We start from the raw sequence: 284543 nt of genomic DNA, 5'->3' as shown, positions 1-284543 counted from the left end.
CTGAAAGTCAGAGAACACTTTTACCGTAAGAGCTACTGAGCCCTGGTGCAGCTTGCCCGGGGAAGTTGTGGAGTCACCATCCGCAGAGATGCTCATCCAAGCGCGGTCCTGGGAAACTTGCTCTGGGTAGCCCTGCTTGAGCAGATTTGGGCAAGGTGACTTCCAGAAGTCCCTTCCCACCTCAGCCATTCCGTGATTCTGTGGTTCCTCCTCACCCCACAGCACTGTGGCACCCCTTATGGGGGGATGGAAGCCCTCAGTGAGGATAAGGGAGCCACCGAATATGCAAGGGAGCCCAGCTCTGTTCCTTCTGTTCTGAAAGAGGGTTGAGGCCTCTACACTATTTACAGCGACGCCTTCATTTAGGCCACATCCAGGAATGTGGCTCCAACTCCTCCTGCAGAATGTACAGGGTGTAGGTTTGGAGGAATGTCTCTCCCCAGTACAAGGATGCCTCAGTTCAGGGACATGAAAGGACTCTTCCTTCTCCTTTGCCAACAGCCATGTATGGACCATTCATTCTGTCAAGAGCAAAAGGACCAAAGGGACCTCTGCAAAGGGAATGGGAACCCAGCACTGGCAGTCTGCACTGCCTGACAGCAACCAGGAACGGTAACAGAAGCGCTCAAATAAGAGTTGCTATGATGGTAAATGAAAGTGCCCTTTGCTGACCAGCCTTGGCCACTTAAACACAGTGACCAGACCTCCTTGCACTCTGGTATCCCAAGAGTATAACATCCTGATCCTGTGCTGTTGGTCCACAAGGTTTGATCTTGGTATGGACCTCACCATGCTTCAGTGTTCCCCAGCTCAGCAGTAGCACCTGTGATTCCTGCAGGGCTGACACTGGAGCAGAAATTACCATCAGTGTGAAGGTGAGATGGAAGGAGAAGTACTGAGCTGGAACTTCATTAATGAAACAAGAGAGTACTGCTTCATGAGCTGCATGCAAGGTGAAAGTAAAGTGGGACAAAAAAATCAGAATGCACTGGGTTAGGGTTTTTCCAAGATCAGAACACAAACACAAGTTTCCTCCTGCAGGATCATTAATTACTATCTTCACTATTGATGGCTGAAAGGAATACATACTGCCCAAACAAGCTACAGATGTGGTGCAGCTTATTGAAGCAAAAAAGCAAATAGACATTTTTCCTCATACAGTGAGCATCTGGCATCAGTACAAACAGAAAACTCAGGGGGTTTAACATGAATTTTAGTCACATGGAATATCATGTTGTATATGCATACCCATCTCCCATACTAAACTGTCTTTATTGGTTGGTAAGTTTTATTCCCTAATCATTTCTTAAACACAGACTAGTCGTTTCTATTAACATTTGGATCATTGCTCAGCCACATGGGGAAAAAACAAACATTCCCCTAAATCATCACTGATCCTGGTCCATCTGACTGGAAATTCATTTTCCTCTTCAGAGAGTCTCACAGTTTGAGAAAAAAAAACCAGTCCTAGGAGGCTGGGTTCATTCCCTCACTCCTTGAAGCACAGTAACTTCATTCATGCCCTCCATTAAGTCCTTTCCTGCAGTAGCTTTCCTGTGGGATGCCTGTTCTAGAATTTCATACTTATGAGGGGCAACGTTATCAGACCTGCAAGTTCCTGTTTTGCAATAAATACTTTGCACGGCTTTCCATAGTTTTCATGGCTTCCATTCACAACTGAACTTAAGAACCTAAGCTACTTACATTTGTTGCCCTTCCTCTTAACCTTTCCAATCTTCTCATATCTCTCTGCAAAATTAGGTGTAGCAGGTAAAGCCTTACTGAATAGTTGGCATTTCTTTATTCCCATATGTCTGCTGAGGTTTTTCTGTGCAAATATCCTATTTCTTCCAAAGTGTCTGTCAAGCATAGCATGATCTACTCAGCAGATTAGATTCCACTGAAGATTCCTATGACTTCCTTAATGGTGAAGTGTGTAAGTAACAAAGGCGTTCAAGGGTATGTCCTCCACAATGAAATGGAGCATGGGACAGAGCCCTCACATTGAACTCCAACCATAAATGCAGATATTGAACTGATCAATCTCTGCACAAACCAACTCATTCATTTATGGACCAAGTTTCAACTAAAAGGCTGGAGACAATCAGATGGAGATAGAGCCTTGTTTAAGATCAGTGGAATTTGGTCTTCTTTAATGATGTAAGCACTCTTGAAAGTGTTGTGCTGTCAGTCCATTTTTTTTTCTATGTACAGTATAATAGTGGTGCTCTATGCACTCCCCTTTGCCACATATTGATGTACTGTGCAATCATCGAGAACTACTCACTGTTGTAGTGTTATGTTACCTCATACAGTTGTCCCAAGACATCCACTTCCACTTCACAATTCTTTCCTCTTTAATTAAAGTGCACTCTTTGTGGGGAATCACATGCTTTATGACAGCCGTCTGTGTTCCATCTCTCTCTTAAACTGACCTTATATCAATCTTCAGAAACTTTTTTGCTAGACATCTAAAGTTTAAGTTTGTATAGAAGCTCCCAATAGTTGACTTTACTATGAAAAGATGCTAAATATATGATATAACACACATAAATACACTATTCTGTAAAAATGCATTGCTTGTGGTGTTTGCTACATTGGCTTAGCATAGTGAAAAATCTGTGGGGAGGAATTGTTATGGCCTTCCAGCTAGTATCAAATTGATGGGTGAAAAGTAGAAGCCCAGCCAATGTGACCTTCATAAAATGACATGGCACCTTCACCAGCAGCAGGGCATGTCTCTCCTGAATCCCAGTTCAGCCTGTGATTCTGTGGAATATGCTAACTTCTTGTTTAACCAAGATTAATGATCACAGTCTTTGATGATACCAGGGAAAAAACCTTAGGCACAGATCCAGGGCTTAACAATTCCTCTGAACTCAGAGGACAGCAGTTCAGAAGCTGTAGAGTCTCTGATATTCTCTCTTGTCAAATGAGAAATGGACATTTTGAAACATTTGGTATAATATTTAATCCTGATGAGATTGCAAACGACTATTCTTGTATTTCCTATATCTAGATAAACTTATTATTTGTTATATAGTTACTGATTTTTTTTTCAAAAGACAATATACCTTCCCTAAACACCTTAAAATGTATATACCAGGAAAAAAACAGGCTCAAACCAAAATTCTGCATCCAAACTGAGATTTGCATGTGTAAATTAACATTAATGACTAGCAACATTTTTTTAAGAGGTTACATTTCAACAACTGTACTTATTGCTTTCATTGCTCTGAAAGGTAGAGTCCAATGCAGAAAGCTGTACAGGTTACTAAATAATCTGTAGGAAAAAGAAAAGCACAATTACGTAAAAGTTATCTTAAACTATACATTCCTACCTGCAGGATCCTCTGCAGGCCACAGAACTGACAGTTATGCCTCTGATCTGAGGGATGAGAAATTCAGGTGGTGAGATGATCATATTTCCTTTATTATTCACTTATTTCTATATTACCTTGCTGCCAGCATGGAGTAGGTGAGGGCATGCAGGACTTAAGATATGATAAGGAGATACACGTTCTATGGGATATTAGAGTGTTCCATTTGAGACAGAGTCAATTTATGCTTCTCTAAGCCAGATCTCGGTTCTTGCCATGGTGTCCTGGAAGAAAAGGCAATGTCCATACAGCAACATAGGCGACTGAAGGGATCAGGAGCCTCTAGCTTTTCCAGTGAATAGGGCTCTCTATTTTGGCTCCTGTGTTGGGCTATGAAGGTGGCCAGCAATCATCTCCCACATGGTCTTGTTTCTGTCTTTACTTCTTGCTAGGTAACTCTCTCAAATACGTTTGATTCTTTTCCAAATTTAGAAGTGTAAGCAGAAAGTTTCTGCATTTGACCATTAAAGCACAAGCTTATATATAACAAAACTGAAAATCTCTTTGCACATTTTAAAAGGAACTAGTTCATTAAAAGGAATAATATTCCAGTATTCCTGGAATAATATTATTCGCCTATCATTTTTTTCTGCAGCTGAAGTAATGTGTTACAAAAATGGAAAGGGATGGTTGGATAGTATAAACAGTCCAAGATGAAAAAGTAAAGAGAGACCATTTTCAATAAAGGGACCATTTATAGCAAAGAGAAACCATTTGCAGTGAAAGACACCGTATGTTTGCAACTCGGGTTTACATTGGCAAACGCTGTCCTACAAACATTGCAAAATAGTCAGCTGGATCCTCATTTCCCCTTACATCCACACCACAGGGTGGATTCAGTGGCCTTACGTGTTTTATGGTCTGTTAGTGTAAATTTGTGCTTATTGGCTTTGCCAGCTAATAGGATAGCAGACTGGTCCTGTGCACACTTCACACATTTCACTTTATAATATACATTGGGGGTGGGGGGGGTGGGGGGCGTGGATTAAAAGATCAACACTTTCTGAAAGTGTTTACACAAGTTTTTCTACAGTACCTGTGTAAAACTCTTATATGGAATATTGCTTCTGTAAGAGTGCACAAGAGAAAGGGAAAATGGGAACAGGATATTTCTAAACCAATGGGCATAATCGGCATGTATTCCCCAGGTGTTTAAATGTGTAAAACAGGACTGTGATGGCTGCCCATGAGAATTCACACATACAGCTAGAGGACACTAAAACTACGACAAGATTGTTTCAGGTTCTTTAAAGAAAACCCAAGGAATAGGAAGCTATTTCTGAGGACTAAAAATACCACAGTCAAAAGGGAAGCGAAGAAATAATATAAAATACAGTGCAATTAAGAACACACTACAAAAATTAGAGAATAATCTAGTGTAGTCTCCTGGAGCTTCTCTTTTCCCTAACATGGTCTAGCCCTCTAAAAAATCTTTAAAGAATTATAAAAAGTGGCAAATACAACAGGAATTGCTGATGAAGTAAAATAAGTACAAAAGTAAAATCCTGCAGACAATAGAAGAGTAGAAGGGAAGTGAGATATATATTTTTTTCCACTAGTAGGCTAAAAGGAAAAGACAGATAAAGAATGAAATAGGATGTCTCCAAAACACAGATTGCAAATAATACATAGTCAAGGGCCCTGTCATGGCAAAACTCCTATGTAAATAATTTTTTATTTCTTTAGGAAGGAAGCAGAACTAAAGATATACCGAGATCCAAATTCCAGGAAGAAGATGGGAAGCTTAGAGGAAAAATCTGCAATAAGGAGATGATAAATATTTATTTACCTAACTGTAATAATTTCAGATCTTTATCATTAAATGAGATTCCTGAAGGATTATCAGTTTCATCTAATACCTATTATAATGAAGAGGCTCTTTGTCAGTGGAGCTGATAGACATTAAATCCGCTACTTGCAAATTAAATGTTTAAGAAAGAAGCAACGAATCAGGGAAAGACATAATATCTTCTACTGTTTAAAGTAAAATAAAGAAAAATAATGAGACTGAGCAGGTTTTCGCTAGAAAAGCACAAGCAGGTGTTGGCTTAAAGGTATTGGCTTTTCACCTGGGAAGCCTGTGAGAAGGGGAAGCACTAATCAGAATCAACTGGTAAAGGAATAACAACATATTTGAGTCTGTAAAATGATGGCTGATGGCAAAAGGAGAGTCAGCTTTTTATTCATTCTACCAAGTTTTGCTTATCAGTGTGCAAACATCCATAGATGACAAAGTGCTCACATGCCCTGTTCTGGTAATGCTATGAAATCATACATTCAGAGTGCAGTCTGGCTTCCTATATCACAAGCTATTACATTTCATGCAGTTACTCATGTATTAAGTTAATTATTTGGCTATCAATAAGTAATAACTTGTGTTTTGCCACAGCACATTTTCCAGAAATGCATGACCTGAAGACATCAAGAAATGAAGAATCCATTACTTTGACAGTTTGTTCTAGTGGTTAATCCCTTTCAATGTTAACTAATAGGTACCCAATTCTAATTTGAAATTACTTGGTTCTAACATCTAGCCACTGGTTGACATTATGCTTGTTTGCCTTGACGGAAGAGCCTTTATTACTTTGTGTGTTTTCCCTAATGTACTCACCCACTTTAGTCTCATCACCTCTGTGTGGTCTAAACAAGAGGAGCTCATTAGCACTTACTAGAGAGTTAAGACCAGGATATCATGGTTTTAGCTATTTTCTGCATATTTTCCACATTAAAAATACAGACACCAGAATTCTCTGTAATTCTTGTTTTCACCTCTGTGTTCTCATTCATTTTTTTTTATCTGCACATTGAAGATTCACATTAGTGTTTTTTTCTTTTTAATTACCTCATTTCTCTCTTGTTTTCTTCAATATTTACAAAATGTTCAAATTCCTTAAGTCTTGTAAAATTTTCCTGGATTTGTTAAAATTTTGCATAAAAGACTGAAGATCTGCTTAGCCAATTCTTGTACAACTGTACAGTGTAAGTACATAGATTTAACCAAGATTTTTAAAAATCTAAGTTTTATGATATTATATAATATGACTTGGCTATTAATAAACTGCAAAATTCTTTATCCACATATGATGTAAGCAGATCAGACTCCTCTATCCCCAAAATATTTATGAATATTTTATTTCTTTATCAACATTAACAAATGCACAGTCTCAGCCAGTAACTGACTTTGGGTTTCTTTTCTTTCTTTTCTAACTAATGTAGTTAGAAAATTGTTACTTATTTGTGTGAAACCTGGTTATGGATTTTTCCCTGAAGCATTCATCAATATTTTTATAGTCTACAATTTCTACTTCATATCAGTATTTGTTTACTCTTTTTTCCACTTATTACGGGTTTTATTTCTAATTATTTTTTATGCACCACTGAATCAGCACCAGATTCTAAGTACAACAGCTCTTTTTTTTTTTTCAGTTGCAGATTTGTGACACTTTGTCACGTCTTACAGCAATTAAAGAGCTCCCTATTTTCATTCCATTTTTTCTACCTTTTTCCTCTCAAGTCATGTCACTTGTAATCTTAGCAATAGAAAACAAACCGTATGATTTCAAAGTATATACAGCAGGAAGCAAAAGATATGGCAAAGCAGTTTGCAGTTTCAAAGTCCAGTGGTCAACTGCAGATAATAATTATGAAGGAGCAAGTATTTAAAGTGAGACCAGGCAGTAAATTATAGATGACAGTGTGAGATAACACTGTAATGCTGCTAGAAAGACACAGCTCACATCCTCAGTTCTGCAATTCAAAACGGTTCAACTGCAACCTAGGGAACAGGAGATATTTCCATTCAGATTTAGATTTTACCATTCATTAATCATGTTTCAGTGTAGATAACTAGGAAGAAGAAACTGATTTTGTTCTGATTTAAAGGTTCAGGGCAGGAACACTGAACACTGATTTCTTGAATAAGTAATCTTCCAGGATGATAATATCATCAAAAATAATGTAGTAATGCCTGACTTAGATTGGATGTGTTCTAAAAAGGATCACCCCAGCCTCAAAGAACTGAGATCTTACACAGACACAGAAATGTTCATATTCAAATGCAAAGGGACTGCTAATTTTTCAAGCCACTGAACAACTTCAAACAGTTGCCATTAAAAATAAAAATCCTTTCACACACTACGTATGAAATCTTTGCCCAAAATGCCCCAGATTTCCACGCAGTAAGTTAACCGTGACTCTACTATTTTATCAATGTCCTGTAATACAGTCATATACAGAAGTTTGATATGAAAACGGGGGGGAGACGGGGGGGGGGGGCGGGACAGACGGACCGCATCAGAGAAGACTTCTTCACTAAGAAGAAATGTTCCGTATAAGCTTTTTTTATTTTTTCCTATAAGATTTTGAATTTCCCAGTCTCCACCCACTTGTTTAAGACTCTGGAAACAGTATTTTCTGGTTTACACTGAAACATGAGACTCTTAAATATCTCTTCAGCTGCTTCCTAATGTTTGTTCCACAGGAAGGGAGTTAGTTCGTAGCATAGTGTGCTTTGTTGTATCTGCATCAGCAAAGCAGATAAGCTCAGCGTCTCTTCATCTGGGAAAGGGACAGAGGAAACGCACCAGGAGACAGTGCAGTACTTAAGGATTATTGTGAAGGTTTCAGGGAACAAGACAACTGTCAGGTAAGCAGAAAAGGAGAAAAGGTCCTCTGCTCTTTATGTTCTTGTGCTGCTTCCCAAAGTGCTTAAATGTGTGCAAGCACCTTCTCTGAAATAGCTTATTTTTGCATCCCAGCTGTGGATCGGTTTTTCTTATAATGAACTGAAATTCTCCTAAATTCTATTAGTATTATTATTTCTGCTTAGCACTTAAAAATCTCATTTTGGCACTGAAAATCTCTGTCTTGGGTTCGTTAAGATACATTTGAGCACTGGGTATTCCCTTCACGCAGAAGATGGACCATCTCTGGCAGTTCTACCTGACATGCTTGAGCTGGGGTCATATTGAAGGAACCAGCGGGGCTTTTTTCTGCAAATCTGATGCTCCGTGAGATTGGCTACCTATGTACTTTGATTAAGCAACAGTTCGTTCCAGAGAAATGTTATTATATGAAAGGGCAGGCTCCTCATGAGTCCCCAGATGTTTTGGGCTTTGGCAGATCCCTCCTTGGAATTCAGAGAGGCAGAAGATACTTTGCAGGTTGAAAGGCGTCATTCATAGTCTCTTGGGACTTTTCCTGGACTGTCTACATTACTAACAAGTAGAAGGCCTGTAGCAGTAAGACTAATGGCACTAAATCAAAGCATCTACAAAGCTTCTAACAGTACAATTCTTCTGTGCACTTCCCATGAGCACTTTCTCTCCTACCCTCACATTTCTTTTAGTGTCTCTGTTTGGGGCTGAGCTTTTGGCACAGTCATTGACACACAGCTTTGTCAAGTTGCAAATTACAAACTGAAAGTGTGGAAATACAAAATTAAAAGCTTGTTTATCACAGAGCTGCTCTGCTAGCCTAGAGCACTGAAGCAAGTTGTTCTCTGACAGGAGGGCTAGTGCTTTTTCAGTGTCACAGGGAAAGTGAAATCCATGCCAGACAATGCAGTGCATCAAGCCCAGGAAGCTGTAGGAGTTTACAAGAAAAACTTCTCCTTTCATAGTTAAAATCCCAGAGACTCTACAAAATCCCTGCAGTGTGGTGTTTAAAATGAGGTACTGCAAGAGCGGCAAATAAAAGTGGGCATGCTCTGCTAATGAGGGTGCATTGTGCCAGCTTTTCACAAAGAATAGCACATTGCCACCCACATCAAACCAGGTCTGCTTGACAGATGTGGAAAGAGAGGGAAGAGAGGCTATTGCACTGTTTATTCCCTTCTGCCCACCTTGGTCTGGCATCTTGTAGAGACTATGGATCATACTGGGTCTGATCTTGCCCTCATTGAAAAAAGACAATGTTTTGTGTCAGAGTTGGATAACCTAGGGGAAAATGGCAGCATTCAGATTCTCACCCCACACCCAAACATAACATGCTCTCAGACCGCATTTCTGTTCACTTTAACAGCAATAATATGATTGGCAACAATAAGATTGCAGCCTTCATTAGGTTCAGGAGTTAAGATACTGTTTGTCATAAATGATAATATTTTACAACTACTACTTCAGGGTATTTATATGCAGATTCAGACAATTCCACAATGTATGGAGAGCATCCATTTGTGGGTTTCCAGTTTATAAAAAATTACTTCTAATAGCATTCCACTAAGGCAGACATTTTTTCTGGTATTAGGCATTTTTTCTTGAGTACTTTCTCTGGTAATTTAATAAATCATTCTTCATATCCTCATGTTTAAATTATATTCCCATACAAACTGCATCCATCAGAGCTGATGAGAGCACAGCAGTGCACACTGTAACTTCCAAAGAGCTGGCGTCTCACACACTCATTAGCAGAAATGTATCTAGAAGTTATAAATGCTTTTCCAAAGATACGTACAACACATGTCCCAGTGACTTACTCACTTCCTGCTTTCCTTCAAAAGCAGCTGAAAGAGGCAGTCTGCACCTGCTTTCTCCTTGTGCTGACATCTGTTTCTAAATGAGAAAGGAGGCAATGAATGTTAAGCTGAAGGGGCTTGTTTTATTTATGATTGCAAAGATTCTTGGCTTGAAAAAATCAGTTCAATTCCAGCGCCTTTCACCTTCCAGGCTAAGCAGGGAGACAAAGACAGCATTCATAGGCACAACACATGTGACATGGGGCAATCTAATGGCATTAAAACAGTTCAGTGAAACATTAATGAATTTACAGTTATGACAGCACAACAGTGCAAGGATCTAACCTGCTCTGTGGTAAGTGGTTTTCGTAAGAAACCTCAAATACAAATAACCAGTCAGGAATCTAACTAAAAAAAGTTTCTCTTCTGACAAAACAAAATCAACATGTTTTTTTCTTTTTTTTTAACCAGTACCCATTGTCTTGTTTGCTGCGTTGCTGGTGTTTCTCCAGTCCATGCCATATCTCAGACTGTTCTCATCAAGCTGAGACAAGACTTCCGCTATTCCAAGCATCTGATATTTCAAATACATTTTTGCCCATAATCTCCTGTGCTTCATGGCGCTAGCCTCAGCAGCTGCTTGGAACTGAGATCCAGGAAAAAGCCTTGCACAGAAAAATAGGCGGTATGATCTAGTACATAATGCCTTACCTTTAATCCAGCTTTATATTCACATCCTTTTCTTCACCTTCGTATCCCCTTCCTGTCACATATGTGTGCTCACTCGTGTATTTGGGTGAGGTTGGACGTGTAAGGTATTAAATCACATATCAGCAAGGTTCCTGAGACGAGGAAAGATGTGAGCACTGGCTGTTCACACAAGATATTATCTTGCCTCACTGACATCAGAAAGGTTACTGCCATTGACTTAAATCAGCATGGTGACAGAGACAGCAACCTCTGCTAGAATACACATTTCCAGAATCCTAGAGAAGAAGGTGTTGAGCTTGAGGAGATAAATATGTAGGGCATCTTCTCTTCACAGTCTACCAAGAATGGTGGTCACACATTAGTATCCACAATTTTTTTCACAAGATTAGTCATTTCATTGTAGACATTCCCTTGTAAGAAGAAGCAAAGCAAAGTAAAAGTACTTCCAGTTTTTCTTAAATGTCTGTGTTTTAAAATATATCCCATGACATTTCTATGAAGAAATAGGTGTTCTTCCAAATGCTATAAAGATACATATTCTAAATCACATTGTCCCTTCCCAGGAAAATGGATAATGAAACAGGCAAGGGACACAGAGGGGAAAAGTATTCATCTCTGAGTTTTCAGGGATCTGCCAAATGAAGCTGGGTTTTGATTACTTAGATGAAGGCAGGCTGGAATGGGAAGAGAAGACGGTAAGAAATGGAGATGCACTGCAGTCTGCAGTGTTCCCACAGAATGGGTAAATACAGTGAAGCTTACCTGATTTTAGTTTACTCCAGCGCTAATACCAGTGAAACCAAGCAGTATGGGGTGCAGTGCAGCCCAGCTAATTACATAAACACCCAAAGGTATAACACAGCAAAAGCCTTTGTTAACAGTATCCAAGTCCGCAAGACTAAAGGTAACTTTCATAGCAGCTAGAGTTTGTTAGCACACCAATAAGATCTATAACTGTGCTCCAGACGCACTGTAGCACTTTTCTTACTGAAAGAAAATGTTGCTGCAAAGACATTGTCATGAGAGAGGAACTACAGACACAAGGCAGAATAGAAGTGCAGCCACAGAATTTTATTTAATCCTCAGACTGCTTGTCAATTGTTTTCATCAGGACTTCTCATATCAGCAGGGACTGTTGGGAGGAGAAGAAAAATTTCCTTTTTCTATCAGAAATGCTTTGAGAATCAGATTTACAAAAAAATAGTATATAAGATTGATTGCCTTCATTAGCCTCATTTCAGTAATACTATTAGCTATAATCAAAAAACAGTTTCTTATGGAATTACATTCTTATTAATATCACAACATCCTCATCCCCCCACCAGTTATCATATTTGTTTATTGTATGCTGGAAACCCCAATAAAATTAGCTAACTGGAGACTAATAGGATGGCTGTTTCTTTCTCTCTTCCATACATCCTGTTCGCTTGGTTTTATCTTTCTTTCTAAAATGTTTTTTTGTTGTCAAATTGTATTGCAGAGGACAGAATGCTTTTCTGGTCCTTACCATGTCTCATACATTAAAAATGCATTAGGGAAGAGATCGACTACCTCAATCCACTTTAAAATGTTGTGTTTCCCTCATAGCCACCGAAAATAAGACTCATGAATACATCAGTCCTAAACAGAGTAAGTGGTGGTTCCTCATTTAATAAAAATGCAGGCCAAAACTTAATATTAAAAGGATGATGTAAAAAAAAAAAAAAAAGTATAGTTTGCTCCATATATTTGCTGTTCAAAATGATTCATCAATTATAATAATTGTAACAATAATAGGAATCTGAAGAAAAAATAAAATGACCTTGTCTAATTCAAACCTAGGAGGAAAATTAGTTTTCCTGAACAACCAAAAAAACTGCTTTCAGAAGTGGTTTTATCTCTGTGGAATTGGTGCAAAAGTCATGCTGTTACATATCCCTTCTGTTCAGTACCTAAAAGGCTGGGGGAGATATTTTTTCACACATATTCCCAGCCCTGCTCTATTCCCATCATGCTTTGTGGGATCAGCACAAAAGGTCTAGAAAGTAGGCTGGAAAAATCAGCTGCGGGTTCTCCTTGAGAGAAGGGCTCCCCAGCTGCTGCCGTGCCAGCACAGCCAACTGCTCCCCTCCAGCAGCTCACTCCTCTCCAGTATACTGGCGGACCAAGGTTGTGATGCTTACTGTGCTCCTTACGTGGGGATGGGACAGCCCACCTCTAAGTAATGCAGCTGGTGTGGAGTGACAAAGCATCCCACATATACCCCAGAACCAGGTCCCAGAAGGTCACTGCTGTCTCTCTGGATGTCAGGATCCTACACCCTGCAAGTCTATAGGTGATTTCTTTCTAATAGAATTTACTAACAGCAGAACTTGCATGATTGCACCCATGCCTATAAAATGGAGCTTCCTACAGGGACAGCACTTTTTGTTTTATTATATGAGCAATGATTTCACAGAATGGCTGAGCTTGGAAGGCACCTCTAGAGATCATCTAGTCAAAATCCCCTGCTCAAAGCAGTGGCAGCTAAAGCAGATTGCTTAAGTCCATGCCCCACTGGGGTTTTAATATCTCCAGGGACAGACACTCCATCTCTCATCCTCTGGGCAACCTGTGCCGGTGTTTGAGCACCCCCAGAGTAAATAACATTTTTTTCTTATGTTTAAGGAGAATTTCCTGTATTTCATTTTCCCTGTTGCCTCTTGTCCTGTCACTGGGAAGCACTGAAAAGAGCCTGGCTCCACCCTCTTTACTCACCTCCATCAGGTATTTATTCACATCGATGAGATACCCCGAGCCTTCTCTTCTCCTGGCTGAATAGTCCCAGCTCTCTCAGCCTTTCCTCGTAGCAGAGATGCTCAAGTCCCTTAACCGTCTTCATGGCCCTGTGCTGGACTCTCTCCAGTAGCTCTACATCTCTCTGGGACTGGACAGCCCAGAAGGGGACACAGCACTCCAGGTGTAGCCTCACCAGTACTGAGTACAGGGGCAGGATCACCTCCCTCAGCCTCCTGGCAACACTCCTCCTAGTCAGCCCAGGAGGCTTGTTGGCCTTCTATGTTGCATGGGGGCATTTATGGCTCACATTCAGCTTGGTGAACAACCCTCGGGCCCTTTTTATTGGAGGTGCTGTCCAGCTAGTTGACCCCACAGCTTCTTCTGGTACCTGTAGTTGTTTCTTTCCAGGGGGAGGGCTGAGCATTTCCCATGAAGTTCAATGAAAGGAAATGCTCAGCCCTGTCCCTGGAAAGAAACAACTACAGGTACCAGTAGAAGCTGTGGGGTCAACCAGCTGGAAAGCACCCTATTGAACTCCACGAGGCTCCTGTCAGCCTGTTTTTCAAGCCACAAACATTTGGCAGAGCAGCCACTCCTCCCAGACTTGTATCATCTGCAAACCTGCTGAGGGTGCATTTTGTCCCACTGTCCAGGTAACTTATGAAGTTTTTAAACCATGTTGGCCCCAGTATCGATCCCCAGTGTACACCTCTGGCAAGTGGCCTCCAGATGGACTTTGTGTTGCTGATCACAGCCCTTTCAGCCCAGCAGTTCAGCCACTTTTCAGTCCAGCTCACTGTCCTCTTACCCAGTCTGTACTTCATCAGTTTGCCAGTGAGGATATTTTGGCAGACAGTGTCAAAAACCTTGCTAAACTCATGACAAACACCATCCACTGCTCTCCCTCATGCACCAGACTAGTCACTTTGCCACAGAAGGCTACCAGGTTGGTCAAGAATGATTTTGCCTTCCTAGACCTGTGCTGACTACTCCCAGTCACCTTCTGTATGTTACGTGTTTGCAGATAGCATCCAGGATTATTTATTCCATCCCTTCTGCAGGGAATGAGGTGAGGCTGACTGACCTGTAGTTCCTTCTTGAAGAAAGGAGTGTCATTCGCTTTCTTCAGTCCTCAGGAACCTCCCCTGATTGCCATGACCTTTCAAAGATCATCAAGAGTGGCCTCTCAGTGATACTGGCTGGCTCCCTCAGCAGTTGTTGCATCCCATCAGGTCCCACAGACTTGTGCGCATCCAAGTTGTTGAAATGTTCCCTAATTTAGTCCTCCTCCAACAATGGTACTTCTTCCTTATTTCAGATGTTTCCATGTGTTTCAAAGACCTGGCATTCCAGAAGGTTGGTCTTACCAGTAAAGACCAACAAGAAAAGAGCACTGAGTACATTGACCTTTTCTGCATCCTCTGCCACCATTCAGCAGTGGGCCCACATTTTTCCTAGCCTTCCTTTTGCTGCTGATGCACCGGTAGAAAACTGTCTTGCTGCTCTTAACATCCCTCACCAGATTCAGCTCCAGGAGGTCTTTGACTTTCCTAACCTGGTCCCTACATGCTTCAGCAGTGTGTCTATATTCCTCCCATATCACCTAGCCCTACTTCAGCCTCTTGAATGTTCCTTTTTTATCTTTGAGTTTTGTCCAGAGCCTCTTGTTCATCCATGCAGGCCTCCTCCCACTTTTTGTGTCACTTCCTGCATGTGAGGACAGACCACTCTTGAGTCTGGAAGAGATGACCCTTGAAAATCAGCCAGCTCTCCTGAACTCTTCTCCAAGATGGTCTCCCATGGGATTCTTCCAAACAGGTCCCTGAACAGGCCAACGTTTGCTGTCCTGGTGTCCAGGGTTGTTTAACCTGCTATTTGTCTTCTCTCAGGATCCTGAGCTCCACCACTGCACGGTCATGGTGGCCAGGGCTGCTCCTGATCTTCACATTCCCAACCCATTCTTCTTTGTAAAAATCAGGTCCTGCAAAGCATTTCCACTCTTCATCTTCTCAGTCATCTGTATCAGGAAGTTGTCATCAATGCACTCCAGAAACCTCCTGGAAACCTTTGCCCTGCTGTGTTGCTTCTCCAGCAGAGATCAGGGATGTTAATGACTTCTGTGAGGACCTAGGCTAGTGAACAGATTTCTTCCAGTTATTTGAAGGAGGACTGATCTGCTGCTTCTACCTGATCAGGGAGTTTGTAGCAGACACCCACATCAATGTCACCCACATGGGTCTGCCAGCCAGCCCAGACCCATAAGCTCTCAGCTGGCTCATGGCAGAGCTCCATGCATTCCTACTTCTTTCTCAGAGAAAGAAGTTGCCCTTCTTACCATTCTGTCCTGCCCTTCCCAAAGAGCCTGTATCCAGCCATTGCAGCACTCCAGCTGTGTGAATGTGATTTGCCCATTAATCAGAGATTTCAAAAAATGCAGGCTCCATCTACTGCAGAATTCAAAGAAGGTGAGCATTTTCCTTTTTTTATTTCTTTTCCAAACAATTGGCAACAAACTCCATTTCTCAGTACCATTGCAAAGTGTATGTCTTATGGTCAAATACGTCCTATGCTACTGTTAGTTTTGTAACAAAGAAATGTTTCTATGAAATGGTGCTTATCACTGAAATTAAACAGAAATGATAAATGGCTTGCTAATATTTTTCTGTGAGCCAGTTTTTAAATGGGTCACATTGTTCTTCTCTTTGCTAGCAACCTAAAATAGAAGTTATTATATCAACAGTGGTTTGCACATAATAGAACGTTATCTGAAATTGAGTTTGATAATGTTTTTCCTTGAAAATTAAGGCTATAGCAGTATAGTTATTGAAAATTATGATCATTTACTCTTTATTTTTCTATTTTAAAACAATATTCTTGATAGTAAAAGTTGCATTTGGAGTTCTGACCAGAGAAAATGATCTCTTGGTACAAGCAATAAGGAAAATTAATGTTCACATTGAGAGCATGGCTTTATCAAGGCTTCTTTGCCTTTTGTGGGCCAAATTCTCTACTGGCATATTTGATGCAATTGCACAGACTTCAGTGGGACCACACTAATCCATGTTACAGTGAATGCAAGACTTTTTTTGTTGTTGTTAAAATTGAACTAAGCTGTAAAAATAAGGATAGAATTTAAGTAAAAGCATTGACAGCATTTTCTTTCACAAATCTTGGATTTGAGAGGTTATTTACGAAAACCAAACTGTGGTCCATTTCTCCCTGGAGTATCTTGCAGATGTGCAGCTGGCAACTCTTCAACAGCAAGGAAAATATGAGCTACCCACAGACACCAGCAAAAATCCAGGCACATGATGTAGCCCGCCCAAGGCATGTGGGGCCATTCTGGAGTCACCAGCACCCCCACGGGAAGGGGTTTTTTACACTTCCTGTGAAGCACTGTTGGAAAATAGAAATTCAGATGTGCACAGGGTGCAAGTTTTTGGCCCAGCTCAGATTTGTGCATTACATCAGTGCTGGTGAGGACTGTGTTCAGGCAATGCCACATGCAGCTACAGAGAATTCCTTCTCAGAGAATGGATTTTCCTGCTGTCATGTAAGCAGCTTCTGCTCCCACTCAGCTCTCAGTTCAGGATTAAAGGGTATCTCAGGGCTCCACTTTGGTGGCTTAAGTTAAAGAAGCGCCAGACTGGTCAAAATCATTTGCAACACTTAAAAGCATAATAAAGGAAAATCAAGAGGTCGTTCCACCACCTGCTGAGGAGAACGGAGGTGCAGGAGAGAACAAACTCAAGTACAAGGTCCTGACTACACCTGGCACCATGTGTTAGACTCTTCGGGGATTCTTCAGAGAGGTGAACTTCACTTGCACTGAGATCAATGAAAACCTGCGCATTCAATCTGTTTCTCATGAAAAAAATAACTCTGAGTCTCTCCAGTGTGCAAGTCAGAACAGTCTGAAAGTCACAGGGAAATGAAGGGCTGAAAGGCTAAGAATTTCATGCTTCTTTTTCTTTTTATATATTCTTTATTCCCGCACACCCTATGGGAAACATAGGACTTCAGCACAGGGACAGCGAGAAAGATTCAGGGCTGTTAAATTAGTAGCTTGTTTAAATCCCAAGGTAAAGCAATTGTGCTAAATTAATCTATGAACCCTCACATCAGATCTAGAGCCTCTGAGCAGTACAGATATTTTGAGATGATCTAATTGTGGTTGGAGAGAAGGGTAAGTATGGGTGCAAGTAACACTATACTGTGTGCTGCAATGGGGTTAGCCCACAGCACAGTGCAAAAAGTTGACACGACCAACACAGCCAGAACACCAGGGATCAAAGATGCCTAGGCATTTCTAAAAATTAGTTGCTGGAATAATCACAAGATACTAGATTTGAAATGCTTGCTAGGAAACTGAGCAAGATATGTAAAGAAAAAATGCAAATTTCTGGAAGGGGTGGAGGGATTGGGAAAAGCAGGGAAGGCTACTGCTGCCAATTAATAGGTTACTAGACAGGAGCTGTCTCTCATGGGAGTTTTTCCAGCTCTTAAGCAGGAATCAGAGGCAACCCAGTGAGCTTTGCTTTCTAAACTCAGTCAGAACCAGTTAACAGTAGTGCCTCTCACCCAGGTGAATTAGAGGATACAGGTACTGCCGTCTTTAATATCATATTGGGAAGCAGGGGACAGGTCTTGACAAATCACAGGTGAAGGCTGCACTGTGGAGCTGAGTGAGAGCAGCATTTGGGGTAATCTAGGCTCCTTCTGGACAATGCTCTTCTGTGAGTCCAGTATTGGCAGATGCTGTGGGATGGAAGCATTACATCCATCCCCACTCCGCACCTAGCCTAACATCAGCACTATGAAAGCACACGCAAATCATCATGGCATTGTCAATTTAATCTCTACAACCAAGCAAGAAGGGAATGGAGAAGGCTTCTAATGTGCAGCTGGTAAATGTGGAATTTGTAGTTTATTGGTATATCCACCTTCACTGGGTAGATGACATTTATACACTGAAATGGACTTTTTAAATAAAATTCTTCAGGTTACACGTTTGGTTTTACCTCTCTGCATGAATGGTGGAAAACATTTTTAAATACTATGCTGCAGAATGAAAATAAAATGAATAAGCATTTTGCAGTTTGCGACTCTTTAAAGATGTGATTGATGATTGTCCCATTGCTGCAGGTCAACCCCTGCCATACAAAACTCCAGATAATCTTCAGCTGCATTTCCTAAACCTTTAATAGGATGAACAAAGCTAAAACAACAATGCATGATTTATTTCCCAAAAGCAGCTGACAGAAGGAAATGGATACCAAGTGAATTAACACATTAGAACAATTGGAAATACAGCCCATTTGGAAATCCAAAACAGACTGCCTGGAATGATTTCACTCTAGCACGAGATTAATGCCAGTCCCTTGCTTAGGTGTGTCATCTAGGTGTAATCTAGTGCTCCAGTTTTAGAAAGGTTGATGGGTGCACACCCTGGGGCTTGAGTGTTAGGGTGAGCCTTGACTTAATTGATTACATGACCAGAGTAGCACCTATCATGGCCACACACATGTTGAGGATTACATGCAAGGGCTACATTCACATGCATGGACAGACACACACAACACAACACTTTCTAATATAAACAAATATTTCTATTATTTGGTTGTTGAGAGGCATTATAAAAAATAGCAGGTATATTATAGGCTGTAAATAACATTCTGTCTTTAAGAAGCTGCATCTGTATCCAGAGCAAAATCTTGGCGGTCATCTCAAGGGAGTAAGGTTTCTCTCACACCTGATTTATAACCAAGAATTTCTCAGAAATTGGGGGTTACCATTTGTCAGCCACAACTTGTCAGCAAAGCCTGTTTTCTTCAGGTAAACTTCCACCTGTGTCTGTTTCAAAGTTACAGGAGTGTATTTTTAGAAAACTGTGGACCTTTAGTCAGCATACCAGACTCAATCACAGCACTGTTAAAGTAATATGTACATTTACAGCTGTCATTAACAAGGTATATTTAAGAGCTTTAGTTCTTTTTTATCCTTCATGGGGTAATAAGCCATAATTAAAGGAATGAGGGGCTGTATTACAGAAACATTTCCCACCACATGTGTAGCACAAGGATTACTTTGCAGAGAGACAACTGGCAGCTGAAGCAGTTCAGGGTATTTCTTCATATATTCATGGCAAAAGCATGATAGCACTTTCCACTAAAAAAAAAAAAAAAAAAATCGACACCCAAACTCTAACACAAGACCTTGTTAAATCACTGTACCTGAAAATGGGTCAAACTTCATTAGTGTGTGCAGGTAATGGAGACTAGGCAACATCATAAAAATGGTCCTGTTGGTGGATATCTGAGTCCACATACATGATCTGTGACCAGCAGCTGTAAAAAGCTCTTTGCATTCCTTTTGGTGCAAGAATCACTTGGAACAAAGGTCACCCCAAAACAAAATCAGTTCAAGCAGCCTATCTGAGAGGAAGATGAGGAAGGAAGGAGGAAGGCTTATTTCATCTTCTGCACTGTCAATCATTTTTACACCACTCCAGATTATGCAATATGCCAGAGCAGGGACTGTGAAGCATGAGTTCCTCAGGAAAAGGCAGTGTTCATTAGCACTATCTGCTGCACAATGTGTGCTCTCAGATGTCTAAGGTGGAAAGGTCGCAGCCACAGACTTCACAGCATCTTTATCCAGCCTCAGCCTACACCCACTCTTGAGTACCCACAGTTATGAGGAAGAAAAGTTAAATGCTTTCATGTGAAGTCTTGTGTTTATCCTGGTGGCATATAAAGAAGAATCCAGTTAAAATCAAATTAACTAGCTCCTGTCTTAAGAATGCCATTGTTACCAAGCAGTACAGATTAAAATAAAATTCCATTAATTAGTGATCTGATTTAATTTTGCAATGCTGTTTTACAATGTGTAGTGTCCAACAATACATAGCAATAATCCTAAAAAGAGCACCTGAGGATTTACAATGTATAATGATGTGTAATGTCTTTGGTACTCAAACTCTTGTTCCTTTGTTTGCATGTAAACCATGGTGATACAAACTGGCTTCGCATAAGGCACAAGACTTTTTATCATCTCAAACAAAAATCAGCTGTAATGGAATGAGGTAAAATTACAAACATAAGGGCAGAATTACTTCTGTTCAAGGGACTGTGTCATATGGTCACAAACCTTCTTTTCCTTGAGTATCTGGGTTTATTGTGATATTTCAATAATCTTCAGAGAAGTGTTGAAAATCCCTTTTTTAAATTGTATTGGTCTCTCTCCTTTAGCTGAATTCCCCACCTACACACGTACACAGGCACACACTCTTAACCTTTTTAATTATGCACCGAAAGGCTTTAATGGAGCCTCAAGCCACAGTACTTCTGAAATCAAACATGTTGGTGTTTTGTGGAAGCTATCTTGCAAATTTTTGGCAGAACAGATTCAAGGCAAGCTCCATGCAACCTCCCAGCTCTGCATACAAATTGAGAGCCCGAATCAGAAACAATCCTCTTCCTTTATTTTGTTCTGGCTTAAAACAGCTCTCTGAGATCAACCTCATCCATGCAAATGTCCCAAAGAGAAATGCTAGATTTAGCTGACAAATGCATAAAATCTCATGTTGTCACAGAATTCCCCAGTCTCTACTCAGCACCAGATGTTAAAGAATGCAAATCTACAGCTGGGTCTGGTGTTCATGTGTACTCCAAATTCCCTCCTTCACAGCTGTTGTTTTCCACTTCCATGTACATAGAGCCAAATTTTCAGAAGCAGGAGGTAGACCAAGGCTCCCTATGTTGATGTGAATATACGTGTTTCTTTATTTGCCTGGAAAACACCTGTTTGAGTTGAATAATCGTTTAATTGTGAGGGCTTATTTGAGTATGCTCACCTGCTCACTCACCAGGATTGAAAACAACCTTTCTCATCTTTCAAATACAATTTTCTCTGGAAATAGATTTGTCTTTCCAAATATCTGTTTGGAGGTACAGAATAGGATTTTCATCCTTGCTTAGGCCTCCTGGGCTCCGTGGAAATAATAATTATAACCACAGTAATACAAAACAAAAGATGTGATTATGAGGAACTGCAGAGTACTGTTTCTTCAGATATCTCGGGGGGGAGGGAGGGCTTTTCTGGCCATCCTCTGTGCCACTCAGGAAAGGAAGATCTAGCCTGGCACTATAATGACTGTTTTAAACTTCTGTTCTCCCTTGTGTAGATACAACCAGTCTGTGCAGCTTTTGAAATATAGTCAGTGAGTGCCATGAAAATAATAAGTCGGCAAGAGCTGAACTGGTGTGATTGTTTTTCCTTTTTCTTCCTATCTAAATAGGTGGAAAATTTCAAACAACAAGTAAGGGTGACTACAACAGCCCACATTTGCTTTCCTGAGCTTCCTGTAAATTAATTCAGATTTGCAAGGCTCACCTCCAGTGGCCTCAAGTGTAGTTTAGGTTTTGTTTTCTTAAATGAAGATAAAATGCATATGGGGACCTTTTCTTTACCCTTACTTATGTAACAATCTTCAATTCACTGTGTTCTCAGTTATACAGGCAGTAATCATAATCTAACCAAACATTTGTCTTCTTACACCTCTGATTTTCAGCCAAAGTTGAGAGATTGGTTTCACCTAGGGCTGAGATATATTACTGTGTTTAAAAGGGTTGAGTCTTACATGATGGGAGAGGAATGTAGTCAAGACACAGGTTCAAATTTAAATAAAGAGTCCGAATTGGACGATCACATGTAAATACCTGATTTTTAAGGAAAGCATAGCATGCACTGTACCATTGCAACACACCTTATATCAGACTCCATTAGTTTACCAGAATGTTTGTCTTTTCCCAAGTTGTTTTTATTCCTTTGGGCTAGATGGGGATATTTTTATCCTGGTTTTATGCCTCTGAATGTTTTAATGCCTGTGTCAAATGCAATTCACCCAACAGCACTGTCTCCCCGATGTCACTGAGACCTAAGGTGGTAAACCCACGCTATGAATAGCAGTGTTGTCCAGCTTGGTCATCCAGTACCTGTAATTGGTACAGAGAATTACCTCAGCCTTCAAGCCCTGAGCTGGCTTGCAGGAGCTACCCCAGTTCTCTCTACAGCACTGCTATCCACCACCTCTGGCTCTGGCCCTAGGGCCAACCGAGCCAGGCTGGGTACTTGCCTCTGCCATACCAGTGCTCTTACAAACCTGCACGTTGCCGATAGATTGAATCAGGTAAACAAATCTGGCTACAAATACTGAAAAATTGACTCCTAAAGTTGCATAAGCTAATGCCAGAGTCCTCTTATTGTCGTGAAATGTTTTAACATAACTTGAATGATAGCTATGAAACGTAGAAGTGGAGCAGAGATGTAGTGAGAGTCCCCAGCTATTTCTGCATTTACTGACTGTGGCCATAAGGCAGAGCAATAGTAATGAAAATATTCAGTGTTAAAGACACTTCTGGGCAGTCTAGCAGGTTTTATTACTACTATTATTGTACACATATCCATAATATCCTTTTTTTAAAGTAAACAATAGTGTCACTTTAGGAAAGCTGTGATTTAAGATAAAAGGAAAAGTAGTGTTTGCTGGTTTTACAGTAAGCAATAACAGAGTTATCCACTTATCTGATAAGAAGAATGGAGGGAGAAAAGTTTAAAATACTTTGTTTGAAGTTATATGACCCGGCACAAATAGCCTCAGTGACATTTTAAGATCAAATAGTCCCAGCATCAAGTACCTGTACTCATGTACTTCAGATCATAAGGGGAAGTTGTGACAAGTTGTGCCTGACCTGCCCAAGCAAGGGAGCTAGTGCCTGGGGTGACATTTAATTTATGTTATTAATATATGTGTTATATATATGTATATTATGTATACATTATATGTTATGTACATTATGTTATTTATTAATAATCAGACTTTAATTCTGAGTTCCTGGAGTTTATCCTGCATATTTTTGCAAGTGTCACCAGGTTGTATTTACTTATTTATTTGACTCTGAATACTCCCTAGTAACAATATCCCAATTAAGTGTTTTATACAGTAATTAAAATTGCATTTACCGAGTTACATTTTTAGGTTAGTGACTGTTTTCCTGGAAGAATGGAAGGGAATTACTACCAAGGCAAAACTAAATATTTCTGAAATTGGTAAAGAAATACATGTTTAGACCTTTAAAAAAAACCAAAACAACCTAGGCAGAGCTGACATTTAAATATGATAAATTGTAAAAGGATTGTTAAAAATGTTGAAGAAATACTAAGAAAGAGGAAGCACTGAGAAAGGTGGGGACGCCAGGGAGATTTCAAACAGCCTGCACCATCAAAAAGGCATTAAATCTGAGACTACAAGATGTTGAGACCTAAGCTGTGAGAAGTCACGAGGAAAACAAAGTGCTGATTGTGCCCAGAGTAAAGCATAAGGGGTGCATGGGGAGGGAGTTTAAAAACCTGGCTGCAGTTGCGTTTGGAAGGTTTGGGGGGAGCATCATTCTGAGGCAAACAGGCAGGTGGGAAGCTGTTACATAAAAAATAAAAATACATACATACATAAAAAATAACTGTGGGGAAAAGCAAAGTCACCTACAAAAATCATTGGAAAAGAGGGTTCTTTTCTTCCATAGCAAAGGTTTTCATTCATAGGAAGCAAATAAAGGAGATTTCTACAGGAAAAAGCAGTCTGCCAAAGCGTGCCCCCTACCCCGCACGCAGCAAACATCACTGCTGTTAGGAAGGCGGCGTTTTCAGCCAGCACCGCTCTCAGGGAGACTGCAAAGCGCAGTGAGCCCAGTGCCAGAAGCAGGGCTCGGGCAGGACAGCCGGGCTGTGGGGAGCCAGGCCACAGGGAACAGCCACCGCTGCTCCTTCAGTGCGCTAGGTATAAAAGCAGGTTACCTTCAGATTAATTATATTGTATGCCTACTTTATGATCATTGTCACAGAAATTTATCTCAGAAGAGATGCCTTCTGCCTGGAAAATAAATGTTTCTGCTCTGCTTCATTGCCACATAGCTGGAGGAGTCCATTGTCTTGGGAAAACATTTTTTCCATTTACACTGACTCTTAAATATTTTATTATTCATTTTCCTTTTTAGCTTTCACAGTAAATAAAGCAAATACTTGACAGACACTAGATGTTAAATAGTCACCAATGTATATAATTTAGTGTATACATTGACTCCTCACCTATTTTCATCCTGACTTTCTATAAATTGTACTGTACGCTATGCTGTTTCCTTTGATTATTTTCATTTACTTTAGACTGCCAGTGCTTAGTTTGACTACTATTCAGTCTCTATAAGTACTTCATAATGGGCTTCAGGAAGTACAGCTTTTAAATGATGTAGCTCTGGGGCTTGAATCCGAGTGTTTGAAAGGCATTTAATTATTACTTCTTTTCTATGAGGATTGCTGCAGTACCTCTGCCACTAACTCACCTTCAGTTAGTTTAGAATCAAATGTTATTTTTATCAGTCTGAAAAAGATGTTAGAAGACTTTTTTTTAACAATCAAATTTAATACATCCTGTAGTTCTGCACACAGAGCCAGAACAGCTACATGGGTTGAAAGCAGAGGGGAGGGGGAGACTCAAAGTCAGCTTAGGGATGCATTGATTGAACATGTCCCTGAAAACTTATTTCTATAGCACTGGGGGGGGAGGGGGGGGCTCCTTTCTGTTTTCAGGAATCCTGATGAAAGAACAGCAGTAAGAATACCTGCTTTCGCTTACATGTATCAGCCACGTGGAAATGCCCAGGTATGTCCAGGGAAACTGAGCCAAGACCTCCCCAACACGGGAGCAGATTCTGCTTTCTATACTGAACCACTCCAAATTGGGTTATATATAGGTAATAGGCAGTGCCCTTGGTGTATATGTAAAGCACCATGTGCATGCTTGATGCCGTACATGTAAAGGGATGATCATTATAATGTTGTGCACATGATTAAATCAAACCAAAAATTTGTAACGTTGTAGGAAAAAAGCACCTAGGATTATTCTGTTCTTTAAAATCTTGTAAAATCTGGCTCTGTTTTGTGAGTCTCAAGTTGAAACACTTTGAAAAAACATGCTTCTTACTTTCTGAAATAGAAGAAAAAAAAAAAAGTAGGCCCATTTCATACATTATATTTTGACTACCAAAACCAAAAAATAATTAGTGTCTCTGGAAAGCATCATCCTTTTCCATAAAGTCTCTCTCTTCATTTTGCGGGTGCAGAAACCACACTGATAATGTTCATGAAATGTTTCAGGAACTCCTCCAACCTTTATGGAACAGTTACATTTGCTATGTGCAGGATATATATGACATCAATTTTCAAAGGTCAGGATATGAAATATTACATTATTGCAACATATTAACTGTACCCATTGACTATCACCATCTGTACACCACTGACTAGACATCACAGCATTAACATTTTTTCTTTGAAAAAAAAAGAAAAATACAGGTCTTGAGAATACAGTCACCTACCAAACTACCTTTTCTGAATCTTGCAAGACCAAAAGAAATTTGGTCTGTTTCCAAGGAGTAGTTACAAAGGAGGTGAGATTTAAGGCTGGCTTTAGAGCTGGGCAAATAAGTTTTTGTGTAAAGTAAATGAACTATGGGGGGACTGGAACCAGGGAACTTTGGATAAAATCAGCTAATAAATTCAGCCAGAAACAGGACTGACTGGGGAGAATAAAAAGTCACAATATTTTTGTTTCATATTTTCCTTTTTAATGAAATTCCTTATTTTGAAAGCACTGAATACTTTGTTATGAAGGCTTTTAAACATTTGACGTCATATTTTTAAACACCACTTTAATTACTAATTTCTTATTTTAATAACGTAATCAAAAAGTCTTAGCCCTAAATCTTAAACCAGCATTTTGATCTTAAAAAAAAAAAAAAAGATCCAAAATGGGCTTTCCAAATCATTAGAATATAATTTTTTTTCCTGTTTGTTTAGTTTCTCCTTTGAATAAAAATGTTCTTCAGATTACTTTCTCCTAGTGAAACATAGGGTGTATAATCTGCTGAGCTGTAGATTGCACTACAACTGATTTTACTTTTTAGAACGTTTTCTGAAACATGCTTTATAGATGCATTCATTTGACCTAAATTTTACCTAAATCCCTGGGCCTATCGTCTCCTATCGTCCAACCTTAGACCTTCAGAGATGACTTGTTAATAGAAAGCACCACTGCACAAAAATTTAACTGGAGTTTAAGCTGTCTGAGAGTGGTATTAGGTTTATTGCAATTCCTTACATTGAACTTTCAAAAGTATATATATAATATCTAATACAATACTTGACATATGTTTTTCTTGGCCATTTATATGGTTCATTTATGTCTTCACTAATGAATAGGAATATTTACAGGAATGTTTTCTGACTATTAAACCATCATACTGGGGAACTGCACATCGTGAGCACACTTACTTCCTAAACCATAGCGAGAGGCATGACAGTGATGCTGTTATGAAGAGGAACAGAACATATCCAAAATATTGTTTTTCGCAAGCCTCAACAGACAACTCTATAATATTAAAACTTAATTCTCTTTCTATCAAAGAATGGCAGCTTGCTTTATGTCGTACCACCTTGGCATAAGACACAGTAAATAGTAAACTGAAGCCCTTGAGTGCCAGTTGCACCACTTCTCTTTCACACCACCCAGAGATAACATGACTCTCATTGCCACAGGCTGCCACGACTCATGTTTTAGTTGCTGTAAATTCTTTAGGTAATGTGTTTAAAAGGTTCACACAATATAATGAAGAAGTTCTATTTTGCTAAAGCAGAGAAAGGTGTATAGTTTCTGTGTAATGTCGAAAAGATCTTGAAAAGGTGTATAGTTTCTGTGTAATGTTGAAAAGATCTTGGAAAAGAGATTCTTTTGGCTGTTGAGTTTCTATACTGAAAATATTTCCACACGGCAATTCAGGGTGAGGCAGTAGCATTTGCCATAACTCCACTGAAACTCTAGTCAAGGAAATGCCCTCAAAAAAGTGTGATTTCCTTTCAAATATTTTTTTCAGTGTATATCTTTCGGGTTTATTTATAGAAATTAATATGAACAATTAATATGAACCCAGTCTACGACTTTAGGTACCCAAATCGATGTATTCCTTAACGTTCCCTTCACCCCATGCCCAGTAATCACACAACGAGCAAGCCATACTTCATTCCTGCTTTCCATCCCTTTCCTCAACTCCTGAAAAGGAGTGAAGTAGAAAAGGGGCCTTACAGCATGCCCTGAGGGAGAAAATAATCCAGGATTAAGGTCAGGAGCAATTTCTAAAGTTGAGGGCACATGAAAAATCATTTTCCTCCAGTCCCAGAATTCTCATAGGTATAGCTGCAGCTTCAGTTCTTCCACATATGGACACTGAGGTACAGTGCTCTGGGTGCTGAGTAAGCAAAAAATACTGCTTTCTCCAGGCCAAATGTTTCTTTAGGAATGGTGTTTGTTTAGGTTGTCCAGGTTATCTGAATAATTGGGGTTCTGTGATATTTCTATTCCTCACCAGACCAAGATATATGCAAACTGTAAAGAAAGAGAGATTATAACCTCAATAATACTTATTTGTGCTATTTATTTGTACCCTTTTGCTCTTTGTTGTTTTTATAGCTTCAGCTTAATGCAAAAAGTACTTTTCAGATAGTATCCATTCAAGGAAAATCCCTCTGGCTCATCCAGATTTTGCTTGAATAAAAGTAAAGGAACAAGTCTTTGTCTTCTTAACTTGAACTGCTCCATCTTTACTACATACCCTCAGAATCTGTATGACAGACAGTGCTATTATAAACAGAAAAAACTACCTACTGATAGTAAAAAGGATGCAAGCTTAGAGTATTGGATTTGTCATGCTGGGACTTAGCCCCAGTGTATTTCATCTACCCAATCTGACCCAAGCCCCATCAAATGTGCCTCTGCAGAAAGCAGCAGCATCTCAGTGCCTACAAAACTTCTCCAAAGCACATCTGATCTGTCTTTACTCTCACACAGTGCTTGTGATGGAGACCCATGAATGACTAAGCAGAAGCGCATGAACAAGAACATCATCAGCCCATTCTCCTTTCTCTTTATGTTGTTTTGTTTTCCCAAATCTCATGGATGGAATCTGCCTAGTTAGACAGATACAGTTGCTAGGGACTTACAGAAAATCCCTAAACACTGTATGGCATCACTTAATCTATATAAATTCTCTTGACATTTTTCAGAAAGGGTAGAAGCTTAGCTGTACCTCAGTACTAAAGATGGTCTTCAGCTTTTGCAAGCCCTATTTGCAAGCCCTATTTGAGCATCTGTGTCATATGTGAGTCCCCAGAGAGCACTTTCTCTTCTTCCATCCTCTGATTTCCAGCTGGTATTCACTGCAGTTTAGCTTCTAGGACTCCCATATGTAAAAGTGAAATGACTACACTGAGAGTTTTAACTTGTTTTTCTACCTACATAACCCACAGAACGGCTGACAAACCTCTGTGTTTTATGAGAACACAAATGTGTGAAGCAAAGCATGTGTATTCAACATTGACTTTGTTTATTTTCTGTGACTATGTTTCACTGTAAACTTAGGATCTAAACACTCAGTTTGAATCTAGGCATAGAGGCATGCACTTATACATTTTTTATTACTACAAAAATAAATTTCCTACACCTTGATCCACTTACTGATCTTACAAACACTTTCTATGTAAAAGATATTTATTTTTAAGCAATCTGCTTAACATATAATGACTTATCACAAATATTTATGATCAATCTTACATAGCTTAAAAGAACTGGCAAACAAAATTATACTAGCCTCCCCCTCAGAAACATAAAAATAAATCAGCAGTGTATGTTGGCCTGCATTAATATACAAGCACTTCAATAATTCCTCACTGCCTAGTGCCTTTTCCTCAACAGTGTCTTTTCCCTACCTCTGCTGCCTTCCAGTGGCTCTGTTGCCTTTCAACTGTGACCTACTCTTAACTGCATCCGTTCTTTCTTCAAGGATCTTTGGTATCCCTTTACCTGTAAGTCTTGCTTTACCCTCTTTTGCCTTATTTGCTGTATAATGAACATTGAGTTTGGAGGTTACACAAGCTTCTTCCAGCTTCCCTTTTTGACTTGAACTGTTTCTTTATAAAGAAACTTAAAAGGTGCTCAGTTTCTGGAATAATTCCAAATGGTCAAATATCCCAAAAATCCAGATATCTCAAATTCCTGATCTATCTTGTAAACCTCACTGCTACTTCTTTGCCATTCTTCTCTTAAAAAGAAGAAAGAAAGAAAAAAAAAAAAGAAAAAGAAAAATCTACTTCTGGCTACAAAAAGCCTCTTCTTTGAGTATCTTCAAGCATGGCATCATTCCTTATCTGATCCCATGGAAACATCGCAGTGCCTTTTATCAAACTGTGTAGCATGACTGGGAACACCTTTCAATACCATTAGTGATCCCACAATTTTGTTCCACACTTCTATTTTCTGTATCCACTTGGTAACAACCACCTCAACAAGATAACCCAGCTCTAGATTTGTCTCTTCCCAATACTTGTGTGAATGACTGTCTTCCAGACTGCAGATATGACAAATTTCCTGGAAAACAAGCAAGAAATTTTTCACTAACAGAAGTGCATGAACTGCGTAACTCTCCTGCTGAAGCTCAGATAGGGTTCATTATACAGACAATACAAGCTATTAATGCAGAAAAACAAAATTTGCTCTTATATCATTCAACTGTGCCTGTGCCAAAACAAGAAGTAAATCATTGAAGCTGTGTATTATGCATGAGGTAGACAACATCATTGAAAATTGGGGTTTTTTTAATTATAAAAGGGAATTTGCACAGGAACAAAATGTGATTTAAAATTCTTAGCCTAATATCATTGCTAATTTTAATTGCTATTAGAAGAACCTAGTTTTCCTCTAAGGCATTATGTAAAGAATCATTCTAGCCCAAATATGCATGGGAAATGTTTAAGGGCCATTACAGAACAAACAATGAATATGAAAGCAACAGCAGTAAACTAGCAAATATCCCTAGCTATGATGCCAGGACTTGGCTGTTTAGCTATCAAACAGACGTTAACAGATGACAGATAAGTAATTATTCAACAAAATTGGATGAAAAATGCTTACATGTATCCAAAAAATAATGCAAAATACAATCTAAAATTTGATGAATGGGAAAAATTACACATAACATAATGACATAATTTCTGTGTAATATTCTTAATTATGAAATATTAACATTTCATCATGCAAGGGTTTAGCAGCAGTTTGGAATCCCATTTATGAACCGAGTCCCACCCATCTGCATATAATTGGATCCATGCAAAAGATTCCAGTCTGTGCTGAGAACAGACTCTGGTGTGCAGCGCCTCGGAGGGGGGGAAGCAGCCCAAAGGGCATTGCAATCCTATATGTTGCATAGACACTTTTCTGCTTAGAATCAAAGCTGTCCTGTATAACAATAGCAACAGCCAGAAGCTCTTACCACCTTACAGGAGGTGACCTTCACAGGAAGGCAGAAATGGTCTTTAAAGGCACACCTTTTTCCTCTCCTGACCTCAGGAAAGCCCTGCTCATTGCTGAAGGGAGAGAAATTTCATTGGTGAAGGACCAGGCATGGGATCCCAAAAGTAGCATCTGGAAGAGATACCAGCACATAGATAAAATGGAGTGCTTGGCAATGGGGTTTTTAACACATCTAACCAAACTGTATGAAAATACAGAGAAAAAGAAAACGCCGTATGTAAGTAGCATGTGAGTAAGTGCAATTCAGTGATGGAAAAGGTATTACACAGCAAAACCAGAGGGATGAACATTCAACTAAAAACAGTGGAGGAATGCAACCAGAAGGATATTTATTAGTGTTGTGGAAGATGTAAGCAGATGCTGTGTTCACTGAAAATATAAAAAAAAAAAACCAAGAAACACAGAGAAAAATTTTTCTAATCAAATTTTCTAAGCAAGTAGCTTTTTCATAAGGGTGGGAATTGGACTAAACCAGTGCATGAAATCAAATCCAGCATCAAAATCTTGGTCATTGTGACACCACAGACTCAAATACCTTCTTCATAAGTATCTCCTGTAAAGTTTATTACTAAATATGGGAATAAGGAAGCAGGAGAAAAAGAATACAACAGAGTCAACTCAATAGCCGAGGCATTCTCTGATAAAGGTTCACATTTGTGCTATTCTGCAATATAAACTCAGAGAACTATCCAAAGTAGACAGACTTTAGGGTAATTTATAAATCAATTACTTACTTGTTAACACTGTTATGAAGAACACTTTGGACATTACATAAACATTTGCCCAAAACAACAAATTTGGGTTTAATAGCACAGAAGTGCCTGTAGCCAAACAAACGTGCAGGCCATATGTAGAACAATTTCACAAAACTAATAACTAAATGGAGTTAATTTATAATCAGTTAATCTGAAGTAAAACTATAGTTTAAAATACCCCATGAGACATGTAGGTGCTAGAATTTTTGCTATGTGTTCTGTGTTCTAATTGGCAGGAACTATTTGGTCACAACAATTACATTTTAATTAGTAACAAAAAAAAAGGTAATGTAAAAGACATAATGACAAGTAAGAACAACAGATACCGGCACTATAGTATGAAGAAGTACAAGTAGAAGAAATGAAGTATTAGTCATAGTAGTCACAATATTTAATTTCAAAATATTTGAAGGAGTGAGAACAAAGCAGTATTGGCACAAAAAAATTTCTGATCAAACAACACAAAACTTTTTGCAGATAAAAGGATGGAAAAATGTTTCGACTGAGTTGGATTAAATACAATATTCTTAGGTTATAATAACATCTGATTTATGGGTTTTGTCGTAAGAAGTTTTTTATGTGTAAATATAGGCTGATTGGTAATGGCTGGAAAAGAAGTCTGTATGCTTACTCATTAATTGCTTATTAAGTATTAACTTGGAATTGTAGTTAACCATTTCAGAATTATTATAATGAAAGGTTACTTATACTGTTTGACATGGGCATGCATATTTTCTGCCATCCTTCATTGCTCACTGCTTTGCATGTTTCACAGAAATATAAGATTGGAAGCCCCCCCTCCTTCAGTCACTAAATACATTCCCTGCTGACAAAGACAACCATGTGAATAGTTTGCTATCATTCAGTTATTATTAGATACATTAGACAGCTTCCTTTTTCTTTTTTTAATAATATTGTCCACGGAAGCTCTGTAAGTCTCATTATGTTAGGTTCATTGCCAATGCTCATGAACAAAGGGGAAAGACATACAATAAAAACAAAACCAGTTATCTTTTAACCACATGTGAATTCCTGGCATGACTGAAGTCAGTGGGTGTTTTGCCATTTGTTGGGGATTTCACCCTGCAATTACAGAAAGTGCGTGTTCTCACTCTGCAGGCTTTTCTCATTTAGCAGTCAGAAGCACAAGAGCAAGAACGGGAATATAAACCTAGATTCATAAAAAGGTTAGGGTCCAGGATTTACACACTGAATCTAAAAGTCACCTACCTGAAGTCTTCACTCAGCAGCCCCTTGCTCCAGAAAGGCCTAAAATTTCCAGGTATCTAAATTTTGCCAATAACATTACTAGGGCACACCCAGAATTGCTTCTGTCCTCAGAGGGAATTCCCAAATGACAGGAATACCATTGCCTTTCTCCCTGGTAAGGCCATATGCAACTGGTGTTCTTAGACACAAAAAAAAAAAGCTGTTTCTTCTACAGAATTAAGAAAAAAGAACTGTGTCTTTTATCCTGATGTTTTAATGTCCTTATCAGTAATTAAATATTCAGAGGTTAAACCACTTATCCAGGATATATGACACTCAAGGTTAAATCTCAGGATGACTTGAACTATACCACCCACTTCCCAAGGGACTATATTTTCACCATGTCCCAAGTAAGCTAGAGTGAAATTCTCTCAATTAGTCCTCTTAAAGCAAAAGTTTCATCAGAAGAAATTATGGAACCCACACCCAGCTCTCCCTGCACTGCCGCCTCCACGGATGGAAGAACAAATCTAAGTATGGCAGTGAGTGTTTCACCACACTAAATAAATTGTATTGGATCTGTCTCTCTTCTGCTTTAGGGATTTCTGAGAAAGGGCATGTAATTTCAGGAGAGAGAAGGAGAGCCTTAGCTTTCTAAGGAATAAGGCTTCTGCTCACTTGGGATTTCCTGTTACCATTGCATGCCGACAAGTGGCTCCATATACCCCACTCCTGCACACCTAACTCTCCGTACGTATAGTCTGACTGCTTAACTGTTGATTTCTCCACATTGAAAAGCCGATCCCTGAAAATTCTTTAGCTGATGGAGTGTACAGGCACAGAGAATAAGAGAAAATAGAATTTATTCTTGTCACTTTTTAGGTCTAAATTACTAATATTACTGATCATATGGGATATAACAACACCAGTGTGAAGCTGGACTGTTAAAATACTTTCCTGGGGAAGTAATGCTTCTGGGACTTATATAAATGTTTTTGTATTCGTGAAAACATGGAGTTGATGAAGCACTTCTGGACTGAAGATCAATATTTCCATTACAAAGAATAAGTCACGCAGGCTCTCTTAACCAACTGCAAAATAAGCAAAAACCATCAGCTTGTAAACATGTTTGAATTGATAGGTTAAGAAAAAGATGCTTGCATCTGCTGTCTTCTGAACAGAAAATAAGGCTTTCACTGTCCAAAAGACACTGGTTTTTCTTATGTATTTCATTGTGTGGTGCATCAGTGTTGCTGAGGTCACTTTTACACAACTGTTTTGTGGCAAGGGGAAGGAGTTTACGACCTTCCTCCTTGTGGGTTTTCACTTGTTCTACAGATATCACACTTTAAAACAAAGATCTCCATCATTACACCTGAACTTTGTGTCCCACGATTTTATCTCTGACTATGGACATCTTGGCTCTTGATCTCTTGTTTCTGCCTTAATTATATGGAAAACAATTGCTCAGAGTAGCCAGCTATCTGGAATGCTTCCATACAGAGACAGGAAAACAGGAGTGTTTTCTCAGTCTGGCTCTCACTTCTGCTCCTTTGAAGCACAACTGAGATAAATTATTTTCTGTTCTCTGTCCATCACATAATATTTGAGAGCATGTCAGCCTCCTGTAGCATTACCTGTACTGGCACATAACAGGCTATTAGAATCGTTACAAGAGCTGGCAGAGCAAAACTTATGGAGAACAGTCAGGAACACTCTTACACGTGGAACATCGTGCTAAAAAATGCACCAAACAAGTCTCAAGATAGCAAAGACGCTAATAAACCCTCCCTACCCATGTTGAAATTAGAGAATTGTTTGCCTTCCTGATCAGTTAATCCTTTTCACGGCTGTGCCATCAAAAAAAAAAGCAATTGTTAGCCACCTTTTCATCAAATGGTAACTCTTGACAGCCTATTCTTTCAAAAAGCAGATAAGGAGATGGAGGTGATTTATAAGATATAAATACAATAGCACTCCTTATGCCTACCATCTTAATTTGGTACACTGACATGTGCCTCATTTAAACGCTTCTGAACAGTTTTAAGCATGCATGGAAACAAACGGGATATGTTTTCTCAGAAAACAAAAAGGGAAGGCTGAAAGGCTGTATCTCATTAACACCAAACCAGAAGGTGCAAAACTGGTACAATGCAGAAGTCAGAAGAGTTGCTGTGATCTAGGTTTCTGAGAAGCAATCTGCCTTCACCATATCTTGGGATGGGTTGAGCCAGATCTTTTTCCTGTAGAGATGAACACCACCCAAAAAGACCAAAAACACTTTTAAATTCAAAGAAGTCAGTTTTCCTCAGAAAACTGAATCCTTTGGTTTTATACCCAGGAAGCTCAAAGTGAATTAACTAGGCAAAAAAAAAAAATTGTTAAAAGTTTATAAAAAACTCTCCATTTGCCTTCCATACTTTGCAGAGGAGCCAGCTCAGTGTTCAGGCTTTGTACCAGTTCAGTGACCTTCTGGACCAAAGGAAACTGCAAAGTCTTCTGTGGATCCCAGCAAATCATAAAATCATTTAGGTTGGGAAAGACCTCCAAGATCATCAAGTATAACTGTTAACCTAGCATTGCCAAGCCCACCGCTAAACCATGTCCCTAAGCTCCACATCTACACATCTTATAAACACCTCCAGGGATGGTGACTCCACCAAGCCCCTGAGCAGCCTGTTCCAATGCTTAATAACCCTTTCAGTGAAGAAAATTTTCCTAATATACAGTCTAAACCTCCCCTGGTGCAACTTGAGGCCATTTCCCCTTGTCCTGTCACTCATTACTTGGTAGAAGACACTGGCACCCACCTCGCTACAACCTCCTTCCAGGTAGCTGTAGAGAACAGTAAGGTCCCCCCTGAGCCTCTTTTTCTCCAGGCTAAACCACCCCAGTTCCCTCGGCCGCTCCTCATACGCCTTGTGCTCCAGCCCCTCCACCAGCTTCGCTGCCCGTCTCTGGACACGCTCCAGCCCCTCAATGTCCCTCCTGCAGTGAGGGGCCCAAACCTGAACACGGCATTCGAGGGGCGGCCTCACCAGTGCCCAGTGCAGGGGGACGGTCACTGCCCTGGTCCTGCTGGCCACACGGTTTCTGACACAAGCCAGGGGGCTGTTGGCCTTCCTGGCCACCTGGGCACACTGCTGGCTCACGTTCAGCCGGCTGCCGACCAGCACCCCCAGGTCCTTTTCCTCTGGGCAGCTTCCCAGCCGCTCTGCCCCAGCCTGTAGCGCTGCGTGGGGTTGGTGTGACCCAGGTGCAGGACCCGGCACTGAGCCTTGTTGAACCTCACACACTCGGCCTCGGCCCATCAGTCCAGCCTGTCCAGATCCTCTGCAGAGCCTCCTGCCCTCAAGCAGATCAACAATCTCCCCCAGCTTGGCGTCATCTGCAAACTGACTGAGGGTGCACTCAGTCCCCTCGTCCAGATTGTTGATAAAGACATTAAACCGAACTGGCTTCAACAGCCTCGGGGAACACCACTTATGACCAGCTGCCAGCTGGATGTAACTCCATTCACCACCGCTCCTTGGGCTTAGACACCCAGCCACTTTTTTACCCAGTGAAGAGTACACCCATCCAAGCCATGAGCAGCCAGTGTCTCCAGGAGAATGCTATGGGAATGGTATATTTTCTCTTTTCTTAGCTATGGATGCTCCCTGCACCTCTTGGAAGCCTCCTGGTCTGAGCAGCAGCACCCAGCTCATGCTGTGACTCTCTCTCTGCTCTTCTCCTACAGGCTCCAGTCAATGGAAGTTTTGTCTCCAGACATGCCTAGATGTTCCCATGGGAAGAAGCCATCTTCTTCCTCCTTCAGGTAGTTTCTCTAACTCAGTCACCTTTTTACCTTTTTCCCAATGTACAGTCTAAGAACAAACAAACCAGACAGACAGTCTGTCCATAACAGTCCATTGCCCTCTGTCAATAGTCAACTTGTGCAAGATAAAAGAGAGGAAAGGATTACTGGAAATAAGACAAATCACTAAAGGTTGTTACAAGCTAAAAAGAGTATTAAATGGCTGGACATACCCATTTATATATGTGGCAAAGGACAGAGATGTCCACCCTTTCCATTTTTTGCAGTATCTTTTATACCGTGAGCATCGCAGGTCAAGTAAAGAACAGGCTGTCACACCATTGTACAGCATGTGCATTAAGGTCCATCTTTGCACCAGTCCCATTGATCTACACAGGTTTGATGGTTTCTTGTAACAACAGTGAAGCCTTTGCTGTGTCTGCACCACTATTGTGGTTCCACCACTGGGAGAACTTTGACCACCATCACAATCAGAGCAGACCAATATTTTGTCCACCTTTCCTTATGTCTATTACCCTTTAGCTGTTTGGCCTGCATCTCCTTCCAACCAGATGTGCTGTCACTCAACCCATGAACATAATTCCTGTATTTGGAGGTTTTTTCAGTTTAAAGTGTACTTCTCACCAGCCACCAGTGTAATACCAGAGCTATGCAGTGTGATCTACAGAAAAATGCAATGGGATTCTGGGACATGAGCAGGTGTTGGACACATGTCATGAAATCATAGAATCATAGAATCACAGAACCACAGAACTACAGAACAGTTTGGGCTGGAAGGAACCTTTAAAGGCCATCTAGTCCAACACCCCTGCAGTGTTGGGGCATCCTCAACTAGATCAGGTTGCTCTGAGCCCCATCACACCTGAGTTGGAATGTTTCCAGGGATGCGTTCCCTGGCAGACAAAGTCAGATTCACTGCAGCCCTCTGCCAAATGGTCTGGGAGATAACCTGAAGTGAATTATCAACTGGTCTGGATTTACGTTTGGGTGAAATAATTTTCATCTTCCAAAGGGACACGGGCATGATGGCTCATCAAGGAAAATGAGGCTCAGAAATGGAAACAAGGAATGAGTGAGACAGACAGTGTGAGAACGCCTTCATGTTCCCCAATGCTAATGCAAGCCTTCATCGTACCCAGGAGGCAAGTTCATATACTACAAGAAAACCTAAATCTTTACTACTGCTGTCACGTCTTCTGTCTCATATCAGTTCTTGCAGCACTCATACAGGATGACAAAGTCCCAGGGCACTCCTGGGAAGGCAGGGCAGACCTGGCAGCCCATCCTGTCCCACTACACCAGCCAGGAGCAGCCAGGGGCTCTCTAACCCTCACCATGACTGTGACTTTGATTCCTGGCAGGGCTTCCCTTTCATCAGTGGAAGGAAAATAATGTGTTGCCCCCTAATAATAATAATCAACTCTCCCTTTGTACCCCAGACGGCCCTACAAAATGCCATAATAAACTCGTCTGTTCAAATACTGGGTTTCCAAATGATAACTTCAGCCCTAATTCAATCTTAACTATGTTTAATTAGATATGGCCTCTAATTTCTAATATCTTTAAGAAATTGCCCTTTCTAAACATGGGTAGACCTTACGTAAAAGAAGAATGTACTGTAGTTTTGAAGTTTTTGATTTCCAAGCTTTAAATTTACTTCCAACCCTGAACCTAAACTTATTAGCAGGAGTCTCTTCTAGTGTTCTCCCTTATTTAATAATTTTGGAAAGCTATGATTTTCTAGTAATTATTACTATAAATAATATTAGTAAATACTAGTTCTTTCTGTCTTTGTAAATCATACAAAGTGCAAATCCTAATGCAAAATTTCATTATATGAATGAATAGAAGGAACACCAGAAGTAAATGAGAATATAAAGCATTGGCCCAGCTAAGTGTTTCCTCTCTTTGTTGTTATCTACACCCTCTAGAATGCAAAAGAAAGAAGTTCCTTTAAGCATTAAGCCCAAAACTTTATTTTTAGCTCCAATCCCAATATTAACATCAGCACCAGCAGTGATCACAATGAAAATGAAGGAAAAGCATCGTCCCTTAGAAAAGCACATCATCTTTGTGTTTCCCTAGTCTGTGGAGAATCCACCCATAAAATGGGAACAGTGAACTTTAGATTCCAGATTCCTAACACTAACCCTAGGCAGTACAGCTGTATAAATCTAGCCTCTACAAGACAAAACAGAATATTGGTCCTTTCCAAAACCTACCTACTTCCAACTCTTTAGTAATAATAGGATGCAGCAAAGATCTGGGCTCTTAGGAAGGAGATAGTGCCTCTGAACCTGAAAGCTAGCCTCAGTCCTAAATTTAAAGCAAGTTAAAGCCTTAACTTAATACATAGCCCACCACTAGCCCTGATCTTACTTATAACCTGGTATGTATCCAAACAATAAAATGCACAGCATTTGCCTTTACTAGCACCTGTTATCTTGTCTTCTGAACTCTGCAAGCCACAGAGAAACTAGAGTCTTGAAAATCCAGTTCCAAATCCTATGTCTGAGGGTTTCTCCTCAGACAGATTGTCTCCTAATTATTCACAGGGTTAAGTGCATAATAAAAGAGTACATTCAACCTTCTACCCTGTCATCACCTGCCCTCTTACTAACTCTGTGAGACCACCAGAATAAAGACATGAACAAATATCTTGACTTGAATTCCCAAATCCCAGTTATAGTACTTGCATTAATTAAACATTAAACATATGTAAATAGTAAAGAAAGATATAGAACATTTACCCCTTTCTCTGTTTTCCTGATTCTTTACTCCCCCAAGAAAACAAAAAGCTCCAATTCTCTCTTATACTCCCAAAACCCAAATCAAAATGTACCTTGAAGCTTAATGTTAGCTAGTGCACTCAAACAAGCGATGGCCCCTTCTGGATTGTCCCCTTCTGAACATATGGGTCCTAGAAACTTTAGACTCTGACTCTTACATAAATGATATACCACTTTCTAATTATTACCAGCAGACAAATGTGCAGATTTCAAATTCCCAGAGATTTGTCCCCACAGATTAGCGTCAGCAGATTAAGAAAAGCTGGCCCCTTTAGTCTTTATTCTCCTCCCTCCTATATGGGACCTACAGAATACTGCAATGCTACAGAAATCTGAACCTGCAGAAGCTCCAAAGATAACCCCAGTCCTAATTTTACTTAATAGTTGGCACCTATATCCAGCACAAAATTACACCTGGAAATGTTCCCTTTTTTCATCATTTGTCCTCTTCATAGTTGTGAGAAATATTGGCCATGTTGACAGAACCAGGGAAAAAAATCAAACATAACATATCCTTAGTTTATGATTAACTGGGATCCAGTTAAATAGGGTTTAAAAAAAATTAATATCTCTTTTTGGCAAAGATTTTTCACTGTTTCTACCCCCAGACAGTCTGCACTGTCAGCACCTCATTAGAATGAGCTGGATAGTGAAGAAAAATGTTTTAAATGAGTACATACCACAGAAAAGTTGTCAACTACTGAAATTAACTTCTTCAGTTAACATATCACGAAATGTATGTTAAACCTTATATTATTTTTTTTAACATAAATCAATATAGTGTTCGACAACCTCACAGAATTTCTTTGCTACAAATCTAAAATTGCTCCTCACTAGAAATTATAAAAGGAAGGTATGAAACACAAACTATTCAGTTATTAGGAGTTTCATTTTTGCAGCAGTGGCTAGGATTTCAGTCAGGCGCACCTTCTTAGCTGCATATTTGATGCAAGTTCGCCACCTAGTGGAGCAATTTTTAATGCTCCAAAGGATCACAATTCCTTGCACGTCATAATTTTTATTTCTGATTTATTTAAGGAGTAACAGCAACAGTTTCCTGACATAATATTTTACAAATATTTAACCTATACAGTAATTTTTTTAAAATTACATTTTATTTCACACAGTGACTGAAATAGTTATAATAGTTTCAGAAAACATAAGGGCCAAGAGAGCTATGAAAGAAAACCCAAGTCACAGCAAACTGTATCCACCAAACTATTTGAACAAAACAACTCCAAATATTTTTTTCACCTAGGTTTTGGTAGTTGAGCAAGAATCTCTATTTTTAGAAAATCCTACACTCTTCACAAATATTGACAACAATCATATTTTAAAGAAAATTTTAGCGCAGGCAACATACCTGCTCATATAGAATCAGCAAAACAAACCCATCCAGGTGCCAGAGTAAAGAGCAGCAATTTGAACAGCTTAGCATGGGACACAGTAAATTCCAAATCACCTGAAGTTCTTACTTTGAGGCTGGGTGGGAATGTAAAATATGCATTCTGGTCTGACCACGTATGTATGTATGCATGTACATCATCCATTCCAGGCAACAGAAGGAACATTGCCATGCAGAAAGTCAAACCAGATTAACATAATCATCCACCCTGCCTTAAAGGTATGAATCACAGTAATATTCCTCCCTGTGCTTACAAAGAACAGCCTTTTGGAAAAAAATATACAAAACCAAGAAGTGTTCATACAAAATACGCCGTTCACATCTCAAACCGATTAAAACATAAGCTGGCCCCCAGCTCCAGTACCTGTAATCAAAGCTGCAGCACACAGCATAGAGTAATAGATGTCCTTTCAGGTAGGTTGGTCCTGAGCCACTTCGGGAGACAAAGGTCAAGGCAGAGGATATGAATTTCACCTCTGTTCTTGCTGGCGACAAGTCTGCTCCCAAAGCAATTGGTGTAATGCACTGTGCTCCTTGCGTGACACATCACTTAGTAATTGCATGGCTGCATTTCAAGTCACCTTCGGTTCACAGTAGTTTTTAGTTGTGACTTGACAGCAAGAGTAGATTACAGTTATCCTGCACTTGAGATAATGAAGGTATAGATTATAGTTGAGAGCCCACATCAGACAAAAGAGGTCACACGTCCTGACTTGATACAGATCAACATTATAAACTTGTTCTCATGTAACATGAACATCAGAAAGGTACCTTGACTCATTCAGTGCACTTACCAGAACTCAATTTGCCAGTATTGGAGATCATATTCCCTTGAGCTGATGAAGTTCCAGTTTAATCTTTCTTACTGTACCGGCTGACTCTGCCACAGCACCAAGTCTTGCAGATGCAGGTAGGCTTACTTGGGTAACCTAGCTCTCAGCCAGCGCACCATCTCACGTGCACACTACGCTGCTCACACAGCAGCAGCAGGCAGATGTCCCTGCTGCACAGAAGGGGAAACTGAGACAGCAGGAGGCTAAGACTTCTCTCAACAGATTGCAAACAAGCAACAGTGGAGGAGAATCTTAACTGAAATCTTTTCCTGTATGCTAATAACACACAGCCTTCAAAAACGGTGCATTATCCTTCCAAGCAGGGAGACAGTACTTAATCCAGCACAAAAGATTTCTTAATGCTATATTAGGCAACATATACACAGTATCCTGCAGGGTATGACACGAGGCAAGAAAAGGCAGGACACTTTCCAGGTCATCATGGGATATACACATGTAATACCATCTTTTGCAGAGTCTGAGTTTCAACTGTGGTACAAACCTTAGCACATGAATTTTGTTGTATTTACTCTTATTTAGAGAAAAACTAAAATACAGAGATATGTAGCTTGTGGAGTTGTGCAGCTATTTTTTTTTAAAGTTACTGATCTCCCACCAAATTTTCATCACTCAGAAGCAAGGAACACTCCCAGCAACTTCAGGACACATTTTACTGTGATTCTAGCTCATGATCCATCACCAAGAGAAAAATCACTTATTTCTGGAGATCAGAGTGCAGGCTTTAAAAGCCCAGCAGCTCTTGACTGGAAAGAAACAGGTTAAATTGCAGAATCCCACCACCACCACCTCTCCAACTGGAGCCTGTAAGGAATACAGGTATATAGCAAATATACAGGGGAGCTAAGAGACCCCAAATGACTGTACTAAGAAAGGTCCTTCACCTCCTCAGCAACCTTCACTGTAAGCCTTTCGCTTGGTTTTTAATGCACAAGGGGTAAATTTTGTGACCTCTCTTATTGCAGAGGGCAGCTGGGGGAGCTGGGGCTGCCTGACTGGACGCTTAGCCAGCACGTGTACCCCAAGCCTGCCTTCTGGCCCTTGGCCTGTTCCAGGAGTCATCTGCAGGGTTGAAATCAGAGAGGACTGCTGAACAAGGACTGTCAAATTCTAGGGTGCACAATGACGAGGGAAGATCAGACTTAGCCACTAAGTCAGACCATATCAGCAATCTGGTTGAAGCAGGAGGGCAGCGTTCACAACTCACCTTCACTGTTTTCCTGCCTGGGAACACGGCTCCTGCTCTTCACTTGTAGCCACGCTGGCTTTTTGCCAACATACTGCTTTTCAGTACATACTGTTCTTCTTCAGTTGTCAGTCATCTACTGATTTCATCTGTTACTCCTGCTTAGAAGTTCCCTTTATTTCTTCCTAAGCATCAATAATTACTGTCCTTCAGAGGCAAGGAGCTAGACTGGGTACCGATGTTCCCTGCTTGCCAGGTTCCTTCCATGAAGATTGCCACAAGGTTTCTGGTAATGAGCTAGAAAACATCTGCAATATTCTTCCATCCTGCTGTCCACAAAGGAGGGCGTTCACATGCTACATGTTTATATTCAATTAACTTCTAAAATCTTGTAGTCTGACTGAAATTAGTTTGTTATCTGAATGAAAACTGACCTTATGTTCCTTGATAAAACATAAATAACCTGAAGGAGAAAAAGATATCCTCAGACATTTGAAGAAATACCCTTAATTGAGGAGTATGCCTTGATTTTCATATTTGTATACACAAGGGTTGCCGAGAAATCTCTTGATACTGACAGGATAGTAATTTCTAGGGATGTAGCTACAAGGCACTGCTTGAAAAGTAAGAACTAACGTAAGTGCACAGCTCTGGAGTGTTTTTTTCAAATTCCCTTATGGAATTGCATGATAATTTCAGGACACCGGCAATGCAGACTGAAGGAATCAAAATGAAGTTTGGGAGCACAATTCAGAGCTCCTGTCCTGCCAAATTTCATCTTGCTGACCACCTACTGCTTTGGTTCTATGATTGTAAAAAAAATTAAAATAAATTCTTATGGGAAGAAATATTTTTTATTTGTCATGACAAAAAAAAAAAGAGAGAGAAAAGGCTGAATTCTTCTATGAAATTTGTGGGGGGGAAAAAAAAAAACCAACCAAACCAAAAAACAAACCAAACTCTGGATCTGAAATCTTAACCGAGGAAAACTGAAGTTTCTAGAAGTGATTAATACATGCAGACATTTCTAGCAAAGGAAATATTTAAGCGTTGTTAGGCAGACTTGCAACTATGACACCAAAGCGTGCAAGTTTGCTATGTACTGTAGTTTGGAATAAGGTCACAACTATCCTTAATTCACAGTTTCATCAATGCTGATGCCCTTTTGGGTTTGGCTTTTTTCATCAGTTAAATTAAGATGGCATTTGTTTTGACTATGGGGTACTTGGTGCTTTCTTAATAGCACGGCAAATTCTCCTTTCTTAATTGCAGTTCATGAGAGAATCCTTAAATAAATGTGCGCTATTACAAGAACACAGCTCACTGTTAGAAAACATATATTTATATATCTACAGCTGAAGGCAACTTTCTGCAGATTGCCACTATGCAGCTACAGGAAGAGAGGGAACATTTCTTCATTATATTATCACTATAATTAGGGTCATACTGGACACAGAATAAGTATCTCTTGGGATTGGACAGTGATTCCAAATATATTTTTTTTCCACTAAAGATGATAAATGCAAAACATTTTAAGTAGCTTTTGTTCCTTTTTTATCTAGGCTACATGGATGAAATCTGTCACATTGTTCTTTTATGAACTGACCATTTACTGAGTACTTCAGAAATTCTGAAATACCTTTCACAGATGGATGTTGTTTGTTGGCAAGGATTATATTCATTTATGATTGTAGATATCATGGGAGACATGTAGTCTATTTATGTGCATAAGACTTGTGTTTTTTCCTCTCATATGTACCACAATCCATAACTGAAGATGTCTGAGAAGTTTTAGAAAATTGAAACTTTCAGCTTTTATTGGATAGTACCACAGATTCATCACTTGCTTATTACCTGCTAAAACAAAGCCCAGAACACAAAGACATTGATTTCATACTGCCCAAAGTAAAAATAATGGTTCCGTATATAGTTCATGGAGCAAGACAGGTCAAACTGCTATCTGAAGGAGCTCTGTGATTTGCTTTCTGAAGATGTCTGTCTTTCTCCATTGACTAGAGAGGGAAGTTAGTAGGGTTGATGGCCAAACCTAGACAAGAAAAGAAGTTAGATGTTTTGGGGATGATTTCGATATAAATTAGGATAGCCTCAAGGAAGTAACTATGTTAAACTCTGCATTTGTTGTTGGGGCAACAACAGCTAAACATTTTTATTTGCAAGGCTGAGATCATCTTTCTTACAAAAACAGCAATGGAAGGCTTAGTTGGGCAAGAGGGTTGTTGCTATTGTCATGACGTTAAGATTGTGATATGCAGATTTTTCAAATGTTCTTTCCATTCACAGTTGCAGTCTTACAGTTAAGCAAAATGGATTGCCATCCTGCCCTTTGAATTGGCCCTTCAAATCCTTGTGTGTTCCTGCCTCCCTAAGATAGGAAGGGATTAAGGGTGACTGACAGCAGAAAAAAATTATGCAGCCACATATATGTTAATCTTGCCATCTTTTCTGCAGGATTTGGAAGGAGAGGGATATTTATAACTGTTCCTTTGTCTTGCTTTTGGACTAGCCACTGATTTCCCAGCACCCTAGAAAACATTTCTAAAGGTCTGGGAAAGAAAAATAATTCTTTCGAGACAACTAATCTCTCCATTCATGTCATCCATATGAAAGTAATTCTACACCCTTAATATTGGCCAGAATATTTGGTCTAGAGTCTCAGGCCAGGAAAAGACTGGGAGGCTCTGATAAACATTTCCTTTATCACAGTCTTAACTAACTCAGTTTATTGTAACATTTGAAATTAAATCAGTATACTTTTGCATGTTGGCAAAGTTGGGACAGCAGCCTGCTTCTGGCCACAGGCTGCAAAGGCTTTTTTCAACCTCAAACACAACCAAAGTCTTATCTGAAGGCCTTGTTAACTGAGAAGGGCTTAGAATGTTGACTTGTATAATCTGGCTGCATAACTGTTATCAATTCAAAGATGTTAACCTGGTTTATAGATGTGGAGATCCAAACCATTTTAAATAATAAGTTAAAGCCTATTCATTTCTTCAAAAAAAAATACTCCATATCTCCTCTAACATTTGTTCTACTTCATTTATTTTCAGCACTGTTAGGTCCCCCTTTTCCAGAGTTTAGCCTCAGAATACTGTTACCACTGCATCTGAAACAGACCCTTGTCTTTGCCTATTCAACCCTACATTAGGTACCAAACTGGAAAAGTAATCTGCTACTTAACTCTAACCACCATCATTTGTTATTACTACTTTTTTGACATGACCATATTGAATACCATGACAACATATTCTGGACAAGAATGACAGGACTTACAGGGAACATAAATGAATGCACTTTGTTCACTAAGTATGATCACTTCAATTTTTCACTTTATTAATATTTTACATACATAAAGATCCTTTTGTCCTAATGGATTCCAAAGCAAACCATTAAAAAAGGAATAGGAGTGATTTAGATATTACTCTCCATAATTGGATTATATGTTCCTTGCTTCTGTGTTAAATTACTGTAATAGTTCAGCCTACAGATGACCAAAGTCTCTGATTTCTCAGTTGAGAAACAGTCTTTTCTTTGAGCAACAGACTTGTAATTGTAGCGCAGAATTTTTCAAAAGATCCATTCTATCCTCTGCTGAATTAAACTCATAAAAGATGCAAGAACACATTTGTGCTGCTGATAGTGACAGCCCTAGCTCTGCAGATGTCACTGTTGCTGTCACTTTGCCCCACATAACCCAGGCAGTCTTGGGTATCTTTCCAGAAACTAGCACAAAGCCTGATTCAGTCCTTCCCTTTTAAAAGTGGCCTTTATAGTACACAGAATTATAGCAAGCAGGAAAAGGAGGATCCCATTTGGAGAGAAATTTGTAATTAATTTATATTTTCTATGTCTGAAGTACAGTTTCAGCAAGCTACTGCTCATTAATTTGGCCCTTTGGGGACGAGTGCCTCTAGATCCCTGGCTTTGGAACATGTTTCTAAGCCAGCAGGCTGTCTGAAGTGCTGACTGGTGCAGAACAAGGTCTTTTTTGAAAGACCAATATTCAATTACATTTTAGAAGTTTTATATTGTAAGAGGTTAGTGGGATAGCCACAGGTCCTCACAGCATCTTTCCGAACAAGCTGTCCAACTGTGGGATATGTGTGTTCACGGTGCACTGGCCAAAGAGCTGGCTGAAGGGCAGCGCTCAGAGGGTTGCAGTGAATGGGGCTACATCTGGCTGATGACCAGTCACCGGCAGCATTCCTTAGGGATCAATTCCAGGGCCACTCCTGTTCAAGGTATTTACCAATGATCCGGAGGCAGGAGGTGAACGCACCATCAGAAGGTTTGCTGATGATACCAAACTGGGAGGTGCTACTGACTCGCGTGAGGGACAAAAGGCCTTGCAGAGGGATCTAGATAGAGTGGAGCATTGGGCAGTGACTAATGGGATGAAATTTAACAAGTCCAAATGCCAGAGTCTGTACATAGGACAGAGTAACAATAGGCACAAGTATAATTTGGGAGAGGAGCAGCGGGAGAGCAGCCCTACAGGGAGGGCTCTGGGGGTGCTGATCAGCAGCAGGCTCAATACAAGTCAGCAGTGTGCCCTGGCAGCCAAGAGGGCAAGCCACATCCTGGGGTGCATCACACACAGCGTAACCAGCCCATCACAAGAGGTGACCATCCCACCGTTCAGCGTCGGTGCGGCCTCATCTTGAGCACTGTGTGCAGTTCTGAGCCCCACAATTTAAGAAGGATGTGAAGGTCCTTGAATGTGCTCAGAAGAGAACAACAAAGCTGAAGAAAGGGCTGGAAGGCATGTCCTGGTGAGGAGCGGCTACGGGCTTTGGGCTTGTCTAGTTTGGAGAGAAGGAGGCTGAGGGGCGACCTCATTGCTCTCCACAGCTTCCTGAGGAGGGGGAGTGGGGAGGGAGGTGCTGGTCTCTTCTGCCTGGGATCCAGTGATAGGACACATGGGAATGGTTCAGAACTGCACCAGGGGAGGGTTAGACTGGACATTAGGAAGCATTTCTTTACCGAGAGTGTGGTTGAACACTGGAACAGTCTCCCTAGAGAGGTGGTCAATGCCCCAGGCTTGTCAGTGTTTAACAGACATTTGGACAGTGCCCTTAACAACATGCTTTAACTTTCTGTCAGCCCTGGATTGGTCAGGCAGTTGGACTAGATGATCGTTGTAGGTCCCTTCCAATGGGAATAGTCTGCTCTATTCCATTCTGCTTCTAAGGGGAAGCCAAATTATACTTACGGACATTCTATTCCAATCAGGATTGGAACTCAAAAGAGAGAGATAAAAATGAGTAATCACAGGATTGTAGCAGTCATGTTTTGTTTGGTTTTTTGAAACTCAACAGGCAAGACAGGTACCCATGCAAGCTATGGTATGAGGGTTTTTACATGCCTCAAGTTAATATATCACTGGTTTTAAAGTCACCTTTTGTAACATGTAACTGGCCTGGCAGGAGAAGCTCAACTGTTAAAAGTCTCATTTACCTGATGTTGAATGCTCTAGGAGAACTTACTGTGGAAGACTTAGTTACTCAGATGTATAATCTAATGAATAGTTGAAAGATTTTTGCATTGGGATAGGAGGACTCTTACATTATCTAAAGAAAGACTATTTCAGAGAAGTCTTTTGAGTATTATTCAACGGGAAATGACACAGAATTACAGCAAAAATCCATTCTCACAGAATCAAATATTGAATTACTTAAAGAAGAGCTATAAAAATGGAAATTAACTACAACAGGAGGAAAAAGAGAAGGGAGAATTCAGAAAAAGTGTAAAGAAAACCTAAAAATGACACACTGTTCCAAGAAAGCATGAAGGAGAATATGTGCCAGTGGAAAATCTGTTAACTGTCAGCAACTAAACCCAGAACAAAAAAAATAAAACAGTTTAAAATCACAGCTCCCTGTAAATGAACAGATAAGTCAGCTGTAACTGGTTTGGTTTATCATAATGAAAGTGGGATTCAACTAGGGTATTCTGGATAATTGAAAAAAAAAATGTTAATACTGCAAAAGTTGGTATTTGGGACTGGTGGCTGAGATACAGGATTACATAGTAGTATCATTCAAAATGCCATGCAGAAGAATAACAAGTGAACAGGCACAAAGCATAAAACACTAGCACGAAATATACTGTGAATTAATTAAAATTACTAGTTTAGTCAGAAAGATAAAAGATGAGGGTTTGTGGCAAATTGGAGCCCGTGAGCAGATAATTTTCTATGGATATAGAAATAGTGTGATGACTGACATAAATATATTAGAAAGTACAGAAGGAAATCTTACTTTGATTAAACGCAAAGGCTACTGAGTTAGTCATTAATTGTCCCCAGCTGGACTGTGCTTTTGATCAATAGCTACAGTATGCCTGATATTATAAATATAGCTCAGTAAAGTACAGTAAGTAGTATGGCTGCAGTTCCCTAGTGTGGTATTGAGATTGACCTTGCTAAGAGTGTAGAATATGTTCTTCATCAGGCTGGCACTTGTGGACATCATTACATTCCTATAATTTAGGCAGACTGAAAAGGAAAGAGAACTGTCTCCCCAGAGAAAGTCCCTAATGTGGCATATTGGACTTGTGGACCTGGTTGTTGAAAATTTAACAGCAATATTTTGGAGGAGTACTACTGCTCAGTGACTCAAGAAGAGAAAATAAAACATACTAACCTAAGTATTTTAAAGATTACACTGGTGTTATTTTAAAAAGACAAGACTGCTCATAAGTTTATAGATATGAAAGTGCAGTGGACACTCAGCATGTATAGGTGCAATCTGTCTGGAAAAATAAAGAATTTGAGTCTTGGATTAGCCAACAGAGAGAATAGCTGCTTTGAATCAGCAGTAAGCTACTTAGCGGAGACGTACAGGAAAATAGCTTTCAAAATACTCAGCGTATTTGAACATCTTAGAAGGTTTAGACGGGATCCCTAGTCTGCATGCAAGAAATGTGATCAGTAACCTGTAGAGGAGACTTACTAATGTCTTAGCTAATATATCAAATGACCAAGGGGAAAAAAAGAATTATAAAGTATACCAAAATCAGGCTCTGAGAAACTGGAGAAAAACATACTGGTATACAACTTTCAGCAGGTAAATCTGACTACTCACTCTTAGAGCCAGAAAAAGCCTACCATTAAGGGTTAAGAGTTGAGCAAAGCACAACCTTCTGCAGGCACAAAAATCCTATTTGGTTAAGCAATTTGCACAAAGATTCTAACAGTGGATAAAAATATCATGTATAACTTCAAGGTGAGATATGTATATTCCAAACATGGAATAGCCTTATTATTGTCATATCATTACTGCAGACTATGTTGTGAGTATAAGAAAAATGTTGCAGCCATCATAAGAACATCAAATACATATGGAAGTTGGCAAGCCTTCAAAGAAATATCTTAATTAAAACTGGGCTGAAATTCATCCTCCTGTAAGGGATATGAGGTTCATCAGCATACTATGGATGCAAGCTGTTAAACTTCCTCATCTGCATTCAACAGTATATTTGACACTTTTTTCAAGTACCAATACATACAAAAACACTAAAGAAAGAAATAAGGGAGGGAAAGGATACATACTACCAAAACAGTTACCTGTGCTGGGAAACTTCATAGAATTTTAAACCAACAGTTTAAAAAACAGTTAAAAAAAAAAACAACAACAAGTTGCAGCTAATCCATCCCTAGGTGCTGGCTTGTACCAAATTTTAGAAGGTAAACCAAATAATTGGTAATGGACCACTGCCTACAGCTCAAAGAAATAATTGCTCTATTTCATGAAAGCTGGACTTTGTGACTTTGAATTAGGCTTCAACCAGCAAACGTTGTAACCTTCTGCAATGTAATTCCTTCAGGAGTTACAGTGATGGCAGCTCCTTATCCTGTGCCTTCAGTTCTACAAGGCTGAAACTCGATACAGAGTCAGTCAGCTTAGAGGCTAAAAGTGGAAAGGATATTTGTCTGCTGAAGAGACAAATGCTTTCTCCAGATTGTTTCTGATTATGAGAAAATGACCAGAAAATAAACAAACTGCAAAAAGCAATGGCTCTGTTTTTCAGTAAGGAGATAGGCAAAAAGATGGGAAAGCATCTCAGCTAGATATTACTAATCTTGACAGAAAAAAAAAAAAACCACAAAACATTTGCCAGATTTAAAGTCTTCTGCATGAGGAAACATTTCAGTACCCCAAAGAAAGATCTATATTTCACCAACTTTTTCCGTTACAAGATATTTGGTCACAAAAACACTTATTAAAACATAGTAGAACAAACAGTTGAATTACTAGTTGAGTTGATTATGGCTAAGTAGCCTTTTACAGAATTTAGATTATATATAAATTTAATCAAGTGGAAGGTTTTCTGAAGTATCTAAAATTACTTTAGTAAATCTTGGCTCTGTTATAATACATATAGCAATAAAAATATATGACTCCAAATAGTTTGCTTTGGAAGCAAGCAATTCTTGATTTTTTTTTCTTTTCCTGATGAAGGTTGCTAATCTTAGCCAGTAATGTAGAAGAAATGCTCAGTTATGGAAAAGGAAGAACAACCACTAGCCCTAAATAAATTCCTTTTAAAACTGCACTCTGCAATTGGTCAGCTTAAGAATTACTTTACACAGTTGTTATTTCTAGATAAAAGGTTGGGATACACTAAATTTCTTGGTGAAAATATGTTTAGTAACTCCAAATAGTTAGTAATTACTTCTAAGTTGTTAGGAATTCATTACCTATTACAAGAGTGATAAAATTTTAGAGAGGATAAACTTAATCACCGTTTTAAATGAAAGACTGAATTCAGTTCCGTTAGAGTTTCTGGTTACATTTCATAGGAAATTCAGAAAGAATTGCTAATACAGCTGTATCTCACATAGAGAGAATATTTATACAGACAATCCAGAACTCTGAGAATGATTATATAAATAAGTAACAGAAGATCCATTTATCTCTGGGATAACATTCTACAACAGCACAGTAAAATGTCTTACTGAAGATCTAAAAGATCTTGAGTAATCTAACCATGGTCAAAGCATCATTGCTAACCTAGCCCAAATATAAACAGACACTTGGTTAATCCAGCTAAGGAATCCCAGTGAATGATCATTATGAAAGTACACACTTTCTACTGAGTTATCCAGTGTCAGTTGACTACACATCTAACACGCTTGCATTGCTCCCATTATTGCAATATCTGAGCTCTTCAGTCTTCATTGATCTTGACAATACTTGAGTAATGCAAGAAAGTGCTAATCATAATTTTTATCAAAACAACAGCAAATCTGTGGTAGAGCAGTAAATTCAAGTCACAAGCTGATGTCCCAGTTCTTAAGCCAACTTTCCTTGATATGTCCTACGTAAATGTGAACTCTCCATCCTAAAAATATCCTAATTCCACTTTTAAGTGAAGTTGTGAAAAGAGAGAAGCTGGCAGTAATAAGCTTCTTTTCTGTATCTACATTATTTAACCGGGAATATGTGACTGGGAGAACGGTAAAAGCGACCTTGAAAGTTCTTTGTGTATAATAAAAGTACATTTTGTAATGTGGGCCTCTCAATTAACATAGAATACTGCAAAAGAAACAGTGACTTCAATAACCTATGCTAGCCTAAACTGTTTATTTTGACAGTCACTCAAGAAAGTGATGTTTCAACCATGACTGCTGACCTTCCTCAAGGTTTCTTCCAAATGATTCAAAGCAAACTCTCCAACCACCTAGAAGAAACACAATGTCAAAACAGTGTACTTCAGAATAACTGTCAACGTGTATGACTAAATTAAATTAACCTAAACCAAAGATTAAACATCGTAGTTCTGATATGCATATCAGTCTTTGCATTTATTGAAGGAACAACACCAAGATAACCTTGATAATTTCTGTGGGTTTGGGGAAGAGGACACAAACATATGGCTTCTTAAAATCAGCGGTCAGCAGTCAGTGTTGGCCCATGGAAACAATAAAAAGCCAATATTGTGCTAAATGAAACATTAATAGTTTCAGGTTTAAGATTTAATATCTGAGGTATTGACAACATTAACTGTAAATCATGGTTTGGGGGAAGAAGCTCTATGTTCTCAAGTATCAAATCACCATAGTTATTTAACTGTAGTAGTGTTCTGGAGGGGTTTAATGGTTATTTCAGAATTTTTTTCTGCAATTAAAGCATCCAAAGACTGAAACAGTAGCCTGTAGGAAACAACTGCAGTACATTTAGATTTGGAAAGCCAATCATCTTATTCAGATTACTTTCATTGGAAATAAAATAATTACAGTAAAACAGGAATAAGCTCCACTGAAGACTAAACTACAGGGGTTACTATATTTGCTATTTACAGAAGCAAAGCCTGGAAAGATTTTATGTAGCTAATATTCATGCATACAATCATCTCAAACATTTAGGCTTCCTCAAGGCAGTTGGAGTTGCACTGCTTAGCCCTCAGTTAGTTATATAAATCTAAACTGTCTATTTCTTATCTCTTTTAATTCAGATTCCTGGCAATTTAACTGTGAGAGTGCATGTGTGCTTCTATACACACAATTTTTTAAACTATTTAACTGAAAATAGAAGACATTGCAAATTGGGGAAAAAAAAATACCTGGAACAGGCTGTTAGTTGGGAGACAGACATGAGTGTTTAGTATATGCAAAGCCAAGGCTGGTTTTTTTCCCTTGATGTTCACAGATACATTTCTTGTTATTTAAACTCTCAGCAATTCCTCTTTTAAAGCTCCATTATCACTTAACGTGCCAGGAAAAGTACATGAGCCAAAATGCATCTTTGGGGAGGCATTATGCTGCTCTGGAGGGCTGACTGTTCCAACATTCAGAATCTATGGTTCTGTCATTACAGATAATATTTAAACCTTCAGGATCTGTAAGGATTTGAAGCTAAATTCAGTCCAGTTAAGAAAGAAGCTATTAGTAAGTTTTAAGTGGTTTATTTTCGTTATTTCTCAATGGAGGCTGCTATCGTGTAAACTACTCCACAGCCTATAACTGCAGCTCTAGGAAATGTTTACATGCCACCGCAATGCACGCAGTTAAAGGAGCTAAATTATTCAGTGAACTATCTTTTTCATACTTCACATCTTGGCAAAGCCTGCTACTTCCAGGAAGATTCTACTAGAACAGACCATCACACTGATTCCAGTAGCTCCTCTTTCCTCCAGTTACTAGTAACTTTCTAGAAAAAGTTTTTTTCTTAGGTTTGCAGTTTCATATTAACTGAAACGATTATAAAGGTTACCTTCCTTTACACAAAGTCACAGAACAGTCAGGGCTGGAATGTGCCTCTGGAGATCATCTACTCCAGCCCCTGGTAAAGCAGGTTCACCTACAGCAGGTTGCACAGAGTCACATCCAGGTGGGTTTTGAATGCCTCCAGAGAAGGAGACTCCACAGCCTCTCTGGGCAGCCTGTGCCAGCACTCTGTCACCCTCAAAGTGAAGATTTTTTCCCTTATCTTCAGAAGGAACTCCCTGTGCTGCAGTTTGTGCCTGTTGCTCCTTGTCTTGTCACTGGACACCACTGAAAAGAGCCTGGCACCATCCTCTTGACACCTGCCCTCAAGATATTTGTAGGTGTTGATGAGATCCCCTCTCAGTCTTCTCCAGGCTAAACAGGCCCAGCTCTCTCAGTCTTTCCTCATCAGGGAGATGTTCCAGTCTCCTCACCACCTTTGTAGCCCTCCACTGGAACCTCTCCTCTTTCTTATTCTGCACTTCTCAATTGCAACAAAAGTATTGTAACAAGCTTCCATTCCCCTTCCACAATTCTGTCTTGAGGAAAAAGGACTGAGAAACTCTTGCTGACCTTGTTACACCATTGGAAGAAGGCTCTGGAGCACTCATCTACCCTTCCCTCCAGTGCTTCCACAAGGTAGCTTTCTCTGATGAGGGATTATGTTTGCCCTTGTACTGCCTTCCTTTCAGCAATGGTTCCCTAGTCATAGTCAGCTGCAAAGACCATTATTGTTTGACAAAGAATTTAAACTATTCAACTTAAGTCTAAAATCTGGTCTTGTTTCAGTAGTTGGGGAGATTTGACAGAAGCTTACCTGATTTACTTTAGTAGATTCAGATTTTTAGTCAGTAGTCTAAGTTCAAGACATGCTAAATACACCGAGCCAAGCTCATCAGCTGTAACTGAAATCTGAAGTCCTTGGGCTGATGCTCCTTGGTACTTTTTAAGGATTTAATTCACAATGTGCTTCTTGTTTTCTGCAATGTATTCTCCATGATGTTAAGTTTATCTTTATTGCATCACCTACTGTTTCCTCCATGAAGAGGCAACAGTTTGCAAGAAGTACTAGTGTAATACTGAAAATGCTTGTTCTTAAATAGTATTGAAAATTAGAGACAGGATACAAAGAAATATCAGATACAGCTAACCCGGTATTTTTAAAAGAGCAGGATATGGAATGTATTATTTTTTTCTGACAGAAGAGATTTTCTCACAACAATAATATACATGACAAAATTGTGTTAGGGAACCATTACTGCAGACAGCTGTACTTACTTCCCGGAAAGCATGATTGCTGTTAAAACAGTAACATCTAGTCCTTCATGCGTATAATTTAAAGTAGGTTTGGGGAACAATGACTATCTCTGTCTTTGTGTCAATTTTAGAGACTAAACTTGTGAAATAATATTATTATTCCCACCTATTCCTAATATATATCATGTACATTTCCAAACTGTTTTAATGCCACAGAGATATGTCTTCTATGCCCTCCAGTCTGTGGCAGTACTTCAGTCAAAAGTGCTTTAAATCCTCTCTAGCACGTCATTTTGTTTCACATTTACCCTAAATATAAACCAACACATACACTGAGTCACAGGTTTCTTTGGATTTATATAATTTCTGTTTCTCAAATATGATACTAATCATAGTAATTTGCTACAAATAAACATACAATAGGTAATGTATTTTTCCCCTCACAGAACTGCATTCATGAGAGTTAAATTTGTAATTTCATTTTTTCCCGTTCAATAGACAGAATTAACAGAATTTCAATTCCAGTCAAGGTAATTACTTTCAAATAAGGCTCAGCAAAGTACTATTTCTTACTGGTTGGTTTGTCAGTTCAAGTCTACTTTTCTCTAAAACTCAGCTAGATCACATGCATTACTAAGCATCAGTTAGACCTCTGTAATTCTCTTTGGCAGAAAGGCAGAGCTCAATTTATATATACAAAAATGCATGGAATTTACTCACCTCAGAACATAAAGTCGAACATCTGCTTACCACAAGTAGGGTATTTAAACCTGTTTGATTTTTATCTAAGATGAAGGATAAAATGTTTGCATGTTTTATGAGACACTCAAACTTTGCACTTGTAAAAGATGAACCACTGAACTGTTCCAAACAATGGGACAATGCCACGTTCCAAGTTGACTTATGTAAAACAAAATAAATACGGTTGTTGTCATTACAGCAAAATTTTCATGTAAGGAAGTACAATGAAATCTTCAGTATTTTTTCATAACTTAAATGCAAATTACTGACAGAAAATTCAACTTATTAAGATGAAACCTGAAAAAATGAGCCACAGAGTAGATGGAATGTTCAGCAAGCTGATCCAGTTCATGCTCCAAAAGTTCCCAATTACAATTTTTCTTTCCAGTAAAAGTGGAAAGAGAAGCAGGCTTAATTCAGAAAAATTAGGGATGAATTTCCTCAGAAATGTTAAAAGGCCTGTGAATCTCTGTATGGTCTAGATATCTCTTTGTTTTGGAAACCAGTTCATTTGTATAATTGATCTGTATTTATCTTTTTATTTTCTTTCTCTTCTCTTCTTCCTTTCAATGTCTACTGTAATCAACATATTTTTTACAAAATACTTGGTTTTATTTTATACATGACATTGTACACTTAAACCGGATATTGCATCATTTCCTCCATTTTCATCAGACATAAATATTATAATTGTCATAAGCTTTTACCCATGTTTTCTCTTTGCTACAACTGATACTATGCTAGAGGAACTATACATTTTTATTGCTTTCACTTCAGGGAACTGTTTTAATACCTTGCTTTAAGTCATCAGGATACAATATTTTGATCTCTACTTACTCTAACTCATATGAATTAGATTAGTGCTGCCACACCTTTTTTGGAGGGCTGGCTGTTTCTTTTTTTCTGTGGCAAGACAAGTTGCGTTCCCAATACATGGCAGAACTTTCCTACATACCTTCAGTGTAGTAAGTCTGATGCACCATGGGAGCACCCCATTTACTGAGTAGGTAAAGACTGATTAACTCTATGTTACACAGAGTATACGCAACAGAAAGGATGAGAGGATGCCTATGGTCTGACTGATAATACACAAAGAATTCATGCAGTATGCTCCCGGTCACTGTTTTTGTCAGAGACAGTTCTGCTTTTCCTCATCATGCAGCTGGGTTCAGGTGTACGGCAAGAGGAACTATGGAAGATTTCCACATTGCTCATGGAAAAAATCATACAGGCTCTGCCCTGTACACTCCTCTGTTGCCTCTGTCAAAGAAAACAACTAGGCTCAGTCCTAAGAGTAGGCTCCCAGTCCCTACAGGGTGTAAGCTGGCATGCTGATTTTGTTGTTATATGGCCTTCACCAGCTGTTGCATGGCTGATGATTTCCTAAAAGGAGCAAGTTTGGGTTTTATTTCTGACACACTAAATTACTTTTGACAGTTTGTGGATCACTCAGTGCTCATACTAGAGAGTACTATATGCTGTGTGGCTTTTTTATACAGCATCAAGGAGTTCAGCAAAGTGACTGGTCATCTTACCTTTTGAAAACATGGGAAGAAAACACCGTGAGTGAAATTGTAACTCAGAAGGCCATTTTGTCAATTTTCATGTATTTTTTGACCACATAAAATAAATTAAGGTCATTCTGAGGAAAATGCAAACAGGATTGAGAAACATAGCGGGAAAAAAAATGCTAAATAGGAATAGGCCTTGGAGAAGAGGACTGTCCACATGCCACAGGGCAAGCCTTATGATGAGGGCTCGGTACTGCCACAAACTGCAAGCATTTTCTGTGCTAAGTAATTATAAATACATGAAGGCTGTGACATCTAAACAAGCTTCAATGTTAAAAAAGATGGGATTACAGTGGCTAATGACATCATCTGAACTTAATTTTTAGCAGACGAGCTTCTTTAAGTCAATATGCGATACAACTCTTCTTTCCATTTGTGGACTAGAAATAAAGAACTGAAAAATCGCTTTTTTAAGTGTTATAGAAGTAAACTATAGAACTATATAAGAAGAGACTCTCCACTAAATAGAAATCTGATGAAAAATAAACTGGACCTTGGACCCAGGAGAATTACTTTCCTCCTACAGTTATTGTCATGAAATACGAGACACAATCCTTGACATCCAAAATTTTGTGCTACTTGACATCTCATGATCAAAGCAACAAGATATTGTCAGTAAAAATGTTGAAATTGAACATCTAATAATTTGCCATCTGAAATGAATGCAAGCTGATGAGGTGGGGGGGTGTTGCACTATTACAATTCATTCTCTTGGGTTTTTTGTCTTTCTAGGATGTACTGTTTGCCTTCTCAGCCAGTGTACAAATGGATATAGGAAGGTGAATGAAGAGAAAAAAATTAACACTCACCACCTTCTGATGTGTGGAATTAAAGACTCCCTGGCTTACGAAGTAAGGCTGTGATGGCACAGCTCGCGTGGGCAACACATGAGGTCACATCCAGCTTTGGTGTGACCTCCACAGCCTGGAGACAAGTGAGGGAAACTGTGCTGAAATAACCTTAAGAAGGCTGAAGTTCTAAAAATTACTCAATCAAATGAAGGAAAATACATGCAGAAGCATGTGCTGCCCTCTACATCAACAATGGCTGAATACTAAAGGAGCCTACCTATGCATTTTTCAAAGCGAAACATATTCAAATTTAATATAATTAAGATGAAGCTTATTCAGTGGAATGCATAATGAAGAAGTACTTAGAAATAAACCTCTAGTTTCATGCTATTTTGGTATGTTAAATTTTTAATAATTTCAATAGGAACTTAAAGCCTTTAAATGTCATTTTAGCTATGGTTTAGCTACAAACATTTTCAATAGAATTACCAGACATTGCTATTATACCTTTTAGACAAAAATGTAGGGTAGGTTGTCTGCTAATATCTTGGTGGAAAAAGATCATTTCTGTCATGCTGACCATAAGATTTCCTCAACTCAAATCCTTTAGCAATAGTCCAGAGTCTTAAACAGTTCCTTCCTTTCTACAGCCACCAAAAGACATGAATGGAGGTGTCCGAAAAAGAAAAAAAAAACATTACTATTGGAAGAGAAGAAGAAGAAAAACAATTGGGGAAAAAATTGTTTTTCCTTTGAAAAAAAAAAAAGCTTCTTTCTAACCCTCTCAGACCAAAACATTTTCAATTTGAAAAAAAAATTTGACCAGGCTTGCCTACTCCTATTCCTTTTTAAGCAAATGAATTTCCTTAAAGTTGCCTCACTTCTTACTGTGAGTAAACAGGAAGTTTTCATGATTTTCACTTCCTGTGAGCCTGTGCAGTAATTTTATTTACCTTCCACTTTCTGTTTATCAAACCATTGACAAAACAATTTTAAAAAGAGATCTAAAGTAAATTGAGAAAATTTCTGTCTCTAAAGTGAAAAAAAAATCCTGAAAATTTGCCTTGATGCCAGTTTAAGTAGACTTCTGCATGGTTCTGACGTCTGTGTAGCACTAATGCTACATGCTTTTGTGATTCTTGTTACATAAACACGTTTTCTAATGTTCCTGGGAATAAAAAAACAGCCATCAACATACCTTTTCAGTTGGTTTGTTTGCCATTTCAAGGTTATTTCAAGGATAGTTTTATGGGAAAAGTGTATTAAAATTTATCATGTGCTGTTTTATCAAACTATTTTTGTGTCAAGACAATGAAAAACAAGGTTATTTGCAAGGAAAAACAAGGTGCAATGATAACAGTGGCAGAGGCCATTAGTAAATAAACAGGGATAAAGCAGAGGTCATGTAAATATTTCCATGGGTGCAAAAACCCAATATGAATATAGCTGGGAAACTGAGTAACTATACTTTTACTTTTTATTGCACTGGCTTGAAAATGTAGTCTCAAGATCATATTTTGAAAACAAAAAATGTTATTAAAACTGAATTTTCATTCTCAAAAAGTATTTATCAAGATAGTTGATCTGCAATGAAATATTCAGTAACTATAGTGATTGGACAAATACAGTGTCTTTCAGAATGCATTACTTTTATTTTAGCATTTAGCTAATGGCATTTCCTAGAATCATAGAAAGGTTTGGATGGCAAGGGACCTTAAAGATCACCTAGTTCCAACCCCCCTGCCATGGCAGGGACACCTTCCACTAGACCAGGTTGCTCAAAGCCCCATCCAGCCTGGCCTCAAACACTTCCATGGATAGGGCATCCACAGCTGCTCTGGGCAGCCTGTTCCAGTGTCTCACCACACTCAGGTGAAGAATTTCTTCCTAATATCTAATCTAAATCTACCCTCTTTCAGTTTAATGCCATTTTCTCTTGTCCTATCACTACATGTCCTTGTAGAAAGTCTCTCTCCAGCTTTCTTGAGGCCCCTTTTTGGGTATTGGAAGGCTACTATAAGGTCTTCCCAGAGCCTTTCCTTCTCCAAGCTGAACAACCCCAACTCTCTCAGCCTCTCTTCATAGGAAAGGTGCTCCAGCCCTCTGATCATCTTTATGACCCTCCTCTGGACTCTCTCCCACAGGTCCATATCCTTCTTATGTCAGGGGCCTCAGAGCTGAACACAGTACTCCAGGGTGAGGTCCCACAAGAGCAGAGTAGACGGGGAGAGTTGTGGCATACGAAGGCATGGACCCCAAGTGAGATTCCCCATTGCATACATAAGTGCTGGTTATAGACAATCACTTATCCACCCAAGTTCTGCCCTGGCATGTGCCTATGTGCAGCAAAGCACCTTTGCAGCCAGTTCACGCTCCACCGAGCTGTTTACTCCTTCCATGCTCATCTGAGGAGGTCTCTTCTTCCCAGATCAGGATTACAAGATGTGGAGGCTTTGGGCAGCCCCTCATTGCAGACAGATGTGCACAGAACTGATTTGCAGGTGAGCTCTGAGAGCCAGATTTAGTGCTAGCTGCTTCCTCACTACATTTTAAGGCATAATGACTCTGCAACCTGGCACCCAGACAATGAACAAAGTCTTTTCTCAGAAAGGGCCCTTACAGAGAATAACCTCCCTCAATCTGCTGCTTTAAGTTGTTAGTTAAATACTGCACTGTTCTAAATAAAGTTTTTTTAAAAGAAACTTATTTCCAAAATTCTTTTCACCAGATCAAAAGTAACAATGTAACTTAGCTTGTGTCTTTAAAAGTATACAAATTTGCATTAGTAAAATTGCTGTATTTCCGAAAGCAAGACAGAGACCACACAAAAGGGAGGGGAAACAGCCTCTGTGCATGTGTTCCAGCTGTTAGCTGAAATCCTAGCCAAATGTCCCTGTGCTAAGACCCTCAGAGCCCAAGTCACACATTCCTCATATGCATGTATTTCTAGGTACTTTACTCATATGCTCAGTCTCCAGTTTCCCATTTCTCCACTCCAGAATTTATGTTTCTCGACTCTTCGGCCCCAAACCCCCTGGTCTTCCATCTCTTCTTCCAGCTTTCACTCTCATATTGCCCCAAATCACCTCTCATTCCAATCCCCAGCTTTTCCCAGCACAGACACTGCTACTGTTATTCTCTGCACTCACCCTTCTCATACTTGAGTGGGAACATCTGAGCATTTTCATTTCTTAGCTCCAGACCACCCGTCCCACAATCCAGCAGAACCCTGCTGCTCTGCCCCTCCTAGTCCTGTTGTTCTCTGTGTATACAGCCTCTGCTGCTTCCCACACTCTGGGCCTACATGTTGTAAAAAATAATAGAGATTCTAATGTGTTTACTATGTCATGAATTACATGCCTAGCAAACCAGCCAGAGTGTAAAGGTTTACATCATTCAGATGGTAAGCCATGCTTACTTTCTCAAATGCAAAGATTAAAAAAACAGTGGAAGACAAGCCTACATTCTAGCTCCACAAGTGAGAAGCCTATTATGAAGCCCAAGGGATGGAGGACTAGGAACTGAAAGACCAATTTACTAATTTGCTTCCTTCTTTCTGTGCAAACAAGAAGTATGCATGAAATTGCCCATTCAAGATATACAACAATCTGTCAGATTGACCTGAAGAAGGGAACACAGATTTCTACCTGCAGGAGGTAAAAAGACCAAATACATCTCAGCACTTGCTGATACTTCCAAATGCCCATCACAAAATGAAATCAAATACAAACAATGAATGAGAACCTCAAATTGCCAAAATCAAGTATCCCCAAGCCCTGCAACTGGAGGGAAAAATGTAATTTCACCATTGGGACCCAGCTACAAAGTCTAGGGTGGGGATTGGAGCACTTCACATAAGACATAATCAGCAATGAGTGGGTCAGAAACCAAAAGGGAATTTCAGAATTTCTTTCAGAAATATTGCACCAGCAAATGTCAATGTTAATATAACAAGCAACTTCAGCAGCTCTCTGCCTGTAATGAGAACTGTTCCCACACCTCAAGGACATATCTGAGCATACAAAATGCTTGCATAAACAGACCTAACAAATGATGTGTCAATTTTCCAAGAGTACTAACTAAATAAATAAACGCCATCTAACTCATATTAAAGAAAAAAAAAATCCAGCGTGGGTGGTTGTTGTGATAATTCACTATTAAAGTAAAATACCTATAATTTCACCACAGACAAAATAAAAAGTTAGTAAATACCATTGCTTGATGCTGCACATTCAGACACTACAAGGGCTTCTACCATTACTTCAGCTTACAAGCTTGGGACGGGGAAAAGTGTTATGAACCTAAACCAATAGTACTAGACATAAAATCCTAGATTGGAAGGAGGATGTACTACACTGATCAGTTGACAAACCTTTCTTTATTCCATTAGCATAATGATTATTTTATAATTTCAGAGGATTTATCAATAGGCCGGATTATCCCTATGGTCCCTAATGTTAATAATATCTAAAAGAGATTCTACTATGGAATTTATAAGTCCTCAAAATATCCTAGATTTTCTAAAAATAAACGAAAAACTAGGATGGCTGGCAAGGGGCTGGTCACTTTTTGTCCTTAACAGGTACCTAGAAATTCTCTTTCCAAAGGCAGATCTTCATTGAGATTTATATACATGACAGTCTTCCTGCAGGATCTGCTCTATATTCCCACATGAGGTGAGGTCCCATTCTCAACATTTGTAACAAATAATATGTGCTATATATTACCTTGTTACTTACGTAAAATACAAATCTGATCTTCTAAAAATTATTAAATAAAATTCACAAATAAAATAAATTGTAGTATACAACTGATGTTCAGAAGAAGCATATACAGACAGATTAAATGTCAGGGACCAGAAGATAATATTTCCTACTCAGCATCTGTATCAATAATTTAACAGCACAAAGGAATGATTTAAGAATTTTAAGCTAAACTGAAGTGTGGGTAGAAACTGGCTTCTAACAGTTAAATGATAGTACATGATTGTACACAATAAAGTGTGGTCGTATTCAAAGGTTATGCTAGGGTTCTGCTTTTGTGGTTTAGTTTCCATAAAAAAAATCGTGTCTAATGCTTTGCTCTGCAGAGTATCTAGAGTTTTGGATACCTCCATGGCTTTCCTAAGTAGCAGTGGTGGTAAGGATCCTGCAAAGCCTAAGGCTTTGCTATAAACCCCAAGTGAGTTTGTAGTGATAAATGAGGGAAATTTAGGGGAAGACCAACTGACACAGAAAAAAGGGAAAACTCTAGTTTTCTCAAGTGTATCAAATTTGCCAGAATATAATCCTGATATTATCATCTTAGTGGAATATTTCATGATATTTCCAAAGAGCATGTTATATAAAATCACTAACAGGTAACATGTATTATTCAAGAGAACATTAACAAAAAGACAAAAGCAAAGCAACCCTCTGCAAGCATTATGTTTCAATATTGAATAACCACTGATTCTCTTATATGTCCTGGCTAATAGTTTTTTTTTTAATAAGTGAGACTGAGTCTATAGTAGCCTTCTATTAAAGTATTAATGCTGAAGAAAAAAAGATATTAATTTATCTGGAAAACAGAAATTTAGACAGGTGAGAGTTAAAACCAGTGAAAAAATACAATACCTATTGACTTACATGCCTTTTAATAGCATTTAAACAAAAGTATGTTAAACACAACTTGGAGGAAAATCAGTTTTGCATTAACCTCTAGTTGGAGGCATCTTAGATTTGCAGAACAGATGATAACACTCAATAACTTGGGTATCTAGTCTCTTACCCAGCAGCAAATTAACTTGTATTTACCATGGGATAGCATAAGCAACAAATTCTTGCACATTACCCTTGCAAGCCTCTACCAAACACTGATTCCCTAAATATCCCAACAACAGCATTACAAGTGACTGAAATACTCCACAGATGTGCGCACACAAAACTTCTCCAGCAGCACTGGCTGCCTGGCTAACCAGAAGAGGCCTGGGTATCTGTTCACTGTGCAGCAGCTGACTCAAACTGAGCAGCCACTGAGCCAGTGAGTGGGGCACAGCCCTGCCACAGGAGTCACCTGCAAGTTGGTTACCCGTCTGACTTACCAGGCTGCCAGAGCAGAAACAGGTAGGGCTGCCTTCTCTCTGAACTGTCAGTCACACCAGCAGGCTGTTAGTCACCACTGTAAGCAGTGGTGTTAAAGATATCTTCCATTTCACTGGAGATTCTGTAGTGTCTGTATTTTCTACCCATCAGCAATCTGCACTTTTACAAAACGGAAATTCCCTTTTCTGATCAGATTTAATTCAACCATGTCAGGCCAATTTTGCTTGTGTCAAACCTGAAGTCTAGAAGTTTACATAACTTGGAAACTAAGAGACCAAATCCCGTTAGTGAGGTGAATAGAATCATAGACTCAAAAGATTCACAGCCTGTTTTGGGTTGGAAGGGACCTTTTAGGTCATCTAGTCCAACCCCCCCTCCAATAAGCAGGGACATCCTCAACTAGATCAGGTTGCTCAGAGCCCTGTCCAACCTGACCTTGAAGGTTTCCAGGGATGGGGTATCTACCACCTCTCTGGACAACCTCTTCCAGTGTTTCACAACCTTCATCATAAAACTTTGTTCCTCCTATTGAGTCTAAATCTACCTTCTTTTAGTTTAAAACCATTACCTCTTGTCCTGTTGCTACAGGCCCTACTAAAAAGTCTGTCCCCATCAAATGGACTTGAAATACACCAGGCCCTCAGGGTAAATACCCTTTTTGGCTCAACCATGTAGGAATCCCTGACAGTACCAATGGAGACTTGGAGCACGCCATGAGTGATGCCAGGGCTCCGGAGGAGAAGGTGAAGGACAGAGAAGCCCACACAGTTCTCCTTCATCCTGCTAGCCATGGAAGAGGTGCCTGAAGGAGAGAGCTCATCCCGAGTTCAATACTTGTCTGTGTGACAGATCGAACAGAACAGGCTTTAGCCTTCACAGCCATGGAACCCTCTCTGAGGAGTGAGGACTGCTGGGCAGAGGTGTAAACCATCTGACAAGGCTGTCAAAAGCATTTTAGTTTGTTGTCGTGGCTGCGGGACCCAGAATGAATTTGCCTGAAAGCTAATATGGAAAAATTAAAGCTTAGCCACTCCTATTCCCCGATAAAGCAGATGGCTCTGACACTGCCAGAACAAGGGAGGATCAAGAGTAGGTTAGTGGGGGCAGAGCTGCCCCACCTCTATTAGCAGTAGCCTGTACTTACACTGGATGAGATCTCATCTGTTTACAGCCCGGTTTCCTGCAGCTGTTTCCTGTGGTTGAGGTCACACAAGCCCATGTCACAGCGTGAACGCCAGCTGAAGGGCTTCCCTGTAGGGGGAGCACTTAGAAGACTTGTTCTAGCGTGAATTCTTGAGAGCGTTTAACAGCTGACCCCAACTGCAGTTTTTCCTTCAGCCAAGGTACTCTCCTCCATCCACATGCCAGTTTTTGTAACCATTATTAGGACAGGGGACATAGAGGCAGACCCCTACACACATGGATTTTTGAAAACAGAAGCCCAGCTTTCATAGGAAACAAGGCAAAACCTCGTTTCTCTGAGAAAACTCATTCTGAATAGGAATTGTTAATTAACAAAAATTTGTATCAAAACTTCATTTGTACTTAAAACAATAGGGAAGCGGCTTTCTTCAGTGTGTAAAAGGTTTTTAAACCAGGAGAAAATGTCACATGCTGCGGTTTCAGGTCACAAAATATTGAAACAAGATCTGGCACGATCAGCTTTACTGAAATTTTTTATAAGTTAGATGCACACCTGTAAGAGTGCTGTAAGTCAGTGCTGTCCAACCTGTTGACCTGACATGCCACAAATAAAAATCTTTAAAAGTTACCAGACTGGTACAACCAGAATGGTAGACTTGTGAGTTCATATGAACAAAATGTCAATGGCTCTTCAACAGTCCCACCAATTCACAGTCAACAAAGAGCTGAGCTGGAGGGTACCCCGACACATCACCAGCTGTAGCACCTGACTGGAGCAAGGTACCACGGTTACCACTGCCAGGCATCTCGGCATGGAACCCACCCACAGGCCAAGCAACCTCCGACTGCTCCAGGGCCAAAGGTCTGGGTACACGAGATACTTCATCAAGCAGCTTTAGACTAAGGAAGACCTTGAAGTTTCTTCCAACTCACCAGTCCCACATGAGCTCTGAGTAGAAAGTCCTAAACACCAGCTGTGAACTTAGGCTACCTCCCTGGCTCATTGCTTCCGGTTCAACAAGAAAAGGCAGAAATGAAAAGGCAAAAACCCTTTCCATGGCAGAACTCACGCTCGTTAAGTGCTGAGAATGAACTTGTACAGAACTGCTCACTAGTATTTAAGCTTAAAGGCGTCTCTAGCTCAGAGCTGGGCTCGCAGCCTTCGACGGAGCTAGTTTCCCTGGGTCCTTTAGCCAGAAACACCAGAGACACCTCAGCCAGCAGCGCTGGGCTTCAGCCGCACCACCTGTACCTCAGCACCCCTGGCCCTGGTGCAAACCAGGAGCCCGTCAGCGCCTAACGACGGCCCGACTGCCTCCATCCCCCATTTCTCAGCCTCTCCCCGCAAGGCCGCCCTCGGGGGTCACCGCGGAGGAGACGCCGCCGCCACGACACCCCCCGGCCTCCGGGACAACGCACCCCGCCGCTTATTCCTCCCGCCAGGCGAAGGCAAAGCAGCAGCCCAAGGTCCCAGCAGCCCAAGGTCCCAGCAGCCGTTACAGCGGCCAGAAGAGGGGACCAGAGCCGGCCGGCCGGCCACCCCCTCACACCCAACCCGCCGCGGCCCCGCTCCGCCGCCATCCCGAAGCCCCGCCCCCACGCCGGCAGGAGGCGGCCGCGCGCCCCGAGCCAGCGGCTGCCTCAGCACTTCCGGGTCGGGGGCGGGGCGGAGCGAGGAGGTGGGTGCGTGACGTTGCCGGAGGGGTCCGGGGCCGCTCGGCGCCTGTTATTGTTCTCGCCGCCCGCTCTTCCCGCCGCCGCGTCTGCCTTCCCCGGCGCCTCGGGGAGCGGCGGGAGGGCAAGCAGCGACCGAGCGAGCCCGCCGGCGGAGGTAGGAGGGAGCGGGCGAGCGGTGCCCGCGGAGGCGCCCGGCGGGAGCGGGCCGCCGCCCGGTGGCCGTTAACCGTTTCCACCTCTCCGCAGCGCGAGCCCTGACAGCGGGGGAGGGGGCAGAGCGCGCGCGCGTCACGCAGGAGCGAGCGAGAGCCGGGGACCGGGCGGCCATGGCCTACGCGTATCTCTTCAAGTATATCATCATCGGGGACACAGGTAAGCGGCGGGGGCGGGAGGCGAGGCGAGGCCGCCCCGGGAGCGCGGGGGGGGCGGGCGGAGCGCGGAGCAGGGCCTGGCTCCCCGCTCCCATTTCCGCAGTGCTGGCGTCGTCGACGTGGTGGCTCTGCGCGAGGAGGCGGCTCCCCCCCGCCTCTGCGCCGGGCCCCGCCCGGCGGCCTCGGCCTGCCCCTCGGCGGCTCCGCGCCCGGCGGCTTCGGCCTGCCCCTCGGCGGCTCCGCGCCCGGCGGCTTCGGCCTGCCCCTCGGCGGCTCCGCGCCCGGCGGCTTCGGCCTGCCCCTCGGCGGCTCCGCGCCAGGCCCGGAGGCCTGACAGGCGCCGCCGGGCCTGGCTGTCAGGCCGCGGGGCAGTCGGGCCGTGTCACGCCCCTGGCTGCGGCATCTGGCAGGGGGAGGAGGAAGGCGCTGTCACCTCAAAACTTGTACCTGGGGAGTGTCCCTTATTTGCATCCCTGCAGAGGTGAGGCCTGAGAGGTGCCACATGCCATCCCGCAGTTTTGCGGTGAGGCCAAGACTACTGCTGTGTGGTACATTCAGCTCAGGCCGCAAGGATGCTGTTTCCAGCCCCAGCTGGAGGTGCTGTAGCAAACTGTCAAGACATGCTGTCAAAGGCAAATTAAAAGCCCTGGTTCTTATCCACTGATTTACAGGAACTATTTTTTTTAATTACTATTATTGACCGGTGCTTCCCCAGATACTTCATGTCGCTTCTGGGCTCTCTTCTCATTTGCTTCCCACTTTTAAAAACTTGCTGCATTCGGTTTGTCATTGGCTGGTGTGTAAAATAGTAATGCTTACAAATGCTGGGAGCATAACAATATGCTGATAGGAATTGCTGTTTGAAGCCCATTTGCCAATATATTCTCTGCTTCCTTAGTACAGTGTGGGTATAAGTAGCATACTTGCATCAAACTGTTGTCAGGACAGGGTAACACATAGTTAACCATTGTGCCTGAGTATTGTGCATCTCTCTTGTTGTGTTCCTCATACCTGAATAAATGCTTTTTTTAATAAGTTTGATGACACAGCTGTCACTTTACATGCTATTCTAAAGAGGCCTCTGTAATTGTACTTCATACCTCTGAACCACACTATCACTAGAGTATAATCATACATTACACTTGCATTACACATGAGGTTGTTAAATACACTGGATGCAACTACTATGTGACTTTATTTTTTTTTTAAACCTACATTTAAACTCTAGAAGCTTTTTTAGGCTACTGCAGCAGCAGCTGTACTACAGATTAATCTTAAGAAATATCACAGCTGTGACAACTGTGTTGGAAGCATTAGGCTGTAGATGATGTGAAAACTCTGATTTTTTTATTGAGTATTTAAGTGAGTGACAGCTCGTTAAACCAGAGGACATGAGATTACCTGAGCAGATTCAAGGGAAGTAAGAAGAGTTTTGTCTGTCCAGGGTGATGCAAAATGGTAGGTGCAGGGTTCAGAGTGGTAGTGCTTCAGAACAGGTGGCCTATTCTAGTACATCTCTAAAAACTATGATTGTTAAAAGTGGTGCAAATGACAGCAGACAATTGCTTTATTACATTCATTGATTGTATGCTGATTAAATTTCTACACGGAAATACTCTTGGTATAATGGGGTGTGTTGCACTTTTGCATTTCAGTACCTTGAAATGTGAAATACAGAACAAATGACATTGTTTCAGCTGCTTAAGAGCCATATAAAGGAGGAGTGAGAGAGAGAAAGGAAACACAGAGAGGAAAGCAGCTCACAAATTTGTGTTTTGATGTTTTGGTTGGTTTTTTTTTTAATTTCTGTGGCTTTTATTGAGAGTTGCTACAGGAGGCTAACTAAAACTACTGCAACAATCATTCTTGAAGTGAGTTAAATATGCCAGTAGTGGTAAGTTGGTTTTGCTTTTATTAGATCTCCTATGAGCCTTGTAAGTATTCTAATATAGCTAGGACCAAAGAACCAATCTATGTTGTGCAGTTTGTTGCCAAAGTGACTGATGGTTTAGGTGTTACTACTGTTCCTCAGACAAAGGCAGTTGAGCTCATAGCTCTCCTGATGGGAATTAGGAGTGGATTGGGAGTATCCTGTTCAGTTCCAGTGGTGGTCTGCTACAGCATTCCAACCAGTGAAGAGATGCCAGTGGCCTTGCAGGCCATGTAATTTTCATAACAATAAAGAAATTTATCTCTGGGACTTGATTTAGAGTATTTGGAAATGAATAGGCTGCCTGGTGACTCAGCAATTAGTTGTAAACAAACTGTAGGAGAAAAGTAAGGCAGCATCAGCTGAGGACAGATGTTAACATTTAGCTCATCTTCCTTTTCAGCACTGCAAAATGAAGTGGGTTATGCAAACCATAAAAAACCCAACAAAAAATGCCTGCAGTTATACAAGTTATACCTGCATGTATCTTCTCTGAATTGTGATTCCGCATGCTTTCATCTACTTAACCACAGGAATTCAGTATGATCTCAGTGTCTTAAAATGACAGCCACAGAAACTGACTGTGCAAGACTGCCTTTTTCTCAACAGCTCTTGTCCCCTTGCATTGCTTGCTTCATTGGTCGTTGACATTGTGACTTTTTCTTTTGCTGGTACTTCAAGCTTTATGAACCTGGGATCAATTCTGTTCTGGTTGTTACATTTTGCATAATTTAGAAAAAAATATTTTTTTTCCATGTAGTTAGAACTAGTTTAAGATCTGCTTGGTTTTCTGTTGTGGGAGAGACCTGAAATGGCATAGCTGTCTTTCAGGTGCTCAAGCAACATTGCCATAAATCTGCAGTTTTTACATTGTCTGGGTGGGACAGTAGCTGGGGAATTTCATAGAGTCGATAACTTTAAGAGAAAAATTCAAGTATTATGGAATACTGACTGCTGTGAGAGTTAACCAGGAAAAATCTTTTGATCTGAGTATTTCCAAAACATTATAGGAGTTTGCAAATGCATTTAGAAGCATATGTGTTGCATTCTGCTTAGGGCTGTGTCTCCAAGACCTTTGACTTGGTTGTTGATAGTGTCAGTTTCATTTTGATTGCCTGTAGGAGTTGGAGCGTTCATCCACTCTTCCCCACACATCTACTTTTGGCCACCAGTTGAAGTCAAGATGGACTTTGATGTGAGCTAGGGTGAACATTTTTAGCACATGAGTACTGCCTGGTTTTACAGTTGATGGCTGAAAGTCTGTTGTTTTATTTCTTACAAGTTTGATATGTTTGATACGATAGTGAAACCTTCTTTTCTGCTTAAATGTTGTTGTTACTAGCAGTGTACCAGATGGGAATAATCTAGGAATGATAGGTGAGATTTCTGCGAAGACTAGAGCTGGAAAATTTTTTCCAGAATATTTAATATGTATTAGACAGGATTTCTTTATATTAGAGTATGTTTGCTAGATTCCACTAGAGAATGCTAGTGAACTGTAGTATACCAAAAATACTAGTTTTGTAATGGTCAAGTTTCTTGCCACCAACATAACTTGTCAGTTGTATTCCATCTAAATGTTATGATGAGTGTTGCTGCATCTTCCATGAGCAGGTCTGTATTCTGCTTTTCCTGCATGTGTTGGTTCAGCACCCCTCAGAGCTTCTTGCATAATGAACTTTCATTTGCCTTTCAATTTCAGCAGATAGTTGCTGGTTATAAACCAACAGTATCTCAAAGTAGTTCTTATTAGGGGAAGATGATGAAAGAAAATATAATTGCTTGGTGATCTAATTTTCCTCACTCTAAAGTAAGCTGCCTAGTCAACCATTTCACTTGTCTAGGGGATTCTCAAATGTTGAAATTAAGCAATTGAATTAGCTTTATTTTTCAGTCTTCCTTGTGAAATGTGTCTAGTATCATTGCACTTTGTTCTGGAACAGCAGCTGTTACTAGCTAGTGATGTGCATGACCAGAGCCTCTTGCCCTTATTTTCTCTAAGTATGTAACTACTTCTTAACTGAACAGGTTTTCATCCCATTAGAGCTGCTGTTGTCATCCCATGATAGCTTGAGAACTTTTTCATACTGAAAACCAGAGTACTGATCTGTACTACTTAAATCTTGCTTTGAGACCCTTTTGATGGTCCTTTGATCCCTAAAAGAGCAGATATTAGGTGTTGTATAAGTGTATCTTCTTAGCCTCTTAGATGTTAACTAGAATTGATAAATTCTAAGTAGATGCCTGTACAGATGATTTTATGAGACTGTAACTGTGCACCCTCATACTAATTTCTAACCTTTAAACCAAAACCACCCCACCCCACTAAAAAAAACCTGAGCAATGCTTCCCTCCCCAACTTTGGCTAAAACAATTTTATTATGAAGGGCTGGCAGTTTTCTGAGTCTTCTGTGATCATCCAGGACGCAAAGAGATTTTGTATGGACTCATGTAGTTTTATTTTGTTTGGAAATAATTTTTATTTAGTTTTAAAACCTGCAGTTAGCAGTTGGGTAGTGCCATACTAGATGAAATGTGACAGAGCTGAACAGTTCCTTTCAGTTTGTAGGTCTGCACAAATTTTTATATAGAAGGGAAAACTTACATCATTGGCTCTTGTAAATAATTTACAGCAATGTCTGCTTAAGTATTGAAGCTGAATTTAAAGAGCTATAAAGCCATTTTTATGACATTAATTTTCCAAAACTTATGTAGCCATCGTGAAGGATTTTGGAGGTTAATTTTCTTCCCTTCTTGCCCATGCTTATGTTGGTATGTGAAATACCTTTGCTCTATAACTGACAGTTTGGAATGTTGTAGTTTGTTCTTCCTACTAATTTAAATAGAATTTTTCCATTTGATGTTAGTTTTGACTAACAGATAACTGGCTGAAAAGAGGTTAAGAATAATCTTTGCTTTAGGTTAAAGTCTCATTATGCTTAGGCCTGTGAAAGGGTAGTACTGCACTTCAAGTTGCATAAAGATATTGGGAAGGAAGGAGACAGGGAATGAGCTGTGGCTTGTGATAGCAAAAGGGCTTATGAAATATGTGGAAGCTGTGCAGACTGCTAGAAAGAACTACAAGTACCTCATAAGCCAGGTTAGAGGTATATATCTTGTGTTATTTGTACTATTTAATTACTTGGTTTAAATCTGAGCTGGTTTTATAATCTATATTATTTGAGGCTTCATCACAGTTTGAGACTGTCCTCAGCCTATTTAAAGATTTATTTTTGTTTGTTTTCTAAAGAGATGTAACGGAAGTAGGAAACTTGTTTCAGCTCAGTTGGTATTGGGACTTTAGTATCGTGGGCATCCAAGCTGACATAGTTGATTACACATGAAAGGACTTACCTTGTGGTGACTTTCATAGTCTGCCATGAGCTAAACCAACCCACTAATGCAGTAGAAACTACCTACTTTTTGGTTAACTTTTTACTTGGTGGCTGAGTCAGCAGAGTTGGCCCAGGGAAGGGCTTTCCAAAGCCTAGCGTACTTCCAAGGGAGGAAACAGGACCTAGGAGGATCAGTGAGAGCAGGATATCAAAGGGGGAGTAGGTCTTCATCTCTGTTGGTGGTGAGCTGATTGATCACCTTGTCTTGTGAAGTAACAATGACAAAAATACAGTTCTGTGAGATGGCTGAGTTAATTCAATATTTATCCACCACCAGAATGGGTGGACTTGGTTACCACTCCTTGTCTCAGCCATGAACTTCTGCTTCTTAGGCTGTCAACATCAGTGCTTGTCTGAGAGAGCCAGTTCAGCTCACAAAGGTGATCTATAAAATAAAACCAAGCAAATAGTAGGTACGGTCAGAAAAGTGTAAGAGCTGTTTTGAGTAAGGTGAAACTGTGTGGGAAGGGCTGAGCATACCATACCCATCAGAAGCAGCTAGCAGGTTAACTAAAGAGACTTGTCTTCAGGATTCAGTTTTGGTACCTAGGTTGGGATGACTGCTACTGCAGTTCTTTTCCTCTGCCACCTTTCTTGGGCTATAGTGGTGCTTCTGTGAACAAGTAAGGAAATTATCGTAACTCCCTCTTCCCTCCTTTTTTGAGACATTTTTAGTTTTGAGCCAGATCAACTTTCCAAGACAAACAAACATAAGTGGAAGGAATACTGATGAGTTTTGCTAATGGTAAGAAAAGCCTCGAAGTTTGCCTCATGTTGACTAGTGCACCTCTGACTTTGCAGCTGATGACTGAGCTTTCCTTGCCCTGTTCACAGGGAGTCACAGCAGCTGGAAGGGGAGAAGGAAGCAAATGAGCTGTCTTAGCAAGAGCCATTTAACTGGCTCAGCTGTATCATCCCCTGTGCTGTGGTTGCAAAGCTGCTTTTTTTAACTGCCATGAGCATAGCCTGGTACTGAAAAGAACAACCCTTCCCTTTGATATGTATTTTGTAGCCCTAGTCTCATGCACATAATAGTGTTTTGGGTGAGTGTAGTTTTATGCTGGATCTGTTTCTTGGCTTAGCTCACTGCATAACTTGGTGAGTGAGAAGGGAGAGGTTAGCTTTACCACCAAACTGTTCTGGCTTGCTAAGCAGTGAAATCAACACTGGTGTTGATGTAAGGAGGGGGGGAGGCGATGCATGGCTGGGCCAAGGTGGACAACAGCAAAGCTCTGGCAGCCGTTACCTAGGGAAACTGACTGTAGAGTGGCACCCAGATAAAGAGGAGACTTAAGAGAGGCAGAGGAATTTGGAGAACCAGCTGAGGTTTGGAATTCAGAGCCAGAGGGTAAAACTACTGTAGCACAAGTTTCACTTCCCATCACTGTTTGGGTACTAAAAGTGATGAAGGGATCCTGGAACAGGCACTTGCAGGGAAGCACACTGCTCCCCTCTGAGCATGTAATCCATTGTTTTAATTTGTTCCTAAGCAAGAGCTTTTGTTTACCATGGTTGTTGGTGAAGTGTAACCAAGCTCTGCTTATTTCTTGTTTTAAAATACTAAGATATTTTTTTTTTCTCTGGGGGTGCTTTATCTGAAGCTGTATTAAAGTAATTGTGGCAGTAACATGGAGAATGAGTTAATAAATAACTGAATCTGTCCTTTCTGTGTCTGCAACTGGCTATCATGAGACATGCTCAGCTACTTTTCCCAGAGTGTCTGCCTCATTTCAGGTATGAGATTTACAGTGCTAAGTGAATGAGATGCCTGGTAAACAGCCACTTTGCTCATAGAGTGAGTTAACCAGCGTAGTTACTTTGAACCATCTGTATGCCATGGAGTTAGTGGCCATGCAACTGTTAATTGATCTTAATTAAGCTCCAGAACCTGATACAGGTTCTGGGCTGTGTCTAACATAGTGCAGCCTGCTCAGGCTTTGCAATTGAATGGTCCACAAACTATTCTCATAAGAACTTCCCTGTTAAAAATGATAAAATTAAAATATTACTATTAAAAATAGGCAATAAAATATTTTAAACCTAAACTTAATAGGTGCTGCAGCTTTGTTTGCAACTTTTTGAACTTTTTCAGTCAGGGCAGTACAGAACTTAGGGCCTTCCAGGTGTATTTTGCTGGAACGTTCTGAAGTAGCAGGAATGGCATTAAGACAGAAACTAGTTAATTTTTCTGTTTCTGGGTGTGAACCCACCACTCTGCAGTCTGCTCCTAAAAGGCATGCTGCATAGAATTAACTAGAGGTGTAGTCATCTTGTGCCAGTTTGAGACACGGCTTGCATCAAAGGGCTGTGCTCATCTGTTGTCTTTGCTGTGTTGATGCTAGTGTTTGTATCTCCTCTTGAACCAACACGCTGGTCACTAGCATTACAAGAAGAAATACCAGATTGCCACTTGAGAACTAGTGCTGGGACATGTAAACAAGTGTCACTTTGTTGATTAGATTTTGAAATGTTTTTCAAGTCTTTGTAAGATTTGTGCAGGAATATTGGGTAGCTTTGAGGTTCTGATATATCCAATGATACTGAAATCACTTTGTTGGGTTAATGATAAAAGCTATTCTCCATTCTATTTCTGGTGTGATTTATAGGTTGTTTTTTGTAAGCGGGATCGTGATTATCTTCGGTGATGGGGCTGCTGTGTGTCATTGGTGGTTATCTGTGTATATAAGCAGTGTTCTGTGAGTAGAAGATACTACTATTTTAAGATTAGTTTTGTGTTCTCTGTCCCTACAGCTCTAGTATTCTGCCTGTCCTTCTCCCTATTTCTTACCTCCAGCACTCTCCCCCATTCCTTATCCACTTCTTATGCCCACAGAGCTTGCTATCATAAGCCAGAGAGCTACAGGAAAGAGATGTTAAGGCTAGTGCTGCAAGCTTTGCCTTGGGCTGCAGTTCCATGCCACTCTAAGCTGTTGATCTGCTGGCTGCTGCATTTCTCTGCCCTCATTTGAACTAACCCTCATGCTTGTCTGACTCTGCATTAAGCTGTTTCTGTTTGTTTTGTCACTCTTCTTGTCAGATCAGCGTGCTAACCCAGCAGACAACTGCAATTGCTTCAGAACTAATCTAAGCCACGTGAAGAAATGGGCACGAACGTGCTGTAGGGGAGAGAGTAGGGACAGCAGCACCAACAATTGGCTCAGGCTGCTGGAATTGCTACATCACTTGGGATATTAATCTCAGAGTGGCATCAATTTGTCGCAGCTCATTTTGTAACAAAACTAAATGCAGGTCTCCTATTAGGTTTGGTTGAAACTGGTCATAGTTTTTTAAGACCAAAATGGCAGATGGGCAGTGATTGCTATTGTGTAGGCTTGCTTTCCTCATGAAACCATACTAAAAATCTTGTTGAATTTAGTAGCAGAAATATCCGTGTCACTATATGCAAACCTCTGTTATGCATATCTTGTGTCTTGCAGTATGGTTCTTTTCCTTATCCCTTTGTTCAGAATTTAAATGTATGTAAACCGAAGGTATGACTGTCAAGTTTTAAAAGGCTGAAAATATGAAATATTCCAGAACAGGAAGAATGACCCCTCCAAGTAAAAGAACAAGGAAAAAATAACAGTAAACAACAGTATTATGTTTATAAACTTAGATAGTTAGGAGTACTTCTATTGACTGCATTAACTTTTACTTCTCTGTGCTTTCACATACAGAAGAAGTTGCCCATTTGCTTACCATTGTCCATGTGATGTGAAGTAGTTAATCCGTTTGGGTTGGAAATCAGGATATCTGAGGGGAACAATGTGTTGTCTGGCTGGCTGTAGTGTGAACTCAGCTGTTGCCAGTTCTGCTGGGACTATTTTTTGGCCTGTTGGGAACCAATGGGCAGTGGCACATAGTGATTCTAGGCAGCCATATATGTAGTGCTGTTACCTCAGCTGATAAATTAGGAGATGGGTGAGAGTGAGGTGTTGTGGAGGACCTAGTTAGCTTGGAAGAAGGCTGAAAATATTGAAGGGGAAGCAGATGCAGGGTTGTGAGGGGGGTAGCAAGACCTGTAGTTACAGTGGAGAGAGGATGTGAAATAATACTTTGAAGGTCTGTTAGGAAATATATTTTTTTTCTACTTAATTTTAAAGGCAGAAGTACGGTTTTGGAAGAAGAATTAATTTTTTTGGTTATTTTTGAAAAATACTACTTTGACTTTAATGTTTCTGGAACTTTAAAAGCTGTTGTGGTATGAAAAAGTTACACAGGATTCAAAGCAGGTGAAATCTAGTATCCCAAGTTCTAATAATGAGTTTTAAATAATATATAACATAAATAACTACCTATTGGTTCTTAACACATGTTTTTAATTTGCTTAAAACTTCTTTATTTTGGTTGTTTTTCTTTTAGGTGTTGGGAAATCATGTTTATTGTTGCAGTTTACAGACAAGAGATTTCAACCAGTCCACGATCTCACTATTGGTAGGTCTCTTTTGTCCTCCACAGTGCTAATGGTTAAGCAGCCATGGTACCTCAGCATGCATTTATGAGTTTGTTGTGCTGTAGTAATGTAGAATTTGTGCTGTATTAAGGTAGCAGTGAATCTTTAGCTGATCAGTATTTGTTAGCTAATAAAGCCAAGTGGACATCTTTTTTCTTACTGGGAAGGTACAATGTGAAACAATTAAAATTCGTAGCTATAGTATCTTCAACAGAAAAGCTAAAACCTCGCTCGGCATGGAAGGAGAATTGGCTAAGCTTCACATGCATTGATGGTGATGCAAATGGCAGATATTTCATAGAAAACAGAATATTAGCCTAGCCACAGAATCTTGAAGACAAGTTACAGGTAAACTAAAGCACAATTAACCTTAAAGATAAATAAACAGATTTACGATTTGGGAAGACTAACTTCTGGATGGGGAAGGATTGAAGTATGAAGGTATTCACTGGAAGGGACGGGGGCGTTCTGCCTGACTCCTCAATTGAATGTGGACCATTTGTGTTAGGTATGATTTGATACTGATAACTAGGGGAAATTAATACATGTTGACAGAATGCATTGCCTCTGATCTAGCTACAGTAAATGATGCAAACTTCTTTCCACACAAAATATGAGGAATAGTGTGGGAATTTTGTGGGCAAGCTTAGCCTTCAGATGAGTGAAACAGTGAAACCTGGTAAGCATAACAGATGCTAGTCTCTGATAAGGTTGCAGAACCTTTGAACTTCTTGACGTTATTTCAAGGAACCTATCAGCTCTAATCATGATGAGCCTTGCACAAAATGTATCCCTAGTCTCTATTTTTAGTTTGTGTCCTGGAATAGGTGGGCTTCCTGTGTTTGGGAGTACTGAAACAGATGATTGAAATACAAACAAATATTCTTCATGTAACAGAATGTATCAGGTGGTTTGGTTATGGGTTCCCTTTCTGTCTTGACATTCCTCCCACACCTTGTGCGTGGCTGTCTTTATATAATTCAAATTCTTCAGCTAACATCAGTTTTCAAATATTTCTGAGGTCTTAGCAGCAGATAGGCTGGCTGAATAAAGAGCCTGAGTTCTTTAGGGAGGCATGAGTTATTGTCATCTTTTCTTCTTTGGGCCTGCCAAATATATGACACCTTATATATCACTTACGCTTTTGGCAGTCCTGTCACATCAGCAAACTGATCGGCTGTGGGAAACAGCTTCACTTCAGCAGGGTGGTTGTAGTACCAGGTCTTTTGTCTGGTGTACAGCTAGATGAAATCTGGGAGCAGGAATTGAAGCTAGTGGGATGAGGACATGAACCTAGCATAATGAGGGATATTAGAAATGGAGCATGGAAAGCTGCTTGGAAAGGGCAAGAAGGGACATAGGCTGGAAGCAGCCTCCTTTCGCTGAACTGAGAGGGCATGCGTGTGTGTTTTGGTCAGGAGAGTGGTTCTCCCAATTACCCAAACTGTTTTAGAAAGACAGAAATAAATAAAGAACATGGGTTCTAAGTTGTATGAGTGCCTATACAGGGCGAGGTGGGATGGGTTGATGTTAGTTACCTAATGTGCTTCCTGGGAACCTGTAGGTTCAATAAAAAGGCTTGTGTTACATAGACTAACTCTTCTTAATATGATACAATGGTTTTAGCCCATGGGAGTGCAGATTTTATTCCTGCTGTGAGCAACTCTGTTAGAGGAGAAGGGAGACTGAAACTGGACATGTGGAAAGAAGACTTTTCATCTAGAGTTGTGCAAAACTCAGCCCCAAATTTTAGTGTAGTTGGCCTAAAGTGTTATCTGTAAGATTTAAGAAATTCAGAGAGAAACGCTACCTTTAATGAAAACTGGGGGGGGGGGGGGGGGGGCGGCGGGGCGGGGGGGGCAGTGGAGGAAAATAAAAAAACAAAAAAAACCAAACCCCAACACCACACACACCCACACAGCCCAAAAAAACCAAATCCAACAACAAGAAAACACACACCCAACCGTAAAAAACTCCCCACAACATTTGTAGGTAGAAATGGATGACAAAAAGACACTGTAAACATTCTCTTTGGTTTGCGTATTGCCCTTAGGACATGCCCTTACTGTAAACCTGAGCCTTTTCTATTCCTTCAAGAGGACAGGCTTACCATCCAACTGTGTGTTTTTTCAAATTCAGAATTGTCTCTCAGCAGATATTTTGATGGAACCGAATAAATACCCTTTTAATTTTTCTGTGGGGCTGTTTGTGGAAACTAAACGTTCAGGATGATTGCTGGATTTAAATCGGTAGCTCTGTATGTGCATTTTGAGATCAAGTAACAGCTGCAGTGTTGACACTTGTAGTAGTCAAAGGACCTTCTCCTGGCTTTGCAATCAACTTCAGAGAAAGCCTTGTCATTCACCTGCTTCCTCCTTTCTGCCCCTCCCCCTCCATTCTTTCAATTTGTTTGTGTACAGTTCCTGCAAGTTATTTGCATGCTAAAGAGAGCACCATGTTGTTTGGCCCACTGCTCTTATTTGGCCCTTGGGGAAGGGAGAATAGTGGTTCCTACCTGCCCCTTCCCCAAAAGTCATTCTGCAGAAAGCAATGCTGCCCCCCAAATGTTCTAAATAAGCTTTTGCAGAGACATTTGGAATACTTCATAGCAGGTCTGCTTAATTGGAAGACCTCAGCCCAAATCTAGACAGTGACCAATTTTAGATAAAACTTAACCTACCAACTCGATCTTTGCTTCATATATCCATTATTTCAGAAAAAATACAGATTAATGGAAACTTGATAACCTTTGCATATGTCTGCTATCTTTACACATCTGTCAGATTTTAACTACTGTAGTAATAGCCTCAATGTATGCTTAATTTAAAATATCCTAAAAATGCTTCAAATGATGGTACAAAAGGCTTGATTTTTTTCCACTGAAGAAATTCCTTTTTTATTTGAAACATTAATTTTTCCCTCAGTTATTAAATTTGATCTTTAACTAGCTAGAATTTTGGAAGCCCTTTATTTTTGTATAAAGGCAGATGAGTTTTAATACAATCATAAAATTTGTCTTGTTGAAGGTGACATTTGTATAGTCATTAGAATACTTTATTGATAAAGAATTGTAGGTTTAATTTCTTCTAAACTGGCTTTAGCGATCTATCCTTGGCAGAGTGTTAAAGTAACTGTGACTCTTCAGCTTCCTGTTTGCATGCAAAAGCACATGTTTATCTCCCTCTGATCTAGAGCTACGAAATCATCTGGAAAACATTGTAGGAAATGCCTCCTTGGCACTTGCTCTAATTAATGCATTTTTAAAGCACTTGGAAAGTAACAGTTTTCTTCCTTCTGGAAAACTTTCCAGCTCTTTCAAATAGCTGGAAAATTAACGAAAAGCAGATTGTGAAAGGAATTGTTTCCTACAAATACAGTGTTGAGTTAAACTTACATTCTTGCTGTTATAGTACTTGATATTCTTCTCTCTGACACATGCTAATAATGTAATCTTTTCTAAAATCTATTCAGGTGTAGAATTTGGGGCTCGAATGATAACTATTGATGGAAAACAGATAAAGCTTCAGATATGGGATACGGTAAGTAATAAATCATAGAAATTATTTAAACATATGGCTCTACTAGCTTTCCCTTTGTTCTGGGTAAGCTCTATCATCAGCATCCATGTGAAACTGTACTTTGTCTTGCAGCTTTCTTTGGCTTCTGTGAAAATTAAAAATTTGCTAAAATTTCCTTTTTTTGGAGTGATATATTCTTAAAACTGCAGATTTCTGCTGTTTGCACTGTTTAACTTCCTTAAGTAACACTCAGATTTGTAAGACTGGATGTTTTGCCTCACATTTTTTGTGGAAATTTTCTATATTATTAAGAACTTGTATTTCTCTGGATAGTCTTTCTCTGTGCATTCATGCCAGGTGTGGTTAATATAACATCATGTTGGGAAATTGTGATGTGTCTAGTAGCCTTAATCAAGAATTCTCTAGAGGAAGTGTTTGCATTTCTGATGTAGAAGAAAAGATATGGCTCACTGTTTTCACAGAAGACTTAAGAACTCAAGTTCACTATAATCATGAAGATAGTAAATACTTCAGAAATCAAGAAGGGATTGATAAAAGCTTAAAGTTTAAAGTCTGCCAAAATCCAGACTTTGACTTTTGTGGGGGCTCAGGTTAAGAATATACCTTAGCAAAGTCAGCTGTTTTCTTGTCACTTTACCACAGAGCAGTTCTACCTCAGTGCTCAGCGTCTACACTTGTGATGGCTTTAAGATGCTCATACTGATAGCTATGTCTTTCAAATGTGCTTAACTGTTCTCTAAGGCAGGGTTGTCTGTTTCCTTTTCCAAGAGCATTTTAGGATACCTTTAGAAACACATGCATGAGCCATAGCCTTGTGTATGTGCTCTTTTTGGTATAGCAAATTAATGAAGGGAGATGCACACATGCAGGGCATGCATATATGAATGTATGTGTACATAAAAATGTAAACAAATGCAATATTTTAGCTGACTTCATAGGTAAGATTTAAAGTACCTTACTTATTTTACAAGTTAATAACTTGAAATTGCATCTAACACCTGTGCCTCCTTGGAAGTTCTCTGTGAAAATGTATAGAAGAGTATGGTCAGATTGTACTTACAGTTCTGATCTTGAATGCAAGTGTGTTGAAGGAATAGCAAAATAAGAAACATGATGAGGTAATTCTCGAGATACCTACAAGTGTTAAGATACCCAGAGATGTCCATAACGACCAGTGTTACTGTGTCTGTAATTGTGTATCTGCATTGAGCATTTCCTGAATTTCTTTTTCTCTTAGTAAAAACTGCTAGCTGTTAGTGGTGCTATCTCTGTATTTATGAAGCTGTAACAACTTCTGTTTGATAAGAGAAGGCTTTTTTTACCCTGTGGCTAAGGAAACTTGTGAGTTATTTGCTTCCAGTTGGTGCTTACTGAGTCACAGCACCATCACTTTTCTGATTTAGCACTAGCCTTACATACCTGGTTTCAATCCACCACTGAACAGGAAGCATCTTGAGCGTAGATGTAAGAAGAGGAGAACTGGATAAAATTTCTTTTGACTGCTTAACAATGAAATAAGGACTTGCTTTCTTAAGACAATCACGTTTTAATTCAGATTTTTCTGGCCAGATATTTCTATGCAGTGGTCCTCAGTTTGTGTTGTCTTCAGCCAATCACTGCAGCTCCAAGGAAAGGTATTATCTTGATAATGGGGATATATGGAAGCTGCAGTGTACCTCACTGTGGGAGTATGTTGTAACCTACGGGGCAACTGAAGCTAACACTGTTGTATGTATGTGAGATCTATTTGTGTGCTTTTCTTGTGTTGTAAGTCAAGAATATTTGACTTTGTCATTAGCATCTTAGTTTGGATCAGGAGTGTATTACGGGAGTTAGCTCTGCTTTCTGCGGTCTGGTTTTCATGTGGGAGTACACAAACTGAATTCCTTTCGGATAAGGCCAAACTGGAACAAATCAAGGAATGCACGTATGCCAATTAGAAATTGTAGTCCAGTATTTCATCCTGTGAGTTGGTAGTTTAGTAAAACTAGTTTGTTGCAAAAACACATACAACACACCACCACTCAAAAAAACCCTAAGCCACCACTACCAAAAATTCAAAGCCCACATTCCATGACAGATACTCAGTGTGGCCGTTGCATACTTAGCATTAGCTGTTGCAGTCTTTGCTCTACTGCTGATCATATGTCTACACAAGCAAATAGTGTGTCCCGTTGTTCTCTTGAAGCTGCAGGCTGCTCCTGATCTCCCCACTGCTGGGCTCTGCAAGCTTGCTATGTGTGCTGTGGCATGCCCAGGTTTTTAGGTCTGTGAGTCGCTGGGTTTCACTTTTCCTTTCTGATGCGTTTAGGTCAGTCAAGGGGAGTGCAGGTATTGGAACAAATTGTTCATTTGTCTTGTCCTGTGTCTTTAATCTTGGTAATGGCTTTCAATAGTTGGATAGACTGAGAGATACTTTTGTCAAAACTGGTTAGTTGGTAATTGCCAGCTACGAGAAGTTAAGCTACTCTTCTGTGGAAGTGTGGTATTTGAGCTAGTGCCAACTTAAAAAATAACTTTTAGAGAACTAGAAGTGGTCTGTAGAAGCTGGTAAGAATCAAAATACCATTCTGGGAGCTGTTAAGCTTTGTGAGTTTAGACAAGCTGTGTAGATGAGGCAGTTTGTCTCGTGGTAGTGTAACACTGAGAAGTATTAAAATTGCTTCTTCTCAGAAAAAAATTCATTGTTGTAAAGAGATACTGGGCTTGTTACCAGGCTGAGTCAGTAGCCATCATTTTGTCATTGAGGGGGACGTTCTGTATTGTATTAACTATTACTAACAAGTCATTGTTGATGAGAAAAAAATAAGCAGTAGTTGAAAGAGGGAATTTAAGCTCTGTCAGACGTTGCAGGGGGAAAGATCAGTGATGATACTAAGTAATACTACGTATGTTCTCTAAATTAAATTGATATAAGAATTTTTCCTGTATATTTAAATACTGTATTTTTAAATATCTTTCTGCTTTATTTCATAGAAATGTGATTAAATGTTTATTTTTATTCATTATTATGTTTCTAGAGCACCTTAGTCATGTTCAGACTAAGACTAGTCTTGCTCAGACTAACACTAAATATCTGAAGTCATATTTTTTATAAGGCAATTTCTTGGTTTCCGTACAAATGAGCTTTCTAATTAAATTTACAATGTTTTCTACTAATTGAGAGCCTGCAGAAAAAAAATGTGTTTGTGCAAAGTGGAAGACCTGACTGTTGAAGTTACATCTCTCTTCCCTAAAACCACGGCGTGACTTCTCCATCCACTTTCAGATATTCTGAATATACTAATTCTTCTCGGAAACTCAGTTATTTTTCCTCTATTTGCAAATGCTTTGGATTTAGTAGAACCAAAGTTCCCTTAATTCATTAAATGAATAAGAATATCACCTTAGTGATAGTGACGATTGCCAGGATGTAGCATTCACCCCCAAGAGTTCTTTACTGTCTACTTCATGATATTTGCTACTTCCTTTGGTAGTCAGAGGATGTCTTTATGGTCATGGGAAGTTGGTGAATTCTTCTACTGTATTTTTACTAATGTGACCCTTTAGCCACATTCCTGCAGGTACAATGGTTACGTTTTGCAGCTCAAGTTGTGAGGACTCAGTGCTGAAGGCCCTCTTTTACTGCTGTGAAGTAACATCAAGAACTTGCATAGGATCCATTTTGGTTCCTGAAACTAGTTTGATCATCAGTTCACAGACTGTGTTTGCTGCTATGTGAGAGCATTAATTCATTTCTGAATTCATGGATCAGGGGGAATTCATCCATTACTCCTGTTGCAGTTTGTGTAGTAGGACTATCATCTGAACTAAGTGCCAGTAGCTAAGTTACTGTTCACAACCGTGATGGCACTTCAGGAAGCTAAGGGAACTTGATATACCTTCTAGCTTAGTGTTCCCAAACCTTTGTCTGTCATGTGCTTACATGTATTTGGTTATTGAAATGCATGATTATTGATATTTTATTTTATGGCTGGTTGTAAATTTCTTGTCAGTTTATCTGTGGCTTTTACAATAAGGGCTAGTTACCTCCTTTTGTCCGTAGTGGAACTCCTATTTTGGTGAGGCTAGCTACTTAAAACCTGAAAGTTTCAAATATATTTATGACCTGAAATAAATCAATAAGGGTACTTCTAATAATGGAGGACTAAAGCTTTGTTTCTGTGATCTGTTGGGAATTGCTGTGGATATCTAAATGGCATGCATTCAACAACATCAGAAGAAAAGGCAGATGTACAAATGATCTGTACTTAGACATATGTATGGTTTCACCCTTGGGTATCTTTAGTCCTATTAAAATTTCAGTTCTTTTTAGGATGCTGACAGGGTTATTCTGAAGTAATATGTAACTTGGCTGAATCTCACACAAATTCTGACACTTTCTTAAATTGTTACGGATTCTTTTTCATAAGTGGCCTTAGTTCTGTTCTTGTTTGGGAATGTCTTTGCTGGAAAGGAGCAGGGTTTTTTTAATTTTTATACTGCTTCTGTGCTTATTCTTTGAACTACGTACTAGTAAGTCACTTTAAAGTTCTTTTTATTTTGGAGTAGAGATGTAATTGCAAGAAAGATTAATGCATTTGTGTAAACAAGTTGCCATGTGACTAAAAGGCTGTTAATTTATTTATAACTTTCAAAACTATATTCAAGGGTATGTATTGCTCTTCTCTCTTTCTGGAACATTTTGTTCCAGGGATCAACTTTGTGGAGTAGTTCCCAACTGGCAGTTGTCATAGGTAGCGTGACACTTGTGTGAGTTGGTTGTTTCTTAGATATCTTTCTGGTTTTCTATATGGCTTATGAAAGTGTAAACAAATCTAAATGAGTAATAATTCCCAATGTGAATAAGGTGTTCTGTTACTGGGTTTGAACATATTACACACATATGCCCCTTTTAAAAAAAGTGAAGGAGTCTAGAGCTGCTACCAGTGGTGCATTATAGCTTCTCATTTTTCATGTACATGTATACTATAAAGTTTCCTCCTAATAAAAACTGTTGGTCAGCTTGGATGTTGAAGGCCTGCTGGGCTGTACACAGATAACTTTGAAGAAACTTTCCAAAATCATCAGCACTGAAAGTACAGAATTCTGTAAAATAAATGGCCTCTTTTCTAGGGAGATTTGCTGTTGTGGATCCTATCTCATTATCCAACTACTTTCTTGTACTGCATCGTGGTTCTTATTTATTTATTTCCTTAGTTTATAGATTCAAAAGTATGCTGTTAAGAGATTTGCAGGAAACTCCTTTTGATAGCAAAGACTTGCCTGCACGTTTTGCGACTGACACCTACATGACTAAGCCACACACTTGGAAATGGCACTGAGATTTTCTATAGGAATAGTAACACTTGGAGCCTTTTCTCAAATGTCACAGATACTGTGTCAATGGTAACACAGTTACATAGCTTAAATATTCCTGAAAACTTCAGTGCAGGCCCTAAATCTCTGTATCTTAGTGACCTAATGCTTCGTGTTCTGCTTACATCATTATTTTGAAAATGTTTTGGCCTCTATACTGAGGTATTTTTAGAGAAGCACATGGGATATATGTCCATGCCGTTTTACAGTTCAAGCAGGGATGAAGATTTTTGTACTATTTTGAAGACTTGCAACTCCTAGAACTATGATTATATGGTCCCTCTTACCAGAAGGTTTTTGTTAACCAGCATGATATGAATTGTAAAAGCTTACAGTCCAGAAAATGGCCAAAAAGAATGTTAGTTAGCACTTAAAACATCAGTGGTTTATCAGAGGCCTGCATTTTTTCACGATCAGTGAATTACGTCAGAGCTAGCACCTTTTTCTCTGAAGAGAGAGAATGTGTGTACAGGCCTGTTGAATATACATTTATGGTTCTTGCAGGCAACCTTGTCTGAGCTAGAGTTTCTACATGTGAAATAGCTGTCATGTTCTATCTAACCAAAAAGATCTTCCATCTTCCCACTTCCGCTGCTGTGTAGCTCTGAAAGTGGTTGTACCCAGGGGCTGCCTTGGAGAAGAGGTTTGTGTTGCCTGTACCAGATGTAATACGGCCTTGGGAAATACCCTGTTTAGCATTTGTTTAGTGGCTGCTGCCACTACTGTTCTCCACAGTGAGCACTGGTACAGGTTGTCCAGAGAGGTTGTGGAGTCTCCATCCTTGGAGATCTTCAGAAGCCTCCTGGACGTGGACTTGGGCAGTCTGCTCTGAGTAGCCCTGTTTGAGCCAGGTGTGTTTAGAACAGGTGACCTCCAGAGGTCCCTTCCCACCTCAACTATTCTGTGATTCTATGAAAAAAAGCTTTTTAATATGGAAAGGGAGGGGGGGGAAGTACTGGACTTTGGGAGAACATAGAAGGGATGGTAAGAACAGTGTTAATTTCACTTAAGATAAAGGACTTTTCTCTGATTTCAAAGCTGTTTTTCATTTATACTGAGTTTCCATACTACTACTTCTATCTGTTGCTCCTTAGACAAAGTACAATTATAACACATATTTCTTTAAAAATGTTGAAAAAGTTGATTTTGGCTAATAGCCTTTACTTTTTTTCGTGGTTTTTGTTGTCTTTGAAATAGCTTGTCTCCCCTTGGGGGAAAAAGGGAGGGGGGGGGGGGGCAGAGAGCAAATTGTCAGTTTAAAAATGCTTAAAAGTAATGATGGTACTAAAAAAAAAAAAAGCTGTGGAGTGTATTCTGTATGCCTAACCCTGCTATTCTAGATCTCTCATCTGATCTGATAGTTAAAATAGACAGTAAATTACATATATCTATATATATAAAACAACACAAACACCTTTCAAATATATAATATAAACATAAATACCATGAAGTGTCTTTACGGAAACTCAATTTTCTTCTGTTTAGAATGAAAGGTATTCAGTTTGTGTTGTCAGTTTTATATGTAAGCACAAATTCATTATTGCTATGTGGAAGATAGTGTCTTTGGTGAGGAAGGGGTAACATTTTCTACCTTTTCCCCAGTCTTCCCTTCAGGAAGCAATGATACTTAAATTTCATCATGGGCAAATGAGACACCATTAAAAATGTTACAGTATTTTCAGGATTTAGATACCAAACTTTTGTAAATGATTCTTATATGAACTCACAATTCCTACATTCTTCTAAGATCTACTAGAACCTCCGATAATCTTGGTTGACAGTGATTAATTTACTCGGGGAGATGAACAATTTCATGCATCAGAGTGGAATTTATGAAGGTGGAACAGGCAATCTTTATGTGGTAGGCCAAGTCTACTTCATGTGTGATTTTAGGCAATACGTGGAGTACACTGGTAACAATAAATTCTGTTGTCTAGTTAGAAAAAAATGCTTTATGCATCTACCGTGCACTTGAGCTAGTCACCACATCAAGAAAAAGTTGTAGAGCTTCTGTGTAGGGAACCAAGTACGGCACTAAACTGGGGGCTTTTACTGCTCCTTGGTGCATTCTAGCAGATTGTCTGTATTCTATTGCCATAGTTTACATAAAGATGCACTTGGCCTCTCGGCCAACTGCATATGCTATTGTATTCTAATTGTGTTTAAACTAGTACGTATATTGTCTTTCATAACTTCTTCCACTGGAAAGGCTAAGATAAAGTGTTTTCTTAAACTGAAGTAACTGAGTATTCTGGAAGACAAGGATGCTTTCTGAAGACTGAACATGTCAAAACCTGTTGTGGTACTGTTCTTGTTCAGTAACAGAATTGAGATCAAGTTCTCCTTGAATTTAAGACGACCTTATATTAAAAGTACAGTAACTGCGAGAAGAAAAAGTTACGCTTTCTTTTTTAGTGTACAATTAGTACACTAATTTTCAGGGTAGGCCTGAAGGGTAGCTTGTATGTGATAAATATTTCACTCTTGCTTTTCATGGGTTTAAATTGGGAAAATTTCTTAGTTCTGCAGATAACTATCTTACTGCATAAGTGGTTTTTTCAGCATCAGTATTAGTATTAATTGTGTTCTGTCTTATCTTTGAATTATGCTAAGGCTTCTGTTATTAGTAAATATTAAAGTAAATGTTTCCTCTGACAACTGTCGGGTGCTAGGTAGCACTTCTGAAAAGCATGAGCATGGAGAGTTCAAGGTCTACAACTATGAATATTTATTTTTCAAGATCTGGTTCTGTTAAGTGCTGAGATTTTTACAGAATACTTTTCTGTGAGAACTGTCTGATTTATGTAGGATTCTGAAGTTTTTCACCAGTGCATATGAAGATGATTCTTGCATCCTGAAGCTGTTTTGACAAGTATTATTTATCAAGTACAGAGGAAATGGATTAACTGTGGTGCAGAATTGTGTAAAATTGAATTCAGAAACATTTTCTGTTTTTTATAATAAAGTGATTACTGAAAGAATTCCATCTGAAGACTGTTGAAAGCTGGCTACAGTTTATGATATAACGGATAAAATCTGCATCCTTGGCCTTCCAACAACCTTTACACCAGCAGATGGTGGGCGTAAAGATGTCATTCATCATTTATTTACAATGGGCTTTATTTATTCTAGTGTCAACAGCTGCCCCAGGGAGTGGGTTATTGAATTCAAATGTGAAGCTCTGGGTTATTTGCTTCCTTTCAAATTTGTCTTCAGAGCTTAGTTGCTAGGAGTCCATTCTGTGCTCTAATAATGATTCATGTATTGTGAAGCCATTCAGTAAATTGGGTTGTCAGGGATTGCCAAAAAAGGTTTAGAGGTCTTGTTCCGATTTTTTTTTTCCTATTTTTTTAACAGCACTGTGCTGTAGTTGGTGTCTTCTCCTTATGTGCCGCCTTTTGCAACTATGAGAGACTTGGTTCCCAATTGTTCCCTCTCTTGATATTTCCCTCCACGCTTCTTCTTGTCCCTGTTCTCTCAAAAGTCAAATTCTATGATTCTGTGATTCTCAGTTTGTGGTTTTCAGCACCAAAAAATAAATTTGAGATATGAAATAATGAAACTTTCTCTTCTACAGGCAGGGCAGGAGTCCTTCCGTTCCATTACAAGGTCGTACTACAGAGGGGCAGCAGGGGCTTTACTAGTGTATGATATCACAAGGTGAGAATGCTGAGGAGGTGTAACAATTAAAATGGCATGTCTTTGTAGAATGGTGCTATGGAATATAGCAGTGTTAAAATGTTGAATGTAGTTTGGCTTTTTGTATAGATACTTATAATCTAATATTTTGCCAACTTAAGTACTCAAAATCAAGACACAGCCTATATAACATAGCTTATATATGTTTATATATATATGAAACATATATAACGCATAACCTATATACTTCCAGTTGTCTCTGTGTACTGGTTGAGAAGAAGTATATATAAAGCTTCAGGAAGAATGAAATGAAGTGGTATTATAAACTATTTGACCTTGAACCTCTGGAACTAGGAAAGACCCTGAAATATTTCATGAATTCCTTTCTGTTGTTTTTATTAGTATGAGCTATAATTTTTCTCTAACTATAGCAAATTTTTTTACTGAAATACCATCCTGCGAAGGCATGAAATAGTAAAACGTCAAAGTCCGGTTACATAAAAATACCAGGAAACTTCTACCATTGCTGTGTTTATGAGGTTTACATGTCTTGGTGTGATTTCTGTAGTAGCTGTTAGAAGTGGCTACGGTTTTTCTGCAGTACTGAATAAAGTCTCTATACAACATGTTATCTGCAGAACTGTGGGTACTGTGGCTGGCTTGTGAAAATGTGCAGGCTCCAAAATCCTATTAGGATGTGTGGTTCCCTTTGTGGATCTTGGGTCTCATTGCTGAATTAAGCAACAACTTTTGCAAGAGATTTACTAGACATTTTTCCTTTTGTTCCCCATTTATTTTTAAATATCAGGAAGCCATCCACTTTCCATTGGATTTCCAGCAAAAGAATCTTTGATTCATAAATAGGTGGTTTTACTTTTGTGAAATCTTAAACGCACTTTACAAGCCTGTGACTTAATATTTAGTGTACACATTCTGTAAAATCTGTAACGTGCCATATTAGTGTACTTTATTTTAAAAGACTTGGCTACTAAACTCATTATTCTGTTTATAAACTCACAGAAAATTGTCAACCATTTCCTGCCTTCAGTAGAACAAATATTACTGTATGAGTATGTGATTATTTGTGCTGTTGTTGGAATTGGTTGAGGCTGTTAGGGACTTTTAAAATGCCGTTCAGCAGATTTTATATGTATATAAAATTGCAGATACTTACAGCTGTAAGAATCCTCTTTACTCTTTGTCGCAAACGTGTTTTCAATTACTTTTTAGGCAGAGTTCATTAATGCTCCTTGTTTACTGATTTTTTGTTCGCCTGTTCTCCCTCTCACAAAGGGATTACTAGCTTTTTTCCCTGGAGCATGTGTACTAATAAATTAGTTGGTTACTTAAGTAGAGAAGAAGACTCATAGAAGGGAAAGGTTTCTTGAAATACTGCTTTTAATTTTCATTCTCTTCCATACTTAGGAGGGACACTTTCAACCACTTGACAACTTGGTTAGAAGATGCTCGTCAGCATTCCAATTCCAACATGGTTATAATGCTTATTGGAAACAAAAGGTAAAATTTAAACAGTTATGATTTTATAAGTGGTAAAGATTAATGAATTCTGGATTTCAGCTTTTTTGTTTTCTTGGGTTTAGGCAGTACATTAACTTTAAATTACTTTCAGTCACTGGGCTTATTTTTATGGTGAATCTAAAACCTTTCCTTTCCTAATTAGGTTAATACAGTGTGCAGCACATATGGATCAACTGCCTTATGTTCTGAGTACCTTAAGTGCTTTAGTTTCTGGTTAAGAATCACAAAAGAGAAAATGTTCTTAAAAAAAAAAAGTCCATACTATAGGATTTACTTCAAAAACTTTTCTCAAATGTAAAAAGTACATGCCTTGATGATGGTAAGACGTTTCTGAATTCCAAGCCTGTTTCATATTCTGTATGTTTTAGCTGGAGCTGGGGGCAGAGAGTGCTTTTGCACCATTTCCTGGTGAATCCAGGCGGCTGTTAGACACTGGGAGATGAAAATACAACTAAAAGTTTTGAAGTGTGTAACTCAGTTTGTAAACGATGATTTACTTGGTCTTCTCGTTAGCTACACTGTCTAAAGTTCTAAAATGGTTCCTTGTTGATGCTGGGACTTTGATCTGTATTGAAGGTCTTTATAAAAACACATTAGCAAATAAATTAAGTTTATCTGTAATTTTTCTAGTTCTTGATCCAGTGAACTGTAGGAGCATGTCTAGATTTTTTTGCTGGATGTAGGATTTTTCCAAATATCAAGAGCATGATCTCAGAATTTAATAACGCATTAGTTATGGGCCTTTACCTAACTGACCTTAATTTGTCTCAGTAATTCTTGAAGGTAAAGATGCCAGCTGAAATAATGGTGTGTATGCTTGCCCCTTGAAATAGGGTGAACAGCCAGATCATTTCTTAGATACTACTGAGAAACAGCTTTGTGGTAAAGAGCCTGTGTTCGCTGCACTAGCCTGTTCACCTCTTAATTTCTCCTTCTTCTTCCCCCTTTTTCTCCCTCCTGTTTTCTTCCCTCTGCCACCCACCCTCTACCTCCCCCTCAAAAACGTGTTGAGCATTAAGTAATTGTGAAGCTTGTCCACATTTTTATGCATCATCTGGAAAATTACTAACAATGTTCTTTTTGAGGGATGTGATAAGCATAATCTTCACAAATTAATATAAAAATGTAATCTCTTTTATTAAATGAAGCTTTGGTAATCTTGTGATGTCCTTGACTAACTGTTTTTAAGCTTATGTGAGTAAAAATAGAGCACTGAGAGGAGTAGTAATATTCTGTTTACTTGAGATAAGTATTAAAAAGTTTGCATACTTGGTTGACGTCTGTAACTATTCCTGATTATTCTTAGCTGTTAAACTAGATTTTTGTCTTGCATTCTGCTGATGCAGACTATACCACATGATTGTATGTTATAATATGCTACTTGCAGCTAGCTCAGTAATTTCCAGTTACAACTAGGTTTTATTCAAACAATAAATACTCTATGTATTTTAAGTTACAGATTAAGGTGCCACATGAATTAAGTTCTTTAAGAAGCGTTTTAGAGGGGATTATTTTCAAGCCTCAGAGGAGGACAGGAAGGGAACTTGTTCAATTATATTGCATTATTCTGAAAGTGTGTTACGGGAGTTCTTATGGTAGGGCGTACCACTGGAGATGGAGGGAAGGAAGAACATGTATACTAGCAGAAGATTTTTGGAGGAATAAATTTTGTTCTTCTGAGTCCCAAAAGTGCACTTGAAAAACGTTTGTAGTACTGATTGCTGGATTTGAAGAGTGTGGAGAATTTAATCTGAAATACAATAGCTGCTTTTTAAAAACATTACAAATACTAGTGTTAAAACATGTACAAGTACAGCATTTGTACTTGATCTTTCCAGAACAAAACATAGCTATATTGATCTAGTAAGACCAAATACTTTGAATTATTGGAATAGAAAGAGGAAGACAGCTGTAGTTAGTAGAAACAGTAAAGCTCTTTAAGAATATGTGTAGATACCAGTAGTGAGTTTTGACTGGGTTATCACTGCTGTTTCTGATGCAACTGCACTATTTCAAGTCAAAAAGAGCTGTTTTGTTTCTGTTCTATCATGGAGATAACACTGTAGTGAATCAAGGTTTTAAATATGTTTTAGAGTAGCATGATGGTAGCAAATAAACATTGCTCAAGTTCAGAAATACAATGTCAGATAGCTACTTCAGGGACATGGGAATGAACACCTTGTTTTAAGGTATCTTAAGCCTGAAGCTGAGATACTAGGAATGCTTATATATAATAAACATCAACTTTAAAATTGTTTTGAGAAGACATTTATTGTGTGCTCATATTTAAACGATGTGCTGAATTGTCTTGACTCTGTAACTCATCTGAGCTAGCATGTCGTTGTAAAAATAATAAAAACCTGCTTTGCTGCAAAATAGATGCCACAGTGAGTATCGTTTATTTTTAATATATGTATAATTACAAGGATGGCAGCACTGAAGCCCAGTGTGATAGTTTTTATTGGTATTCTGGCTGCAAATTAAGCCTCTTTATTTGCATGCTGTTTAGTTTAAAAATGTGTATCTGAGAAAATATTTTTACATGCACAACTTAAAACATATTTAAATAAAGTTTCATTTATTTATTATTTGCATATGAATATAGCAGTTATTGTTCAAGATGTAATATATTTACAAAGAAGGGCAAACTGAGTATTCCTTGTGCCTAAAGAAGCTTTAAAGAGTGAAATAATGTCTATATGACTTACAGAAGCAGAACTGTCTATTTGTCCAGTTCATGAGGGTTTTTTCCTGTTCTTTTGTTTAATATTTGACTTTCATCTAAACCACTTGGAGGGCAGGAAACAAGAAATTGTGTAACAGTCACTTCAAATTGTTCTGCTGTTAGACGGCCAGACCTGGAGTTTCAAACCTAAATGCTAGCTTGTTGGGAGAGAACAGCTAATACAGTTCAAAATAAGTTCATACAGTCAATCTCTGTTCTGATAAAAAGAGTTTAAAGCAAAAATAAGTTAAGTTACTGATTAGGAAAAAATTAACTATTTAAAAAATTATTATTAATATCATTAAGAAATCATTTATAAAAGTCCCTTATCTGTTGAGCTTTACAGTGTAGATGGATAACATTATACTAGAAGTGCAAGGCTTAGAATAATTTTACTTTATGTAAGGGTTTGAATAGATACTCACATGTACATAAGTTCTAATGGGGGCTCTTGGCCTATAGCGTGTTTCTGAAGAATATTTACATGGACAGGTTAGACCATGCAACTAACTTTTTTTTGGTTTTCCATCTTAGTGATTTAGAATCTAGACGAGAAGTCAAGAAAGAGGAAGGTGAAGCATTTGCACGAGAGCATGGACTTATCTTTATGGAGACATCTGCCAAAACTGCTTCCAATGTAGAGGAGGTAACTTTGGACACTTAATTCAAAACAACTGTTTTACTGAAATACATTTTATTTGTACAGGTACTATTCCTCTAGGCTTTGGATTCCTTAACTTGAATTAGCTACTCTTTTAATTTATATTGTGAAAAAGACAATGTCTGTGTTGTATCTGATTGCATAACACTAATTATATTGTTGGGACTCTAGTAATTAATATACCCGTGTGGGTTTTTTAAATGTTTCATCAGACAAATGGATACTTTTGTCTGCTCTGAAAACTAAAAAGTAAGACTAGACTACATTTGCTAGCCCAAAGCAAGCCAAGCTGTTGGTGTCCTTGGCAGATGTTAATCTAACCTGTTCTAAAGACCTTTAATATTTTACAGGCTCTTCAGAGCAATCTGTTGCAGAGCTTTGGTATTTGTATTGTCATCTTTCCCTTCCACTACCTAGCAGGAATCTTCTTTGCTGGAATTCAAGCACACAGTTTCTTTTTCTGTCCCCTGCAGAGCTGTCGAAGAGGTTCTTTGTCTTGGTTGCTGTAGTCTGCTCTGCATTTGAATAAGTTTTTCAGTATTTGCTACTGTAAAGAACTTAAGTCTTTTGAAGTTTTGCTTATAGTTCATATTTCTGGACATATGTGAGTTCCTACATATCTCACCTTGACTTACTGCATGCCTCTCAAAGGGTGATTGTGGTGGGTTGGCCTTAGCCAGCAACTAATTGACCATCCAGTTGCTCACTCACTTCCCCTGGCCAGTGGGATGGGGGAAAGAACCAGAAGAGCCAAAGCGAGTCAAAACTCAGGGGTCGAGATACAGGGTTTAATAAATGAAGGAAAGAGATGGCGAGAAGAGTTACAGAAAGGCAGTCACTTACAACTTCCCACAAACAGGTTGATTCTCCGCCAGTCTCTGAGCACAGAGAGCTCAGAGTTTAAATACCAATAGTGAGTTTTGACTGGGTTATCACTGCTGTTTCTGATGCACTATTTCAAGTCAAAAAGAGCTGTTTATTTCTGTTCTATCATGGAGATAACACTGTAGTGAATCAAGGTTTTAAATATGTTTTAGGGTAGCATGATGGTAGCAAATAAACATTGCTCAAGTTCAGAAATACAATGTCAGATAGCTACTTCAGGGACATGGGAACGAACACCTTGTTAAGGTCTCTTAAGCCTGAAGCTGAGATACTGGGAATGCTTTTTGTGCTCTCTCTTTGGAAAAACTACCCTTTGGTTTTTATCATTGAGCATGATGTAATATAGGATGAAGTATCCCTTAGGCCATTTCTGGTCAGCTGTCCTGGCTGTGTCACATCCTGTGCTGCCCCCCTATCCCCCTGCTCCAGATTTTGCCTGCCCTAAACCTAATCACTGCAGGGGCCAGAGTAAGAACCAGAAGACCTTGACACTGTGTAAGCACTGCTCAGCAGCAGCTAAAACATGGGTGTGTTATCAACATTGTTGTAGTCACAAATCCATAGCACAGCACCATACAGGCTTCTGTAAAGAAAACGAACTCCATTCCAGCTAGACACAGCAAAGTAGTGGACAAAGAGCTGCAGCGGAGATGTTAGGGCTATGTAAAGCAGCAAGATAGCTTCATGTGTTTTTCAAGCCCGTACTCAGTTCATGCCTCCCCACTTACCTTTCTTATAATAGCATGACATAGTTCAGCTTCTCATACTACATAATCTTCTCTTACTCTTTTCCAAAACTTTCCTACATGTGAGGTGGTGGACAACCAATGAGGTATTCTTTCAGTGGTAAGCCCCTTAAAGTTTTGAAGTATTTAGTATTTTTTAAAAAGTTATAGTAACAACCAGCTTTCACTGACTTCATTCTGGTTTGTTACTACCTGATTCTAACATTAGCACTTGTGTCAAAAAATACATGCTAGGGAATGAGTTTTCCAGTACCTGATGCATCTCTGATTATCAGGAGGAAAATGAGCATAAAATTCTGTGTAAAAAAAGTTGAAATAGAATCCTCTTCTTCTGAGGATACAAGTGAGCAATTGTGTGCGTGTACTAATATCCTAATTCTGATGGAAAAGCTTTAGGATGTAGTCTTTTTTAGTGATAATCAACTGCATTCCCTAAATTATATTCTTAGTGAACACTAAAAGAGGTGGCATGAGCTAGACAGTTACAGCTGAAGGAGCAAAATCTTAACCTTTGAGCCAGTAAAAATAAGTGAGGAGAAGTAGTAGGCACGGTAGCTGAAAGATACAACTTTGTGGATAAAAGAAACCATTTCATTTTAATGCTGATTCTGGACTGTTGAGTTACAAGAAAATAGAAGGCAACAAGGAAGGAAATGGAATGGGCAACATTTGAGGCAAGAACAAGAAGCATGCAAGCCTTCAGTAGCTGACTTCAGGAAGACTGGAAAGAAAAAGTTTTGTGACTCCATGGGGGTGTAGAAACTAAACAGTAAGAATAACATTTGAGAAAGTTCAGCTAAAATTAGACTAAATTTCAAGCAGAAGAAATCTGTGGCCCTGTCTACAGATGTTATCTTCCATGGTGGCAATGGAGAATAATTCTGCTGGATTCTTTGGGAAACTAGGAGCTAAGGAAGTTATACTGTTGATTCTTCGCATTGACAGAAATACACTGGATCTAAAAAGCTAGATGTTGCAAGTCTCTGAAATTGCATCTGAATTACATCAAATTGTTTCTAATGCATTTGTGTTGAGTGGTGAAGCAGACACCTTCTTCTACTTACTTAGGTTTCAGATAAATTATCTAAATATTTTTTATGCATTTAATTTGAATCTCAGAATGTTCAATGTTTGGAAAAGTACTAGAATTTTTAGATAGAACTACTGAGGTTAAAGGGGCTTTCTATTAATTCTATGTAAGTTATTGGGGGAAGAGGGGGAGGAAAAAGCTATGGGGTCTAGGGGGCAGAAATGTCCCTCTAACTACTCAGCAGCATTTTTAATCCATGCTGATAAATCATTGATGATTGTAATGTATCATGGCATGGGTTATGTAGTTAACCATTACAGTGCTAGGATACATGTAAAAATCTTTAAAGTCAATGTTTAAAGATACAGCATCATCAGCAGTGTTGAAAGAGCAGGTGATTTTACTTGAGAAGGATATACCTCCAGTGCAAAATGATAGATGTTGATTCTGATGAGCTAACAGCAACAACTTAAGCAAGCAAGTTCACACGAATACAGCTTCAGAAATACTTCAGAATTACATGCACCTATTGGGCCTCTGTTTTTCTCTCTCTGAATTTAACAAAGTCTTATAGAATGATAAAAAGAAGGTTTAAAATTAATTTGTAATTCAGTTATCAACCTGCTGCCCTTGTTACACATCAATAGGAAATATTCCTCAAAAAGGGTGTTTTGGAGAAAGACGCTATTACTGTAAGGCACACACATTTGTACGTATGGAAATGCATAGATGTAACAGGCTAGAACATTCCCAGATAACAACTGCTGCCTTGTTTCCTCTTTCCCTTCCGAAAAGAGGGATTTTACCATACTGAGATCATGTAGTTGATTAATAAAGCCTTGGCCTGCTTCATTTGTGCCCGTGTAGTGTTGCTTAGTGGTTGCTATACAACACAAAGGAACAATGGAAGTGTATTTGTGGGTACTGAAGGAGGTAATGTAAGTGTGATTGCCAGGAAAAGTGACAATAAAGAAGCTACACAGTATCTAGTAATAGGGCTTAAACTATTCTTCCACCCTTTTAAGAGAAATGGATCCAACTTTTGAGGTACCTGTCCAAAGTAGAATTAGAAAGAGTAACTGTTTTTCCTGGCCAAACATGTTTTGTGGTTTAAATGGCTTTTTTCTCATTACAGAGCTAGTTTTCAAACTTTTCTGAATCTGAGTCACAAGTATTCATGACAAAAGAATCAAGATTGTTAAGGGTTTAGAAATATCACCTTGGATTGTTCACAGAAGCCATTCCTCAAATAGCTTGTATCCTGTAGTCCTCTGTAGCCTATACCTCAGGAACATACATGGCTGCTTGAAATACTAGTTGCCAGAATTTTTTTATTTTAACAAAAATGCTTTAACGAATATTTTTAGAGTAGAAAATGGGGTAAACTCATCATCTTTACCTCTTAGGCTGGCTGCTTGTATCAGTAATTTCCAGACTAGTAAGGGAAGCTTCCCAGGCAGTTCTAAAAATCTTCTGAGGTAATTCTTCACAGAAAAAAATTAAACGTTTGGAAGTGTTTTGAACTAATTGACTCTGCTTTGTAAAAAAGCAAGGTTACAGCAGTCCTTTTTTTTTTTTTTTTTTTTCTGAACTGCTCACAATGCATTTTCAAGTCTTTTTAGTTTATAGAAGATAGATTAATTCTTACATATGTTTTGGTTGACATCAGTAAGTCTCACCACTGTACAGCTCGCATCCTACATGTGTAAAGGAAGTCTATAGCAAGTGCTTTTCACTCATTTTATTCTTGAGATGCTGTAAGCTATGTGATTACTGTATTGTTGTCACTACATTCCACATTTTCTGAACAGCTGCTTTGGTAGGGCCATTGCCTTGCATACTATCAAGCTTGTCCTTGTATACTGTCAAGTTTGGGAAGCTTAGGCTGCTTACTACGTGAGCATTTCTACAGCATCTGGTTCAAGATCTGGCATGCATTTCTTAACTTAATATTGTCTCTAGTCTGTGTCCAGACTAATACCTGGTCCTGCAGCAACAGGACTAGTAACTGTGTCACTTTTATACACTGAATACCAAGTTCTTGTCACTGGGGAATTCCGAAGGGGCAGTGTGGCAGTACAGGCTGGTGGTGCCACCTAAATTAACAGACAGGTCTGCATTGTGAAGCACAAGCAGATAGCTGTGGAAGTGTTACAGTCCTAGTCATAGCCATTCGGTGTACAGACTGCTTGCATCTCATGCAGATGTAATACTGAAACACAGCAGCACATGGGTGTGTGGCTCCTGTGTTGTAACAGAAACAGCTAAATGGACAGAGGGGAGAATTTTCCTAATGGATTTTTCCATCTCTAGTTCAAAATAAGTGTTTCTCTGTGTCAGGAGTGACAAGACAAGCCTCTAGACTTTGTTTTGATCAGTTTGACATTGTTTCTGACCCAACTTTACCTGATCTTGCATCATAAATGTCTTGCTGTAGATGTTTGCAAGCTAATGGTGGAGTTTTTAGCAGTTTTCCTTTATATGAACAGATCGCCTTCTGTCATTAATGTTACTTAAACTGTTTCCCTTGTGTAAGCCTGATTTTTCCACCGCTGTGTAGTGCTGTGTGTAGTCAATCTGTCACTGTAGCAGTACACTGACCTGTTCAGTGCTTGGGTCTTAAAAGAAGGTTTTAAAATGTTCATTGTGTTTTCAGGATTATGTCTCATAACCCACATCTTGGATAGAAATGTTTAGCAGTGGAGAATATCCTGTTTGCTGTTTATCTTGTTGCAGAGGCTGTTAGGGGATGTTTGTACAACAGGTAGTTGATAGTTGTGAGTGGGAAGTAGACATAGGCTCTTCCTTTGTAGTTTGTGGAGGCTCCTAAGAATTCAGCGTGGCCACAGAGTTAAATCATTGTTTGATATGGAATGAGATTGGGTGAGAAGTTTCTGAATCGTTGGGAGGATAAAAGGGTTACTGGGGGGGAAGTTTACGCACAGGGTTATAACTTGAATGCAGTGCAAGGCTAGTTATACTATTCTCATCAGTGGTATCGTACTTATTTAAATGGGGCGGGGGGTGGTTGTTGATTTCCTTTTAGCTTCTTTCTAAAGCTGTCACCAGCTATGAAAACATAACTGAATTTTTGTGGTTTTCTTTTCCCTCAGTGATTTCTAAGCTGTACCACTACTGCATTTCTTTACAATTCTAGTTAAAAAACAAACAAACAAAAAAAACCAAACTTGCTCATGTTTTGGAGGTGTTCAGTGATGTATACTCTGAGCATGGCTGTTGGCTTTCTCCCAGGAGAATGTATAGTTAAATTCGACCTGAAACATTGAACTTGGTTTTCATTCATGGTGAAAGGAATCTAGTGTTAACTTTTAGAATCTTGGTGGTTTTATCTGTTGTGTTTTCTTGAATTGTGGATGAGGGATTTGCCCTCTGAAGTACTGTTGGCAGAATTCAGTGTTGTGTTTTTTTTACTGTAAGAAAACACTGTGATGCCTATCTGTACGCTTTTCACTTGCATATGCCTAAGTCTGAGGTCCAAACCCCAGACATGTTTGCACTTGTTTTAATTGTAACATCAGTTATTTTCCAACCTTGCATTAAAATGACACGTAATACTTAACAATTTTTTCTCTCATTTGCAAGAAGTTAACTATTTTATCACATTTGTTTTTTCATTGCTAGCTCAGCAGCAGTATGTGACTGCTAATTGTACTCTTACCTGAACTGTGTAGCTCAGAGCTTGCTGAGTGCTATCTGCTTCGGCAGTGTCTTAACACTTGTAGAGGCAGAGTAGAATCACTTGCATGAGCTCAGGCTGATGATGAGGTCTTTCACAACACATGGAACTTACCTTTGTGTCCCTGGAATATAATTTGTTTGAACTCATTTACATGTACTACTGATTTTCAAGAAGTAAAGATACCTAGCTGTATTTGGGAAACTGCAGTAACTGTGCATTCTTCTTGCTTTCCAGGCTGCCGCTTTTAATAATTATTAATGTGATCAACCTTAAGCAAAAGAGCTTTCTGGATACTGGTCAAACTAGTGCTAGACGCCATCACTGTTCAGAAGCTGTTCTCATTTGAGTTGTATTAGTGTATCGCTGACTCCTGGTGTGGGAGTTGGTTTTCCTAAGTTGTTTCCCATATGGAGGGGATTATATAGCCCTATGCCAAGCTTTCATCTTAAGAGTATTTCTGCGTTATTCCAAGTTGTCTGCACATAAAGAGAACGCAATAATGAATTCATTACTTAGGATAAAATCTGAATAGACTAACGGTTTTGACTAAGCAATAGAGCACTTCTGCTGCGTGTAGCTGGATGGTTACTCAGTGGTTTTGTCTCAGCTGTAACTTAATTTTCTCTTCAGACAGCTTCTTTCATACTTTTGCTGAAATGGATAATGAATATTCAAAAGCCCTATAGCTTCAACAGTAGTACCACCAGGTCACAGATAAGGGGAAGGAAGATGGCCTTTGTAATATTCTGAAGGGTAAAAATCTAAAACTCATGGAAAGATGAGATTCTTAGCAGCTTCTAAATTTGAACTGATTTTTAGAAGTGTATTTTATTTCCCCTCCATGCCCTCCCTAAACACAGCTAATTGCTGGTAAACAAACAGTTGTTTGACCTAGTAATATAGTTAGCAGGGATTTAGTTAATAAGACTTGAAAATCCTAGGATGTTAATAGCTTTCGTAGTAAGGTAAAGTGACACACAAGGTGTAATCTGACTAGAACTTGCAAAAGAGCAGAATTTCTAGTTCATGGGAGTCTTAAAAAAAAAAAAAACAAACAAACAACCAAACCCAATAGTTAGGTTTCTTTTGTATCAAAACCAGTATTCCTTCAAGTTCCTTGAAAACAAAGTTCTGTGACCTTTCAGCTGTGTGAAGCTGGCGCTTTAGCCAGTTTGTCCCATGAAAAAATAGAGCAGTGAAGCTCATGTCATTTCAGCTGTGGGAGAGAGAAGGGGCAGGACACCTGGCTCCAGTGAAGATTCACAGCTTTCACCTCCTTGTGGCCAACCCTTGGACTGTTCCCCAGCTGTGCAGTAAGGAATACGGGCTCTGCCATTATTCTTGGGGCTTCTTGGACATCTCATACGATCAGAACAAAAAGTCTCAGTCATTGAAGGGTTTCAGGCTTTATAGAAGAGCATGAGAAGTATGATTATAGCTGCCTACCTGAGCTGTAGATTTTGGTGGAGAGATGGATTCTTAATTTGAGGGGTTTACTTTTTTCCCTCAGGTTCTCTGTCATTTCTAACTGTTCAACAGCAGCTGCAGGACTCTTCGAGACACTTCAAGCTCTAGTAATGTGCATCTTCCCAATAAGCTTGTCAGAAAGATTGCACTCCAGCAGGCATATACATAGAAATTGCTGTCAAGTTCTGTTTTGTGCCTTTGCACCTTTAATTCAAAAATAAGGCTACAAATGTGTTGGGGTGCTTTTTGTGGCATAGGTTCATTATGTAGCACCTTCCTACTGCTTGATAATTAACCCCTTTGTAGCCTCTTTAGTGTCCTAGGCTGCTTTCTGAAGGATAGTTTAGCTGTAAAAAGTATTGTCTTACTGTGCATGAAACAGCTGCTTAGAGCTTTGGGATCTCACTCTATTAAGTGGCCATCGATCACCACTTACACACTGGGATGGTGAATGCTCTAGGGATAAATCCATTTGCGGTCTGTATCGTTACTGTTTCCAAATGCATTCTTTAGAGTAATGTAACTATATCGTATCTTGCTGCTAAAAGATAAGGTAGGAAGTTGGGAAGGAGGAAGAAATTCTAGGTGTTGTCTGATCACAGAGGTGAGGGTGATGCTTTAGAATCTGTGAGAGATTTAACCTTTAAACATTCCTTATTTAGTTGTAAGAAAGCATCCAGAAATAATGACTGCATAGTTTCTGTTTCAAAGCACTAAATTTAACTTTAACATCGCCACCAGAGGGCAGCATGTTACACGAGCTGGCGGTGCAGAACCTGGTCTGTTCTGATTTTAAGGAAAGATGAACTTTTAAAATAATAATAAAAAAAATAGTTTTGAAAAGTGTCAGTGATTCATTTACAACTTTTTTCGTGTTATGTTTGGCTTGTAGCTAAGTCCTTAAATAATTGTCAGGGCATTCTTTCTCTGAGAAGGAGCAGTGATGTTCTTGACATCTGCCAAGTGAAAACTAAATGTAGCTGTTCTACAACGTGCAACGTGGTGCCCTTAGTTTATTATTATTCCTGAATACAACCTCCATAAGACAGAAGTATCAGGAACATACTCCCTTACTTCTTGCATTGTTTTTACCATTTACAGAATTCATTCTTCTTGGTTTTGTCTCAAGAGTAGTAAACCTTGTTTAGGATGTTGAAGTTGATTTAATTCTACAGTCAGTGTATTTAGGATTAATTTGTTTTTAAGTGCAGTATGTACTGTTTGGTACTTGGCTTTTTGTGTTTTGGGTTGTTTGGAGGTTTGGGTTTTTTTGAGGTGAGCATTATGAGACTTGACTTTTGCTTCCTATGTAGCAATATGATCTAGGAAACTTCTTATACAGATCATCTAAAGTGATATTATACTGATATATTGTGACTCAAAAAGCTCCTTTGTTAGCTTTGCAGCAGGTGCTGATGTGACACAACAAGCAGATCGCATTTTACAAGACTCACTTTCCTACTTGTACAGTAATGTAATTTTCTTTGGCAGGCTATTAAATATTTGAGAACCTAGTTATAATGTGAACAGAACTGAAAAACATGTTATATTGAAACAAATAACTGAATAACTTGTATGCAACTTTTTTTTAATGCTGTGGTACAGATGTATTCAGTAGTCTTATGCATAATCTTTCTAAATCACAAATTACTGACACTTTTAAAACCAAGAGTTAAACATTAAATGTAGACGTTTTCCTGAAGTTACGTTGTTTTCTTTAGTTTTTCTGAAATGTAGTCTAGAATTTTTATATTTGGAAGTCTTAACATACTGGTTTTGCAAAAGTCTGTCGTCTTTTTTTGTGTAATGGAGGTACTGTGTACCAGGGCCTCACCATCCTTCAGGTGACTGGGTATAAATCCGGATTGAATCTGGTACTGCGTCTCCTGGCATAGTGAAAACAAACCAGAGCCTGAGCTCATTTAGAGTGTAAGTGCCAGAGTAGCTTTGTGTTGTATTTTAGTAACAGCAGCATTATGGGAATGTACAGTGCAACTGCAGTAGGCTTGGTAGACAGCCAGCTGAGTCCGTGTGGGCTTACTGGTTGAGGTCTTGTGTTCTGTGGAAGTGGCTAAATTGCACCTGGATCCGAGTTGGCGTGTGAAGTGCTACAGCTGTGTTCTTGCAGCCCCTGCACATGGTCTAATAAATCCAAACTAGATGTGAGGGGGAAATGCTCTGTCTTTCTGCATGCGTGGCTCAGTTAATCTGCAAATAGGATAAACTGCTCATAAATAATTGAGAGTTTATAGTACGCTGCATGTTCCAGATAAGACTTAGAACATGCAGTATTGAAAGAGATTTTTAGAAGTCATCAATTATACAGGGTTCATCTTCTTGTCCTTGCTAATTGGGGCACTAGCATGCAATGCCAAAGTCTGATATGATATTCTTAAAGCAGGTAGACTGCCGTTTTCAGTGAAGTTCTCAGGTGGTCATTTTGAGTCTGCTTACACTTTGGAGCGTAAGCTAACTTAAAATACATGGATGCAAGAAACAAATGGAAGTCTCAAAGGATGCAAGTTGTTTCATAGCTATCGGTATTTTCTCAGAATCCATACCAACTGCAGAAAACATGAGGTAGAGTTGCTATTATGTGCTATATTCTTGTCAAACCACTGTTTTCAAATAGGAATTATTTATATCTGACCCAGTGCCAGCCTGGCATTTTGCCATGCAGAATAACAGTAGGTGCTGTTTTTAACACTAGTATGTGGTGCACCAGAATCATTGATGGGAACGTGGTGGTCAGATGATATCTTTTCAAGACATCTGAAATGATTAAACTGAGATGAATGGAATATTTGGATTTCTCTGATCAAAGGTTTCTTAGGCAATGTGTTTAATATTAAAATGGACTATGCCGAACTCAGTATGCTTTTTTGCTTTGTACAGTACATGCGGAAGGGAGGGATTGAGTGTTGTTAAATCACACTATGTTTTCCAGGCATTTTACTTTTTTGTGAGGATAGATGCATTCTAGTTTTGCTGGTCTAAAGTAATTTTTATAGATATAATGTAATTCTCGTTAAATTAATTCTGAGAGCCTAGGCGTACTTAGCCAACATCTCCTAGAATTTGTGGAAGTGCCAGTAGTTAAGTGCTGGTTTACATGAAGTTATCATAACACAATTTTTAAGACTTCAAGTTCTGTTTAATGTCCGACTGAAGTAGAAGCAAGCGTGTACTCTCACGGATTCCAGCTGTGTGAATTTCCAGAGGTTTTGACTTGCACCTTTCAGTAGGCACATGACTGAGGTCATTACAATAATTTGTGTGTTATCAGAAATTTTTTTTCTTACATTGAAAACTTCAGTTTCTGAGGAATTTGAATCAATCCGTATTTGGTCAAAAGCCAATTTTTCTCCTCAGCTCTTAACACGTGTTTGAAAAACGAACTCACTTCCTAAGTGCCTTGTGAATCTGCAATGATTAATTCTTCTCATTATTTTGCTGCAAATTCTCATGACCCTCTGTGATGATTCGATCACCCACTTAGAGTTTATGCATATTCATATCTTTCCGCTCCTGCTGCAGTCGTTCAAGTCTCCTTCACTGGCTGTGGTGTGTGCTTGGTGCAGTAATTGAGCTGCAGTAGATTGATTACTCTGGGGAGCTGTAAGGCCTTTAAAGGTGAAAACATATCAGTCCTGTTAATTAGGAAACAAAGCTCTGGTGGCAAGTTCAGCAGTCAAATGCTTCCAGTGTAGAAATGAGGAAAGGTATGATTTGTTCCTCTCCATGAACCCTGTTTACTTTTTTATATTTGAATTAGATCTGTATTTGCCTGTGATAGGCATGTGCAGAAGACAGCATATCTTGTATGATTGCATGGTGTTAGTATTTTAAAACAAAAAGAACTATAAGTTTGATAGCTGCTGTTAATCACGTTTTAAATTGTACATTATTTTAGGCATTACTTGACCTATAAAGTTAAATGAGAGATGAAGAATGGAATCACTGACTATAAACTTTAACCGAAAAACATTTACATAACTTACTTTTTCAGACCTGAATGTCAAAGTCTTTTCTCTGAATTAAAACAACAGATTTTCAGAAATCATAGTGAAACCTGGAGCCTCTTTTCTGCTATTAAGATGTCTATTGCCTATAGTGTGCAAGATTAATTAAAGACAATACATTCTTAAAATTAGGTGAATATTAAATGTTAGCATAAGGTTTCATCCAGCAGACAGTATCCTTACATCATCATTGTAAGTACCCTGTGGTTTTATGTTGCTAAGCACTCTAATCTAGAGTGGCCTATTACGAAGATATTAAGGGTAGGGGAAACCATCTGCCACACAATCTATTCATAAGGGTCAGAAATAAATAATTTAAAAGTAATTTATATATCTTAAAAACCACTTTTACCCTGTAATTACTGGACAGCAGATTGCAGAATACAGATGTTATGAAAATACCACTGTTTTTGTAAACAGTGTGTGATCCATTGCCACTTCAGGGTGGGTTATAGAATGCTGTTGTCTCACCTATTCCTGCTGAGGTCAGGAAGAAAAGTCTCACTGAAACAACTGCACATGAGCTTGGATTCCAGTTAGTGTATCTTACACCAAAGGATATTGCATTCATAGTGTTTGTGGTTTTTTTCCCCTCTGTTTTAGGCATTTATTAACACCGCAAAGGAGATCTACGAGAAAATCCAGGAAGGAGTTTTTGACATTAATAATGAGGTAACTTTCAGTACTCTGAATACTTTTTGTTTGGTTGATTTTTTTAAATGTACAAAATTCACGTTCCCTGGAAGGCTGGACAGTAAAATATTTATCTGTTCCATTTGGATATAGAATTGTCTGCCATTGTTATAAAAATGGATTAAAGTAAGTGACCCTATCCATCCATGAAGCATCACAAAATAATAAAATCCCCAAAAGAGAAGAAAATCCACTTTCATCCATTTCTCCATATGGTGTCATCTGTTTTCAAAGATAATTTTCCACTATGTAAATGGGGGACCATGTTGATATGCCAGATGCACTCCATGAGCTGTCCAGTGTAGGGGAGGGATTGCTTTGAGAGTTACATAAAAGACTTTTGAAATGTTCCTGGTTTAGGTGGCTGGATTCTGCAGGGAATAAAAGATTAGCCATTTTGCCTATGCACATTACTGAAATTACAGATTATCAGGGCTGTCTCTTTGCTTGTTTGGGGTGGGAGTGGGGAGGTGAAGCAGGGAGCACTGCTGTAATGCAAGAGCCTAGAATGGCGTATAATGTCTCTTGAATTTTGAAATTATTATGCTGTTGAAAACCTGAAGCCCTTAGGAGAGAGGCCATAGAAGAAACAGATTCAAATTCAGTGGTAGTAAATAGAAATACTAGGACTGTATAGAAATGTTAGGTTCATATAAGACCTTTGTTAACATTCACAGGAAAAGTCACACAGCAAAGTTTAAATTTGATAATGTGAAGTGGTCAGTCCTCTCTGATGCCCAGAAATTTTTATCCTGCATATTCCTAAATATCGTTGCTGAGGTGCTTAGTGAAACTATATGTGAAAATCTGCACTGCCACATTCTGTTTTGTGAATAGGCGCATTCTCTGTCTAGGATTGTCAGTCTGCTTTTTTTAACTATTATAGTCCTTGCAGAATTGTTGGAAGGGGTAGTGAGGGAGTTGGCAGAACTCAATTAAATAGCTTCACCTCTTTCTGTTTAATGTATTTTAACTTAAGGAACTGTAGACTGTTAAAAATACTGCTTTTATGACTTTTGAGAGGAAATACTGGGAAACTTCAGTCATATGCAAAGTATTTGTATTAAGAAACTTGTCACTAAATAAGACTTGAATAGTTAGTAACCCTTCAAAGACACTGACCTGGAAAATGTGTGCATATATATGGTGTTTTGGTGAAACATTTCTGAAATTCATTTTAGTGATGAAAAATTCAAAACTTTAACGTTTTTCCTAAAGAGATTGCATGCAGTAGTGCAGTATAAATTGGACAGTAATCAGTGTCTGAAAAAGCATGCTCATTGTATCTGTCGAGTTTCATATCGTAGCTGACTGCTTTACTGTGCCTTATGGAGCTTTGATTGCAATATGCTGTCAAGAGCCAACAGTCCGTGCTACTTATTTGGCTTTATGCCAGGTCTGGCTCCTTGATTCCTCAAGAAGTTGCTATCAGCCCAGAGGGGGCAAAACCAATGAGCCATAGGGCATGCTTTTTATTAAAGAGGAGTCAAAGAGCGAAAAGAAACCACATCAGCTGCTGTCAATACTGAGCTAGTGCCAGAAACCCGAAGGCTACCACTGTTGCAGAACAACTGCCAAGCACTATAAATCTGAGATTTACTGTGACGCAAAGTTTCCTTAAGAGCTTAATTTCTGAAGCTACTGTATTACTTTTCTCAAAGTGCTGTATTTTTAGGTAAAATCCACTTGAGGGAGTGAGGGTTAAGATATAAGTGTGATTTTGATGAATGAAAGAGCTACACTGTGTGTGGGTTCTTGGCAAGTAGCCATGTCTTTCGGGATCATAGAAATTATTGATGACACAGAACACTCATATGCCCTTAGCCGCTACAGCTGATTCAACACAGAAAGAAATGCTGTCTAGAGAGGAAAAGTTTTATATTGAACTAATGGAGATTTTGGTGAGAGGGGAGAGGTTATACATTCCTAGCAAACGCAATGTATTTTTAAAGCCTTGTGCCAAGTAGTATTAAAATACAGCCCTTGCTCAGTGTTTTTGTGTCAGTTTAAGCTACAGAGTTTAACACAGAGATAAAATTTAAATGAGAAGGAACGTATCTTCCTTTAAGTTTTATTTAATCACTAAGGACATGCTGCTAAAAAAAACGTATAAACTTTGCCATATCTATTGCATACATTAGGAGAACTTGCTATATAATCTTCTGGAGAAAAAAAAAAGCTTTTCAAGTATTAGTGTTCTGAAATAATTACACTGTGTATTAAACTTCATTTCAGGCAAATGGCATAAAAATTGGCCCTCAACATGCTGCTACTAATGCAACACTTGCAGGCAATCAGGGAGGACAACAAGCTGGAGGAGGCTGCTGTTGAGCCTGTTTTTACTTTCTAGCTGCCTGGATGGGGCCTACTAACTTGTTTGTTCACCCTTCCCTCCCCCCACCCCACCCTCCCCACCCCGCTCGCCACCACTTCAATTCAACTGAGACATGAAACTTGTAAGTTGGTTTCCTGTTGCAGAAGACTTTATCCTTCAAATTCTTGTATAACTTTGAATAAATGGTTAATGTTCACTTAAAGACAGATTTTGGAGATTGTATTCATATCTATTTACATTTGATTTCTAGGTCAATTGATGTGACTATTTTTGTTAAATGTTGTCTTGTGCCCTTGACTACGAACTGAATTGTATTAAACACTACAAAGTCATCTGAGTATTTTAATCAGTTTGTGTAGTTAGGTTTCCCAGCTCCTGTGGTTACCTAATGTTTAATATTGTAGAGCTGTCCTCAAGTTTTGTCAATTTTCAAGGCTATAAAGAGAAGCGGAAGGACTCTTTTAAATTCTGTATTTATCACTTTCTGTATATATAGTTTAATAACCTGCTTGGGTGTACTTGCCAAGCTAGAATTCTTTAATGCATTTGCATAAATTCTATACTACTAAGAGCTTGAAAACTACAGAAGCATTAATAGAAATTGCTTGGACGCTAAATTTTAAGCCTTTTTGACATTGTTAGCATGTTCATCCTCCCCTGTCATTATCCTGAAGTCCAAGAGAAATGCTTAATGTGTATTACTAGAGGCTACATACGTGCTATCTATTTTAATGCCAAATGTTTGCTGTTTGTCCACAATTTCCACAGCACCTCTTCAGAAATGGATTAGCTGTTTGCCTTAACGAACACTGTAGGTAAAAGCAGAGTATGAATGAAAAGTAGAGGAGGACTTGATAAATTTAAAATGGCACATTATAAAACCATTAATCTTTTCTTAATGTTTTTTTTTTTCTTATTTACCACTTGATTTCTAGGTATATTTTTCATGCAAGGACAGTTTTTCAACCTAAATGTACAGTGGTTGTGTAAAGTTTTCTTTTAGTGACAACTTGTAATCCTAAATATATGGTAAGCATCTTGTCTATTGTGAAGAGGGTGTGAAAATAAAATCTGCCAGTTTGGAAATCTTGATGAAAATCAAAACTAGAAATGCTTTGGTACTTATTATGGTGGTGGTTGGCGGGGGTGGTGAGGGGGTGGTGTTTTGCCTGAAATGAAATGTTTGCAACACTGCAAAACAAAATCCTGTGTTTAAGTGTTTATTTGTCAAAGTACAGAATATTCATGTGACTTTTCCTACAAATGAGGAAACAACTGAGTTTCCATCTTGTCCTATTTAAATAAATTGCAGATAAAAGGGTGTCACTAATGCTAGGTCATGCTTCATGTATCCAAAAAAAAGGGGGGGGGGGGGGTTGCCAGGAAATGACTGCAAACCGGTTGTCTTACTGGACCAATACTGACTGCAACACAACAGTGGGGGACGTGGATCCTCGTGTCATCCATTTTTATCGTCAGAACTTTAACATGAACAGTGAATAAACTTCAGCCTGACAGGTGTAACATAGCAGTGGTTCTCGGATTAAATAAAGTTTCAAAAAACATGTGGAACCTTTTGTTTGTATCTGGGGGAAGGGACAACCAGTATGGATTTATATTAGTTGCTGACTTCACCTATTTCTTACACATTTAGGAGCATTAGAAGCAATTCAGTGTAATTGTTTTCAACTATTTAAGTTGAGAGGTTACTCCATTTACATGCTTTCAACTGTTAACTGTTTATTACAAGTTTAGAAGTTATATTTTACCTTTATATATTTTTATATATGAACTTTATATAATTTGTAAGTTTGCATTTATAACACACACTGCTTCAGCTGAAGTTTGAAAGTTGTGTTGCATGACGGTAAAACCATAGGACTGAACTGCATTGATGCTGAGGGGAAAACTGGCTTGTAGTAACTAGATGCTCACAAGAAGGAATGAACAGACGAGTACTTGCTTGAATTAACTGCTTGAAGATTTTTTGCTACTGAACACATTGCAGAAGTCAGTTGCTTGAGATGGGATGGGAGAAAAGCATGCTCTTCTGTAGCAGCCTCAGCTCTGTCACAAATGGGAGTAAATTTCTCTTGGCCATAAAAATTGCCCCTGTTAAGGGAGCAGAGAAGGGGAATTTGTACCCTGTCCTGAGAAGAACAAAAAGGCATGGTGTTTTAAGTGGTGATGATTTACAAAGCTAAAGCTTCTGACAGCCACTCACTTTCTGCAAGTATGGAAGACGTATGGAATTGACAAGGAATCTAGGGGCTGTTATAGCAAAAGCCACCAGTGCTTTTTTGGGGGGGGCGGGGGGGAGTGAGTGGCAGGGGGAATGTGCTGTGACTTACTGTAGTCACATGTACGTATCTGGCTTTTTGCTCCTGCTGGTTTGGCCTGGCTTACATGCCAGTCTTATACTGTACATTATGTTCAGAATCTGGTACTTTCAACGAGAAGCTGGAACAAAACTGAAGTTTCTTCACATTCTGGCTGGCTTTTTGTCATAAGCTTTGTGCATACATAATCCTTTTGTTGCCAATTAGAAATAAGTGGCGTTTTGTTGTTTTGTTTGGTTTTTGGGGGTTGTGTGGGTTTTTTTGGGGGGGGAGGGGGTGAGAAGTCCCTGATGCTATTTTATCCTACTAGAATTTGAAAATTATATAGTACAGAACCTAACAGGAGGGCTTACTTCTAGAGCATGTGCTTTACAAGGTTATTCTTTCACAGGTTTCAGTTTTACTTGTGAGTGACTAATAACTTGCCAAGCTTTTGTGTTGAATTCCCATTGCTTTTATTGGTTGCATTTTGCATTTTTGTAACCAAAGAAAACACTTAATTGTCTTTTACAGCTGTTACATGTAATGTAAAACTACTGATACAGAAAAATGAGACCAAGGTGCAGTTTCCCCTGTACTCCTGGTTTAGCATAGGGTATAAACCATAGTTAACTTACAGAAGAGTAAATTTGGAGTGACAAATCCTCTAAGCATGACTTAAGACTTGTCTCTCTTATTTATACTTAAAATGAGAAGCTCCAGGAATTTTGGCAGTCATTTAAGAAAGATTAACACTTCCCCCTCAGTCTTATACCTGTGTGTTTCTGTTGACTTTAATCATTCAGATTTATTCTTGTCCAAGATCAGACTCAGCAGTGACTTACGGTAGATGACTGCCAAAACTTACTGATAAGCTAAAATAACGAGACTGTCTGAAGTCCCTAGCAGGCAGCGAGTGCTCCATTCCCTGCTCCAGAGATGTCTCCTTTCCGCCGTTACACTTTCTGTGACACAGTTCATTGTGGTGTTGGCTAGTTGAAGAGCCTTCAACTGCAATATTTATATATTGGTTAGAAGGACACAGATTAGTTTTGGGCTCAATGACATGCATTTAAGTTAGGAAAGCTATTACTGCCGTAGGAGTTACCTGTGACTGTTAAGAGCATTAAATCTGTTCTTGGGAAGAAAGGAGAACCTCTTATCAGGCTCTAAGTTATAGTTAAACTGAATCTGAATGAAAAAATGTGCATTAAAACAACTTGGAAATATCAGAAGGCAATTCTGGGCATTTAAGGATTTGGATTTTTTTAAAGTAGTCGTTCTGAGTGAGGGCACCCCAATGTGCCTGAATTTTTCTCCAAGTTGTTGGCAGTAGGGTATTGCTTTTGTAAATACTGATGCCTGAGATAGCAACTGCTCTTGGACTTTCTTTTGACATTACTGATTGTCTTACATTTTCCTTGGGTTGGTTTGGTTGGGTTTGCTTTGGTTCCCCACCCCCCCCCCACCCCCCCTCCTAAATCATGTTTCTCTTGTGTTTTACCTCCCTTTTGTCTTGTCTGTTCTGGTATTCTTTCATTCAAACTGAATCCAGTGAGCAAAGCGCTGCTCTCAGTCTTTGCTGCTCCGCATCTGTTATACCTCCACTTAAGGCAATTTGCCCAATATGGGGCATTTGCTTTGGGGATGGAAGAGTGGAGCAGAGGTAAAGAGGAATATATGATCTTGCTGCACAATATAACATCATGAGGGAAGTATTGCGCGGGTTCTGTTACTTGTTATACATACTGTGTGTACTGTTTTTGCATGTGTGGAGGGGTATAATTTACCTATTGCTCTTCCACTGTTGTGTAGGAGGAGACAGGGGAGAAAGGAAGACTAACAGGTTTTAGTTGGATATCTTAATAAATTTGTTTACTGATACGATATTTATGATTTGTCTATATTTAATGTTCCTCCCCCAGAATCACTGGGCTTTCTTCTGCCATATTATGGCAATGTAACTTTAACAGTATGCAGTGGTGATTTATTTTAATACGGTACTGAAATCTCCGTTTGTAAATAATCCAGGCTGCTGCTGTGTAAGTAGCTGATGAAATGTCTTTACTGGGTCTGCTGCGTATGAAAGAAACCACAACATTAGGCAATAAAAACTACTAACAGAATGTTACGAAACCGAGACCATGACAAAAAAGCAGCATGTTGTGGATCTATCATTTTTATTCTTGGGACAGATTTTATTATTTTTGGAACTATTACAAGACTTATGTTAAATATTGTGGATGATAAGAGGAAACAGACTCTTGGCGAACATGGAAAACCAATTACAGCATATTACCCTATTCCCCTTCCAATAAAGGAGGGGCGAAGCTGAAAGTTTATTCTTCGCTTAGCAGCTGAAGCAGGGCTCGGGGGGGGGGGGGGGGGGGGGGGGAGTGTTCCTGCTTCAGGATTGGCTTGAGGAAAGAGACTGTTGCTGTAGCAATCTTACCGCAGGCAATCCAAGCTGGCCAAGGCAAAACAAGCGTGCTCCACAATCAGTTTTGCCCCCCTCTAAAAAAAGTACACTGTTGTCACAGGAGTTCCGATTAATCACTATTCTGTACTATCAGGTAACACTGTTCACTTAAAAATAAATTTTAAAAAATTCTGTTTGGTTGCAACCTTCGGTACTGCAAATATGCCTGTCATGGTGACAAGTATTTCTGAAAACGTGTTTTGACAAATACACTGGAACATGTATCTGATGCTCAGACACAGGATTTAACTGCCGCATCCCATGGCTCTGTGTGACATGGAGGTGAAACAAGGTGGAGCAAAAATCTACTTGGAAGCTTATTTAGAGTCCAGACTACTACAATGTGTGTACGTACATTTGAAGTCCTGTCCCAAATTACAGTTCTTGTAAAATTGACTGTGGCAACATAAGTGTAGGTGAATCAGTGCATCAGTATGTTTTAGGGTGGGTTGTGGGTTTTTTGGTTTTTTTTTTCCTCCCCACAGCATAGTTACGATTTTTAGAATTCCTTCTTTAAAGAGTCAGAGATACAAATGTTTATATTAGCCAGAATCTTGTTGATGGTTGGGACTGTGGTACGTTGGGTGTAAATCATAGCAGGATCTAATTAACCTTGCTTAAGTGAAGTCCAGTATCACCTATCCAGCTAACTGGAAACTGATTGTTTACTTTTCTTGGACTTAGACATAAAATACTGGCAGGCAAGAAGATCCTTAGGTGAGAGAACAGCTCAAAATTGACCAAGGTACAATTTTAAGAATTGTCAGTTTAACATTGTCCAAATTAAAACAGTTAAGTAAGCAGTACATTTTTTGGTGAAGGAAATGTCTGAAATAATGTCACTTACAAGACAGTTAAATAACAAGGGTCCTCAGGAAGACAAAACCCATGGGGTTGCTTGCAGTCTTCCATGAAGATGATGCAGGGAGCGGCTGTTGGTGGCAGCTGAACAGTGCCACCTGCGCCTGGGAAGGTGTTTCTGCTCAGGAACCTCAGCCGCGGGCTGGCAGTCGTGACAACTTCTACATTTGGCCATCCTATTGCCAGGCGTACATTGGTAATGCAAAGAGCAGAGCTGAGGCGGTGTCCAGAATTTGAGGACATGTACAGGTGGGTTTTTAGGAGTCCAAAACACATGTACAGTGTCTCCCATCGCTACTGCCACAAAGCAGAAATGAAGTTTCTCACATACAGCATGTGTAGTACTGTAATCCTGTCTGGGGTGTCTTTCTATAAAGCCATGTAACTTCAGAGAAATGGGCACCTTACCACTGATGAACGTCTGATGTATGTTATGTCATAGCACTGGCCTGCGGGACTGACCACCATGCATGATAAATTAATACTCTGGCATTTTCTCTGGTTTCCTATCCAAGTCTAAATCTATTTCTTTTCCAGTTTTCAGCACTCCATGTCTTGTTTCTTGTGTGTTTTCTCCCATCTTCTGCATCTTACTTCTTTTCCTTTTTGTTACTTCTCCCACCTTTTCCTTTCCTACTTGGTGTCCGGTGGTGGCTGTCTAGGGGGAGCGATTCAGGAAGAGGAGCAGCGTATTTACAGTTCCCTATTCTTCTGGAAGGCTATCATTAACTATTCTTCGTAAAAAAATAACGTCTACTTTGGATGAAGCGATGTGGGGGTAGGGACCCTGGGCATGGAGCACACAGCGGTGTGTGGGGTCGGCAGGGTGGACTGGTGTTAGGCCTGCACGGGGGGCACTGGATCCACTCCCCTGGGTCATCCATGGGCAGCGGGCAGCTTCAGTTCCATCATGGCAGAAAAATGCATTTGCCTATTAGCAATTCTGTTGGCTAAGCAGCATCCACGTGGTGGTTTTTTATTTGTCTTGGTCCTTTACTTTGAAGGCATACATCATTTCATTCCATCCTGCTGGCTTTCCAGTTTAATTGCTATGCATGGTGAAAAGCGGTTTTCCTTCCACGTCAAATGAACTTGTGTAACTCAACAACCTTGGAATCACTGTTGCTCAGCAAATGTAAAGAAGATCCATTCAGGATTGTGGTAGAGAAAAGCTGCCTCTGAAAGTCTGTGAGCCAAGGAATAAGCCTGCTTGCTGCAGGAAGGAGATGCCACGCTGTGCGGGAGCCAGTCTGTCCCAGCCCCGTCCTGCTCCGCAAGGGCCGAGGCGTCCCCGAGGGGCACAGAGCAGCGACGCGACGCCCCCTGCCCGGCCTTGTCAGCCGCCTCTGCTGCCTGCTCCAGACTCCACCGTTGCTTGGGAAGTGCTGGCGGTCCCATGAGGTAATTCTTGCTCCCAGCGCTGTGGCCTGTCGGGACGGCCGTGTGCCCCCGCCGTAAGCCGGGGCAGAAAATGACAAAGCCAGCCGCGCGGGCCGGGCGCCGGCGGGGCCGCTGGGCTCCGCTTGCTGCGCCCCTGCCGCCGTGACCGCGGGCGGAGCCGTCGTCCTCCCACCGGCCAAGCGGCCTGACCAGCCGCCCGGGGCACCGGGCCTGGCCGCTCCCAAGCCGCGGCCGCTTGCGCGCAGGTGCGCGGCACCAGCCTGCCCCGTGGCACCGGGACCCCCGCTGCGCGCCCGCGTTGCTGTGGTTTGGCGGGGGCTGACGGGGAGCGGGCTCGCACTAACGCACCACAAACACCTCTTAAACCGAGGTCCACGCGTCTACAGGGGGCTGAGGTTACACGGGTGCAGCTCTGCCAGCTCGGAGAGGCAGCGGCGGACCCCGCGCCGGCCCGTCCCGCCGGCCGGGGCCGTGACCGACGGCGCCCGGGGCCGCCCCCGCCGCGGGGCCGCGGTGCTGCTCCCGCACGGACGCGCCGGCCGGGCCGCGGCGCGCAGGGAGCGCGGGGGCGGGGCCCCCGTTGGCCGGCGCCGCGCCCAATCAGCGCGGCCGGGCCGGCGCCGTCAGGGGAAGGAAAGCCCGGCCGGCGTGACGTCGCGCAGGGGGAGCGGCGGCCGCGGTTGCGCCTGTCGCCGCGGGAGGGGGCGGGGCGGGGGTTCCCCGGGGGGCGGGGGGAGGGGCGGCCAGGGCCGTACCGGTGGCTCCCGCGCAGCCCGGGAAGGGGCGGGGGGGGGGGGGGGGGAGGCGGCCCGGCGCGCCGCGCCGCCTGAGCGCGGCCGTCACCACGGCAACCCCCGTCCCGCGGGGGGCGGGGCGCAGGTTGCGGGCGGCGGGGGCGGCGCGGGCAGGGTCCGGCCTGACACCCCCGCTGCCGCTGCGGGAGGCGTCCGGCACCGGCCGCTCGCCCCGCTGCCGCGGCCCCGAGGGGCCTCTCCGGGCAGCGCGGCCGCCTGCGGTCCGGCCCGGCCCGGCCCGCGCTGTCGCGAGGGGGCGAGGCGGGAGCGGAGCCGGGCCGGGCGCTTCGGGGCCCTTCCCCCGCCTCGGCTCGGACCCTGCGGCGCTGCCCCCGCCCTGCGCGGTGCCCCGCCGGGCCGGGCCGTGCCCTGGGGCCGCGGGCAGCTGTAGCGGCGGCACCGGGGCCGAGGGGGGCGGCTGGGGCGCCGGGAGGGAGCGCGGCCGGCCCGCGGAAGCGGAGGGTTCCCCCGCGCCGGCAGGCGGGGCACGGAGCCGGGTCGGCGCTCGGCGTGCGGGTACCCCGTGCCCGGGCGCTGCGGCGGCTGGGGCGGGCTTGTGCCCGGGCCGCTCCCGCAGCGCGCCCCGGAGCTGCCCCCGGGGCCGGGTGCGCCGGGCCCGCAGGCGCCGCGGGCAGGCCCCCCGGCGGGGAGCGCGCTGCCCCGGCCGCCAGCGCCGAGCCGCGCTGCTGGGCAGCTGCGAGGGGATGTGGCAGGCGTGTGAAGTGACTTCAGCAGCGGCACCATTCACCGCAGCCTAGGGCTGGGTCACTGCTCGTGGTCACTGCGAGGGCAGCCCAGCCGGTCCCCCCCGCCCCTGCTGAACCTGCCTGCAGCACGTCCCTGAATCCCTCCTCCGACACAGCTCCAGCCGAAGCGGGGCTGACCTGTGTGTCGCGGTACCTAGCCAGCTCTGTGGCTGGCTATTTACAGTAAAGACATAGTATAGCTATTCTGCTCAGAAAAATAATCTTAAAATGGAGGGGTGTCACTTCTTTCACTGGAATTTATTATTTGCAATGCTGTCTCCAAAATAATTTCGACTTCTTCTGTTAAAAAAGTTACTGCAGTGGAGGAAAAACACTTTCACTTTATTCTTTGTTCCTGGCAAAATGAAGGTAAGAGAGGAGGCAGTGAAGGTAAATATTTTGATTTTGAAGTGGTTACACAGTTGAACTTTCATGCCTGTAAATTTTTTTACATTGGCAACAAATAAACAGTTTTGCTGTCACCTGTTTCATTTGTGAATGCAGCAAGAATCTGTCTGGATTGTATACCCCTGCACATGCCTTCTGTACTGATACTGGCTTTAATTTTAGTGTAAACTAGACTAGCATGATCTAGATGAAAAAAAATGTAGAGAAAATGGAAATTCCCCATAAAGTCAACTTTTTATTAAAGTCTTCTGTTGATGATTCCGTACTAAATGCGATGCTTAGGCAGTAAAGTTTTATCTTACATAGATAACATTTTCTTTTCGCTCTAAATCTTAAAACTCGATGAAGTGCTTAAAAGTTGACAGTGGGCAAAGTTGGTATTTGCCCGGACAACTCCTTCAGTCTTAATTTGCTTTTTGGATGGGTAGAGTAGACCACAGGCATGTCTGGACATTTGGCTCTTCTGAGCAGTTTGTCATTGAGGAGGCAAATAACTAAACTGTAAACTCAAAGCAAAACCATTTCAGTGCTCACAGAGGAACTCCTCTTCTCCTTTTTTGATGCCCTGACATCCCTAGTTTAGGCGGGTTTTAATAAACAGAGAAACATATTGTATGCAGTGCATACTTGTAGGTACACACTAATAGTATGTATACATTGAAACACTATTTAGTAGAAAGACAAGCAGCATCTGAAAAGTGCATAAGCTTAATTGATTCCAGGCACAACTGGCCTGGATTTTGTTTCCTCTTATTCCAACTTTCTGACCTTGTAAAAATTATCTTGATTGTGTTATACTAAAACAAGGCCATGATCTTGCAAAAACTACCATGTGTGCTGGTGCTGAAAAGTACTGAGTCAAGCACTGTGTACAGAACAAATGTCGGCAACATTAGGCCCCAAGTTTGTTCATTTTCCTTTGCTTATATCTAGTCATGGTGAAGCAATAGTCTCACTTCTGCTAAAAGCTGAATCTGGGTTTTCATTTTTAAAGGAGGTGAAAAATGTGTAGTAAAACTTAGGATTTGAGGTGGATGGTAGGTTTTAAGTTCTTACAACAGTTTAAGCTACTGGGATTTTATGGCATTTAGACTAGGGGAGAGAACAGTGAGGGTTTAAAAATATGTATCGCCTGTAATTTTTTCAGTACTCGTGTGTCTGTCTGTCTGTGTGTGTGTGGTGGTAACTTTTGTTTTTCAGAAGATTATTTCTAGGAATTGGTAGGAAAGTTTAAGGACTTACTGGCTTTGATTATAACCCTTACGATACTATTATACCTTTGTATAAACATGTAAAAAAGACCAAGGACAGCACAAAGTGTTAGATGTGCTGCTGTCTTTGGCACTGGAGAACTTCTGAGTATAATTATATTTTCTGCTTGACAAAAATCCAAGGCCCAGGTACAGTGATCCTTTTATTGCAATAACTGCTGCTGCTCTGTTTAGGAATCTGCAACTTGCTAGCCTTAAATCTCTGTGAAGAGTTGTGACAGAAAAAAGTCTTTCCAGCGTGCTGAACTGAACAGATGATCCCTCTCTGTATTTCTCTGAAGGCTGTCCTTTTGTTTTTTCCAGGATCAAGAATAAACTATGTATTTGTGCCTTTGTCAGCAAGGCTCCCATGGGGCAATCCTTATAAGCACTGGGATTGCCTGTTTGGTAGCAAAGAGGCTTATAAAAAGCAACTCCAGGTGGAAGTCGGCCTTTTCCTGCTCCTCCCTCCGTCCTGCTGCAATTCCCTTTCATCCAGGCCCTGAGAACCGCCTGCCTTTCAGACTATGCTGCAAATGTAAGAGAGTTGTGGTCACTTGACAAAGGTACTAGAACATCTACCTTTATTTATGTTCGTTGGTTGATGTTCTGGGGAGTTTCCTTGTGTACACTGTAGCACATCAACTTACCATAGTCATACAACAGCAAATGTAGCTTAAAAAATCAGGACTACCTCTAAAGAAAACCAGCAGCTTTCATGCATTATTAAACTTGGTTTCTAAGAAGTTGGCATTGATATGGCTGCCATCGTGTCTGGGCTTTTTAGCCCCCTCATCAACGCTTCTTACTTCCCTACAGAATGCCAGGTGAACATGGTACGTGTTATATTATTTATTAAATAAAAAAACTGACAGCGTGTGCAGTGCTCTGACTCAAAAGTCATGTTGGTGACCTACTATGCCAAAGCTGAAACAATGAATATTAGTGCTAACGCTGTATCTGTTGTCTTTATCTTCTAGCAACTGTTTTACAACTTTTCTGTTAAGCTGGAGACAAGCTTCAGGTAAGAACCCTGCCGCCTTAGAGACGTGATATAATCTGTGCTCGCAGTGCAAAAAATACAGCATGTTCTGGCTTGCTTTTTTTAAGAGAGAAAACAATTGGTCCATTGCTTACAAGTTGTGCCGTTCCGCGCAGCGCTACCTAAGTGTGGAGCCTACGAAGTGTGACCTGTGGAGTTACATCCCCTCCCTCCTCTGCAACCGCAGGATAAGACACGAGCTCTTTCTGCCTTAACTGAAATAAGCAAGTTCTATTCATCTGCCAAGAACCTACAAGTAAACATAACGATTGTGTAAGTTGTTTGCAATACCCAAAGTACAAACAAACTTGTGTATAGGAAAGGTGAGTTTCTGGCAGGTTTCCAGGGGAGTTCCCTCGGTGCTGCAGAGCTGAGGCATTCCTCCTTCCGGATAAGACAAATCTTAGGTATTTGTGCAAGACAGAAACAGAAAAGGTGCAAAATGGAGGGATACAGAATGAGGTGTCTGCTGGCGGTGGTGATGCTCTTAACACTGACCTGTGGCTCAAGATTTAGTTCTTCACGATTGGCATTCAGTGGTTTTCAACACCTCTGCTTTCAAAGCATGTCAGCACAAATGACAGCTATGCAGCATCTCGTGGAATCAGATCTAACCAGTCTCCTATGAAACGTTATGCATGTAGTGAGGTGTTCCTGTATCTGTGAGTTAGTATTATCAGGGTACATCTTCTTAAATTCAGGTTTGAATTTAATACTTGTCAAGGTTCAATTAATGGTGTGTTGTTTTAAATACTTTGATGATCAAACTCTGCTTAGCCAAGCAGTTTTATTCTTGCAGTGAAGTGCTGCACAAGGGACATGCATTTGGCTGGATTGTGAGAAAACTGTGAGATCATACAAGTAAGTTTAAGTCCTTACGTGTTTGCTGAATCTATCTCATGCTTTTTGAATGTCTCAGTACCCACAATAATTAATGCAGGCTATGGTGTGAGTATGTCCTCCTTTTCCTCCATGGTGTGCTGTGTCCGTAGAATATTGATTTGTATTCATTTGGCCCTTCTCTTAAAGTGCTCTGTGCCAGTGACACGAAGACCAGAGCCGGCAACTTTACTACTCCGTCACAGCGGAACTCTTCCATAAGTTTTAAACTTCACTGTGTGAGAGACCATTTTCCTCAGGGTTAGGTCTGAAATAGTGGAGGGAACAATTTATTCTGCTTTATATAAACGTACAGTATGTCCCTATAACCTTCTGAAAACAAATTTTCCCTGCAAGCCCTTCCGGAGCGAGAAAGGACAATATAGAGGGGGGGAAAGAGACAAAAGAGGTGTCGCCAATTACTCTGCTGTAAGGCACGAAGATACTACTGTGATAAATTTGATGTAAGAAAACACAAAGAATAATATGGATTGATGTAATGCAGAGCATGTTTATGAGACATCTCAATTACACCAAGCTGGGAGGATGGTGACCACTATGGATGATCAGTTCAGAAATGAAAATGAACTTAATAAAAGCAAAAGTGAAAACAATCATCAGTTTCTCGGAGAAATCGGGGCAGATGGTTATAGGGAGTTTGTAGAGAATAACAAAATAGCAATGGACAATGCAACGGTTTTGCAAAATGCAATGCTCTCTTAGGATTTATCAATAGGTGGCATATGTAAGTCATAGAGAAAGATGTAAAGATGACTCCTCTATGTGCCGGTGAGGCCTCAACTGCAGTATTGCCATTGGTTTCATGTTCTGTGCTGAAAAATCAAGTACAGGGCAGGACAAGAAAAATTAAGGCATGTAGAATATAAAAGGAAATGGTGAAGGAAGGGAGGATGTTGAGCCTGACAATTTTTAGAGGGAATTGGATACGTTTTCCAATGTGTAAAATGTTAGGAGAGGTTTGATCAACTGGTTTTGAATGCTGGGGGAAAGATGAGATAAGTCAGATCTTGTACAGATGGAAAATGTCTCAGACTGGATATTGGGAGGGTGGGAAAATGATTTAAATTGGATATTAGGAGAGTGGGGGGAGATGCAACAACAGCTTTTAGACTGTGACAGTCAAATACCAGAACAAGCTACTTAGGAAGTTAGAGTATCTGCTTCACGGAGGGTTTCTGAGAACAGGTTAGACAAACATCTGTTGGGGATTGTCTGGGGCTACTTTATCCTATCTTTGTGCGGCCAGGGGGGACCAGATGGTCTCTTCAGATTCCTCTCAGGCCTCTTCCTAGAAGTTACCAAGCAGGGAGGGGAGTGGACCTGAGTTTAATGAGAAAACAGTATCATCCTATTAGTTGATCCTCTTTCAGAGTAGAAAAAGAACCAGGGAGAAACCACATCTAACTTAACTATATAAGTAAATAGATATTTTTTTCTTTAGTTTGTTGCTGACTTGCAATTTTATGAAGGCATTTACCAAAAAAAAATATAACTGTAAGTTATAAACCTGAGCACGTCTGAGGTGTCCCTTACTGCATTTGTAGTGTGGACAGTTTCAAGAAACAATTTTAAACACTTATTTTTCTAGATGGAATGTAAGTAGCAAAAATAAACAAGTTTAGAAGTATTTTTCAAGGATATTATCAATGTGTTTTTAGCTGTGGGTTTTAATTTGCCTTCCATTTTACGACAAGTAATGAACAACACACGTCAGTATAGCTGACCGTATCAGAGAACGTCGCACCCAGGTGCTTCTTGCATGCACAAGCCCAGGAAATAATCTTGACAAATCACTTTTGCTCCCCAGTCCACAGAAGGAACAAGTTACTCAGTACCTGCTCTGAAAAATCTGTCTTGAAGGAAAGCTGAATGGCAGCATGAAAGTCAGTGCCTCGCTTCCTCGGCAGGTGAACTCTGTGACTGCAGCGGCGTTTCCCTCCCTCCCTGCCTCCCCCGGGCTGTGCGTTGGGAAGTTCCAGTGAAATAGAGCTGCTGTGGAAAGTCCTGCTCACAGCGAGGAGACGTGACCTCTCGGCGAGTCAGATCCAATTTTACAGGCAGCTCTGAGTCAGGGTGGAGCCCGTGAACTGAACTTTGTATTTAAGAAGGAAGTGATGTTGGTGGCAGCTTGTGTTGCTAAGCAGATGAGTTGCCCATATTTTTGTGTCAGCTGATAGTTTTGTCGGGTGTGTGACTTCACTCTTAGATACGATGGCTTCCATCTATTAAGGACAAAGGTCAGAAATTGTCAGTGCTGTGATAGCTGTGCCTCTCCATATAAGAAGAGGCATGTTCTACTGAGCCGTCAAAGATGGAAATGGGAGGTCCTTAATGCTGCTTCTGCACGGTGAAAACAAAACCGACCGTGAAACTGTCAGTTCATGTCACGGTCCAAGAGCAAACATCCTCATGAGCAGGGATGTTGTGGAGTAGGTCAGTTCCACGGCATTGCTCCATTTTTATAAGAACTCACTGCTGTTCCTGATTGAACATGGGGGGGGGGGGGGGGGGGGCGGGGGGGGGGGTGGGGCTGTCTAACCGAGTGTCTTGTCTCCAGTAGTAATGGGAACTGGGGGGCTGAGGTGAGCACTCAGGCACTGGCCTGTTAAATCAGGATTTAGGTGGAAAGCTAAGCAATCCCGCCTCGTGCTTTGGTAAAGTAAGCGGGGAGTCTGTTCGGGAAGGAGAGCAAGTTGTTTATCATTGCCGGTGCTGCTGGCATTCCAGTGGGCGCTGCCTTACAGCTGTCGAGATCGTCACGGGTAAGTGGCAGTACCCCAGGCGGCGTTTCCGAGAGCCTTTGAGGGGGAGAGTGGGCGGGCTGGGGGTGGCTGCCCACGACCATGCGTGTGTACCCCACGCAACCCGCAGTGGTGAGTCACTATGTGCTTTCTCGGGTGGCTTTTCCACCTACTCCCCCCTTAAAGTTTTTGATTATCTCCCTAAGGTAGCCTTGAGAGAAGGATGTGTTGTCATCCTTGTTCTGGGAGATACTACGGCATCAGAAAATTTGCACAGAAAAGAATGCACTTTGGGACCAGTGTTAGTTCTTGTGGTCAGATTCCCAAGGGTGAGGCAGGGGAACACTGACGTTCCTCAGAGCTTTGTTCCCATAAGGCCTGGCAGGTGAGTGGCATGTGGACGGACATGTGCCGCCAGAGCTCACTGCCCCTCTGCTTTTCTGGTTCAGTTCCTCAGTGAAGGAGTTCCCTGCCACAGAAGTGGCTGTTTGGGCCAGTTCCAGCTTTTGTCACTCCGGCTGGCTTGAGTTTCAACAACAACAACAAAAAACCCAACAAAAAAACCCCAAAAACCCAACCCACCCAAGTGTCTACCCTGGCTTGCCCTCTGTTCCCTTAGCGGGCTGGTGCCACAGGGTGGCTCCGTGTAGCACTTGGATTTCTAACGCTTTTAGCTTTTCAGCTGAAATCGTTAAGGTTCTTCTGTCTGATACCAGCCTGCTGCTTCCTGGTACTAATCAAAATCCACGTGCTCTCAGTATATCAGCGTGCTATACATTACTGAACAATTTCTTCTGAAAAAGGAACATTGTCTTCCTTTAGTGTATGGTGCGTCGTTATCGCCTGTGCTCTTTTGGCCACTTTACCCTCTCAGTCTCATGTGCTTCAATTGCTGCCTAATTTTTTAGAAGCGCAGAGTAAAACTTTCACTCCTGAAAGAAAAAGAAACCGTTCGTCTTTTTCACTCCATTTGGCTGAAAAAATGCTCAGCGATTAAGAAAATGTGAGTGTGTGTTGGGGTCATGCCATTTCAGAGCCACTTCCCACCTATCATGGGACAGAAACACGATGCCTTAGCTCATCTGAGGCCACAAAATGGCATCCTGAATACCAAGCCTGAAGCTTGGAGGGCAGCTGCTCCAAGCATAGGCTTGGGCTCCTGGTGCGGTTTCACATCTCTCCTTGCATAAACAGAAGTGAAAGAAAGGCTGTGAGATGAGAAACTGTTGAGGTTTGTGTACATCTGTACAGAATTTCCTTGGGAGCTGCAAGTTCCTTCATCAAAGCAAAAAAGCCTTTTGGAAGAAGCCAGCCAGAGGGTATGGCATAAGTACAAGTACTTTCTGTCGGAGCTGCTGCATGGTTTGGACCATTGCGGTGCTGAGCAGGTGAGGAAGCAGATGTGCTTAACAGAGCTGTTCTCAAGTGGGGCGGGTTGCTCTGAGCTCCCTGGGCACGGTGTGCAGCACTAGCTCTCATGTCACTGGGCTGGGATGTCAGCGAGGAGGCACAGGCTGCGGGGGGCCCTTGTGGCCCGAGGGCCTGCCTGTGCCTGGCTTGTGGAGGGCTCAGCACCGTGAGGTGTCACCTGCCACCTTTGGAAGTGACGTCTAGACCTTAAGATCCCATTTCACTATACCTGCCTGTTAAAACAGATGCTAGTTCTTCAAAGTGTACTGAGTAAATATCCTTCCTTTGTATTTTCATGTGATACCAAGTCATTTGCATTTTGTAATACTGATGTTCTAAAACAGATGTAAATGCGGCTCAGTAATCTCTGTGCTGAACTTCCTATGAAGTACATTAACTTATCTCTGCATAATTATGCCTGTCATACACAGTGACTAGCTCAGCTTCATACAAACTAACCTACCTTGAAAGTCTACCTGGTCAGGTAAAGTGTAGCAATTCATTGGGGTTTTGTTGGTGCACATACCCTTGCTCTGCAACTGCTGTCGAAATTCTCAGCCATTAATGCAAATTCTTTCTCATCTGTGAGCCAAATGGCTGCCTACATCAGATGGATTACTTCGTCCCAAAAGCATACAAAGTATTGGGTGGCTACAAGTGAATTTTCATCCCTGTCATCTCTTGGATATTTTAATAAGCTGTTACCAATATGGTTAATCATGAAGACTGCCGTGTTGCTGTTTCCTCACGCTCCTATGGAGCTGCAAAGTGCTTGTTGATCACTTGGGGAGTTACAGCTTTCTCTTTGGGGACTGGCTGAAGAACGAGTTAAGGTTTCAAAACTTTTTCGTCTGTAGCGGGTATGCAATGACATATTTCGTCTGTGCCTGGTACTACCATCAAGTATGTGTCTGTGTGAACATGTGCCACGCCTGGACCATGTCCCACCTCGGAGTGGTGAAACCCCTGCAGCACTTTTCCTTACTCTCCATTTCCTATTGCTGCTGAGGAGTTGGAGAGCAGCCGTAATTCTCCCCATTCTGGGAAAGTGCCGTTTGTGGATTCTGTGTCTTCTGATGCTGGAAAATGTTGGGAGACTCCTTGCACATTTTTATTACCCAAGTAGTAAGCCAGCTGATTTCACAGGCCATGGCCTGAGAATGATTTATGGGACCCGTGGAGCTGGTTCTGTGCCTTCAGCAAGAGGCATGCGCTAGAGACTGGGGCATTTTTTTTTTTTTTCTTGGAACAAACATTTAACTAAGTGCCTATACATGCCCCCCCTCGTTGCTGGTGCCATGCTAATATACTTCCTTTTTAAAGAAATGCTGCATTTCTTTGATTGTCTTACCCTGTCACTACAATATTCTTCAAAAACTTTTCATGCTCAGAAGCTTTGCAATCTGATTTCTGCTCGACAAGAAACTGAAACGAGTTCTAAAGGGAGCAGTGAGGCTGCTGGCAGTCGGTCTCAGAATGGTTCCCCTTGCCCCTAAATCTTAGAGAATCTTTGAAAGCAAGGGGAGTTCCAGGTGGGTTTACACCAGGGTGCTTGGCTGCCAGATCAGGGGCACAGTTAAATGATAGACGCAGGAAAACAGACTTGTGGGTAAGCGTTTCTCGGCTGTTTACTCTCTGGTCTGTCAACATACTGCAAGAGAAAACTGAAACTGAGTACGTTTAGTAACTTGGGAGGATACCTCTGTGTAGGTTTTGTGTGTGTCTGTTGGGTTTTTTTTCCCCCCCACAAAGTAGAGAAATGCACATTAAAAATAGAATGATCTTAAACCGAACAACTTTGGTGAAGGTATACTAGGGGCATGTGCTGCTTCAAAGTGTTTTTTTTTTAAACACTATTTCCACTTGCTATTTTTAACTTTATGGAAGACCACGGTGAAGAACAGGGAACGTGTTCTACCACATAGTCACGTGCTATCAGCTTTTCAACACGTTTTTCAGTAGAAAGCATGGGACAGTGTCACCGCCCCAGCTGCTGGCCCCTCTCGGCGTGACTGCACGGGCCTGGCTGCACAGGAGGCAGTGACACCTCTCCAACTGCAGACTGTCCCTTCTCCTGAAAAGGTGCTTTCCCCTTACGCCCAAGAGAGGCTGAGTAGGCCAGACGTGAATGACATGAGGTGGAAGAGTTTCAGACTTCCTCTGGAGAAGCCTGGGACATTTTGAGGCTGTAGGGGCTCTCGGGGCCGCAGCACGGTCATGGATGCCCGGATCAACGGAGCCAACGACCCAAGAAGCGAGAGGAGCTTTTGACATCCACGTTGTTTGGGTCTGGCTCCCGGATTCAAGCACGTTATGAGAGCGTAGAGGAAAAGCTGTGTGAGGTCCTCAGAAGACGCCTTCTCCGTGTCTCCCATCGAAGAGGTACGAGTGTGGGTGCAGCAAACGGCCCCGAACCGGAGCGGCGGGAGCGGGAGGGGGAGGGAGCCCCGGCTCGGCAGCACATGACTTTGTTTTTCCTTCTCCAACCTGCTACAAACAATGACGGTAAAAAGTTACCTCGTCAAATGACTCGCTGAAAATTCCTGTAACGCAGAGTATCTTTACACTGGGTTTACATTGTAATCTCTTTATACTTTTAAGACGCTTATTTAGTTTCCAGAGCGATGCAGGGAAGACCGTTAAGCGCGCTACTGGTAATCACTTTTTGGTGGGATTTGCCTAATTTGCTTACGGAATGCGTTTGTTTCGGTTCGTATCAGGAATTTGAACGTGCGGTTTACAAACGCGGCAGCAGCAGGGCCCGGTGCCGGTGCCGGAGCCGGAGCCGTGCCGGCGCGACGGGGGCGGTGGGCGGGCGGCCCAGCCGCGGGCAGGCAGCGCTAATGGCCGCTTCCCTTTGAACACCCGACCCGCTCGGGACAAAGTCCGCCCTCGGCCGCGGACCCGAGCGATACCACCCGCCCCCCCGCCCCGCCTCGCCCCGGCGGCGGGGAGCGGAGCGGCGGGCGGGGGCGCGGTGCCCGCTGCGGCCGGGGGCAGCGGCCGGGGCCGGGGCAGGCCGCGGGGGGCCGGGCAGCCTCCCGGGGCGCCCTCTCGGTTTCACTTCGCCGCCGCGTTCGGGAAGTTTGAAGCGCGGCGGTGGCACAGTGACACCGCAGGCGCCCTCCCGAGCTTCACCGGGAGTTTCCCGGGACGGGACGGGACGGACGGGCCCGGCGCTGACCCCGCGGTGGGGTGCGGTGCGGTGCGGAGCTGCCCTCCCAGCCGCCCCGGTCACCGGCAGATAGGCAGGAGCGGCGGGGGAGGCGCACGGAAGACGCCGTGCCCAGCCGTGCCCAGCCGTGCCCCGCCGTGCCCAGCCGTGCTCTGCCGTGCCCCGCGCCTCGTCCCCCGCCCCGCGGCAGCGCTGCCTCGCCCGGTGGCGGCAGCGGGAGCCCCGGCGGGGCGCTGGCGGGCCGGGCGGCGGGGAGGTTAGTGACCCCCGCCCCTCCCCCGCCCGGTGCCGGTCGGTTTTTCGGTTTTGGTTTGTTGGTTGTTTTTTTTTTTTTTTCCCTCTTCCCCCCCCCCCCCCTTTTTTTCCTTCCCCCTCTCCTTGAATAAATTATGCCGGGCGGGGCGGTGACGTCGCGGGGGGGCGGGGCGCGCGGCGGCGCTCGCCCCCGGGGAGGGGGCGGTGTCGGGGGCGCGCCTTGTGGCGGCGGAGGGAGGGGAGGGAGGCGGCGGGGGCGGGCGGGCGCAGGGGGCGGCAGCCGCCTGGCTGGCTGGTGTCGCGCTCGGCTCGGCTCCGGCGGGCGCGCTCGCTCGGGAACTATCGGATTAAACTTGAATCGAGTGAAATTACACAAAGGAGCGAAGCGGAGCCGGGACCCGGCGGAGACCCCGAAACTACCCGAGACCCGCGCTGACCCTTCCTCTCCCTCCCCTCCCTTCCACCCCTCCTTCGCCCGCCCGCCCCGGTCAGGGATCCCCCTCCTCCCCTCTTAGCCCAGCCCCGGTGCGAGCGAGCAACTCCGTGCGTGTGCGTGTGTGTGTGTGCGCGTGTGTGTGTGCGCCACCCGCACCGCCTCGCCCCCCCCGGCCGGCGGCACCAACTCCGGAGCGTGTCCCCTCCTCCTCCCCGGCCCCTCGGCGGAGGGCAGCGAGGGAGCGAGCGGGGGACACCGGTCCCCGACGGCCCCGCACCGGCCCGGTGAGTGACCCCGCACCTCGCTGGGCGCGGAGGGGAGGGAGGGCGGGCGGGCGCCGGCCATGGAGCCGAGGACCCGCCGCAGGTCTCCGTCCCCGGTGGCGCGGAGCGGAGCGGCGCGGGGGGTGCTGGCTGCCGGCGGCGGCCCGGGGGGGTGGGGGATGCTGCGCCCCGCCGCGGCTCCGGGCGGGGGGGGTGCGGCGGGGGGGGTGTGCGCCTCAGCGGGGCACTTCCCCGGGTGTAAATGGCTTTTTGTTGTGCTGCGGCCGGCCGGCCGCCTGCCTCGCCTCGGGGGAGGGGAGGGCACCGGGGAGCCGGAGCGGCGGCGCCCCTGCCTCCTTCCCGCCCCACCCCCCCCAACCCCCGCTCCTCTCCGCAAGTTTGGAGGGTGGCTAAAAATCCGGGAAAAGTTGAGCGAAACTGCGCGGCGGGGGCGGGCGGGGGCGGCGGGGCCCAGCGCCGGCCGGGATGGCCGCGGGAGCGCTTCCCCCGCTGACCACGCTGACGGCTGCCGGCGGCCGCGGCGGCACAACAAGCGCTAACAAAGTGAGGGCGCTTCCCCGCCGCGCACGGCCCGGCCCGGCCCGGCCCGGCGCCGCCCCGCCCCGCCCGCCGCGCTCCCCGCTCCGCGCCGGCACATGGGCCGGGGCCGGGCCGGGCCGCGGCGGGGGCACCCCCAGCGGAGGCCGGGCGGTGGGTGGCGGCGGGCGGCAGGAAGGCGGGCGGGAGGAGGAGGAGGAGGGAGGCGGGAGCACGAGGTGCCGCTCCGGCCGCCGGTGCGCGCGGCGGGGGGATCGTCCTGCCCCGGCGGCACCGGGGGGGGGGGGGGGGGGGGCGGCCCCGGAGGGGGCGGGGGGCGGCCGACGCTCTCCGGCGGCCGGAGAAGAAAGGGGAGCGGGGGAGGGAGCGACGGGAAGGGAGGACGCTACCTCAGGCGGCCGGAGCGGTGCCGGCGGACGCCGCATAATAGGGGCTTCACCCCGCCGGGCACCTTGCTCCGCCGGCGCGGGGCCGGGGCGGGCGGGCGGTGCCGCCGCCGCGCACATGGGGTCGGGGCCGGGGCGCTCCCCCCCGCACCCCCGCCCCGTTCCGGGCCATTTTGAGGGTGAGCGGAAAAAGGTGGTCTGAGGCCATCGCGGTCGGGGCGGGGGGGCGGCCGCGGCGCGGCCCGCGGGGCGGGGGGAGCGGAGCGGAGCGGGGCCGGCGGCGAGCGCGGCGTGCGGGGCGGCGGGGAGCGGGCAGCGCGTGTGCGTGTGCGCGCGTGTGTGTGCGTGTGAGTGTGCGGTGGCGGGGGGAGGGGGGCAGGGTTGTTAGCGAGTCTCAGGGAGAAGGCGCTGCAGGCAATGAGCAGCCATCATTACGTTGCCTTCATTTATCCCGGTAGCGTTAAATCGGGGGACGCGCTCCCGCGCCGGGGGAGCCCCCGCGGGCCGCCCCCCGCCGCCGGACCGGCCTCCGCGGGTGGGAGCCGGGGCGGGGGGTCCGCGCGCCCGGCAAGGGGGCGGCCGTGGGGCCGGGGCTGGAAATGGAGCCGGCTTCCTCGGCGCACTCCTACACCCCGCTCACGCCCGGGTTTAAAGTAGTTGTTTTTTAAACAGACAATGGACAAAAGGAAAGTAGCGATGCCCGGGAGTTCCCTTCCCGGCGCCGGGGCCGCTCGCCGCGCCGCGCAACTCTCCCGCACTTACCCACTTTCTGCCTTTGTTTTCGTTTGGGAAGGGGCCGAGCGTGCCTTCCAACTACAGAAATGGGCGATTTTGGTCATTTGCGAGCAGCTTTTTTCTCCCCCGCCCCCCCGCGCCCCCCAGCCACTTGGCCGTTCGTGGATTTTTGTCTCGGGGAATAATGGGAATAACCCCGATGCGATAAGTTTGTTTCAGTGTCGATGTGCGCCTCGATTTTACTTTCATCAAAGCAGATTGCGAGCTGTGTTTATCCTAGAAGATGGCTTTCGGGGGAATGTGTTTGTCTTCCCCCCCCCCCCCTCCTCTCTTCCCCCCCCCCCCCCCCCCCTTTCTTTTTTTCTTTTCTCGTGGTATACGGGACTAGCGGAGGTACAAACAAGCAAGTTGAACAAAAAATGTTTCTGTTCATTTCCTCACAGATCGTCCATTCTAACGACGGCAAAAAAATCTTAATGACTATGACCTTAGCAGCACGGGTAGCTGATTTATCCCAATTATAAATCCCGTTAGTTTGCGGTAATGTGTGAGTATCAATATATAATTCATATTAACAAGCATGATCGGTGGTTATTATTACTATATTTTTTTATAAAAGTTGAAATCCATCGTTTTCCAATGAGAGTGCTGCATCTGTCGCTTGGAGTGTTTTTGTCTCGCTGTTGCACAACAGAGGCTCTCTAGTCTTTAACCTAAAATGGCAGCTTTAATTTGACTGGGGCCCATTCATTGACAATGATAATAAAAAGGCTGAAAGCTAAATGTAGCTGGATGCTTGGGGCGCGTTTGCAGAACTCTCTCCTTGCCATTGCTAGGCGCTGCTAAGAGAGGAACTTCGAAGCTCTCTAGTTTCTATCCTGAAAGTTTCCAATACGTTTTCTTTTTTTTTTTTTTTTTTTTTTTTTTGTAATTTAAAAAAAATATCCCATTGCTGTGCATAAAACACATTCTGGATGGCAGTGTTACTGACAAACAACGGTGAGGAGATAAATAGAGGGGGCTTCTTCCAAGAGGTCCTTCCGCTGCCTTTTTAACAGCAGCGGAAAAATTCTCGTAATGCCTTTTAAAATAAGATGCAGTCTGGAGGAAAATTAACCGTTTGTTTCTGAGGTTTGTAACAGGTGATTAGAACAATTGTGTTCTGCACGTTTTCCTGTCTCCAGCTACTACAAGCGGGAGCGTTACTTGTTTCTTCTTGTTTGGTGGTGTAAGTGTACTCAGGGTTTCGCACAGATCCTCTTGATAGCATACTATTTTCCTCTAGGATAAAACCACAACTGCTTGGAAAAAGTAATTATTTTTTGTGAGAGACATCATTTGAAGTTTGAAACAGTTTTACAAACCAAGATTTTCCCTACTGTAGCATTGGAAAATGCCACAGCTTCACACATCCCCTGTCCTGCCTTTCTGTTAACCTAAATGCTTATTTTCAATCTCTTTTTAGTGGTTTTTTTTTTTTAAATAAATATGTAAAGATCATTATGAAAGCTGTAGAACAGGCTCTTAGAAGAGCATTAAATGCTTGTGATTGCAAGTTTAAGTGAATTAGTGATGCACTGATACTAATTGGATAATCGTATTTGACCAATATCTTACTAAATATTTAACAGTGTAATGATAATTTCTGTTATTACTTGTAAATCCTGGTTAGGTTATTTAAACAGTGGAAAAAAAAAACTTGCTCAGATTTGAAACCCAAAATGATTTTATTGCCCCTTCGGTAATTATGGAAAGTTTTGATCATAGGTAAAGATCACACAGGCCTTTTAGGTAAATAACAATTTCTGAGGATGTAGTATTGTAAAAAATACCAGTCAGAATGAGGTATAGCGGAATGCTCTTCATTGCCATCACGATTCTGTACAGTGGTGGGAGATGTGAGTTGTAACCATTTTCTTTTGAATTTGGTTAATGCAGAAACCTGAAGAGTTAGGTCAAAGGAGCGCTGTAAAGACTTCCCAGCCCATGTAGCGGGGTCAGTTAACCAGAGCCTAGCCTTTTTTCACGCGAGGTATTTGCTCTTTTGCACTGAAAGCTTTTGATGAACGTCTATGGTATTTCCCGTTAACACTCAAATAGCACGAGGGCTGTATGAGACGTAAAATGAGTTGTTTGCAAGTAAAGGTGAAACCAGCCGATGGCAAAGCTGGGAAAAGTACGCTGAGGAAGGGTATGTGCCGCTGGGCTTGGCGCGGGTGGCCGGTCGCCGGGTCCCATCCTGCCCTGGTGCGGAGGGAGGCTGTGCCCCGTGCCCTGCTGCAGGCGGCGGCTGTGCGAGCAGACGTGGCCTAGGCTCTTCGCTGGAGGTGAAGAATACAAAACTTCTTTAAAAACCTTAACAAACAACCCAACCCAACCCAGATGTGATTTTCTGTAAAGGTGGAAGGCCTGAGAAACAGGAACTTTGCACGTTTTCAAAGAGCTGCTGAAATCTGGCAGCGAGTCTCTGGCTTGCCATATCCATGGCATCCCATGGCAGCTGGCTCTTCGGTTTTTGTTTTGTTTTTGGTGTATGGCGTGGTACGTGAGGGATGTTAAAGTGGGAGGAGGAGGAGGAAAAAAGGTAACTAGAAAGAAAGAGAGTGGAAATACACACGCCTTGCCTTGAATCCTGTGCCTTAACTCTATCCCTTGTTTCCCATTCATCTTATTTTTACATTACTTTTTGGAGGGAAAGCTTTTAGAATCTGGTGGTTGGTATTTGCTCTTGCAAACCTAGCTTTATGCAAATAAATCTGTATGGCTAGCAAGGATACACGCAACTGTGTGACAAGTGCTGTGTGTCTGAAGGTCCTCCTTCCCCCAGTCCCCTTAAATCCTGACTTCCAAACCCTTTTGTATTTGTCTGCTATGAACAGACCACTGGCTGCTCAGATTTATGAGCTGGTTAACTGTTGCCCTAAGTAACATGGGTGATACTTTTATGTTCCCTGTATACATAACATAAAAGTGAGAAACCTGCAAATTTTAGCAAATAATTAAACTGTCTTTTTTACAAATGAGTCTCTTGTGTGTAGGTGAGGCTTTAGATTTCGCTTTCCAACAGAAAAGTTATTGTATTAATTTACTGCATCTATTTAGCTTTATCATTAAGATGGACTTCATAGTTTCTCATCGTATCTGTTTCTGTGAATAGCTTGTTTGCACAAACAAACCACTGGATTTTAGTAGAAGAAAGTCTCAAATACAGTCTTATATTTTGGCGGCGATAGATAAAAAGGCAAAGGGAAGCTCCGAGTATAATTTATTTTTGGAACTCTTTCAGAGGAAGGAGTGAGGTACGATACACAGAAAACATCCCATGCTTTTATTAGGATTCTGACAAGATACTGAAACCTGATGGAAGAGTTTTCCTCTTGATTTCTTTCTGTCTGCGGAATCTAACTGTAACTTTCAGTGCTTCATATCTTACCGAAGATCAGCAGTCATGGAAGTACCACATTGTAGTTGCACACTAAAATTCTTACTTGGAAAATGAGGTTGGAAGGCATGATACAAAAAATAAAAAGGAGGCTGTGACCTAAAGGACACATTCCAAGCGCCTGAATATGACAACAGAGCTCTTAAGAATATCCTTAAGTATACAAAAGCTGATTAGCTCTTAGCTTCCAACATTGTGACTTTTCAAAGATGTAAACATGCACCTAGAAGAAGCCAAGTCAAAACCAAGGATCTTCATGCTGTTGGGCTCTCATGTTTCACGCATGCCGCTCAGTAGTGGTTTCTAACCATTCTGATTATTTTGGTGCCGTTACACCAAATGCGTTCTCCTGGGGGGGTGGGCTTTCAAAAAAAGAGATACTACGTAATTTAGGCATCTTCATTTAAAAGTTTGACTTCAGTAAAAGAGTGAGAATTATCAAATAAGCGACCATAGTCGTAGAGCATCATTAAGAGATGCGACTTTGAAAGCTTATTGGCATATAGGCACTAACCAGAAACCCTTGCTTGTGTGATAGTGACCTATATAGCTATTTTGGGTGTGGTTTTGCTTGGCTTTCATGGGAGCTGCGTCGAACCTTCCTCTGACATAGACGATTGCTGTGATGAGAGGGCCTTGAGGCGAATGGTGGGGAATAAATAACTTTGGGAATCAATTGTCTGGAAAAAGTCATTGCAGCCAAAATGTCTGCCACCTTCCTAATGGTTCCAAGAGGAAAATTAAATTTCACATATACAGTGCTGATCCTAGAGGTTATTCTGTTCAGGCTTCATTTAAATACGGGCTGGTTATCATAGCGAGCAGCATGGCAACTCACCTGCCTGGGAGTAGCTGGCATGCGGAGAACCCAGTGCTGGATAGTTTTGGAAGCACTTGAATTTCAGTGTCCTTGAGCCGCTTTTAAGCTGTTCAGCTGAGCTTTCTGTTTACTGCTAGAACTTCAACAGGTAGCTGGCTTTAAAATTTCTTAGTGATTTTTTTTCGAAAGAAATCGGCCTACCAACGGTTTATTTTTATTTCTATCTACAAAGTAAGCATCACTTCTTAAAGCATTTTTATGGATGCGTACATCAGATGTACAAAGTATGGTTCCTTTTACGCAGCAAAACCAGTCCTGCTCTGAAACCTAAACCTTTATTTCTTTCTATTTCTCTTTGCTGACCCCTACCCCCACCCCCCAGCTTTCCCATAGATTTTTCTTCCTCTTCATCTTGTGCTTTTCCTATTGGGTTTTTAATCTTCATTCCAATTTATATTGCTTTCTGTTTGCTTAGTGGAGTTGCGTTTTCTTGCCAGTCTTAGATAATTAGGGTACGTTGCAAAACAAACATGCGTTTCAACTCCTCATAATACCGCTTTCTACCCGAGGCACGGAGGATGCTTTTGTTGGTGTGGGAAGAGCTGGCTGTCTGCACCAAAGCCTGATGAAGTCTCCCGTTAGACCCTGGTTGCCACCTGGCAAGGGGACGGTTGGCAGCGAAGAGGCAGAGCAGAGGCCGCTGGGGTGCCCCAGCCTGCCAGCAGCTTTCCAAAGGTTCTTCGTGACCCTTTGCATTGGAAAGGCCTCTTGTAATTTCAAGCCTTTTCTTCATGAAAATGATGTTCCCCCATTGTCAATAGTTGAGGAATACAGCTGTAATAGTTTCTCTTGCTCTGTGCATGGAGTAGTTGTGAGTGGGGAGAGCCTAGTCCCATCCCACTTCGTGTGAAATGGGGATAGCTGTTGTGGGGTACCCCTTGCCAAGCAGAAATCCGGAGTGTGAAGAGGAGCTCCTGTGGGGGATTGTGATGTTTTTGAAAGGAGTAAGGGGAAGGTTTGGAGACCCAGAACTATGTGACCAGTGGTAAAGCAGATCAGAACGTGGAGCAACTCCAGGGAAGACTTTAATAAAGGCACTTTTGTCCTGGATCTTAAAATAGGAAGCTTGTGGATTTATTTACAGGGTAAACAGGATTTGTGAAATGGGCAGTCTTTAGGTGCGAAGGCATAGTGGTCATTCTTTGAGAGAGAACCCAGGGAAAAACTAACTAAAACTGTACTGAAAGCTGGAATTTTAGAAGTTGAGAGATAGGGATAGGACAAAATGAGGAGAAAAAGTCTTCATCGTAGAAAGCATGGGGGTAGTGCTCTTTTGGGAGAAATGTGAAACAAGCCCTTCTGTGAGAGAAGTGGAGAAATTCGATTAAAGTCTTCAGTATTAACAACTTGGGTGAGCCAGTAAGTGGCTGTGACGAATGTGCTCGGCCCCTGAGTCCAAGCTGATGATAACTTATTATAGGAAAATATTCCTTGCTTCAGAGAGGATTCTTGATGTAGCTGTGGAGATTGAAATCCAAAGCCGAAATGTTACTTGGTAAAATGTCTTACAGGAAAGTGCATATTGGTCTTGACTGTGGAGAATAGCAGTTCAATATTTCTTCAAGTTGAAAATAAGACAACCAAGGAGATACGACTTACTATGTTTTTAATGCTTAATAGAAGGAGGACTGAAGAAAGGAAGGTAATGATGAGGCTAGCGGATGTTCCAAAATCACTCTGATGAGGCTGAAATAAAATTGCACATAGGTGAGAGACTGGTAAATTTTTGCATCTTAATTAGTCATGTAGGGTATAACAGATGTTGTCAAAATCCTACCTGGCTAGGAGAGCGTAGCTGAAGTCCAGGAATCTGGCATCCCAGGTAACTTGCTGCTTGTAGTTCTCTATTTGAATGTGTGTTGTTTGTTTGTGTGGGATCAGAAATACCTAAACAGCTGTAACTGTGGTTGTTAGCTTGAAATAAGATCTAAGAATATGATTTTGTATTTCTTCCTGGGTCTCAACTGTGTGGCATATATCTGGGCAAGTCTTGTGGCTTTTGGAGAATGTGCTCTGGTTTGTGCTGCTGTTGGACTGGAGTAGCTGTTTGTTGGATTTGGTGGTTTATTGCAAGGCAAAAAGCAGGCAGGTCATCTCCGGTTCTTGGTTTGGGAGGTACTTGTACTATATTGCTAGTTCCTGGGAAGTTTTTGCAGACTTCACAAGGTGGTGTGGTCATGTCAGGGACTCTTAGCAAGAGTATAATTCTTGCCTCAAGTTGTTTTAAGTGTGAAGAATTAAACTGAGAGTTTATGGTGAGCAGTTTAGTATCTCTCTTAATTTAGGAAGGAATCGTTCAGAAAGTGAGTTAAATAGGGGTTTCTGGACTGCCTTAGGAGGTAAGTCTGGGAGAGACCTGCTATGTAATTCAGTTTTATTTATCAGTACCGTTATGAGGTGTCTGCTGTGCTTTGCATTCACTTGGCTCTGTGAATGGGGTACAGCCTTACTCATCCTTAGTTTAATCATCATTCTTTAGTCAGTGGGGAAGTGAATAAGCAGGCTTCAGCTTCACTTCCCTCCTCTTTCTTGATCTCTGCAAAGGTACATCGTAATTTTGTTGGGGTTTTTTTGTACAGAAGTAAGTGAAGGCAGTTTTGTGCTTCTTTAATTCTGTTGTAACCTTAGAGGTTACTGAAAAAATGGCATCAGTTCCACCTGCATTTCTCTTTTACTACACTTCTGCAGTAATCCCCAGCCCATGCCACCTTCCCTTACAGAAGCGACGCTTCGTGAACGTACTTTTGTATTTTAAACAGGATTTGAACTGCAGAAGGAAGGGGTTGTTTCATAGAAATAGTATGGCTGTTGGAAGAATCAGCCTGTTAAAGGCAGTGCTAGAACTGAAGCATGCTTTCCAACTTGGGTCCGATAATTGTTGTAGCAGGTAGTCTTGGAAGTCAAGTATGTTGATGTTGCACTGAAACAAAAAAAGGGGGGGGAGGTTGTGTGTGGCTTTTCACTTATTATGGTTAGATTTAGAGAAATACTATGGTTAATGTGAGTTCTTGGAGGGCTAGCTCTCAAGGAAATAGGCTAACACTTCTCACCCCTGCCCTCCCCCCCCCCCCCCCCCCCCCGATATTGCTTAATATTGAGGTGTTAAAGAAGAAAACCTTTGTTACAAAAAAGATGGCAGGTGGAAGGAATTGCTTCCATTACTCTCATAATAAGAAATTTCCCTAATACAGTTATTTAAAAGACTAATCTCCTTGATCTGTTTCTCTCCTTCCGCCACCAGTCCTCTTTCCCTGCCTCCTCCCCCAAAAGAAAGGAAGCCAGAACGCCTGCCTTTCTGCCTGCCTCTCCAGATGAAGGATGGTCAACCTTTGGCTTGTCAGCGGTTCATGTGTGATTCCCCTGCTGAGACTGTCACATGACTAGCGTCACAACTGGACTGTGCGGTGTGGGGATTGTTAGGCAATGTGAATTTTTGCTGTGGGAGGAACTGGACTAGTAGGGGCTCTTGGAGGCGGATATTACAGAGCCAGCTGGGATGCAGGCTGCCTGCCCGATTTTATTCCCTGGTGGGGCTTCTGGGATCTGCTGCTGTCTTCCTTTGTAGCTCTGGCTCTGTGGCACTTAGAGATTCATGGTGTGCTCTGTGGCTGCCCGACATTAAGATTTTTGGTAGGCAGCCGGTAGGGTCAGGAAGGCTGAAAAATCCTTGTCTGACTTGGTAAGGTGTAATGATGGTGGTGTTTTGTTTGGGGCAGGGTGCTTTTTCTCTTCAGTGCTCTCTGAAATAGGTTGTTTCTGTTTTGAGGTGCCTCCAGGTAGGCAATGAACTTTGAATAGCAAGATAAGGGCTCCAGCAGCTGAGCTGTCCCGTTTGCTGCTGTCATCGATTCAATTTGGCTGTGGGAGTGATGTATTTGATACATGTTCACTTCTTGCTTTTCAAGTGAAATGGCACATCCACAGTAGGCAGTCCATCACAGAACGAGGCAAATCGATCCATGGAGAGAAATTACTGGGCAGAAAACCTGGGGACTAGGCATCTAGAGCACATTGTCACTTGTCAGGGGTATAACACCTTGCAACTCCTTGGTTCAACTGCATCCTTCTAGATTCTTTCTCTTAGGTGCGTCAGCTTTCGCCTAATAGGCTTACTTGGATACTGGTGACAACTTAAGGAGGGAAGGCAAAATTATTGCTGTTTTCTGCTTATCAGAAATATTTGAAGCTTTTCTCCATCATAATGCATATTGAGATTGGTGGTCGCTTTCCCAGGGACTTTTTTCATGGGGGAAAAAAAATAAAATTCAGGGTGCCATCTGCCAAGCTTTCTTTACCCTCCCCTTCTAATTGAGTTATCCTTATCTTGCTATTATGTTTCCATGAGCTTCTTTATTTTTATGCTGGAGTATGATACTGGAATCTGTATACAAATACATATTATTATATTTTTTGTGCAACAGATTAATTTTTTTTTTTTTAGCTTTGAAGGTAGCTGAAAGCTGTTGAATGTCTTCTCATGGTCCATCTAATCATTTGTAAGTCAGGGTACGGTTTGAGAAATGCAGTGAGCTAATTTAACCGGACATTGTTCTGAAAGGAGAAGTTTCCTCTCCGCCTTTGTCCCCCTGCACCCTTCCTCCCAACCACATGGCTCTGCTACTTTGTTACAGCAGCAGTGCTTGTCAGGTCCTTCTGTGAACCACTTTAGTTCACTAAAATGGCAGAAAAATAACTCTGTAAAATGGAGAGCATTTTGCTGTTGTAATGAATCAAACTGGCTCATAAAAGGGTCTGATGAACACCAGAGCTGGTACTAAGGATGAGGGGGGCCGGTGGCTTGGAGAGCAGCAAGGCCTTTTCATCTTTTCATTTTGGTGGCAGTGAGCAAGTGGATTGGATCAGTTGCCTGGGAACCTTCATGGGAGAAATAGAAATAGAGTAATCATCTGTGAAGCAAAGGACACCAAAAGAAAAATGTGCTGGCCTGAGTTCAAATTGATATTAAAATTCGTTTATTTAGTGATGGTACAGCTCGCATGCTATGAACAGTTTGTTAGAATTAATAATCTGCTGCCCAGAAATCGGTTTTCCTTCTGAGGTAGGAGAACAAAAGCCTTAAAGATTTGCTAATGTATAAATGGCTTGTCTGATATTTCAAATGTAAAGTATTTCATCTTTAAAACAATTTATTCACAAGAAAGTACATTGCTCTGGGGGAGTGTGATTTTTTTTTTTTTTCATTATTATTATTTTTGGCAAGCCTGAAGTTCTCCATTAGGTTCATCAACCTTCTGAGTCAATTTGTATGCCTCAAATTTTATCAAATCAATGTTTAATTCAGTGGATTCAGTTGTTCAGAGTTTGATCCCAAGTATCTACATTATTCCTGTTAGTTTGAGGCAGTGTGAGAGCTCTTGATCATAGTAGGTGGCTAAGACTGTTACTTCCCATCACAGTCTAAAGCTTTCTTATAGCCAAATGAAGATACTTTTGTTTAAAATTGGTGAAAAAAATCTCACTGCAAGTAAAATAAGATGCTGCTTAGTTACTCCTGCAATAACTATACTCTTGCTGTTCTCCAGAGAGAGAAATGGGCAGTTTACACTATTTAGCTCAGCAGAGGAATGAACACTTCACAAAAAATCAGGGATTCTGCCTGTAGCTCCTCCTCAAGCCACCTGCCAGCTTGAGGTGACTCGTTCAGCATAGCAGGAGCATGGCATGAGAAACTGCTTGCTTCCTGAAAAGCCCTGGCTGTTTTGTGAAGTTATCTGTGTACACTGCCTGCAGTGACAGAAAGGGGCTTCTTAGCAGGTGGAAGAGCTTTCCTTCCTGTTTTTCTCAAGATTTGGGCAATTAATGGAATTAATTTGGTGCTTTAATGGAAGGTAAACACTTAGTAAAATTATCCAAAAAAATCCCGCCAACCCACAAAACCCCAATGCAGTGCACCATCTAGATTCCTCTCTGTGGGTTTTACATCTAAAAAAAATTCCCTTTCAGGAGCTACAGGAGATGGTGGGAGGAGCAGGAGAAGGGACTTACAATTTCTGTCCCAAGCCACCAAAGATCCTGCAAGCTGCTTTGGTGAAAACTGTGTGAGGAGTGTTGGCCCTGACTAGCGTTGTGTGTGTTCAGAGTGAGTATTGTAGTTACTAAAAGCAGCTTGTTTACATTAGGAATTGTATGTGCTAGCTCTAATGGGCTTTAGGAAGCCCAAAGCACAGCTGTAAAACATCTGTCTCTGGGACCAGATCTTCGCTGTCTGATGAATTTTTGTCCTGCATTTCATGTTCAGATTCAAAAAAGAAATAAAACATCAAAAAAAAAAAATAGAAAAGCTTTTAGCTGTCCTGCTTGAAGACTGGTTTACACTCAAAAGGCTATCATGCTGTTGTATTGAACGCAGAACTTAAAATAGTGACTCAGTATTAACTTAACTCCACTTCCTCTTTAATCCGATCATCTTGCTTGCTATATGACCTTATAACACCTTAATTTAAAGGCCGCTTATTCCAGTGGATTAAATTTGGAGGTGTCTGGAATGGTGGGCATTGCTACAGGAAGAGCTTAACAGGAACTGAGAAATTATGTTGCCTCAACCCCACCCCCCAAAAAAAAAACCCCAAAAAACCCACAAACAAACCCACAACAGGTAGGGGGGAATGGGGGCAGCAGGGGTATTTTTCCACTGGCCGATGCTGACTGTTGCTGATGCATGGTCTGTGCAATAGCATGAGGCTTGCTGAAAGGTCAGGAGAAGTTTTGAGAATGTAATTCTGCTGTACCGTAAGAAAAAGTACATTCGTTTCCAGTGAGTGAATTTGACGCTCTTTGCTTCAATTATGCACAGAAGTGATAGAAGGCAAAAGTATCTGTTGAGTGCATGCATCTCTGAGTGTTTGGGTGGTTTTTCTTCTTTTCAAGGCTAGTGGCCTGAGCAGATGGTCAGAAGCCAGGAACCTGAGTGCTACTCCAAACTGGCATACCAGGTTCATAATGATGTATTTGAGGTCTCCCATACTGGGATTTGTAATAGTTGCTGTTTACCTAGCAGCTCTCATCAGATGATCACAGTTCTTTAACAAGTGTTAATTTTGCCTTACTATTGGTCTCATGAAGCAGAGTTGGTCTATTATTTAGCACTTTAAAAAAACCTGTTTCAAGAGTTTAGAGTCTGTCTCTGAATAGCCTGCTATTTTTCAGAATTTATGTCTTCCTTTAAATTTTTCTCAGGAGTAAATTCTAAGCGATTATATTTTGTGTATTGAGTTTAGGGACTATAAGCCCTGCTCCTTCCCCACTTCCTACACCGTTTCCTGAATGAGCTCTGCCAAACAGTCTGTGATTATTGTATGTTGAGCTTAGGTTTAGAAGTAGAAAGAGTTTAGATAGCATAGAATAGAAAGTATACTGTGTTATTAGCTGTTCTGACTCACGTTTACTGTAAGTTTTTTCTTCCCTCTCAGGTCAAGTATTTAACTTGACTGAACTAAACTACAACTGAATAATCTCTTTGAAGAACTGCATGGTTCTAAGCAAGGGTATGTAATTTCTTGGGTGTGATCAGGGGGTTATGGTGAGTTTTACTGTACCTGTGAAAATTTTGATTGCTACAAGTCCTTGAAAGTAAACCATTGGCTTGTGATGCCTCGCGTCTGGTGGAGGTTTAGCAGAAGGCCTGTTCTGCACTGGGCATACGCTGCTGTCTTCAAGCTTGGGCTGTGCTCAGCACAGTCGCAGCAGCACCCTTCTGGTATTGGAGGAAGGCTGGAACATGCAAAGAGGCAGAGTTCTGCCACTGCTTACAACAGCAATTGCTGTGTCTTCTGTGTTTGTCGGGGGAAAAGTTCATACCTCTAATTTGGGAGATGGGCACGGTCCCCACCTTGTAGGTAAAAGGGAGGGTTTGTTTTCAGCAGCTAGATGTTGCACAATGACTTGTGGATTGGAGCTGAGGATTGAATTCAGTCTTCCAGTAATTCCTTTAAGTACTTAACCTAAATATGTTGTAGTTATTTTAAGTACCTTTTTTATAACAGTAGTAAAGCTTCAGGCCAGTGCTTAGAGCTGATACTATCTCTTGGAACTGCTGTTTAAATCAGAAAAAATATTTTTTCACTACTTAATGTTGGTTTTAATTCTTTCTCCTTCAAAGGTGGAAAAAATGTTTTTAATACAGGTTCAGTATTCCTAAAATTTCAATGTATAATACAACTTTGTTTCAAGTTATTCCCAAACCAAACTTAAAAGGCACTGCAGATACTGTGTAGCACCCAGAGAAGTACTGCTTGTGCTGCAGTATTGTCAGCATTTCTGTGCCTACCCTTATCCACCTGTTTTTTTTACTCCCTCAAGGGGTTAAAAGCAGATCATAAAATCTTTGAATTTCTTGTTGTTGGAGTAGGGTTATCTTTTATATAGGAAAGGTAGAATTTCAGCAGAGTCTGGTACTTGCTATTTTGGGTCCCTGTCTCATTTCATGCTGTGGTCCTCTCAAATATTGTAATCTCATTTGCATTCTTGAAGTACTGATAACAGGGACTGAAATACATAGTTTCTTCATGAAAGGAAGGTGAAATTATTTACTGGAAATTGTGTATTATTGATGTAACATACTTGTAAAGAGCTATTAAAACCGTGTTACAAATACAGTCTTGCTTTTTTAGTACTAGAGAATACCTCTGCCAGTTGAGACCAGAGGTTTGTATCCCCCAGAATCCTATTTCATAGTGACCACGGTGGAGGCTGTCCAGAAACAGAGCCAAGCCCCTTAGCCTCCACAACTCTGCAGCTCAGAATTACTTTGGAAAAAGTGATAGGTAACACCTAATGAATTTTTCTTGCATGAATTCATCTAGTCTTTTCTTGGTCTGTGTAAACTCTTGGCTTTCCATTGGGACCGTGGCAATGAGTTCTGCAGCTTAAGTACACATTGTATGAAGAACTGCTTCCTTTTATTTGTTTTATTTTGAACCTACCACCTGCTAGTTTTGTTTGATGTTCTCTAGTTTCCTTGTTAAAAGAAAAAGGGATCAATGGTTCACTACTTACCTGCTCCATGTTGCTCCTGATTTTGTAGACTCACTTATTCTCTCTCTGGTTTCCCTTGTCGAGGCTGGAGATTCTGAAGGGTATTCAGATGCCTGTCATCCCCTTTTGGTCCTTCAGTAATTTTACTTTAGAAGTGGACGTGGGCAGAGCAAACACTGGCACTGCAGATAGGTACCTCATAGACTTGTGCATCTCATCTCTCGTACAGTTTTGTGTTTGGATTTTTTTCTTTTTTTCTTAAATATGCTTAGCATTCTGTTTACTCTTCTGACAAATCTTGTCGTCTTAGATGTATTTATTCTAGCTCCCAAATCTCTTTTCTTGACAACGAGGTAATCGGGTCAGAGCTCAGTAAAATGTATGTAAAACAGTTGGATTGTATTTTCTCAGGTGCATGGCCTCCTATTTACCTACACTGAGTGTCATCTGCATTTTATTACACCTTCACTGGGTAAGGTGAAGGTCTGCTGCTTCCTGCATAGTTGATTTTCGTTTTTAGCAAAGTGAACTTGTTAATATTATCAGCAAGCTCACTTCAAGGCTTACCGCCTGTTTTTAGATCTTTTATGTGCATGCTAAATAACATGGGTCTGGAAAAGATGCAGGTGGTTTCCTAACTTCCTTTTTTTTTTTTTTTTTTTTTTCCCCTTTTGAGCCGGTTACTTATCCATGTGAAGACCTTCCCTCTTTGCTGTTGTAGCATAGTTTCTTTAGGAACTGTTGGTGGAGGACATTTGTTCAGCAGCTGGCATGTTTTGGTCATTCAAGTTAGGTCAGACTTAGACCACTTACCAATTGCTTCAAAGAATTCTCCGGTATTAGTGAGACAGAACTTTTCTGTGGGAAAGCGTCAGTGTCACTTTTGTAACCTGTACTTAGCTGTGTGCCCATTAACATTGTTTCTTATATTTTCTACTGATTTGACGGTCTAAAGGTGTGACCACTTCTCAAAACTGATGGACCACTGATGTGAAAGCAGTGCTTGACACCAAGACATTATATGGTATAGTGGACAGATAGGCTATTTTTATCCTTCAGCTTTTCAGAACTCTTGGGTGAATACTGTCTTGTTTTGGTAACTTCCTACTGTTTGCTTTGGTTTGACCAAAGCTACCTCTGAGGCTTTATGAGATGAAAAAGATGAAAGCTTCCCTTGGCTTCTCCAATGACAGCAGATGCAAAAAACTTTAAGTTTTTTTGTTATTTTCTTGGAGTGTTTCTTTCCTATCTTGGTTATATGTTAGCCCAGTGGATTCTCTAGCGGGCTTCGTGTACCAGGCATTTGTGAGAGGACTTTTTATTACTTTGCCCCTTTATGAACATAGCTTTTGTTTGCAGTTCTACTTGCTAGTTCTTTTTGTCTGGTTTATCCCACTCCTGATGAAAAATATTCTTACTGATAGTCTCCCCAGCCTGTGGTTTACCTGTGATTGGTTTAAATATATTTAATAGATTTAATTTGCAGTAGCTGTGAGTCATGGTATAGTCAAGGCAAATATGACATGGACAAACCTGAATATAATTTGTTGGATGTTGAAATAGTCCATAATCTAGTTAAAATGCAGCAGTGTTGCCCTATGTGCTTCACTGTTAACTTTGAAGTTGTTTGATAAATACGGTTTATATGCTTTTACAGCCTCTTTTTTTTTTTTTTTCTTGCAAACAAACCATTCACCTTACCAAGTTGTACAAGTGGCATGGAAATTTATTTTGAATGCCACTGATTTATTTAAGAATGACACAAAGTATATGACTGTGTCCTTCAGTTATAATTCCCCATCAATTGTAAATTGATGCATTTGTTCAAATATACAGTATAAAACAGTATTATAATCAAGCTGTAGTTATCATGGGAATCATAACTTTTCTTTTTCTTGGCTTCCTATGTGAAAAGCTGTACTGTAGTGTATTATTTAATTGTTTAGTACTGAGGTCTCTCTGTTTCATCATAGTATGTGACATGCTACAGTACCACTCTGTGTTAAAACCTTTGGTGCTTGAAGCAGTGGTGGAACAGTAGGAGTTTATTCATGTCTTCACATATAGATATGCAAGTACCATATTTAGAAAAACATTTGCACAAATAATAACCACTTAGTACTGTTTTTTTTATTTCGAAAATTGTGTTGCTTTGCTTAGCTGAGAAGTACTTGGGAAGTAGCAAGTCTGTAAATCTAAAGTCATAGGCACGGATTGTATTTCATTTGATAATTTGTTAGAGAAGAGGCTACTCCGAGAGTTACGTGGACTTTCAAAGTAGTCTGTAATATGCATTCATGCAGTATTGCAGCAGCATCAACTCTTATTTTGTGGAGTTTTACACTTCAGCAAGGGAAAAAATGTCTGCTGTGTAAAGATCGTGAAATACTTGAGACCCCATATCGTGAAAGTAGGCAAACTCATAAAGAGGGAGCAGTTGCATTTTCAAAATGGGTGCTCTGAAAGGTGGTAAGTATGAGTTCATAATGCTTAGAAATAAACAGAATTTTTACAAAATTCTTTTGTTTTTTTCCTACCAAGAATGCAGGTGTCACAAAAGGCTTGTGCCCATTCCAGTTGTTGAGGAGTCACGGTTGTGCTTTGATAAGTGAATTTTTAAACTTTCTCATTAAACCTACTTCAGCGTCTAGATAATGTGCTGTATGTACAAGATAAGCTCTTCACTTGTTTTATTGTCATCTTAAAATAAGTTAAATTGCAATCAACATGCTTACAGGTAGATTTGTTGAGGGTAACAGGGAAAGAACCTATATAGAAGTACGGGTTTTTGGTTTAAGAAAGAGCTTCAAGGAATTCTAGGATGGGGTCGTTTCTTAGTTCAAATAATAGCAAAACAGCTAGAGTAAAGCGGAAGGGTGGTTTTCTGTCTGCAAAGTACAGGCTGGTAACAGAACTTGAAGTAACAAAGGTTGAAACTAATCCAGCCTAGACACAATCAAAAGCAGTGTGTTGTGAGATGGTAAATTCTCTTAGGTGGTCTTTAATGAGGGATGCTCTTGCCATTTTTTATACCCCTTCCTGAACTGACGCATTTTGAATTTCTCTGAAGTAACATTCAGAGGGAGAAATCTGGAAGTTGTTGGTTTGAAAGCTGCATAGTTGTGCATTAGTACAATGTGTCTCTGCTATTGGAAGATCACAAGCTATCAGTCACTTAGTGCCCCAGTTTAAAGGGAATAGGGGCTTTTATAGGCTGATTTATTAGAATACGTTGCTTATAGGCTTGTTTAAAAGTGTCGCTAGCAAATTTGATATGAAAAAACAGCTTGAAGACAGTCGGAGAATATTTTGTTATGGTCTATGAATAGCTGATAAAACCAAACGAGGTGCTATAATGCTGTCGTTCCCTCCCTTAACTCCTTGTCCCTTATCCCCCCATGCGCGTGGGATTTTGAATGTGCACTGGGAGGGGGAAGTAGGTTTTAATCTAGCAGCATGAGCAAAGCTATGGATTACAGGTATCTGCTTCTGTTTCTGTGATCCTCATCAAAGGCATATCTTACTTTTGTTCCCCCCTGTCCCCCAGCAATATGGCAACAACTTTTGGGACTGGCAACAGGCTTTTAAAAGGCTGTGCTCCATCAAGTACGTTCTTAACAAAGACCTCCAAGTAGCTGGGTGCTGTACCACAAATGAGAATTGCTCATTAAATTGTAACTTTGAATTGCTGAAAATCAAGACAACTGTGTATTAGGTTTACTTACATTAAACTATGTCAGAAGCTCAGTGTTTTCAGTTTGAAATATGCAAAAAGATACCAAACTGAAAGGCAGGACAGCCTTTCTGGAGGCCAAAGGAGTCTTTTGGGTGTGTTTGGTGTTGATGATTTAATGATCTTGTTAGTATTATCTTATTTTTAATTGAAAAGGCATGTGTGTTGATGAATAGTATGAAATGAAATCATGTGCTTTGGGTTGCACATACCTCTTTTAGAGGATTTATGGAGCAGTTATGCCCTAGCAGAATAGAGTCCCAGCATAGTGTTTGTTGTAGGATAAATCAAAACTGACTCTTTGACAGTAAGTTGTCAGTGTTCCTTGCTTTTTCAAAGGCTTGGATACATATTTGTTCCTTCTGGTCTACCCTGAAGTTTAATAGGGCGTTAGGGCTCATCCCGAGTTAACTACAACAGGAAGCTCTTGGAAATTTTGTGGAAAGTACTTTAAAGTGTTCATAAAGACAAACTATCCTGCTGTGGTTCTGATGCCACCTTTTCCCCCTGTGTGATTATTGATCTGAGTCAGACAGGCATGTGATTGGAGCGTGAGTAGATTTACATTTGCCCATCACTCAGCCTCATTTTCTTATTAATGAGATAGATAAGGATAAGTGCAAGGAAATAAATTATTTGTTTCTATTTAAGCACAGTTTTTGCATGGTTAAGAATGGTGCTGTTTCTTTCCTCTCTTCTTCCCCTTTTACACTTCTATGTCTACAAAATAAATAGTCAAACTGCCAGTTATGTGGTTTTAGCAGGAAGAGTGGGAGAATAATCCAGACATTTAATATATCAGGTATAAAAGGAAGATGCTTATCTGAATATTCAGGTAGATACTACTGTAATACAAAGAAGATGTAAATTTGGGGTAACTTCTGAAAAGCATGCAACTGCAAGGAAAATAAGCAACAAACAGTATCGCCCACTCTTGCTTTTTTGAGTGGTCACACAAGTTGGAGCGTTAAGGTGAAGGATCTGGATAGCTTCAGATTATGGGAATGTAATTTAAGACAGTAGTCTTAGTCACCTGGCTTGGAAGGAAAAATACAACTTATGTGTTTAAATGGATGCATATTTAGAATTGGTAACACCAGTTGTTTGTAACTGTTGACACCAACATTACAAACGCTTTGCATTTTTATAGACTGAAGTCCCATCCATCATCTGTAGCCTCTCCCAAAAATGAAGAGATAAGGATTCTGTTAGCATAGTCTGTCTTGTGATAAACCTGATTGTATCTAGCTATTCTTCTGGTCATGGACCATCATTTGCCCAATGTGATTACAAAGCTGTTGTGCATTAACTGATAGAATCTATAATATGTTTAAATACATGTACAACTGGCATTTTCTGTGTTAACAAGTCCAAACTTTATATTGGGTTTCCTTTGGTCTTGTAATACCTCTTTAAAATCTTTGTGAAATTAGTAACTTGATCTTGTGTGTAACTAACACATCCATAAAATGATCTGTGAAGGAAAGGCCATTTGTTGTTGTTGTTTGTTTTTTTTTTGGAGATGAACAATATTTAAAATTGTATCTGTTGTGCATCTTAGTTGAAGTCAAGACATTTCTGTAACGTGAAATGTCATTCACTGGAATTAAACTGATTTGATACTCAGGCTTCTGTTTTAAGATACAGGTATTTTCAATGGTGGAAAGTTAAAAATGATACCTTGAAATATGTCTTGAGTCAGCAGCTAAGTCAAGTTCTGGTTTTGAAACCTGATAGATCCCAGCCTCTGGTGTTCCTTCAAATAAAACTTGTCTTTTGCTCAGAGATTGAACATTTGGAGTTAGTCATAGATGTGAGCTTTGTGAAGTTGTGAAAATGAGGCTCGGGTTACAGAGCCAGAAATCACTCTTTTAGAAGTTTAATTTGTTCGTTCAAGAGATTTGGCATAGTCAGGGGTAGAAACCTGTTCTCTAGAATGGCGTTCACTTTCCCTGTATCCATGTGTATAATTCATTTTTTGTTGGCTAGCTAACTGACCGCAGCAAAGTGATTATGTGAGGTAAAGCAGAAAAATTACAAAAGAAAATTTGTCCTCTTGCACTAATTTTTGTATATTAATTACAGGTTATTCTTCATTTATGACCTTGGAAATCCACATTTCCTACTAGAGAACTAATAAGTCTTCAGCAGATAAAATATCTGTCTCTTGTCTGTAGTAAGAATATCCTATGATGTAGATATTTGCTGTAAGCTTTAGAATCGGATTTTTGTCGGTCTATATATTTTTTAATATTATTTGTTGAGTATAATTATGATTCAGTTGATGATCGCTGCATAATTGCACTTGATAGACTGAGTGGATCCACTACATGTAACTTTAGGTAAAAGATCATCTATGTGATGATGCTCAGTGATAAAGACACTGGTTATTTTCCTTCAGCAATAATGTTGCAATTCAGTGACATCACAGTTGGTATTCCTTTAAAAACACTTCTAAATTGTTGGAGAAGCATTCTGTGTGATAGCTCTTGTATTCAGTGAGTTCTTAGATGTTTCTGAAAGATTTATAGTGAAGTCCAAAGCATTTCAAGGCCAAGTATAGCAGTCTTGTCAGATACAGCTTTACAGCCTAGTGACTTATAATGAGAGTAGAATGTAATTAGAAATTGTCCGTGTCTTTACTGAGTACTGATGAAAACTATGGCTCAAAGGTTAATTCAAATAATAATTAATATTGGTTTCTGTCAGAACAGGGTGGTAATGAAATCTTTGCTGTACTGTGACTCTGATTTTAAGAAGTGGGTGCATAAGACATAGGGGCTACAGTTTACCTTTTCTGATTATATTCAGTTATCTTACAGTCAGCATGGTAGCTTGATAAAGCATAATTTGAGGGCAATTTAAACATATTTGGAAATATTACAACCTACAGTGAAAATCATCTAACATGTTGCATCTGTTTAAGGAGATAGATTCATAGCTAGATTGCTTAAAGTAAATGGATTTACTACAAATGATCCTAAGAGATTTTTTTTGTTGTTGTTAATAACTGAGCAATACCATGTGTTGGTGGAAAGTATTCTTAATAAGATTTGCTAGCATGAGAAATGTGGGATGTTACATTGATGTTTGTTTAAATTGGACTAGTTTCAACGAAAGCGATAGACCAGGTTTTGCTGGCAACCAAAACAAATTCTGTTCAGTTTCTTTTCCTGAGTTGAAATTTTCTATTGGAAAAAAATAAATGCTGTTAGCTTTTGCTTCAGCTAAAACAATAATTTTTCAGTTTCAAGTAGTCAGTGAATTACCAGACCTGTTATTTTGAGAGACTTTTCATGAATACTTTGTTGTCTTCTGATTTTTCCTGTACTTGCTCTGGTCCTGTTCTTAAAACCTGCCCACTGAAAAAAGCTTCTCCAGAAAGTTAGAGCTATAGCTTGGTTTGTGGGTCCAAACAATTCTGCACAACATGCCTTTCTCAAACCTTTCCTTTCTATTTGATCTGCTTGTCTTAAATGTTAACTGGACTGCCTCCCACAATTTTAAACTTGCTCTAATTTTGAGGCTGTTTCCTCTATTGCCAAAAAGGAAACTTAAATGCCTCTAAATTAGATCTGACAAAGATCAAGTATTTTAATTCTTATGCTTGTGAAAGCGATCAGAAGACCAGGGTTTTTTTCGGGTTTTTTTCACTCATCTTGAGCTTTCCATACCAATAGCTTCAATCCTTGGGAAGCAAGGAAGAGTCCGCACTCAAGATCGGACCTCTCAGGAGCAGAGGCACCCAATAGGAAATGAGTTACATGGCAGAGCAGGAGTTGAGAAATGGGGTGTGCAAGTGAGGGGTGTTTTGAAACAGTTGAGATGGGAAGCATTTTGTTGATTTCTCAGAGCTATTCCTGCTGTTCTTGCTTCTTCCTTCATATGTTTTCTCAGAAGCCTGAATGAGAGTCTGTGCTATACTGAAATTTCCACTAGATAAGGTAGAAGAAAAAAAACAACCCCAAATTTGAACAGCCAGCAGCACTGAGGAAAAGCTCACTATGGAAGTTACATGCTTAATTTTTCTCTTCCTTGTTTTATTGTAAGCAAAGAAAAACTGGCTTAGGAACTGAGCTGCACTTCAGAATCTTATGGACATGTCTGAAAATACGGGGTTTGAAAACTTTAGTTAACAAACTTGATCTGGTAGTATCTAAATGAAATGAAAATTAAATCCAAAATAAAATCATAGAAATTTTCAAAAGCTAACAAAAGAAAAAAATCTAAGGGATGTCTGAAATCTTTCTTGGTGAATTAAAGTTGTATGCTTATGCTTAATGATTTAGTTCCTTAAGAGAATCCATTGCCTGGAGAGTTGGTTCCACTTCTGTAGATCTGCTGTAGTGGTAGTGGAAAAGAAGTCTTTCTAAATCTGAAATACTGTGAGATTCACTGAAATGTAAACTCCCAAAACAAAAACGCTTCACTTGTAGCAAGACCTAAATGTGCCAAAATTTGTGCTAGTACTTAAAGGTGTCAGAGTACAAATGTGAATAGATAGAAATGTAAAGGGAGATGCTTTGCCGAACATCCCCAAAACATTTTTTGTTTCTGTATATTCCTCCAAACAGCAACTTGAACCACCCATTAGGTCATTCTCCTAGTCCCTTTCCACGGCAGGTCTACATACTGACTTGGAGGTATCAGTTAAGACTACCCTTAGTTAACTAGAGATGCATGCACTGATGTAAATACTCCATCTACAAATAGCAATGAGACTACGGGGCGGGGGGGGTGGTGGTGGGGTGGGGAGGATGGGCACTGCAGTTCATCTTTTTTTAATGGTATAAGTGGCAAAGTTGCTTGGGTTAGGTCGGCTTGAAACATGCCGTAGACTGCCCTGTAGCTTGCTTTCTCCAACCACTAGAAATTCGTTGCGAAGGGAATCTTCCAGAGGATTGTATCTGTGCTGTGGAATAAACAGTTGTCGTGTGAAACCGATGTGAGCCTTAGTTTTACTCTGCCTCCACTAAAATACACTTTTACGGTAGTTTGTGCAGGATCAGCACAGAGGAGTACAAAGAGGGAGCTTTTCAGTACAAAGGCTGCCTGTTTGGCCTGCCCAAACCACCGTGAATGTGTTTAAAGGGGACTTTTATTACCATGGAAACTCTCAGACAGGAAGGAATTTGTCCTGCCATATCTAGAAAATAGTCTGTAATGGTCAGCTCTTGGAACAAAAGTGTTTCAAATAGTGGGATATATTTAAAAATTCTTGTGGTGAATATGTTTTTTAAAAAAGAATATGTAAAACTTAATCTTATCTTAATGGACTTTTAGTACTGGGATTTGGAGAAGTCTGCAAGCGAGTACAATGTGAGCAGGGAAAGCGTTATGAGAAATCTAAGAAAGTTTTACCTCTTTGTGTCTAGAAGGCTTCCTAGGTGTTGAATGGATGCAGATGAAATATCCTCCCTTCAAGTAGCATGTTTATCCATCACAGCCATTCATTGAGGGACTGTGCGTGTGCTTGGCTTGAACTGCTGGAGGCACTCCTCTGAGCACCATGAATTAATTGCTTTTGGAATGTCTTAACTAAAACCTGTTCTTTTGACTCTCTTGACAAATGTCTTTAGTATTCACAAATGGCCTTTATTTTCCTAAATCACACTGAGATATAACATTTCTTGTCTAAAAGAAATTCTAGCGCCAGATCACAGAATACTTGCACATCCTTCACTAGAGTAGTACATTGGTATGAAATAACTGCAAGTCGGCAGTCTTCCCTTCCTGCCAGCAGGAGTAGCTAGCGGTAACTGCAAGATTTTGTATGCTTTGTGTAGTATTCGGTGTTGATTTGATTGTGTGTTTGATCAGTTAGATGCAAAATATTTTTTCATGTATTTGATCAAATTAGAATTTCTTTTTTGTTTTTCCTCTGGAAGTCATACCAGCAGGCACTGGTTTCTCATGCTCTTTCCATACAGCAAATCTCTGGCTTGTTTTAAGGCTGTGCTTTTCAGGTTAAGGTGTTGAGCCACCTGGCCATGGCCTGAAGGCAGTTGGAATGAGTGGTACAGTAATAAACTGATCCAATGGGTCGTGCTGCTTGAAATCAGCTGTACCATTCTTGTTTCTTCCCTTGTGCTGTCACTGCTGTTCAGCTGCACCTGTGGTGGTGATCTGATGGCAACTGATGTTTAGATCAGCTTACCTCTAGTGGCAGGGTGTACCTGAACATTTTCTTGAGATGTTGAGTTTAAACAGTAGAACAAAAGCATCTTGTTGTGGTTAGGAACAGGAATAACTAAGGAGGAAAAATTGTCATGAAAACTTTCTGCTGTGCTCTCAATTTTGCACTTGCTCACAGCTGCTGAAAATCGATGTTCAAAGTCTAATTCTACATGGCAGGCTGGGTAAAGAACAGTTATATATATGTAATATAATGGAGTCTTTCTGTGTGCCTTTTCCAAGCATTGAATGACCTTGTTTGCGTTATCTGGGTTAACACTGTAATCTGCTGCTCTCGTATGAGGACTTCCGTCTTACGCGTTGATCAGTTTAGTTTCTTGTCTCCTGACTTGAGGAGCCAAAAGGATTGCAGAAGGTAGTTCCAACCAGGATTAAAAGAAACAAACAAGAACAAAACCCTACCCCTGCTTTTCTTGTACCTCTGCTTAGTGGCTCTGTTTCCCTCACAGGGCTTGGTCCATTTCCCTTATCTGGGAACTGCGGGTAGGCTGCCATCCAAACTGTGCCAGGGGGTGGGCATCTTAATCACGGAGAGTCGGTTGTATTTCCAAAAGTGTAGAAACTCCTGTTAGACGTATTTCCCTAATAGTTAACTAAGTTGAGGAAGGAAATACTGGTGACATCATGTATGACTTAATACGGTTATTAACTGCGCAGGTGTTGTAAAGCTGTGAGTCAGAACAGTGGTGGATAATTGTACCATATGTCAGGTTTTTCTTCAGTTTTTATTCTTTCTCATTTACCATGTTTGTTTTTTCTTTAAAATTGTATTTCCGTGGTGCTTTGGTTCTGTAATATCTCTTTCTTAAAAAAGGAGGAGGGGGGAAACCTTGACTTGTTTTGATCTTAATTCATCCGCTGTTTCCTTACTCGTTTCTCCAGTATGCATATGTAGTTTTGTTTCTGTCCTCACCATTCCAGTTCTAGGCTCTCTCAAGCCAGCAGTTCTTCATCTGCTGTGCTTTTCATGAAGACAAATGCCCAGCTTGCCCTTTTCTGCTACCTCCTGCTCTTCTGAGGAGCTCTCACCCAGTGCTTGCAGGTCTGTGCTGCATGGCTCAGTGTTGCTGTCCTGATGAGAAGTCTGGGAAGCACTAAATCATCCGGCCACGTACTGCTTCCTTCAACTTTCTCCCCAGCAGATCTGTGGGCTGAGTTTGCAGTACAGTGTGATGGCTGCGCGCAGCTTTAAAGCTCAGGAGCAGGGATGGGCTTTCTGCCCCCACCCCACCCCCTCGCCCCATGTAGGCGCAGACATTTCCCTGCTCTCCAGCTGCTCTGGTTTCCATCTGTTACAGGCCCTTCTGGTGTGACTGTTTCCTCATCTGCCGAGCTGAGTAAACTGCTGAAGGACCAGACGCTGGGCTGACCCGGGGAATCAGGGGGTTGTGGTTTTGTAGAAAATGGCTCACGTGCTTATTTTCTTTTTCTCTCAGAAACTTGGCATGCAAGACATGCACTTCTAATATCTTGAAAAACTTCATTAGGTGAATTTTAATTTATTTGTGATGAGCATGTTTACTCATCTTAGTTGTGTATGCGATGTTGTAGAACTACCCTACATGGCAGCTGCCCCTCGCCCTGGGAGGAGTGCCGTGCTTCGATCTGTGATGGGCTTGGCAATGATGTACAGCGATGCTAAATGTTAACTTACAGCAGACAGTGAGGAGAGAAATAGCTGAAGCCTTATCTTTGAAGACAAAAATTTGCAGCTAGTAAGAAGTAGCAGGGAGCCAAGGGAAGTGTTAAGAAACCTTGGAGTGGCCATTGCTGTGTTGGCCCAGGAACTGTGGAACTTTACCCTGTGAGGTGTCTTCTCTTTTGGCAGGCAGATGCCTGCTGCCCATCTTCAGACTGCTATTCTAGGCTGCTCTTGTCTTTAGCACTTCTTCCATCCTGCAGTCACTTAGATTATCCCTTTCACAGACTGCCGGGCTGTTGCTTTCTCTTGAGTGATACTAGTAAGTTACCAACAGCAGCAGAGATGGTGGCAATGCAGGCATGCAACTGAGAAGTATCCCTGCAAAGCAAAATAGGTGAACAACGAAATGCCCACTTTATATCTGAAGAATTGTAACCAATTTGACTTGCTGGTAGGCAGAAGCCCTGCAAAATTTCATTAATTACTCCTGCTGAAGCATATGATATTGTCAGGCTGAGGTCTCTTACTAGTCAAGTTGTCCCAGTGAGTGAGTAGCTTCCCTTTTCTGACTTTTGCATCTTCTTCCTTTTGGAAGTACTAATTTTTTGCTTTAAAATCTGTTTAGACACTGTCAGATTGGTTTGGATTTCAAAATTGTACGTGTAAATGAGAAACATACCTACCATCCGCTTTCGTAATTGAACAAAGCTTTTATTTCTTGAACCTGACTACTACTCAGCATGTGGGAGAAGTGTGCTCTCACAACTGGGGCTGTTTTTTGAGGACTTATGTGATCTCACTGAAGGGTTTTAGTATCAGTTCATCACTCGTGTTATGGTTGTGTTTTGATGATAGTCACTTAGGAGATGGGTGTTAGGCAACCAGTTGAAATTTTCTGTAAAGTGATTTATTTTTTTTTTTAAGTGGTTCATACATTAAACTTGAAATCCCAGAGCACATTAAAAGTGCTAATGCTCATTCTCCTGAAAGCAAGGTTTCTATGTATTTCTCAAATTAGCCCCCCTCTCTCCTCAGATCCCAGCTAATATGGTATATGTAACTTAACCACCAATTTCTAACTGGGGATCATGCATTTATTAGCTTGATGTTGGCAGAAATTGATAATGGAGAAAAAAATATTGTAATAGAGTTGCTGATAGGAGCAATTGTGTTTGCCTTTTGGGACAATAGATGTAATGCATTATCAGAGATGTAATATGCTTCTGGATGGTTTTCTATGCAAGTGCATGACTGTCAGTGCAGCTGCCACACATTTTTCTATGCAGAGTGAGAAGAGAGGCTCCATGTCCACGGGATGTGTTGCCTTTTTGAAGAACATGGAGCGAATGAAACTGTGACCAAGAAGGAGAGGACTCCATGAAACAGGAGTGGTTATATTGATGGATAACAGTTGTGCGACTCAGCATCAGCAGTTGTGTGCTCAGTTGTGAGCAGCTGTTATGTTGTTAATAGTTAAGCAGTTCAGCTGAGCAATGAGAAAGGGTGTGGAGATGTCAGGTAAGAGGCTCTGCTGTGTTTTGGAAAGAAGCTTCCCTACCCTGTCTTCTGCACTTGGAGTATTACTAGGGAAGATATGAGGTCAGGATCAAGCGGAATCCAGCTTGTGATTTCTGCAGTTTGGGAACAACAGAGTGTCTGCTGATGGGTTAAAGAGTTAGGCTATTTAGTATGCTAGTCTATCTAGCTGCAAGGCTTTCAGGTTAAGTAGCTACTGTATTGTGCAGCAGAAATGGGAAATTAATTTAAACGGGTGAATTAGCAGTTGTCTGGGTTTGAATTTGGTTGAAGCTGCAGATGCCTCGGTCAAAAAGAAGTAGGGGAGACTGGACAGTCTCCTGGCTCCAGTGAAATGTGAAGTTTGTGGTAAGCACTGAAATCTCCAGTCTAGTTCTCAAAACTGTGAAAAGATTTCAGTGTGTTCTGTAGCCACATTTCATTTGTATCGGTTATTATAAAAGGTGGTACATCTTTTGTGAAATAACAGACGGACACTGCTTTTCCAACAAAGTGTAAATGATTGGACTATATTGCTATCATAGGTTTGAAATAGAGGCGCTACATAGATTTCTATCTTGTAGATGTTCCTTGCATCACTGCCTTGTTGATGTATACTTCCTCCCTCCGTGCCTCTCAAACGAAACTGTCTTTAAACTTGTTTTAGTTGGCTCTGGCCCTGGAAAAGGCAGCTTTTAGGGTACTGTTCTGGACCTTACCTGTAAAGTAACTTTTCCTTCAGTGCAGTTAATTCATTCAGTGTTTGAGAATTTTGTCCCTGTTGTGGAGAAGACATAAGGAATGGGTGTAAGACACAAAAAATTAACTGTACGTTCTCAGGTAAAGTAGTATGTTGTGGCCATTTCAATAATCTCAAATTCCCAGATTATGAGCAAGGGCTATTTGTGGACCAGGCTGATAGCATGGAGCTGACTCTCCTGGTTTAAATGAACTAAAATCAATTACACGTTTAATGTAGACAGAAAAAGTAATTTAGTAGAGCATCTTGATGTTGTGAAAAAATTTAGTAATCCCTCCTGTATGTGATGCTGCTTACAATCTTAAGATCCTTAAAGGATAGGGGAAATTTTCCTTTTAAGCAGACAGACGTTGAAGTGGTTTTGTTGGGTTTTCTTGGCGTTTTTTTCTTTTTTTTCTTTCCACCCAATGCTTCCATTACTATTTAATAAAAATATTATAGATATATAGAAATTCCTTGTTTCATAGCATCTTCGATACCTTCTAAAGAAAATTGTTTTATATGGAGGTATCAGGAAGAGTTACTAGAGCACGTACACCATGTAGCATTTAATGTTACCAGTACTTAACTGCTGCTTCTATAAATGCAGATGACTAAAAATGTAGGTATTGAATAATCAGAAGAATAAGTCTGATGCCATTTATGGTTTTGTATAACTATAGATATTCTCTTTTTTGATAAGAGGCTGTCAATATTGTCAAGTCTGAGGCTTAGAATTTGTTCAATAAAACCTTCACTTAGCCTGCCCCTAGAAAGTTACTTTATGAGCAGCCACACGTCAAACACACAAATGCAATCTTCCTCAGAGGAAAAAAAAGACAGACAAAAAAAAATCTTTATTTTAAATAAATACTTCTAGGTTTTGGTAGCAGCAGCTTTTGAGTAAGTTCAGAGTGCAGCCTGTGCTGTAACCCAAGCTTGCCATGAAAGGCATGACTGACTAGTGAGGGGTACATTTGAAAGGGAAGATGGCAGGTGGCTTACCTGGATGCTCAGAAGCTGGCTGGAACTGCCGACAACTCTGATGGAAAATCTGGTTGACAGCTGTTGCTGTTGCTACTGTCTTGCAGACATCTCTTGATTAAGCTCTTCCCAATATCTTTTGCTTAATTTTTCTCTTATGGTTTTTGAGTAATTTGCAGAGCTGTACAGAATATATTGGATGCTACGGAGATACGATGCGTGCAGTTGGCGTTAAGTCCTTCTGTTAGCATCCATTATGCTGAGAAGTGACCTGGGTTTGAGGGAAGTCTGAATGAAAGAACCTCCTTATCAGTTTTTATAAAGACCAGGTGGTAGAAGGTCAGTCTTACCAAGTTACATCTTCATGTATTTTAGAGTGGTAAGATGCTGAAGCTTCTCAAATAGATTCCCACCCCCCAAAATATCTTTTTCTCATCCAAGCTTGTCACACCAGTACACAGTGTCCAGGGGGACCTGATTCTGATGACTGGCTGTTACTGAGGTGTTTCATTGCTTGCTTTGCTTTGAAGCTGCAGTCTCAGTTGAGGACATAACCTGTACTATTCTGAAGTGATCTTTTTTCTTGCTTTTATTTCAAGACTAAGTGCAGGGATCACTGTTATCTGAAAACACAGAGGTACATGGATTTCAGGTGCTGAGCAGGGTAGGAAAGGAAGAGTCATACTCCTACGTGTTTGAGGGTTTTGGATGATGCTTTATGATCAGATACAGTAAATTCAAAGGTGCTGTAAAAACTTGGTCGGGAAAGCCCATTGTGGAGGTTTTATTAGTGGCAGCAGGCAGTTCATCATGCCTTTTCAAGTACTTCTAAGTACTTCTACTTTCATAACTAGTTTTATGTAATTGGGGGGACAAAGAGCTAGATTTTATTGCTTTGCAAGCATCATTAATTAAAGTTACTTGAGTCTAAGCTGTAAGTCCAAATAATACTTGCTTACACAGCATAAGCATTTCATCTGCCACTAATTCCTGTGACTCCTAAATCAATTGATCTCTAGCAGAGCCTCATCCATGCTTTCTCCTTAGCTGTGCACTGTATTCTTGGGTTCAGGTGATGTAAGTCTGTGCTATAATAATGCCACTTACTGTATGCTTAAGTAAAGCAAAACATAGTATAAGAGTTCATGCTTTTAGTCTTTTGATAGCTGTTTTATTCCAAGTGAGGGTTTCTTTGCAGAGATAAAACAAATTGGAAATGTTTAGCTCTGGAACTTCATAGTTCTTTGTACCTGTTCCAGTTTCTCTCTCTACGTAGTTAGTAAGCAAAAGAATATACTTTTAGCTATTTGAGTTTGTTCACCTTTGACCAGCAGGTTTTTGACCCTTGATAGAATAAAGATTTTCCTAGCAGTGCTTCTGCATAGAACTGTAGCATAGATAATACATTAGCTGTTGTAGGTGTTGTTCTGACAACTGGACTCTGAATAGTAAGTGAAATAGCTCCAGACTTGGCTGGTTACACAAAACTGTATGGTAGCAGTCTTCACATAGTACTTAAGAGTCCTGAATTCTGTTGTTCTGGGAACTTTGCTCCTTAAGTTTTTTTGCTTGGTGTTTGGATTTTTTTATGAGCCATTTTATGGGTCAGAGTTTCACTTTTCCAGGTATTTACAAATACAATATAAAGAAATTGCTAGTCCAACGAAGTTTGCCATCTGAACTCGAAAAAATGTTATAAAAATAAAACTTCCTGTTTCTCACACTTGTAAAATAGTACTCTAGTTGTTTTTCTTACTTAAAAAAAGTAACAAGCACCCCCCACCCACAAAAAAACCCCTCTACACTAAATTTTAATCTCACAGCTTTCTAGTGAGTAGAAATATATTTTTGATTTTTTTTGAGAGGAGGGCAGTGTTGGGAATGTGTCTGGTTGGTTGGTTGGTTGGTTTGTTTATGTAAAAGGATTTGGAAACTTCTGGTCCTCTGTAGATGCTGCAGCAAGATTTGTAAGTTGAAAGGTAAATTTAAATGGAATGTGAATCATTAGGAACAGTGAAGATAGTGCTTTCTTTTGTAAAATTAAGTAGAGCTCTGCTTTTTGAGAGGAGGTGGAGCTACCTACCGTGAAATGGAACCAATTTCCAAGTTTGTTTTCAGATGAGTAAAAATTTCCTTTCACATCTTATCCATGAACACAGCACTGCTCTTGCACGTTCATCATCAGTCTCTGAAAAGCTTGCAGGGAACTGAAGGTAGCTCAAGGAGTTTCCTGTTGGGTAAAAAAGATTTTGTGGTAGATGAATGTCAGCTGCTCCTACTGCTTGCAGTAGCTTGAATGACTGTGGCTCTGGGTACTGGGTCAATAATTATCTTTGACTTGGAAACTACTTCCAGTTTCTTCGAAATCTTGATGAGAAGGGGAGTGAGATGCGTTGTTCTAAAACTTCAGATGACAATTTTTTCCCTGGAAGGCTTTGTCTGTCTGAGCGTAACTACACTGGAGTCATTTTAAGAGTGCATATAAATTAAGCAGCACACTTGAAAACACCCTGTTTAGTTCTTCACTGAGAAGAAACTGGAGACCTACTGAACTTTTTCACAAGAAAACTTGATTCTCTTTCTGTTGAATGTCCCCTGCTTTCATAGAGGAAAAGCATTCTAGCTCAGTCCTACCTAGAAAGAAAAGGCACACCGCACAGGTTGCCTGATAAGGGTTGCACTCATCTGACAGTTCCCGTTCCAATGTATAATTCTTGGCACTATTGCTGATACTGTGTACGCACCTTTTTTCCATATCTAGTGAACTTGAATACACAGCTTGTTTACTCTTTAATATCTTGGTCTTACACACTGGGAGCTGTTGAGAGCGCCAAACTTTTCTTCTATGGCATTCTCTGCTGTAAAGAACATCTTGGTATAGTCATGTATGTTGTGGTCTAAATAAGCACTGATTATCACTGTGAGCCAGGCATTATGTTAAAAACCAAAAAAATCAAGCTTCATTGGTACATGCAAGAGTCTGCTTCAATTCCACAGACTAAGAATGAACCACCTTTTTTTTGCATTCTGCTTCCTCAAAGAAACAGTAGGACGTTCAAGATGTATATCTTATTTTTGTTAAAAAAAACCCTTGTCATTTAAGTAGTCCAATAAATAGCTGTGGAAGCTCTTTTGGGTATCTGTCCTGTATCTCAGCTGTCTCCCATATTCTGTGGGCTATTATCAGACCTACTTAATGGTTCAGGCAGTGAATGAAGGTTCCTGAAATCCATTCACTCCATATACTGCATTGTGCCCCGCAGTGTACCACCTTTCTCCACACCCTCCCTCCCCGGCCCTTTTTTCTTTGTTGTGGACCTTAACTTAGGGAAATAATTTAACACTTCTTTTAAATAGTCCGTTGTGTATCATAAATAATTGGTCTGGTACTACAGGCCTTTTTTGTAACAAAGTTGAGATTTGTGGAATACAGTAGATCATGTGTGATTTCATTTAAAATACTTTATGACACATAGATGTGTTTTTTTTTTTCTAAAAAAGGTAATTTGTAATCCTTTCCCAAGGTAATGTGTAATTTTTCTTTTCTTTGCTGAAAGGTTCAAGACCATATGCTTAAGTGTATTGGGCAAAAATTATCATCAATACTGGAAGCTGAATAAGGGTTTGAGTTCAGATGTAGGATGATTCATCTTGCCACATGTGAAGAGCGTAAGGGAGAACTACCATTTTGCTCCACAGTCCTGAAGTATGTACCCTTTAGTTCTGTGAAAACTCTGGCTTTTCACTTTGAATATATAAGGTGTATTTATCTTCACAGAAATGAGTGTGGATATGTGGTTCCTGTACAAGTGCAGACTGTGATCTACCAGTATTTATGAAGAACACATGTACAGGAAAATTACTTTTAAGTACAAGTCATAAATTGAAATGATTATAGAATATACGTGGACAAATATACCATGTGTGGTATTGGTAGACTGTAATTTCATCAAGTGGTTTTTCAGACTTCATAAACTATGAATGAAACATGATTGTATTGGCCTTATAACGGGTAAAGTAAAATACAGGGTCTGGCTACTTTAAAGCGCTTATAATTCTATAGCTGGAAATAGCCTTTTGGGATACGATTAAGTTTTAAAACCTGCCTGTGATTAAAAAAATACATTTCACTGGAAATCACATGTTCGGGGGCGCTGGGAAACACTCGAGCACCCACGTCGTGGCAGCGCGGCGGGCGCAGGCCGCGGGGCTCCCTGCGCGGGGGACAGTCCCCGCGCCCCCGGGCCGGCCGCCTCCCGCCCCCGCCGCTTGCGGCCGCGCTGGGCTTTGTTTCCCGCGGGGTGCGCCGGGGCGGGGGTGCGGCCCGCCGCGCTGCCGGGCCCGCTGGCCTGAGGCGGCCCTGCGCCAGCCCGCCCGCTCGCTGCGGCGACCTCTGCCCTCCGGTATCCTGTGACACTCGGCCCGGCTTTGTGCTCAAGTTTATCCGTGATGGATACGTTTCCCTCCCAATCGCATATGCCGGGAGCCCGGCGGAGCGAACAGATAAATTATTTTCAGCTGCGGGCCTGGCAGGCCTGGGCTGGGGGAGGAGGGCGTGAGCGGGGCCCCTCTGCACCGCAGCCAGCCGGACGGGGTGCAGCCTCCCCTTCCCCCTGGAATATGAAAAGGGATGACTCCCGGCCTCTCAGATCCTTTTAAAATGCAAAAGAATGTAGGAAATTGCCAGATCAGTTGGTTAATCAGTGACAACTGCAGTAGGTGCACAAAAAGCACGGCCCTTAACAAGAGTAATCAGTTGCGAGGGGTGTTTTTTCAGTGCCTCAGCGGGTCGCCGCTGGCCCCACCTCTTGAATCCCCGGGCCGTTTTAGTGTCGGCTTCGTAAGAGAAGGTAATTGCTGGGAGATCTCGTAGTGACTGATGGCAGCAATGTGAGTCTTCTCCCTGACACCGCCACCTCCCCCCGGCCCTGCCTGGGCGTGCTGCTGGCGGGGCCTGGGGCCGGCTGCTGGCTCCCCAGAACCACAACCCGTGTCCCCTCAGTGGGCCATACTGCTGGCGGGGCCTGGGGCCGGCTGCTGGCTCCCCAGAACCACAACCCGTGTCCCCTCAGTGGGCCATACTGCTGGCAGGGCCTGGGGCTGGCTGCTGGCTCCCCAGAACCACAACCCGTGTCCCCTCAGTGGGCCATACTGCTGGCAGGGCCTGGGGCTGGCTGCTGGTCCCCCGGAACCACAACCCGTGTCCCCTCGGCAGGCAGCGCTGCTGGTGGCCAGAGCTCACTGGGGTCATGTTAGATGGGTCGCCGTTCCCGTTTTAGACAGTTATTTGCAAGGTAACACTGTTATCAAATATTTTAAAGAGTATTCCTGAAATATTTTTCCGACTGTGGTTGTTTCTCTTGCTTATCTAGGACTATTTTTAGATAAAACGCCTCCTTGCATCTGTATTTTAAACTTACATTGGGAGAGAGGGTGGTCATATGACCAAAAAAGGCCACTTAAAATTCCAGGCAGCGTAGCACTAAAACTTAAGTGTTTCTGGCTTAGGCTTGTTCCCTCTCCTCCCAGCTCATGTTTGTAATGTACTTAAATGTAAAAAAAAAATTCTCTGGTTACCTCATTAAAAACTTCTAAATACATGCTTGTAATAAATGGCTATAAACTTTCCACTTTTTCTGTTGGACTGGAAAGACATGCTGAGGCTTCTTATTTAGCATTATAGGTGCTGACTTAAAATTAGCAGTGCCCCATGTTAAGAAAAACAGTACCCAGCTGGTACGGCGAATGCAGAAGTCATTTGCAGTGGGAGCATATGATGTAACAACGAGGCTTGGTAGGTTTGCTTCAGAGACTCCTACATGATGCTGTTGTGGTCTCGTGTCAGAGCTTCTGTGAACTTGAATGACGTAGGATATTGTTTCCAAATGTGTGGCACAGGCTGAACTCTAGCTGGTCATTCCTGCATCAGCTGCTTGACAGCAACAAGCTGCCAAATATTCGAAGGCTGATGTGCCCTCAGTTGCCTCTGTAAAAGCCTGTTCTTTGCCAAAGGACATCATGCATTAAGGAAATAAAATGCAGTCTGGCTTCTGCTTGACTATTGTATGGGAAATTTAGGAGTTCATGGATTTCTTGCCCAAAAGATGTTACTAAATAGCATTCAAGGCATTTAGCTCACTGCACATAACGCAAAAACTGTGACTTTTGAGGAAAGGCACGTGACGTTTTTGCTCCCACTCCCCTTCCTCAATTCTTAGTCTAACAAGAGAGATTGACTGCCTTAAATTTGCCACTGCACGCTTCTGTAAGGATATGTTTCTGTGAAGAACTAACTGATTTTTACTAAGATAGGTGTGAAATTAAACTTTTCAGAAATGCTTATACCGTGTTTGCCGACTCTTCCCACTGAAGGCAGAATATTCCTGACGTGCAGGAGGTTATTCTTTTCATCCTTACAAGTCCTGTCTCTCCTGGGGCAGCGGGGAACAAGAGTCCTGCCATTCTTTGATCTGATACAAACTATATGGACTTAATTTTTAACACAGCTGTACTGTGTGAAGCATATACCAGGAAAGCATTCTATATGAAGGGGGGGAAAAAGCATCTTTAAGTGTTCAGATAACCAAGTTTCTTTGCAAGCTATGGTCAGAAATCACGTTGTGATTGCTTTACAGATCTGCTGTTACATTTTGGCAAATCTATATGCAGGAGGAATGTACCATGCGTGAAGAGTTGTCTGTGACAGCAATGAGAACTAAGCATTAAAACACACAGGAGACTAGGCATGCTTCCCACGGACGAGGTCAGGCACTTGCATAACTGTCCTGGCATCAGCAGTGCTGTTCGCTCAGTAGGTAAATAAGCTGAAAGGTAGAAGTCTCATCAGTGATCTTCCCCAATTCGAACGTTTTGGCATGACTTTTCCTGTGTTGTCAGGGTGTTACAAGCGTTTATGAAGTTTTTGGTGGATGTTTTCTTCCAACTTTGTTCATAAAATAAGAATGTGACTTTAATTGCTGTCATTTGTGTCATCTACTTCCATGTGGCAAATGCTTAAATTACTACCCCTAACAGCCAGCAGGAGCTTAGCAGTTTTGAAAAGCAGTTTAAATACGCAATGTTTAAATGCAGATTTAGTAGCCTAATGTTTAATCCTACATTTTGAGGCTCCTGTCTCAAAATAACCTTTGGCATGGCTTTGGTTTTTAACATGAGAGGTCTTTTTAGCCTAATTCTTCAAAATAGCATGGTATTTGCAGGGTTTATTGTATTGGTTTGTAGGTGCATAGTTCCTTTACCTGAGTAACTGTTTTGTTTGTGTTTTTGTCAAGTACCTGAGATACCAACTAATAGCTGTAAAAATACCAACTTTGCGTGACACATCTCACTTCAAAGCTTGAAGCAGTTGATATTAGCTGCCATCTCATGTTCTGTTTATTTAGTTTACTTGCTGCATGGCCATTGAGAAATGCTGCTAAATTTCTTGTATCTAATGATTGATAGTTGATTCAAGGAACCTGTTCATTTACAAGAAGTTCTTCTGAACGGCAGAATGTGAGGATGGTGTTGTGGAGGGCATGTGCTGCCCTTGCTGCTTCCTGGTCTTGACTGCCTGGTTCTGCTGCTTTGGGAGCAAGACTAATAAAGTTCAAGTTTTAGTGTTTGCAGCCTGAGATCAGATTATGCGTATGCAGCAGCCAGTTTAGTTCCACTCATAAAAGTGGGAAGCTGCCCAAGGCTACTGAGTCCACATAGCTCTGAAATATTAAGTTGAGCAGTCGTTAACTACTACTTAATTTGAGATCTAGTTATTTAGGACTGGAATGTTGCAGACTGGAGTAAATTTAAGCTTTGTCTGTTGAGGTAACAGGGTTGTTAAACAATTGGCTGTGTCTGGGTAGTTGGGATCATACCATTGCTTTGAACAGAAATAGGTTGTCTAGGCAGTCTTAAATAATAAATTAAAAAAAACCCCGAAGATGCTGCTTTCTTTGTGTGGGGGATTTCTTTTGGGGTTGGGGGGGGGGGGGGGGTTGACCAACCTTGAGGATTTATGCAGAGAAAATACATCACTTGTAGTGAAAGAAGGAAAGAAATGATTGCAACTTAAAGCTGTGACTCTCATGACTTGCTTAAATATCTGGAAGAAATCTATCCTGTTAGTGTAGAAGGTTGTGAGCTTATTAGGTAAATCCAGTATCGACTGTTTTCTTATCAAAACGTTGGTTAATTTATTTTGATCAGGCTGTAACTGCTGCTGTCTTTCGTTCTTTAACATGTACTGTTGTCCTTGTATCACATCAGAGGTGTGACTTTTATTTGGGGAAGTAGAAGGTTTGGCAAGAGCACAACTGACTGTAAAGGGCCATGGTCATTAAATTTAAGGCCAAACTTAAATCTAAACAAATACTACTACAATTTTGAGATATCTTCGCAAACACATTCTCATGCTGTGTTTCAAACCTAATAGCTTTAGGTTTAACATCTCAAACCTGGAATCGATGCACATTTAGATAAAAATTCAGAACTAAAATCATAAATAGTGGCAAACTGTGGTTTTGCTCTTAATTTAGATGACAGATTTGTTTGTGTACAGACTATCATAAACTTAGAAGTTACTTTTCTTTTAAAAGTGTATGTGCTTGGGAAGCCCGTTGAATGCTAAGACCATAGCACGTCTCCTTCATTGTAAGGGACAGTCCCTAGCCCAAACCTGCAAATGGGGATGGAGTCAGCTGGGCAGAAATAAGGTGTGTTTAATTAAACAAAACCCTTACCCTGTTTTGTTTTGGTTTTCTGGATATAGTAGAAGGTTGTAACTACTGTTAGATTATGTTGATTCTTGCCAGTGGCCAGTTCTGGCCTGAATTTTATTGGAAGCCTGTCAGCTGAAAAACAGTAAACGAAGCAGTAAGATTCAAATGTGTGCTGGATGCTTGTAACCTTGTTTCTGGAGATGCTGTCTTAGCTTGTCTATAACAGATAGCAAAGATAATTCTTTTATGTAGACTCAAGATATTTTTATTGCAAAGTTTCATTAGTGCTTGAGAAGAGTAGAGCATGCTTGTCTTCAAAAATGGTTATTTTAGTAGGCATGACTTACATAATAAAACGAGTGAAAATTCTTACCTGTTCATAATTCTGTGGCTGTAAATAGGTTTTCTGACCGGTGGCATTCTCTACTTGGCTCAAGTTTGACATTGCCCAGATTATGTCAGTGGTTGGGAGGTAACAGTATCTGTGCAGTATGCTTTTTAGCATTTTCAAGCAAAGAGATTTTTCTGTTAGATGGAGACTCTCAGTGCACACTGATTTCCAGCTTTGCCGGTTTCTGATGGCAGTGTGCATCAACAGAGGTAGCCGTGTCTGAAATCCTCCAGCAATCTTAAATCACTGTGGGCATCTTCACCACAACAGTGTGGTCTGCTCTGGAGCAGTCTTAATACCAAAAGCTTGCTTTGGTGAAGAAGGCTCCTTCTTGCCTTGTTGGAACTTCCTTATACTGTGCTTTAATAAACTGATTGAGGTGGAAAATATTACAGATGGCTTCTGCTTAATAAAGAAAACTAAATCAAAATAAATAGATAACAGAGATATGTAGATGGCTTATAGGAATTTACCCCCAAGTGATTTAGAAATACAAGTGTTAATATCCCAGCTGAGCGCTAAAGAGATTTAAGAGTGTGGTTTTAAAGGTGACATTCAAATGCTATTTTAAGAGGAGTGATAAATGCTTGTGCTTTTCCTCTTGCCCTCTGCTTCATACTGTAGAAGGTCCTCCTGACAATGGCTACAAGAAGTGTAATAAATGTGCTGATATTTACCCCCTAAAACTTGTCTGGGACAAATCACCTTCAATTGAAATAGGCCGGCCTGGCATTTTGCATCCAAAGTGACTGAAAGCATCCCTTCTCGACAGCAGAATGCGAGATGTGAATGTACAGACTTGTAAATCTTTTCTTTGATCACTGGTGAAGGGCAAGTTGGTGTCTGCAAGTACAGTTGCTACTGAATCACAACAAAGATGCAAACCCAGTTGTTTTTATTTGCTACGTGGATGGGCTTCCTTGACTATTGTCTTAAAAGTTTATTTTGAGATACAAGACATAGCATTTAAAATTCTGATCTTAAGTAGAAAAGATAGCATTAGACTAGTTCACAATAAGCAGATCCAAACAAAATCTTTGGAGTTGTTGTGGGGAGAGGATGTGGGATGCATTTCGGAAATACCAGTCTTCCCTGTGAAAAACGTAAATGGGGAAATTTTCTGAATCTGCACTATTACTATGTGTTGCTTTTTTCTTTTTTCCAAGTCCAAGTGTGTATGTTATTAGGTTAGCATTTTGTGAAATTCTTTTGCCATTACTAATTCTCCTGAGTGAGTTTTCAGGATTATAATTCTGGAGGGGGCAGAACTTCAGTGTGGTCTAATAAAGTGCTGTAGTTGCAGTTAGTAGCATGATTGTCTGAGGATGAGTAATGAACTCCAGTGATAGTGTTCCTGTTATCATCAGGAGAGAAATTAGGTTATGGAATGAGAAACCTACCCTATCATAGAATGAAGCTTTTGAATTTATTTTTTTTACACAAAATGAGCATATAATTTTGCTTGAATGGGAAGAATCATCATGTCTTTCAGTTTATAACTTCATTAAAATTAACATAACCTGTGTGTTTAAAAAAAAAGAAATATTTTTTTTCTTTCCTTCCTAAATGCTAAGTCTTGGAATTTGGTATGTTTTAGAGGGTCATCTCTGTGTGCGTTTGAAAAATCAGTTGTCTGTATAACTAACTTCAGTCTGTTGTAGGACTTGGTGCTTCTGCTTGCTCATCTGATTACGCAGCTCAAGGGAATAAGGTTAAGGACATGCTGTTGGTAACTAGAGCGTTTTCAGGGCTTTAGTTCAGCAGATGGGCTGCTTGGCTATATTCATACATCTGCCTACCTGCTGTGGCAGCTGCTGCTGCTGCATGTTGTGTTCTTTTGTTCTGTTCCACCCAAGAAAGGAGCACTAGGAAGTGTAGTGAATGGATTAATTTAAGGTTAAGGCTAGTGTTTTGCTAGTTTCCTAACTCTCTATCACAATAAAGCTTCTGATAAAGCTAATGAGTCCTTCGTAAAGTGAAATAGATTTTTAAGATGTATCCCAGGGGCTGAAACTAGGTAGCATTGTCTGAAAAAGTCAAGTATGTTTTCTTTATATTGCCTGACATTATTTATTTCAATATCTTCCTCTCTTTCTCCCCCTTCCCCCGCTTTTTCTAGGAGCAGTAACCAGACTTGCCTGACACTGCGTGGTCCAAAAGAATTAAGGAAATATGGAATGACATGAAGGAGATTAGTTGAGGATTAAAGGCTTTGAGGACAAAACACCTCGCCGAGGTGAAGCACAGACTAGCATTCTAGTTGTAGCTCCGAGGAGCTGTGTGCTGAAAAAAGATGGCAGATCCAGGAATGATGAGTCTGTTTGGAGAAGATGGGAATATTTTTAGTGAAGGGTTGGAAGGTCTTGGAGAATGTGGATATCCTGAAAATACAGTAAATCCTATGGGGCAGCAAATGCCCATGGATCAAGGATTTCCCTCTTTACAGTCATCTCTTCATCATCCCCCTGCAAATCAAAATCAAGCCAAGTTGACCCATTTTGATCACTATAATCAATACGAACAGCAGAAAATGCACCTGATGGATCAGCCAAACAGGATGATAAGCAATGCCCCTGGGAATGGTATAGCGTCTCCTCATTCACAGTATCACAACCCTCCAGTTCCTCAGGTTCCTCACGGCAGTGGTGCTGGTGGTCAAATGGGAGTCTATCCCAGCATGCAGAACGAAAGACACGGGCAACCCTTCGTAGACAGTGGCTCCATGTGGGGACCACGGGCAGTTCAAGTGCCAGACCAGATAAGAGCACCATACCAGCAGCAACAGCAGCAGCAGCAGCCGCAACCGACACAGCCACCACAGGCGCCCTCCGGACCCCCTGGGCAGGGCCATCCTCAGCACATGCAGCAGATGGGAAACTACATGGCTCGTGGTGATTTTGCAATGCAGCAGCATGGTCAGCCACAACAGCAGAGGATGAACCAGTTCTCTCAAGGCCAAGAAGGCCTCAATCAGGGAAACCCTTTCATTGCCACCTCAGGACCTGGCCACTTGTCTCATGTGCCCCAGCAGAATCCCAGTATGGCACCTTCTTTGCGACATTCAGTCCAACAATTTCACCACCATCCCCCCACTGCTATCCATGGAGAATCAGTAGCCCACAGTCCCAGATTCTCCCCTAATCCTCCCCAGCAGGGTGCTGTTAGGCCGCAAACACTTAATTTTAGTTCTCGGAGCCAGACGGTACCCTCACCTACTATAAACAACTCAGGGCAGTATTCTCGATATCCTTACAGTAACCTTAATCAGGGATTAGTTAATAATACAGGGATGAATCAGAATTTAGGCCTTACAAATAACACTCCAATGAATCAATCTGTACCAAGATACTCAAATGCTGTCGGATTTCCATCAAACAGTGGTCAAGGACTAATGCACCAGCAACCCATCCACCCTAGTGGCTCACTTAACCAAATGAACACGCAAACTATGCACCCTTCACAGCCTCAGGGAACTTATGCCTCTCCACCTCCCATGTCACCTATGAAAGCAATGAGTAATCCAGCAGGTACACCTCCTCCGCAGGTTAGACCTGGTAGTGCTGGAATACCAATGGAAGTTGGCAGTTATCCAAATATACCCCATCCTCAGCCGTCACACCAGCCCCCTGGTGCCATGGGAATTGGACAAAGGAATATGGGCCCCCGAAACATGCAACAGAATCGTCCATTTATGGGTATGTCTTCAGCACCACGGGAGATGGGTGGGCACATGAGACCAAATGGTTGTCCAGGTGTTGGCCTTGCAGATCCACAAGCAATACAAGAGCGACTAATATCTGGCCAGCAGCTTCCTAGTCAACAGCAGTCTTTTCAACAGCAAATGCCAACCTGTCCTCCCATGCAGCCTCACCCAGGGATACATCATCAGTCTTCACCACCTCCACATCCTCATCATCAGCCTTGGGCACAGCTTCACCAGTCACCACAAAACACACCACAAAAAGTGCCTGTCCTTCAGGTAAGCTACTTCCACTGAGTAGAAGATGTTTTAAATTGCTGTAAATGCATTTCAGGTTACACAAGATCCGTGGTTTCAAAATAGTTGCTCCTGTTTGACTCCACTGTTTGTTACTGGTTATATGGCTTGCTTGGTGCACAAAACCTGAAGGTAAAATGAGGTTCCAGGTAGCTGGCTAATGTCCTTACAGTAATTTTTACAGGATAACATGGATAGACTGAAATGTGCTACAGCAACAAGACAAGCTGAATACCTGCTTTTTATTTGTGTGGTGGTTCCTTTGAGGGGAAAATGGAAAGCATGTGTGAGAACTGTCATTTAAACTATTAATTGTTGTATTTGCAACTTGGAGAAAGAAGTATGCGTCATAATGTGTTTGTTTTGGTCAAACTGAGAGTTTTCTTTAAATCTTGAGGGAATGTTTTGTGGTTTTAAGTTAAAGCTGAAATCTTTACATGTGAAAAAATTTCTAGGATGAACTTCAGCATTAAGTAATGCAACTGAGAAGTGATGGGGCAGTAGTTCATGCAAGGAGAAGACAGCAGATGTGAATCATAGTCTGAAATAAAACCTGAGGCTTAAATGAAATCTGAAATAGGATAGAAGTTTTATTTTACACAGTCTGTGATCTTCCAGGTTTCAATGAAAATTTATTGCTTTCATGTAATATTTCGATTAAAAGCTAAAAATGGTAAAACACCTAGATCTGCTGTAGCTTAGTAGGTTTGGCTACATGCTAGTAGTCAAGTAAGCTTCAGCTGAAAAAGTGCCTTTTGGGATCTTCACATATGCCATTACTTGCCTCTTGCTCTATTGGTCATCATTCAGGAGGTTGTGGTACTGAATTAGTAGGTGTCAGGATATCAGAGGTTTAATTTTATTTTATTTTCTTAAACCAGTTGGTAATTAATGCCAAGTAGCTCTGCCTGTAAATATTTGGAGACAATTGTTGGAATGTAGTCACAATGATGTGATGCTACAATAAGCTTAATAAATCATAAAAACAGCTGTCCTAGCCAGTGTCCCAGGCCTGTGCGGAAAGCAGCTGTTCAGCAGTCCCCTCCACTGCTGCCTGCCGGCTGCTTCTGTTAGCCGCTCTGCACAGCGTGAGGTGGGTCTGGGAATCAGATGTATGCACTGCAGAGAGGCAGCTGACAAGGAGTGGTAGATGGAGCAGCTCAGCAGCTGGGGAGAGGTTTCCACATTCCCCATGGAAGAGAGGAGGGGGGAGCACTGGAGGTGCCATAGGGTGGGGAAGCCCTGGGAAGGGAGATCAGGGACTAAGCTGGGCAAGGGGAAGGATACTGTCTTTCTGGGAGGGAGGAGGAAGCTGCTATCTTGAAGCGGCAAAGAATATCTTCAAGACCGTCTTCCTCTCTCCTGCCCCCCTCAAAATTGGTGTGAAATTTTATACCTGTATTGGCCCTTCCTCTCCTCCAAGCTCCACACATAGGTTTGGAGAACCTAAATTACAGTTCTCTTATGCACATGGAGTTCTGTGTTCCTTCTTGAGAGAGCAGCTCTTGACAATGCCTCGTGTGTTACTGACTGTGCAACTGAGTAGGATGAAAAAGGAGAGAACTCAAGACTATATGCAGAAAACAAGAGAACGAGTAGGTATTTGGAAAGAGGGTAATGACAGCATGGAGAAAACAGTACAGAAAGACTGGGAATCAGAAAAAGAAGTGCAAGATGTGTTTTTTACGCTGAAGGTGAGAGCTGACACATCTAGCAGAAAAAACTTGAAAGAAAATTGTAGAAATGGTAATGCAAGACTTACAAGACAGTAAAGGAACAAAGCCCAGCATCACTGGGACCTTTCACAGCTAGTGACGGTGGGGGTTTGCAAAGGGAAGACTTAAGATCGACCATGCCCTCAAGCTGTAGTGTTCTTCACTGGCATTCCTTGTTTTCATCAGACCATCCAGTAAACCTTTTATTAGCAGTAAGAGGTGGTTTGGGAGGAAGAAGGTTTACCTGTGGAATGGACAGGCTTGTTAAAAGTTTTGGGGACATTAATTTTTCTTTTATCAGTGAAGAGGTAAAATGCAGGCAGCTCAACCCTTAAATGAGCTATATAACCTATTACAAGGTTCTGAACTGCAGATGAATAGCTTGAACAAAGGTAAGTGCTGAAACTAAATAATTAGAAGAAAACCACATGATAACTCAAGGTATTTGATTAAAATCAGTAATTCAAACAGCTGTAGGTAGCCAAGTAATTTCTCTGTTAGCCTACTTCTGTTAAGGTTTTATTTGGTAAAAGTTATAGTTAACATACCTTCCCATTAAGCAATTACCTTGAGACCTGACTGTAGTAATGAAACTCTTGAAGGCAGGCATTTCCCCTTGAAAACTGGACGAAATAAATATTGTTCAAGTCAATGAAAACTCAACTCCTCCCCACCCCCTGGGGAAAAATGCAGACGTGTGAAACCCCTGCTCTTAAGACTGAATACAGAGTTGGTAGCTCTCCTGTGTCGTGGGTTTCCCTTCATGTCGGTTGGCAGAAAACTGTTCACTGAAGAACAGTTAAATGACTGGTTTGTTTTTCTTTGTGTAAAATGAATCAGCCAAATGAATATAGTCAGTGAAAAGGAAATCACTATATGCTTTTAAATCAACAGAAGCCATCTTAGTAATTATTTTTCAGTGATTTGAAGCTAGCCTTATCATGGGAAGGCTGTAATACTTGTGGTTAACCAAATTGCTGTTTTGTTTTTAGATACATTGGAAGGAAAGTGAAGTTCTTTTGCTTTTAACTTGAAAGAAATTGCCATGTCGGTTCTAGGGCTTGTTACTTCTTTTTTGTGTGCAAAACTGCAAATTGTTTTGGCTGGGTGATTGACAGTTCAGCTGGTTTAGAGTAATAGCTGAAAACTAGAACTGGTTATTAGGACCTTGTTAGCAGTGAGTTAGTGGCTTCAGTGGAGTTTGATAGATTTATAAGAACCACTGTATAGTTGGGACATTCAGTCAGTGTGATTGGTTTTTCAAGCCCTCTTTTGAAACATTCTTCACCGAAGGTTTTCAGAAGAGTTCAATGGCTGTGGAGTGGAAAGGTGGGTTCTGCTGTGGCAGGGTAGTCGGCCAAGGTGCAAAGCAGAAGGTAGGAGTAGCTTGCTTATTTTCACAGCGGAGGCATCTGTGTTGGGCTTGTGAGCTTGTACTCTCCAAAATACTCGTAAATGATCTGGAGAAGAGTGAAGAGTCAGATGGCAAATCTTGCTGCTGCTAACATACTCAAAGCTGAGTGCCAAGTGCAGACAAGGTGAAGCACCTAACAATAATGAAACTAAATGGTTAGAACAGGAATGTCAGTCACTTGTCTGTAAGCTGTACGAGTGAAGGCATGGCCAGGAGACGTTTAGACTGGACATTGGGAAAACTTCCTTCACCAAAAGGGTTGTCAAGCATTGGAACAGGCTGCCCACGGAAGTGATTGAGTCTCCATCCCTGGAGATATGTAACAAACTCATAGATCTTGCACTTAGGGACAAGTTTTAATGGTGGACTTGGCAGTGTTAGGTTTACAGTTGGACTCAATGATCTTAAAGGTCTTTTTCCAATTTATATGATTCTGTGGTACCTGAGTGGTGAAATAGCAGGCAAAAAGCTCTCCTTAGGAACAGGGTCTTGGTGTTAGATGGCTATCTGAAAATGTGCTACTACAGTCGAAGAAATGAAACAGTAGGAATTGTTATGGAAGTAGTACGGGGCAAACCCAGAGATTGTTATTATGTTGCTACATGTATCCATGGTATGCTGATGTGGCAAATGCTGTGCAGCTCTGGATCCTTTCTCCAGGCCTCATAAAAATACAGTAGCGTGTGAAAAAGCACAGAGGGGAATGAGTTAGGGGGAAAGGGAAGGAGAGAAGTGGTGAAAGCCTCTAAAATTGTGAGTGATATGGATGCATGAAGAAGGTGAATGTGAAACTAGGGTTCTTTGTCACTTGTTTTTGTCTCCTTGAATTCTTTTAAGGTGTTCCGCAAATTATCAGGTGGTGAACTCAGAACTGCATGTTAAGATGCTGATCTCTGAGGTGCTGTGCAGAAAAATGAATTATTGTTTGTTAAACATGAAGGCAGCACGTTTGGCTCAGAAGATCTATCACATAAATAAGTGGCCGAGTTTGTTACTGGAGTGCATCTGCTGTGTGTGTCTGGTTCTCTTACTCTTCCACAGACTTCTATCAGAGAGGGGCTATCATATTAGGCATGCCTCTGGGGGTCTAATGCTATGTAGTTGCTCTTGTGTATTGTTATTTTCAGAAAATTTTGTTAGCGATAGAGAGTTTTTTCTGCCAAGAATAGGCTATCCTGGGTGTGTTATTATACAGAACTTCTTATTTATCCACAGCTACTGTATGGGCTGAAATTTTGAGTCCTGTTCATTAATCATGTTCCAAAAATGTGATCTACATTATTTCTAGTCAAACATAGGAGTACTTAAATGACAAACAGTTATGGTATAGCCTCCATGCTTGACTTAATGGTAGAGCTCATTGGTAGGCACCAACAGTGTTGATGGGTGCTGGGTTGCAATGGCCAGCTTCTTGTGGAGAAGAGATTAATTTTGTGTGTGTTATGGGTTCACTGCCAGTTTACTCTGCTGGCCTAGCTATCTGTGGGCATGTGACTTTGCTTTAAATCATAACTCATAGCTGTGTTTGGTATGAACACATTCTTTTGAAATTTCCTGCCCTCCCTTGTAGGGGAAGAGCTTGCAGGGAAAGTCCTGCTGAGTCACCAGATGGGTCACCCTTGTCACAGGCCCTTCCTGCATTTTCAAACCCTGTGTTGCTGCCTCAGTTTACTTTGTGCTTGGATATACCTGAATGAAGAGTGATATTAATGAAAACCACTATCAGCTGGAGTGGTTTGATGCAATATTCTAACCTGACAGAGAGTGCAGGTTAAGTCAGTTACTGCTGGCACACTAAAATGAAGTTGACTTTCTCCTGGGTATTTTAATTGTTTTAATGCCTAAGAGTAGTAAGAAGAAACTGACTCCTTACATACCTCCTTATTGTCTTCACATAACCAATTACATTTCAACGTGTGTCCTATAATTTTATTTCATAAGATATGGTATCATTTCAGATGGTTAGGGTTTTTCCCATACATTAATATTCATAAGGAATGTCTCACAGCTCCAGAGAGAACTGTTAGCTTATTCACCCCTTGAGTGTTTAGCTTTTTGACTGTTTTCCTGTCAATAAGTAGAACAACTCCAGTTTTGGTTTTTTTTTTAACTTGTCAACACTGTTGGGTACTCTTTGTTTTGATACAGAGGCTATTTCATGTGATTGCTAGCTGGTCTTTTGGGGTACCATACGTGCTGCATGTTAGCAAAATCTCATGGCTGTCCCTGGAAATTCTAGTTGCCCTTTTCAAGTGTTCATAGACCAGTGAACTAGTGTACGCTGGCAACATTGTTGAAGGTGCTAGGCTAAATGGAATTAAAAACCACTAATACTGAACCTTGATTGATTAAAATTGATTACAACTGTGTATTATTTTTTATATATAGATAAGCAAGTGTGTGTGCATATTTATGCAATATATATGTTAAAAACCTAGGCCAAATCAGTAGTTGTGAAGAACAATGAAAGAAAAGCTGAGAAGAAAATCCATAGTATTCACCTAAAAGTAAAAGCTGATAATAGCAAATTTTTCTTAGAAGTTTACAGGCTTTTATTGTATTTTGCTGAGGCTCTGAAGAACTCGTGTTTAAGCAATATATGCAATGTAATTAACTATAAATTTCCAAATAAAAGAAAAATAGACCATTAAAGCTACTCTGTTACGTTGATAGCCTGATCCATGTGTGAGCTGGTTCACATGCAGGTCTCTCAAAGGATATAATAATTAATATGAAATACTTTGTCCAACAGAAGTTTATGTTCTAAAACTCCTTCGGTATATTCTAGTCTAACAGTTAATATTAACACATGCAAAGGCTTATTTCTTCCACACCCTTATCAAACCTGCATGTGCTTTCATAAATAAGGGGTTGCAGTGAATAGGCCTTTGGGCCAAAGACTTGTACTTTTTAGGTGGTTTGGCTATGGATTTTTTGGTCTTTTTTACTGTTGAGGAGGTAGAAGCAACTTGAAGAATACTTCTTCCCTCAGGCACCGTGATTTGACCGTGATGAAAATTATTTGTGCTGTTAAATTACCTGCTTTGGAGTTTTGGGTAAAGCCAGTTTGCTACATTAGCATAAAAACACAAGTCTGCATCAGCATACTGATTTTGTAGGCTTAAGAGTTACCAGACTTGTTCTTCGGCATGAATATGTTAAAAGTTTCTACAACATGTTTGTGACCTGAATGTGTGTTTTCTTGAAATCATTAGCATTATCTGAGGACTTGCCTAACTATAAATACTTCTAAATTTATGCTTCTGTTCAGTATTTCAGTACTGTATTCTTATCTGCTGATGATCACTACAGTGGGATTTGGCAGTCATCTTATTTTCCCATGGCCGAACACATTCTCTTATTTTATATTTATTTGAACAAATTTAGATCTGTTGTTTCAGAGAAGCTTTTTTCATGGCTGAAAGCTGATAGTCTAATACAAACCCTCACATCTGTGTCATCATCAGCCTACATAACTTACAAGGATGGAAAATTGGAGCAAATGAAAGGAGAAATGCTTAATTATTTGTTTCACGTGTATTTTTTTATTTCTTTAAATGCAATGGCAATCTTAATAAGGAACAGGTGAAGTAGTAAATTCCTGCCTTTTTATTATGGATCCTGCTCCTGGTCTTTCATCCTGCTCCTGGTCTTCCATCCTGCTCTTTCATGCAGGCAGGAATTTGAGGCATCCGTTTATTTTAAACTAATCCGCCTTTGCCTGTATCTTGAATGCAGGTGTCACAAACTTGCGTAAGTGTCCTCTGTTTTTCTGGGGAGAGTAAATGTCCGGGTTCCCACTATGATGGGACACCATCACTTTGAAGTTCCATTTTTAGCTTTTGTCTATGGAGTTCAGTGAGCCAATGCTTTTCACTTTAAATTTTCATATTAGAGTTATAATGAAGGAATTGATGATGAAATTAAAATACTGGAATGGTATTTTAAAAAGGGACAGTCTCACCTGAACAAAGTACCAGAATGGATGTTAGTACCCCTGCTGTTCTTTTCTTTATTATCTTTGGGAGCTTTCCTTTCTAGGTATCAATGTTCTTTTATTTGTGTGTTGATGTATATATTATACAGGTGGTAATGTGATCTGGATTTGGGGGACAAACAGCTTGGTTTTTTTCCTTAGAGATGTCTTCTATAAGTATTTGGTCAACAGAGTTGTAAAGTTGTGGAGTGAGATTAACACCCTTGAGTGATTAAAGCATCTGCTTATACAGGTCTTTTGAAGTATTCCCAAGTTTGCACGTGTGGTTTAAAGATGGTGAAGCTGCTTCTCGGCAGTTGGTAGGAGCAGAGTAGGAAGCATGGGCAGGAAGCAGTGATCAGGGAGAGAACAGTGAAAGGCTGAGCTGATGGAGCAGCGCTGAGCAGTAGAACAAGAGAGGAAGTGGGCAACATCTGTGTCAAACTGGGGACAGAGAAGTTCAGGGAGTCACCCCTCTCCTGCACCAGCTGCTTGAGTCACCTGCCTCTTGAGCCCTTTTGCCAGAGGTAGCTGTTTGGCACAGTGGTGCCTGGTACTGCTCAGCACACTGCTTCAGGGTGCACCTTTGTGTTGCTGTGCTGTGGGCAGACAGTCTGCTGACAGCTTGCCAGTGTAGTTGCGTGAACTGAGTAACTCTCAATATCTAATCTTCTTATATAAAAAAAGAATAATCCATGCAAATAAAGGTGGCAGAGGTCTGGGATACATAGCCGTAGCTCCTTCCTTGCATCAGCATACCTGATCATTTGGTGAACTGGCTTATCTGGCCAGCTTGCTTCTGGCCAGATCATGTTCTTGGCATATCTTCACTGTGTGGCCACAAGATCACCCAAGCTGGTTAGTGTGGGAGTAGGAATGCTTGGTGGGAGAAAATGGGGACGGCCTCTTTGACTGGCAGGGAGCTTTCAGGCCCCTTAAACGGTTCAGGTTTCCGTAGCACTTTTCCTCAGTAACCAGTCCTTGAGTCCTGCCTCAAATTTTGATAAATCAGAACTTCCATTAGAAGTCAAAGCTTTGTCTTGTTTCATTGAATTAGTGACAAACAGGTCACATTTCAACTTCTCCCAGATATTTTTTTTAACACTCACCTTTTGTTCCTTTTTTTTTTCCCCCACACAAATATAAATGAATGATCTGGTTTCAGAGGTGTGTTTTCTTTTCGGGAAAAGGAAGACTTTTTCCTCTCTTCCAGCTGAAGTATTTGCAGCTATTTTGTTATTGAAGAGATGAAAGAACATCCCCTTTCCAGCAAAGAGCTTGGCACAATTTCATTAGATGTGCGTCATGCGCATTGAAATGAGGGAAGATGCCTCCAGTATCTGTCAATAAATTGTTTTCCATGAGCACTGAGTGGGATTTTTTTCTTCAACATAGAGAATCATTTAAAAGCATGAAAAGTTAAAAATAAAACTCAGATTAATTTCTTGGTGGTCTTTATGAGGAAAGAAATCTGAGAGATAGGATGGTTTAGTGATCTGAGTGTGGGTTTGATTTATAATAAACTCTGGAATCTGCATTCTTTCTGGTTTTACTGACCTTGATATATCACCAATTTAGTTAAAACTTTCTCAGTTACTGGGCGAGATTGCTAATAGTGTTGCCCCTGTTTATGGAGAGGAACATATAGATGATGGGCATAAAGACTGTTGTTTATTCAAAACCCAAATTCATAAAAATTCTGATTCCAGTTCTTAGTCTGTTACTCTAAAATGTGCGATCTCCCTGTGCTGTCCTTGTGACTCCTTCCAGTACTGCTCTTGCTTAAGAGTGCCACTCAAGAAGGTAGAGATGACTAGTCTTAACAGTTCAGAGCAGGAAATCCCACTTCATGTTGTTGGAATTTGGTAATTGTAGAGGTTAACCTGAAAGTAGTGCAGGTATACAAGATACGGAAGAAAACAAGTGGATCTCTCTCTGATCTTCCACTGTTGGGTTGAGTTTTTTTGCTTCTGTTGTTCCATCTCCTGTTCCTGTTCATCCCTGAATCACTACCAAGGATCAGGATGCAACTCTTTCCTGTACTATTCCTCAGTGGTTTCATTGTGTTAGCCAAGCTTAGGAGACAGCAGCTCATGTATTACACTGGAAAAGCACAAAAATTAAGTACTACTGGGAGTGGGTTCATAATGCATGGGTTGCTGCTGTAGAAATCAAATATCAAGAAATCTTAACTTCTGGAGCTTGGTAGGTTTCTATGGAATATTATTAACCTTTTATTTTTGGAAAATTGCAAATACATGTCTTCAAGTGCAACACTTACTCTTCAGTATACAGCACCAAATGTATCTTTGCTATATTGATATAACATGTTGTAGGGAGTGCCAAACTTAAGTTTAATCTTTCACTTTTTTTGTATTTTGTTAAACACAAACTCTTGGGTTTTTAATCAGAGAGGAAGTTTTCACGTGTAATACAAGAGTTCCCGAAAGGAACATATACCCTCTTACAAAAGACTTCTTTCTTAAACCAGACTGAATAATTTAAATCAGTTGAATCAGAAGAACATTAGTAATTTTTAGTTGTGTTAATGAAATTGTGTTTTATTATGTCTCTGTAACTCCCACAACCAAAATAACGTAATCACCACAGTAACTGAGAAGTTAATACCTCTGTGGAGTTTTGGGTTTAGTGTTCCTGTAAGGAAAGAGAGAGAGGACTCATAACAAACATCCTAATATCTAGTAGTCAATATGAACTCTGGTTTTTCCACTCTCCTTTTACATCTCCTTTCTCTCCAGATGGCCCTCCATCCACTTGCATTCTGGTACTTCATATCTTTTTTGGCCCTGGAAGACTATGATAACTGTGATAATACTGTAATTTTCCTTACGTGTGAGCGTTGAATGATATGAAGTGCTTTATTTTATTTTTGGAAGAAATCTTTCTGTACCAGCCAATTGTTGCTAAATATAATGGGAGGCTTATAATGTACAGTGTGTGTTTGAATTTAAAATGACACCTTACCATAAAAGGTTGACATCACAGTTTACTTGTACAGCTGTATATGAAAAATACAGTCATTAAAACTAGTCTAAAACTTTGGGCTTTATAGTTGTTTCTCATATCTTACTCAGTTTGTTAATGGGGTATTGCAAATGTTTACTGGGGCAGGCATTGTCAGTTGTGGACATAGGGATAAACACCTACGATACTTGAAGACTACTTCATTTTAAGTCTTTCTCTCTGCTAGTCTCCTTTGAAATACTTGGGGAAAAGTTGTTGAAAATCAGATAAATCAGTAACTAAGGCATTAGACTGGGATTTGGGGACTCTTTGCTGTCTGACACAGGTTGCTTGTTTCATGTATGTATTGCCAGTATTGCTGTTGGGTGTGCTTGAGAGGTGCTCTGCAGTGGTGGTGAGCAGGGGACAGCAGAGCAGTTCTTGCAGTTCCCTGGCATGCTGTACAACATCACTGAAAAATGTTACTGGCAATGAGGGGTAAGTTATAAAGGGTTGATTTAGACACACCTCTCTGGTTCTAATATAGTATTACAATATAAAACAAAATTATACCTGATATCGCTGTAGGCACATCTGATATAAGACCTGTGTTTAGGGTTTTTCACATTTTACTATAGGTTCTGTAAAGAACAGCTGGAGCTATGATACTAAAGATACATGCAGTAAAGATAAGATACTTGATGTTTGATAGAAGAATGTTAATCAAACTGGTTGAAGAACTGAAGTATGATCTAATCATTATAATTAAGAGTTATCTCAATTGGTACTGCTGAATGAGGTGTTTGTCCACAGGAAAGGAAGTGTGAGGTTATTGGTTGGGTTTTTGCCTTTTTTTTTTTTTTTCTCCTCCCCTCCAGTTCTAATGACTCTTTCTGATTTACTTGTTAGTTTAGCTCAATTACTAAAGGAGCTGGGAAAAGGCCTACCTGTGACGTGCCACAGATAACATATTCAAAGTCTTTTTTCATTTGTTGCTGTGACTAAAGAACTAGAGCTTGAGAAGTATCTTGCACTCTTTGACATAAATGGATCTTGGGCTGCATATATAACATCAAAGGCTTTTTAACAAGTCTGTGATTTCAAGCCCACTTTGTCATGCTGCAGTTAATAAAATACTGCAATGGAAAGGCCATTTGGAGAAGTGCTGTCTTCACACCTCAGCAGAAAAATAGGGTTGATTACTGACAATCTCTTTTGGTTTTGTATCTCCCATGTATCCGTTAAGATTTCTTTGAGTTGGTGGTTTCAACCTGTCTGTATATCTCTGAAGTCCTCTGTAGATAGCTTTTAGGTGGTCTATTAAGAAGAGCTGGTTTATACGCTAAGCATCAATATGCGTATGGGAAGGTTTTAAAAGAGAGTTAAGAGAGTTACATCTCTGTTACTAGAGGCTTACAGATTAAAAAATAAAAAAAAGGGGGGGGGGGGGGGAATAGACAGAACAGAGTTCTGTGTTGTAATGTAAATCTTACCTCAGATGGGATCTGCTCAGGCTGGCGTCTGAAATGACGGCAGTTACACCTCAGTGTAAAGCAAAGTGTAGGGTCCCCCCGTCCTAGCAAAGTGTATTGGGACCAGTGCTGTTCAGTATCTTCATCAAGAACATAGAGGGATTGAGTGCACCCTCAGGAAATGTGCAGACTACACCAACCTGAGTGGTACGGTTGACACACCTGAAGGATGGGATGCCATCCATACAGACCTGGACAAGCTGAAGAAATGGGCCCATATGAACCTCCTGAGGTTCAACAAGGCCAAGCATGCAAGGTCCTGTGTCTGGGTTGGGGCAACCCCTGGTATCAATACAGGGGCATGAAGGGTTTGAGAGCAGCCTTAAGGAGAAGGAAATAGGGATTACTGGTGGATGAATATAAGCTGGCCATGTGCACTCACAGCCCAGAAAGCATGACCAGCAGGTTGAGGAGGGTGATTCTGCCCCTCTGCTCTGGTGAGACCCCACCTGGAGTGCTGCATCCAGCTCTGGAGCCCTCAGCACAGGAAAGACATGGACTTGTTGGAGCAGGTCCAGGGGAGAGCTACAAAAATGATCAGAGGGCTGGAACACCTCTCCTGTGAGGACAGGCTGAGAGAGCTGGGGTTGTTTAGCCTGGAGAAGAGAAGGTTCCAGGGAGACCTTATTGTAGCCTTTCAGTACTTAAAGGGGACTTTTAAGAAAGATGCAGACAAGCTTTTTAACAGGGCCTGTTGTGGTAGGACAAGGGGTAATGGTTTTAAATTAAAGAGGGTTGATTCACATCAGCTATAAGGAATTGTTTTACAATGAATGTTGTGAAACACTGGAACAGGTTGTCCAGAGAGGTGGTAGATGCCCTATCTCTGGAAACCTTCAAGGTCAGGTTGGACAGGGCTCTGAGCAACCTGATCTAGTTGAGGATGTCCCTGCTTATTGCAGGGGGTTTGGACCAGATGGCCTTCAAAGGCTCCTTCCAACCCAAACTGTTCGATGATCTCTTCAGGGGGGAGTCCAAATGGTGAGTTCTGTATTGGCTGATGAAGGTGGTGTAGCCTTATCTCACCTGGAAGTAATGGATTGTACAGTGCCACCTGTTTTGGAAAGGTTTTGGAAAGACTGAAGAGAACATATAGTAAAAATGTATTTGCCTTTGGATTTGAAGGATACTGGGCATAACTGAGCCTTTCTGTGGAGTTGTGAATCTTGCAGTGGAGTGATGGCATGAAACCACAGTTACCTGAGTTGTTTGGCAAGTTAGTATTAGTAAGCCAGCTCGAAAAAGATGGCTTTAGCCTGTGATATGTACCCTCTGTGTCTGTTAACTTATTCCGTCAGAGAACCTTTGAGTAATTTGAGTCAGTGGGAATACACTAATGGGGCAGGCAAACCCAATCACTGTTTCCATTTGACAGAGTGGAAACCTGCAGCCGGGTAGCACCTGGGTTTACCAGGCAGCCACAAACCTCCTCCCTCTTCCGCCTCTGCTGCCCTGGGCAGGCTCCTGCCTGTGGGGTGCTAGCCTCAGGGGCCCTGCCTTGAGAAGGATTAACACTGTGTGTTCCTCCACTCCAGCACATTTTCTTGAAAGCCAGATTGACTTCTGTGCATTTGTATGTCCTTAAAAACGCAAAAAGCCTTTGGATGTAATCTTCTGTTTTGCTTTGTCTTTTAGTATATCCAAAATATAACCACTGCAGCTTCAGAAAGTAAAAGTTAACTTTCTGCATTTAAAGGGCTTTTACTAATTATGTCTAATTGGATAACCAAAAGTTCTCGTGCAAACCTGTAGGGACTCCTACATAAAAAGAATATTAGCAGTGCACATGAAAATACCTACCTTACTTAGTTCAGTCCTAGAAAACAACCAATTTATTTCTTGCAAGTCACAAACACAGATTTACTTGGATCTTGATCAGCATATTTTCCTTTTAACTCAGGAACATACTCTGTGAGTTGTAGATGCTTCTGTTCCTAAGTAAAGCAAAGAAAATGGGGGGAACAACAACAGGGGAAGACACCATAACTATTGTACAAGAAAACCTGCACTCTTAAGTAGTTGAAGTATGATCTGCAGGTTGTCTTGCTCTTTCAGACGTACCAGTAGGTGTAAAAGATAAAAACTCATGCTCCTTTCCATCTCTTCTGTCTCTACACCAACTTGTACAAATTTAGCCCCAAACAAAGCACTCCTGTAAACCACCTAAATGCCTCAGTGGCTGGGGATGGGAGAAGGGGTTTACATGGTTAGTTAACTGGCCTGGAGAGCCATCAAAGCAGGCCAGGGGTTTCTGGTGTGGGAGCACTAAGGTAATTTCTATGGAAAACTACTCTATTTCTTTTTTTTTTTTCTTAATTTGTTCTACCTTCATTTATCCTCTTTGATTCAGATCCCTTGTATTTTAGGGATGTTGTGTGTAGGGAGCCCTTGAGGAAGATCAAGTTTTCTAGCACAACATTAGAAAGAAATGAAATTCTCTTGGGAGCCTTTTTAGTTGCCATATTCCTGTTGCAATTTAAGACATGCTCAGCAATTGGATACCAGCATCTCCTGCACTAACCCACTCCTTACAAGTATATCACTAATACTAAAGTAGCATAACTGTGTAAATGAACAACTGATGACCGGTAATTTCATAAATTGCTTGCTTCTACTTTTCTCAAATCTCTATCATCTGCAGTACCTAAAAATAAAAATGACTTCTGCATTGTTTTGGGAGAATTGTCCAAACCATGGAATAGAAGCAGCTGCTGCAAAAGGACACTGGGACTGTGACATCTTTATTTAAAAAGTAACCCCTTCTGTTTTAAACAGCACTGTTGCCTTTTGTATGATAATCATGATGTGAATGAAGACAATTTCTAGTCAAAGAAAGGTGATGTAAGTGCAAGCATTTGAAATCATGGAGGTTTTCCTTGAAGTATCTGAGTAGTCACATTCATAGCTGTGATGATTTGAGGATGTGAATGAAGTAAGACTGACAAAAGGGGTAATACTTAAGGGTTTTTTTCTGACTATATTGGCCAGTGTAATTATAAGAGCTTTTTGGGTAACCAACCCCTTTTTTCGGGTTTGAAGGTAAAACTTCCGTGACCAGAAGCTTCTCTTACCAGTCAGTCTGCTTAGTAAGGATTTTCTTCCCCTAGAAAATCAAACAGAAATGGTTGTTCTAAGCATATTTAACTCATTTCTGAACTAATATGTTCAGTGTTTGTCATATTCCAAAGTATATTTATTAAAATACATTCATTTTTTAATCTAAACAAGATTTTTGCTGTTGATTTTTACTGTCACCATTTATTAGGAGCAAAGTACTTGTAATGGTTGTCTGGGCCATTGAGTTGAGCCTCTGGCTGTCACATGTACAGTCTTAGAAACTGCTTATCAAACTTCAATTTAAAGAGCACTTGGCTTTTGCTCCCCGTACTCCTTTTTTTGAAATTCTTACACCAAATCAGATTACTCTGAATGTTGGAACAGGTATCTGACTTCCTATCCTAAATTTATTAGTCACTGGTTTTATACCCAGTTTGCTCTGGTGCCAATTTTACCCATATTAATTCTTTTTATTTCCTGTATTAGGATCTGCCAATGTTTTCATAAAGAGCAATCTGTCTAAAGTAAGTGAAATGCCCTTTAGACTTTGCCTTCAAGATAATCTGTACTGTGTGTGAGGTCTCGTTGTTGATATAGATGATAATTTTGTACAGTGCTCTATGATGGCACAGATACTTTCCTGGGTTTACTGGGAGCCATCTCGAGAGGCACTTTGACATTTTAATTTTCTTCTTCTCATTGTACGTTGCACCAGTTGTTTATAGACATCCTATGGTTAAGTAAAAACTTTCAGTCTTCAGCTACACAATTTTATGTAAACATAAATGAATACCAAATCGGGTAATACCATAGTAGAAAAATTACAAATACTGAAGTATTTCAAGTTTGGAAATGTGTATAAAATGCTAGTTAAATTTCTGAGGGCTTTGCGCTGCTGTGCTTCATTTCTTTGATAGTGTTTTGAAGTTGTGAGATGCCCACAACTAGGATTCTGAGTAAGTGCAAGCTGCTTTACTGCTGCTAGCCTTGTAGCTGCGTAATGCTTAAACCTTCCTTTGCAATAACACTTAGAATTCTGCAGTCCTTTTACCACTGCTTGAGCTCAGGGCTATAATGGAACCTATTATAGAGAAAAGGTCTATGACTTAGCCATTGAGCCATGCAAACTCTTGGCTTCTTTAATTGGCACCATTAAATCTTTAGTAGTTTTTCTCTTGTAAAATAGATATCGTTGGTGTAAAATGCATCACTGCTGAAGTTATATTGTGCCTTTTGCCCTCTGATTTCCATGAGTTGGTCAACTATAGGTGTTTAAAAGCTAGTTAATTGGAGAGGATTTTCTAGGATTGCTGCTTTTCCATAACTGTTCAGGAGTGTATCTAAAAATGTAGAGAAAACCATCACACACATTGTTTTCAGGTTCTTTTCCTTTTCTGTTTAGAGACAGGAGATGGAAAAGAAAACCCTGCCTTTCCATCATGTTTTGTTTTATCTTCACAGAACTTTATTTAACCTGAGGACTTCTTCTACATGCCAGGATGGAAAGCGTTACTCTGAGTATGTAGCTAGGGAAGAACCCACACCATTTAGCTGATTTTTTTTTTTTTTTCTGTTGCAGGTTGGTTTTGTTGGTGTCTTTTTTGTATATATATTGGAAAGTGAATATGGAAACACCTGTAGTTTGGGAAGAGGGTCACACATCAGTAGAGGAAACTTAAAGAACACTGGAAGTTAAATATTTGAACAGACATGTATATATATGTAAATATATATGTATGCAAGACAAAAAAAAGTAGCTTTTAACTTGTGTTGTCTTCCCACATACTTCATATGTGACACGTTAGAACTTTCAAGTATTTATATTGCTGTAAGCATGAATGCCTCTGAAAGGGGTGTGATGAGGATACCCAAAAAACTAATTGTTCATTACTGTCTGCAGAGCCTGCCTTGCTTATATCTACAGTTGGCAAAAAGGTTTTGGTGGTTATGTTTTTATATACTTTGTTGAAGTATCAAGAAACAACAAAGTTACAAAAATGTTAAACGATGTAATTTAACACACATTTTAAGTGATGGGGCTTACAGTGATAGCAAGCTGCAAAACGGGATGTTAAGAACTGAAGTAGGGCTGCAGTACATGTTCTTTGTACCAATGAAATAGGATGTAATCTGTGTATGCAACCATGTTTTGTCTGTTCTGTTTCTTCTACTTCTGGAAGGTCTTCTGTGGGTGGAAGTAGCTGTTTAATTTGGTTTTATTATTTGAGGTATGGACCGTATACTGTCCAGTAAATCTAATCATGAATATCACTGTATCTTGTGAAACAGACTGACTCTTCCTACAAACAGTGTCTCTCTTCTGGCAAAGAATTAATAGCTAAATGAGCTTCTTTATGGTAATTTAATTGTAACATAGAAAAATCTCAACAACCACTAATTCATTCATCTTCTAAACTGTCCTACAATGTGTATTCTCCATTTTACATACAAGGAAACCAGGACAGAGGGACAGGGAGTTGCCTGAGGCCAGAGTGATACGTGGGATTTGGGGCTTCTTAGGGTGTGTTATGCTGGGCTGAAGCCAATAGTTATCCAAGCAGGTACTCTTGCAGTCATGGTTGGGCACTTCTCAGTAAGAGGGTTCGTGGCAAGTCCTTTGATGGAGAACTATGTTAGAAAGAAATGAGTATGGAATTTAAAAGAAAAAAACCCACCCGAAACACAAAACCCCTTCAGGAAAATAATAGAATATTATCATGGTGAGTTGAGGCTGGTGGAAAAATCTTGCCTGATGTTCACTGCTCTATCATAGACCATCTCCTTGCAGTCTTTCTTTTTTCTGTACTGAAGTTTTCAAGGTAATATGAGCCTTCTCTTCAGGATAATATCTTAGTCATTCAGATCTGATTTAATCTAGGAGTCTCATCCAGCCTGTATGCTGAATGAGGCAGAAATTCTGGAAGTAACTAGGGAGGACTCACCCTGTGAAATATTACTGTAAAAAGTCAAGTACTAGGAATTAAATTTGTTTTGTAAGTGACACTAATGACATTTATTCTTTTGTTTTCAAGTATTGGAAATACTTAATAATTTAGACTGCCATTTTAAAAAAGAAAAATGTGTTTATAGTAGTTTTTCTTAGAGTTACAGTGAACTTTAATTATGTTTCCAAGAGAACATTGCATGTTTACTATTTCACTTGCAAGTTGACTCATTTGGTCAATGTCTGAGGAAAGCTTTTGAATTTCTGCTGGACAAGAACAGTTTAAGGTGGGGATAAAAATAGGTTAGAAAAGTCACTCCAACTTACTAGGTACAGCTATTAGAAATAAAAGTGGTAGTGGGATTTTTGAGTTTTGTTTTTCTCTGGTTATGTAGAACTTCTTTGTGACTAAGGAAATGGCATTTAGAATGTCAAAACAAAATGTTGACTTCTAAATAATTCTACATTGTGAATCTCCTAGTACAAAGTGTGCTCACCTGGACTGTGAGACTGAAAGAGCAACAAGTAAAAACACTTGGAGAGTTGGAATAGATGTAAACAGTGGAGACAGGACGATTGATCTACTGTGGATATAATGATATCAAAAACCACCTACCAAATACAGCCTTTTTGAGGAACTTCTGAGATGAGGCCCTCTTAATCAGAATAAGTCAGCAAACTTCGATTGAAAGAATAAATGAGTAATTGTAAAAGTTGGTTTGACTGGTTTAGCTTTCATTGCCTTGGTGCTGTTTTATGTATTTTACAGTATTAGAAGTCCATGGGATTGGAGAATTCTGTGTGGTTGTTAAAATTTGTAGCAGAAAAGCCTTGAGTACAAGTTATAGTTAAAATTACACAGGGGAAAAAAAAGGCATCAGCTCAAGTAACGCATCAAAAACATTTCATCTTTTGACTGTGGATACCGTGCAGTTTCACCTTGCAGAGGCTGTGGATGACAAGGGACGAAAAAGAGTGTTGTATTATTTGTCTAGTGGGGTCTGTTGCAAATCATCCTCATTAAAATAGTGATGAACTAAAAGTTTGTGAGCACCAAACTGAAACAAAAGTGTGGTATCTGTGCTTGTAGTGTTTCTTCTAATGCTTTAAGCTCATCTTTCTTAAGCTGGTACACTCTATCTGCAAGGTATCCTGGTGAAATTGAAAAAAAAAAAAACCCACCAAAACTTGCTGCAAACCATGGAAGAACTCGGGATGTTTTATTATGTAATAAAAGTACTTACAAGTAGTATTGTGGGACTTCAGTGGGACCTCCTTTCTAGGGACAGGAGTAAAAACTCAGGAGTTAGTCCTTTGTTGCATCAGTTGAAATCTTAAACACCTAAGACCATTGCCCTTTTCTTGTGTTATTAGAATGTGATACATATTTATACCTTTGGGGAAAACTTGGTCTTTTTTTGTAAAGGCTTGCAGATAGGAGAAGTAATAAAGTTCTTAGTAAAGGCTGTCTATGAATTGCATCCTCTTTTCACCAACCTCTTAATCTGGTGCATGTTTGTCATTAAACTGTCAATTGATATTTTTTATATATATATGTGCAGGCCTCTTAAACATGCATGTTTAGAAAGTCTAGAATCTGAGCTGGGGGAGCTTTTAAAACAAAAATGCTGGGCTTTTGTTTTCTGAGGTATATAAGGAAAGGCTTAGGAAAATGATAGAGAAGTTATCTCTTACCTAAAATCTTCCTAATGTATTGGAAAAAAAGTGTATGCTAATAAATGCAACTGCCTATAAATATATTTGAAAGCATTTTGCTGGTGGTTGCTACATCTTACTGTTTCATGAATGTATGAAATAAAGCCCTTCAGTTGCTCATTAATATTTATGAGACAGGGCTTGGTGGGCAGCTGAGATTGCCAGCTTGTCTCCCAAGAGCCAGCTTTCCCCAGAGGTAGGCTATAGATCCATTGAAGGCCCTGGCATTAGAGAGCCCTCAGAAGAGAGGGAAGAGGCAGCCCTGGGGCAGGTGTGCATGGCAAAACAGAGCATGGCTTCCCATGAGAAGGCCAAAGGAACTGGCTATGACTTGTATCTTTGTAAGGCTTTCCCAGGCTGGTAGGGAGAGACTGCAAGATGACCAAGCCCAGAAGAAAAAATACATATGTGTGCACTGGTTGCAAGTAAACAGAATGGGGCAATACACATTTAAATCCACGCTGCTCCTGTCTGTGCTCATCTCTTTTCCTGATGTACTTCCTTACAGTCTTCATTGCAGTTTGGTCCTTTTGATTCATTGTTGAAAAGCATTTCATGTTGTTACTACAAGCAGCAGACTAGTAGGGCTCACCGTATGTCCGTCAAACAAGTGGTAATTCTGAAGCTTGCCTTTACTTGATCCTTAAGCGCTGCACAGCGGGTAGGAGAAATAAAAATTTCCTGGCCTGCTAGTCTTCAGTTTCATCTAGTAAAAAAAAGAAAACCCAAACAACTGCTTTTCTCCCTGTTGTTGTTCTCCCTTCCTTAGATTAAAATGCACTTTATTTGATATAAGGTGTGAGACAATAAAGTGTACTTCATGTGAATTCAGATAAAGCATAGTTTATTAGACTTTTTGCAAATCACTTCTGAATTTACGTATACACCATATTTTTTTAATAGTTTGTATCTTACGTAAACATGCAAGATATATACATGTCTTACTACCTTTCACCTTATATTTTTTACAAATATAACCTGTTAAATAAGTTTTCCTATTAACTCGTTTGGGGGTTAGAAGGGGTGGGGTGAAAAAGTACCAGAATAGAAACACTTTTACTGTTGTGGCATGTAGTGCTTTTGCTGTTACTGCTTGCAGCAGTAAAAGCACGGATGGAACTTTTTTGGTTGTCTGTGGTCAGAAACAGCAGTGTTTGTACCACATATGCTAGTCTTTGATTTTCTCCTTAGTCATAAACCTGATGCTCTTTGCTCTTTGTCACTGTGATTAAGATTTGATAATGGTAGAGAAATGTATTGATAGAAGTAGATGCGAGCTAATTTAGGTCCTTCTTAAAATGGTTCAAGAGTAACTTTAAGTCTTTTGTAGAAAAACGAAATTTTAGGGGACTCTTGTTGCTTTAATTACCGTGGGCAGGCTGGAAGTGCTCAATAGATAGTCAGACAGGACAGTTTTGTCAGATTTTCTTTTTCTGGGTAGGTAACAGGGTGTTAAGCGGAAATTGTAGTTGATACCAGAGCATCATAACCCGTAGTGATGGCAATGCAGTGTGATGTAGGAATGGGTTACCCTTCAGAGAGGATAGATTTCTATGTATTTGACATTCCGTAACTGAATGGAGGGAATTCTGCTGGCAGAGGGAGGCGGCTACACGTGCAGAGCAGTACGCTTCCCCTCTTCCCTCAGGACCTTGGATTTCAAAGTGTGACTGTGAAACGTGCCCAAGAGAGGGAGGATGTTCGCATTTTGCTGTTTCAGAGGAACTGTTTTGCTTTCACAGTGGAGCTGAAGTGCTGTGGGGAACATGGAGGCAAGGCCAAGAGCAACAACTCAGCCTGTATATATGCTAAAAATGTTTGGTTAATCTTTATAGTGCTTATGTGTTCAATAATAGCAGTTTCAATACTACTGTTTCAGTTGAATATGTGAAGGCCTTTCCTCTCCTATTCACCCTTTCTTGGAGAAGCTGAAGTATTGTACTAGGTCTTCCAGAAACCTTTTCATCCTGGCGTGTTCTTGCTTTGCTATGTGACTTCCCTATCTTGCCTGGAGATGTGCAGCTACCACCTTGTTTTAGAGGGATTGGAGAAAACTGGTGGTAAACCTCCTGGATATTTCTCTGATCCAGGGAATTCTCTGGTAAGCTCTAGGTACCTTGATAGCTGTGCTTGGGTGTAGCTTCACAAAGAAAATATCTACATTTTTGCATACAGGTCTTACTTGGCACAGAAGTAAAGTGTTAAGAAAAAGATGCTTATAGGCCATTTTACAACAGAGCTCTTGCTGTTGTGCCTGTCATTTTCCTACTGGTGATATAGACTGCATAGCATAAACTCTGCAAGACTTCTGTGGTAAAATTCACATTGGCATGTTTCTGGCATGTCTGTTGCTTGATAATGGAGCGTACGCAGAAGTGAGGTTTCCTTTGTCTGTGGCTGTGCAGGGAAGGCAGGCTTGAGGTGGATGACCTGTCAGCATGAGCAATATGGCTTTTGCCATTAGAATTCAGTACCTAATTGCCCCACCCTTTCTATGTGTTTCTACAGCTAGAGCTAGTAAAAACTGGCCAAAATCCTGAGTTCTTGAACAGTCTACATGGTGATGATGGAAAGTCTGGCTACTGTTGTGTAATATTTAGGACTGCCTCACTTGCATTAGGAGCAAAGTAGTCTATAGCAAAAAACTCTTAATGCTTTTTTCTTGTGGACCATCACAACAGCACTTATATACAATCCCTATGGTAGCTATTGCAGTTTCTTACCTGGAAAGCTAATGTGGACGATACACACTTTGTTATCATAGGAGTAGCTGTTGTCTGAGATTCTGATCAACCCTGATGTTGATTCTGATTGATGGACAGGAATGTAAGAGCTCTCTTACAGGACAAGTTAGTTGTTTTTGAGCTGTGAACAATGAGCACTGGCTGATACTCCATAGGTTTAGCAATATTTCTTACTTTGTGAGCATGAAATAGCATTGCTACGTGAGATTACTGTAAAAGATAATGGGATCTTTGCTTTTTGGATGGCCACATTAGTATCATTCATATTTTGTAATCTGTGTTACTCCACAGAGTACATGACCAGAATAAATTCTAATGCTGTAGCTGTGCTGAGGTGCAATTAAAGAACTCTATATTTTGTATAGCATGTTTTTGTTCTTCCACATACATTAATTGGGGGATATTTTCAGCTCCACCAAATCAGCACTGAGTGTACTTTTGCAGTGGTGGCTGAGGGCATTAAGATTAGTTTTAATCACTTCCACTCCACTGTTAGGATGCTGCTGGCATCAAAATTCTCATTGTTTTGACTCAAGAGTTTTTCTGAAAACTTCAGATCGGCAAGTTTTAACTTTTTATTAGTTGCACCTGTTTTTTAAAGATGGTCTCCATTACTAGTAACAGAGCAGGAAGACTTAGGAAAGTCTTAAAATATTCTATTCTGTTCTGAGGCTTGCTTAGGAAATAAAGTGGTATTGCAGCAGCACTTCACTAAAATGTGAACTTTTTTCATGCAAAGTGATTTTTAACTGTCAAGTTATGTCTTGCTAAGAAGGTGTTAATAGAACTTTTGTTTTCCATACATCTTCATCTGTGTTTTGTAGAAGTATAGCAAGGGTGTTGGTAAACTATAAGGTTCCTTGTTGAGTCATATTTGAAAAATCGACTTCTTTCATTCTCATTTGGTGTGATGCCTTTCCCTTTAGTGTGGAGAAGATTAATGACACCACTTGTTGGTTTACAAATGCAAGTTGTCACTTTGGAACTACAATTTTTTTTGAAGGATTTCTGAAGTATTGAGATACCAGTTGTTTCTAAACAGCATCATATTGCCCAAAATATTTTAAGGTAGTACCAAGTATTTCCATATAGTGAAATAAAAAAAGACATACATATCTTCAGTTTAAGGTGGTAGTGTCACAGAAAAGGGAGGGGATCATCACTCACAATATAGGAGAAGAATCTGATAGGTAAAACAGATTTTGGAAAGAATTCTCAGTGTGCAGGTAGTCTTGAGCATGTTTCTGGACATTAGCTACTGTAGGAAAAAATACTGTACAGCTGTACTGTTGTTAAGCGTAGGTACTGGTACTTTGTTGCAATTTCAGAGGTGCTGTTGATCCCATTTTACTCTGGAGTTTTTACTGATATGTTGAGCTTTGCAGATGGATGATGTCTGAAAAATATGTTGGTCTAGAAAAGCTGAAGCATGCTTCAAATCAAGGGAGTACCAAGACAAGCCTAATGCTGAAACTGTTGAGACAAGTTGAGAATTGCAGGGACAGAGCAATGTATCGAGACATGACACGGAAACTTTCCAAGTGATTTGCTTGGAGGATAGTCAAGAGTAGTAGTTTGTTTTAAATAACCCAGAGGGATGATAAATACTTTTTTCATTAACCTTTAAAAGGAAGCATCGTGGAGCAATTTCTGCATGGGATGGCTTTTAATGCCTTGTGGACTGCTATCAGGAAGGACCCAAATTCAAAATGAGCGATCTGTACAGCACTAGGTTGAGCTGCTTCCAGAAGCAATGCTGTAGTCTGTCTTCTGTTTTAAAAGACCTTCCTTTTGCTGCAGGTTGCTTTTCCCGAAGTGAAGGTGATAATTTAACAGGACTGCAGTTGCTGCAAATAAGAATATTCAGTAATGATTTACCTAACATGGAATTATCCATTGTATAGCTATCATATTGGAAAGGCTTGTATTTTGGAGCCAGTAGGAACTGACGGAGCACTTGCTCTACTGTTACTCAACTCAGCTAATAAACCAATGTTCAAGAACATTTAAATGAAGTGTGGTTATAGTAGATCTTTTTTAAAATATGTAAAAGACCAGGGAGTCTGGAAATACCTGTGAGGGAAATGCAAGTAGTCCTGGTAAAAAGTTTTAGGTTTTGTTTTGTTTTGTTTTTTTTTTGTTTGGTGCTGATGTTCAAATTTCACAGAGTTAGCTGAGTCATGTCGCATACTTTGCTGCTCTGGCTTCATACTTCTTAAAGCTCAATATTGGCTGAAGTTGCTGCTCTGCTAGGGAAGCAACACTCAGCTACTTTCAGTGCTTAAGTACAGTTGATTGTGATTCAATCCTTGTTCAAGCAACAGTAAGATTCTCCTTAACCTCCCTCCCTGCCATTAACCCTCACTGGATTAATCCTACATCCTGTCCATCTTGCTACTTCACGTTAACAGGCCTGGTTTGAGACAGCTATATGGGCTGCAGAGAATGAGCTTAACTCTAAAAGCACAAGAAGCTGTGAAATGCAGGCAGCTTCATTTTTAATTTTTCAAATCCTGATGATACTTGTTTGGAAGTTTAAAAATAAGTTTGAATTCCAGAAAAGTGAGATTTTTGCATTCCAGAATCAATTTCTCAAATATTGTTTTCCTGTATTATGTGCTTGGCTATTGTTGGATTTTATTGATAACGCAAAAGCATATTACTGTTCTGGGTAACCTGTTGAGCTGCAAATTATTTTAACTCCTTTGAGTTCCTGAAGAATCTGTTCTATTCTAATAAGCTGTGATCTTTAGGAGTGTCCTGCATTGTGATATTGCATGTTAATAGCATTGATTAACTGTCAAGCAGTGAAATTGATGAGAAAATGTCCATTGTAAAATCAAATGATATTACTGAAGACCATACCATGCTGCTGGTTAGGGAGGTGACTAGCCCCAGTAGTCGGTGGTAGGAGTATTAATGTGAGCTCCAGGTTTTTTCACATGATTAAAACAGGCCATCTGTTCTTTGTTAAATGTTTACAAAAACAGCTTTTCTCTAAAAGATATAAAGAGATGTGGGTCTAGTAAACACGCCAATATTTTTGAGCACCTTTTTCACCTTATTTCAAATAATACCAAAAATAATACTGCTGCAATATCAAATAAGATGAATACCTATTTGTGCTTAATCTTCACTGCTTTCTTTCCTGTGGAAGATTAAATTCTGTACCAACATACTAAATTATGGCTTTGTTTCTACTGAAAGTGCAGGAGAAGTGATGATTTTGATTTCTGTGAAGTATGGAGATAATTTTTTTCAGTCTTTTGGTAAAAACTTGTAATGTACTTTTTTAATTTTGTAAATGGAAAATGGGGTTCTTTCATTAGAAATTGTGACCCTGTAACTGGAGTTAATCCTTTGTAGATTTAAAGAAGTAGAACTATTTGAAATAATTCCCTGTGGTAGGCTTAATCTAATATTTACTAGTGAAAGCCTGTTCTTTTTTCCTTTTCTCCCTTAAGAAAGAGCAGATAACTGGTTTGGGGTAAGAAAATGCATCTTTCAAGCTGTTTCCGATCTCCTTTTCTCACTAGGTTTGTGCTGCTCCTACACAGCTTCACACTAGGGAGCAATGTGGGGTTGTCAGTTAGGGATAAACTGTTTTAGCATATTGGGAAAGTGTAGGCACAGACTTCCTAGAAAAATAATCACACCCATTTCTTTGAAAGAGTGCTATACTTTAAATGATCACATATAAGTGATTTACAAAATGTGCCAAACTGCAAAGGGAGTGGAATATGGCAAAAGTAATGTATTTTCAAGTAATGGGAGATATAAGTGAAGCCTAATTAGGGCAGAGTTGGCTTTTTGTAGCTTGATGTTTTGGGGACGATATGAATAAAAACCATAGTATTTTAATTTGCATGCTTGGTAGTGTATATAGCTTGGTACTGTAAATAAAAGGCAGTAAGGTTTTCTTCTTTAATATTTGTTTCATGCATAACATTTGAGTCTAATCTATAGTCTAAGTTGTTTCAGAGCCTGTGAATGAATCTTGTGGGTAAGCTCTTTGAGGTGGTAAAAATCTGGATTTTCATAAGATGACATCTTCCAGAATGAGTTACTGAGTACTACAGTGTGACAACAATCGCTGCTGCCGTTCTCGGTGCTTTACCTTCTGACCAGACCTTACATTAAAACTACAAATGTCAGATCATGAGGGGCTGACATAGCTGTTGTAGAGACTTGGAAAGCTGTCTGCCTTACCTTCAGATTTCCTTATAACTGCACTAAAAGCTGTTGTTCAGACTTCTAAAATAAGCAAGCAAACAAACAAAAAAACCAACCTACAAATCTTAGAAAGGAGACAAGTATTAATTTTTTTAAGTAGATTGAAAAGATAATGAGCATACACAAGCATGTATAAAACTTCATATTGATTTCACTGACACAGTCATATCTCCAGTGAAGGTACAACCCTGAAGATTTTATAGAATTACATTTACTTGGCCTTACTGGATTTCTTGTGGTTTTTAATATTTGTTGGCTTGGCTGCTTCACAGGCTTAAGACAAAGAAAAATAAATTAAACTACCAATTCTAGTTTATTCTAGGAAGTTGTGCCTTATACACAAGCTTGTAGATAGTTGTAAAAGTCTCAACGTGGCAAACAAATGCTGTACTGCCAAATACAAGGTACTTGCTCAACACAAATTTTACAAACCATGGAAGGAATAACTTGCATTTCTTCTAAGTTAGATACAGCAAGTGAACAGTATATAAAAAGAGGACTGAGTATGGCAGTGGACAGCTCAGTGAAGACTGATGAAACTTGCACACAAGGTCTCTGAAAAACATAGGTGAGATGTGAAATGGCAGATAATATAGAAATATGTTGACTACCTTGGGAAAATGCAGGTTAAAAGTACTGGTCTGAAAACCTATGTATAAGAAGTACTTACAGGTGATCTGTGTGACATTCCTATCTCTTCCAACCTAAAAATAAGTGTTAGACAGTACAAATACGTAATGGTCTGAGGGAGAAGACAGTTCTGTTCTGTGTCACAGAACAAATCTGAGGAGACATTCAATTCAATTCAGTCAACCAAATTCAAAACCAATTAGAAGATTTTAAAATAACTCGACTTTATGTAATGCATAATTGGACTGTAAAACTCATTGGCACCACGGACTTCCTGGGATCAGCATTTTCTGTACAGATACCCAGTCTCTGTGAACTTTCCAGCATGAAGATAGGCAAGTGTTTGGTGACTACAAATTTCTAGAAGAGGTGTTGGTTCATACTTCAGGATACGTAACGTAAGATTGCCTTTGAGGTGAGGCCGATTGATGTGGCGCTAATGCAGTGGGTGCATCAGGTTTGTGTTAGAGTTGAGCTTTCACTGCAACTAAGGCCCTGTTGCACTAAAAAGCATCTTAGTAAACAGGTGGAGGATAGAAACATGCAGAAGTCACCCTGGAAGTTTTTGGTTCAGCCACATGGACCCAAATCTTCAGTTCGTCACATAGGCCACCTTCTCTTGTCCTGGAGTCTCTTCCATGAAGAACTGTAGCATCAAGCTTGTACTGTTGAAACCTCTCCCAGACAGCAATGAAGAGTTGTTTTCACTTCTTGACAGCCTTGCTCCTTCTGCTGCTTGGGTCGCTTCCGAGTATCTGAGTATATTCAGGGAACAGCATTTTTTTGCTGCTGTAAAGAAATGCTGAAAATAGGACTGCACTGGTTCACTTTGTTTACATTCAGAAATCTATATTAATATACTTGGAAAAATATATATGCATTCACTTTCTTGTATAATGATATTAAGAATTTTACTTCCTAAATCTTAAGTGCATTGCTTTTTAGATGCAGGTGGCTGAAGTGTATTTCAGTGTATGCCCATCAGTTCTTCTTATGCTCAGGGACTGGATTTACAGTCATTCATTTGCATGCTTGCCAGTCCTAAGTAAGTGCAGTCTGAAGAAAGAGTGGAGAAAAGGAAATGTGGATAACATCACAAACAGTTACACAGGCACTGCTATTCCTAAAAGTAAAATTCTGATATGCTATAAACCTTTCTTCTCCCCAGTTCGATTGATCAAACATCTCAAATGGCTAGACTTTGTGACCACAGCTAATAGGGAGCTTTTCTGCCTAGAATCATCCAGACTTAATTTTTAGCAAAGTGAAAAGGAAGAGAGAGAGAGAAGATGGGAAAATGATCTGACTGTATATGCAGTTGCAAGAGAGCATCAGTACAGTGTCGTGCTATTATTTTTCTTCTTGAGAAGCGCTGTTGTCCTGCATTTATAACCATGGGCAGGCTGTGAGGAGAAGCAGGTTAGAGCTTTGATATGCTGCAAAGTCATGGTAGATCTTAGACAATTTTTCACTGCAAACTCATAGATCTTTGTGTAGAAGAGAACGATTAAGAGGAGAAAAGTTGCAGATATATCCAATATGTTTAGTCCAGGCACTTGACATTTGTGTAATTAAATGTAAGTTTTCATTTTTTAAGTCTGGTATAAACCTGATGCACTATACAGACTTTGAATTGGGATGTATTTGCAGGTTCACAAACACTTAAGGTAGTTCTCTGTCCAATCTGTAGCAGGAACAAATCTGTTTGTTACAATTAGGAGCTGTGGATCTTTGACATAAAATGTAACATTATATTATGTTTTAAAGTGGCTTAATCCTTCATGTACTGATCAAAATACCTTCTGTTACAGCTGAACCAATGTAAATTGCTTTGATTATTTTTTTTATAAATACAGCCTGTGAATATACTTTTATTTTCCTTTGCATGTCTAGAAACAAACTTTAAGAATTTTTTTCCTGGAGGACAAAATTCCAGTGCAACTAAATAATTTGTAACAAGTTACTAATTCTACTAACAACTATTCTGAAATATTTGAAATAACAATTGATTTCCTTTTGCATCTAAATGTTGACAGCTGTAAATATTTTCTGTACTTCTACTTTATATACCAGCTTTAGAGTAATTTGCCCTTTTCTGGTTATTTTGCTACTGGTTTAACTGCAGAAAGCTTTGGGTTTTTACTGGTTTACAGTGTTTCAGATATGCTACTAGTTAATCTTCTGCTTAGTATTTTCTCCCTCTGTAACCTTTTGCTCCAAAAGAGCAAAGTTCTAGAAATCAAGGTTGCAAATCTACAAATTTATTTCTGTTTGTCTCTCTCTCAGCATTCTCCGTCGGAACCCTTTTTAGAGAAACCAGTGCCGGATATGACTCAGGTTAGCGGACCGAATACCCAGCTAGTGAAAAGTGATGATTATCTGCCATCAATTGAGCCGCAGACACAGCAAAAGAAAAAGAAAAAGAAAAACAATCATATTGCTGCAGAAGGTCCCAGTAAAGGTTTTGGTAAGGAGGACTTTCCTGGGGGACTTGACAGCCAGAATCTAAGCAGAAACTCAGTGGATTGCTCCCAAGAAGAGAAGAAGAAAAAGAAAAAGCCCAAGGCAAAAAAAGAACCTAAGGATCCTAAAGAACCCAAGGAAAAGAAGGAACCCAAGACCCCCAAAGTCCCTAAGACCCCTAAAGAGCCAAAGGAAAAGAAAGCAAAAAATACCGCGCCAAAACCCAAGACCAGCAAGAAGGCTAGGTAAGTCAGGAAACTTCTGTACGCAATCAGAGAAAACCAGTCGTCTGTGGGATTTCTAGAGCATCTGGTCTAAAAGGTGTGGGTGGAGAGGAAATCTTGTTCTATCGTTTGCTTGCTACTATCTACAGCATCATGTTTTTGAGGAACTTGGGCACATTTCTCTTGTTTGGCTTTCCTGTTTATGGCTTCACAGTTATTTTAAACAAGCTGGAAAGGCAGAGGGTTAATTTTTCTTTTCAAGGCATAAAGATTTCTGGATGCATTAGATTTCAAAACTAGCTCTTTCTCTTCTGATGTTCATCTGTCCTCATGTGTGGTTTGTGTATTAAGAAATTAAATTGCTTCAATGTTAACGTAGGTTTGACCAAATCCAGAGATTAAGACTTAGAGTAAAAGGTTTGATGATGTTTTTCTCTAAAGTTAGGTACTTAGCGTTGTTACAAGTTGTACAACCCTTACAGACAGTGTTTTAGACTGACACAACCCATGGGCTATAAGCTCTGCTGTTAAAAAGGCATTTTTATATGGATATTGATGTATTCTCACTGTAGGGACTACATTCATTTTGCTATTGCATGTAAAGACAGTTTTCATGGCAGAAAATCTTTGTGGATGGACCAGATGCTTCAACCCTGTTTCCTAACTGTTTTCATTCAGCATCATGTCCCTTTATCAGGATGGGCTTAAAATGCTACAGAGTAGTAAGAGAAAGAACAAACTGCTGTTACACATGAGTAATGCGTCATAGATAATAACACAGATTCTTTCCTTACCCCTCAATTCCCTAAACACCATCATTATAAATGCCTACTTGAAATAAAACTGAGAGGAAAAAGACATTAAAGCTTTTTCTTTTTTTTTTTCATTTGTACCTAGAATTTCTTACAACTGTTCTGAATTTGTTCCAAACATCTGAATCTGTTTTTCAAGATGTGGCTAGTGTTATAAAATATAACTTCCAGATGGAAGCACAGCCAGACTTGGTTAATCCAAATCAGTTTGCAAAATCCATTTGTATTAGGGTTTAAAAATTGCAGTTAATGAATCAGCTTTGCATATATTCTACAAGGCTGACTGTTGGTTAGGTTTGATATAGCTATATGGCTAAATGAGGCACGGACAGTAAGACGTTACTTGTTCTTTCAGTAAGAAAGAGAAGTTTCTATATTGGCAGAGATGATGTTTCCTGAAGGATTTATAAATGCTGGCTTGTAAAATCAAATGTTTCCCTGAACGGGTTATATTAACATTTCAGTAAATTACAGTTGATCAGCCTATCCGTATTGCAGAAGTTACTTCGGCTGCATTCCGGACTGTTCCAAGGATGGGGTTTACATACATAGCAATTCACATCTTACAAAATCTCTCTTGTCTATCTCCTACTATGTGTTTTTGAAACCAAAATACTGTATCAGCTAAAGTAACCGTTTTGTTCCATTTCCCTATACTCACAGGTTTAAAGGCTGACCAGGCCATATTACTTGGTATTGAGCATCTCCCAGCAATTTTTGCCACCAGAAATGAAAAAAGCTTTACTGCAGGACTTCCTAATTAGTGCGGTTTTACAAGGTCTTGACTACAGTGAAGCTTTGTTTAATAAGCAGTGGTTAGAAGGAGTCTGCCTCAAAAACATGCATGGGTTCCTGTGCCTGTGCTGGATGTCAGACCTCAGAGCTGGTCTGTCCCATCCACTCAATCCTAGTATCTCTTTGCGCATCTTCTCTAAATCTTGGGACATGCCATGCAGGTTAAACGAGCAGCGTTTCCTTTGAAGGAACAAATCACTGCTTGCTTAGTTGTATTTGTAGGAGAGTCTTTATCTTCTTTCCCTACAGTGACTCTTGTCCCTGGGTGGTTGTGTTTGTAGGAGTCTTTTATCTTCTTTCCCATGCAATAACTCTTGTCCCTGGGTGGCTAGATGACTTACAGTGTTCTAGTAAGTACTAAGCCCTGTTGTTTTACCTGTGAGAGAAACATTTTTGGAGCAGCATTAAGAGCATTTGCTGTTCTTATGCTTACTCAGGGGTGTGGAGAGAGTCCTACTTTTCCTATAATGGGCTCGTGTCTCTGTTACCAAATGCTCTCTTGAAAACAAGGTTATTCTCATTTTGTGGTCTTGTCAGCTTCAGTATCAAACTTCTCTGAAGAACTCTGAAGCTGTGTTGTGATAATGTGCTGCCAAAGAATTTTAAGTTGGTGAAAGAAACTTGCTTACTTTGGTAACATCACAGACTGGAGAACCTGTCCAGTGACAGATCATTGAATCAAGTTTTCAAATAAATCAACAGTCCAAACGTTTAATCATTTGAGACACAGTATTTCAGCAGCACTGACTCCAGAAAGGAAGTATTACAGTAGCCAAGATGAGTGAGATTAATGCAAGCTAATATAGATTATGGATGATTATGTAGAAGTAAAATACTTTGATAAAGTTACTATCTGGCATGTGTTTACTATTACTGTTTCTATTGCTCAGTATTTTCCTTCTAAGCATTGAAAGTAGTGTGATTTTTAATTTCTAAATGCTGTGCAAAACTAACGGTTTTCATTCCTGAATAAGCTGATCAGTTTTAACAGAAGAGTTTTGCACTTACATAAAATTCAGGTAAATAAAGACAGACATAGAAAACGTATTCATTGAAGAGCCACAGTTTTTTGGATAGAGCATAACAAGTCCTTGATAGTTAATTTTGACACAGGCTGTATTAGGGTATACACATAGATAAAAAATCCAGTCTTTAAGTCTCTTAAAACATTTTGTTTATTACATTTTTGTAATTTATTATAGCTCATAATATAACCCTGTTATTTCAGTTCCAGTTTTGACTAACAGTATAATCCTTTTTTATTACACAAACAACAAAACCCCAGAAACTTTTAGCTTTCACATCTCCTCTATCTTTGGTGTTAGTTGTGACAAAATGAGCAGCCTGCCTCACTGAAATGCACCTTCATGTGAGGGACAACAGTCAGAATGGAAGAAGCTGATTAATTTCATGCTTGTCTGAATTGTGTCCCCCATAGCATCTTAAAAAGAAAGAAAACACCCAAATGGGCTTCTGGTACATTATACTGCATACTTGGTGATCTTGAAAGAAAGATCACACAGTAATATTGTACTGTTAAAACTTCTAATGAATCCTGCCAATACAGAATGACAAATACAGTGGTGGCTAGAAAAAAAAAATATATTTGCAAAACAAATCTATTGTGGAGCAAACTAGATGGGTCTGAAAGCAAAATGTATGTATACCTAGGATCACAAATAAAGGGTTTTTATTAAATAGTGGGAGTGCTAAGGCTTAAGTATTCTGTGGGCTCTTAATGTTACAGAGCCAGCTTCAGGTGCATGCAAAGTAGGCAGCTTTTTCTAAAAGTAAATGGACAGGGAAAGGGAAGTAGTCTCACTGAATTGCAAAGTCATGGCTCAGATGTCTGTTCCTCCTGTGCCTGTCCCTGGAGGAGATGAGGACCACCTGTTTGAGAAGATCACACTGCAGCACAGCTGATCTCTCTCCTGCTGCTTCCTATGAAACCCTAGAGAGTGGCCACCGATTACAGTGGGAGAAGCAGTAATTATTTGTGAGGGCCAAATGGTAGCTTTTTGCAGGAGCTTGTCCCTCCTCCCATCTCCTCAAAGCAGTGTGCTGTGCTTTGCAGGGCTGCTCTTATCTTTTTTGGCGCACAGATGCGCTGTTTGTTGTATCGGAAAGGGGATGGCTCCTGGCCGCGGAAGTGGGAAGAGGCTGCTGCACTGGGGGACCGGTGTGGACAGCAGCACACAGCACCCTCGGGAGCTGGAGGACAGGAAGCGAGGTCCCGGGGCGGTGGTGGTAGTTTCCACTCCCGAGCTCAGATCATCCTGAGCAAGGCAGGAAGGGGGCTGCCTGTGGGATAGAACAGGAAATCGTGCGAGATTTCCATGTGCGTGTCCACTGAGGCTGTTCCTGTTCACACCTTGTCCTCACCTCCCTTTTGAACCAGCTCAGCTGCCAGATACTTACCTTTGCTGCAGGCAGGCCTTGTGGGCTTTGCTGTTACCAAAGCGTACTCAAATACAAATTTGGCTGAGTTTTCAGGCTGGAAAAAAACTTACTGTGCTCTTTTTTTTCCCACATTTGTGACATGTAAAAACTGATCTGAAAAATAAAACCCAAAAGGTTTTGATTACACTGGGAGGTTTTAAAAAAATAAATTTTTCCTCAGGTAAGGCAGGTAGAGAAATTCTTACAGCTCTGACATTTTGTGAGGGTGGGATTATTTTTTTTAATGGTTTTGATGCTCCACAGTGGATGTGTAACTTTTTGTTTTCCCTAAGCCAGGTTGTAATCATGATTTTGTCACAGGACAGTGTTCCCAAACAGTGAAATAGTGATCAATAGTCTGTCTGACTTATTTTATGTCTTTAAATTGTAGAAAAAGGCATAATCCAAATCCTGATAGCCATCATAAATTACACTAATAAACAGATCTGTCAGTTACCCAGATCAGGTGAGGTAAGTTGCCCAGTGTAAACGTACAGGCTAATTACTTCCCCTCTTAATCCGGCAAAGCATGCCATGCCTTTTGGGGTATTCTTGAGTTGGATGGTTTGGCCTGGTAAGTCCTATAGTTTGACCTAGCTCTGTAGGTGGCTGCTTGACTAACTGACACAAAACACTTTGTCAGAGTTTGGGTGCTTGTTCTCAAATTGTAATTCAAGCTTTCCTTTCAGTTGTCCTACTTACTGTTTTCCTCCTCAGCCCATTTTCCTTCGTGTCATTCACCCGTCTGGCCTTCTGCAGGTTGTCATCTTATACATCCCCTTCGGTCAGTATGCTGGGCAGTCCTTGGGGATAAGAGGATGAAATCAGAAAGTGGTGTTGGACAGCTAGGTCGTACGGCATCTCATCTGTCGGTGTTTATATCACTTGAATAGAAGGACTAGCTTTAGGTGACAGTTTTAAAATATTTTAGTGTTTTGTGTGTGGCAAATAGTACTTTCAGTCTCTCACAGATTTCTAGTTCTTGTTTTGGGACTGGACACTAGCTTTGCTCTAGTGGGACTTGGCTGAATTCTGCAATCATGCGTGTGTGAAAACAAATGAGAGAGAGTTGTCTAAATGTGTATATTACAGTTTGCCTGCCTGGCTGCCAAATTTGTGAAGTACTATCAGATGCGCATCCAGAGTTAAGCATTGACACGCAGACCCTAATGGCAATGGCAGAGTCTCTTAAGATCAGGTTTTAACCTGCCTGTACTTACACGTGGAAGGGTAATTCTAGTGCAGGCTAACATCTTTCCTGAATGGCCTGAGTATGATCTGCTGGGAAGTGGGAAGGCTGAGTCAAAAGTGGGTACATGTAATCATCGGGACCAAATCACATTGGCTCAGTGGGAAGTTGGAGAGGAACACTTGCTGACAACTGGAGGAAGCTGGTGCTCCCACTGGCTGGGGGAAGCCTCCTGGGTGCGTGATGCACTGGGAAGCAGTGTGTTGCCTCCCTCAAAGGGATGGTGCTGTTCCTCTATGGCTTTTTTGTACTTCACCTTCTTTTCTTTCCTTGAAAGAAACTGTAGCTGTGCATTTAAAAAGAGCAGTTCTTCTGCTGAATTTAGAACTTAAAATTTCCTGGTGGAGCTGCACACGGGCTTTGTTCTTCCGAAGTTGGTGGCTCTTTCGTGTGTCCATTTCTAACTGGCCTGGCGAGGGGGCAGATGTGAAACTTGCGTGTGAATCACTTCACCAGCATCTGTGATAGCGAGAGTGACTCGGTGTGCTGGGGCATGGCTCGGGGGTATATATAGGTCACGAAATACTCTTAGCTTGAAGCCCCTGCCGCTGCGAGCGGGGAAAGGTCTTAACAGAGGCTAGAAAGAAACCTTTGTCGGGGTGGACCTGCCGGCAGTGCCGGAGCCGCTGGCAGGGCCTTTGTCTGGGCCGCGGCGAGCGCCGGGGAGCGCGATGGCGGGCGGGCAGCCCAGGGCCGGCGGGCCCTCGTTAGTGTGGCCCGGCCTTTCAGCAAATTGACGTTCTATCAGACCTAGGCCACACTATTCTTCCCGACTTTAAGCCTGTTATTCATAGGCGGTGGTGCACCCGGGGCACGGTAACGATTACTAAACTTAATTGCGCGCCTTGCTCTGATTTACGGGGGTCAGGGGCGCAAAGCGCCCGCCTGTCAGCTCACTTCACCTGGCGGCCGTCCAGCGCCCCGACAGGCTTACCTTTGATTTGAACAAATCCGAGAAATATGTAAAGTTTGTTTGTTGGTTGGTTTGTTGTTTGGGGTTTTTTTGTTGTTGGCTTTTTTTCCCCTTTTTTTTTTTTTTTTTTGGAAGCGGTTTCGCGGTGATTTGATGAAAGGCGGCGGGGGTGCGCGGGGGAGCGGGGCGGGGGGGCACAGGCCGCGGCCGCGCAGGTGCCGGCAGCGCCCGGGCGCTGATTGAGGGAAGCAGATGGCTGCAGTCGGTGGCCGCCAGCCAGCGGAGCAGGTGCTGGTCACGTGGCCGCGGGTTGCCGGGGCGACGGGAGCGCTCTCGGCGCGCGGATGAAAGGCAAGGGGCCCCGCTTCAGCTGCGGCTTTGTGCCATTGGTGGCAGCTAGAGCGGAAACAAACGCCGCGAGGGGAGCCGCGGCCCGCGCGCGGCCCGCGCCCGAGGGAGGCCGCGAGGGAGGGAGGGGGGAGGGCCGGCCGCGCGCGCCGCGCCTCCGCCTTTCCCAAGGGCTTGGCTCGTGCCCGCGCTCTTCCCGCGGTGTCAAACTCCGCGCCCCTCCCCCCCTTTCCTGTCTTTTTCTTTTCTCTCTTTTTTTTTTTTTTTTTTTAATTGTCACAGTTTGAGGTGTTTTTTTTGAGAGGAAAGCTGTGTTGGCCCTGTAATTTTTCAGTGATACAAAGTCATTTTAAAAACTCGCGGTCTTCTCACTTGTCAGGGTTCTTTTTTCTAAATGTATTTTAAAATCAGCATTAGTTGAAACGCAGGCAGTGAAAGAGGATGATGCCACAACTGTGTTGTCCCAGTCGCAAAGTGACATGTAACCATATTTAGGGGTTTTACATTATGGCTCCAGAACACGCTTTCAGTGGGCCAGTGCACTGATCAACATGAACAAGCTTAAAGCTGGTGTTTGTTTGAGAAGTTCCGGGGCTGGGGATTATGAAGGAAAACCAAACGGCAGGCAGCATCACGGGTATGAAATTAAAATGTTGAGGGTGCAGAAGCCCTATAAAAGTGGCTGACATAACATTTGGTGACCTGTGCTTGCCATTTGTCAGATACCAGCACATAACTCTACTCCGCTCTTAAACATCTCAGCAACTTTCCACAACCAGCCTGTCAAATCAGTAACAGGCCGGGGGGGGAGGCTGACCACAGAGGGGAAAAAAGGCTAGCGAAGACCCACACAAGACTCAAAGGCGGAGTGTGCTTAACATTACTAACTTGTACCATCGATTCTTCTTTGTTGCCATTTAAAAATTTCACCCCGCGATGCTGAAGATAGTCTCAGTGTGTGACTCCATGACAGTGTATTTAAAGCTGTATTTTGGTATGTGCATCCTCACCCATTTCCAGGCCTCTGTGTGCAGTTGGAGAGATGGGTTCCCAGCTTCTCAGGTGGTGAATGGTTTCATGGGGGAGAAGGGGAGAAACACCCCCCCAAAGCCTTTTTCTACTGTCAGTGGATATAGCTTTCTAGTATCGCATCGATGCTGAGATAGCAGCTGGGTGTTTTTTTTTTTCCCCCTGTGCAAGCTGCAGTTGTATGCATTGAGGTTGTATGGGTACCCTCAGAGCTGACACAAAAGCGCCTTTCCAGCTTGGAAATAGCAGGGATGGTAGAAGAAAATGAAGAATTTTCACATTTGGTCCTTTGTTTTGGTAGCGCTTCCTCTGGTTCTGCTCACCTGGTCCACACAGTTAATACCAAGATAAGTGCATGCATAATCCTGTTTCTCCTCACATGTGTCAGGCTGCCCAAACACCGCTTTCAGAAAGCACAGGTTCTGAAGAGAGCAGCTCTTCCTTTCCAGTGTCGTTTTTAGTTTCTTGTTTAATACATATTCAGCGTCACTGTCTACAATCTTGAAGGAAAAAAGCAAGGTGTCCAATGTTAAGGAATGGGAAATGTATAGTGATGGCCAATGCATCACTAATTTTACAATTATGCTTAAATACTTTTAACAAGGAAGGCATTTGAAAATAATGAACTCACTGAAAACAAACATCTTGCAGATTAATACTTTGTTAAGCACCTTTTACTTGCATTTTTGTACAAATATTGATTAAAGATACCTCTGTTTCAGTAGCAAGAAACCGGATTCAGAAACTAGTGCTGCAAAGAAAAAGGTTAACAAGGGAAAGGAAGGTTCTGAAAACTCAGATTTGGAAAAAACTCCACCACCGTCACCTCATCCTGAAGATGAAGATGACCCAGGGGTTCAGGTAATGCTGTTATGCAAGTTCAGTGTAGCCTTTGACAATTTAGATGCATAAAACGGTAGTTCTTATGGTCTTTGTTACAGAGATACTAATTTTCTGTGTCATTTAGAATGATGTACCAAGAAGGTGAGAACTGGAAATCACCATGGCGAGTATTTTATTAAAACAAGTACTCCTCATCATAATTTCACTTTGCAGTCTTGTTATCTGCAGATACGTGGATGGTGCTGTGGAGTTTTCATGTGTTCTCTTCTGTCACTGTTGCAATTATAGTGCTGAATTTTCTGTTCTGTAGACTTAATGTACCATTATGAGATCTTGTTTATAAGCTTTGTGTTTCTTCTTGCATTGGCTATGCAAACCTTCTGAGATCAAGAATTAAGACATGACAAAGCAGAAGCATGCTTGTCAGAAATGTGCATGTCAGGGACTTGTAACTGTGCTGCTCTAATGGATGAAGGGCCTTTTTGTAGGACTGCCAGTCACCTGCTAACGTTGATAATTTGAACATGGTGCACCTATCACTTTCTGTCCAAACTTTTATTTCACGTAAAGAAAGTCTGGTAATAGAAATAGCATATCTGACAACTTCTATGTGCTCTGTCATTAACCGTGTTAAGAAGTGGTCAGCTCGTGTCTTGCTTCTGCTGGCAGTGGTCAGAGTGGGCATTAACAATAAGAATTCCCTAGTGAAGGGGTAGAGGCAAATTGTGATGGGGAAAGTATGAGACTCCTAAACAGTCATGTTGGCATTACTAAAATCTATGCCATTTGTCTGTTGCACATCAGTTGTTGTTGTCTTGCTTGTAGTTACGAGAGATGTTGAGACTGATGATCACTCAAGAATGCTCAGAGCAGCCTGGTGAAGGGGTTACAAACAGTGGTATCCTAATGCAAACATGGTTTATGCCTTCCCCCTTACTATTTTCCAGAAGGATGTAGAGCATAAGGAAGTGTGAGCATTTAAAAGCAGCAACAGAAGAATGTGTTATTTTTGATTTGTGAAAAGTTGAGATACACCATGCAAATGTTAAAATGTTTGAAGAGTAAGTCTGTCCTGTGCCACAAATCTCAGCCTGATTAATGGTGCTGACAAAAGAAGTAGAAGAAACTTTTGGAGCTGATGGTTTTTAGGCTTGATTTGCAGATACGTGATATACTGTCTACAGTGCAATATAGATGCATGGTTTGCTGGTTTTCAGTTCAGTGGGACAAAACTTTGTCTGTGAAACTCAGTTGGGTGATAAACTTTACATTTGAAATATTTTTTACTTAGCCTAACACTTGTATTTACAATATCTGTATCACTTCTTAATCAAACGTAATCAAGAATGTCAGGTAATGTTGAATTTTCTTAATACTTTCTTGCACTGTTAATGTTACACTGCACCCACATTTCTTTGGATAAACTTAGGGAAGGGTTACAACCACATACACTAGGACAGCTAGAAGTAATAAACTTGTTGTGCATTTCCCAGCTGACACATGCAGTTGTCTAAAACGCCGTTGCATTCTTAGTGTTAAATACTGAGCCTTCTGTAACGATATTATGTAGTAATGCACAGTGATGCATTGTTATCTTTGGAGAGGAGAAACACTTTTGTGTGTTACCATACAGGTTTTTTTATATTCCATTATTGAGCCTATTACTCACCTTTCTATCTATAGATCAGTTAATGAGTAAAAGATAATCTGATGCAGGTAAACATATGCACAGTTTCTGACAACAATCCATAACAATTGCAAAGCCTTGTCTGGATGTAAGAGGAAACAGGAAGCTAATAAAGTCAATAAAAATCAAATAGAGGAGTACCATTATATTTTAGGCATCCTTTCTATTAGGAAAATGGAAGAAAAGGTTTTTGGCACCAAAAATAATGGTAAGACTTGCCTTTGAACCAAAAGAAAATTGGTATTTTCCCATCAGTGATTATGGAAATGAGGGTGAAAATTTGCCAAGTGGTATCTGTTTTCAAGTGTGAAAATACTGGTACAGTTTTGTGGGAATCCCCTTAAGTTACTGTGTTAAAGGTAGAAGCCACATCACCATTGTTTAAAAGGGTGATGTAAACTTAACCTTTGCTCAAAAATTCATTTTCAGCTAAAGAATTTCTAATTTTGTGAAGTGCATCAGATATTTGTGCTTTAAAAAACTATGACTAACTATGTAAAAGTAAATATTTGACTTTGTGTATGTTGAGAAACCTGGCTGCATAGATCTGTTAAACAAGCTACATAAGTATTTGCATGTACTGGTGAAGATTGTGTTAAGCTGAGAAGGATATAAAAGTAAGTAGTGTATCAATTCATAAAGGTGGGAGGTTTTTTAACAGTTGATATTCAACATCTTTTTTAATATATACCTCAGTCCATTGAGATATTTGAAGCTCAGTTGACACAGCAGCATATGCTCTCAGCTTTTCAAAATATATAACCTGATGCAGACTATCTGGGAATTTGAATTTTATTGTTGCAGAAAATGGTGACTGGCACTGAGCATCAAGTTGCAGATGCTGTCAAATGCATGCCTGTATATTTTACAGTTTGTTTTCTGTGCTTTCTCTGAAGCTTTCTCTCCTCCTGGAGATGAGGGTATGGTAACACAGAAACCACGTTTTCAATTTGGGGTGTTTCAAGTTTTTCATTCTCTATTTGGGGTCTTTTCCCATGCTGTGCTGCAGGATGTCTTTCTGAACAGTGTTGGGTCAGTGGAGTGAGGAAATCATATTTCATTGTATTTCCCCTACAAGATAATCCGGGTACAACTGGGCGGATGGGGAGAGCAAGAACGTGTGTTGTCACTGCTTAGCAACACTGTGGGCCGTGCTGTGGCAAGGTGGTGTTTGGTTCCTGCATTGGCCATCTGTCAAAGTTTGTTGTAGATGTGAATTGAGAGGTGCAACTTTGTGATTTTTAATTGCTTTCTGAGATACATATGCTTTCTAATTTTCTGATGTGGTTTTAGTAACGCTAAAAAAAAAAAAAAAAAAATCACTTCCCAACTCAATGTGCATGAAATGGCGTACTTTTTTTTTTTGTTGTTGTTGGATGGTGTTTTGTGGTTTGGTTTTTTTGTTATAAATTTAAGATCAGCTAACAGGCAGAAATTTAGAATAGTAATGCCTTGATTTCACTATTTCTACCAGAGTGCTGTAAAAATAATATCATTCACTATACATTCGCTACTGTATATGAGGAACACAAAGAAGTTTTCTCAGTTATTCTGCTGCTTACCAGTGCTGTTTCTCATTAAAAATATCAATGTTTTCTATTTAGAAGCGACGCTCCAGCAGGCAGGTGAAGAGGAAGCGTTATACAGAAGACCTGGAGTTCAAGATTTCAGATGAGGAGGCTGATGATGCTGATGCTGCTGGAAGAGACTCTCCTTCAAATACTTCTCAATCAGAGCAACAGGTTAGATACAAACTTGAAAAGTGGCTGTAACTACAGCATTTAAATATGGGCCGTTTTCCTGAATGATACTCACCCATGGTTGGCACAGTATGCTCAGGAGGCATTAGCTTTTTACATTCTTAAAGAATATATTAATTCATTACTTTGTTTACAAGCTGATGATACACAGTTCTTTGAAAGTACTGGTCTCTACGTAAAGGAAATCTAAACTGGACTGCTAGAAGTCTTGAATTTACTTCTGTGAATTCAGTGGTCTGGCTTCTGTGACTTTAATAAACCACTCAAGCTTGTCCCCTGCTGCTAGGCACCATAAGAACCCCTTTATGAAATTACTGCCTTGTAGTACCCAGCAGGGTACACTTTATTCTCTGTGCAATGTAAATGATGGATAAAACAGTTTGAATAAGATGAGGGGTAATACCGTAGGAATGACTGTTGTAACAATCTCATTGTTTTGTAGTGCTTTTTCAAAGAACTACTTCACTTAACTGATGACCTATTGGAGAATATATACACGTTCTTTGCTATTTCATTTGGCAATTTGTTAAGCCCTGTGAAATATTGTATGTGACCTCCATCGTTAATTGTGTCTTATCAGAAGGAGAATTTGGTAGGTTTGCCTTCAGTTGCAATAGTGAATTAATGCAGTAGGGAGTTGCAGGCAATTTTCGTAGCTATCATTTGGACACTTACACAGCCAATAAAGGTTTTGAACATCTTCTAATATCTAGACTGTGTGGTGAAAGTGTGTGTTATTTTAGGAGAGGTGAACTGCCCATGTGGTTATATCTGTGTATCTGTGCATGTCAGCCGTACTGAGAGTGCTGGAGTTGTGTTAGTGCGTAAAAAAAGGTCTTAAACAAGTATCCTTCAGTCCTTTATTATGGTGTTAAATCTATTTGAATCCTCTAAGTTCTCATGCTAGAGGGAAAAAGTCCTCCTGTGTATTAATCCCCTGTTGCAAAAAAAAATATTTAAAGTTTTTCTAAGGAAGGAAGTCTTTAAGTGGCAAAGATGCACTCCCGTAACTCTTGTATGGTATTTATGACACAGGAATCTGCTGATGCTGAAGGTCCTGTTGTGGAGAAAATCATGAGTAGCCGTTCAGTCAAGAAAAAGGTAAAACAAAAACAAGCCCCCTTCCCTTCATATTTTTAAGCAGGCTAAACATATTTCTGAAACCCCTAGTAAGTTCTTAAGATACCTTGGATATTCCAAATTCAAAAACTGTTTTACTGCATAGAGGAGGTTCCCTGAAAGTGTCTTTACATAGTACTTAATATGCTTTTGGATAGACACACACAAAAGAGATTACTTGTTTAGTCTTCTGCTCTTTTCTTACATTTTCTTTGGATGAGAATTTTGATTTTTGCGATTATGCATACCTGGGTGAAATCTGTAGTGCTGTTTGCTTCAGAGTGATGTTTCATGGGAGTTTGAGGAGTGAGAGAACTCTCCTGCATCCTAAGTTTCTGCCTTTTCTAGTTAAGAAAAGTCCTTGCCCATAGTCATTGCGTTTTTTAATAATGGTTGTGCTTAGCAGCTAAAACAACTTTATGTGATTAAGAGTATTGCATGCACAGGTGGTTAATATCTTCCTTCTCACTATGCTAAGATGGTGAAAGAAACACTTCCTTTAAGTGTAGTTCTCTTTTAGTTATGTCCTTCTTGCTAGTTACATTCTTACTTGGTTTAGATTGTTCTAATCTGCTTCACAACTTGATTGGTCTTTGCACTTTCAAATTATTACAATTCCGAGTAGGAAGTAAAAAAGAACTTGTTCCAAAAAGGGCATTATTGCATTTTATAGACTCTTTCATGTACCTAATTCTCTGACTTGTACTGCAGTTGGGAAGAAAACTGTCTTTAATATGGTCATGAATATAGATACGGTACTCAATGTTGATCTTGGTTAACGAGAAATATTTCTTTGCCTCAAAATGATAATTTTCAAATTGGAGGAGGGAAAGCTGCCTTTATTCATGGATTTATTTTTATCTTTTATGTTGTGGTGTTTTGGTTTGTGGGGTGGGGTGAGGTATTTTTATTACTGCAGTCATAATATCATTAACAGCTTTGTAAACCTAAATTCATGCAATATCATGACTGGCTGTGATTGAATTTGACCTGTTTCTGCAGCTCTTACAACACAGAATTTCTAGGATTTTTTTTGAAGTCTAGAGCTATATTTTATATTTTAAACCATAGACTTATCTTTCAGATAAACTTTGTATGATATAAACTCAGTAATTAGTTGTCCTGATGGTCTATTAGGCAGGAGAGGAGAATGGTTTTTTCATAAATGTCTTTACATTGGAAGCTGTTTTTCACCAATTATTCTTCTCTTCTTCCTCTCCCCTGCAAACAAAGGTGTGATTACTCATGGGGAGTGTGTATTTTGCTGCAGGTTGTGGGAAGTGGTTGGTCTGCTGCCTACATGTCTTTGATTGCAAGCTCTGCTGGAGGCAAGCTCTATTTTGAGCTCTTTCTTTAATGTTTTTTATGGATTTTATTTGCAGGTTTGAGGGGTGTCTCTTCTTTCCCTGCTCTTCTCCCCAGCCCTCCTCTCCAAAATCCAAAAAAAAAAAAAAAATGGATTTCAGGATGTTAATGTTTAACATCTGAAGTATCCAACTGTGCTTTTATTAAAGGTCTTTTACACTCTTACTAACGTCATCAAAACCTTGGTTGTTAGATTACTAATCAAAGTAAAATTGCTGCGATCAGGACCAGTGCATAAAATAAACATGAGGAAAGGCTTCGCTAGGAAACCTTTCAGTGGATTAGATTGTAACAAAGATGTCACGTTCAAGTAAAGGATATTAGATAATGAATATGCTTTTGGAGCAGTATTCTTATCATAAAATTATGCTGTTTTTCTCAGAAATGGCCTTCGTCTACTTTTGGAGTTGCCAGATATGACACAGCACTTGCTTGCAGCCATTTTTGAAGTGTGTGGAATAAAAGTTCATGTTCCAAGTATAAAAGACAGTGTTGTTCTTAACATGGAATTTTGAATTCTGTTATACTCTTCCCTCTTGCATAAACCATTAAGTACATGTAGCACTCTCCAAACCATCATGGTCCTGACGTCTTCAGTTTGTGGAAATTTTTCATTTTTCTAATTATTTTCTTGGCCAGCTTCAGTCCCCTTTGAATTTCTGCTCCTTAACTTTGTAAAAGGAATGGCTTAGAACTAAATAGGCCGTTCAGCACAAATAGCACATATTATGGAAAGATGTGGAGTTTGTAGAACTGTTATACCTGCATGTGGCGCATCAGAATTTCTCTTTTCACCTACCAATACATGGTGAGAATTAGATCTAATTGAAGTGAATCTCTTCCACAAACTGATTAGTTTACAATCTTGTGCTGTGTGATGGGTTTTTTATGTGTTGCTTTGTATCTGTTATTAATGTGTTCTGTCTGCTATTTTTCTAGCAGTTGATATTTCTGGGGCCTTTTTGTTTTGCTTTGGTTTGGTTTTAAGCTCACTCTTGTCTCTACACCTGAGTGGGTTGCTCAAATAACTTTTGCATTAGCAGGTATTATTGTATCGCTTCTGTGGCAATGGCAATGCAAGATTGTGTGCTTTTAATTATTTGCTTGAAAGAAGGGATCATTTATGTCTTCAATTATCTACAGAGATTGTGGATCAGATTGTCAGTTGTGGAGACACATGAATTGTAATTTGAAGTGTCCTGTGTTGGCCAAGTCTGCCCTGCCATGTGTTCTTTTAGGATGGTTGCATAATCATTTTTGGAGAATTTTGCATAAATTTTCTATCTCACCTTTTTTCCTGGTTAGTGTAAACATACATGTTGTGGGGGATGGACAGTGACGTCAAAGCATAAGCTTCTGTCTTACTTCCTAAACTGATGTGTTGTTAAACCTTACTTGAGTGCTGGTGATTGTAACTTGATCAGAATTTTTTTTGGCCATTAGCCTGAATGCCAGGGTGAGATTTTAAAAATACTTTTTAATCAAAGAGACTTGGCCGTAATACACTTCAGAAAATGAAGTTGATGTCTTAAAATTAGGGACGACTTCTTAGAAGACTGATTTTGCCTCAGGGTAGTGAACAGATTCAGAGAATGGGATCTCCATTTTTTAATGCTTTTTTTAAAATACAACTTTGACCTCTAAATATTAATACCTTCTTGATAAATACTGCCTTTTAAGTTTTTTGTTTTAAAAGTAAATCTTGGTGGTCTTGAAATTCCTTCCTTTGACAGTATCTTTGAAAGTGACAGAGAAGCTTCTTCCCTGTGTTTAGTGATAGGGGATAGTTTATCTTCTTCAACAGAGGATTCAAGAAGATTTAGCACCAGGAATATTTTATTGTGCCTCTCTCTAGAAAGGAACACAAGCAGACTGTACTGGAGTGATATAACAGCTAAAATGATAAAATCCATTGCTAGTCTGGAAAAGAAGAAATACTATGTAAATCTGGGATTAGGAATGCATTAACTTTTTCTTTATTGTGCTAGAACAGTTTAATGCAGCTGCTCCTGTTCTTTAACTGCAGTGCAATGGAAGTAATGTCTAGCCAGCACCTTCTTTTCGAGAGAGAATTTGGAAGATGACAATTCATTCTCTGGTTTCAGAGTAGTCTCTCTTCATGTATTGAAATATTTTTTCTCTCTCTCTCTTTATATATGTGCGTGTGTGTAGATATATAAAAATATACAGGATGTTGAGTTATATAGGGGTCAACAGTTTTGTCTGTTTAGCACTACTTACAGTATTACAGATTATGTTGTCCCTGATAAAGTATGTAAACCAGAAAATCCTCTTCTATTTAAAATTGTTCCAAAGTTCATTAGTAAACACAAACCGTTAATGTTGTGACATAAACTGAATTCTAAACGTGTGCCTGGTGCACTGTCCTTAGTTTGTCCTATGGCTGGGTTCAGGAGTAATTCAACAAAGTATTACATGCCATATGTTATGCAATACTTTGGCACTAGGGATGAGTTAAGGGTAGTCTCAACCCTTAGCACTGAATGCCCTTGGTTTTGCTGGTTTATATCACAACTTTAACCTTGCTTTAAATGTAGGTTTTGGGTGTTAATTTAATTTGGCTGCTCTGTATGTGAGACATCTTGCTTGAGTGAATTTAATTGCACCATTGAGTAAAACTAAAGCCATGAACACTGATGCACTAAAATTCTAGCAGAGGTATAAGGTTTAGTTTTATATGGCTTCTTGTTTGGAGTTATTAACTATATGGAGGAATAAACCCCCTTTAAAACTCTTTTTTTAAAACATTACAAAACCGACAATGTAAAGTTGCCATGAGCCAGCCAAAAATAATACATATGGCATTCAGGAGTGCAGTTGCTAATTGGCTGCTGCCTGAGAAAATGGTACACTTGGCTTCTACTTAACACTGTGGGTTTGGCAGAAAGCCAGGTTTGGGGTGAGGTTGTGAATGAAGCTGCATGTGGTTAGGGAGGAGTTCAAATGATTCATGTCTTGGAAGTTGTAGTAAGCAGTGCAGTATGTACTTGGGTAAAGTGCTGGAGGAAACTCCTCACCCGTGTCCTCCCCTCACAAACGCTTTCCTACACCTCCACTTGTCTCTGTATGAGGGGACTGAATTTTGTATTTCAGTTAGTTTTAATCATCAACTAAATTGAGTTATTTAGTGGTTTAATTCACTTTCCAACAATTCTTTTCTTATAGATGGAGAATGGAGAAGAGGTAGAAATAGAAGAATTCTATGTAAAGTACAAAAACTTGTAAGTAAAGTTATAGGTTAGATTACTATCTCTTAAGTTCACATAATTTCCAAATATGTTTTAAAACCTTGTTTTTAAATGGTGTAACTGTTACTATGCTACTCTAAACATTTCTAACATTTAATCCAAAACAGTGGTGAATAAACCGGGAAATACCTTGCATTGGTGGTATTGATAGCGTTGTCTTAATCTGTGTTCTCTCCAAAATGAAATCCATAGGTAAAATTGCTCTGCTATTAAAAACTTTAATCTAAGGCTCATTATGCATGCAGATTCAGCAGCACATACCTATGTAGCTGTGTAGATCTAACTGCAACTCTTGAGTAACCTGCCTGCAAACTACTCAAAAATAACCCTTAACTTTGTTTCAAAAACAAGATTTGTGTTCAACAAAGTATCTAAGATAACAAACAGGATGGCAAATAAAATACTTGACAGATGTATGAGCTCTTTAATTTCAGCAAATGTTCCATCTGAGAGACAGAAATCTGCTTAAAGTGAGTTTCTTGCTGCTAACTGCAGATAGTTGACTTAGCTTTAAATATGCTGCCACCTTTGTACCTTTTGCACTATATTGATTATTGCATGATGTTTAATAGCTTAATTATGCTTTGTTTAGTTTTATTACATTGGCATGTAATTTTTGTATTAACTATTTGTGACTTAGACTTCTTAGCAATATAACTTTTGACACTCTAAATTTATAAAGTGGGACTGGTTATTTTGGCAGAGATGCTGTTCCCTGCTTTGTGTTTTCTTAAAGATGAATTATTACCATGGAACTGCATTTACCAGGGTTTCTCTCTTCTTTCTATCAGTGTTAAAACTTAATACGGGGCTTTTAATTACAATGCTGGTCTCACAAAAAACAGTGCAGAGCATGTTAATATTTAAAATTTTATATATTTCTATTAACTTCGAAACCCCCTACTTTTTGCTGGAATGTAATGTTAAATAGTCACATGTATGATAAACGCCTTGAGTAGTAATTATATTCTAAACATGCCTAATAAAAATCTTACCTTTATGCCAAACACTAAATGTATGAGGTATGTATTTAAATATTGAGTGGGAGTAGTTTTTATTTACTGACAATTTTTTCCATTAGTAAGTATAATTACTTCCATTTGTTAATAACCTGTATGATGAAGACGACAATGTCCGGTTTTCCAAGTGTGACACTACAATGGGCTGGAAATATTTAGCTATACTACTGGGATACATAGGAGTATACAGTGGAAGCATAGTTTTGAATAAGATTTTCTGTTTCATTTTCTAGTTCTTACCTTCATTGTCAGTGGGCATCTGTGGAAGAGCTGGACAAAGATAAGAGAATTCAGCAGAAAATTAAGCGGTTTAAGGCAAAACAGGGCCAGAGCAAATTCCTTTCAGAAGTACGGTTTGTTTGTTTGTTTCTTTTAGGTATTTAAGAAATGTTCTTATAAATTCTTGTTCTGTATACAAGCAGAAGGTTTTGAACAACTGTGTGAAAAATCAGTAGCGTTTATTCTGGTATAAGGTATAACCTTTCTTGATACAAGTCTTGCAAGTTTATGAAACTCAAGTGATCTGTTCTGACTTTATACTTTTTACTATAGTTGTGTGTTTGTGTTTGTTATTTTTTTTTTAAAGTGAGTACTTAGTTGTTTGCATTGTAAGCATGATTCTTGCTGAATCAGTACTAGGTCTCTTTTCTCAGGAACTGATTATGCCAGAAAAATGCATCACATTTTTCTGTGTTATGGACGGCTGCTCACTAGGGATTCTAAGCTTTTTATCATCAATTTAATTTCACTTAGAGCCATAAGCAGTAGTGTGGCAGGGGTCCTGTCAATAAAAGACCAGTTCTACTGATTTGTGTCTCTGAAAGCTTGCCTTTCAGTAAAATGCTGTCTTTTGAGGGAAAAAAAAAACCAAACCAGGTTCATGTGCTACTGTATTTATTTATTTATATTTATTTTTACTATTTCAAGCAGATCAAAACCTGTTGCAAATTGAAAACTTCCATCTGTTCTAGGTGAAGATGCCTGGAATTGCTTTTTTTGAATTTTTTTTTTAAATCTGTTTCCGAGTGGGTCACGAGTTACTGTAAATTCTTGGAATTTGTTCCTGTTTTTGAAAGAGCTATCAAAATATACATAGTCTTTAGTCCTTTTGTCTGCCTTTTCTATTGGAGGGGATATTAAAAGTATAAAATGAAACACAACACTTTAGTACTCCAGAAAATCCTGTAAGTTGTTGAAAGGATAGGACAGAACATGACAAATTGTGATTTTTGGGGAAACTGTGTATGCGTGCAGTGTCTTTTCTATGTTTTTGAAATAATAATCTTTAAATCTTGCTTTTAAAACAGTTAGACAATTCCTGTAGTTAAAATAATCCAAAGGCACTTAGTGTACAAGGCTCTAATTTCCTTATTGCAGGCTGTAGTTTTCAAGAATGCTAAATGCATTGCATGCCATAAGCCTTTTCGATTGCTCATTAGTGAATTGTAATTTCACACTTCATTTAAAATATTCTTAAACATTCTCTCACAGTAAAAGGTTTCACACAGTAATTAAGAGGCCCAGTTAACAAAGTCTGAGAAGTCTGATTCCCTCACGGGGAATGATCTTGCTGAATTGTAGCATTTCAATTAACATGTTGGAGTTTGCCAAATATAAATTCTATGTCACCGTGACCCAAAATATTATTGCCTGGTGAAATATATAATAATTTTTCCTCTCAGGAAGGGCTAATAGAGATATCTTTCATAATTTTGCTCTCTCCTTGAACAGATTGATGATGAGCTTTTTAATCCAGATTATGTGGAAGTTGATCGAATCATGGATTTTTCACGTAGCACAGATGATAATGGAGAGGTAAACAAAACCTTTAGTGTGTCTCTAGTCATATAGACATTGTGTTTAGAATTTATTGTTTAAAAGTGAATATATTGAAAACTTCAGAAGCTACCGGAGTATATATGATTAGAAAATAGGATTATGTTTGAGAAAATATTAATACAGCAGTTTCTCTAAAATAAAGGGGTTTAAGTAAGAATTCTGAACTTACGAGTTACCTGTATTTTAAAAAATACAACTCAAAAGAAACCCCATCAAAAAAGCGCCCTCTGATACGCAGTTCTAAGGTGGTACTTAGTACTGTTGAAATACAACATCATGCAGGTAATACAGAATTTAAATGAAAAATGCAAGAATCTTAGCTAAATGTTATAATAGTTTAGACATTGTTTAGACTGTGTGTTGCAGAAGAGCTCCTAAATTCACTGTTTCTTACTTTTTAATGACTTATTCTGCAGGACAAGATCACTTTGTCTTCCAGATTTCTTTTTGATCTTGGGAGAATAGAAAGCTTCACTGGCAGTGTCAGTGTTTCCATATTGCTCTATCAGTGAATGGTGGTGGTTGGGTTGCCTGTTGGGAAGTTTCTGATAATGCTGATAAGAAAAAACAGCTGACTGTTTAAATATGTAGCAAAGCATAGGAATTGTAGCAGTTGGAAAATGAATATTGTTTTACTTCTACATTTTAGTCTTACTTCAGTGATTTCAAAGGTAGTGGTTTGCTCATTTTGGTGGTAAGCCTGCATTCCCCGTGTTCTAATCTTACTTTGTTAGGTTGTCAGGGTGTCAACCTGCTGTTAGCTTATCCTTTTTCCCCCATTCAGACATTCAGGTCTGGTAAGGCTTTTTGAATTGTATCTAGCCTGCACATCTCCTGTAAAAATGGTTATGTTTTTATTCTTTCTAAATTATGATGTAATCTTATTTTTGTCTTAAAGCCTGTAACACATTATCTGGTGAAATGGTGTTCGCTTCCTTATGAAGACAGCACTTGGGAGCTCAAGCAAGACATCGACCAAGCTAAGATCGAAGAATTTGAGAAACTGATGTCTAGGGAGCCAGAAATGGAGCGTGTGGTAAGAATTGGCTCCATATAGAGGATTTTATTTGAAAATAGTAAAGTAATGTGGTCTTTCAGAAACCACTAATGGGATTTGCTGTATTTGAAACAGGAGCGACCTCCTGCCGATGACTGGAAAAAATCGGAGAGTTCCAGGGAGTATAAAAACAATAACAAACTCAGGGAATACCAGTTGGAGGGAGTAAACTGGCTTCTTTTCAATTGGTACAACACGTACGTAAAACATTGCTTACTGCTGAATTCTGCTTTGGAAAAGCTTTTACAGCTTATTTGAAACAATAACCTTTCAAAGTGATCTTCAAAAGTTAGGTTTTAGAGTTATTTATGTCTCACTTTTTGCTGCAGGAGTCATACACAAGCTAATTTTGGGTGGATAACATAACATTATATAAAACATGAGTATTTTGGATAGATCTTGTGGCATACTTTTGCATATGTTCATGCGCACCCCTGCTGCCTGTTCCACCCCCAATTGAACTTGAGAGGTACATAAAATGGATATATCCATACTTACTTGTTGCATCACGAATCACAACACCTATTGAAAATGCAAAAATACGATGTCTTTTCAGTGTAAACTTGCCATTCTGAAATTTCTGGTTTACTCAGTTTAAGATTCTTACTGATTTTCCATGTTTTAAGTTAGGAATAAATCGTTCAGACTGTTTTTATTATTGTTTTCAGACGAAACTGCATTTTAGCAGATGAAATGGGGTTGGGAAAGACTATCCAGTCCATTACGTTTCTCTATGAGATATATTTGAAAGGAATCCATGGTCCTTTCTTGGTTATTGCGCCATTGTCCACAATTCCCAACTGGGAAAGGGAGTTCCGTACCTGGACAGAGTTGAATGTGGTTGTCTATCATGGGAGTCAAGCAAGCCGGCGGACCATTCAGTTGTATGAAATGTACTTCAAAGATCCACAGGTAAAAGCTCTTCATGATTTTTCTTTATCTCTTTTTTTATGTATGCTTTGCTGTTTATTAATTTAAGCATCAATTAGGTTTTTAGTAACGATACGGTAGGATTTAGCTAGTAATGAAGGCATATGTATTAGCAGAGAGAGTGCTTTTTAGTGGTAGCAAAGAGATAGCTGGAAATGGAAGGGGACCAACAGTTACTGAGGCGGTGCAACTCTTATTCAGGGTTTCATTGTTTCGTGCAAGGTTTTAATTATTTTGCATTCCTGAGGAGAGCTGGCAGAAAAGATTGTTAATGGAGAAAGTACTTTAATTGGAACTAAGCTTAAAAATCAATCTTTGCCTATCATCCCAGGAAAATACCAGCTTGCAGAAATTAAACTTGTTGATGCTTCTTTATCAGATTTTGTAAGTCAGATATATTTTGAATCTGTGTTACTGCACTCAGGTTGAATAATTCCTATGAGAGAAGGAAAGCAGATAAAGGAAAGGCTGAGGGTAGAAACAAAGTTATTTGGAAAACTGAAGCTATAAAGAGCAACAGATCTCTATGCTGACGTGCATGGCCTTGCCCAGAGCAAATAAACAGGATTGAGGGGAAATAATGTGCATATATTGAATGTTATAGCAAAACAACGTAATCCTCCTCATGTAAGAGAGGAATAGAGTGGAAGTTCAGACTGATTTGATATATTGAGGAGTATTTTTTCCAACAGCTTTAAAGAAGTGATAGTGGTGAATTCATACATCTAGATTTTCTGTAAAGCATTTGATTTTATGCCACTAGATATTTTGATTAATAAACTAGGATGATATAAAATCAATGTGGCACACATTAAGTGGATTTAAAACTGGCTAACTGATATTTCTTGATGTAATTGTAAATGAGAAATTATTTGCATTTCCAGCATAGTTCTTCAGGGATTGGTTCATGTCCATGAGCTATATAACACTTTTATCAATGACCTGAAAGAAAACATAAAATCATTACTGAGGAAGTTTTCAAATGACACAAAGATGGGGAGAGTGGTAAATAATTAAGACAGTTCGTGGATACAGAGTAAGCTGTATTACTTAATAAATTGGCTCCAAGTTAACAATACTAAGAACAGCTAAATATAGGGCTATCTGTGGACACGGAATGGAGATGATTCTTACAGTAGGGAGAGCTCAGTTCTGGGAAGGCTGCAAGACAAATGCACATCCTTTTGTGTCATGACACACAACCAGTTAAACATGAGTTCATACTGTGAGACTGGTTAAAAGGGCTAGTCCTAGTGCAGGTGTGTAGGAGGAAAGAAATTATATTAACGAGTAGAAAAGTTGCAGCATTCTTCTCTTTGTCAGTCATGTGGCGGGTAGTCCAGTTCTGCCTCTGTCTACCTCTCACTTCCTGTCCTCAAAAACAGCGTTGAGAAACCAGCGTCTTAGAGCAAAGCTATGAGGATGCTTGAGAGACAGATAATATGCTTTCACAAGGAAAGAATTGAGTAAAAACTGTTTTGCAAGTGAGGAGCATGGCACAAGTTGACATGCCATTAGAGCAAACAGAATCGCATGCTCTAAATAATGTAGAAAAATATTTAGTAATGTATAGTAGTTAGAAGTTATGTCTATTTGGCCTAGAAAATAACCATTTTCTCAACAATTTATCAAAGCAACTTTCAAATGAAAATCATATATGCTGTTGTTAAAGAACAGTTAAAGAGTAACAGTTGCTAACACTAAGAACTAATGGCTTATATTCCTTACAAAAATAACCATATTTAGCTTCTTACATAGATGTATAATACACAAATGAACTGGAATTGATTTGTACTTTCTCTGGCTTAAAAATTATTTCTTATTGGAGATAGATACTTGATATAAAATTTAAAAATTTGTGTTTGTCTCTTGTGAAGTGTTTCCTGTGTTAAAAATCATGTTTGTTATTTAAATGGTGCTTGTTCTCGGCACATTCTTCCCCTTAGGATGCAGCAGTTACATAGCATGAAACCTGAAGGAATGTCATCAGAAAAATCCCACTTACTGTGCAGATTCTTGGTGTTACTTTGACAATATTGTTTTGTTGATTTAACAGCAACTAAAAGGATCTCAAGCAAGATGCTGCAGGAAGTTTTATTCCCCCTGTTGTCATGTTCTTAACTCGTCCCTTGCAATGACCATAGCAGTCATTTGACCCCATAGCGAGTAATGACAAAACACTCCTGGCACAGAAAAATGGATCATTTTCTGCTGGCTTTGCTCGCTGAACTGGCTTAAGATGAGAATCAGACAATTGCCATGGTTGGAGATAAAGGAGAAATGGAGTGAACTCGTCTTTTGGTGGAAGCTAGCTTAGATATGTCATGAAATCCTTTCTGTGTTCTGTTGTTTGTAAGACAGTGTCAGCTGTGAAATGCACGGTAGAAAGTGAATTACAGGAAAAAAAGTCTCTTTATGTTCTGACAAAAAGAATCCCCATGTAGTGTTCATTCTGGCATCCTCTAAAGTACCATCAGTGGGCATGCGAAGGGGGCTGAGAAGGGAGAGAAAGCAGGCAGGCTTTGGCAGTATTCTTTCTAGTTCCCTTGCCAAACTCGTCAACCCAGACATCGGCATCTTTGGCTTTTTAGGCCTTAACATGAAAAGAGGCCTCTCAAGCTGAACTGTTTCTCAGAAAGACAATTGAACATCGAGAAAATCTGAGTGGCTTTGAAGGGCAGTAATAAGACAGCATGCATATGAAGCACCTACCCCATCTGCAGTAGTACGATTTTTTTCAAAGTCAACACCAGTAACAAGACTCAAGTTGCTGTGAAAAGCTAGAGAGGAGTCGGTAACAGGTTACATTTCTGCAGTGGTGTGACTTCAACACTAAGGACACCATGTGACTGGAGATGTTCCCATAAAAACCCTTACTGCTTGTGAGGGTCATGTAGGAAAGCCTGTTCTGCTGTTCTTGAGCAGTATAACTGAAAGGTCCTTCTGGCCCCCTTCCCTGGTTGGAATATCAAATAAACCAGTTGGTTTTCTGTAGTATTCTACCTTTGAAAAAGAGTTCTGTTGTAAGATCAGGAAAATTATATATAGCAAATAAAACTAGTAGCAGAGCCCTGCAAAACAGTTGACTTGTTTGTGAGGGAAATTTACTTCACAGTGTCACAAGGACTAAAAAGATAAACCACCTGGCTCACGTGTAGAAATTGCCTTGGTTGATTTTTAACTGAAAATAATGCTATCGATGTTCAGGACTTTATCTGGCTTACCTGGTTCATTCCTTTTGGGCTTAGTGAGTGTTGGCCTAGAATATTTTCTTGCCTGCGTGGTTTTCTTCCCTGCTGAGAAGCTACTAAACTATGAACGTGCCATCAGCATAGGGTTACTTCAGAGTCCTGCAAAGAATGGTTAGCGTGCAGCAGTTTAAGGTAGTATTTCATCAACAGAGACTCCATCTTTCACCAAAGATGACATCAAATTACATTTTACAAAGTGGCTATGACTTAGTTTTCTAGATGTCTTCCAGCAATAATTGGTTAACATGCACATTTCTTGCATCTGTTTTCTTATTCCTCAAACTGCAGTCTGAGGTTGGTGGGAAAAGACCATAATAATCTTTCACGGTTCCCATTGGTGGCATGTGCATCTTTTTAGAAGTCCACTTACACACATCCAATTGATCTTCTCAGTTTTTATCTAAGAGGTAATACCCCAAAACATAACCCAACTTTTATATTCATATCTAATTGTTGTACCTTGTGGCTACCTCTGTTGTTTGAGTTCCTTCCAGAAGAATTTTCCAAACAGAAAAGGAAACTGCTACCTATTAGGAAGATTGATTTCCTCAATGGAGGACCTTTTTTGAGTAAATGGATACGAAATTCCTGTGGTTCCAACATCAGAGAACTTCATTTGAATGCCATGCTGAAACGGGATAAATTGATTCCTATTTGCCTAAGAATGCACCTGTGACAATGACATAGGTCACTTTCCTGATAGTTTCTGCGTTTGAATTTCTCAAATGTGACATTAATAGGATTACTTTAGGATTCTTTCCCATACTCCCCAAGTGCTGGAGGCCTGCAAGTGTTGAAGAACAATGTCATTCACCCTCTAAAGCTCTTGGAGAGCTTTTGGAACTTCCTGCTTGATTTACTCCTGTGTTCTTCACTACAACATTTGACTGTCTTTCAAATAATGTGAGCTGTTGTGGCAAGACCACTGTGCCTATTTTAATGTGAGATTTAGCGCTACATATATAATCAAGGGTCCCTCTTATGAGTTTTGCTTCACCTGGATATGCTGCTTTTATGTAGTGATAATTTTTGAGGAGTACTGCTTGCCATACAGTCATGAGGTTGCTCATGGAAGTGTTCTCCACTACTTGGAAAGAATTTCCTGGGCTACATTCTTGTATTCTCACAGTTACAACTGGCCCATGAAAAGGTTACAGCATTTCAAACTGCTGGCTTTCTAAGTTGCCCACTTAATGTATCTTCATCTGCTTTTTGTTGGGTAACAACTCTTTTTCTCCTGAAGATATATGTTTCTGGATTATACCATGAGAAAGAACTGTTGCACAGGTCATTACTTAGTCTGAAATACTCTTGGATGTGCATGGGCAGATTTAATACTGAGTTCAGGATATCAGGTTTCCAATCATTTTATTGAGTCGGTAGCCAGTTCTGACCCCCACAGTTTGGAGAGGATTATGTGCAGGCCACTTATAAAAGGATTTAGACATGCACATGTTTGAAGGAAGAAATTATCACCTTACTCTATAATACCTGTTATTAGGAAACATGTTCAATACAACCCATGACATAGTCATGCTTTGAAAACATAGAGTAGCTTTGAACTTGTTGAGGCCTGTCCTTAAAGAGACAGTGACACTGGAGATACCAAGTTATGTATTTCTTTGAATAACATTGGGAAGAAATAAAGCATAGTGTCAGAAAGGTGTTCATTTCATTATCTTGAGTAAAGTTTATTCAGGGTTATTTTTGGAACAGCATCTTAGTATCAGTCCTGAAAATAAAACCCTCAACTAACCAAATAAATAGTGAATATGGTGCCAGACAGCATGTAAATTGTCCTGTTGAACTTTGCTTGACACAAGTTTACAAAAATGACAGGGAAATGTATGCAGAGATATACATTCTCCATTTAAGAGGTCAGAGATTTGCTTGTTTTCAAAGCTGTTTACTAGAATTGTAGATGTTTTGGATACTCGGTGTCCAGCAGGAAAAAATAATTGTTTATTGGGAGCAAAATGTTCTAATGGTAATAAAAATGAAGCCTTAACATACTTCGGGCTTATTTGGATCATTTGGGATGACCATCACACACCTTTGACTTAAAAGAAAATTCTCTTGACAGAATCTGAAAACCTTACGTGAATGTTGCAGCAATACATTAATGCTTCAAGGCATTAGTATAATCCATATGAATTATGACTGAAATACTTCTATAACATGTTTGTAAAGAATATGCAATGATTGTGTGAACCTTTTTACAGGATTAAAAACATAGCTAGCGTGAAACCAGTAGTAAATTACACATTTGTATTCCCTCATTGAATCAATGGTAATGACTACATTTACTTAAAATATCTTGCCCATTGTACCATTCTGTATTTTTATAGAATGAATTTTGAAAATGAAACAAATGTACTTCCTTTCTTTGCCAGGGAGTTTACTTCAACTTTTTCTGTTCTTTTTAGGGCCGTGTGATAAAGGGGTCCTACAAGTTCCATGCCATTATCACAACATTTGAAATGATCTTGACTGACTGCCCAGAGCTGCGTAACATTCCATGGCGTTGTGTGGTCATTGATGAGGCTCACAGGCTGAAAAACAGGAACTGTAAGCTTTTGGAAGGCCTCAAGATGATGGACCTGGTTAGTGTGTACATCTCTTACATTTGCATCTTCTGTGTTTCTATTACTCCTTATCTACAGTTGCATCACAAAGTGAAATAAAAGGTTTTCTTCTCAAGTAAAATCATCAAGTGCTAAGAAGAATGAGGGACACATAAGAAAGTCTTTAAAATACCTAGAAGCATATGCATACCTTCGGTTTTGGAGTGCTGACGTTTCCTAAGTCTCTTCTTTGGTTTAGACCTAGAATTATGTGGATTCTGTTAAGATAATCAGGGTAAATTCGTGCTTTCCTTTCTCTCTTTTTATGTGACTTACTCCATAGTCATTTCTTCACATAGACATTTATTTAAAGGTATAATGTGGTCAGGTGGCCAAATACAGGTATGAGACTTAAACTGCTGTGCATTAATGTCAACTCTAATTTTAAGTTATTTTGTGGCCATAAGGATGTTCTTTCAGGCTGACTAAGGAAGGGAAAAGTGAGTTGATTTCTGATGCTAATATAAATGTTATATACACAAAATACATGTATTAAGCACACAGAGAAAAATAAGGTGATGGTTTTTAAAGGTTTTACCATTTTAAAGGCAAAATAATAATTACTTTTTTTCCTGACCAGAAGATTCTTTAAAAATGGGAGAGGAATGCCATCGTGCCAAGTTAAAACCTGGAACTCAGGATGTCTTATTTCTGATGATAAAGAGGAATAAACATTAGCTTGCGCAATCACTGGTGACCTATAGGTTGCTTTTAGTTTCTTTTTCCGTTTGTTAAACAATACTTTTCTTGAAGGAGTCTGAAGACTTAGTGAATGAAAGTTTGTAAAAATGCTGTATACAATTTGTTTTTCTTATTATGGTTGCTATTAGAGGAAAGCTGAACTTATAGGTGTGGCTATAGGTGGAGATCAGGGATGTCTTACTTCAGTTCATGTTCTACTAAATTCATTTTTGACCTTGGGTAGTTTCTTAAACTCTCTGGGCTCCTCCTGTAAAGCAGTATGCAGCTTTTACTCTTGTCTCTGCCAGTCTTATGCTCTGTTGTGTGTAGATGGAAAGTAAGACTCTACTTCAGGTTTTCCTGTGTTAGAAACTTACACCTGCCCTGAAGAGATTCATGCACTGAGTCTATTGGAGGTGTGGTGAATCGATGGATTTATACTGGAAGTGATGGGATAAATTCAGCTGTTGTTTTGCCATTTAAAGTTCGTTGTACTTGTGAAACAGCTGGGATCAGTAAAATCTCATCTTTATCTGGAGGAGTTTTGGAGGTGCTTAAGTAGCAGAGTGTTTTCCTGGGCTATCACTGAAGGAAGGCCAGAATACTAGTTAGATATGTCTTGAAAAGACATTTTGTGTCTTTTGTGCAATATGTAAGTAGTTGGGAGGGTGAGGGGAGGGAAGCAAAGATGAGAGATACACAAATATTTTTCCTTCCTATATGTATTTCTCCATTGAAAATTAATTTAGATAGATTCAAAGGCAGCTATTTCTTAACCTTTCAGGAACATAAAGTGCTGCTTACTGGAACCCCTTTGCAAAACACAGTAGAAGAGCTATTTAGCTTGCTTCACTTCTTGGAACCAGGTCGCTTCCCCTCAGAAACCACATTCATGCAAGAATTTGGTGATCTGAAAACTGAAGAACAGGTAAACTTCTCCTTCATTCTTACTTTTTTATTTAGGTAGAGTAAATTTATCCATTTTATTATATCTGAACTTCACTTGTTTTTACAAATAATAGCTATTTACTTTTTGGAAGATCCAAAAAGTTTTATCCCTGGTTTTTTGTTTGGTTTCATTTTGTTAAGTTTTTTGCTTTTGACCAAAAGGCTTTTTGCCTTATCACTGAGGGTTTTATCCTTTGTCCATTGGTCATGCAGAAACAGGGAAAGTTTCCTCTCATTGAAATGTGTTACTTGAAAATGGGGAGTGGGGTGTCTTCTAACAGTTGCTGGATGAAAATATTTTTAAATTGTTTGTTCACTCTAAAAGAATGAATTTGTCAGTTGACATTCTTCCTTAAGCCTCAGTATCAGCGTGAGGAGACTGTCCTCTGTAACTTCTGTGGAGTTAACATCTGAGAGTTTTATCAATGACTTCTGTGCAAACAAGAACATATTTGAAACCTAGTTTAGCAAGAGGTAACCAAATGGAAAGAAAAATTTTTGACTGACTCGGAAACAGATTTCTCAGGCTGTGCAATAAAAGAAGTGCATAAATCAATGCAAAATGAAAGACCTCAGTGCAGCATGTTTTAGATCTAAAATGTAAAAGCTTCTCATGATCATATATGATTTATGTATCATGATTTATATATAAAATTTAAATGTCATCTTGTATGCAGGAAAATGTTTTAAAAAGTCAATAGGTAACAGGCCAATCACCTTAACATTAGGAATTAACTGAAGCATGGCATCTTAATTTAGGCACCTTAATTGGGCCCTTTGTACCCTGTGATAAAGTAAATTTATGACTGCATGCATTTTGGTGTGCAGCTTTGTTGGTTTTGTCTGAAAATTCAATTTCTGGTATTTCTAACTTTTGACTGCTTGAATTTGTTAACTTTCCTTGAGAGCAACTCTTCCATTCTTTCATAGGTAATAGTCTAAATTACAAACCAGCTCTCCCCTAGCCCCTTACCTCCTGGAAAAATCATAGCATGTCCCACGGGAATCATAGGATATGTTTCCACAGATTGTGCAGGCAGTTGCATGCCAGTCAGAATGGACTCTGACCTGACTGGAAGTGAGCCAGCTCTGATCCAGAAGCCATGTAGTCCCGTTAATACAGTGTTTAAGCTGGAGTTAATATATCCTAACTCTCAGCTTTTGTCTGGCCAGCTCAAAATGTCAGCAGAGCTGAACTGGGAATTTTTGAAGCCATACAGGGAAATATTGCTAAAATAATGCCATCAGCCATGAACAGAATTGGAGCCTGGATTGCTTGGGCCAATAAGTTGTAGAAGAACTGCCTTCTTTGCTGACACACCATTAGATGTTTTAGAATTTATCTTTCAAGTGATGGGAGAGATTATGTGTTAATGAATTGGGTTTTCTCCATTCTTTGCAGTCCTATTCCATGTATTTTTTTTAATGGTTCATCCCTTTGTACTAATTTATCTTTTTCTCCTAAAGTTGCTTTATTATTAAGGGGATTATGTGAATTCAGGAGAAAGTGTCTTTGCTGTGCAAAGTGTTTCTTTGTGTTTCTGCTGTGCAGCTCTGCATCAGGACATGATAACTATTTTCAGGGTGAATTACCAGCTTTTCAACACAAGTGGTTTTTACTTTGACAGACTACCTAAAACAACCCTAAACTCCAGTCTGTTTCTATATGGAATATGTTGGAGCTTTTTATGTAAAGGACTTTACAAAAATCTGACAAAATTTGGTTGTTTTTTGGGTTTGGTTTTGGGGTTTTTTTAAGGAAAATAGACATTTATTCTCCCCTTCCCTGTTTAGGATATGTCTCAAAGTATATATTGCAAGACCTGGAGACACTAAAATGATCAGTGCGTTAAAAATTTACAAAAATAAATGTTTTCATTTTGAGACCAAGCCTAAATAGTTTTTCTATTTCAGTGGATGTCAAAACTAGGGAAATAAGAGAAGAATTAGAAGCAGATATATAAAGAAGTAAAACAGCTTTAAACACTGTGTTTAGTGTCCAGAAGTTAACTGCAAAACTCAATCTTACAGTCAGATTTGCTTATATAGCTCTGCTTACTTGGGGTTAGCTCTGGATGACTGGTGTGCAGTACTGTCCTTGTTCAGAAGGATAGTTCTAAGGAAGGTCTGTTTATTAACATGCAGTAAGCAGTAGGGTCGCATGCTAAAAATTTACTTTAGAAATGTATATGCCACTGAGTTAACAAGGAGAACTCAGTCTTTAGGTCACTGAGGAAAGATGTTTTTATAAATGCTCTCTACATGGGATCTGAGGTAGGAAACAGGGATTTTAGAATTAAGGAAACTGAAAAATAAATATTTAAAGCCTTGCAGTTTCAGTCATTTACTAAAGACATGTTTCCTAGGTGCAAAAACTCCAAGCTATTTTGAAGCCGATGATGTTGAGACGTCTCAAGGAGGATGTAGAAAAGAACCTGGCCCCCAAAGAGGAAACCATCATTGAAGTTGAGCTGACGAATATTCAGAAGAAATACTACCGTGCTATTCTTGAAAAGAATTTCACGTTTCTTTCCAAGGGTGGAGGTCAGGCAAATGTACCGAATCTTTTAAACACTATGATGGAACTAAGGAAATGCTGCAATCATCCATACCTTATTAATGGTAGGCTGCCTGTTTTTCTCCTCATTTGACAAATGGTTGTAAGGAAGTTCAGTGAGTTAGAAATTATGTCCTAGTGTGACTTCTTACTTAGGTATTTATTTTAAGTAGAAAAGTGAGATAACCTTTTAAGTTCTCTTTGGTATGGATATCTGCTAGCCAGGATGGCATTGCTTTTGAAGACATTTTTTCCAAGGCTTCCTAGCCCTGATGGACTTAGCGTTGGTATTGTCAAGTTTTCCTTTCTGTTATTTCTGATGAACAAGACTCCAGTTACCATGCAGGTTGTTGGCTGCTGGCATAAATATGGCAATTTTTTCTTCAGAGTTAGTTAGCTGCTACTTATTTTCTTGCCACAGAACTTCATGAGATAGTAACTTAAAATTTCTGAATAAAACTTGTGGAAGATCAGGCCTGTTTTTATGGCCATGTATTGTCTGTTCGTTTTCCTGATCTAACTAGTCAGAAAAAAAAATGTAAATGTCATCTTAGACTTTAATGATAAATACTGGTTTTCAGTATGATGCTATTGGTTTTAGATCAGTATTATCCATGGCAAATACTATACAATCACAGAATATCTCAAGCTGGAAGGAATCCACAAGGATCATTGAGTCCAATTCCCTGCTTCTGGCAGGACTACATAAAACTAAATCACGTGACTGAGAATGTCATCCAGATGCTCCTTGAACTGTGACAGGCGTGGTACTGTGACCACTTACCTGGGGACCCTGTTCCAGTGACCGACCATATGATGAACCAGCTTGCTACAGCTGTCTGAAGTATGCTAAACTTGAGCGTGTTGGCCAAAGGAGATCTTCCCTTTGAGGATGTAACACAAGCCTCCATACAGGGTTCCATTCTGCTAGTTTCTAGTTTCCCAGCTCCTCTTCCTTACTGTATATATATGATTTATGCTATGGTTGGTTTAATGCTGGTTGTAAGCATCATGATAAAGACTGGTTTGTTCAAGAACCATATGTGATTTCAGTTTTTTTATTGTATGGCTTCAATATTGCAGTGCTTACATTTTTTCTTGACATTTTTTGTTTAAATGGGGGGAGAAAAAATGCTTAAACTGATTAATGAAATGACACCTAGTTATATTTCATGCGCAAGCAATTATACCAAAGACCTAATACAGGGTTACTCCAAAGTACTTCAACCCAGTCATGCTGGTGGGCTGCTCAATTTCTAAACTCAGATGAGCATACAGTAAAGTAGTTTTGTGTAGGATGTTTTTTTTTTTGTTTGTTCTTTGTTTTAAAAAAATCCATTACATAAATGAGTTTGTCAGAAACTGGTTTAGATGTTTCAGGTTATGAGCTTCTGAACTTGATGCTTTTTACATTTCTTGATCTTCAGCTAGTTTTAACCATGCCAATATTTTTGCTTTATTTCATGTTTGCTAAAGGAAATAAAGTGAATATTTTGCTGCCGCTTTGTTTTGTCAAATAGAGTTCATGAGTTGCAAAACTTACAGTGTTGCCTACAGCAGTGCTTTTTTTTTTCCTCCCCTCACAAGTTTTTTATCATTTATTGTTGTTAAAGAGTGCTGAAGTCCAGTTGGCTATATAGAAAATTTCAAGTATTTTTTGATTACTGTATTTTAACCCTCATAAGGGGAAGTGGGTTTGTCTCTTGAACGCTTTTGCCTTTTGTAATAACCCTTTTGTTACTTTTGAATACTTGGACTTGCTTGGTGTCATGTAGCAATATGACAGGCACGTCAAGCCTTCAGGTTTGAGGGAAAAATAAATAAATCCTAACTATAATTAGCGTGGATGGAACTAAATAAGTATGTTCTTTGTAGTTCTAGGACAGAAAGTACTCTTACATCCTGTAGTTGTCTGAGCCTACAGTTTTGTTTCGTTGATTGATAATTAACATCTTTATACTTAGAGTGATGGCATGAGTTTATTGTTAGTTGTACCAAGAGGTCTTGCAGTGCTAGTACAGAATGTTGTATAGCATTCTCCTGATGAACAATTTGTTGCAGCAGCAGGTTCTCGAGACTGAACTGCTTTTATAAAGGTGTCTCTGAATTCTTTTCATTTTTTTCCCAGTTTACAGGTTTTGTGATTTTTTTCCCAGTTTACAGTACTGCATTGTGCATTTGAATATCCAAGTAGAACGCTGTATGTTTTGTTTTGCATCAAAATTGCAAGCAAGTCTTCTAGATAATCTTCAGTTAAGAGCCATAGAAGGTTATATGATGGAATTAGTGTGGTAGGAGTTGAATGTGAGGTGCTTTTTTATTTGTTTCTTGATTGGTAGATCTGTTCTGTGGAGGGGAGAATGGTGGTCTGCTGAGACTGTCTTTGAGTAGACTTCTCGAGGGAGTTACTGCGTTGTGTGTTCTCCAACCAACTTGGGCAAAGCATTGTCTGTCATTTTTCTTAGAGCTGGACACCTTGTTTTCTCCATAGCAACCATTCTCAAGTACTTCTACATCATTCCTCTTTCTCTGTCTCAGAGAGAGGCAGCAGTGGGGAGCGCGTTTGTACTTACACATCCTAAAGTGCTGAACACTGGAAACATTTCTTACTCTGTTCCTTTTGCCCTCTTGTGCCCTGGAAGTCTTCCTAATTAGGAGGGAAGTGGGGGTTTCCCTAATGAACCAAGCACACAGTCAAACACCTTGCTTTCATTCCCTACTAAAAATCAGCTAGGATAGGAACTAGTGTAACAAACCTACAGGTGCTACTACGTCAAGTAACTTTTTGTGTAACAGGCTACTCGGTGTACATCACTTGATTGCATTTCAAGGAGAAATGAAACAGACAGGGTGGTCTTGTACAGTATATGGCTCAGACAGGTTTATTGAAAGAGCAGATTTTTGACGGTCATGGTCTGTTATGGAAGTGTGTTTTCCTGAGACTGAACTCTCATACTGAAAATTCACCATTCATTAGACCTGTTTGTGAGTTTGTTGTGGTGTGCTTGGCTTAGGTCGTTTGCTTTTGCACATGCTGTGTTTGCATATTGATTTACTTAGTAATGAAACTTAAATTTGGGTATCACAGTTAACTAAGAAATAAATTATGTAACTAAGAAAGATTGCTGAAGTTACTGTATATGAACTACTTGATAGCCTACTAGATCCTGAAACTGCCTAAGCTCAGTACGGAATCTGAGATTTACTACCTAAATTCTGGCCGTTTCACAAGGAAGGGAAGTGTTATGATTAAAGGGAACTTGAAGGAGTGTCTGATTGTACTGCTTTCACATGGATTTATTTTTCTTACGTGCAAACCATTAGGATCAGTAATGCTTGGAGTCAGGAATCCAGATAAGGAAAATTCAGGGATGTAAAACTGCCTTCAAGTGCAGTCACATCTTGAGTCTGTTAAGTTGTGTAAAAGCTAGTAGTGCAAGTGTATTGAGTAATACAAAGCTGTCAGCCTGCTTAGGGTGGTGTCTAGTTGAGACACCATGTTACAGTAGGCACTGAACCAGCAATCACACAGGGAGGGTGTGTTTGCATGTTTGTTTACAGGCATCTACTTAGAACTGGGATATGAGAGAGATGCTCAGCAGAAGCCTGGCAGTAAGCTGTTCTTTGCCCCTCCCCCAACCCTCCCACCTTTCCTTGTGTTACTCAAAAGCAGTATTGAAGCTGAACATTATACAAACCAGGAATACTTTATGAGCTACATTTTGTTTAAAAAAAAACCAAAACAAAACACACACACACACAAAAACCACCAAAACCTAAAACAAAAACAAAAAACAGAGGGACTGGAAAACACAGCTCCAAAAAAGGGTTATTTGGATGTGAAGTAAGCTTAGAATGAAGATTCCTAACCATTTACTTAGCCAAGAATAGTAATATGATCATTCTTGGAATAGTCCACTGTGTGTAGAAGTGACATAAAAAATGAGATAAAAGCATAGGAGTGGTTGAAGCAAAAACTTGATCTGTAGTCTTTTGGTAATGAGCAGTACAAGGATATATTTGCATGTCATTCATAGGCAAAGAGAGTGGCAAGAAGATCTTTTGACTAATTCTGGAAAGAATGTATACATTGGATAGTTCCATCAAATTGAACAAAAAAAAACACATTCAGTGAGAAAAGAAAGGTAAATAGAAGGTAAAATAAATTTCACAGCTGCTTATTCACACACACACATCCCAGTTAGTTTTTTCATTGTTTGAATGTTGATTCTATAATTAATTATGGAAGGATCAGATCCAGGTCATGCACGTGTTTAAGCCTTGTTTTGGTTCTGGAGGCACAGACATAAAGTGTGACTTGTATTCCTTGTATTTTCCTGTGGAAAAGAGGTATTTAAAAATGGGGCAGAAAGTCCATTTGATCAGTTTCAATATGGTTTACTTTTTCATCTTTTCCCCTAATTTTCATTAAATTGAGCGCATCAAATAGTTGTATGAATTTATTTAGGAAAGGGTTTAGTCTTGCTTAAAAGAGGGGGAGGAAAAAAAAAGAATGTTCACAGTTACTTTTTATTTATGCTGTATTTGTGTATATGTTTGCTTTAAATTTAAGCTTAATATTTTTTATAAATGTTTATTCACATAATGCATAAAACATTCCTGCAGTTTCTATAGGGTATTGAAGGCGAGCTCATTGTTTATTAATAAAACCCTTTGCAGTGTTCATGTATTGCTGTCCAATCTTTGCAGGTGCTGAAGAGAAAATTTTGGAAGAGTTTAAAGAAACACACAATGCCGACTCTCCAGATTTTCAGCTCCAGGCAATGATCCAGGCTGCTGGCAAGCTAGTACTGATTGACAAGCTGCTGCCAAAACTGAAGGCTGGTGGCCACAGGGTGCTTATCTTTTCCCAGATGGTGCGCTGCTTGGACATACTGGAAGACTACCTCATTCAAAGACGGTGAGAGCAACAATATAGTACAATTCTAAATAAGCTGTGCTTTCCTCAGTGGCCACAGTGTTTAACCTGTGAGTAATCCATATTGAAAAGGAATGAAATTCAAACACTTCAGACAGATCACTACAGAAAATAATGTAAAGGGAAAAGCATACCTCTAAGTTGCCGGTACTGAGATTTTTGTCTCAGCTGAATACAAAATGACCTCATCTGGAGAGCTTTAAACTTCTTAGTTCACTACTCAGTTAAATGTTTTAGTGGCTCTAGAGTTTTTTAGCTTAAGCTTTAATGTTTATTTCATTCCTTGGATTACAAGTCTGTTCTTTACCAAAAGATGTGAAGCAGGATACAAAGTAGTATGTCTTCCACTGATGAAATTAGTGGTACAGGAACAGTCACTCAGTCTGTTGTAGTTCTTTTGACTCTGTAGTTCTGTAGTTGCGTATTTTCCTCTTTTTCTTTTTTTTTGTTCTTTTTTGTTTGGTTGGTTGGTTGTTTTTTTCGTTATTGCATATTCTTACAAAGAAACAGTTCTCCTTATAATGCATCTTCATTTCAGGTACCCATATGAACGAATTGATGGCCGAGTAAGAGGCAACTTGCGTCAGGCAGCTATTGACAGGTTTTCCAGACCTGATTCTGATAGGTTTGTTTTCCTGCTGTGTACAAGGGCAGGAGGTTTGGGCATTAATCTTACTGCTGCTGATACCTGCATCATTTTTGATTCAGACTGGAACCCCCAAAATGACCTCCAGGTAATATTACAAGGGATGATTTTATTGAAAATTTTTCTTTGCCTTTTTGCTGTGAAATTTTCTTCACCTACAAGAGAAATTATCTGTTGTCCCTCTCTTGAAAGTATAAAGATTATTATTTATATTGAAAGCAATAACTTTTAAAGTAAGTTCTTTGTATTGATTTTTTTTTTTTTTCTTCCTTTTGTTACCTCTGTGTATCTGTCTTTGTTTCATCAGGCTCAGGCACGATGTCACAGAATAGGACAGAGCAAATCGGTGAAAATTTACAGGCTGATAACAAGGAATTCTTATGAAAGGGAAATGTTTGACAAAGCTAGCTTGAAGCTGGGCCTTGATAAGGCTGTGCTACAGTCTATGAGCGGAAGAGAAAATGCTACAAATGGGGTGAGAATTAATACGCTAAGGTGCACAATCAACAAATGCTGTGAATGTGTAACACTTTTCTTGCTTGTTTGCGTTTTAGCTGGAGAACAGTGGGTTTCAGATGGAGCATGGCATGTTCCCTCAATCCTCATCCATCCATTCTCATCATTCCACCCTTTACATTATGTTGATCCTGGCGCTTTTTGGTGATCTTGTAGTCAGCTTTTTCTGGTGTAGCCTTTATGCTTTGGACTTTCTTTGCTTTAGCTTTTTGTCAGGTTAGTAAGTTAAATCTACTCCCAGGAGGAGTTTAGCAGTCATCAGACCTAAAGTAAAGGGATTCAGTGACAATGAATTATTAAATCATTTAAACTGCTCATATAACTTCATGCTAAGCATTTTGTTGTTTGTATTCTTATTTTAAAGGTGACTTCACCATGAATGTTTAATTGATCGACACCACATTATCTTAAGAGTTTCAGTTCTTAAAATGCTAAATAAGAGGACAATCAGTCCAGTTAGGCTGTCAGATGTACATATTGTTTGATGTAAAAAAAATAAATCAAAAAACCACTAAACCCTTCTTACATGTTACAGGTGCAACAGCTTTCTAAGAAAGAAATAGAAGATCTTCTGCGAAAGGGGGCATATGGTGCTCTGATGGATGAGGAAGATGAAGGGTCTAAGTTTTGTGAAGAGGATATTGATCAGATTCTCTTAAGGCGAACACACACAATTACTATTGAATCTGAAGGAAAAGGCTCAACATTTGCAAAGGTGTGTATTGACATTTAGAGGAAAATTAATAAAATATGATCAGGATAAATGGAAGTAGTGTTAAATTGCCTTCCGTGTCAATTTAGCTTTTCAGTGTAGTTGTCTTTGATATTTACCTCACAAATGTGGGATATCTGTATTTCCAGTCATGGTGGTTTCCAGGCTTACCTTTTTTCTTTCTTGAAACTACCACTTTGTAAGTCCTAAGTGTTGTACTTAGCAGTGAAAATAGGTGTTATTTGTAGCATGCAGTTAAGAAACCAATGCATGTGTTTTCACATTACTAGGCTAGTTTTGTTGCATCTGGGAACAGGACAGACATTTCCTTGGATGACCCTAATTTTTGGCAGAAGTGGGCAAAGAAAGCTGAGCTGGATATTGATGCTTTAAATGGAAGGGTAAGAGCTTTATGATAGTTCTAGTACAATAATGTAATTGTTCAGTAATTTAATTGAAGATTTCTTCCCCCCCCTCCTAAATTTCTACATTTTCATTTTAATTTTAGAATAATCTGGTTATTGACACACCAAGAGTAAGAAAACAAACCAGACTTTACAGTGCAGTCAAAGAGGATGAACTGATGGAGTTTTCAGACCTGGAAAGTGATTCTGAAGAAAAGCCTAGCACAAAGCCTCGTAGGCCTCAGGACAAATCACAGGGTTATGCAAGAAGTGAATGTTTCAGGGTGGAGAAGAACTTGCTGGTTTATGGGTAAGGTTATACAGATTAAATATATTGATTGTGGCTAAAGAACTGAAAATATGGTAATGGTACATAGTAAATAACTCATCCCTCTCTTGGACATGTTCACATAATCTCTTACTCTGTGTAACCTTACCTCATTATGCTGTATACATATCAGTGAGATTTTAAGTTGCTATGTATGTATATATAAAGCTGTTTATATATGTTATTTAGCTTAAAGTATCCGAATGTGTCTCAGATGCCTATAAACTCATTGGTAAAATACATAGTTCTGTGATGATGAAATATGTGTTTCTGGTTTCTCCGTAGTGTAAAGAATTCCTGAGTTACCAAGGTTTAATCTCTTTTCTAAGTGTTGTGGAGAATAATAAAGTGTATTATAAAGAACAATGTGGTTGTGAAATTGACAGTCAATCTAGAGGTTTTCAACATAGATTCTGGTATTTTGGCACCACTTAAATTCAGCTATTTGATACTTTATAATTTTCCCCATTGGATTTACAAATTTGAATTTTATCTCTTTGCAAGCAAGCAGCTGTATTTGACTGCTAACGCGGTGGGCTTCAGAATGACTGTCTTTATTTTAGGAAGTTGCGTACAACAATTGGTAATAATGGATTTCAGGATCAAAATAAGAATGATTCTGTAAATCACATGACTGTAGGAATTGGTTGAATTTCCTATTCGTAGCTTATTGGGACCATTAGAGTTAAACATATGTACTTTATTATTTTGAGTGTAGTTCAATTGCAGCTTTACGAGCAGTGAACTTATTGCCTGTTCTGTAAAATAAACATTCTCAACTCTTTGGTGCTGGAGGTTGGATTCCCTGACGTAACCTGCAAATGCAGAATGCATTAGTGCTAACGCAGGAGGTCCCACCTTGCTTGGTACGAGGAGTTAAACTGAAAGTCACAGATTATAATACCAGTGTCCTGGCTGTTGTATTGAACATATTTTTCTTATAGCTGGGGTCGGTGGACTGACATCCTCTCACATGGGCGCTATAAACGTCAGCTAACAGAACAAGATGTGGAAACCATCTGCCGGACTATCCTGGTATATTGTCTTAATCATTACAAAGGGGATGAAAATATCAAAAGTTTCATCTGGGATCTGATCACTCCAACTGCAGATGGGCAAACTCGAGCTTTGGTTAATCATTCCGGTATGTCTACCACAATCAAATAATGATGCTAGTAAATAGGAAAGAATTGCTTCAGTCATGCTATGTATTTAGTTTAAACTATAGCCATTCTGACATGTCGTAGGATCTTGTCACATTTTATGAGTAAGGTGGGCTTTGACTTGGTCTGTACTTAAAGGGGAAGACTCCTTCAGACACTTTCTAGAATGCAGTGCTCTTTCCTTAAATCAGTTTTGAACAAATATTCTAGCATAATTTTTAAGTGGCACCTACTGCTGGACTTAATCTCTTTTGAATTGCCATAAATCAGAAAGCTTGTTTCCTTATGGCTATTCAGATTCATGAGAGCTTTTACAAGAAATATTTATATAACACCATTTTCTGGCTAGTGTGCTGAATTCTTGAAATCTTCACACCTAAATTTGCATGAAAGTTTTGGTTGATTTTGTTATTTGCAATTTTCTGTAGTAAATTATATGGCTGTTCAGTTTTTGATGGTTATGTTGCCCACAAGGGAATTAACATGGTAGTGATACTTAGCTTTAAATGTATGTTCGTAATGCAGTTTAGGGTGAGGGCTTTTCTATTCGGATTGTGTGAGAAATATTGGGGTTTTATGTAGGTCTGTCTGCACCAGTGCCCAGAGGGAGGAAAGGCAAGAAAGTAAAAGCACAGAGTTCACAGCCAATGCTGCAAGACGCCGATTGGCTCGCAACCTGTAATCCAGATGTATTATTTCAAGAAGACAGCTATAGGAAACATCTCAAACATCACTGTAATAAGTAAGTACTAATGAATGTTTCATTTGGAGTTGATTGGTTTTTTTGCTACATGCTTTTGAAAAGTCCATGACTACTCCTGGATATTTTTATAGAACAGAGGGCCATTTAATAGGATGTAAAGGCCGTTATTACTTTTTAATTTGGGGATAATCATCTTAACAGATATCTGGGTACTTCTGTAAGCTCTTTATGAGTGATCAGTGCAGTTCTGAAGAAAATTGTTTTCTGCTTACTAAATAAGAATGGAATCAGATGAAGTTATTCTTTTTGCCATATAAAGGAAAGACTATATCCCTACACTAAGTCTATTTCTCTTGACAATTGGCTGTCTTTAAACAAAAGCTGTTTGTTTCTTACCCTTCTTGTGGGGTCTTTCAGGCTGATGTCCTTAAAGTTCTGTTTCTTAGATGTTAAACTCAAATATCCAGTTCTTAGTTTCCAAAGTTTCTTGCAGTAGTTCGTGTGTGTGTTCTCTTCGTTCTTTTTCTCCCTTCTTCTCTTGCTTTCCACGTTATACAGAATATTTTTCTCCTTTGCTTGCGATAAAATTTCTGAGTTGTCTTGCCTGAATCAGTGCCTCGACTTGATTTTTGAAATTCTAAACATACTACTAAACTGAAGGCCTTTGGGGATAAAGATAATTGTATTTTGATTTGGATGTTACGTTGGCTTATTGTTGCATGAATATCTCTTAAGATATTCTCTTCTTTACAAAAAGGAAAAAAAAAAGGCTAAAAGAATGTCATATCTTAGTTATTTTTATGTCAGCTTCCTCTGATAGCGTCCTGGTTCTCCATCTGAGTTGTGCTTTATTCTCCATCATAGACATTGAACCCAACTCTTGTCCCAAAAATCCCTTGTTTTGGGGTTGGGGAGGAGGTGGTTTGATTTTTGGGGTTGGGGAGTTGTTTTGTTTTTAAACTTACACTCTTCGTTGTATATATACCATACAGACGTAATGCAGCGCTACTGAAAGGTCATCATTACTTTTGTGTTTTAATATACAATATGTCTTACTAATACTGTTATTGGAAAGACATTATTGATTTGAAAAGTACCTATGGCCTGTCAATAGGGGGTGTGATGTGAAGGAGGAAAGGTATTTAAGGGGTTTATTAGCTCCTGTCCAAATGCTAATCAAGCTTAATTCTCAACTGATGAAAACAGATACTTACAGAATTACGTTAGCAAGTGCACTTCCAAGTAAACTGCTTTCTGATTTTTTTTCTGAACGGTTAGTCAGATCTGTTATTACATTTCTCTTGCTCGTAAAGTAATTAAATTCTTTACTGTAACGTTATTTTAATCTCCCAGGTAACATGTCTTCATTACTTGTTATATCACTTTGCAGATCAGACATAAATTCATTTTAAAAACACTGCGTCTGTAATAATACAGTAGAACAATTTCAAGGATACTAGTCTCCTGTCCTCATGTAACATACATGCTGGTTTACTGCATAGAACTCCTGAAAGGTGCAAAGAACCTCTGGTGGTTTTTTTGTTGTTTTTATGTTGGGGTGTTTTTTTCCTGCTCCTCTTCTTTGGCTTGACGTAACAGCTGTTATTGCTTAATACTAAGATGATAGAGACCCTCAACAGCTTATTTACATAGCCACACAGAGAGCAGGGACACCTTAACTGGTATCATGCATACTAAAAGAAGCAAGTCTGACCTGTTTTGAATTGCAGACATACGACCTTCATTCAAATCCCTGCTCTTCCAGAGTTTGCTTGAATAACATGTAAAACTGGGCATTGCTCTACTTCCATCAAATCTCTACTGAGGAGCTCCCAAAACTGGTGGTGGTCTAAATTTTTCATGCAAGTGGGTGATCATATTACTGCTTCCCTGGTCACCCTTGCTGTACCAGGAGCCGCAGTAATTCAACAGTTGCTGTGATGGATATGGGTACAGTGAGAGGGCAAGCTGAGTAATCTCCGTTTTAGTTGGTACTGATTTTACTTCATGAACTAGGCAGCAGGGGGTGCCCTGAATTGGGTAAACATAGGAGAGCAGGATCATTTTCAGGTAGATACTTTACTTTTTTTAAAGGATGACCTCTTTTCTAGTCTCCTTGAAAAGCCAGTCTGACATTCTCTCTCTTGCCAGCTTCAAGTATGACCATAACACCTTACAGCGCTTCCAAAAATGACTGTAGTATTGCAGAAATGGGGAAAAATAAACATGGGCAATGAGGATTTTTCACTTCCTTGTAGCAGTTAGGTTGTGCACAGGTAAAATTAAATGGCAGTTTGAGCTATGAAGAGTAAAAATAGTTAATATCTCCCAGGGGAAATGGGGGATTATTTTTTCCCCTCATTCTCGGAAGCAAAAAGTTGTATAATCTGAAAAACCTGACATTCCATATTGAGGGTTTATTGTAAGGTAGTAAAACCAGATTTTATATCTCGTTTATTCCTACAACTTCTGATGTGCTTCCAAAAATGGTATTAAGGCAGCAGCTGAGGAAATTTTATGAGATAATGAAGCAGAACAGTTACTGAAAGCCATCTGCTCAGTTGTTTACAAACTTGCTTCAATACTTCAGAGGCAGTGGTAGAGTACGTGTCTAAACTTCACAAGCTGCACTAGGTAGAACTAAATGAAATGCGCCGGGGCTGGGCTGAGCTGGGTCCCTCTCTGTGCAGTGTAAGCAGTTGCCAGGCAGGCCTGTTGGAAGCCAGCAGAAAGCACCACACAGAGGTGATTATGTGCCACCATCTGTCACGCTTCAAGCCTACCATACAGCATGGCTAATCAGCCTTGGCAGGATGATGGATGAACAGCAGCAGCTGCCAAAAGCCACTGTTGGCAAACAGTCCTGAAGTTAAGAACTTTTTCCCCCCTCTGCCTTCCTCTCCAGGGTCCTGCTGCGTGTCCGCATGCTCTACTATCTACGACAAGAAGTTATAGGGGACCAAGCAGACAAGATCTTAGAGGGTGCTGACTCAAGGTTAGTGCAAGTGCAGGTTTATTTTTTGCTTTATGACGCTGGCTTTTATAAAGTACACATACTGTAATAATGCAGCGTTTAAAGGTTGTCGCACTTTATCTCTTAAATGTCTGTGTTCTCAAACAGCCTTATTATTTTATCAGGCACAGTAATTTTCTTGCGGGAGGAAAATGTGAGAAATTACAGAAGTGGATTTTCAGTTCTGCTAATATTTAAGGATCATTCTATCTCAATTTAAAAAATAAAAAAAAATATACTAAGACCTTAAATGAATCTTATTTGGAATAACCATTGGCATTCCACTCCCAAAATAGCCTGATCTTTGGAGTTTTTTTGTGGGGGGTTTTTTTTGGTTTTGTTTTTAGTTTGTTCAACCATCCTAATTATTTTTCAAGGTATTTCAATTTCTATGTTGTGTTTGGGTGTTTTTTCCTCATTCAAAATTCATATTTACAGAACATTGTGAACCACTTTTTTTTTTCTTCAAACATCTTTGTCTCGTAATAGCTTTGAGAATGTATATAATGCTGTTTTCACAGTGAAGTAGATGTATGGATACCTGAGCCATTCCATGCTGAAGTTCCTGCAGACTGGTGGGATAAGGAGGCGGATAAATCCCTTTTAATTGGAGTATTCAAACACGGTAAGTGATGTCTCACTCTGAACAAAACTCAGTTGTAAAGCTTTCTGTGTGTAGGACTGTTCAGTCATAATATTAACAAGCATTGTTCCAAAGAACTGTTGGCTTGTATCTCCCTTTTTTTTCTTGCCTGCATTAAAAACCTAATATGAGCTGTAAATATCAGATGCTGTTTTTAAATGTTTGCAGAACATTTGAGAAGAAAACATTACTTTCATGGCTGTAAATAAAACAAAACCATATTTGTTTAAATAATAGCCAAATAGTAAGATAGATCTCCATAAACTTTGCTTCCAGCACTGCTTCACTTGCTAACTCTGCCAACCAGTGTCAAAGTGGACGGTGGGCTTAACCTCTGCTATTAATCTGTACAAGTGCCTCCTGGGCTTTGTTCCAAGCAATATTTCACAAATGTCAGTGTTGAGAACTCCCGGCTCCCTTGAGTGGGATGCAGCCTTGTTAACTTTGAAAGGCTGGGGATGCAGAGCTGGCATGATATATACAGTGAGCGATTCCTGATTATAATCCCAATTCTCTGGAGGTCGCAGAGGTATTCTCAGCAGCCCAGCCTGACTAAAGGGGAGAATGATGGCTTATAAAACCTTTCATGATTACAGTTTGGCTTGAGGCTCTACAGCAGTTAGGAGCAGTGTGTTGTAGTACAAATCCTAATTGAATTGTGCTGTTCTGCCTATGTACAGCAGCTCTGTGTTGTGGGCTCAGCTGAGGCAAGTCTAGTCTAAAAATCATTTTCCTGCAGTGCACTGTTGGGATCTGCCATTTTCCATCTAGTCAACTTGGGCAGTAAAAAAGCAAACAGCAGTTTGAAAACCATAGAGGGAACAGTGTCATCTTACTGACATGCATCATCCTAAACCTAATAAGACAGGTTCGTTGGCCTTACGTATAACCCATGTATACAGCATTTTTGCAGCCTACATTGTGAGGGTTCCAGCAGGGCTGGAGCTATAGAAAATACATGTGTGTGTGTTCCCATTTGCATCTGCATGTTTCCAGTAGGGAGTATTAAATGTGGAGAACCACTGCGAAAGTTGTGTAGAAAACTTGAAGTTTTTCACTTGTGAAAGATTTTTAGTTCACCTTATAAAGACATTAAATTGAATTCTTTCTTCAGTATCCTACTATTTTTTAATGTTACTGATGTGAAAATACTTCTGTGCTGATGGAATTTGCCAATATGTAAAATTCATTACGTGAATGAAATGGGTTGTTTCCAGCACGGTGACAGCTTCATTATTTTATTTAAAAATAAGTAAGTTAATCTAGAAAATTGTACTTCTGCTCCCTAAACCTGTTCTATTCACAGCTGGTCACAGGTTTTAAAAAAATTTGTCTCACACTCTGCATGCAGGTTATGAGAAGTACAATTCTATGAGAGCTGATCCAGCGCTGTGCTTTCTGGAGCGGGTTGGCATGCCTGATGCAAAGGCCATAGCTGCTGAACAGAGAGGGACAGACATGTTAGCAGATGGTGGTGATGGGTAAGGAGGACATGAAAAAATTAATAAACTTTATCAGCATTGTATATGTTGGCATGAATTCATATGTCGTATTTTTCTTACATCTTGCCTGAGGATCTGAAGTGATTGTATGATGTAAAAAGTACATAGAACTGTTTACACAGTTGAGCATGAAATGCGAATGTGTAATTTGGTACACCATACTGATCGCTTTTGTAGCTTTTTTGCTTTTGTCCAGAAAATCAGCCTCCTCTCAAAACCAATATATTTCTTGAAAAATTTTCTTTTAAATATTTTATAGTGGTGAATTTGACAGAGAGGATGAAGATCCAGAATATAAGCCAACCAGAACTCCTTTCAAGGATGAAATTGATGTAAGAACTTCCAACTTTCTGTAATTACAAAGTTATATAATTATAACTGATTCTCCCTGTTTATTTTCGTGTGCACCTCTTCATTTTAAGAGCTACCAGATAAACACAGCTTACAACAAAACACTTGTTTGCGGCTGTGTTTGGGAGATGACGTATTTTTCTCCTGAAATGATAACATATGGTCAAGACTGAAAACTAAAATAACTTCTCTCTTCTCCCCAAGGAATTTGCAAACTCGCCTCCGGAAGACAAAGAGGAGTCCATAGAAATACACCCAAGTAAGAGTATAGCAAAGAAATTAAAAGGCAAAAATGCACCATTTAGTGAAAGGTGGACTGTTCATACTGCCACATGAGGGGATAGGTGGTGTTTTGGGAAAACATCACAGTAAGCTTTTTACTGCCAAGTCTCTTCACATTTCACATCTTTCAAAACAATTATTTACTGTCTTTGCATAATCCACATTATGGCTTTCTGGATTTCTAATCACATAGTAGAAACTGTGATGATAAAGACCGGATGTTTCATAATGCAGCCGTTGATGGTTTTGCTGAGATAATATTGGAAGTTATAGATATGTTGTTTCCTCAGTATGGAGGAAAACTGCCAAGTTTAAGTGAGAATAATAAAGTGGGAAATCGTAAGTGTAGGTGTTTCCTCAGAGGTAGAACAATCTTCGTAATATATTTAAAGATGCATTGCATTAATTTTAATACTTCCAGTATTCATATGTTTGCATTCATAACATTGAATAGTAATGCTTGATGGTTATCTCTGAATGCTTCACAAGCATTTCCGAGTTCTTAAGAGTTGGATGTGGTTTGATGCTATTTTTTTTTTATCTCCTACCAACATGCAGTTACCCTGTTTTCTGATTTGTTATGCACCAGTATTAACGAGGCCTATGTTCTTATCTGATAAACAGGAATCCAGTTATAGCTGTAGAAACTTTGAAATGTTTAGCAGTGGGTTTGCAGTGCACAAATACTTCTCTATTCTCTAGACAAACACACTGAAAGCAATGCTGAGTTAGGCCAACTCTACTGGCCCAACACTTCAACCCTGACTACCCGTCTGCGTCGCCTCATTACTGCCTATCAGCGCAGCTATAAAAGGCAACAAATGAGGCAAGAGGCACTAATGAAGACTGACCGCAGGAGACGTCGGCCTCGGGAAGAAGTGAGAGCACTGGAAGCAGAAAGGGAAGCTATAATAACTGAAAAACGACAAAAGTGAGTTTCTCAGTGATATCTTTCTTTAAATCTTGAGCTTGTGCCCACCAGTACCACTCTTCTGTTTTGAAAGAATAAACTAAGGGGGTTTTGGGGCATCCAAACTATGTCTGGACTCTTGTTTATTCAGTGGCCTCACTTCTCTTGCTTCTTCCTTGACTAGGTGGACAAGAAGAGAAGAAGCTGATTTTTATCGTGTGGTGTCTACTTTTGGAATTATTTTTGATCCTGTAAAACATCAATTTGACTGGAATCAATTCAGAGCATTTGCCAGGCTTGATAAAAAGTCTGATGAAAGCTTGGAAAAGTATTTTAATGGCTTTGTGAATATGTGTAGACGAGTGTGCCGAATGCCAGTCAAACCAGATGATGGTAAGTTTTAACTGACAGTAGAAATCAACATGACTGTTATGAGACAGTGGGACTGTTAAAACTTAATGCCCAGGTGTAATGATTTTGAACTATGTGTACATTTAATCAATGTTAAACAACACAAATTGGTGTCATTGCAGAGCCACCTGATCTTTCCACTATGATTGAGCCAATCACAGAAGAGCGTGCTTCTAGAACTTTATATCGCATAGAACTGTTGCGGAAAATCCGTGAACAGGTTCTCCATCACCCACAGTTGGGGGAGAGGCTAAAACTTTGCCAACCAAGCTTGGACCTGCCAGAGTGGTGGGAGTGTGGTAAACATGACAAAGACTTACTGATTGGTGCTGCTAAACATGGAGTCAGTAGGACAGACTATCACATTCTGAATGATCCTGAACTCTCTTTTCTTGAGGCTCACAAAAACTTTGCTCAAAACAGAGGGACAGGTCATGCAAATACTGTCTCTTCTGTAAACCCTCTGGGTGCTGGCTGCAATCAAACACCGCTTGTTGTCCCGTCCACACCAGTACAAGAAGAAAAAACTACAGAACAAGCAGAGTCTAAAGTTGAAGGGTCTGAAAATCCAGCAGCCAAAGAAAAGTCTGATATAAAAGAGGAGGCAGATACTGCAGATAAGGACACTAAACCAGAATGTGATGCTGAGGCTGAGCCCGGCTCTGTTAAATGTGAATTGAAAGACATAGAAATGAGTACAGATGTAGACCCAAAATCTATTTCTGAGAAAGGTTCGGAAGAAGATGAAGAGGAGAAACTGGATGATGATGATAAATCAGAAGAATCCTCCCAACCTGAAGGTAATGCATTGGTCAGATCAATTCTGTGTGCTTAGCATGAGCCCCACAGCTGTTCTAAGTTGTGCCAGCTGGTAAGTGGCACACATGGAGCTATTATGGAGCTTTGGATAAGCTACACGTAGCAGTTCCTCTACCCTTCCACATATTCAGGTGGTTAAATAAGCTTTCGTAAAAAACATCGGGCATCAGTGGGGTGTTCCCCCACAAGGGATGATTTCCAAGATAGCTTACTGAGCCAATAAGCATGTCTGTGTGCCAAATGCAGAAGGCTAAGGCTCTGCTGTATTAATTACTGAACAAAAGCCTCAGAAATGTGTCAAGCCTGGTTGTCTTAACCTATCTAGTTAGGTTGACATTGGGGGCTTGGAAATTTCTGTAGTTAATGCCTGGTCATGGTTGTTATTCAGCAGGAGCAGTTTCTCAGGGTAAGAATTTTGATGAAGAAAGCAATGCCTCTATGAGTACCGCAAGGGATGAAACACGCGATGGATTCTACATGGAAGATGGGGATCCCTCTGTGGTTCAGCTACTTCATGAGAGAACATTTGCCTTCTCTTTCTGGCCTAAGGTTGGTTAGGGGTAGAATGGCATGTGTCTTTTTTCCCATAAAATATGGGAAACATGTTTGCAAAATAACAGCAAGTTTTGTATGATTCTGCACTTGTAGTGGGCGAGGGACTTTTTTCTATGAATGATTTGCGGAATAGCATTTTATTCTTCAATTTCATGCAGATTAGCAGGGGAAATGAAAGAAATTGCTGTACTGTAAATAGTGTCATTTAGTAAAACAAATGACTGACAGACATGAGTTCCTCATAGGCTCCATAACTGTATGTCAGCAGAATCACACCTTTCACACCTCTATTGATGGAAGCAAACTTACGATTTTAAATTATGGATTTCATCTGCAGAGCAATCTGCAATGTTGAGAGCAGAGATTTTGTAAGTCACCTTTTTATTTTGGGGTGAGGAGATTGTAGAGGAGTATTGGTGACCTACATGATCTAAGCCATTATGTAATGTTGACAGATGTAATTGTATTAAGGTATCCTGCAAACATAAGCAGCAGTTTTAGATAGGATAAAGCTATATCTTATTTTGGTAACTATGCAGAAAATTATCTAATACAAAATGATTTTAAAAATACGAAACTGTAAACTCGTAATAAATCCACACATAATTTAGTACTCTCCTTTGCAGTAAGGGGAGAGAGAGAAATAAAGTAGTAATAGTCTTAAGCTTACTAATCACCATAACAGGGCCATCTGGTTTGGGATGGGGGAGCAGGGCGGGGGGACCTTGCTCTTAATAGGCTTATTCCTGGGGAAAGCAAGCAGTCTGTTGCAGCTGCTGAGGTTTGCTAGTGGCTTTTGCACAGTTTTGCTGTTCAGGAAGCTAACTGATGCTCATATTCCCTAACCAGCAGTATTTCTCAATAGTTCGGAAGTTTCTACTACTTCAGAGAGGCTAGAATAGAATGTGCTTGAATACTGAAGTAGAAGAAATCAAATGGTACTCATCTTTTTTGCTTTCAGCATGTGTTTTGGAAACATGGACTAAAATATTATTCCAGTCATAGTGTAAAAGTAAAACAAAAAATCCTTCATCTGTATAGGTTCAGTGTAAGTAGACTAATAAACATAATTAGAGATTTTTAGTGTACACGCTTCAGTGAAATTTGAAGTGATAATGGGCGTGGAATGAAAATTGACATTCATTAGATGTCCCTAGGTTGGTGCCCGTTTCATAATGTTGAACTTTATTAATAGTGACGCTAATGAGGATCTACTTCCTAGGACAGAATTGCAGATCCAGCCTCTTGGATCTCGGGAACTGCAGCTTTAAGATACTGATTGCAGATGTTTTGATTTTCCCTTCCTAACTGTTGATTTTGTTAACTACTGCAGCATAAAACAATAGTGAGTTTCTGTTAAATTTGTCAGTTAGTACATGGTTGTACAGAAAACTTGGTCTTTCTCCTTCCCCCTGATACAAATGCAGCTTTTAAATTCTAGTGATGTTTTATTCTACAAAACTGTCTGTATTAGCTTCTTCTAAGGCAGTCAGTTTATCCTGACCTGCAAGGGAATAGTTGGTTTTGAATGTGTTTCTTAAGCTGTGGAAACTGGACTCTGTTGTTATACTTATTTGAGTTTAAAAGGCAACATTCACACTGAAGGTTCATTACATACTTTTCCTTTATGCAGGACCGAGTAATGATCAACCGATTAGACAACATCTGTGAAGCAGTGCTGAAAGGGAAGTGGCCAGTAAATAGGCGCCAGATGTTTGATTTCCAGGGGCTCATACCTGGGTATACTCCAACAGCTGTGGACAGCCCTTTACAAAAAAGGAGCTTTGCAGAGCTCTCCATGGTTGGTCAAGCCAGCGTCAGTGGCAGTGAAGATGTCACTGCTTCTCCTCAGTTATCAAAGGCAAGGCTGCGTCTTTCTCACATGAAATATTTTATCTTGCGTGTGCTTCTTTTGCATAATAAAAAAAATGAAAAATAATTGAAAAGTGTTTCTTGGAATAAAATGAAGGCTTTGTTTTCAAGGTTATGTGCTTGGACTTTTATATAAATTCAGCATAGCAAACAGAGCTTTGCTTATGTTCTGAAATGCTCTTTTTTCATTAGGAAGATGCACTCAATTTATCGGTTCCACGTCAGAGGAGGAGGAGACGAAGAAAGATTGAAATTGAGGCAGAGAGAGCTGCCAAGAGGAGAAATCTTATGGAAATGGTTGCCCAGTTACGTGAGTCTCAGGTGGTCTCAGAAAATGGACAAGAAAAGGTTGTAGATTTATCAAAGGCCTCACGAGAGGCAACAAGTTCTACCTCAAATTTTTCATCTGTTACTTCAAAGTTTATCTTGCCTAATGTCTCCACACCCGTATCTGATGCCTTTAAAACTCAAATGGAGCTGCTGCAAGCAGGTCTTTCACGCACACCCACAAGGCATCTACTAAATGGCTCTTTAATAGATGGAGAACCACCCATGAAGAGGAGGAGAGGAAGGAGGAAAAATGTAGAAGGGCTTGATCTGTTATTTATGAGCAACAAACGGACATCATTGACTGTAGTAAGAGCAACCTTTTTGTCTCGTATTTGTTCTGTGTCTAGTACTTTCTGAATGTGACTTTAAAGTGTTGTTATACTCACCCCAGCAGTAATGTAGTTTTTACCTTTGTGTTTAGAGCTGTTACTTTATTTGAAACAAACAAAATGTTGTTCACATCAAGTTTCTACTCTAGTGAATTGTAGCTGAGTTTTAAGTAGCTCGTACTTCCAAAGACTTTTTTTTTTTTTTAATACAAAACATAAAATATATGCATAACATATTTGGAGGCTTAAGTATGTCTTTCTTACTGTGTAGAAAAAGGAAGGTCCTGGGGGCCACTAACTGGAAATGCACGAAAACTGCTTTCTCTTTAGCTTGTATGTTCTTTAATGTTCAAGCATGCTAAATTTACAAAACTCCCTAATGCAGTGGTATTGCTTTACATAGTATGAATATTTAAACCCCATTAACTCTTGCATATGCAAAATCTCCGTGAGCGTTTAGCTTCAGTCCCTGCAATTGTTTCTCCCAGGTAACTGTTCCCTTGAAGTGAGAATTAATACAAACATTAATGTTTTCAGGAGGATGCAGAAGTGACCAAAGCTTTTGAAGAAGATATGGAAGCCCTACCAGCAAGGAACATTCCATCTCCTGGTCAATTGGACCCAGACACTCGCATCCCTGTAATCAATCTAGAGGATGGGACCAGGCTGGTGGGAGAGGATGCTCCTAAAAACAAGGATTTAGTTGAATGGCTTAAACTGCATCCTACTTACACTGTAGATATGCCGAGTTATGTACCAGTAAGTATGTGATTCTAAAAGTGTTGTTGTGTTATATTAATACAGAAGTTAGTTTTACAGGCATCAAAATGAATTTCCTCACATTGGGCATAGTCATTGGATTTTGTAACTATTGGTTTCCAGTAAAGGTTTTTTCTGCAGCCACACTGACTATGGTATCTAAACACCCAGGTGGCATCAGGGTGTATAGGTTGCTTTACCTTTCTTAATATTTGTATATAACAATGTGTGTTAGTACGCTGTTTGTGTCAAGTTCTGCAGAATTGCTTCATCTGATAAGAAAAAAAAGTCTCTGAGATAATCTGATGGTAAAGTAATTGGCCCCTTAAAGGTGTTGTGAGAAGGGGTTCCATGCTTGGTGATTTTTGTCAAGAAAATGTAAAACTAAAAGCAATGTATTTCTGTTTTTTTCCAGAAGAGTGCAGATGTGCTGTTTTCCCCATTTCAGAAGCCGAAACAAAAACGACACAGGTGTCGAAACCCTAATAAACTGGATATAAACACCTTGACAGGAGAAGAAAGGGTACCTGTTGTAAATAAGCGAAATGGAAAGAAGGTAAAAATTAAGTTAGTGGATGTCTTTGCGTGTGGAAACCACATTTTCTACTCCAAGGTTTCTTTTTAAAAGTTTAGTAATTCGGCACCAGCAGTTATCCTTACTGGAATGTACCACCCAGTTCCTTTAATTCCTTCTTTGCTCTTCTGTTACCTTTATATTAAACACTTGAGTGAATAACAGTTTTTGAAACTGTACAGTTTTTCTTTTTAACATCTTTCCCCTATATCAGGCACACGTTTCATTACTAGCCCTGCCTAAGCTGCAGCATTTTACAGTCTTTTTAAAAACATGATCTTCTGAATTCTAGTAGTATTAGCTGGTCTCCATGTAGTTTTCCACAGTCTGAACTGAAAGTCTTTACTCACATCCTTCAGAAATGAAAGTGTACAGATAGAAAATGTCCATATAAATAGCTGTTTGTTTTTCTTTTGTTTTTGAAGTATTAACCTTGTCTTTTGCATTAGATGGGTGGAGCTATGGCCCCTCCAATGAAGGACTTGCCGAGATGGCTGGAAGAAAATCCTGAATTTGCTGTTGCTCCAGATTGGACTGACATTGTTAAACAGTCTGTAAGTGAAGCTTTCATTCCATGCTTCATTGTAGATTATAGCACAGAAAAGTGGAAGGCTGTGTAAATTGATGATTAAGTCTTTATCTCATAGCTGGTTTTGAGCTGAGGAAGTGTAGTGTCTGGGTGGGAGTTACCCAATTTAGGGGGAATGGGGATAGGAGGCTGCTGCAGGGTGGGATTGAAGTACACTCAAAAAATCGGCTACAGTGAGGCAGTCTTCAGCATTTGTTTGGTTGTTTTTTTTTTTTCTGATAAGCAACAATCATTAATAAACACAGGTATTCATTCATTAGAAACTTAAGAAAATATTTGTCATATTCATAACAGAAATAAATTTATCATCTTTGTAACAGGCAGCATCAAAGGATTAGGTTTTCTGCCTTTTATTTTACATCAGTTGTTTGGAAATAAAAGGAAAAAATTCTGCAAATACTTACTTTAATAAAATATTACTATACTGAAGTTCAGTATGAGGTACAAAGGTATAGATTCATAATTGCATTGTGTCAGGGTGTGTATTTTTTAATGAAGCTACAGAGTTTCAGCATGTGCTGTTTTACTGTTGTGTTTAAATGTAAAAAGCCTATGACTTCCCTTTCTTCAATTTTTCTTAGATGTTCTACTGCCATTCACTTTAGTAGCTGGCTAGTTGTGACTTGCCAGGGTTGAAAAACAAACCACTGTTGGAGTATGCTGAAATCCCCTTCTGTTTCTTCCATTGTCATCAGTTTACTGTTGAAAGCTATAAAAGCTACTGGAGAATAAAGCTTGTTTTTTCGCATCTCCTTTTCCAGGGTTTTGTTCCAGAGTCCATGTTTGACCGTCTTCTCACTGGACCTGTTGTGAGGGAGGAAGGAGCAAGCAGAAGAGGAAGAAGGCCAAAAAGTGAAATTGCCAAAGCAGCTGCAGCAGCTGCTGCTGTAGCATCAACATCGGGAATCAACCCACTACTAATGAACAGTCTGTTTGCTGGAATGGACCTCACAAGCCTCCAGAACCTACAGAACCTGCAGTCTCTCCAGCTCGCAGGCCTCATGGGCTTCCCACCAGGGCTAGCAACAGCTGCTGCTGCTGGAGGGGACGCTAAAAATCCGGCTGCCATGTTGCCTCTGATGTTGCCAGGGATGGCAGGATTGCCCAACATGTTTGGACTAGGCGGATTGTTGAATAACCCGATAACGGCTACTACTGGAAATGCCACTACTGCTTCCGGTCAAGGAGAGACTGAAGATGGTGCTTCAAAAGCTGAAGAGAAGAAAAATGAGAATGAAGAGGAGAACAAAGACTCTGAGAAAAGCACAGACACTGTTTCTGCTACTGACTCTGCAAATGGATCTGTCAGTGCTGCTACTGCAGTGACTACTGCCACTGCCACCACTACCACCACCACCAACACTGGATTGCCCACAAACCCTCTGGCCTTCAATCCTTTCCTGCTGTCTACCATGGCTCCTGGCCTCTTCTATCCATCTATGTTTCTACCTCCAGGACTGGGAGGATTGACTCTGCCCGGTTTCCCAGCACTAGCAGGACTTCAGAACACAGTGGGCTCCAATGAAGAGAAGGCTACTGACAAAACTGAAGGAACTGCCTTTAAAGATGAAGAAAATCTCGAAGGCAGTGATGCAGAGGAGAGCCTTGATAAAACTGCAGATTCCTCCGTTTTAGAAGATGAAATAGCACAGGGTGAAGAATTAGACTCACTTGATGGGGGGGAAGAAATAGAAAACAATGAAAATGATGAATAACCAGTACCAGTTACAGCTAAAGTGTTTTAAACTTTTGACAAGTGGTAGTCCTACTGTTTACACTCACAGTTAATGTCCATACTTAGTTTTTATAAGCTGTTCTGTAACATAGTGTAGCAAAAAAAAAGTTCAAGTCATGTTATACAGATGTGTCAAAAGGTATCTTGGTCATTAAGTATTGTGCAGTGCATTATTTATTATCCCTAGGAGAGATGAAATTTGAGAGGTGATCATGTCTTTTTAAGGAAATTGACATAATGCTCTGCTTTTTTTTTTTCTTTTGGTACCATTGGTATTATGAATTACGCAGCAATTTGTGATGAAGTGGCACTAATAGAAGGAAGTGCTGCTTAAAGGAAGGATGAAGTTATATATTTAATTTTTTTTTTTTTTTTTTTTTTGCTGTGAAGGTCAAGATGAAATTTAACCATACATATCGTACTCGCGCTTCATTTTGACTGTATGGGAGTTCACCCACTCACATGTGCGCACACACCCCCACACACACACTCTCTCTGACAATCTTCATGATAGTGTGAATGTCTCTGTCTGGAGACGCAGCAATAATAAGGCAGCTGTTGAATGTGAAGAGTACCTTTTGGAAATTAGCCCACGGAGAAGGTTCTTACAGGATAAAGCTACAGTTTAATCGTCTCGTGATCTTGTAATGCACTGGTATAAACAAAAAGAAAAAAATCAGGTACCTTTTTTAAATTAAAGGACTTTGTTACTTTAGCCACAAAGCTAAACAGCATTACCTCAACTCTAAACTAGCCTTGAAGTTTACAGACATGACTTTGTAAATGTATTGTTTTTCTTTGTTGTGATGTCTTTTTATTTTTTTTCTTTGGAAACTGCTATCATGTAAGATAAGATGTAAATTGCTGCCAACTGTAGTAATGATGCTTTTAATAAAAGTGACCCATGATATGCAGAGATGTAATTATAGAATGTAGTGTTTAGAGACATCAGAACTGGTGTTTGCTTTCTGTATTTGCATTGTGGCTTTTTTATAGCATTTTCCTGCTATATTCTTTATAGATTAGTGGCTGTAAATGCTGAACTGATCGTCTTCAAGGGACTAGGCAGGAAGAGAAACCATGAATTACCTTCATATTTTCCACTCTGAGTAAGTCTACAGAAACGCACACTAAAACCCCTACTTTACTCCTTCAAAGGGGCATGAGAGACTGAGAATACTTTAAAATGTGTTCAGCATGTGATAATGTGGTACACTAAAGAACAAAAGGGCAAAAGAAAAATGAGGCTTTAATAGGCACAATATCTAGGTCATTTATCCTTGGTTAATGGGTAGAAAAACACAATGCTGTAATGACAGCAAGGGATACAAAGGCTCTGTGGTATCCTGTAGACCAGAGCTTGTGATGCCAGAAACCACTGTGTCAAACAACCTACATGAAACTAAAACTGACCCACTTTTCATAAAAAACAGTGTCTCTTTTGGAGAGCTACAGATTTGTACCCTTTTGTGACCTTTTGATATTCGAGATAATGTATCATTTGAGAACTTCTGTTTTCACAGTGTTGTCACCTTGGCACACATGTACACAACCATCTCGAGAGTGAGGATGAAAGGTTAGATTTTCAGTGGAGTACATGAAAAATTAGCTATTTGAGTTGCCAGCTGTGGGTGGACCCCCGTCTTAGGACTGATATTATCTGTGCTTTTGGAATGCTGGAGAGCTCTAAACCTCACTCTTCTGTCCACTGTGAATTTACACAAGAGCTCAAATGGGCAAGTGTTGCAAGGCCAAAATTTGGTCCTGAGGGGGGAGGCATATGAAAAAGGGGTGATCTATGGCCTGAAAAGAGCATTTTGGGAACGATGAAAGTAGGTGAGAAATGAAGGCTTAGGAAGTGGATTTTGTGTGAATGAATCACAGGCACGCACTGTCGAAGTGAATAGATGTCAGGATGTCTTGTACTGCCTCTTAAATAGATCATACAGAGTTAATGAAGGTCAGGAAGGATTCCCCCCGCCATGTACATCACTGAACAGTTGATGAGGTGCGTTATTCCTGCCTCTTTCTAAAGCATCACATGTAGACCACGTCAAAAAGCAAGAGGCTGAAAGCCAAGGTACATTAACTTGATCAGGTGTGTTACATACTCTGTTGAATTCATTCAAGCTGTTACTTAAATTTCTCGTCTTTTTCTTATTTATATATATTTTTCTTATTTATAGAGCTGCCACTGTAAAAGTTGGTAGGTGCTTCCTGTTGTGTATATTGCATATGCTGGCACCCAATAGCTTTTTTTTTTTTTTTTTTTTTATAATTCAGTTTTATAATTCCCAGCAAAGCTTTACACAGACTAATGATATCCCTTGGGAGGGCCCTTTTTAATTGGCAAGACTAGAAATTGTATTGTTAAATGCTACACTAACCTCCTTTCTCCTCTGTTGAAATTGTTGAAATGAGGGGGAAATTCTGGTAACTGCCTATTTCTGCCTGTAGGTTTTTGGCACAGAAACATCCAAGTCATGACGTAGGGTGTCCAAGCGACAAACAAGTGCATCTTGCCCTATTGTAAGTGTTCCTTCTTAATGGTATTACTCATTTGCCTTTCCTAATCGAAGAAAAAATGAAACTGGAGAGCTGCTGCAACAGAACAAATGCCATGGTAATGGGGGAGCCTCTGTACTCTTGACTGTGTTTCTGAACAGCCTTGCTTCCTGCAAGCCAGACAGACCACTCACCTGTTGAAAAGGTGACATTTGATTTTTTTGGAAGGGATATGGGCCCCTGGTATGAAAAATGAAGTGGGGGGATTGCCATCTAATGTCCGAGAAATGTATTACATGAAAATATGAAGGTTTTTCTTTGATTTGACACAGAGTTTTTACATGTTAATTATTGCAAAGATTCTTATGGAGTTTTAAAGTGTGTCTAAATGAATAAAAGCTTACGTGAGTAAGATGCTTAGATCAGATACTATTCTGCACTTGATTCACCTCTGGAGCACCCTTTTTGTCTGTCTCTCCAAGAAACCTGGTTTTTGTTACCAGCCATTTTTGCTGGACCTCCTAATGGTCACAGAAATGTTAATGGGGTTATCAAGGAATACAAATTACTTTTGTTGTTGTTGTTGCTTTCAAGAAGAAAGTACCTGTGTCAAAGTACAGCAATGGTATGCTTGCTACCACAGACCTTTTCTGTGTGCATGGTGTGCAGTCCTGCCAAGGCAAACAACAAAACAACAGATCTGCTCAGGCTATTAAAGACATATTTTTAAGAACTGGACTGTAAAGGAGAACCAGTTCAAGCGTGAGTGTTGAATACTCACTGATGAAATAGTGGACAAATCCCTAAACTAGTTCCAGTTATCTTCTGCAGGCTTTGGTCTCTTGTTTCATATCAATGTCAATGTCAAAGTGTACTGAATATTGGAATAACAGATGCTGCTTTTGTTGAGGACCTTTGGCATTTAGTACAGAAAAACAACCATTTGAGAGAGGCTTAAGATTTGGGGGCAGAGGCGGGTAATAGACTATATTATTATTATTAAGCTTCCCCTTTAATTTTGTATTGCACACAAAACTGCTTGGGACATTTAGGACTCCTGTTGCTCGGAACCACTCAGCTCAGCTACTTCTGAATCCTTAATGTTGGGGCCGGGGATCCGGTAATTTCAGGGCATCTGAGGGCACTCTGTCCTGCTGCCTACAAACTTCCCTGGGGGCCTGAAAGGTGCCAGCCTGTGACTGTTTTCTGACACACACCCTCAATGGGAGGGGGTACTGGCTGCAGGTTTTGCAGTACATGCTGTGTGAATAACCTGTTGTACCCCTCTTTGGCTTCAAGTGACCGTGCTTTGGAGAGACCTGAACTTGGCTTCTTACCTAGAGAGATGATGGTTCAGGCATCCATTCTAATCACTAGCTTGAGTCAGCTGTTCTGAGGAAAATACATGAAGGAAATGACGTTTTCAGGACCGCCAGCTGCTGTGATCAAAGTTCGATGGGAGATTCGGAAGCAGTTGAAAACCTCCTTCCAGCTCAGTCTGCATGCAGCTTTAGGTAATAGATTTGATGCAAAATACTAAATATGTAGGATAACAGGAACTATAGTGCAAAAGTATATTTTCTAAAGGGGGATAAATTCGTGTCACTGAATGGTTCTGTTTGTCTAACTTTTATCGATTGCTGCCAGCACTAGTAAAACTATTGAATCTTAATTGTTTGAGCCATTTGTGTTGCAGTAGCTCAATACTGGTAGTTTCCAATCTGTTACTTGTGCTTCCTCAGTCTTTGCTTAAAAAATTTTAAGCAATCGGTGATAGCTGCAAGTCAGAGACTTCATTAAATCCTGGTAATTGTAGTCAACGTGAAAAACAAAAACCCGTCCCACCCATTTAGAAAGTTTGCTCGGAGTGTGTGGATGCAAGCATTGTTAATTGGGGTCTCACCAGAGAAGCTCCTTTTTTTCTTTCAGTTCAAACTTTTTATACATGAGCCTTATTAACCTAAGGGGCAATACAGAGATGGTGAACCATGGATTCATCAGTCTTTTGGGCAGTAGCATCCGTAAACAAATGGCAGGCAAACTGTAAGCTTTAAAATGTCTAGTAACAGTGTGCTCCGCAGGCAGGAAGTGGTCAGCTGTGATACCAGCGCTTTTGCAGTTCTCTTCTTGGACGATGCTTTGACCTTCCAGTTTTTGGGAAGTCTGGGAACCTGTGGGCTTCGCAGGCGTAGGAGTTGGGATCAGCATCCGCCAGGTCTGTGCTATCGGTCTCCTCCCACAGGGCTTCTGCTATTGTTGCGCCTGGGGAAGGATTTGCATGTCTGTGAGCGAAGAGCTAATGTTAGCTCCCTCTGCTCAGAGGCCCTGCAAGGAAACTCTATGATCCTTCCCTTTTTTTTTTTTTTCTTTACCTTTTTTTTTTTTTTTTCCTAAGGGCTAGTAGAAAATAAGAGGCAGCCATTGTATTTCACTGCAGTGGCATTGTTCTGCACCAGACAAAGATGGCATATTTCTCCAAATCCATAGTTTCTGCTCCTTCAGCCATGGCTGGCTACTGATGAGCAGCTGTGCAGACTCTGAATAGCCTAAGGCATTTCCTAAAACCTTTAAAAATATGAATTTTCCCCAAGCATGTGCCAAACCCCTCCCAAAACTATGCGGCAGGAGAAGGAAAGCAAAGCTTTTGCTCTTTGTCCAGCATGTGTTTTCCTAAAATCAAACTTTCAAGCCATGCCCACTTTCAGAAAATGCATGTAAGTTCTCACAAACATATCAGTTGATTCCTGAATGACTTATATAAAACCTGTTCAGAAGAATATTTTAAAAGAAGAAATGGATTTTTATGTTTTCTTTAAGAATTTTTGTGAAGGAAAGAGGTGAAGGGTTTAAACTAAGCTGTATGATTGTGTTTTATGAACCAGACAGGTGCTTGTAATAACTAGTTGAAGAAAATGTTAAAAATTAGTCCTGTTCCTCATCTGCCATGCATCTGACATTTCCAAAATATCATTTTGGGCTGTCACTGTAAGAACATGCTTTTTCTTCCCAGTCGTCTTCAAGTTCTTCTCAACCAGACTGGCCATCTTCTGCTGTCTCAGTCTGCAGCAGGCTTGCCATCTGCTATATGGCTAATCAATTCACAAAGGTGCTGCTGGGCAGTGCAGACTCCCTGTCCTCTGCCAATATTTTCTGGAAGTTGTCAAACATAGCTGAATTTGTTCTCAGCTGTCACAATCATCGCATTGATTCCAGCTTGTAGCACTCCAGTGACCAGTGGGGTATGTGCATTGTTTCACAGGCAGCGTTTGCTCTTTTGTGCCCATTTGATTAGGCTGCAGCTATCGCTGGAGTCTGGGGCAGCATGTGTCTCGGGCTGCAGGTAAAAGGTGCCCTTTTACTGTTCTAAGCTGCCTACTCGCAAGTTTGAAGGGTAAGCCTGTGGGCGAATCGGCAGACCAGGACTCCAGATTCAATTTCTAATTCTGTCTGCTTCCCCCAGGCAGTTGCTTTAATTGCGGTTTCCAGTCTTTAGAATGGAGAATGATTCTTGCCTTCTTCACAGAGATGTTGTGAGACTAATGTTAGCAACAATCATGTGGTACTGAGGCCACCCTGATTAGGACTGCCTGGGTAAGAGACTTCAGCTCATCCTTGAAGATGACAATCTTCATTACATATCAGGCTGTCATTCTGCAGCCCCCCTCAATCAACTGCTGCCACTGTACGATGGCAAACCTGCTACCCTGCTGTGAGATACCAGATCTGTCAGCGTCTTTCTGCTGTCTCCTGCTTCCACGGAAAACCGCGTGCCAGGCTTTGGGTCTCACTTCTCGCTGTCCTGTTGAGCCCTGCTTTTAGGACTGCAGCTATTGCTTCAGCTGTGCAACTTGCTACTACTCGACCTTGGGTGCGTTTTCTGTTTTGACTGTGTAGTACATCATAGAAATGTGAACATAAATCAGTACGCTGACTTCTTCAGGAGGAGGGTTGGTTGTCGCTCATGTTTCTTTAATGCTCCTTTGGCCATACCTGGATCTGATGATGGAGCCACTTCACCTGACTAATGCTGTTAACCAAAGCTGCGTGTTCAGACACTGGTTTTAAGCAGCAGGATTCACGTCATTACAGCTTCATGCTCTCCTCGTAAGGCTTCTGCTTTACACGCTGCTCTGCTGATGGGGCTAATCTGAATTTAAGATGCTAGATTGCTGAAGCTTTAGTATACTTCAAACCCATGGCTTCTCTTTCTCCTTGGTCATGCAGGAATCCTGGGAGGTCCTCCCCTAGTTCTTCCTTGGCTTTGTTTACAGCTGCCTCAATAAGGGAGCTCATGGATACATTTGGGACAGGCAGAGAGATGGTAATATCCATGTTTTTTTCCAGCCTTGTCTGCTTTCTGTCAGATAGCAGGAAGTTATTAGCTGACGTTTCCAGTGTCCACGGGTCTTTTAGCAAAAATTCATAGCTTTAAAAAGGCCTGAAGTCCAGCTTTCCAAGTACCAGTTCCTACCAAGGAGCACCTTCTGTCATTGGCGCTGTACAACTGCACCAAAAATGAGCATTCAGGAAAAGAAAAAGGCATCTGCTGGCTTTAAACACTCAGTGTTTCACTTGAGCAAGCCTTTTCATTGCCCTATTAGTTTCCCTTGCCACATGAAGAGCTGCCATCATTTCTTACCTACTGTATATTTATATTTAATCCACAGGAAAAAAGCAATTTTCTAGAAGCCACAAGAGGCAAGCTCCAAAAGATCTTTCAGCCTGTTTTCGGTACGTGCTGCTAAATACCTCATGTTTGTCAGCTCTTCTTGGCACCCTTTCTGTGTAACAGCCTCTAATGAATTTGGATTAGCTTCTCTGCTGATGGCTAGTAGGGATCACGCTATGCAGTAACAGCCCTTGAATATGTGCAGAATTTGACTGCAACCATTGCAGAGGTGGATGTTTTTAACCTGGATTTGGAACAGGATTTGCCAAACTGTTTTCATCAGATTTCATTGTATACAAGCTAAAGGATGAGTGGGCTTTCTTGTGCACTGTTTAATGAAGTCTTCCTAAAGCAGTTGCAAGTTGGCACACGAAGAGGATCTTGACTAAATTGGAACAAATTACACTTCTCCGCCATGTGCTTCATTTATTCCTCATGGAGAGGTAGCTATTTGGATCTCTCCTTAGGTCTTACACCTGTGGTGACCCAAGCAACATTTGCATGCAGTGGTATCAGGTTTTCTTGTGGAACTTTACTGTTTGCACTACAGAAAAAATCTGCAACTGATTGTGGAGCTGGTTTTCATGCTTGTCTTCACTCCTTCTGATAGGTGAGGGAAAATATGCTGTGAGCAGGCAAAAGCAAATTAAATCTGCACTGATCTCTCTGATGACCAGTGTGCAATAGGGTTGTCTGCTGTTTGTAGCAAACAAGAATTGTCATGGGGAAAATCAGAACCAGGAGTTCTGGGGAGAATGTGGAGATTTCTTTGGGAATACTTTGATTTCCCTTCCTGATTCAAGGTGGCAGTGATGCCCTTCCAGCACAAGGTGAAGACTGAAGGGGTACGTGGCGGATGCAGTGAAGGGGTCCTTGATGGAGCCTTCCTTGTATTGGTGCACTTTGGTAATGGAGACTAGAGGAAGGGCTGGGAGAGCTTCCCTCATCAACTCTGTCATCCTGGGGAAAATGCACGGACAAGGCTGGCACAAGAAGGCTCTCTCCCCATCCCATCCTGGACAGGGTTTCTGACAGAGAAGCCTCAGGAGGGAGGGGACCTAGACGTGACAAAATCCTCTCATAACCTATCAGAAAAGAATGTTTTTGTCTGCAAGATGATACATTACTGGTATTAATCAGTAGCAAAATGCAGGGCTTTCCCTCATGATTCCCTTCGCCTGCCATCAGACACTCAACCCTGGACAGGAGCAGTTAAAGCCTCCCTGCAAAATGTGTGTAGGATGGGAACATGCGGCACAAGCTTCCCGGTGCTCAGTAGATTGGTGCTGGGTAGTTTTCCATCATGGAGCACGTTTTTAGCTGGTGCGGGCTGTATATATGTACTTGACTGTTGGGAGGATGGAAAAGGTAAGGACACCATCCTGAAGCCCAAAATGTTACCAGGCCACCTACTCCCTCTGGACTAACTCTCCATGTTCCTTGAGGTCCTGGCCAGCAGATTTAGTGGTTTTTACAAGCTCATTTTCAAGTTCTGGTTTTATGTCCTGTTTTATGGTATGTTTATTCCCTTTGGTTTTATTACTGGTTTACAGTTGTACAATTCTTGTTTGCTGGTTATCTACAGCTATCATCCCCACAGCTAAAGTGCTAACGGCAGCTACTGAAATCCCAGTAGCAATGGATGTAACGCCACATGTAGCAGAGGAATCTACAACTGGGAAAACTCTGCTCCTTTTGATATTTTTGCAAGTTTGAGTCCTGGCCCACATAGAAATAAAGGCATAAAGCTAAAAATTAAAATCTCACCCCCAAATACAGGCAAACTGACCACTCTGAATTTGTTTTGGAATCACATTTGACTCTGAGAAACCAGCCAGGCTGTGCACAAGTAATTCAGGAAGATATAAATGGCTACATTATAATGAGCAGACACCTTTTTTAAGCATGATCTATGTTTTTAAGAAAATTCATTACAATAAGTCTTACAATACCAAGCTCTTCAATGAATTTTTCATGTCTGCATACCAAGATATATATAAAATGATCATAATCATACACCTTTGGGGCAATGCTGAGCACCAGCTGTTTCACTGATGATTTATAGGTTGCCACGTTCAAGGTTAATAATCAGGAGAAACAGGTTACAGTATGCAATGTATTTATGTCAGGTTAGAAGTTCAGTAGTGAGGATATGATGTTAGGATGATATGTGCCGTTTTAATTAGCTACATCCCAGTTTTCTGGAAAATCAAATGCAACCACTTTCCAAAGGTAAAAATCTGTGAAAAGTTACCAGTGCTAATTTTTATTTCAACTCCGCTGAAATTAAATCAGCAAAATATTCTCTTTGTCTCATCTGAAATCTGCACGCAAACTGCCTAAGTGGTCAATTCATAATAAAAATTCAGTACTGAGGTGGATGGAGATTTTCCCAGGACAGAGAGCAGGATGGTTTAAACTGCAAATGCAGTGGCACTCCGTGCCTTGTGAGCTGCCTTACATTGCAGCCCAACCCATTAAGATAAGGCATTACAGCCTGTCAGTGTACAAGCCTTGAAGCAGCAATGGAGATGGCGGTCACGGGACATCAGCCCGTGCAGCCGCCCCAGCAGCTGGTAGGGGCATTGCTGACGGCTGTGGTTGTTTCCTCCCCGGTTCCAGCTACATCCATGAGTCCTCCTGCAAGAGGACATTTCTAACTGTGTTACTGCCAGGATCTGCTCTTCTGTGCAAGATGTTTACTTTAAACAACAAAAGAGAAAGGCTTGGAGTCAACAATCGATGCTACGGGCCTTTTTTTAAGTTTCTGAATAGTTACCCCTTGGCGTAACTAGAGAACCGCCTGCAAACTGACAAGCCTAGAGCCCAGCAACATGGAAAAACCTCTGCCTCCACCTCAACAGAGAAATTTTTAGCACTGGAGTTTTCTGACACAAGCAAAAGGTGCAAGCTTTTCTACTAAGGCCTGGGGAGCTTTAGCTGCTTGCAAACACCAGCATCCCTGAGCAGGGCCTCAGAGCATTGTCATCGCATTGCACTGCTTTGCAAAAACCTTTGCTGCTTCCGTTCAGCTTTCCTGAGCTCCCTCAAAGCTGAATGCTCGTTCCCAGAAGTCAGCAGCTTTCTCCACCCGGTGCTGTGATTATATTCACAACAGGGAACTCCAAATAAGATGAGGAAAGGGGCTAATTCATTTCAGAAAGATGGCTTTAAATCTCACCAGATTCAGCAATAGCAGACTCATCTTTGGATGAAAACAGTTGATCCGTCCTATCTTTGCATTTTCAGCTGCATTTGCCCACCAGACTGGGAGTGATGGGAGGTGTGCTGGTGCCGGGGTACCAGCCCTGATGGTCAGGCTTCACGCCCTCAAATTGCTGCATCCAGCTCTTCCTCAAGGACTGATCTGTGTCTTAGTGGGATTTGAGTCTTGGACCACCATGAGCCCTGAGGATTTCCTTGGTGCTGAGATGCTACGTGCAGCAACATTCCTTGCGCACAGACCCCCACTGCATGCTTTGACTGTTGGAAGTCGTGCATTCAAGGCCTGCCTCCACTTCCCGCTGTGCATTCATGTATGCTAAACAACCTGTTGAACTTATAATAACGAACGCAGCCTGCCCTCTAAACAAATGGGAAGAGGCATAATAAAATCACCAGAGAGAGGGCAAGGAATAGGACACAGATGAGATTTCATTCTCATAAATTGCCTCTCTATTACACTTGGAGTATATTCACAATAGGGAACTCCAAATAAGATGAGAAAAGGGGCTAATTCATTTCACGAGGACGGCTTTAAATCTCAGCCTATACCCATGCTAGAAAATTAATTACTGCTATGATGAATGAAAGGAGAAGTTATACCAGTAATGAACATCACCATATCCTGCTTTCTTAGCCCAATAAAATTTTCTTTAACTGAGCAGTGGCATTCATAAATGTCAGCAAAGCAAAACGTGAAGATAATAGGACACGTTGACCTGGGTGCAGGTAGTGGTGCCTGTGGGTATGGGAAAAGCTGGTGGAGCCCTTACATGTTTGCGTGTAATTTTAAAAGGCCAAGCTGTCTTAGGCTTTTCACAGAATGACTGATCAGGCAGTGGAGAAATAGCCAATAAAAATGGGTGATATAAACATTATTAGTGAGAGTTGTGGTTTGTGGTGGAGGGAGTTGGAATCCCAGGGTGAAAACTTGGCTGTATCAAAGATAGTAGTAAAACTCATCATGTCTCTGGATTCTGGTCTTACGGCATCCAGTTCCTAAACAAAATACCTTAAATTATGCTATTAAGTTATTAGACTGTATGCCCTAAGTTATTGCTGAAGGGCTAGTGCTCAAGCATTTTATTTCACTACTGTGTGAATGTATATTTGCCTCTCAGTGGCCTCACAGGGGCGTTTGAAGGTCTAACAAATCTGTTGCCCTAAAAGAGGGCTAACCACCCTTTAGGCTCGTCTGATCATGTTTGTTTAGCCTGTTCTTAAAGACTTTGAGAGACAGAGATCCCACAAACCATGCTCGCATTTTAGCTTACTCTCCTTGCTATAGTTTTTGCCTATTCTTGTTATTCCTGTTCTCTGTGAACGTGGAGAACCAAAGAATCTCTTTTGTTTGGCAGCAGTGTTTGCTACCTTAGAAATCAGTTATCGTGTTCCTCCTCAGTCTTTTTATCTTCAGACTCACCCACAGCGGGCCCAGTCTTTCCCTGCAGGTTGTCCCTTCCAGACTGCTCCCTTCAGTTGGTCTTAAGGCAGGTCCTGGCACTGGCCACCCTGTTTGGGCTGGGACATTCCATGTGGCCAGTTTGCTTCACCTGGGGTTCAGGTCTTCCTGTTCACACCTCCCATTACTCAGCTTTCCTCTTCTGCCATGGTGTGCCATTGTTTTGTGCTCAGCTTGTGATCCTGGGTTCCTCCAGCAGTCCCCTTGGTGGTCCCCTAGCCAGGCATCCCTCCACGTGTTATATCTGCGTAAATGCACTACTGTGCTGATTCTCGTCAGACTGTATGAACGTTTCTGCACTTCGTCATTTCAAATGAAGCCCTTTTCTAAGCGTGAACACTGCTGTTCAAACTATTTCATGACTCTCCGTGAAGGCATGTTCTCGGTTCCCTAGTAAACACTCTTTGCACCAGGTCCTGGGAGGCCTCACAGAATCTGCTTTTAACCGTAATCTAAATCCTTTCCTACAGCTTTCAAGTTGATTTTCAGTTGTGTGGCAGAAGTTTGAGCTAGAGCGTGCCTCCACAATTTACTTAGGAGGATGTTTGGAAGACTGTGTCAAAAGCCTTGATAGCCGTAAGAATATCCACGAAGCCTATTACTTTACCACACAAGGAAATTAATTTGATTTGATGCAATATGTTCTTGACAAACCCATCTTGGCTGCATCTCATCTCCTTGTTCTCAAACATGTGCCTACAAACAGTTTTTTATTTTCCTGGGAAATGAAATTACGCTGACAGTGGTTTATAATCCCCAGCCCTCCTACCCCCTCGCCACTCCCCACCCCGGTGCATCCTTTTCCTTTCTCCAGCCACACTAGAGCCTCTGTGTGTTGGTGCTGTGGCAGTCTTGGGCCTGCTGCTGAAATTTCCGTCCATGCTTTCCTGTCCTCTTTTTTTTGGGGGGGTGGGTTTTTTTGTTTGTTTTGGTTTGGTTTTTGTATTCCTCCAGTGCAGTAACCCTCCCTCCCCATCCAAACCCTTCGCTCCAGGGCTCCCACAGGGGATGGAAAGCTGCTGTTTTCCCTCACATGTCATGACATTTGACCACTTCACCCTCAGCCAAACAGCAAGCGGCTCGCTGCTTAATTTCAGGATCCAAAATACAATTGCTTTTTAAACTCCCTATGGACTCTTTCCAGGCTACTGCACAAATTAAGCCTGTTTCTACTCCTTTCCCCACCACTTCCTTTCCTTACAGAGCAGCGGCCTCTTCCTTCTTTTTAAACTTTTATATAGTGCTATAAATTTACGTGGAGAATTACAGATGCTAGATAAGATTTGCTGGCTGCCCAGGAGAGTTTTCACGCTGCTGCTTGGCTCCAGTGAGAGAAGGTCTCCTCTGCAGGCTCTACCTTCCCTCTTCCAGCAGCAGCTCCGAAGCCAAACGGGAGCAAGGCATCTCCCTCTTGCCAAGGGATCTGCAGCAAACAGTGCCACCCCGTCAAAAATTGTTGTAGTCCCCTGCTTCTCTGCGAGGGTCTGAGATGCATGGGGACCTGTGTGTCTTCTGAGTGGCTCTATGGTCTCCTGGTTTGCACCCAAAGCAGACCAGGAGCTGCAGTTTCATTTCCTTTACATGCCGATGAGCTCAGCTGTTCTGACAGCAGCAAAGCCATGTGGGGGGCTCAGATGTAGGCTGGGTGCAACCCCCAAAACACTGGCAATGGCATCTCTGAAATGACAGAGAGAAGCCCCATGATGGAAACCAGCCCTTCCCCACCCAGCCTCTGAGAGCTGTAATCCACCTCTGTGGCAGCAAGGGTGATGGCACTCTGCAAGCATGGGTGCCGGCAGGCTGAGGGAATCCAATGTCTTTTGTTCTCTGCTGACTGGAGAGGCTTCATGAGCCCATGGCCCTGGGAACCATCACCACCATGGCAAAGGACCGAGGGCAGTCACTCAAAACTTGGCCCCCAGTCATGTGGTTGAATTTGGTTCCCATCTAGATTTTGTTTTGAAGTCTACATGAATCATTTTGAGTCTAAATATGCCTGCTAACTGAGCTGGGTTTCATGTGGTTTTGTCCTTTATGCCTGCAGCCATTGCTCCACTGTCTTGCTAAGCATCTGGTGACACTGGTTTCTGCAACAGAAATAAACCTGTGAAGACCCTCTGGCTAACAAATATGAAAAACCCTCTGTAAATATGGTTCACTATGAACATTATAGCAAAAAAACCCTCACAATTAGCAATGAGTGAAAATTAACTGTTGATATGCTCCTGCTTTGGTGCTTAATATTACCTGCCTAAATGTCTATAGAAATATCAGCGCTGAGGATGCACAGCAGTACAGATTTCATGTTTTACAGTGGTCTGGTTGTCTCATCAAAGCTAAAGTAGCTGGACTGTAAAACTTGTCTGGTGAGTTAACAAATCCTCAGCAAGCAGAAGTCACAGGGGACATCTGCTGTTTTGATTTTTAATCATTTTTGGCTTTGAAAAAAATACTCCGCTTCTCCAGTGTACTATAAAACCATCTTTGTGTAGATACTTGGTATGCTGTGCCATTCACACCACCAGCGCAGCTCCACAGCCCTGTTACTAGGTGTTACATGCTTATTAAAAAAAAAAACAAAAAAAAACCAACCATAACAACCACTCACCAAACTGCTTTGTATGGGGACAGCCACAAAAAGCCCGGGCGGGTGCCGCCATGTCACAGGGTCCCACGGCCACATGTGGTCCAGTACCTGCAGTGGCTGGGGCAGCCCCAGCTCCACTGTGTGAACCTGAACTTTGGTGTGAACCTGAACTTCTGCATTTCCTGCCTTTGTGCTGTTTTGTTTTGCTCCATTGTTGGCCTGCCTGGCCTCCCCCCTCGCCTCGCCAGCGGATGCACCCTGAATTCAGCTTCTTCCTATTCTTAGAATCCCTCCCTTATTTTCTCCTCTTCAGGCTGCAAACAAACTTTTGTGCCTTCTCCATGTTTTGATTGATTTTTTCCAGCAGCTGAGTCAGCACCTCCCTTTCTCTGTGAGGCAGCAGCCCTTTAAAGCCTCTGTTATCTTGCATGCGTGCCATTTGCTACAACCACCACCTAGAGCGTCTGAGATAAGTAAAGCAGTTGAGGGAGTAACCATGTCCTCACAGCCCATGAATGCTTCCAGTCAGGCTGGGAAATAATAGAAATATTTATTCTCTGGAAAAGCTTCCCGCAGCTGCTCTCACTCCCTCTTTGTTTCAGCCGGTGCTGCCCATCTCAGTGGCAAACTGAGATGGAGCTGGGGAAGGCCTGAGCCTGGTGTAACGCCCGGCTCTCCTCCTCGCTAGCAGGATTTTTAGTGAGCATCAGGCTAAGGAGAGACCAGCTTTGCTCCCCCTCCTCCATGATATCCTCAGCCTCTGGTTCTGCCGCAGGCACCTGGCAAGAGACAGGGTGGCAGTGCCAAAACCTCCATGGCAAAAATCCTGGGTGATGAGCCCCGGGTTTTAGGAGGCAGCGGCGCAGCAGCCAGGGGACATGTTGGGGCTGGGGGTGACCCTCACTTTCCTTGCAAGGGCCACTGAGCCCCAATTGCCTCCCTTTTTCCAGCAAGATATAATGGAGAAGAGGCTGCGGCACAGGCGTGGAGAACAGTTTGCGCTGTTCACAAGGCTTGCGCTGAGCAGAAAGGCTTCAAGCTGAAGGAGGCAGCGCTGGCGTGCCAGGTTCAGCCGGGCTGGCCAGGCTGAGCCGCGCCAGGAGCAGGTAGAAACAACAGGCAAGGGCCAGGCACATAGTCAGCAATATATATGTGCCCACTTGGAAAAAGGGTGAGAGCTGGGGGGGGGACACAAGCATATATTCTGTAAACTTTTCAGCATCCTGTTTAGCTTCTCAGGATGTAACCCTCAGGGTAGAAACTCAAACTGCAGCTTAGCTAGAAAAATCATGCAGCGTGTATGAAAAACACCCGCTAGACCTGTGAGCTCATTTTGTGGCCCCTTCCTTGTATCCCTAATGAGCCTGTGCCCAGGCTAGATGGAAAACTAGTTTCATCTGCTCTTCTCTCTGGAAGTACCTGTCATGCAGCTCCTGCAACGAGGAGGCAGCTGCTTTTGGTGAAGGCTCCTGCTCCAGGAGGTACAGACAATTCTGCCATTTTTATATCAGACCAGCAATTTCTACATCAGCTGTTTGCAATTAACCTTTTTCTTCTATCTCTCTTCGCAAACCAGCTGAAGATCAGAGGCTCAAAGCCAGAGCGCCAGGTTTATCTCAATATGTTGTGTCTGAGCCATGGTTTTTGACAGGCTGGAAGTGGCTGTACAGGATCTGGGCAACAGTTGCTCCCAGTCCTGGTTTTGCACCCCTTTCTGGAAGGGATAACTGGGAAGCAGCCAGTGGTGTGTCAAGAGGCCGGGTACTATGGCTTGTCAATGAAGTTTGTGGGGGTTAAACAGCATACTCTCTATCTCTCAGCCGTAGCAGACTTACAAGTGCTATCAGAGAAAGCTCTCATGCCAATGTCTTTGTATAAATATGTATTTATCATTGTACTGAAAAGTGCAGGGAGTTGCCATAAGATACAGCTGTCCTTCCCGAGGGCTGTGGCAACCTAAGGATGGGCTAAATCATCCCCAAGACTTTTTGTTGTTGCCTACATGCCTGCCTGTGTCCTGCTCCGCTCCACTCAGTGCTGTGTCCTGCTGGGGTGCAGCTCCCTGTGTGCAATTTTTGGGGGTTCATTCCCTCTCTGGAGCCTGCTGGAAGAGACGGGCTCTGGTAGGTCTGAGTTGTGCACAGTCTTCACGGGGTTCCGGCTCCCCGCACCAGCACTGCAGGGTCTGCAGGCAGCCAGCTGCGCCTCAGGACCCCTCCATCCCTCTCATCCAGACACTTTCACCCAACATATCAGGTGGAAGTGGCTGGACCTTGACCAATTTTTAATTACCAGCGCACTGATTGAAACTGTGGCAGTGGCAGCTACCTGGAGTCAGTAGGAATTGACTCCTGTCATGTGGTGGGTATAATCTGCTCTCACTGTGATCCTGCCGTGGGACCCATGCCAGGAGAGCAGAAACCGGATTTTCAGAGGCGGTGAAAGCCCGCAGCTTCTGCCAGCAGAGCAGTGTGACAGCTCCTCCATGCCACTGCGAACATTGGGCCACAATCCCCGGCCAGCCCTTGTGTGTAGGGTACCACTATTAGATAGCATTGTGGCATGCCATGCTGTGTTCTCAAATAAAGAGAGGAAGGAAAAGGATTTTAAGTAAACAAGAATGGAGCAGTTCACAGAGCCGTCCGCTGCTGCCAGGCAGCCTCGTCAATAACTTGCATACTTGCCTTGGACTGCAGATTATTTTAATGTCAGCACAGATGCCATTTCTGGAAACTCCCTGCAGACCAAGGACATCAGAGGAGCCATTTTATTGTACTTGATGGGTGAGCGCAGGAGGCAGAGGTTAATACGACTGGTATCATGCACAGAGTATGCAGAATAAAAAAGGCAGTCTGAAAAGTTCATGTGAAAAATGTTTCATTTTCTCTATACATGCTGAAGAAAAACACATCATTTCCTCCAATTCCTGTTTTTAAATGCACATTCATGATTTTTGCAGCCGCTAACGTGTGTAACGCAGCACCGTAAGGCTCTCCTGAGCATAAGACTTCTCACCTAATATGCACATACTTAACTGCCTCTGAAACTCATTTATCTACACCAGCTACTTCCAGACTCCCTGGCATAAAACAGTTTTGCACCAAAGCTGTGTTTGTATTCTCGTATGTGACAACACCACATGAGGTGTTTTGGTGTTATTTTGTAAAGCCTCTCTTTTTCCTGCACATGAACCACATTTGTCTACGGGTGTGAGGAAGCCCTCCCACCTGCTTTGGCTTTGGAGAGAGATTTGAGAAAACAGTAGTTGTGTTTTGAACACTGCGTCAAATTAAGAAAAATAGAATATTTTTCTACATACTCTAAAGAATACTTAAGAGCATAAAAAGGTTTGGGATCACGTTTTCAGATACCCTCACCAGAAGTCACAGCAAGTTTTATGGCTGTGGAAGCTTTCCAGACCCGCCATGTGCCCAGCCCAGGCAGCGTGCTGCTTTCAGGGCACCTTGGTGGTGCCATGACACCCAAATGCCCAAAACCACCTTAAGCACAAACGTCATTGCACATGCTGGAGGGCTGCCAGCACAACCCCTGTTTGTAAAGGTGACTTTTGTGTCATAGAGAAACCTCTTTGCACACCGGGCTGTGAAGAAGGAGTAACTGCTGTTCCTAAATAATTAAGTCTTCCTAAACCTCTTAGGGAGCAGCACAGACAGGAGAGGGAGAAGAAAAGGGTTTGCTGTTGCTAACACGGGCATATTTGTAACACCATGAAGGTAAAGCTTAGGGAGATGCTGGGAAGGGATGGGAAAGGATGCTCAGGTCACTAATTATTGTGTGGTTCTTTATTATTATAGGGCTGAACAGGGACCCTGGTGCAGCAAAGGTGAACGTACAAGCCCCAGGTGATGACCTGGGAATGGGATGGAATGGGATGGGACGGGACGGGATGGGATGGGATGGGATGCCCCCACAGGCGAGTAGGGGGCTGGCCAGCTGCACCTCTCTGAGCATGATACATCAGTTTGTCCATGCTGTGAGAGCAGGGAAGAGGGTGCCGTGATGTCCCAGACCTGACTATTCAGAGCAGCCATGAGTGCTTATGAAGACAAAATACTAATGCGTTGGCTGGCTGAATGCTCAGCCTCGGTGAATGCTGAGAAAGCAAAGGGGCTTCAGCTATTTCGAAGACAGCAAATCCAGACAAAAGATGCAGTAAAGCTGACTGTAACAGCATATGCCACAAAAAGTTAGCTCCTCATCCTTTGTAGCCAGGATGGGCTGCAGCTGCAACATGGGGGAGAGAGGGGGGGCAGAGCAGGAGCGCAGCTGCTCCCCGTCACGTGGGGAGAGCCCACACAGCACCTCCTGGGGATGGCTCAGAAAAGAGGAGGGAGGGAGGGGGCCTGGCCCAGGATCTGCCGCGACACCACTACCGAGGGGAAGCAGGTATGTCAGGTGAGGGACAGTGAGCACCAGACTACACACCAAGGTGCTCCTGTGCACATCACCATCTGAGTAAAAAAAAAAATCAGAAGGGTTGGAGGCGGTGAAGTTGATGGTGGCTGTACGGAGCTGTAGAAAGATACCTGTGCTGTCCTCCTGAAGTCCTGAAGTGGGTTTTGTTCATTTGGAAAATGCAACGCTTTATTAAGGCTGTTGATTCACCATCAGTTGAGCTGGAAGAATAATGGACGGATAAACTGGGCTTTTTTTAACCCCAGATGCTTAATAAACCTATTCCTGAACAGACAAGCATATATATTACAAATTCAGATGGGACAGTTGGGAACTAGCAAGTAAATCTGGGTGGAGAACCCTCCGCATTACATCCTTGAAACTATTTTGCAGATTTCATAGATTATCCATCAGGGTTCAACATGCAGCAGTGCTACAGGCCAGGAGTGATATTCGTGAAGAATTTAAGCACATAAAGTTAATGATGTGAGAACAGGTATTCACTGCTGTAGTTGAGGAGGAGGAGTTTGGTACAGCATCTATATAAGGACAACACAAGCAGTGAGAGATTAAAACGTATATGGGTAGCAACAATGAGAGAGAATACCAAAGAGCAGAGATGTCATGTGTGAGGCATGGGGTGGTTCTGAAAAGGGTTAAAAAAGATGGTGCTGCAAAGGTTAAAGCTGTAACTCAAATGCAGATAGAAAAAAAGGATTTAAATCAAGCGATGGATGCCGTCAGGTACCTAGGTGCTTGTATATCACCAGTGTGAAGGAAAACATATACCTTCCTGAGATGGCTGCAGCACAAAGCGGATGGGATTGAGGCATGGAAGACCTGGCATCATCCAGCCAAAACACCCACTACCACAGCTGTCCCCTTGCTGGGAGTGACACCACACACACCCTGACCCATCAGTGGGTGTTGCTGAGACCATCATAGCACCGAACTGTGGCTTCTTAACACTGCGATTGCGGCAATAGTGGATTTGAGCACTCAAGTCAATGTGATTTCCATCACTAGGACCTTTTTCTGATTCCCCATAACTTTCTCAAATTAATTCTAGGGTTTCTTGCTCAAGCTTTCCTCATGAATGACTTGTTGTTTGAAGGGGTCAGGGAAATAAAAAGGCAGAAATGCAACCAGAAATCCAGTCTCCTTTTCAATTCTTACAGAGGGATTTAACCAAATGCAACCATTCGACCTGAATATTCCAAACAAAACCAAACAGACTTCGTTCAGGCATAGCACAACCTCGCAGATCTCCGTGGAACAATCCAAATTCTAAGGAAACTAAAGTAATTCTTTCTGCATAGACATGGTAAAACTGGATTAATAGGCTGGGGAGTAGCTATCATACAGCTATGCACATATTGAGCTCCTGAGCACCTTTCTAATTTTTTTCCCCATCTTCTTCTCCTGGAGTGTCTCCGAGCATGATGAATTCCACCGAAATACGTAAGCATAAACTCCACTGAAATGCCCAGGGCAACTGGACTGTAGAACAACCTCTCAATAGCATATTATGAGATATATATTGAGATATATATATATATATATAATATATATATATCAATAGGTCATATTATTAGTTGAATTTGCTGATTGAGAAACTGATGTTTATAACCTGCCTTACTAGCACAGGACTGGGATAAGAATGCCAGTATCATATTGCCTAAAAAAAAGGTAGTAAAAACAATGGGCAAAAACATAGGGTAGGAAGGGAACTGATGCTGTGGAGAAGTTGAGAACAGAGACACAGCAAGAAAAGGAGCTTAAACCCGCTACTTAACAGGACTGCAGCATCTCAGAAAAGTGTGTTTCTTCTCAAGGAACATGAAGTATTTTTAATATATTGGATCCTACCTATAGCTCCTGCCTGCACATCCTCATGTCAAGCAAAGCCTAGGAAAAGTACTCATTGCCTGAAGCACAACAGGATGCGATGGTAGGCTGAGAATTTGCAGAAGACACAAAAGATCAAGCCAAATTCTGCAACTCGCTGTTCATTTTAGCTGAGAGATTAAAATACTAGCAAAAAAAGGAAAAGATGGAGCAGATGCAGCATCTCCATGGGGCTTCTTCTCGCAGCCGCCTTCCTGTTCCTGCCTTGTGCTTTCTCGTCCTCTGGAGTGTCGCGGCAGTCCCAGTTACTAAAAAGGCACACGGCAGCACCGCAGTGTGCCGGAGCAGGCGCCCATGGGGGGCAGCGGGGGGATGGATGCAACCCGAGGCAATTCCGAGAGACACTTGCGTCTTCTTTGGAGGACATAGGACGGCCCCATTTTGGGGCAAGGAGCCATCTGCTGTTGGATGCAGAAACTCCCGGCTTTCTGGTGCAAGATGACCTGCAGGCTATTCCTGGAGAGGCGGGGTGGAGGGGGGGGGTAGGGGATCCTGTGCAGGCTGGGCCCCCCAGGCTGGTCGCTGAGTGGAGAGCGGGAGAGGTTTGGTGGCCCTCCTCCCTCTCCGGGCCAGCACCGCACTTGTCCCGCTTGCACAGCATCCAGCCTGTGGTTTCACAGGGCTCCCTGGCCGCATCCTCATGAACAGAGAGTTATTGTCACTGCGTGGGCAATTACCTTCCCCAGCAATTACACCTCCTTCTGTGCCGGGGGAGAGAGCCAGGCAGGCTGGGGGCACCCAGCTCTCCCTCTTACATAAATTCAACAACCACCAAAAAAGGTTTCAGTGAACTGGAAAAAAATGCTCAGCAACACAGGAAATAATTAAAGATTAATTTCACTCCAAAGAAGACAATTGCATTTTGTTTTACCTTTTAAAGTCCTGAAACATAAATATTTCCAAAGTGAAACATCATTTTAAAATACAGAATTGAGTATTTTCCTTTTGAAAATTGTAGATACTTTCATTTGAAAACCTGAAATTAAATGCTGGAGTATTTTTTTTTAATTGTCACAACTGTTCACCAAAACCACAATGAACTTGGCCAATACTTTCAATGGACTTACAGTTGCATTTTTTTTCTGAATCATTCACTCCCTTGAAAATAAACTGTCCCACCATGAACCAAGAGCACAGCCTTGGCCCTTCAGTATGCAGAAAGTCTGTATTTCCATTCATCGCTCCCCAATGTACATTAAAGATCGCACATAAGATAAAATTATTGAGCAGTGTAAACCATGCATAGTGGGAAAGAGAAGAATGATGAGGTGTATCCGCCAGGCTCGATCCACATCAGTCACTGGCTTCCTCAGCAAATTCCTTACCCAGCTGAAGTCAACAGCAAAACTCTCAGCAGCATCAGGAGTTTCAGGGGTTTGTTTTATTATATTTCCTCATCCCCAAATTTGCTCTAAAGCACCACTTTTTAACCTGAAAACCTGGAGCCACTCTGGAAAAAAAACCCTCAATCCACAACACCCTGATGCTCCTCAGCAAATGTGTTTCGGAGGCTGTGGTGCTGCATCCTGATGCTGCCACGGTGCACGCAGGGACTTTCAGTCCACAGGTACCAGATGCTGTGGTGACGAGCAGCTGACAGCGCCATGCTGGTTCCAGCACATGCACACACGTGTGCACATGCACACCCTGCCTCTCCCAACACACACACAACAAAGAAACCCCGTGCCCTCCCCAGCCTCTGCAGCATCGTGCATTCCCTGCTGCACAGCTCCCACGTGGAACTCCAACATGTCTTCAAATGATTCTGCTATGGCTTTTTTAATTCCAGATCAATTATTTGCTTTTCTGTCTATATAATGGCTATGCTCTTATCAGTGATGTTTTTCTCTCTCACCCATTTCCTCTCTTTTTCCTTCCCTTTTTTTTGGGTGTGGGGGTGTGTGTGTGAGGATTGGAAGCTGCTAATTAACTCTTTGCACAACAGGGTCCAGGGCACTCATCACCACCCGACAAAGGTGGGGCTGGGAGGAGGAGGAGGAGGAGGAGGAGGAGGGGGAGCGAGGAAGATGACACAACAAACACGAGGCTGTGCAGCAGCCGGTTGCAGACACAACATCTGCAGAATGAGGCCATTTTTCTGTAACTCTAATCTCATAATTCATTGTTTGTGTGGTGTGGGTTACAGTAGCTGAAAGGGGGGATAACAGCAGGTCAATTTGGCACAGAAGTGCGTTTGAATCTGCAATGAGGGACTAGCCCACCTTCTGATGAGCTGCTGAAGCGCGGCCAGAAATAGAGAAAATAAGGAGGAAAGTGGCTTAAAAGGAGAAACAAGACCCTTGAAATTGTATAAACCTACCAGAAAGACTTATTTCTTTGAATTTGTGGGGGGTAGCATGCATATGGCAAGCGCCAGGGGGATGTGACAGCCTTTTCCTTGCCGCTGCTGCTGTTCATTTACTTTTTGGGCTCCCGTGAACGCAGGCTGCTGGCTTGGCTCCTGCGGCCGGGGTCTCGCTGGCACTGCCGCAGCCGGGCGCCACAGCACTATCTGGCTCCTCAGTCCTGCCAAGCCTTTTGCCCCGTTTTTTTTTTCTGCAAGGGAAAAAAAATATTTTTTTTGCCCACAACATTAAAGGATGCCCGCGCCCAGCACAGGCGATTGTGCGAGAGGTGTGTTAGTTAGTGTTAGTGGCTGATTACTAAACTTCTCATTTCAAACGGCAAAAAACATAGCATGTCAGCTTAAATTAGCTAACAGCAAGGGAGTGTCCTTCTCGGTTTGCAGGCCACAGCACATCTGCTCTTCGAAGAAAGAGAACGAGCAAAATAGGGTTGGGTGGTTGATGGTGGGTTGGTTTTTTTTTTGCCTCCCCTCAGCCTCCCATTTGTGCGTGCGTTCATAAATATCCTGATGAGAGGCTGCCTCTGTGGCTGGCATGTGGGAAGGGGGAAGGAGGGTGGATAAAGAGCGATTCTCCGCCTGTGCGGGGACACCCTTCCTCCCCTCCCCGCCACCTCCTCTTCCTCCCCCTCCCCTCGCCGTTTGACCTTGAGTTCGTTCTCTGCTCCTGCTCCCACTCCCCTCCTCCCCCTGCCCGCCTGCATCTGGCATCCGAGGCAGGCTGGTGCGGCTGGGGGGCCGAAAATCCCCCTCCCCACGCCCCTTCACCCCCGCGGCTCCAGGCGGGGCGTGCGGTGGGTGCTGCCCATCCACCCCCAGCACAGCCCCTGGGACGCAGGGGGCTGAGGGCCAGGAGCAGCCCCCTTGACTCCCCAACACGGGTGTCCTGTGCCGTGGTGCTGCCGCTCAACGCCCCTAATCCGGTTGTCTTTTCCAGCAGCGTATTGGGGAACAATGGACGGCCTTGTGCCGGCCCGGGCTGCCCGTCCCCGTCCTTGCAGCTGGCGCGTCCACCGGTGCTAAGCTCCAGTGAGCAGGATCAGCTGAAACCCTCATTCCCCTTCACCCTCTTCAAGGGCTTCCCTATCCACTGGGGCCGCTATCGGTTACACGAAACGTTTGGTTCGCAATGGGCTGTTTGTGCTGGGAGGCAGAGGGACCTTCCAGCAGCAGGCAGTGATCCTCGGCAGAAAAAGCTTGCCCTGTGTTAGTTTACAACAGTTTCACCCACACAGAAAAGTACAATGGAGACAGATCATGCACAATGACAGGCTGCCAGCGGCTAGGGGATCCATAATTTATGATGTTTTTCTTACCGATCTGGTTTTGGATTTCACAAGCAGGCCCGTTTCCTTCCCATTTGTTCCTTCCTTCCGTCCCCGTTTCAAGAAATTGAACACCGGGCTCAAACAGGAGAGAGAGCAGCAGCGGCTGCCCAGCTCTCCCAGGTGGCTGCGTTTGCCCGGGGCGGGTGGGTGTTCCCCAGCCCCCCCTTGCCACCCCAAGTCCATCACAGAGAAAGGAGGATGCCCTGACACACACCTTGCCGTATCTCAGCTTCTGATGAGCGGCAGCCTGTGATATGTGCTGCTGCTGCCCTGAACCACACTCAGGTTCACCGGGTCACCCCGGCAAAAGCAGGGCTACCAGGACTCCCAGCAATTGGCTGACTAAAGGTAAGGAGGTTAACGTTGGCTTGTAAGGATTGCTCTCACTCAAATAAATAAGAATCAAAACTTTATCTCCGCTGTCGTTCCTATCTAGTCGTTGCTCCCTTGCCAGAAATAGAGGCACCGGGGCAAGATGGGGGGTCAGGCCCCCTCCGCAGCCAGCAGGGCTGCGGTCCCTCACATCCCGACACCGAGGCGTGGAGCTACGGGGGGCTGCTCGCCCAATGGGCCAAGCCTGAACCGTGCACCTGGGGGGACCCCCTCCCCCCAATTTCAGATCGGAAACCAGACTGCTGGCTGCAGCCCGCCCCGCCCCCGCTGGGGAGCCCACCCGCGCGGAGGGGGACGAGGCAGCG

At 40.8% G+C, this 284543-nt stretch overlaps 2 protein-coding genes and 1 long non-coding RNA gene across 10 annotated transcripts; all 3 read left to right on the top strand.

Moving 5' to 3' along the window:
• Positions 1 to 7724: 7724 nt before the first annotated feature.
• On the top strand, positions 7725 to 37697 carry LOC130146527 (uncharacterized). The gene is made up of 3 exons (XR_008820946.1): positions 7725 to 8025; positions 36479 to 36556; positions 37569 to 37697. It is a non-coding gene; the product is annotated as an uncharacterized LOC130146527 (long non-coding RNA).
• Positions 37698 to 67264: 29567 nt separating this feature from the next.
• Positions 67265 to 111330, top strand: RAB2A (RAB2A, member RAS oncogene family). The gene is made up of 9 exons (XM_056331319.1): positions 67265 to 67431; positions 67524 to 67649; positions 77336 to 77407; positions 80898 to 80965; positions 89901 to 89983; positions 91388 to 91480; positions 94761 to 94872; positions 107341 to 107409; positions 109666 to 111330. Exons 2-9 carry the CDS (start codon positions 67604 to 67606, stop codon positions 109759 to 109761), a joined length of 639 nt encoding a protein of 212 aa, XP_056187294.1. The 5' UTR covers positions 67265 to 67431; positions 67524 to 67603; the 3' UTR covers positions 109762 to 111330.
• Positions 111331 to 127680: 16350 nt separating this feature from the next.
• Positions 127681 to 260297, top strand: CHD7 (chromodomain helicase DNA binding protein 7). Of its 8 annotated transcripts, none has more exons than XM_056331263.1 (39): positions 129817 to 130265; positions 142210 to 142345; positions 171275 to 173134; positions 202364 to 202785; positions 211072 to 211210; positions 214484 to 214621; positions 215675 to 215740; positions 220310 to 220365; positions 221645 to 221759; positions 223143 to 223226; positions 224149 to 224286; positions 224383 to 224504; positions 224976 to 225219; positions 230915 to 231091; positions 232578 to 232721; positions 235108 to 235363; positions 240009 to 240219; positions 240776 to 240971; positions 241191 to 241358; positions 241935 to 242114; positions 242402 to 242512; positions 242620 to 242825; positions 243788 to 243987; positions 244589 to 244748; positions 247615 to 247704; positions 248244 to 248347; positions 249717 to 249846; positions 250127 to 250199; positions 250423 to 250477; positions 251203 to 251431; positions 251595 to 251803; positions 251944 to 252621; positions 253029 to 253189; positions 254829 to 255056; positions 255260 to 255703; positions 256264 to 256485; positions 256901 to 257041; positions 257509 to 257613; positions 258410 to 260297. In XM_056331263.1, the coding sequence occupies exons 3-39, from the start codon at positions 171449 to 171451 to the stop codon at positions 259361 to 259363; spliced, it is 9042 nt and encodes a 3013-aa protein (XP_056187238.1). In that variant the 5' UTR covers positions 129817 to 130265; positions 142210 to 142345; positions 171275 to 171448; the 3' UTR covers positions 259364 to 260297. The 8 variants fall into 8 exon arrangements, with proteins under 8 accessions (XP_056187239.1, XP_056187240.1, XP_056187241.1 ...); XM_056331260.1 differs by lacking the exon at positions 142210 to 142345 and adding an exon at positions 132367 to 132470; XM_056331264.1 differs by lacking the exons at positions 129817 to 130265; positions 142210 to 142345 and adding an exon at positions 127681 to 128497.
• The last annotated feature ends 24246 nt before the right edge of the window (positions 260298 to 284543 follow it).

Source organism: Falco biarmicus, chromosome 3, assembly GCF_023638135.1.
Source record: "Falco biarmicus isolate bFalBia1 chromosome 3, bFalBia1.pri, whole genome shotgun sequence".
Taxonomy (NCBI): domain Eukaryota; kingdom Metazoa; phylum Chordata; class Aves; order Falconiformes; family Falconidae; genus Falco; species Falco biarmicus.
This window is presented reverse-complemented; position numbering and strand designations above follow the sequence as displayed.

Coding starts and splice junctions, on each gene's coding strand:
- RAB2A (XM_056331319.1), top strand. CDS start 67,604: ATGGCCTACGCGTATCTCTTCAAGTATATCATCATCGGGGACACAG. Junction 94,873..107,340: donor CTGCTTCCAATGTAGAGGAG/GTAACTTTGGAC, acceptor CCTCTGTTTTAG/GCATTTATTAACACCGCAAA. Junction 107,410..109,665: donor TTTTTGACATTAATAATGAG/GTAACTTTCAGT, acceptor ACTTCATTTCAG/GCAAATGGCATAAAAATTGG.
- CHD7 (XM_056331264.1), top strand. CDS start 171,449: ATGGCAGATCCAGGAATGATGAGTCTGTTTGGAGAAGATGGGAATATT. Junction 241,359..241,934: donor GAGAAAATGCTACAAATGGG/GTGAGAATTAAT, acceptor TACATGTTACAG/GTGCAACAGCTTTCTAAGAA. Junction 250,478..251,202: donor GTCCATAGAAATACACCCAA/GTAAGAGTATAG, acceptor TCTATTCTCTAG/ACAAACACACTGAAAGCAAT.